The 288,358-nt window shown below is 38.5% G+C and overlaps 1 protein-coding gene across 32 annotated transcripts in view; it reads left to right on the top strand.

The window, feature by feature from the left end:
- The window catches only part of Nrxn3 (neurexin 3), a 1,575,536-nt gene extending 1,556,188 nt beyond the window's left edge, over positions 1-19,348 (top strand). For 13 of the 32 annotated variants that reach the window (XM_048449344.3, XM_048449343.3, XM_085697786.2 and 10 more), the window contains one exon: positions 16,616-19,348. In XM_048449344.3, coding sequence (XP_048305301.1) covers positions 16,616-16,917 — 302 coding nt within the window. In that variant the 3' untranslated portion in view covers positions 16,918-19,348. Of the gene's footprint in view, positions 1-8,485; positions 9,161-15,991 lie in introns of all 32 variants that reach the window. The other 19 variants (XM_085697775.2, XM_085697774.2, XM_048449333.3 and 16 more) reach the window with 3 other exon arrangements.
- The last annotated feature ends 269,010 nt before the right edge of the window (positions 19,349-288,358 follow it).

Genomic DNA, 288,358 nt, shown 5'->3' with positions numbered 1-288,358 from the left:
AGTGAGCAGGCTTCACATGGGGAAAGAATATATGTGAATTCATATAGCTCATACCTGAGAGAGAGAGAGAGAGAGAGAGAGAGAGAGAGAGAGAGAGAGAGATATGCTAATTGGGTTTCAGAATTGGTCATGCTGACTTTATTAATTAAATGTACCACAGTTGCTAAACAGGAAATCTTGAATGTTTCTCAAACTTCCTTTTTCCTATACTGCCTCATATGGACATCATATGTGGCATTAAACTCAAGGAAGTTCCTTCCGGCTTCAAAAAGAGAAAAAGAAACAATACACAGATAGCAATGTCTCAATCATCTGCTTATAAAACATCATCTCACTGCCGTGGGTAAGCAAAGAACCATGCTAGGAGTTATTCAAGACTATGCAATTAAAGCAAATGGTCTCTCTAGGAAAGGGATTTTCAGGATGCTGGGAGCATCATTCTCAGCATGATTTTCTGAGTTATACTGTATTTATGTGACTGAACTAGGGAGACCTTGCCTCATAAGAATACATAGTCTCTGCACTCACTCAATGTGTGTTCCCAAAGGAAAGGAATGAACAAAGATAAATTGTAAGAATTAGCTTGTAATCTCTGTACAGAAGGATGAGCAAATGAGGTGCTGATGTTAAAAGTGAGCTAACATTTTACTAGCAAGGTCCCCAAAGGATTGGAGAAAGAAACTAGGGCAGGAGAGACCTCAGTCACTGAAAGGGTCAGCCAGGGAAGGATTAAAGGCATGCCTTTCCCTGAGAGGGAAGCAAAATGTATGTTCAGTGCCTGAGACATCTGGGTGAGAAGAATCCTTAGAATGTGAGAGTGGGGGCAGCTAGCAGCGCTTACAGAGGTTACACGGTGGATAAAGGGACTCGGCTTTCATTTGGAGAAGTTTCAGAGACTCTTAGCGAGGAAAGTGACTTAATCCAATGCATAATCTATATTTTAAAACCACGTTATAATATACTTAATGTATACAACATTTTTCATGAGTTGTGCAGAAAAAATATATATAATTCACATTTACAAAACCACACACATTTATATATATTTATATACACATATACATAAATAGTTACTCGAGACAACACATCTATTATTGGATAGTAACCTACCTATCCCATGTGACAAGGGAACTTATGTGTTCATTTACCAAAGGTCCAGGGTATAATACAATATCATTAACTATTGTGCTCTGTTGACTGAGACTTCTAGATTTGTTTATTCTACATATCTGCTACTTTTATGCTTTGATTCATATTGTCTCATTTCCTTTCCTATCTCCACTCCATTATTAGCCACTGGTGCACTTCTATCTTGTATATTGGGTTTGTTTTCTTTTTCAAGAAAGTACTTTACATACAAGTGAGGTCAGACAATATTTTGCTCTTTCTGTATCTCTGTCTCTCTCCCTGTGTATCTTTCTGTGTTGTGTGCCTCTCTCGCTAGCATATTAACTCCTTAGAAATATGGTTTTTCTATAATGTTTGAAGCTAAGAGGCAGGACTGAATCACTAAGAAAACTAAGAAACTCTAAGTATGTTAGTCTTTTTCTCACCTCTGTGACTAAATCCTTTAGAAAATCTGCCAAAGGGGAGATGGATTTGTTTAGGCTGATGGTTTTAGCGCTCTTCGTCTACAGTTCTCAGTGCTATTGACTCAGGGCCTGTCGTGAGGCAGACATCTGGATGCAAGGGCACATCACAGAAAACACTGTTAGCTTCCTGGGAAGAGATATCAGGGCTAAGTCTATGACCAGGTAAGAGGTGGTCAGATGAGCAAGATGAGGGCAGGAAAATGAGCAACTGTGCGATCTTACACTATTAGAACTGGAGACCTAAAGGCTTTCAGATAGAAGGGCATTCCTTGTAAACAGCCTGTGCTTTCCTTTCCTGATCACCTAGACCCAAACAATAACACAAAAACTGTATTAATTACAACATTGTTTGTTCCATGGCTCAGGCATATTTCTAGCTAGCTCTTACATCTTAAATTAATCCATTTCTATTAATCTGTGTATTGTCACAAGACTGTGGCTTGGTGGTAAGGTTCTGGCATCCTTCTCCTTTGGCAGTTACATGGCATCTGCCTGACTCTGCCTTCTTCCTTTCTGCATTCACTTTACTTTTCCTGCTTAGCTATATTCCCCCCTGCCATAGGCCGAAGCTGCTTCTTTATTAACCAAGGAAAATAAAACATACTCACAGAATACAGAGGGAAACCCCACATCAATTCCATTTTGACTAGCACAAGGTGAATTTTTTAAGTATTGATAAAATGGGTATTTTACCTCACCTGCAATGGTATTAGAAGGAATTGGTAAGCCATATATATCCATAAACTCTAAAATCTACACAGAAGCCAGACAAAGGAAAAGGGAAAGGTGATCAAGTTCACAGCTTCGAGTCACTTTTCACTTGATTTTTCTCATTTTTCACTTTATGAGGATCTTTCTTCCTGATTGAAGAAACTAGTGTTAGAGAAATGGCGTTTTCAACTGTTACCCACCCTTCCAACTACCCCAAACCAAGCTTTAAATTTTACAAAGCCATTCTACGTTTGTATTCCAGTTCAGCAAAATACATATTAAATGTGTCTGTATCAAACAGATTAAAAATGGAACAGAAGCATAAAACATCAACCTGGGCATCAAGGAGCTTATATTTACTCTGAGTGAAGAAAAGCTCATACATACTAATACCTAACTTGCACTAAGAACAAACAACAATAAAAAAAGAAAATAAATACTTGGTCATTTTTAAATGAGTTTTAAACACTTTTGGAAGAAAAAAAAAGACTAAACTACTGCCTTAACCTTCATTCTCTTACGTTCTCATTTAATCTTACTATTTTAGTGTGGGTCAGGAGGTTTTCTAAAGGTTATGGTGAATTTTCCCTCTTTGATTTCATCTCTCTTTCGCCTTTAATAACCCTAAGTCTCAGTCTACACAGATTTCTAGACAGAGGACCTGAAAACTGTCCTCCCGGTCTGTTCTCTCGCTACACAATAATGTATTCAGATGGAAATGCATTTGAATATGGCCTCTCCAAAGTTTGTTTCTAACCTACAAGAGTACAGAAAAGTAACTATACCATTACAAGTGTCAATAACAACATACACTCAGCATTTAGAGATAAATGAATTAAGCATTAAAAAGGTAATGCTGTTAGGAGTGGTGACTCACACCTTTAATCCCAACACTCACGGGACAGAGGCAGATCTCTGTGAGTTCAAGAGCAGTCTGGTCTACAGAGAGAGTTCCAGGACAGCCAGGCCTGTTATACAAAGAAGACCTGTCTCAGAAAACAAAACCACTACCACAACAATGAAAAGAAGGTGGTAATGCTTCTGCAAGAGGTAGAAACAGAGTTGGGAGGAAGTCATCATGTCTGCTTTAGTCAGGTATTGAAATTGGGATTCGGCTTATTTATTTTTGAAGTAAACATGCCAAGGATTACATTTGAAATACAACGATCTTGATTGCCTGGGACTCGACTTCCTTTGCTTTATATGCTGCTGCTGGCAGTCTTTGAAGACAGCAGTAGCAAACATGTGCAAAGCCCTTTAGATTTATAAGCACTTTCACATCGAAAATCTCATTAGTTGTATGTATCTACCCTGTGAAGTAGGCTAATTGAGCAGACATCATCATCTTTGCATCATACGTAAGGAAATAGACTCAATAGCATGAAAGAATTTGTTGAATATTTGGTAACATATTCTGAAGTACAACTAAGGTTAAGATTTAAGGTCTCCTGACTGAGTCTCTATGTTCTAAGGACGATCTAAGCATAAATTGAGGCATGTCAGTGATACAAACATCAGTGCCCTCATGATATATAGAGCCTAGGATGATGGCAAGGGAGTAAGCAATTTAAGTTATCCAAATAAGAATTTGAATAAGTATTGTTTTATTGGGAGTGAAAATAAATGGAAATAAGAAGACACTATCCTTGTCCTCAAATTGTTCAGGCTCTAGCTGAGATAAATAAGAAAACAAATTCAGTGCATGCAGTAGAGACAAATCCCAGTGCCTATTGTATGTCCTGGCTTTTTGGGATCCTAATCTATTTGTATGCATACCTTTGTAAGCCTAGACATAGAGGGGAGGGCCTTGGACTTCCCACAGGGCAGGGTACCTTGCCCTCTCTCAGGACTGGAGGGGTTGGGGGAAAGGGTGTGGAGGAGAAGGAGGGAAGTAGGAGGAGGGGAGGAAGTGGAAATTTTGATTGGTATTATTTATAAAGTAATAAAAAATTAAAAAAGAAAACAAATTCAGTTTACTGGAACACTGAGTTAATAGAAATCTATTCAGGCTACATTATGGTCACAGGAAGGATAGAGACTGTGGGATAGACCTAACGAAAAATGCTAAAACATAGATAAATTTAGTTTTTACTTTAAGGTTCTTCCCATGCTCTATCTAAATATTTGCTGCTATCTTACTGATTTTTAAAACCTAATAATGTGTTCTATGATATCTTATCCATTCCTATCTACTCTCTTAATTTGGAAAATGAATGAGTAGTGATCATGAGATCATTAGCCAAAACTACAGTTCTAAGTATTAGATTTGATGGTGTTTGCACTTGCTCTTCTATCGCAAATATATAGTCTTTCCCTCTTCCTAACTAAGTGTGGAAACTAAGACTGGGAACAAATAATGCATAAACTTTTGTTCAACATTGGAAACAAAATAGTAAGTATTTTTATTTAGAAAGAAGTGCCGTATGTGCAAGCTTTGTCATGGTGATCCTGGGGAAAAACTCATGATGTGTCAAGGTATAGGAAGGCCCTTGCTATCACAAAAATGAAGCAATCTTCACATTCTTTGGATTCCACATCTGTGTAGTGCCAACATTTAAGCAAAAGTATGATTTGGAATTGAGCCATTGGTTCACACACAAGAATTCTCTCCATCTTGAAGATACACAAAATCAGTCATTCAACAGTGTATTTGTATATTTGTAGGAGGGACCGGCATGAAGGCTTTCTTTATAAATCTACTGAAACTGTCTTGAAAATCTTCTTTATATGTGTTATCTCTCAACTCCTCAGCTCTGTTATAAGTTGTCAAGCTTACAGTGAAATTCTTGGGACACCCCCTTCTTCCACTCTCTACAATATTATGAGTGGGAAGGTTAAGTACATACTAAGCTGCAATGTCATTCATTTGAGCTTTGCCACTGGCTCTTTATCTTCTTGTGTGAAAGAAGACATGACTTCTAGAAGGAGGACCACCCCCCAAAGCAGAAGGGGCTTGCTTTTAAGTTACTGGAGAATATCCTTAAGTTTCTCCAACTTCACGTCTGTCTAATAGTTTAGAAATGAATGCTTTCAGTTCATGAGAGCTTTCTACAAAGAACTCTGACCTGTGAAATTCCATCATATAGGACTTTTTGTAAGGATTGTATTTTACATTTAGATGGGGCTATTTGAACATGCTGAGATAAAAATGGTTGCATAAGAATATGCTAGTTTAAATCAAATTACTGTATTATTTGTTCTCAAAGGCAAATATAACTGAAACACATTATTAACTTTTAGTAGGACCTCAAATATATAACATATACTTGTTGAAAGCATAAAGCTAGTGTACATAGATAATGAACAATAATAATGAAACAATAATATGGCTACAAACAATGTATTTTGTATATTGTATTAGAGATCAAAGCAGTTCCACATTTATATACTAATGACAAACTTATATTGTAAATATTGGTATGCTCTCTATATCCAAGGTATGTTGGCTTCATTTCAAACTATAGCTTCCGTGAATTTAAAAAAAATGCATGCATATATATATATATATATATATATATATATATATATATATATATTGCAAAATAGCAACCTAAAATTTTAACATGTTGAATTGTCCAAACAAGTGATTTCTGGAAACTAAATGGTGTCCTACTTGTAATAGTTTTGAAACAGGCAATTTTGAAATAGGTAAATTACTCTACAGGAACATTAGGGAACTCAAATTTTGAATTTGAAAGTGCCACCCATTAATCTGAAATCTGAGCACCTCAGACTTGATCTTCTACTTGAGCTTTTTCACTTACACAAGCTTTGTTTCCTGCTTTCAGTTGTTACATGTAAAACCAAAAGTAGTCTATGTGAATCTTACCAAAGAATTTTTATGAAAGTCATTCGATGTCCTTATAACCAGTCACCTGAGCACTTCCAATAACTTCTCATCAAGTAAAATCTACTGTTAAAACTTTCTTAGTAAAAGTTCAGCCAAACGACAACAAGGGTTTTCTTTTATTATATTAATGGAATTGTCTTCCTTCCACATGAAAACATTCCAGCTGCTCTTTGTGAAGTTCTGAAAATAATGATTGACATTATTAAACCAGAGACTAAAAATCTTGGTACAGACTGACCCATGGGGACACATTACTACAATTCTGCTTAAAATAAAATAATAAAAGGGGCGTCTCCTAGGGGGCAGAAGTTGGCCTCATTTTCAAAATTCATTTGATTTGTCAAAGTCACCCAGAGGGGTTCTTTGAAGTGGTTGGAATTGGCTATCAGAACCAAGCTCTCTCAAGTGTCTTGCCTTTGGGGTTTGTCTACCCGGGTTTCCCAGTCCTTGGTTGCACATTAAAGTTCTCACAGGGATATAATGATGATTATAACTTTAGTAATCTGTTCCAGTAGGGGATGAAGCCATTTCTAAAAGTTTCTTTATGTCCTTTATGTAGTATCTTTCTCTCAATGCTTCTACACATACCACACAAATACACATGCACACACATATAAGACATTCACATGCTCTTGTCTACTTTCCTCAACGTAGATCAGATGTAGTGCTTTGTCTCTTAAGTTAGTCTCTATAAGGCTGACACTATCTCCCTCATGCACAGTGCATCCTGATCATCGCTCTTTGTAGACACTGATGCTGATGATGCAGAAGCTTTGATATTATTACTAAAAGTACCATCAGTTATTCTTCCACTCACTAGGGTTATTCTAACACCCTGTTGTAAACCACGCACTCTGTCAGTTTAAAAAGAAAAAAATAAGCAAGAACACAGAAGACTCATGAAACAATGTTATCTACTGTCACGCTGGAATGCCTTATGAAGCATACCTTCTAAGGCAAGTCCCTAGAAGCACAGTTTGAGAACTACTATACTTTATTGCAGTTCCTGTCACTACAGGCTTCAAAACACATACTCACACACACACACACACACACACACACACACACTACACACGCACACTATATTTGACATCACTGGAAGTCCTGTGATGCGTTTCACCACTACTGGAAAAGCATGAGATGAAACTCAGTCCCTTTATCCCGTCCCAAATTGGTTTTGTCTTGCCGACCTCTCTACCTAACCCAGCTCTTTGTTCTGTTTTTCTATTTTCCCTAAATGCAACTTACTTTAAGCATGTTAACTTGACTTACATCCCGACCATTCAGGGGTGATAGACAATATCCGCCTTCTCTTCTAAATGTCTGCTTAGGACGTACATCCAGACTGCACGCCCTTTTTATTTTATTTTTTTTAGAGAAACAAAACCAAAATGCAACTTTCAAAAAAAAATTTGAACTTGTTTTCAATTTTGGCTGTCGCAAAAAAGGGGAATCAATTATCCAAACCTAAAACAAGCAAATAAAAACCAGCAAGAAACACCATGAGTATAATGCTGTGTCCCCTGACTGCTCTGTCTGTACCTTCCCGATGTGTGCATCTGGTTGTTCATCTCTTTTTTTAAAAAAAAAAAAAATCTTTTTTTGTTATTTTCCCCCTTCTTGTTTGAAAATTAAATGTTTTGTATTATATATCTATCTATATATATATATCAATGTATTTCTTTTTAATTGCTAGATCTTATCTTTAGACTTGATTTTAACCAAAATGATGAGAAAAAGTTGTAAATTGTTTTCTGCAGTTTTTTTTTCCCACCCTTTCTTTAACTTGGAACAACTTCAGCCGCAGAACCCCACATCCACATCTCTCAGATAAGCCAGTCTCATGGGCAGTAGTACAGATTATGGGTGGCTTGTGGAAAGTGGATGATACCATTTGGAACACGCCATTTCTGTATAGAGGAGTTGTTAACAGCCCAGGACATGGGCTCTCTGCTTCAACACTACCTCCCACCGTCTCTGTGCATCTCTCAATGCCCAGCTGTAGATGGGGCTGTGTGGCTGCCGGTGAAGTTGTTCAACTGGAATGCATAACTCAAGTCTCCTTAATTTTGCTTTTAATCTTTTGATCTTATTAGTAATATTATTTCATGTACTTTGTCTATTTTGAGTAGGAGGGAAAAAAAGTTTAAGTGTTTTTATGATTTGAAAAATCTTACGATGAAACTGTAATGATCTTGGAGTAATTGCATGTTGAAGAAGTTGCAGCTTAGGGTGTGTGAGATTGTCAGTGTTAGAGTTCTGTTCTTGATTTCCATAGATGGGCATGTGTAGGCTCATTTGTTTTTGTATATTGCCCATCCCTTCCTTACAGCCAGAAGCTCTAATGCAGCTAGATCACTCCGTGCCGCCCTTACATGGACATGGCGACTCACTTACACATTTACTCCTTTCATCGTCATCTCCTGTGTAGTACACTCGTAGATGCGACCCTCCCCCTTTCCGCATCCTCCCTTCCCATGCCCCCCCTTTCTTTAGCATTGTTACAATTTATGTGATGTCATCCATTCCCCAAAATTAAGGAAAAATCTAAAATTTGCCAAAAAGACAATAAGAAGCTAAATATATATTCAAAAACTTACAATGAATCAATTCATTCAAAATCGTATAGACGCATAGATTTTTTTAAGAGGCAAATTATAAAAACAATTTTTTTCACTTTCAATCATAGCAATCAGAGTTATTTTAAATTTAACATCGATGCCCTCCTAAGTCCCCCAAAGTAAAAATTGTTGAAGTGCAGATTTTTTTTCTTTTCATGTTCTGTGGTGTGAATGTATGTGTTGTTGCCTCCCTGTATCACTCTCTGTTGTAAATTATTATATTTGAAAAATTAGACATTTTGCTCAAAAGTTTTTAAGGAATGACAACAACAAGAACAAAGCAAGTCACAAGAATGTGGCAATTCTGTTGTCCAAGAGCATTCTTACACAACTTTCTTTTGTAAATTTTTCTTTCATGCCAAAAAACATGCGGGCAATTTGTTGATGTAAGTTGACTATAAATTAATATGGTATGCTTTTCTGTTGTAATTTCAATTATTTTGCCTATGTTGAAATATTCTCTCCCTCTTTCCCTCTTTCTCCTTCTCTCTTTCTCTTTTAGCCAAAACAGCTTCTATGGTTTTATTTTCCTTGGCTTTGTGTTCTCTTATTGTGAATGCTTTGGTATTATTTGCTATCCTTCTGCTTGACTTGTTTTGGCTTGATTTTATTTTGTACTTATGATTTTGAGAATTATATCAAGTATTTTATTTTACTGGTGCCTTTTTGCTTTATTTTCACTGTTCTGATTTGTGCTGAATCGCATTCAATAATCAATAGGAATTCTACTTTTAGTTAAGAAGATAGATGCCTAGTCATTATTAAACTCAAGAAACCCAGTCTTTGCTTGAACTTAGTTTTAACTGCTAACTTTCAAGTCTTTACAGGACTGGTTATTCTAAAGTGGGGTATAAAAATTGGTTATAGCATATGGGAGGCCTGTACACCAGAACAAAAAAAAATTAATTTAAGTTAGTTCCAAATATTACCAGTGGTAATTTCATCCTTAATTTAATTCCTTAGACAATATTCAGGGAAATCAGCCCTTTATCTAATTTTCTTTCAGCGAAGGGGAAATAAGGTACTCTCAAGTGACTATGGTAGAGTGCTTCTCCTGGATTATGCTATCATCTTCACCACAGGCTACAAAATCAATTTTACTTAGAATAAAGACATCAAGAATCCCAGGTGTTTACAGTGTTGTGCTATGATATTGATGCCGTTTAAAGTATACAACCAACTTTTGGCAAAAGCACATTGCATCATGCTTACACAGAAAGAAGGCTCAGGCCTTCTCCTTCCCCTCTTCCCCTCCCTCCTCCCTTCTCTTTTCCTGTCTTCTCCTTTGTCTCTTTTCCTCCCCTTCTCCCCTTTCTGTTCATCCTGAAGGATTTAAACAGGTAAGCTTCCTAGGGAGCTTATGATTGTTTCAAGAACATTCAGGGTGGTTTTTATATTTGAGCTTTTATTTAGAAAGGATCTGGGTAAGTACCACCATTGTGTAACTATGAATTGAGAAAATGCCTCGACCTTGAAGTTGTTTGACTCCATGCCACAACTGCATGACAGAAGCACAGGGCTCGAGAGAAGCACCATGTAATGAAGCACTCTGTAATGAAGAAGTGTTTTGCTTTAACTTTAGTTCCAGATATCAATGTTATCTGAAACTGTTATAAGAAATATCAAACTGGGTGGTGAATATGACATATTTTTAGCCTGGCAACTTTTGTGAACAGGCTCGGGCTCTCTTCACCTCTGTTCAAGTGATTTTGTACTGGTTTACAAACCAGATTCCCTAAAAGGAGTGTTAATATACCTAATTGTATTAAAAGCTCTTATGTTTTTTTGAAGAAGCCATCCATTTTTTTGTTATAGGCTAATCATTTATTTTTAAATACAAGATCTTTGAACTTATATTTGAATGATGAACCTTTCCACAATGTCTACATTTAAAATTACCTCTAGAGCCCTGTGTAGTTATGTCTATGAATATGAAGCTACTGCACTAAAACTGACAGATAAACTCATCAATGATTAGAATATTAATAAAACTAGTAAAAAGCCATTCTGAGTAGCAGAAGTCACTATAGTAAATACTCGATGTGTGGTGACTTGTAATAGGCTCTGTTATTATTCCCATTTTCCTTGGCGTTGAAAAAAACGTACCCAAGTCATGTGGCTCATGAGTGTAATTCCAGTATTAGCAAGAGTCTAGGCAGACTGACTTCAAAACAAAAGCTCTTAAGTAATAACCAAATGAAAACTTCATCTGGCATTCTCTAGTTTACTACACATAATTATATCAAGCAGCTGTACATATATAAAAGTAAAAAAAAAAAAAGAAGAAGAAAGATTTGGTAACTTTTCAGAATTAAAATATTTCCAGATGAACCATTTGCTATGTTTTTAGGGGCTGGTTTACTTAAAAAATTTCATCATGTTAGATATAAAGTTAGATATAAATTATCTCCAGTGAGACATTTGTGTTTTATTATTTCTTTCCACCAATTACTGGCTATGTTTTGCTGTTTTGCCAGGTACTTTTTTTTTTCTGTAGGTCATCAATGTAGAGTCATTTAATGGTTAAAAGCTTCAGCATCTCTGTGTGCAGAAGGATTCACTCCTATGACTCAAAATATGTAAACGAGTGTCTTTATGGAGCCAGTAAATTAGAATAATGCAAATCAGAGATAAAGAAAAGAATCCAAATGGACATAATAGAATTCCCTTAATTGGAGCACTGAGTTCTCTCTAGGGGATCCCTGCTTAGCATCACTGTTTTTGTATTTCTGTGACCTCTCAGAGACAGCTGTCTCCAGAGAGGCAAAGGCTGGAGCCATGTTGAAACTTGATGCTGTTATTTTTCTTATTTTTTTGGTGACCCACTACATTCACCATCACCAGCAACATCCTCACAGTTCAGAAGAGCTCTACTGAATTTTTAATACACTGTCTTTTGCAATGGCAGACAGACCCTTTGCTAGATATCAGCCCTAGAGGCATGAATTATATATCTATAAATACACTCATAGAGAAAAAAAGCAGGGCAGCCTTCAGGGCTAAAATAGACCTTTTATATCCCTAGTGAGCTCTCTAGTTTAAGGAAAAGCACAGCCTTGTCCAAAAAAATGTATGTTCCTGATTTTAAGATGCTAACATTAAAGAAAACAGATAGTTCTTATTCTAAACAAAAGGAAAATTCCAGAAATGGCAGAGAAAATTAGGATTTTGATATATTCCAGGTTTCATGTCACTCCATCTGTTAGTTTTAGACTCCTTGATTGTATGAACACTTTCCTACTCTTAGACACAGGGTTGATAATTGTAGAGTCTTTGTGACGGAATGGCCTGTTGTGAGCTATTACATCCCTCCTAACCCCATCACCTCATACGAAGTCTGCCCCTGGATCAGTTGACATGGAGGGTAGGTTCTGATCACCTCTCTGACACCAACATCTCTGTGTGTTAAAGTCACTGGGAGACGGGCTTCTGGGCATACTTGTAAGAGATTATTTTGAGTGGGTTCGTTGAGATAGAAAGACTGGTTCCCAGTGGGTATCATCATTCCCTGGGGCAGGAGCATCCATTATTACTGATTACGGATGCAATGTGACCGGTGCCCTGAAGCTCCTGCCTTGTTGTGGGGTCAGCCTTGTGAACCAAATGTTTTACCTGCTGCCATGTGGCTAGCACATGTCTCCATGGATGATGGGCTGCCACCTTGAACTCCTCCTCTAAACTGCTTGTTTCGAAGTACTTTCTCACAGCAACAGGGAAGGAAACAAAGACAGCCCCTTATACACAACAGCACGGTCAGCCAGATCTCTTAGTATGTGACGAGTTTCCTGGCTGCTTGGAAGGTAGAGGCTTTTGCTTGAGCCCAGAAGTTTAAGAGCAGCTTGGGAAACATATGTAGATCCAATCTTCAAAACAAAACAAGAGGCATAATTTGCATAGAACCTGTGCAGAACTTTCTTGTTCTTTAAATCTTATCTGGATTAGTTCTAATAGCAAATACAATGTACAAAGTATTTGTATTTCGTACAAAGCATTGTTAGACTATTCTGTACATGTTCAGTGCAGACACTTTTGGGGAAGGGTGCATTTCCTATCTGCAATCGCTTGAATCCTTGTCTGTGGAGTTCATAAATACAGAGAGCTAACTACACACTGTATTCGTCTTAATTCCTAAAGACAAAATTTCATATTAAAATTGATTGCAGAGCTAGGGAGTTGGGCCAGGGCTCCCAAGTTTTTGCAATGTGACTCTAAGGAGCCAACTTCAGCTACCAACCAAGTGGAAGAGGTCCCGTGTGTGCCTATAACCTCAGCACTGTGGAGAGCTGAGACAGGATGGTCCCTGGAGCTTGCTGAGTGCCATCCTAGTAGGGGACCATGAGCTCCAGTTTCACGGAGAGGCTCTACCTCAGAGAACTAAGTCAGATAGTTGTAGAAGACATTGTACATACCCCTCCACATACACGAATGTGCTGTGCATACAATCACACATGCAAGCTCACATACACTAAATAAAAAAGGTAATCAAGTAAGTAATGGGCTATTTAAACTCATACCCAACTCGTGTACCTACTCTAGGTAGTTCTCATGTTCAGTTACCTGAATGTTTTTTCCTGTTCTAATTCCCACTTGTAATAATGGGTCTCCCATGCAAGCAGCTTGATTTCAAACTCCAGACAGTTTTCCAATTCCTGGCAAGGCCAAGTGAGAAGATTGAAAAAGCTTCTACGATTTGAAGCGAGTCGAAATCAGAATATTTTGGCTTCGAATTTTCCTGGCAGAGGCCATCCTTGCTAATGTCTTATCACCTCAATCAGGGTTAGGAACAAAAACATCAAAGAAAAGGAAAGCTGGGTGGCTTTGAAAGATTTTCACATCTTACTTGGGATACAATGCCCATCATTTTATTGTTAAAAACAAACCGCTCTCACTGCACGTTGGAACTCAGCAGCCTAGTAGAGACTCTACATTAGCAAGTCTTAGAACCCTCTGTCTATACCATTGGGAAAAGGTGAATTTTGACTTTGTTTTGAAATCAACGGTGCTTGCTGGACTGTTGGATGAGAAGAGAATAGCAAAGGAGAATAGATTGATTCAACTGGAAGGTGAACGGGTTTTGTAAATTTTAAACAACACCATGAAGCTTTAGCAAGGGCTGAAGAGAAAACAAACAAGTCGAATTTAAGTCTTCAGGTGGGTACTACAGGTGGTTCCCTGAAAGGACAAATGAATGCCCTCTGAGAAGGATGAAAATGGAGATCCTGATTCCTGGACGGGTCAGGCATTTGCATTTATGATTTAAATGAATTACTTCCCAACAAGTCAGATGCTCTTCCTCCTCAGTCCAATTTCCTCCTTCGCTTAAGAGGTATATTTTGATATGACCACAAGGAACAAACCAGTCAGTTTTTATGTTGGTAATAAAGCTACACATTGAACCTTTGTTCCAGTTAACATAGATTAAAAGGAACCTAGTCTAGCCACAGGGCAGCAGGTAGGAGCACTTGGTTCACAAGCCTGACCCCAGAACCCACAGAAATACAGAGCTGGTGTCTTACGTTGTCATCTGTGCACTGCTACAAGTGGAGATTGGACAGGGGAGTCAACCGGAAGCCTGAGGACCTGCTAGCAGAGAGTACACAGAGCAGCCAAACAATAACAGCAAGCAAAACAAAAACAAATTCTGCCGCAAAAATGCCGACATTCACAACCATTTCTAAAACACACAGGCTTTGGCATATTTGTTCCTTCATTCATGCACACACACACACACACACACACACAGGCATGCACGCACACACACACACACACACACACACACACACACACACACAAACACACAGGAAGAGAGAAAAAAACATTTTTTTTAATTGAAAACCAAACCCAGTCTTTTTCTCATCTGGAAAGTAAAGTTGCCCTCCTTTCCTTTGGCTGTGAGCCTCCATTTAAACACTGCCCCCTTCCCAGATCACCTTGAATGTAGCACACACTCCCCACTCCCCACCACTAGGAATATAAGAAAAATAGTTCGTGCAAGATTAGATTTTAGGGCTATCTTTCCTTTAGGGAATTGTGCTCCAAATCCCATTTATAAAAACTAGCAAAAGTGTGTAAATTATGTATTAACTAAGTCACAAGGTATATGAATTATACATGCTCACAATGTAAAAAAGAAAAAAAATAGGCATACTGGTCTAGCAAAGGAAACCTGGAGCTCTGAAAACCCTGCAAAGATCATTTTGCTCCATCAGTTCAAACTCTGAGCGTTAGACTAGAGATGCGAGTTGAGATCCCACACCACAGACATCTTGAGGTTCTTGGGACGATGCTTGCTTTACTTCTGTCCCTTGAAAAATAACACTATCTGTTTAGGTGAGGAAAAGTTACGCCACTTTCTGTTGTCCTTCCCCTTCTGAATGATTCTCAGAACTCACACGGGCATCTCCCTGACCTGTCTCTTTCTGGGTAACACAATTATTGGCTAGGTAGGAAGGCAGTCAAAGACTTTTACTGGGTTTTCTGCCAGGCCTTCTTTTTAACATACCTGGGTGGCACAGATGTATTATTTCTGAAACATGGCTGGTATTTAAAGATACGTGATAGGGGATTCTGAATAGAAGAGTTCTAGGAATGGATCTATATAGGAAGAATCTTGGGAAACTGTCAACTTGAAGGTTTAACCCTCTGAAATGTCCCTGGACTGTGCAGTATTAAACCTGCTGCGAATCCCAGCCTGGCTTTGCCACTGATAGAGGAGGGTACTTGAACAACAGACATATTTGTTAGCAGGTGCTCAAATACTAACCATCCTCTCTCAGGAAAGTAACTACGAAGCAATAGAGAAATACTACACACGTGTTGGTTGATACATCCATAAATAAAGCTCACTGTGTATGTATATACAACCACACATGAAGTCCTGGTAGTACTTCTAAGAACGTGAGTAACTAAAAGTCATCTCACCAGCAGATCCTGGAAGCAGCCTGTTTGAATTTTGTCACTATAAATCACTTGAGAGTATCTTTCAAAATCGAAGACGCTTATTTCCAAGGTTCCAAATTTTGGGTGTGTAGAGGTGTATAATTCGTTCTGGGTCAGCCTGGTAGAACAAGGCGATAGTCAGAAGTGCCCGTATATAGATTCAGGTCACTTCATAGCCATTTCAGAGGCATAACCTCTGCCCTGCTCTCATTAGAGTGACGATGAGCTATGTTTTTTTGCCTGTACTAATTATGTCTTTTTTTTCTTTTCAATCCCAGGAGGTGAATTAGTTATTCCTCTTCTTGTAGAAGACCCTTTAGCTACCCCTCCTATTGCTACACGTGTACCCTCCATTACACTCCCCCCTCCCTTCCGCCCCCTCCTCACCATTATTGAGACCACCAAAGATTCCCTGTCCATGACCTCTGAGGCGGGGTTACCTTGCTTGTCGGACCAAGGCAGCGATGGTTGTGATGATGATGGCTTGGTGATATCTGGGTATGGCTCAGGGGAAACCTTTGACTCTAACCTGCCCCCTACTGATGATGAAGATTTTTACACCACCTTCTCCTTGGTAACAGATAAGAGTCTTTCCACTTCAATCTTCGAAGGTGGCTACAAAGCACATGCGCCCAAGTGGGAATCCAAGGACTTTAGACCTAACAAAGTCTCGGAAACTAGTAGAACTACAACCACATCTTTGTCCCCTGAGCTGATCCGCTTCACAGCGTCCTCCTCGTCTGGGATGGTGCCCAAATTGCCAGCTGGCAAAATGAATAACCGTGATCTCAAACCCCAGCCTGATATAGTCTTGCTTCCGTTGCCCACTGCCTATGAGCTAGACAGCACCAAACTGAAGAGCCCACTAATTACTTCCCCCATGTTCCGTAATGTGCCCACAGCAAACCCCACGGAGCCAGGAATCAGACGGGTTCCGGGGGCCTCAGAGGTGATCCGGGAGTCCAGCAGTACAACAGGGATGGTCGTCGGCATTGTGGCTGCTGCCGCCCTCTGCATCTTGATCCTCCTGTACGCCATGTACAAGTACAGGAACAGGGACGAGGGGTCCTATCAAGTGGATGAGACGAGGAACTACATCAGCAACTCGGCCCAGAGCAACGGCACGCTCATGAAGGAGAAACAAGCCAGCTCCAAGAGCGGCCATAAGAAACAAAAAAACAAGGACAAGGAGTATTATGTGTAAACATAACGCCTATCGTATGTGAATTTAAAACAGATTTATATACACACTCCTGAGTACTTTGACAATGAGACTTCACTTGTCGGATGTGTTCTGTGAGACGGGGTACACCACGACTATGGTGGGGAAAGCCATTTTTAAAAGGACACATACGATGGTGTATCTCTCTGTAAAGTTCAGCCATGCTGCGAGGTTGCAGTCATGGCTCGGAGACAGAAAGTTCTCTCTGCCCTGCTGTATCATAAAGCACACACTTAGCGCCCTGGAGCAAGCCCATGACTCCATGCGACTTTGGAAGCTTCCTTCTCTCCAGGACCTTTTGACAGGGGTAGAAGACAATATGACTTACTTGTTCCATAACTGCAAGTGAGTCTGTAATGATGTTTGTGAATCTTGACTGTAACAATGTTGGGTTATTTTTTTGTTTGTTTGTTTAATTATGTAAAAAAATCACAAAAAAAAGAGAAAAGAAAAATGCTTTAAAAAAATCAAAAAGAAAATAATACAAAAAACCCAGAAATAACCTTTATCTGGTTCTGGCCAATGTGAGTGTAACTTTTCAAGATCTGAGGGGAAAATAGCTTTTGGGTTTTCATTTATTTTTTTGACAATGACTGCACATATGAAGAGAAAAAAAAATACTCAGAAAACAAAATGTATGAGACTCTTGCCATATGAACTCAAAAGCTACCATGGCATTCACTCCACGTAGCAGGTTGTAGTATCTCTAGAATCTGTTGTTTGTTTCCTAATGCTTTGATGAACACATGGGGTGGATGATGATCTATTTGAAAAGTGGGTCCCCCAAGATCTAATTTCAATGTTTGACACTTAAACCTCGAACAGTCGGGTTTGGGGCCGGTTCTATCAGAGCTATTGGTTTCACTTAACAAATACGGTCCCTGTCCATCGACCCAAATTGTGTGAAAGGGGAAAGGAAAGCCCCACAAACTGAAGCAGAACCTTTCCAAGGGAAGGTCAAGGGGGTGGACTGGATCTGCTATTGCTCGAAATGCATGCAGAGAAAGAAAAGACCATACTAAGGTCTGTTTCAACAGACTGCAGGGGAGTTCCCAACGTGTAACACAACCACAAATGCTCACACGAGCCCTGGCGTGGCCAAGTGTGAAAGTCAGTTCTTTCCCCACCCCCAACGTGATAATGGTTTCCATAGCGGTTTGATTTTGTAGCCCGATGTGAATAAATCTCTTTCCATCTCCTTCATGTCTCCCTTCACCCATCTTTTCTAAAAACAGAAAAATAAACGAATAAAGCTGCTGTGACACGCAAAAGGAATTTAATAGTATACTATATATAAATAAATATATATACAGATATATTTATCATGGTATGTTTGACGGGATGACTGACACAGAAATCTGTTCAAGTCTTGAAGTGGAATGAAAATGTTATTTTAAAAGAAAAAAATAACAAAACAACAAAAAAGCGAACCTTAAAATGTGAAGAAAGTGTGAGTTTTCGTTTTGTCACAGTTAACTGTGTCAAAGAGAATTTAAACAACAACAACAACAAAAACTTCTCAGATTTTGTTTACATATTTTACTACATTTTTGCTGGTATAATTCCTTAGTCACGTATGTACATACCGCTTTAAGAACTGTTATTTCCTTTCTCTCTGTTTGTTTGCTTTGTATCCCATTCTGTCTCCTTTTTATAACGAGGAAACAATGTACAGAGTACTAACAAACTGGTTTTGTGGCCATAGCCATTCAAACAGCAAGAAGATAAAACAAGACACATATTCGCATAACGGTGAAGTGTGTCCTCTGGAGGGGCAGACATAAATATGATTTCTTTTGTACAGATGAAAATCAATCAGCCGTCTAGATTTAGAAATCTACTCTTGCTGGTCTTTGTAAGTTGCATGAATATTTGACTTTGAAAAAAAAAAATCTTAAAGACACGGGGCAGAAGGCACAGTCAAAAACAATGGTAGCCTTTACTGATGTGTATGGAAAGAGATGTTCCTCCTTATCTGAGATTTCAATGTGTTAAGAGTTCTCATTTATGTTGTCATTAAAAAGACAGAACTATTAAAGGATATCAAAGCACGATTTTAGATCAATGGCCCAGCCTATATGAAGGTGATTATATCTCGGTGTTTGTGATGGATTGCTGTTCTTGGAGTCTTGAGGTCTTGTGAACTGATCTCCTGCTTTCTTTCTTTACATTTTTTAAAAGTCTGAGCAAGAGCTCATCTGTTTATTCCTTTCCGTGTAAGTTTCTATTTGGACAATTTTACGGGAACTTGTGCATTCTGTATGTGAGCTTTCATTGTTTTCCTCGCAGACCCTCAAGGAATTTCTTTCATGATGTTGTGATGTTCCTGCTTTTTCTTTTTCCTTTTCACTTTTATTTCCCATTTGCTTTTTCGTTCAAGGATATGCTTAGCAATAAAATGTTCTTCCCAAAACCCCTGTGTTATGATGCAATTTTATTTTCTTAAATTTGGTAAAAGATCTTTCACACAGCTAAATAAGCCTTCTTTTATTAAGAGTCAAGGAAGCTAGAACCACATACATGTTCTAGAGACTGTTTTGACACTTAATAATTACAGAATGACCCAAGAGGCATATTTGTGAGATGTATTATCTTCACTCTCCCTAAAGACTTTGTGTTTAGATTGCTATAAAGGACAAGGAGCTGGAAAAGTCATATTCCAGAAGGTAAGATGTCAGAAACATTGTATTCTGAAAAAAGATTCCTGGATGCTATATTTTCAAAAATGTTTGCTATCTTTAAGTGTTTTTCATAAGTCAAGAAACTTTGGAAGTTATTCAGGAATTGTATTCAGACATAACCTTATAGAGAAAGTTTTAAATTTCTTTCTTCCTAAGCTGCCCACAATAGTGAAAAAAACAAACAGAAACCAAAACAACAGCAAAAACTCACTGAATTCTAAAGTGAAACTTGAATGAATTTTTTAATTTTTATAGTTGCATTCTACAGTTTCCATCTATCAGATTCTTTATCTACTTAATATGGCTTATACTTTTCTCAATTTTATGGAACTCCAGACACACACTTTACTTTGAGAACTAGGTAGTCAATGCTGTACCCTGTTTTTCACCATGATCCCACCCCCACAATTTTTGTTTAGCTAAATAGCTGACCTCAATCAAGTTTCAAAATGATGGTATCATTATGAGCTTTCAGCTTTCATTAGTAGGATAGTTATACTGTTGACTATCTTGGGGATGGGATGAAATCAGGCTCAGCAGTACTAAATTATATGAAGTTCTTTTTTATATAGTTATTATCTCAGATAATTGACTTTTTAAAGAAATGATTCATCAATGTCCATGGTGGGCCAGGTGCTCTGTTGCTTTCATCTATATGCTCTTCTTAATCGACTTTAAAGATGAAGGAACAAAGCCACAAATAGTTTTAGGAAAGCTTGGCTGATACCTTTCCAGCCATGTTAATAGTCACATTGCACTAGCCTGGAAGTCCATGACCAACACATGGGATCTAAGTTTATGTGGAGTTGGTTGGTGTCCTAGATGGACTACTGCATACACATGGCTGAATTTCCAAGATACGCTGAGATTTCTCATCTGTAAAAATAAATAAATAAATGCACTAAAGCTCAATGACTCAATTATGCAATGTACAATTTTTAGGTTTATAAAACTACCACCTAATCTAACATAAAGACTTTACCTTTGTTCGATATAGAGAGGACTCTTCATATTAGCCTCTTCCATGTCATTATTTGATTATTTAATTAGTCTCTTTGTAATAATTTCCTTCTCTCCTTGGATATTCTTCACCACAAATGATACACAATAAAACAATTAATTTAGTAATTATTAAATGGTACAGCTAAGTCAGTTCTAGGTACTAGGTATAATCGAGAAGTGTATTCCCAACTAACAAACATATCACTGTCATTTAGTAACACAAGACTGTCTGGCACATTTTAAACAAATATCTAGAAGTCTGGTTTAATAAAGTCAGGATATTTTGGGGAAGATGTTGTTAAAGTTAACAATTTTGTGGATAAATATTGCAATGAAGTTTTCAGACAGTAGGTTTCCCACATAGAGACAATGAAGACTGAAATGGTGCTTGTTTGCAAACCATTGGTCAAAGCACATTCAGAGAAACCATTTCCCATTGTCTTTCAATGACGATGTCGACATGACACTGCCCTTTTTAGTGAATTTAAATTTGGCACTATGTTGGGGAATAGCAAAGCTTAGTTCCAATTCTGGCCCTCAATACAGGGCCTACTCTCTGTCAACTGTGGCACCTTGAGTATTCCGGGAAACTATAAATATACTACATACCCCTTAGCTCTGTTGTAGAACTAAATAATCGAATGTGGATATTAGCCCTGAGTACAATTCCTAGTCCATAGCCCTGAAATCATATCTACTTATAAAAAACAATCAGTTATTATCACAGAAAAAAAAGATTCCAAAATTTCTTCTGAGAGTCTAGGAAAGAAACTTATTGGATTTTGGCAGAGCAATCATTTTATTCCATCACATAAACTCACTCATTGCTCTCTGATTTCACTACAATTGAAATTATATATATATATATATATATATATATATATATATATATATATACAGAGAGAGAGTATATGTGTATATATGTATATATACACATACATATATACATATATTGACTCTTTGATCCCTTTTTGAGTCTTCCACCAAGTCTGTACATAGGTCCCTGAACCCCACTCTATCCAGCATCTTAGATGCACATTCCATAGCACAGCGTACATGGTAATAAATTCTGTGCAGCAAAGGGTCTTCTATTCCTCAAAATTTACAGTTTAACCATTGCTTTAAATCAGTGGTTCTCAACCTTACTAATGCTGTGACCACTTAATACAACTCTTCATATTGTGGTGCCTTCCAACAAAAAAGTTATTTTCATTGCTATTTCATAACTGTAATTTTGCTGCTGTTATGAATCAGAATGTAATGTCCTGTGAACTCTCTAAACCTTACTACACACTGTACACATCATAGACCATTTTTGACATTCATTCTTTTGATAATTCAGCAAACCCTTTTTGATCATTTTTCAACATGATGAACAATCCACTATGGCCTGGTATCACTTTGCTTCAGTGGAGAGAGAAAATATAATTAGGATTTTAACTCCTTTGTTTCTCATATAGACCTACTTACATTTTTACCCAGAGTTTGAACTTTCTCCAAAAATATCCAAATCCTATACTTTATCCAGCAAAACCAAACTATTATGCTGAGATTGGGTTTATCAGTCATTTATTTATTAATTTTTTTATAAATAATTAGTGCAACTGAAATTAGGGATGCTAAAGAGATTAATATAGTAATAATGTTCAAAAAGCACAAATGAAGTCCTTTGTGCGTTCAGAAGACTTTACCTACAGGAATGGTGACAATAGAAAGATTTGGAATAACTAAAAAGGGCTCTAGGATTTTAGTCAAAAGTTTAACACTAATGAAAGCTTAAATTTATAATTTCAATGGCATGAGGACTATAAAAACACATCAGCAAAATATATGACTAATAGGAATTTAGAATCTTGTCAATGGAAAGGAAAAGAGGAATGACAGGCTGCCATGGGAGTTTTGGTCAAGGGCCAGTATGTCCCTGAGTATAGAAGACATAAGCATGTTTGCACAAGGGCCAAATAGATCTGTCCTCGGGAAGCCTGCAAGGTGAGTGGAAAAGCCAGCAATCCAGAGCAGGGCCTATTTTGAAGAAAAGAGGCAAGAAGAGGACTTTTGCCACAGACATAAAAAGACAGCAAACAGAAGCTGCCTTATTTTTGAGATGACAGCAGTGAGGAAGATGTCAGAAGTTTCAATGTTCTAAACAAATGGAGGTGGAAAGCCACCTAGAAGCACGTTGAGGAGTCTGTTGACGGTCCAGAGAAGACAGTTCATGAAATTACTTTTGTTTCTTTTCTTTATACACATATATAATTCCTATATATATATTATATATATATATAATATACATATATTATTCATAAGATGAATAATGAAACTATGTATTATAAATATTTATATAGGGTTTTTGTTTATTTTCAGACTATGTAGCCCTGGCTAGCCTGAAATTGATTATGTATACCAACCTAGCATCACTCTCACAGAAATCTGCCTGCCTTTGCCTCCCATGTTCTAGAGTGGAAGGCATGTGCTATGATTTCCAACCTGAAGTAACTTTTAAGCATCAGTAATGTGTCAGCTGGTACCATCCAATGGGAATACCGAATTTTTGTATCTTTGCTACGTTTTCCCTTCCTTATGAAAAATTGATGACACTTTCATGATTTTATATACAAAAAAGTGGGGGGGGGGGGAGAGAGGTTTCTCAGAGGCTAAGAGCTTGCACTCCTCTTGCAGAGTACCCAAATTTAGTTCCCAGAACTCATGGCAAGTGTCTCACAACCACCTGTAACTCCAGCTCAGGGATCTGATGCTTCTGGCTTATGCACGTACATGCGTATACACACACACACACACACACACACACACACACACACACGCTTGAAAATTTAGAAATAAGAATAATAAATAAATGAACATAAAAGAAAATAAACACAAGGAACCTAAACAACTTCTCTGAGCTCACATAGTCAAAAAGCAAGGTAGTGATGAGAAATCCAATCTTGTAGTTCTTAATTTAGAACCTTTCCAATTACACACTGCATTTCTAGAGAATCCATTTTCTATTTTAACAGGAATATTTGAAAGGAAACGTCAGGGAAAGGGTGCTGTATTTATTCATTCATTTACTCAAGCTGTTAGGACAAAATAACATACTCTGGGTAGCTTAAACAACAGAAATTTCTCACAGCCTAGAAGATGGAAGTCTAACCTAAAGGTCTAAAATACTCAGTTTTCTGATTTGTAGACAGCCATCCCTTTTAGGTGTGTACCCTGACCCTTGTTGTCCCCATGAGCAATGAGAGAGACAGAGACAGAGACAGAAACAGACAGACATCTTCCTCTCCTTACAAAGCCATTAATATTATTGGATAGTGTTTTTACGGGAGGTTCTATGTCAAATTAGACATATCTGGAGTTAGGATTTGGGTATATTATCTCAGCCTGGGGCATTGTTCAGTATGTAGAAGATACGTTTTAAGATATTTCTAGAATGAAACTTATAAAGGATCAAGAGAGTGGCATACAGAATCAACTCTAATGTTAAAAACAATAGCATGGGCTAGATGAAAGGGCAAGTAGAACAAGAGACTGAACCACAGAGTAAGACAAAGTCATATGAGTAGATGCCAGGATAATAGAATGATATTGGGGAATGTGTAGGAGTCAGGGCATATAAAAGAGAAAACTGTCAAAGGAGGTTAAAGTCAGATCTTTGAGGGGTGAAACATGGATAATGTGAGGCTCAAGAAGTCCTGAAATGTTCTTAGTGCTTAGGCAAGTGAGTTCTAGAATCAGTATGCCATGGCTTGCCTTATGATGCTACACCTCTAGAAATTAGCTCACTAAGGGCTAAAAGTTTCAAGCCTGTAATTACATTATGCCTATCTTTTAGGTGTATTTGGAAAAGATTGAATTAAATAATCCATGTAACTGCTTGGCATATGTCTTGTACATAATAAATCTTAATAAAAATTGTATATTACCACAATAAGCTTTTGTTATTGATTCATGAAGAACAAAAACAATGGATACAGCTGTGTCAACCAGCACCAAAGGCTTCAAAAAAAACCCACAGCAGTGGGACTGGAGAGATGGCACAGTGGTTAAAAGCACTAAGTATCTTTCCAGAGAACCTGTGTTTGAGTCCCAGTACCTACTACTTGACAGCTCACTACTATCTGTGACTCCAGTTCCGGGGATCTGATGCCTTCTTCTAGCCTCCATGGGCACTGTACACATAGTGTACAAGAGACACATTGAGACAAAACACTTATCCATACGCAATAAAAATCAAGGAAAAAAAGCCTAAATACAGTAGATATGCAAACATTTTGAATATTTCTTTGAATCCTCCCTTTGTCAAGAAAATCCGCCTTTCAATCATGTCTCACTAGTCAAATTTTCAGTGTCACTGATAATCTGTTTCTAGATTCTCTCCTGGCCAAGTCCAAGAATGCTGCCTGTCCTAATCTTTCAACCATTCAGAAGGGATGCCAGTTCTGGGCTCTCGATTTTTTTAGGTCAGCAGGTCAGCTAAACACAGAAAAGCAAGATGCCTTCAGGCAACTCTGTCCCTAATGTATTATTGTACTTTGCATTTAATTTAATATACTATTGTGGCCATCTTCAGATATTCTACAAATGAAGAAAAAAGCACAAGGCCCTGTTTACCAACCATTTATTTTTAAGATTTGTTTCTATTTTAACAATCTCATTTTCTCTGAAGTCCACCTTCCCATGGAAAACTATCATTCTATACTGCTTATTAAAGAAAGAAAGAAAAGAAAAGAAAGAAAGAAAAAAAGGAAGGAAGGAAGGAAGAAAGGAGGAAGAAAGGAAGGAAAGAAAGAAAGAAAGAAAGAAAGAAAGAAAGAAAGAAAGAAAGAAAGAAAGATTCAGAGAAGTGTTATTGCTGGATTGCTGGGTCTCTGAACCTTAGCCTTCTTCACTGTGCTTCTGGCTTTATAAACTTTCATTCTTTTAGATGGACAGTTACAAACATAATTCTATTTCTTTATCCAATGACAATATAAAAGAGCAGATTAACTGAAAACTGAACTCTTCATCATTTAATGAGACTGCCTGGAAACTGAAAGGGCTACTTGGCTGCTTGGTATTTCGATTTAAGTGTGTTCAATCACCTTTTGAATAAAACATCTATTAAGATTATAGATAGCTGCTATGCCTTTTGTAAGTTGTGGCATTGCATGTTAAAATCTTCTGCAAGGAAATTGGTAAAGAGGAATAATACTAATGCACACATACAGAAATAATCAAGAATTCATTTTTAACCATAGAAATATGGGCATCAATCAACTCCAGTTTTTCTGAAGGTAAATCTAATTTATTTGTGTTAAATATTGCTAACCTGACTTTACATCAGTCTAACTGGAGAAAGAGTCATTAAGAACATTTTTATGGTTTGTTTGTTTGTTTGTGTTCTACTCTCCATTGACAATGGTTATTTTCTTATCTTGAATCTCATTCCCTTCCTGTTTTTGAGCTATAATTTTTCTGAGTGTTATGAGGAAAGAATCAAAGATGGAAAAAGTTTTATGTTGGCTCTTTGATAGCATCTTCCTCTTTATCACAGAGAAGCTATGTAGTAAGAAAAGGCATAGGTTAAGCTATCAGAAATGTTTGCTACTTGGTTTCATGGAAAAGAATGAAATGGAAAATAGTTGGTTTCCTTTTCATTTCCTACTCTGTTTCTAGCTCTTTGGTTCACCTTATATCTCAATTGGAGTTTTTGGAGACCCAGCAAAACATGTCCAAACACTCTTTTTTTTTCCTGTAGCTTTGAAGCTTGTCCTGGAACTAGTTCTTGTATATCAGGCTGGCCCCAAACTCACAGAGATCCACCTGCCTCTGACTCCCAAATGCTGGGATTAAAGGCATGTGCCACCATCCAAACACTCTTAAAGAAGGTTGCTTAGGTTTTCAAGAAAACACAGTAACAGACAGGCAGTAGGATGAAACATGGGGTCACTAAAACTGGAAAACTGAAAGTCCCTGGCATCCTAATGTAGTTTGGGGGAATGTGCCTTTATGTGTTCTGTTGGTAGGATGAGTGATAGGATTTGTACTGATTTCACACTTGAAAAAAAGAAAACAAGGATGGTGCATTCTCAATACCAGACAACAGGAGTCAATAGGCAAGGAGGGAAGAGACACAGCCCAATGGAGGCTGCTCCTAAATGCCCATATTGGCCAAATGAATGGCATAACAATGATATCCCCCATTTCTTTTTTGTTGTCTCTTCCCCTTCCTATTTTATCTCTCTCACTCTTCCTTTTCAGAAGTAATAAGCTCTGAATTATACACTCACATACAATTCCTTTCTCATAAGAGAAATAAGCTAATATTTTTATACTTATAACACAATAAATTATGTTAAAAAAACCTTTTTAGTAATTGTATTGGTTATTTGTGCTAGAATTTTCTCTTCTGCTTTTCTTTTTGTTTATAGTAACAACTGATTTATTTTTAGACCAACTTATATACAAATATTTATTCTTTGGAGACTTTCAAGTTTTTACATTTGCTCCTATTTTTTCTTTTTTTTGTAATTTTATTAAATTATAAAAGTTTCCATTTCTGCCCCTCCTCCCACTACCCTCCCACTCCCCCCACTCCCTCTCCTCCTCCTTCTCCATCCTTAAGAGCAGTCAGGGTTTCCTGCCCAGTGGGAAGTTCAAGTTCCTCCCCCCTCCCTCCAGGTCCAGGAAGGTGAGTGTCCAGACGGACTGGATCCACAAAATCCAGTATATGCAGAGGAAACAAGTCCCAGTGTCATTGCCAATGGCTTTTCAGAAAGACTCCGGCCAGCCACATTCAGAGAATCCGGCCACATTCAGAGAATCTGGTTGGATTGCGTCCTCGTTCAGTCCCAGTCCAACTGGCCTTGGTAAACTCGCATTAGATCCGTCCCCTTGTATCAGTGGGTGATTACATCCCTCGCAGTCCTTATTTCCTTTTTCATTTTCTTCCTCCTTCTGCTCCTCATTTGGACCTTGGGGGACTCAGTCCGGTCCTCCAATGTGGGTCTCCATCTGTATCGCCATCCATCATGGGATGAAGGTTCTCTCTGATCTTGCCGTCTTTGCTCACGTTCTCTTTCCTTCTGCTTCTCGTTTGGACCTAGGGAGTTAAGTTCAGTGTTACGATGTGGGTCTCTGTCTCTATCTCCATCCATCGCCAGATGAAGATTCTATGGTGATAAGCAAAATATTCATCAGTATGGTTATGGGCCTAGGCCGTTTCAGGCACCCTCTCTTCTGTCCAGAGAACAGTCTGGGGATCTCCTTGGACCTGTGATCCCATTTATAATCAAGTCTCCTGTAAACCCTAAGATGACTCCCTTAGTTGAAATATATTCTTCCCTGATCTCATATCCATCCTTCCTCCCTCCCCTCATCCCAGTCCACCTAGCTTTCCCCATTCCTCCCCTACTCCCTTCTCTCTAACCCTCTCCCCTTCCAACAACAATTCCACCCCACCCCCCATGCACCTGAGGTTACCTGGGACTCTTGTCTGTTTCCAATTTCCAGGCAGATAGCTACATGATTTTCATCAGGTTCACCTTCTTATTTAACTTCTCTAGGAACACAAATAATAGGCTCAAAGACCTTTAATTATGGTTAGAATCCACATATGAGTGAATACATACCATAATCCTCTTTTTGAGTCTGGCTTACCTCACTCAGTAAAGCGTTTTCTATTTCCATCCATTTGCATGCAAAACTCAAGATGTCATTGTTTTTTACCGCTGAGTAGAACTCTAATGTGTATATGTTGCACACACTTTTTAACCATTCTTCTATTGAGGGGCACCTAGGTTGTTTCCAGGTTCTGGCTATTACAACTAGTGCTGCTATGAACATAGTTGAACAAATGCTTTTGAGTATGATATGGCATCTCTTGGGTATATTCCCAAGAGTGGAATTGCTGGGTCCTGAGGGAGGTTGACTCCCAGTTTCCTGAGAAACCGCCACACTGATTTCCATAGTGGCTGCACAAGTTGGCATTCCCACCAACAATGGATGAGTGTTCCCCTCATTCCACATCCTCTCCAGCATAGGCTATCATTGGTGTTTTTGAGTTTGGCTATTCTGACAGGTGTAAGATGATATCTCAAAGTTGTTTTGATTTGCATTTCCCTGATCGCTAAGGAGGTTGAGCATGACCTTAAGGGCCTTTTGGCCATTCGGGGTTCATCTGTTGTGAATTCTCTGTTCAGTTCAGTACCCCATTTTTTAATTGGGTTAATTAGAGTTTTAGTGTCTAGTTTCTTGAGTTCTTTGTTTATTTTGGAGATCAGACCTTTGTCTGATGAAGGATTTGTGAAGATCTTCTCCCAGTCAGAAGGTAGCCTTTTGGTCTTACTGACAGTGTCCTTTGCTTTACAGAAGCTTCTCGTTTCAGTAGGTCCCATTTATTCATTGCTTCTCTTATTGTCTGAGCTCCTGGGGTTCTGCTTAGGAACTGGTCTCCTGTGCCTATATCTTGTAGACTACTTCCCACTTTCTCTTCTATCAGGTTCAAAGTGGTCGGATTAATGTTGATGTCTTTAATCCATTTGGACCTGAGTTTTGTGCATGGTGATAGATATGGATCTATTTTCATTCTTCTACAGGTTGACATCCAGTTATGCCAGCACCATTTGTTAAAGATGCTTTCTTTCTTCCATTGTATGCCTTTAGCTCCCTTGTCAAATATCAGGTGTTCATATGTTTGTGGGTTAATATCGGGTCTTCTATTTGATTCCATAGGTCGACTTCTCTGTTGTTATGCCAATACCAAGCTGTTTTCAATACTATTGCTCTGTAATAGAGTTTGAAGTCAGGGATGGTAATGCTTCCAGAAGTTCCTTTACTGTATAAGATTGTTTTGGCTATCCTGGGTTTTTTGTTTTGCCATATAAACTTGATTATTGTTCTCTCAAGGTGTGTGAAGAAGTTTGATGGAATTTTGATGGGAATTGCGTTGAATCTATAGATTGCTTTTGGTAGAATTGCCATTTTTACTGTGTTGATTCTCCCAATCCAAGAACAGGGGAGGTCTTTCCATTTTCTGGTATCCTCCTCAATTTCTTTCTTCAAGGACTTAAAGTTCTTGTCAAATAGGTCTTTCACTTCCTTGGTTAGAGTTACCCCAAGATATTTTATGCTATTTGTGGCTATCATGAAAGGTGATGTTTCTCTGATTTCCCTCTCCGCTTCTTTATCCTTTGTGTATAGGAGGGCAACTGATTTTTTGGAGTTGATCTTGTATCCTGCCACATTACTAAAGGTGTTTATCAATTGTAGAAGTTCTTTGGTAGAGTTTTTGGGGTCGCTGATGATGATGTACACTATCATATCGTCTGCAAATAACGAAAGTTTAACTTCATCCTTTTCAATTCGAATCCCCTTGATCCCCTTATGTTGTCTTATTGCTATTGCTAGGACTTCAAGCACTATATTGAAGAGGTATGGAGAGAGTGGACAGCCTTGTCGTGTTCCTGATTTTAGTGGAATGGCTTTGCGTTTCTCCGTTCAATTTGATGTTAGCTGTCGGCTTACTATATATTGCTTTTATTATATTTAGGTATGATCCTCGTATACCCAATCTCTCCAACACCTTTATCATAAAGGGGTGTTGAATTTTGTCAAATGCTTTTTCAGCATCCAATGAAATGATCATAAGGTTTTTTCTTTCAGTTTATTTATATGATGGATTACATTGATAGATTTGCGTATGTTAAACCAGCCCTGCATCTCTGGGATGAAGCCCACTTGATCATAATAGATAATTTTTCTAATGTATTCTTGGATTCGGTTTGCCAGTATTTTATTGAGTATTTTGGCGTCAATGTTCATGAGTGAGATTGGTCTGTAATTCTCTTTCTTGGTTGTGTCTTTATGTGGTTTTGGTATCAGGGTAACTGTAGCTTCATAAAAAGAGTTTGGCAATGATTCTTCTGTTTCTATATTGTGAAATACATTAAGGAGTATAGGTATTAGCTCTTCCTGGAAGTTCTGGTAGAATTCTGCATTGAAACCATCTGGTCCTGGGCTTTTTTTGGTGGGGAGGTTTTTGATAACAGCTTCTAATTCTTCGCGACTAACAGGTCTATTTAGATTGTTCACTTGCTCTTGATTTAACTTTGGTAAATGGTATTTATCTAAAAACCAATCCATTTCTTGTACATTTTCCAACTTTGTGGCATATAAACTCTCCTAGTAAGATCTAATGATTCTCTGAATTTCCACTGTGTCCGTTGTTATGTCCCCCTTTTCACTTCTGATCTTATTAATTTGAGTGTTCTCTCTCTGCCCTTTGATTAGTTTGGCTAGGGGTTTGTCAATCTTGTTGATTTTCTCCAAGAACCAATTTTTTGTTTCGTTGATTTTTTTGCATTGTTTTCTGTGTTTCTATTTCATTGATTTCAGCCCTCAGTTTGATTATTTCCAATCTTCTACTCCTCCTGGGAGAGTCTGCTTCTTTTTTTTCCAGAGCTTTTAGGTGTGCTGTTAAGTCTCCAATATATGCTTTTTCTGTTTTCTTTAATTGGGCACTTAGCGCTATGAACTTTCCTCTTAGAACTGCTTTCATTGTGTCCCATAGGTTTGAGTATGTTGTGTCTTTATTTTCATTAAATTCAAGGAAGACTTTAATTTCTTTCTTTATTTCTTCCTTGACCCAAGGATGATTCAGTAGTTTACTGTTCAACTTCCACGCATTTGTAGGCTTTCTGGAATTTGAATTGTTACTGAATTCTAACTTTATTCCGTGGTGATCCGACAAGACACAGGTGATTACTAATTTTTTTTGTATCTGTGTAAGTTTGATTTGTTACCGAGTATGTGGTCAATTTTCGAGAAGGTTCCATGAGCTGCAGAGAAGAAGGTATATTCTTTCCTTTTTGGGTAGAATGTTATATAGATATCTGTTAAGTCCATTTGATTCATTACCTCTAGCAATTCTCTTATTTCTCTGTTGAATTTCTGTTTGATTGATCTGTCCATTGGTGAGAGAGGTGTGTTGAAGTCTCCTACTATTAGTGTGTGTAGTTTGATGACTACCTTGAGTTCTAAAAGTTTTTTTTTTTTACATAGGTGCGTGCTTTTATATTAGGGGCATAGATATTCAGGATTGAGACTTTCTCCTGATTAATTGTTCCTGTTATGAGTATGAAATGACCATCTCCATCTCTTCTGATTGATTTTAGTTTGAAGTTAATTTTGTTAGATATTAGAATGGCCACACCAGCTTGTTTCTTAGGTCCGTTTGCTTGGAAAACCTTTTCCCAACCCTTTACTCTGAGTAGATGTCTATCTCTGTGGTTGAGGTATGTTTCTTGTAAACAGCAGAATGTTGGATCCTGTTTTCTTATCCAGTTTCTAAGTCTGTGCCTTTTTATAGGTGAGTTGAGTCCATTAATATTAAGTGATATTAATGACCAGTGGTTGTTGATTCCATTTTTTTAAGTAAATTTTATTAAATTATAAAAGTTTCCATTTCCGCCCCCCCTCCCAACACTCTCCCACTCCCCCCACTCCCCCTCCTCCTCCCTCTTCGTCCCCCAGGGCAGTCAGGGTTTCCTGCCCTGTGGGAAGTTCAAGTTCCTTCCCCCTCCCTCCAGGTCCAGGAAGGTGAGTGTCCAAACAGACTGGATCCCCAAAATCCAGTATATGTAGAGGAAACAGGTCCCAGTGTCATAGTCAATGGCTTTTCAGAAAGACTTCGGGCCAGCCACAGTCAGAGAATCCGGCCAAATTCCGAGAATCTGGTTAGATCACGTCCTCGTTCAGTCCCAGTCCAACTGGCCTTGGTAAACTCTCATTAGATCCGTTCCCTTGTATCAGTGGGTGATAGCATCCCTCGCAGTACTCATTTCGTTTTTCATGTTCTTCCTCCTTCTGCTCCTCATTTGGACCTCGGGGGGCTCAGTCCGGTGCTCCAATGTGGGTCTCCGACTGTATCACCGTCCTTCGCCAGATGAAGGATCTATGGTGATAAGCAAAATATACATCAGTATGGTCATGGGCCACGGCCGATTCAGGCACCCTCTCCTCTGTCCAGAGAGCAATCTGGGGGATCTCTCCTTGGACCTGGGATCCCATATATAATCAAGTCTCCTGTAAATCCTAAAATGGCTCCCTTAGTTGAAATGTATTCTTCCCTGATCCCATATTCATCCTTCCTCCCTCCCCCCCCCATCCCAGGCCACCAAGCTTTCCCCGTTCCTCCCCTACTCCCTTCTCTCTAACCCTCTCCCCTTCCATCGACCCTCCCACCCCCCCCATGCACACGAGGTTACCTGGGACCCTTGTCTATTTCCTACCTCCTGGTGGATAGCTAAATAATCTTCATCAGGTTCATCTTCTTATTTAGCTTCTCTAGGATCACGAATAATAGGCTCAAAGACCTTTAATTATGGTTAGAATCCACATATGAGTGAATACATACCGTGTTCGTCTTTTTGGGTCTGGCTTACCTCACTCAGTAAAGCATTTTCTATTTCCATCCATTTGCATGCAAAATTCAAGATGTCATTGTTTTTTACCGCTGAGTAAAACTCTAATGTGTATATGTTCCACACCTTTTTTAACCATTCTTCTATTGAGGGGCACCTAGGCTGTTTCCAGGTTCTGGCTATTACAACTAGTGCTGCTATGAACATAGTAGAACACATGCTTTTGTAGTATGTTAGGGAATCTTTAGGGTATATTCCCAAGAGTGGAATTGCTGGGTCCTGAGGGAGGTTGACTCCCAGTTTCCTGAGAAACCGCCACACTGATTTCCACAGTGGCTGCACGAGTTTGCATTCCCACCAACAATGGATGAGTGTTCCCCTCACCCCACATCCTCTCCAGCATAGGCTATCGTTGGTGTTTTTGACTTTAGCTATTATTATTTGTGTGTGTGTGTGTAGTAGAGTTTGTGTGTTTCTCTTCTTTGAGTTGTGGTTGTGAAGGGTCGCTAAATGTCTGGGTTATTGTAGGCAGTGATGGCAATGTTGGATTACTTGGGTTGCGATTTTCCTTCTATTACTTTCTGTAGGGCTAGATTTGTGGCTACGAATTGTTTAAATTTATTTTTATCCTGGAATATTTTGTTTTCTCCGTTGATAGTGAACGATACCTTGGCTGGGTATAGTAGTCTGGGTTTGCATCCATGGTCTCTTAGTTTCTGCAGTACCTCTATCCAGGATCTTCTGGCTTTCATGGTTTCCATAGAGAAGTCTGGTGTAAGCCTGATAGGTTTACCTTTATAAGTCACTTGACCTTTTTCCTTTGCAGCTCTTAATATTCTTTCTTTAATCTGGATGTTTTGTGTTTTGATTATTATATGGCGAGGGGACTTTTTTTTTTTGATCCAGTCTATTCGGCATTCTGTATGCTTCTTGAACCTTCATAGGAATATCGTTCTTCAGATTGGGAAAGTTTTCTTCTATAATTTTGTTAAATATATTTTCTGGGCCTTTGATCTGCAGTTCTTCTCCTTCTTCAATTCCTATTATTCTTAGATTTGGTTTTTTTATTGTGTCCCAGATTTCCTGAATGTTTTGTGAAGAGAGTTTGTTGGATTTGCCGTTTTCTTTGACCAGAGCATTTATTTCCTCTATGGTATCTTCAGAATCTGAGATTCGTTCTTCTATCTCTTGTATTCTATTGGTTATGCTTGATTTTGTAGTCTCCATTCGTTTACCTAGGTTTTCCATATCCAGCCCGTTCTCATTTTGTGTTTTCTTCATTGCCTCCATTTCAGTTTTCAATGTTTGGACTTTTTCCTTTACTTGTTTGATTGTTTTTTCTTGGTTTCTCAGGGTATCATCCACGGATTTACTTATTTCTTCAAACTTTTTGTTATATTTCTCATCCATTTCTATACTCATTTCTTCAAACTTTTTGTTATACTTCTTGACCAATTCTTTAAGGGAGTTATTCATATCCTGTTTAAGGGACTCTATTGCTTTCATAATGGCACTTTTTTCCACTTCATCTGTGTTAGAGTGTTCAAGTCCTTCTGTTGTAGGGTCGTTGGGATCTGGTGTTTTCATGTTGTTTTTCAGATTGTTGGAGGAGGTCTTGCCTTGGCGTCTGCCCATCTCTTCATTCAAATGCTCTCTATTGGAACTTCTGGTAGCGGGTCAGGTTCCCTTGTTGGGCAGGGAGTTCACTGATAGAATGCCTCCCTTTCCTCAGGCAGGCTATTGAAGCACAGGCACTCCCTCTTTCCGGGATGCGCCTACAGAGCAGGCCCAGTGTGCAAGGCAGCTGAGCTGGGGAAATTTTATGGCCCCAGTGGGAAGGGAGAAATATAGAAATTTGTACCTGAATGGAAGCTGGGATGGCAGGCGGGAGAGCTTAGCAGGGTGGAACCAGCACTGCAGGTTGACCTGGGAGTCTATGGGGTCGGGGAATGTCCTAGCTCCTCCTCGCCCGGCCCCTGCCGCGGGCCTGAAGCAAACTTACCCCTCTGATGGCCCTCTGGCTGGAGGCTGGGATGGCTGACAGGGGTGCTAGCAGGGTGGAGCCAGCAGAGCAGGGTGATCTGGGAGTCTATGGGGTCGGGGAAAGTCCGAGCTCCTCCTCGCAAGGCCCCTGCCGCAGGCCCGAAGCAAACTCACCCCTCTGATGGCCCTCTGGATGGAAGCTGGGATGGCTGACGGGACGCTAGCAGGGTAGAGCCAGCAATGCAGGCTGACCTGGGAGCCTATGGGGTCGGGGAAAGTCCGAGCTCCTCCTCACTGGGCCCCTGCCACAGGCCTGAAGCAAACTCAGCCCTCCGATGGTCCTCTGGATGGAAGCTGGGATGGCTGGTGGGGGCACTAGCAGGGTGGAGCCAGCAGAGCAGGGTGACCTGGGAGTCTATGGGGTCGGGGAAAGTCCTAGCTCCTCCTCGCCGGGCCTCACCCCACCGATGGCCCTCTGGATGGAAGCTGGGATGGCTGGCGGGGGCGCTAGCGGATGGAGCCAGCAGAGCCTCTTCTGCTTTTCTTATACCTTAAATTTTAAACTTGTTTAAGCAGAAACATAAAGACCACATTTCTAAAATATACTTGGAGAATCTAAGCCATGTGTCTATGTAGATGGACAAGACTTCCTATTTGGCAGGTGACCATTACTGCAATACGATGATCCAGATATGACTTGAGTGTTTCTTTTAAACAGGTTGACAGATATTTGACAGAAATTTTCAAGTATGTAATATTGACAACGTCAGATATAGTTCAATCAATGATCTTTGAACAAAAACATCCAAAAAGAAAAGGAAATTTGACTGTGGTTTGATCAAAGATAATGTAATTTTTTTTAATGTCAAGTGTCATATAGATTGACCTCAAGTTGACCGTGATTTTGATATTTTTTACTCATATTCACACCAGAAAGCCATCTGTGTGTTCTCAAACTAGGAAAAGTTGTCAACACTAGAACCTCTTCAAGGTGTTCAGATGAAATGATAAATCTCAAAGGCCTCTGTTAAGGAAACCCACTGTCCTCTGGCCAGTGATGTGCCAGCACTACAAACTTCTGCAGACGGGATCTAGACAGCACAGAAGGGGTTATTTCCCCTCGTGACTCCTCAAAGACATCTGGAATTTTTTTTTTTGGTTTAACTTTTTAAAAGCAGATGCACAATAAACACCAGAATATGAGATTTATGCTAAATACATTTGGTTTGAGAGCAGTTATCGCATGCTGCCAGAAGAGCCCTAAGGATTAAGATAGTTTATTGGGATCAAACGCCTGGGAGATTTGATTCAGCATAGGCAGTTTATTCCTGCCTGTTAAAATGCCGACTATGCTTATTCCTTTGCCACCCGTCTTCTCTCTTCTTTCTTCCCTAGCCCATACTTTATTATGTTGTTTTCCTGGTTTCAGACAGATCTAGTTAGGTTTTTAAACCTTATCAAAATTGAGACCTTGGAACCCCTTCTGACCTTATGTGTACAAGGAACAGTGAAGACATATGTATCTCTCATCCACATTTTAAGACTATTCAGTCCCTGATTAACAACTAAGATATTTAAAAATAAAATCATAAGGAACTGTCTCAGGACTAGAGGAACAGATGCAGACTTCGAATAACTTAACTTGAACGAGCACAAACACCCTGGCAATCACAATGGATAGAGTAGGGCCAGGTAAAAGCAAAGCTAATTTTCTGTTAGGCATATCCATTACTTGGATAAAAGGGTAAGCTATATTCTTTGTAGGCAAATTCTATGTAAAATGTTCAGCAAGGCAGATGAGTTTGTACACAACATGTCAGCTTTCAGGAAAATAGGCATGAGACAGAAAATATAATCCCATAAACAGGAAAGCCCAGGGAATGTTGTTGGGGTTTTGAGACTGCACCCCATTTATAAGGGAGCCAGGCATGGAGTCCATTGAGCTGGGTGACATGATTCTATGAAAATTGTAGTAGGCAAAACTAAAGGTTTGCTGTGCCAAGATAAAGTCATCCTGGAACTGTAACGGTCATCATGTGGCACGGCACTACGAGAGGTGCCACGTGAACACATGTCTATCGTCCCCAACCTTCCACCGCTTTTAAGTACTACTTTTGAGAAATCTGGCTCAGCCATTGTCAAACTGTGCTTCCATCGACCTGAACAAGACAAAGGAGCCATTCAACTTTTATTTTCCTTTCTTTCTTCCTTCTTTTCTTCTTTCAAGATAGTGCTTGCCACCACCCACAAAGACACACATGAAAACATAGTTAAAAACCTAACTGCAGTCTGTATTTGTCTAGAGTTCGAAAACTGAGACTCTCTGGTGGATTTCCTGGATACTATGGATGGGGTACAAAAGGGAGCAGGCTTACTAGGGGCAAGTGACAAAATAGGATGTGGAGAGTACAATGGGTTAAATGTTAGTGTTTCCCAGACTCTTTGCCTTAAAGGCCTCTCCTTCACTCGCCGTAAATATTCTCTGAGCTCAGCAATTTCTCCTTCTTGTCACAGATGAGGGAACTCAGGCTAAGATGTCTGAGGAACTAGTCTAAGGTCACATTTCCAGTAAGTTATAGGCTTAGAACTGGATCCTTTCCTAATGCAATATCACTTAAAAACTTGGTAAATCCAGGGTCACTCTCCATAACAGTATTAACTGTGCCAAGAGTCTCTTTAAAGGCTTATATTTGTGTGTCTATGAATGATTTGTTTGTGTGTATGTCTGTGCACATAATAAAGGTAGAGACAGTGTGGGCTGTCATGTTGGTCCTGGGATTCGAATCTAGGTCCTCTGGAAGAGCAAGCAGCCAATGCTCTTAAATACTGGGTCACCTCTCCAGGCCTAACAACGCCAATTTCATAGCAGTGGTTAGAATATCAATCATAGAAAAGCTTGTGATATAGGCCTTACTATTTTTATTTTGTACCTGAGAAAACTCAGAGGTAGGTGATGAATCTGACATTGCGAAGCTGCCAGCTAGACTAAATTATGGTTGTGCATTCTAAAGGACACATTATTTATGCCGTTTCATTCAAACCTAAGATCAGGGCATTCTTTTCTTCAAAGGTTTTTTGAGGTGGGGACATGGTTAAGCAAACCCTCAAACTACTGGTACTGTCAGATTACACAGGGATTTTTTTTTCTTCTTACTTTCCCACGCAGGAGAGAAGAATGTGGTGATGACCTATCCCTGACTTTTTAAGTCCATCAGCAATATGTTGGTTGAGTCCAAGAATATGTTCACTTTTCTCATTTATTTCAATTTTTTTATCAAACCAATGCATGCACATAGATTTAGAACAAATCAAACTTACTATCATGTGTAAACTCCTCCCCCACACACTGCACTTTCCTGAGCTTTCCCCTCATCCTGCTTGCCAGACACCACCTCATTCTCTCTGAGCTGTTTCTTCTGCAAGTCTGCTCTCCTTTTCTAGGGGCGCATGCATCTATCCTCTGAATTACTGATTTCAAGTATTATCAACTGATTTCATAATATGGAGCATGATTTTGTCTCTTACTCTGCACTTTTCTTTCTATTTCTTCATTATAGTTTTTTTAACATGGTATGATCATATACATATTTTTGGTACTTTTCTGATTGCTATAATGCAAATATCAATCTTTGGTGGAAAAAGCAGTGTGTGATATTCATCATTTCATTTGTACTAACTTTTGGGTGAATGCATATCGGTTCCTGGAATGAATAATAACCTTTTCTTCCATTTTCTTGAATTTATTTGGACTCCCATTAATTAATTGAAAGTTCCTGTCAAGATAGGGTTTTACATTGCTAAATATGCCTAGTGATATAATTTGATTAATCCGTATAGACACCTCTGGTAGAGTTCTCTACTTCCTCAAACTTGTATCCATTACTCTTTCCTCCTCCTTCTCATCTAACACCATTTATTCCCATTTTGGCATTTGGTTTGCTCATCTTCTTCTGTGATACATTTCTGGTTTCCTAGGGTTAATGTTTTTCTCTTACTTATTTCTTCCTATTGTTGCCAAAGTGTTCTCTTAAATATAGGTTGATAGAGTGCATTTTTCTTGAATGTATTTTCTGGGTTTTTATGCATCTCTAAAAACATCTCTATCCAAATGATAGTAGCTTTGTTCAAGTACAGAATTCTGGTTTAAAAAAATCATTTTCTCTGTTAATAATTTTTTTTAGTTCTTCTGGCTTTTAATGTTGCCATTGAGAGAATATATGCCATGTTAGCCTTCTCTTTTCTGTGTATTCCTTGGTTTTAGCAGAATATTACCTCACCTGGAGTTTGAAATGCAGTGATGATATCCTTTGGGGGCCAGTGCTGGGTCAGCAACTCTGTGGTCCTTATAGTCTTATCAGAGAGAATAAAAGATACTGTATTCTTCAGACTTTATCAAATATTTTCTTTTCTGTTGGTGGGTGGGATCTTGTCTGAAGAATGTGACTAGATTTATCTAGACATTATGCCCAAAGTCTACATGAATAAGTACCTGCTACATGTTTGGCCTTGAGAAGACTCTAAAGACCACAGTTCCTCCTTCAAGGGTGCTTGGAAATTAGTGGCAGAGATATGATTTTTAAAAACTTTTAGAAAGTTGAACCACAATAGAAAGAATTCATAATGATGCATAGAAGCTGTATAACAATGCTTCAAGGCAATATGAATGAATTACAGATAGAGAGATGGGAAAAAATGCCGATAGGAATGTGTGACTAATGAGTCAGAATGTCTGAAGAGCAATAAAACCAGGAAATGACATTACCACAAGGATCTCTGAGACCAGAGCGATTAGTGCTAGAGGAAGAGATATCCAGTCACAGGCACCAGTGTGTGAAAGACACAATGGTTTGATAGGGAAACCAGACTCTTGTTTCCAGCCAAAAATTTTATTAGCCACATGAATGAAGACAAGATGAAAAAGATAAAATTTGGGACCAAATCATGGCCAGTTTTAGCTGAAGGCAGTTCTTGAAAGTGATGGCTTTCACTCAAGACTTTTTACTGCTAATCTGCAACCTGTGCTGTTCTAAGGATGAAAAGTTTAGTGGCCACTGGTGTGTTTGATTAGTAAATGTGTGTTTATGAACATGTAATCTCCAACAGTTTGTAAAGTTTCACACAGTGACTTTTACAGAACCGACTTCAAGTCATCATAAAAGACAAAATGCATAAATATGTGCAGGAAAAGAAAGCCGGGCTCTCGATTTTATACCTCATAGTCCAAAGGAGATATTCCCCCCACTGTCTCCTTTGCAATTGTTATTGTTATATGCAGGATCAATAGCTGTGCTACTTGCTGTGTGAGAGCAACAACAGACAGTCCAGACCCTCCACATAGGTGGAAAACAGAGTGTGTGTCACCCCAGTAATTTTGTCTGATGGGCACTGTGGGCTTCTTTGGTTTTGATGTGTAAGGGTGAATGATTCCAGGCACGCATTTGCCCTTCGACAGCATGGGATGTTGCACCTTGTCTAGAGTTCTCCTTTACAATCTCCCTATGGTCACCTTATACTTTGCTTCTTCATGGGGAAGAAAATACACTGAAATAAGTACCACACAATAGAGATCCTACCTTTAAAAACAATAAAAAGGCACACCCTGTCACATGTAGTGGTATTTCAAGTGTATTTTAATAAATAAAGACTGCCTGAAAATCTGAGAGTAAAGGAGTCCTACTGGTCACCCTTACAGACAAGATTATGGTAACACACACCTTTAATCCCAGTAGCTACCCTAGTTGCCATAGAAATTTTTGGTGGTGCACGCCTTTAATCCCAGTGGTGCACCCCTTTGATTCCAGCCCTAGAGAGGAAAATAAAATGGGGCAAGACAGCTCAGACACAATCTCATTCTAAGATTCCGGAAGGTAGGATCGCCATTTCAAATGGAGGTTAAGGTAAGGGCCAGTGGCTGGCTGTTTTACTTTTCAGGTCTTCAGGTTGAACCCCAATTTTTGAACCTGAGTTTTCATTAATCATGTTTCAGCCACGCGGATGTGTGGATTGCATCCCAGAGGTAGCAACTACAACACTATTGTTCATTCTTTATATCATATAAAAATCAACACTCTAGTCTGCGACCAGGAATCAGTAGTAGCTAGCCCTGTAAACAACTTACCTCCTTTGAAGAGAAGAAAGATGTATTAATTCTCCATGAAATACTTCGATATACCCATGCTTTGCTTTCCCTCCAAAATGTCATCAAGGTTTTAGTTAATGTATTCACAAGTCTGAGAAATATGTTCTCAACTAAACTTAATTTGTAACTGTAAGTGGTCCAGCTTTGCTTGATCTACACTTGATGGCAGTGTGTATCAAAACCCATGGGATGTCTCATCCCCACCTCTCTATGTCACCTCAGGGGGAAATGCATGAAAAGAGGTCTGAGCCAACTCACTTAAGTATGCAATGGGCTACATGAGCAGAAAGGTAAGACTACTATCATTATTGGCTTAACTGTTTTCTTGCCTCCCTAAAATAGTGTCAAGATACCAAAAGAGAGAGAAATAACTATTTTTAGAACATCATTAGTCACTCCCTCTTTGACACAGACAGAATGACTAGTTATGCACTGAGTGTTTTCCAGATAAATGACTAAAGAATTGCGGGTTATGACATTGAATTACTTTCTTCATTTTAAAGTATGTGAGGAATGAAAAGCTAGAATAGCAATGAGTAGACAGAAGGATACTTTCAAAGTACATGGGAAACAGGAAAGATAGCTACCTACATGCAAGTAATTTGTAGTCAACTCCACTTAACTGAGTCACTTCCAGGGATTGAGATTTGGACTTGAAGTCCTACCAAGAGATACTTGCCCATCCATGCTTACTGCAGCATTATCCACAGCAGCTAAGAAATGTCATGAGACTCGCTATCCATTTACAGAAGAATGGATTTTAGAAAAATGTGCTACTTGTACATATGGAATTCTATTCAGTTATAAGGGAAAAAGGAATTGTGGCAATTGCCAAAAAATGTAAGTCATGAAACTAGAAAAGGTACCATGAGCAGGGAAAAAAAGGACTGGAGAGTATGGAGGACAGAGGGAAAAGGTAATTGAACATATGTAATATGAAAAAGGTGACTATTTTGGGGGAAAGGGGATGAGAAGAAGCAGGGTAGATGAGCTGGTGAGAACAATAGGGAAGAGAATTGCATAAGCAGAGTGTGTATGAAACGCCAAAATGGAGACTTGCTTTAATGGTACTTTAAAAAAATATAAAAAAAATATAATCTCAAAAGTAAAGACATAATTAATAAAAATAGAAAAAACAAATATACAAAAATAAAGTCTAATTTAAAAAATCGTATGACAGATTTATACTGTCTTTATTTTCATGAAAAGCTGTCTATTTATGTTTTCTTCATTAATCAGAATGTAAAATTGGATATTATTTTTACACTTTTTTTAAAACTTTACCTCACTCTTTCAGTAACTTCAGATTTTCTTTCCCACGTGGTCATATGGCTATCTCTGGTAACTGTACAGAACCTATTGAAGAAGAGAAATAAAATAAAATAAAATAAAATAAAATAAAATAAAATAAAATAAAATAGAAGAGGTGTGGGAGAATTATCTGTAGTCTGTCAGTCATGTATTTTAATAAAACGCTGATTGGCCAGGCAGAAAGTATAGGCAGGTCAACCAGACAGGAAGTAGAGGCAGGGCAATGAGAATAGGATAAGGCTAGGGAGGAGAAAGCTCCCTTGCCACTCCTGCACAGACCACCAAAGAGACAGCATGTAACTTGCCCAGCTGAGAAAGGTAAGGAGCCATGTGGCTCATGTAGATAAGGATAATGGGGTAACATAAGTTATAAGAGTTAACAAGAAGCCTGACCTAATGGGCCAATCAGCTTTATAATTTACAGAGATCTCTGTTTGTTTGATTCTCTGGGACTTGCCGGCTGTGGCGTACCGGGCAGGGACAGATACCCCAACCAATGAGGGTATATATACCCAATGAGGGTATATGGACAGATACCCTCATGTTACATATGGCACCAACATGTGGACAACTGTATCCACATAAAACCTGAGACAGCTTGGGAAGTAATTCTAGAACAAAATAACAGCTTTATGCATGGTTTGTTGGTCGCAGCAATTTCTCGGGTCTGCTCTGCTTGCTAGAGGCAAGCAAGCACTCTCATCTAAGAAAGGCTTCCTGACTCAGCTTTAGCTGCAAAACTTTGTAGCTCATTAAAAGGTCCTGCCACGAAACACTGTTGTTTCGTGTTGGTGTTGGTGAAAAGCTGAACGCATGCTTTTTTGGCTTTCAGCCGTAGCAGGAAAAAAGCTGAACTGTTTTAAAATGCCAGCTTTCTGGGCCGTCCTGTCAGGGCAAACTCTGACTCTTTCAGGCAGGCAGTCAGACTGAGTGTGGTCTGTGAGCAGAATGCTGCAGCTTGCTGACAAGGACCTTGAAACACCACAGAGTTATGGCAGTGAACACAGCTCTGGCTGGTATCTCAGCCATGAGGCTGGAAAGCTTAGGAATGGGCTGGATCTGTCAAAGTTACGGCTTTAGTCCTACCAATTAAAGACTCGTGTGTCAGAAAAAGAGAGATATACAGTAAAGAGAGACTCAAAGAGGAAGAAACCCTCCAAATGGTTTACAGTGTGTTAAAAATATATGCAGGCTAAAGGTTAAAGTCATTAAATATAAAAAAGAAAAAAAGGGAGTAGTTAGGTGTGGTGGTACACACCTTTAATCCCAATGCCTGGGAGGCAGAGGTAGGTTGACCTCTGTGACTTCAAGGGGCAGAGGTAGATTGACCTCTGTGACCTCAAGGTGTGGTAGCACACGCCTTTAATCCCAATGCCTGGGAGGCAGAGACAGATATCTGTGAGTTCAAGGTGTGGTAGCACATGCCTTTAATCCCAGCACTGGGGAGGTAGAGACAGGCAGATCTCTGTGAGTTCAAGGACAGCCTGGTTTACAGAGTTATTCCAGGACAAAGATATACAGAGAACCTGTCTCAAAAAGTAAAAGTAAAAATAAAAGAAATAGAGGTTAAAATAAAGCCACGTAAAGATGGAAAATGCACAGAGAATCTTGATACTGTATATTATTATGCTTTCTTTTAATTGTTTGAATGCTGAGGAAGGAGCAACAGTCGCCAAAAGACATTTGTTTATAAATGCTGCTGAACTAATCCAAGATAGGCATTTTGAAAATACCTTGGCTTCAAAACTGAAGTCAAAAGGTATGTTACTTTGGAGAAGAGATTCTGCTTTTGTTTCCACAGAAAATGAGAGGCTATGGATTCATTCTGAGTTAAGAAAAATCAGCTTTGATCAAGGGAGGCCATCTGAGAAATCTCCGACAAAAACAGATGGCCCAGATGTCTGAGTTCTTCATCCAGAACAAGTTCAAGACTGCTGCCTGAGATGATCAAGACTCACAGGATACTCCAATCAGGACTTGATTATAACTCTAAATTTTCTTTAGGTCCCATAAGATCATCAGTGCCCCCAACCAGCAGGAAGTAGCCTGAAATACTACGCCCACATTCCCAACAAATGGACTATGGGTATTTTTCTTTGTTTAAAAAAAAGAGGGAAATGGTGTGGGAGAATTATCTGTATTCTGTCAATCATGTATCTTAATAAAACGCTGATTGGCCAGGCAGGAAGTATAGGCAGGTCAACCAGACAGGAAGTAGAGGCAGGGCAATGAGAATAGGATAAGGCTAGGGAGGAGAAAACTCCCTCGCCATTCCTGCACAGACCACCAAAGAGGCAGCATGTAACTTGCCCAGCTGAGAAAGGTACGGAGCCATGTGGCTAACATAGATAAGGATAATGGATTAATGTAAGTTACAAGGACTAATAAGGAGCCTGACCTAATGGGCCAATCAATTTATAACCTTATGGAGTCCTGTGTGTGATTTTCTTTGGGCTTGCCGACTGTGGGGTACTGGGCGGGACAGAAACCCCAACAAGCCAGCCCCCTCATGTTACAAAGAGGTGTTTACAGGGAGCTTCAGTTTTCTACCAGTAGAGAATCATGAGAGCTGTCTGTGTTTCATGGTAGGTTTTGCTCCTGCACTGTACTTGTGTTGAGACAGTATGCTAAACACAGGACCACATCTATCATCCTGAATTTAGTTTCCAAACCCATCCTAACACTGGGGTTACAAGTACATGTTACTGGGCCATGCTTTTTCTGTGGAATCTGGGGGTCAAATTCAGGTCTTTATGCTTGTAAGGCAAACACTTTTCCTATTGAAATACCCTCCTAGCCTAACATTCCTTAATTTTAATGTAGCTCTTGTAGAATGCCCAATGGAAGAATTCTAGCATGCTTCATTATTGTTCTTCAGCATAGCCTGCTTTGGGATAGAGGATTTCCCTCCTAGATAATCTGCTGAGAGCTAAGAGCCCCTTGGTGACATTCTATGTTCTATCTTGATGCTTTCAGGCTTAGTCCTCTGAATCATTCCAATAAAGTTCTTGTTTTGCTTTGATGAACTTTTTCTTCTCTTTCCCATCTGCCTTCTTTAATCAGCTTCCTTAGGAATGAACTGTGGGGTTGGGCACTGAAACTTGGCATACTAGGGGATCACTGCCTTGGAGGGGTAATTGCTGATTCTGTCAGTCTACCACTTGCTCAGTCTACTGTCATCATAATTTAGGGGCATCTATTCTGCATTTTTATGACCAGATGATAGTATTCCTTAAATAATAATGAAAGAAAGAGTGAAAGAATAGCTTATTGCAGCATACCCTCTTACAAAGTAGTGGCATCATCTGAATGCAGATTATTGGTATTTTAAAAACAAATGCTCTCGACTTTTTCTTTAACTCACATTCTATTGAAAGTAAAACAAGTTAAACAGAAATTTTACTTTTTGATCTTTCAAAGGATTAGATTTAGGTTAGTTAATGCAATAGTCTTTGACCCATGAATCTCCTACTTAAAAAATGCCACTAGTGTTTAGAGCAAAGTAAAGTAACATGATTTTGACCGAAGAATTGGCACTCTGCATTAGATGCAAGTAGATGCCTAATAAAAGGAGATCAGTGCATATAAAGTTAGAGACTCAATGATCAATTGTGCCTTTAATTACTCAATGCATCAAGAGCCTATCCAAACCACATAGGCAAGTCTTGAGTCTAGGGCAGAAACAATCTTGATAGTAGAAATAATTAAAAACCACAGATAATCCCAAACTCTTATGGAAACAATTCATTAAACTCTCCTCCCTCAGAGGAATGGTTTTATAAGAGCTACAAATTGTTATAAAACTGCCGGGTATGTGCTGCTTGCCTTTGATTGCCCTGCTGCAGTCTCTAGGGAAGGCCATGCAAAGAAGTGAAACAGCTAAGTCAGGAGGGAAGAGGGACAGAGAGAGACTCAAGGAGAAGATCAGAAACTCACAACAGACCTCAGTGCCATGCACGGTGCTTGCTGGGGGTAAGCCTACCCTGGAGAAGAGCTGCGGCTTTAGATGACAGATGTCAGCAAAGCCAGGAGAAAAGAGGCATGCTGCTCCATTTCTAACCCCAAACAAGAAAGAAATGGTTTCCAGGTTCTGTTTTAACGTAGCTTTTCTTTGTTTGCTTCAATACCACAGTATGTTTTCTATTCCACTTTGATTAGCCTTATTCATTCAGCATACCATGGTAGACTCTTGGGGCTGAGGCTGTAAATCAGTGACATAGGGCTTGCCTTTAAATTGATCACTAGCATACAATAATGATGGGTTAAATAACTATATATCACTGTGTCTTATTAAAATTTGAAGATATTGCAGTACTCTAGTCTTTGGTATTTTTTTAAGTGGTTATATTGTCAGCCAGTGTTCTGGAGGAATAGAACTGAGAGAATGAATCTAAATATATATAAAAGAGGATTTATTAGAGTGGCTTACAGACTGGGATTCAGCTAGTCCAACAATGACTATCTACCAATAAAACATACAAGAATCCAGTAGCTATTGAACTCACATTGCTGAGTATCTTAGCTGGTCTTGAGTATATGCTAGAATCCTGAAGAAGTAGGCTCTAATGCAAGTGAAGAAATAGACTTGTCAACAATAGTGATAGCAAGCAGGCAAAGAAAGAGCAAGTTTCCTTCTTCTATGTCCTTTATACAGGCTGCCACCAGAAGGTAGGGCTCAGATTAAAGATGATTCTTCTCACCTCAAAAATATCTGGAAGAAAGATATATCTTCCCACATCAAAAATCTGGATTCTAAGTGGGCCTTTCTACTTTAAGTGGTTCAATTAAGAAAAAGTCTATCATACCTATGCCCAGCAACACATTTGGGTTAATTCCAGATATAGCCAAAATGATAAGCAATGCTGTAGGAAATCCTACAACTGGTAGCCTTGAAGTTACCAGTCCACTTGGGCGTAGAATGCTATAAATGCTGACGTAAAGCACACGTTCTCTCTCTCTTCTCACAGTGGAATTTGGTTGCTGTTCCTCGTTCGATCAGAGGACTATGATTTGTGAGTCTGCCCCTAAATAAATAAACCTTTATTATACTGAATTCTGAGATAGTGTGGGATTTCTGTTTAGCGTCCATCTTCATTTGGTGCTCATATGGATTTGAACTCCACACTTACCAGGTGGACCAGCCTAAAAGGCACAAGCAGTCCACAGCCCAGAAAGTCTCCCACCCCCAGCAACTTGGCTTGCTTTCACCCACTAAGCCGTTTTTTATAAAACCCCCACCACAGCGGATCCAAGTGCATGCCATGACTTGAAAAGTTTCCAAGCTTGTGCATATGCCCTCCCCCCGATGTAGGTGGGCCTTCTGTCTATGTGTTATTTTCATTGGTTAATAAAGAGACTGCCTTGGCCCTTTGATAGGACAGAAAATTAGGTAGGCGGAGTAAATAGAACAGAATGCTGGGAAGAGGGCAATGAGGTAGACGCCATGGAGCCAGCCACCAGGTCAGATATGCTGAATCTTTCCCGGTAAGCCACAACCTCGTGGTGCTACACAGATTATTAGAAACGGGTTAATCAAGATGTGAGAGTTAGCCAGTAACTAACTCTCTAGAGATAATGGGGTAGGCAGTGTTTAAATGAATACAATTTGTGTGTTGTTATTTTCAGGGCTAAGCTAGCCATGTGGGAGCCGGACGGGACGAAAAGCAGGCCTGCCCGCAGCTCCTCACTACAGATAGTACCCAGACGTAGATAACTGAATCCACAGAAAGCCTGAGAAAGCTTAGGAAAGAATAGAGTAAAGCATGTTTTCTTGGTAGCAGCAATTTCTTGGGTCTGCTCTGCTTGCTAGAGGCAAGCAAGCGTTCTCACCTAAGAGAGGCTTCTTGACTCAGCTTTAGCTGCAAAACCCTGCAGCTCTTTTAAGAGGTCCTGCCACGAAACACTTAAATGGTGTTGATGAAAAGCTGAACACATGCTTTTCTGTTTTCAGCTGTAGAAGGAAAAAAGCTGTAAGATTTTAAAATGTCAGCTTTCTGGGCTGTCCTGCCAGGGCAAACTTTGACTCTTTCAGGCAGGCAATCTGACTGAGTGTGGTCTGTGAGCAGAATGTGCAGCTTGCTTGCTGGCAGGGACCTTGAAACGTCACAGAGTTGTGGCAGTAAAAATGGCTCCAGCGATACCTCTGCCGTGAGGCTGGAAAGCTAAGGAATGGGCTGGATCTAGCCATCAAAGCCACGGCTTTCATCCTCTTCTTAAAGACTCATGTGGTCAGAAAAAGAGAGACATACAGTAAAGAGAGATTCAAAGACAAAGAAAACCTCTTAATGGTTTACAGTGTGTTAAAAATATATGCAGGCTAAAAGTTAAAGTTTTTGAAGTTAAAAAGAAAGAAAGAGAGTAGTTGGGTGTAGTAGTACACACCTTTAATCCCAATGCCTGGGAGGCAGAGGTAGGTTGACCTTTGTGACTTCAAGGTGTGGTAGCACACACCTTTAAACCCAATGCCTGGGAGGCAGAGACAGACAGATCTCTGTGAGTTCAAGGTGTGGTAGCAAACACCCTTAATTATAGCACTGAGGAGTCAGAGGCAAGTGGACCTCTGTGAGTGCAAGGACAGCCTGGTCTACAGAGTTATTCCAGGACAAAGATACACAGAGAACCTATCTCAAAAAGTAAAAGTAAAAATAAAAGACATAGAGGTTAAAATAAAGCTGCATAAACATGGAAAATACACAGAGAATCTTGATACTGTATGTGATTATGCTCTCTTTGAATTGTTTGAATGCTGAGGAAGGAGCAACAGCCACTAAAAGATATTTGTTTATAAATGCTGCTGAACTAATTAATCCAAGATAGACATTTTGAAAATACCTTGACTTCAAAATTTGGATCTAGGGTTATGATGCTTTGGAAAAGTTCTTCTTTTGTTTTCACAGAGGATGAGACCCTGTGGATTGCATCTATCCCAATATGGTATGATAGACCCCATCCTCCTGAAAGGTTGCTATGAACATCCTCAAGAAATTACTTTGCTCAACTGCTGATTGAGATGAATCTAACACACAGTTTATACCATGAAAGACCTGATTAACAGTGCCCCTATACAGCAGGAAGAAGTTTGGAGAGAAATAACTTCGTCCATATTCCCAAATATTGCTTATAAATGTTCTTTTACATTTAAAGGAGGATATGATATAGATATGATATAGATTTGCATTGGTATGGATTTTAAAGTCAATTTTGTTATATGTATATATATTTCTGATCTTGATTGAGGTATTGTGATTATGTAGTTCATTTAAAAATGCAATGTATAATTAAAATATAATGTTAATAGATAATCATTGATAATAGTCAAGCTTGTAGTAATGTTAGTTCGATTTTCTAGATGTGCATAGATATATTTCAGATAGACATTCTTCATATCTTTCAAAGACTACAGAACATGACATTTAATGTTTTAATAACTTAGGTCTTTTCATGACAATGAGACACATCTGCTCCTGGCAGCACCAGCTACTTCAAGAGGAAGATGGGCATCAAAGAGGCTCCTTATGGAGTTTGATAGCCATTTGGACCAATAAAGGCAGACAGGGCACCCTGATAGCATCAGAAAACTCTTTGGGGAGTTTCTCACAGGCTCCCAAGTCAAAAGTGGTCCAGTTATTCCCAGTCACTGTGGAGGACATGTCTTACCAGGAAGATTAAAAAAATCCAGAGTCATCTGTAAAAACCATACTGTTCTGGATGATGGAATAAACATGGAGGATGAATCGAAAATTCCAATAGGAAATAGGAAACATATATTCTGGCATACTTCTATAAATGATTCAACACAAAAGCTAAAGTGCATATAAATGACATTGTAATTGTGGGTTTGATAGACACAGGTGCAGATGTAAGTGTCATTACTCCAAAATCTTGACATCCAAATTATCCTCTTCAAGAGGCAGATGTTCAATTCCTAGGAATTGGAACCCTATCTCAAGTGAAACAAAGCATGATATGGATTGAATGCATAGGACCAGAAGGACAGAGAAGAAGGCTGAGACTGTATATGGCTAATATTGCAGTGAATTTATGGGGTCATGACCTGCTGCAGCAATGCAATACCCAGATTAACATTCTTGCAATCCCAGAAACCAAAATTCTGGAAAAGATATTATAGGATACTATACACAAAGGTCACTAGCCATTCAGGCTGTACAGGAACCCAAAGCAACTAGCAAACTTTTAAAGGTACCAATGGCCCTACCTTAAAAATGGTTAACTGAGAAACAATATGGGTTAAACATTGGCCATTAACAAGACAAACTGCAGGTTTTAGAACAGCTGGTACAAGAGCACCTAGGTGCTCACCATATTGAAGAATCAACCAGCCCTTGGAATCCTCTTGTATTTGTTGTTAAAAAGAAATCTGGTAAATGGAGAATAGTGACAGATCTAAGAGCTGTCAACAAGGTAATTCAACCAATGGGCCCTCTAGAATCTGAAATTCCTCTGCCTTCTCTATTACCAAAAGGATGGCCTCTTAAAGTTATTGATTTAAGTAGGCTCTAATGCCAATGAAGGAATGAACTTGCTAGTGAGAGCAAGAGCAAGCAGGCAAAGAGAGAGCAAGATTCCTTCTTTATGTCCCTTATATAGGCTGCAAAGGATTATGATAATATATATGTAAATATGTACATATAAGTATGTATATACCTGTGTAATTGTATAAAACAGTGCTAATTCACAGAAAAGACAAGTGTGGCAATGGAAAATTGGGAGAAAACATATGGAGGTAGACATATTTAGCTAATAAATGTGCTTAGCCACATTAGGTTGTACCTACAAATATTCTCCATTGTGTTGTTCCCTCTGGACAGGTTGCTCTCCATCCACCTGATCTTGATCACTAGCTCCTTCAGTTGCTTATGAAATTACCACTCTGAGGCTTAATATTAATACCTGTTCTTTGGCCTATTTGCTCAGGCTTCTTATCAACTAACTCTTACATCTTAAATGACTGTTACATGGCATTTGTCTGACACTTCCTTCTTTCTCTCTTCATTCAGTTTATTTTTTCTGCCTAGCTCTAGTCTTTCCTGCCATAGGCCAAAGCAGCTTCTTTATTATCCAATGGTAGTAAAACATATTCACAGCAAACAGAGGGAAACCCACATCATTGGGTATTTTGGAAAAGCAATTGAAGACCACATGGGAGCATAACTAACTTCAGTTAATTAATAAAAAGAAAAGAGAAAGTGTTCAGTAATACCAAGCAGAATTGCAGGGCTGCTAACTCAGTACTCATTCATCCAAAGGGTTTTGCATTACCTATGTGGTTGAATACCTAATAGTATTGCTATGACCCAAAGATCTTTATCTTATACAAGGACAAGTCTTATGTGTCAAAGTGCCAAACTATAACAATAAACAAAATTTGGGAGAAAGATAGTTACCTCTAGAAAACAAATAGAAAGTCTAAATAAGGAAAAATATAAATAGAATTAAGTCACGGGTAGAGTTCTTGAATAAAATAATTCTTAAATGGAAAACAGATAAATGAGAGCTCTGAATGAAGAAATGGCTGTATCTTGTGAACAGATTTACGGCTAATTTAGTCCTTAACATACAAAGATGATGAGAGAAATGAAAATTATTGTTTAATTTTTGAAAAAAACCTATGCTTTTTAAACATAACATTTATTCTGAAAGTCTATTTGTTATCATTAGTGAGGACGTTTCTATTTGATTCTCTTTGACAGCTTTACTCCCCCGAGGCATTGGATGGATTCCATGCAATGAATAAAAAAATCATTAGTGAGAGCAAACCAAGCATTTGGCTGGCACATGAAAATATTATCTTATGATTAACGATAAGATATTTAGATTTATACTCTCAAGGGCCTTTCATTTAAGGAGAATTGCAGGATTTTCATGAGTTATCCTGGCTATTAATAAATTAGTACAGCTCATGTTTTCTAGCTAAGCCAATTCACATGATTAGCTAGCTACATTACACACATTTATCTTGATATGAAACAATTGTTACCATTTATTATTCAGAAATCATGGATTAAGTACAATCTGGAAAAACTTCCTCATGGTCATACAAGAGGAAGGGACTTATCATTTCTACAAAAAATATGATGCATAGTGAAAAATAACAATAAAGAAAATATGCTGCATAAGCAATTGATCCAAGAATGGTATTCTTAATGATATAATCTGTGGATTGGTTTTACTCCAGTGAGCCTCTTCACTGGTCTTGGCAACAAGATGATAACACATTTGTCAACCATAAATGAGTGCCCCTTAATAAAGAACATTTTAGGGGTTTTAAGGCATGAAAGTAATTTAATAGTCGTTAATTTAAAAACAGCACAAGTAATATACAGATAGAAATATGAATAAAAATAACATACTATAAGCCCATGTTAACCATTATATGATGAACTTTGTTTTGCAGTTATAAAATTTAAGAAATCACCTCTTTGATATTAATTCAGATAATTCAGTCTGTGCTTCAGCAAGCAATCTTTAAACAAAGTTGCAGACAAAAGAAACAATATGAAGTCCCTAAATAGATTTTGTTTGAAAGTGAATGTTTATTTACATAAACAGATTTAAGTTGCTGTGCTTTAATGTAAAGTCCTTGCTTTGCAATTTATGAGATTTTATTTTAAAATATGTATATTTACAGTTTAAGAAATCAGTTCTTCTTGTGAATACAAATAGTTATAAGTAGAAATAAAAAGTATGTTTAAATAAATGTCCACTTGCTTGTATGATTATATTAACCAAAATAAAATATATATTAATGGAAGAATGATTTAACTTATGGTACATACATCATTTAAAATGCAACTAAAATACCTATTAGTCTTTGTTGCATTTATTTAAATTATTTTACAGCTACTTAACATTGATGGATTAATTAAACAATTAAAATTCCTTTAATTTTAGTTATTTGGGCAACAGATTATGACATGATATTAAGTTTTAAAAGAAACAAACAACTGATGAAAAATACATACCTACAAACTAACCTTACAACATAAAATATTAAATATATATATAGTAGATTTTTGTTGCTATTTCTCCATTTTGAGTCATATATTTGAGAAATATATTTAGGTTCTGTAAAATTTTATTTTATATAAATTTGAGATACTTTGATGTTGTGGTTTGAGTGTGGAGGAGAAGTCTTGCTGGAGGAACTGACTCACTTGCGGGTAGACTTTAGGATTTGACAGTCAGGTCCCACTTCCTGTTCATTCTCCACTTCCTAATTGTACAAGCAATTTTACCACCTCCATGCTGACATGCTGAACTGTACCCTCTGAAGTTGTGGTCCCAAATAACAACCCCTCAACAAACATACACATGGACTCTCTCTCTCTCTCTCTCTCTCTCTCTCCCTCTCTCTCTCTCCCTCCCTCCCTCCCTACCTCTCTACTTTCCTCTCTCCCTCCTTCCCTCTCTCCCTCCATCTCCCTGACTCTCCCCACCCCTTAAACTGCATCTTAAGCACATCAATAAAAAGGTGCACATATACATAGAAGTGTCCTTAGGGGAAAATGTCACTCAAATTATACATCATTGCCTTAAATTAATTCCTACAAACAAGCAAATTTGTTAACTCAAACAGTATTTTCAAAACTTTTATTTATGCCAGTTGTCATGCAGAGGATTTATTTAAAGGAATCATTCGAGAGATAAGGATGTGAGGGCAAATGAAGGAACAAACCATCCATGTTGAAGTTTCTTTTTCCCTAATGTGACTCTAAGGGGCCATTGTGTTTGATGACTAATGTAGAAAATATATGAAAGAGTAGAGAGGAAAGCCTTGAGCCACTGCTGTTTCTAAGCATGGCAATAAGCACATGTGGAAATTTCTAGACGTTTCCACTGATTAGGAAGCTTTTGTAGGGGTTCCCCAGGAAATATAATCCCCACTACTTTAAATTGCCAAAAGAATTCATAGCTTCCCTGACAAAGGCCTCTGTGCAATCACCACTGCTTTTAGACTCTGTGTGTTAGGGAACGTGATTATGTGCAGATTTTTCTCTTTCAAGAAGTAGTTTTTATTTTGCCCAGTTTTTATTCATTTTGTCCTTCAATGCAAGTCTCCCCACCCCTGTCTGTGTGTGTAGGTGCAGCACTCAGAAGAAAACTTGTGGGAACCAGTTCTCTCTTTCTATTACAGACTTCCCAGACATTGAAACTCAGGTCATTAGGCTTGGTAAGAAGTGCATTACCTGCTGAGCCTTTCCGTGATCTCATGCAAATGTTTAAGTGCGATCAAATACTAGTCAGGTGCTTATGTAAATGTTTTAATAAACTATGGAAAATTTAAAATTTAATAACAATAAAATCACTTTTAATCTAGGCATTTGGTAAATTCTAAGAGAAGAACCTGCTCTTATTCAAATATGTTTCATTTTATTTCATGTTGAATTATAATTGCAACACTGACCTTTGTCTTGGGTATACTTGGCTAAAATTTTCTATAATTAAAACAGAGTCATATAATGTGAGGATAATAGTTATTATAAGTTCTGGAGCGAGCATAATTCCTTTTGACCCTTTTTCTTTCTGAGACTGTGCTTTCTTTTTTAATGGGGTGATAATTACAGAAACAACTTCATGGCCATATTAATGAGTTTAATCAAGATATTATGATCAGACACTTAACAATGGTAACTCCTTCACTGTTAGACAGACCCTACTTTACTTATCATTTCATCATCATCATCATCATCACCGTCATCATCATCACCATCCAAACAATGGTGAAAAACTTCCTCAGTGCGTAGCTCTCAATCACAGCAAACTGATTGTATATGAAGAATCTTGAACCCCACTTTCAACCTTTGTGCTGATGCTGCCGAGACTTGGTATCCAGTTTTGATGAGTCTCCTAACCCTTTCAGGCTTAATCTCTCAACTGAAGGAGTTAAGAGTATCTAACATTATTGTGAAAATTGATGAAGAATGAAACTAAGAATCTGGAATAGCATGACAAGAAAAATACATTTTCATTAGTTATATTTGTCTAATTTTCTCCCTCCCAATGAACTTTTAGTCACTGATCAGACATGACTCATACTACCATCCCTCCAGTCAAAGATAGTGAATAATTAAAATGGAAAAGAAAATATGGGTTACTGGTCCAGCAAAATGTATTATGTTGGCTGCAATTTCCCCTTCTCTGCTTCAGAGATTAAAAACCAATTCTTTCAGTTATTCATGGCTGGCAGAGATGATTAATTTAATCTTTGTAGATACAGTAAAATGTTTGGACAGAAGAAGCAACTACTCTGCTGAAGCTAATTGTAAGATATATTTTGTGAATAATTCATTGCATGCAGTATAGTGATATCATAGATGGTTAACCTAGAACAAATAGCAATTCTAGAAAGGGAGTTAAAGTGAAGTCAACCCTGCTGTGAAAAATGGTTGAAGCACTTTCAGTTAAAGTGGATCTTACTTTGTTGAATCTTGCTTTGGTCTGAGTCAATTTGACCAATTTCTTATATCCTGTCATCTGTCTGGTATGCTATAACTTATGAGGCACAGATTCTGCAGGATCAGAAAAATCATTTAGGGTAGCTGTGGTGGTTAACCTCAGTTGTCAGCTGAAAGAACTATGTGGGAGACAGTCCTCTGGTCATGCCTTCGTTAGGGTAACTGAACAGGAAACATTTGGTCAGGTCTCAGTACGGGTGACATCACTCCCTGGGCTTGGATCCTGGACTGAGCTCAGACACCTCTCCTTCCTGACATTCAGTGCAATGTGACCAGCTGTCTCAAGTTCCTGCTGCTCTGACTGCTTCACCCTGATTGACTGTAGCTCAAGCTGTGAAAGAAAAGAAACCCTTCCTAAGTTGCTTTCGTTGGCTTTATTGCAGCAATTGGCATGTAAATAAGACAGAAACCTAAGTTGGGTTAAAGTCATAGAGAAGCATTGGTAAATACCACAGATGATGATTGCTACTGTGCTTGGTGGCGCTGAGTCACTTGTTCTTTGTGTGTGTGTGTGTGTGTGTGTGTGTGTGTGTGTGTGTGTGTGCGCTTGAAGGCTAGGGATTAACATAAATTTCTTTTCCAATTGGTCTTTATCCAATTTTTGAGACAGACTCACTCACTAACTCTAGAGCTCACTGGTCGAGCTACATTAATTAGCCAACAAACCCCAGGGATCCTCCTGTCTTTTCCTCCAAGCTATGGGATTGAAAGCATGTGTCACAAGGCCCAGCTTCTATGTGTTCACTAAGTTGTCTTCCATTAACTCCTTCTTTCACCCTCTTGAACTTCCTATTTATCACCAGAAAAACAAATCATCAAACCGTTATCAGGGTTACACCGATTTATTCAAACAACATTTAGTATTGTGCTAAGAGTAAATAAGGAAGAATAAATACATCTGTGTATATCACATCTCTCTATGTACACATAAATATGTACAAATATTCTAAACTTTTCATTTCCTCTATCACCTACTTAACTTGATTTCTTATTTTTTTTTAATGTGGTATTATCCTTTTCTTTCCTCTGATCACTGTATAATGTTCAATAAATACAAAGGGAAAACAGATGGGAAGTTTCTGTTCTTTCTTTCTAGCTAAAATTGCAAATCAAATCACACCACAATTTTTCCTTTAAAAGATAAAAAAAGGTGACATGACTCAGATAAACTAGTTCCTTGAAAGCTAGTAGTGCTGCCACATCTGTAGAGACTTCCTGAAAAATAATTGCTAATTTTTCCTTCTATCTTTTGGTGAGTCCCAGGGCTCAAACTCGGGCTGTAAGGCTTGTACAAGTGAAATTCCCTGTAAACAGAGACTGCTCATTTGTTTTCTCGCTGCCCAGACTTGAATAATCACACAGAAACTACAGTAAGTATAACTCTGTTTGGCCTATTAGCTCAGACTTCTTATTAACTAACTCTTACATCTTAAATTAACTCATTTCTATTAATCTATGTATTGTTACAAGGCTGCAACTTACTGGGTAAGGTTCTGTTCTGGCTTCTTTCTCCTTCAGCAGCTGCATGGTATCTGACTTTGCTTACTGTATCTCTGTTCGGATTTCCCACCTGGCTTTATCCTGCTAAGCCATTGGCCCAAACAGCTTTATTCATCAAGCAATAAAGCAACACATATACAGAAGGATATCCCACATCATTTCCCCTTTTATGTATAATTAAAAAGGAAGTTTTAACTTTAACATAGTAAAACTATATATACAAAACATTTATCAAGCAAGAATTATACTTGCAATATTTAGTCCATTTACATTTGGCAAATTAAGAAAAATACTCTATGATCTATCCTATCTTTGTGAGTCTAAAGTTTTATATCTAATTTATCTTTTATCATAGCTAAGGAAAACTATAACTATCTGTCTTCAACTCTTCAAAGACTCCAGAAGGATATAATATTGCCTAAGTAAATAAGAAGTAGTTTGGAAGTAAGCAACTTCCAAAACTCAAGAATTGACAGAGGCATCTTGCTCCTGGACAGTCACCCAAAATTCTTCTGTAACACTGGGGCATCCATCTTTAGCCTGTAGGCCCACAGTATCCAGCAGACTTTTCCATGAAGCAGGAAATTTGAAGATCTATTCTGCCTTGTTGGCAAAGTCCATCAGTTGCTTTTTTCTGTGTCCTGCAGAATGTTTGGCAGTTTCCTCTGTGAAGTAGAAATCCTGAAAAACCATCCCATTTTTTGGAAAGTTTAGCAGTAAGTTTTCTGTGGGTCCTGCATGTCCAGTTCATACAGCATACTACCAAGCAGTCCAGGTAAGAGCAGTTTTTTGTCCAACTGGCTAGCTTGTATTGAAGGCAAATTCCATAGCAAGTTCCTTCAATGACCATCAACTTCTCTGAAGTATTTGGTGCTGCCAGAAGCAGACATGTCTCACTGTCAAGAAAAGCCTAAGTTCTTAAAATATTCTAAATACAATGTTCTATAGGTCTTTGAAAAAATTTAAAATCTCTATCAATCTGAAATATATCTCTGTACATCTAGAAAACCTAACTATCATTACAACAAGTTTGACTATTATAAATGACTATGTATTAATCTGTATTTCTTAATTATTCATTATATTTTTAAATGAATTGCACAAACATATACCTTAAACAAAAGCAGAAATACATATACACAGTGTATCAATAGACCAAGATCCAAATCAATGCAAAGTAATCATCTCTGCGTCATATCTCTCTTTAAATGAAAACAAACATTTATATTTGGGAATTTGAGCATAGTTTTCTCCAAGCTGCTCCCTGCTGTTTTTGAGGGCAAAGTATTTTTAGAGACCTTTCGGGGGGTGGCCTGGAAGGAATCCACAGGTTCTCATCTTCTGTAGAAACAAAAGCAGAATCTCTTTTCCAAAGTAACATAGCCTTAGACTCAAATCTTGAAATCAAGATATCTTTAAAAGATATATGCTGGTTTAGCTTAGCAGCCCCCAGATTCAAATGTCTCTATACAGTTAACTCATTAACAGTCTAGAAATTCAAAGAAAACAGAGTAAAATACATAATCCAGATTCTTTGTATATTTCCCATCTTTTCATGGCTGATTTTTCTTCACCCCTCTAATCTATGACTGTCAGTACTCTTTTGTATTACTTTTTTTTTAAAAAAAAAAAAAAGACTTTTTTTAAAAAAAAACTATTTCTTTTTGTAACTGTCTAAACTCTTTTTCTTCTCTCTCCCAAGACTACATACATTTTTTTAAAAAATAAAAAATAAAAAACACACTGTGTCTTGTTTAGAGGTCTTTTATGTCTGAATCTTCTTATCCTATTGTGTATCTGAAGTACACATAGAACATTTTAAAGAAGTAAGAAAGCATCCACCATGCTTTCTGACTGCATGTCTAGCAGACCCGAGCCAGTTGCTTGCCCAGGCAGGGATGCTGAGGAGCAGGCACATTCTCAGCTGCATTTCTCCTAACCCTGAGTGGGCATACAAGTACCTGGTCCCGAAGTATGTGGCTGACTACGCGGGTTAGCCCCAAACGTCTGGGCACCATTTGTAGAAGAAGACTGTTCACTTGTTTCCCAGATGCCCAGACCTGAATAATCACACAGAAAATATAGTAATTACAATACTCTTTGACTTTGTAGCTCAGGCTTCTTATTAACTAACTCTTACATCTTAAATTAACTCATTTCTATTAATCTGGGCATGTCCACGAGGCTGTGGTTTACCGAGTAAGGTTCTGTTCTGGCATCTTTCTCCTTCAGCAACTACAAGGTGTGTCTCTCTGACTCTGACTACTCTCTCTCTCTCTGTATCTCTGTTCAGATTTCCCCCCTGGCTTTACTCCGCTAAGCCATTGGCCCAAACAGCTTTTTTCATCAACAATAAAGCAACACATATATACAGAAGGACATCCTCCATCAATTCCCTGCTGAACTGTTCCTGGCCCCTAAAATATTTATATGAAGTGGAAGAACCATGAATTTGTCTATTAGCACCTTACTTCTAAAAGTATGATTCCAAGAAATGTTCCACCAAAGCCAAAATTATAGAGACATGATTAATAGTATATACTCAATAATAAATGTAAGAAAGCATAAGGATAATAATTTTTCTTATGTAAAAATGGCCAATTTTAAAGCTTTTTACAACATAATATATGGTTCTTTTGATAATTATACATGTATAACACTGTTGGCCTGTACTCAGACACATCATAGAAATAGTGCTTTTTCCTCATTGGATTGTGCTTTTTGGTAATTGTAAGGAATGTAAGATTGTGCCAAGCCAGTAGCACTGAACTTACATGCCCACCACTTGGAAGATTTTTGGTAAACTGAACATTTTCCTCTGCTGGTCCTGCTTACTGTGTCACAGGCCCAGTGGCTCTATATCCAGTTCAGTGACTGAACCATTGGTAATCACACCTAATGTTCCATACAGTTTGAGTGGGGGATGCTTTCTTACACAGGCAGAAGTGTGACACAGGTTTTCTTAAAGTGTGAGCCCAGTGTTGTAGTGCACTTTCATCTTTAGGGGGTTTTTCTCAAAGTCCACTCCAGCCCAGGCAGAAGAAATTCTGCATGTTCTCACCTTCTCTATTCTTTCTTTTGTTCATTTGTGCTAGAAAGTTCTCCTGCTGAGGGCTATTTCCATTGTCAGTAGACAGGCAGCAACTGCCTTCATCTTCTTGCCTTTTCAATTAATTATTTTACAGTTTAATTGAAACATAATTATGTCACCTTTTCGTTTCTCATTCCTCCCTCCAACCCCTTCTATGTCCCCTTACTTCAACCCCTCCTATGCGTTCCTTTTTAAATTGCTAGCCTTGACTTTCTTCAATTATTACAATTATATAGATATAGATATATATTAGATATATATCAGATATAGATATAGATATAGATATGTGTGTGTGTGTTGTTGTTGTTGTTGTTGTTTGTATATATAAGGCTGAACGCTTTGTATTGGATAATCAATCAGGGGACTTAGCCCTGATTCTATTTCTAATTCTCTGTCTCGGCAGTCATTAGTTTCTTGTACTTCTTTGTCCAGGAATGAGACACTTCAGATTTTTCCCCCTTCCATATTATCATATCTATGATATTGTTACTGTTTAGGTCTCCTTTATACAGCTGTTTCCAGAGCAGGTAATCTCACAGCAGGTTTCCTACTGTTCTGACTCATAATGTTTCTGCTACCTCTCCTGCAAATGTTTTTGAGCCACAGAGGTAGATGTTATGCTATCCATGTATCTCATTAGGGCCTGGCTTCCTACAGTCCATTAATCTTTGTATTGTACCAAATAACTCTGTAGTGGTCTCCTCTTGATGCACTCAGAAACTTTTTTGATAAAGGATGATTGATATTTAGATAAGTATATACTTAGCTAACATATGAGGATATGATTTTGAAATGTATGAATTTATATGATTTTAAATTATGAATATATAATATTTAAAATAAGGAATTATGCTGGGCTACCAAAGTGGTAGTAATAGATTCTCTTCTAAGATCCATAACCTCACTAGCTGTGGGTAGTTTAGGTTTCTAAAACCAGGCATGATTTTCATCCTGTTGAGTAAGGCATAAGTCTACTTAGGCAAGCGTTGGTACTCCCAACATGTGAGTGCCGCTATTGCACCATTAGAAATACCAAAGGTGTTGCAACTGGATAGGATTATTAATTGCTTCCCTCCCTTACCAGCTTATATAAAACTTTCTAGTTGAAGGTAAGCTACAACACACTTGGTACACAGCACTCAGATAATTTAAGTTGACTTTAAACAGAAAGCCTCACGAATGGTCTAGCTTCTGTAGCGTCTTCTCATTTTCATTGGATTTCAGCATGGTGGTGTGTATGGTAGAGTTTAGCCTTCACATGAGTATTTTATTGCCTTCTTTAAACATTAACTTGTTATATCTCCTTTCTTTAATGTTCTTGGGTATTCCAAGTGGTATCCATATCACATGCAATTTGACTCAATCTACTCATTTTATAGTATGGTGATAGCCACAGAGCTACCAGGTACAGTCCTTGCAGTCCACAGAAGCTCTGAATTTTTAACTTTTTGAGAGTTGTGAGCTGAAACTAAAACGAAAGAAGGAATTTTATGAATCATAAGTGGAAACACATACAGCATACAGTGTAACCAAACAATGGAATGCAACACAACCATTAAAAACAGCACATTTATTTTTAAATTATAAAATCAGGAAAGTGCTTCCTTGCATTTGTGACAACCGAAACCCAATATACAGTGACTGTGGCTACATAAGCTATGCATGTATAAAAAGTGAGAAGAAATGGTGCTTGCAGCCAGAGAACAGTCAGCAATTTTTACAATCATATTTTTTGCCAATACTTTTAGGTTGGTTTTTTTTCATTACTAGAATTGAAGGCTAAAGTCTGATCTACTCTGCAAGGGCATCCAATATTTTAGACATTTTCTTACCTTTGTAGAGAAAAAAAAATACTACAATGTTATTAGTTTTAGTGCCCATTCTGAACCTTGCATTGTATTGCTGTCATTGCCTCTTCTTCTTTTTCCCATGTTAATTTTTCTTCCCAGAATGACTTGAGCTCTTTGAGAACACAGTTTAAAATACATAACAATACCTAGTCCAGAATCAGAAGCTTTCTCATCTTAAGTCTCCCGTCAGAATACATAAAACCTGATGGGGCTGCATGGTACTTTTATTCCCATCTGAAAATTTTAGGATTAAGAGTAAATACAGCTATCTGTCATGAAACTGTCTCATTTGAAAAGGAAAGGACAGAGGCTGAAGTATTCATCCAGTGTTGCTGAGCATAAAGAAATAAATGATTTGGTTCTGTAGTGAGGGACACACAATAGTTTCTTCAACAGTACCTAGAAGGAAGATCAGAGCAAGATATGACAATATCTCTTAGCTCAGCTGTGTTTGGTGTCTTAAGGGCTAAAGTAACGAGTTTGCTGAGACTTTGCCTGTTTTTGTCACCTAACAAGATGGAAGAAAGAATGTGAAACTAAGTAGCCTTCTCCTTGGGGGCCACATCTGTAAAGTAAGATGGTAGACTGGCCACTTAGTTAAATGGGATTCAAATCATATTCTGTATTTATTTAAAGCTGAATGTCTCATTCATTCATGGTATCTGTGTTTCATGACCAAAGGTATGTGGATGGTGCCCCTCAGATGCTGGCAGATCTGAGCAGATACAGAGACTTGTTCTAAATATGCTAAAAGGTAGAAAATAAAGGCATGAATATAAAATAGGCTCCAATGAGAACAGCAGAGAGAAGGAGCATGTTAGACGCATCCTGCTAAAACCTAGGCTGATGACGATGGAAAAAGCACTTTTGTAGTATCCTAGGGTCACCACAGCAAAGCAGAGTACTGCCAAACAGCACAGCAGAAAGACAATAGCTTCGTAGGTAGCACACTTCCATCCTTAAAGGAAATTTAGCCTCTCACAATCATTATTTCCCATTTTCTTTCCTTCCTTTCATATCCCTTTTTTAGAGCTTCTTCTTTTTATCTAATTTTAATGAAGAATCCTCACTATCTCTTTTTTATACTGTCCCCACCTAAACTATAGCAATAGAAGCTCATTTTTTATATCTTTAACCAGTTAAGGAAGCTTCTAAAGTGAAATAATGCCCCCTTTTTGTGGGACAGAAACAGGTGCAGAGAGTTGAGATTTCTAACTGGCTTTTCATCCTTGTTTGCTTTGCTATGCGTGCTTTCATGGTATCTGTGCATATGCACTGGCAGATGCCAGGGTGACTACAAAGGTGAGGTTTCTGGGAGGAGGTGGGCATTTTACAGTCTCACTGTGGGAAAGTATGTGTTTAACAAGGGCAAGGGCATGACGACTCAATGGCTGGGAAATATGCAAATGTGGAAAATGAAGTCAAGGTTCATAACTGCAAAAGTATATTTTCTTCCTACTTTTAAAAGCAATATAATTTGCAAAAGTAATACACATTCATTGCTTTAAAAACATGTCCTAATATGAAATATAAAAGAAGAAAACCTGGCCTGGTCCCACTTATTCCCATTGTGTAAATCTGGCTACTCTTCATTGTGAGGTACCTGTTATGTTAGATGGGTTTTTCTTGGGTTGGCTCCATCCACACACACTTTAGGACTGGATTGTTTAATGAATGGTAGCATAGAAAATCTGACGTAAGTAGTAGCTTAAAAGTCACTGTAGTTTGCAGTCTCTGGTTGTTGGAGATCTTCCTATCACCATAAACACTTCTTAGCTCATCTCCTGGAAGATAAACCTCGTGTGGAGAAGACTCCTGTTCCATCCAATCATTCCATCTGCATCCTAGACATGTGAATGCATGTAAGTGGCCTCATTCGAAAACATCCATCCCCCAGCTGAATCTGGGCAATTTCCATATGAAAATATCGAATCATGAGATCTAATAAAAGTTTTTCTAAGCAGCTTAGTATTATAGTGCTTTATTCCATGATACAAGCTGATGAAGAGATAGTTAAATTGAGATGAAAGGGACAAATCTATCAGCATAAATGAAGCTGTACAAATATTTAGATATATTACCTAAAAATAATCAGTAAATACATATAATTATGTTACTGAAATTTTCTATGACTACACATAAGGAGAGAGTACTTAATCAGAAGCCCACAACCAAACTAAAATCACTTTTTTTTAAAAAAAATTCTGCAGACAAATATTAGTGGCCACGGAGAAAAAGAAGCACAGATTTAAGGTACTCCAAATTCCTTGTACCAATATGTTAACAGTTTGATGAATTTTTTTTTAACAGTATCAAGAAAAACATATAAACCAAGGCACTTTAAAAATACATTGACAGAAAAACTAGGCAAGTGGGTCAAGGTAAAGTAGGAAAAACTGGGGTATCAACCTCAGACAATAACTGTAGGGCATCTACAGCCCTTTGGTTGGTTGGAGAAACTGGGATTCTGTTCATATAGTCCGAGAATTTACCTAATGGTCACAAGACATTAGGTCACTTGCAAAGGATGGCAATAACTGGCTATCAGAAGGACTAAAGATGCTCTAGATAACGTGCCTATGGCCTGGCAACACTCCTAGCTTTCCAGACTATTAAATTTCTTGTCAGTTCATTAGCCTTGTATGAAGTTTAGGGGGAAGGTGCGGTTCTTTTCAGAAACTTTCTTCATGCCACCATTCTGTCCTTAAAGACGCTTTGTCATCAAACGATGAGCGTCCTTACTACCTGCGTTGTGGATGAAACAGTGAAAGTTTGATCTGATTCTATTGTTATATCTGCTGTCCTCACGTGGGAATACTTCAGTGTTGGCAAACATAAATTCATTTCCGTCTACACAGACACCAAGCATGCTACAGCATTTTCCAAAGCTTTATGATTTGAAGTCTGTTAGACCAAGTTACTCCCAATTTATTTGTGTGTGTGTGGTTTTTTTTTGTGTGTGTGTGTGTTGTGTGTGTGCATGTGTTATACACTTTCACTTGGCTTCAGGCTTAGTAATCAAGATAGATTTTAAAAACAAAGAGTAGTGGTGAATTTGTAGAATCGACCTGAGTATCTAACATATGAAATAAGTGGTGACTGTTGTATCACAGCTACCCATTCATGAGCAAATCCCTTTTCTCCTTTACTTATCTTTCATTACCAGCAGTGTTTGTTTTGCAATTTTCTCCATATTATTGTGATTTATTTCTTGACTTCTTGTTTGTGACTTTGTATTTTTGCCATAAGGAAAGAATATTAAAATTTATCATGTTTTTCAGATGTATAAGATAACTTTAGTTGTGTTTTAAAATCATTCATCTTTCAGGGCCAATGCTGCACTTATAGATTTCAAAGAGAAAAGCAACTAAGATGCCATAAGGATAACTGTATCAGATGTAAATAATAACAATTTTGTCTCTCCACTTCTGTAACACGTTTCCCTAAAGGAACAGAATTACAGAATTGATCAAATGATATATATGGATGCTATCTACATATAAATGATATAGGAGTATAAGCATATAAATAATTTATACTCCTACATTATTTATATGTGATATATTATATATTATTTATATGTATGGTATATGTATGTATGTACGTGTGTATATGTATACACACATATATGGAGCTTCTTAAAGTGGCTTACAATTTGTGGTCCACCTAGTCCAAGAATGACTATCCCCAATGGAAGGGGCAAGAACTCCAACGATCTTCAGTCAATGAGGCTGTTTTTTTCAACTGATTTTCAGTCTATGTTGAAGTCCCCATGAAGCAGTTTCTAACACCAGCAAAGAAATCTCTCAGTTGCTGGATGAACAAAATTTCCAACAAGAGTGAGACAAGCAGAGATAAAGCCAAAGCTCCCTTCCTCCATGTTCTCTTTTGTGGGCTGATTCCAGAACGTGAGGTCCAAATTTAGGTTGAATCTTCTAACCTCAAATGATTCAATCAAAAATAATTCACAGAAATATTCTGTGGTCCAGCTATTTTAAGTCTTAGTTGATTCTAGATGTGGTCAAGTTGACAACTAAGGTTAGTTGTCACCCATACCTCTGTTTCTCTCTGAAATACATATATGTGTGTATGTATATTGTGTATATATACATATACATAATATCACAACCTCTATTGATAGCAGTATCTGCCATTCATGGTAGGTCACTGATACAGATATCATACCCAATCAGAATTGCCTTTCGGTTCCCATTCCTTGAACTTATAGTACTGTTTAATAAAGAACGACCATGCAGTGTCGTCAAAGGTGTTTCATGTACCTGTTAAGGTGATCTTATACTTCCCCTCCTTACCCATCTACTGAATTATGCTAAAGCATACCAATATTAAACTACTATTGCACTTAGGAACTAAGTTTTTCTTAGTTATAACCTATTGTGTTAACATGCATTGTCTATCTCTGTTGGCAATGTTTTATTTAAAGTATTACCCCTCTGTTCAGAAATGGAATTGTTAAGTAGTTTTATTTTTTATTTGAACCCTACCTTGTTTAGTAAAGGTTTTATCTTTTATTTGTGTGAATTTGTGTGTGTGTGTGTGTGTGTGTGTGTGTCAGTTTGTGCATGTGAGTGACTATGCAGTGTCTTTGGAGGAGAATGTTGGTTGGCTCACTTGCAGATGGAGTTACATGCTCTTAAGCAGTGAGCCTTTCATGAAGCATCTATCTTGCTTTAGAACTGTTTATTATTATTGTTATTGTTTCTGACTTTTCAGGGATTGAATTCACATGACGAGCTTTGCAGGGAAACTGCTTTTCTAAACTGAGCCATCTCACTGATCCCTGTATCTACTTTTGGTAACAGATTAATACAGGCTATTCCTGCAATTGCAGCTCATGATAGACTTTGCTATAGTGCAGCATTTTTAGAAACTGTTTTGCAAATTTTGATATTTTCCAAGTCTGGCTGTCAGTGTTGCAATCACCTGCCATCATGGTTAGTAGTGGCATTAACCTACATCTCTGTCAACGGTAAAACCACAGGCGTGAACCTCTGAAGCCATGTGATACTGTGCACTTCTACACTGATACTCAGATTACATGCATTACCTGCTTAAGACACTTTCAATTTACAAGGGTTTTATCGGGCTACAACTGGACCACAATTCACAGAGCATCTGTGCTTACTCTTTCATCCTTCATGATTTGACATTCGTAAGCAGCATCTTGAGATTCAGTGGGTGAAGTGCCTGCTGCAAAGCATGAAGGCCTGTGTTCCAATTCCTCAAACCCATACAAAAGTCAAGTGTGGTGGCATAAGCCTATAAAGCCAATGAGTGTGTGTGTGTGTGTGTGTGTGTATGTGTGTGTGTGTGTACGTTTGGATGCTTGCATATGTGTCAATGACTGGCCTACACACACACACACACAACTAATAAAAGAAGCTGATTTTTGATTCCATATTATGAGCAAGAAGGTAGATATGTGTGTAGTTACTAATACAAAAGTCATATTTTATTTGGCTAATGGTCATCACATAAGGTTAATATACTTTGGATCCCTAACTACAACCCTGAGCCTCTCCCCAAGGATGCTCATCTGTGTGACACATCTTAGCTGAAGGTCAGGTTCTGTCTCTAAGAGAAGTCTCTGATATGAGAGTCAGGATCCTGGGGAAGATTTCCCAGCTGCAGGGCAGATCAAGGTGGCATCTCTTCAGATGTGCAGAGCAGAGCATTGCACTTGTCTCTGTTTCTATCCTGCTCATTAGGCATTGAGGGGTTGCAGGACTGGGTCTGGTTATCTCGAGTGAGTGCTGTCACTGAGTTCCAATTTTCAGATGCAGCCTTAGCTGTAGTGGGGATCCTGACTAAGATGTGTTTATATGTCTAAGAGGCACTTTTTACTACATTAATTGCACTCCTGCGGGGCTCACTCAGGGACACGGAACTCACCTATGCTCCTCCCCCATTTTTCAAATAGAAGTATGTGCTTCTCATTAGGAGAAATTGTTTTTCTTTGGTTGCGTTCCTTTCCCTTTGCATTGTATGAGAATGTTATGGGCTTGGGAGGCATCCCAGTCCACAAAGAGCTTTCTGCAAAAGCATTTTGACCTAAACTTTATAATCAGCACTCATGTGAAAAGTTGGGCACAGTAGTGTGCCTGTAATGTGGGCTCCAATGCTCTAGAATCATCAGTCCACATAAACTCTTTCTTCTCTGAGTTCCCTAGGTCATGGCATTCTACCACAGCAGCAGAAGACTAATTCATCAGCCATAAAACATCCTTTGTAGGAAACAAAGTAAAACAGCCATGACTAAATACCCAGGAGCCCTATTAAGGCAGAACTGAAATTATAGGTACCCATGTAAGAGAGGTCAAGGCCAAATTAGAGTAAAATACAACAGCTCTGCTCATTCCTGACCCACAGACACTGTAATAAATGGCTGTTTGTGCCACTAATTTCCCCTTCTTTAAAAAACAGCAGTGAAATATACATGACATAAAATGTTAATCATAACAGTTTCTAAATCTACAGTACAGTGATATTAAGCACATTCATAAGGATGTACAACTGTCCTCAGTACACATCTGTATTCCTTCTTTTCACTGTTATTCAAGTTTGCTTCTGTGTTGTTGTGATCATAGTCCGTCACAGAGGGAAGGTAGTGCAGAGACAGATTCGGAAATCGGAGAGCGAAGCTGCTCACTGGCTTGCTCCCTGTGGCTTACTCAGCCTGCTTTCTTAGAGAACCCCGGAGCACCGGCACAGGGGTGACAGGATTCACAGACGACTGGGCCCTCCCACATCAATCACTGCTCAAGAAAATGACCCACAGACGTGTCCACAGGCAAATCTGGTGGAAAAATATCCCCAATTGAAGTTCCTTTTCCCCTATTCTGTTGTTTTTAAACTAAATCTCAGTGTTATGATTTTACCAATAAAGACTCGGAAGTCAGATACTGAAGTGAAAGCCTGCTAGCTCAGAGACTGAGGAGCAACCTGCTCACCTTCCTCCTTAGCTCGCATCACAGAAAAAAAGAAAAAAGACATTTTTTAGCTGTCCTGAACAAAAAAGCCCCCAAACTCAAAGTTCCTCCACACCACTTCCTGTGTGTTTCTCTACCCATTTCTGGACTCCCTCTTAACTCACTATGGCTACTTCCTAACAACAAATTACTACCTCCACTATTTGACCCACACTTGATTTTATTTAATTAATACAATCTTAGGGTTCACAGTGTGATCAAATATCCTGCATCACCAGTTCATGTCACGTTAACAAAAACTAAAAAGCACAACTTTGTACAAATAAAATTCTATACCCATTAAACAGTAAATCTCCTTTCCTCTCACCCTGTCCGACTTTTAGTTCCCATCATTTTACTAAATACCTCAAATAAAGATGGTTATACTTATTCAGGTTTTGTGAGTACTATGAGCATATTGTAATACCTATCAGAATAGCATTCTGTTTTTAATTTGACTTCCATGCATGTCTGTGAGTCTGTGTGGGAGTAGAAGTGTAGAGGTTTTATTATATACTAATTAATAGCATATAGCTTTGATTATTGTAAATTGCTTTTGAAATAAAGTACTATGAGTCCTCCTGTTAGGCTTCTCATTTTCAGGACTTGATAACTCAAGAGCCCTTATAACTCCATATGACTTTTAGAATAGAATTTTTTGCTGTTGTTTATATGACTACTTTTATACACCTACAGAAGAAGTAATTGAAATTTTGTGGGGGATTGCTGTGAATTTGTATGTCACATTGAGTATTGTCTGTAATTTAACAAGACTAAGTCTTCCAATCCATAAATATGGAATGGGTTTCTACTTGTTTACTCGATTTTATACACCAGAGTTTATAGTTCTCATTATACTTTTATTTCACAGCACGGGTTCAGTCCAGTCTCAAGGATTCGGTCGTCTTGATTTGATTGTAGATGGGACTTATTTTGTGATTTCCTTTCAAGATTATTCATTCATAGTGCATGGAAAGCATCTAAATTTGCATGCTGACTTTTTATATCCTTTACTTCGCAGATATGTTTAATAATTTAATAGAACTTTTATTGTATATGAAACATTTCATGTATTCAATACATAAGCCTGATTCAACTGTAAACCATTTAATAACAGTACTTTTTTATTTGCAGTGAGGTTGACTTAATCCTGTTTATTTTCTAATTATTCCAGGTAAAACCTTCAGTACTATACTAGATAGAAGTGAACAAAGCAAATATTCTTGCCGTGTTCCTCGTCTCTGAGTATAATTTAGTCTCTTGGCATTGGCTATGATAATTACAGTAGGTTCTTAATATGTAACTTCTACTATGAAGGGATCGGTTCTTCCAAACATCAACTTCTTAGGTATTGTTTAAATCAATGGGTCTTGTATTTTTGCCATTTGTATTTTGCATTATATGTTTATATGCATCAAATCATGACTTTGCTAATGCAAATTCTTTGCTTTATTATATTGATTAATCTGTATATAAACCATACATGCATTCCATCAATTGATTTCATTTTGATATAATATATAATGCATGTAATTTACTGCAGAATTTTATTTTCTTATTTTTTTTGAGGATTTTTGTATCAAAATTAAAAAGAGATTCCTGCCCACAGTCTTCCTTTCTTGCAGTGTCTTCCCCTTTGATACCAGGCTAATGTGTACCTCACAGAATGAGTTCAGAAGTGTTTCTTTTTATAAGAGTCAGAGAAGAAACTTAGTCAAAACACATTGCTTCTGTAAATATTTGGTAGGCCGGGTGGTGGTCACACACACCTTTAATCCCAACACTTAGCAGGCAGATCACTGTGAGGCTGAGGCCAGCCTGATCCACAGAACAAGTCCAGGACAGGCTCCAAAGGTACACAGAGAAACCCTGTTCTGAAAACCTGAAATAAATAAATAAATAAACAAACAAACAAACAAACAAAAAATATTTGCTGGACTGAAATAATGAAACCACCGTAGCTAGGGCTTCTTTTTATTTGAAAACTTTTATTTAAATCAAGCCTCTTTACCATTTTCAGATCTGCTCAGACTTGCTATTTCTTGATGATTTACTATTGTAAGCTTTTTCTTTTTTTTTTTTTTTTTAGTAAATTTTATTAAATTATAAAAGTTTCCATTTCCGCCCCCCCTCCCAACACCCTCCCACTCCCCCCACTCCCCCCCTCCTTCCCCTCTGTCCCCCAGGGCAGTCAGGGTTTCCTGCCCTGTGGGAAGCTGCAGCTCCCTCCCCCTCCCTCCAGGTCCAGGAAGGCGAGCGTCCAAACAGACTGGATCCCCAAAATCCAGCATATGCAGAGGAAACAGGTCCCAGTGTCATAGTCAATGGCATTTCAGAAAGACCCCAGGCCAGCCACAGTCAGAGAATCCGGCCAAATTCCGAGAATCTGGCTAGATCACGTCCTCGTTCAGTCCCAGTCCGACTGGCCCTGGTAAATTCTCATCAGATCCGTTCCCTTGTATCAGTGGGTGATAGCATCCCTCGCCGCCGTACTGATTTCGTCTTTCATGTTCCTCCTCCTTCCGCTCCCCCTCCGGACCTCGGGGGGCTCAATCCGTTGCTCCAATGTGGGCCTCCGACTGCATAGCTGTCCTTCGCCAGATGAAGGATCTATGGTGATAAGCAAAATATACATCAGTATGGTCATGTAAGCTTTTTCTTTTAAGAATTTGTTCATTTCATCAAGGTTATCTAACTTGTTGGCATATAATTTTTTAAATACACTCTTATAAGCACTGGATTTTGGTAGAATCAGTAGTGCCACTTTTGTTTATTTCTGACTTCAGTAACTTGGGTATTTTCTCTGTTTTGATTGCTCTATGTCATTCTCTTTATTGAGCAGGATGGTCTATATGAAAATCGGCATTTGTTGCATTTCTTTTCTCTAGATTTTTCCCCTACCTCATTCATTTCTTCTTTAATCATTATTTCTCGCCATTCGCTAGCTTTGGGTTTAGTTTACTCTCGCTGTTACCATTGTTCTGCTAACTTGTTGACTTGCTTGCTCATTCTTCATTGTTGCTATAAGCACCTGCAGTTACATATTATACCACAGTATTACTATCCTCACATTCTGTAAGTTTCGAAGTGTGTTTTCACTTTTAGTCATCTCTATGTGTTTTGTAATTTCCCTTGTGAGTTCTTCTTGGGTAGGTTAAGGCTGCGTTGTTTAAATTCCATAACTTAGTGGGAGGGTTCTATACTTGCACAAGGCCCTACATTCTATTCCATAGAAAACAGAACATTTAGAGTAATGTCTAAATGAACAGTAAGAACTGCTCATTCTTACTTCAGATCTTAAATGTCTTGTCTATTTTGATGGCATGTGATAAAGGATATAAATATTGATAATTGCATATCGAAATATTATATTAATCATTTGAGAATTTTATGGAATGTATTTCCATTATATTACCTCTGCTTCTCCCTGTAACTCTTTCTAGTTGCATCCACCTCCCTAGCCTCCAACTTCATGTCCTCTTTTATTTTGTTTTTCAGTTTTCTGATAACCCATTGAGTTAGTTGAATTTGTGCTTCCCATATACTCCTGAGTGTGGGACCATAACTGAACTTTATAGTTACGCATATGGCCCTCTTACTTGTCTCTAGTAATAGTTTCACCTTAGATCGATTTTGTACATTAATAAGCCACAGCTTGCTTTCAGTTCCTTACTAATATGAATTACTTTATCTGTCCTTTCACTTTCAACCTCTTTATATTTTTGAATCTAAACCAATTTACTAGTAGATGGCACGCAGTTGTATTTTAACCCTTCCTTCTACTCTGTCTTTTGATTAAACATTTTAATGCATTTCCTTTTGTGAATATTCTATATCCCTTTTATATATACTATTTTCTTTTGGTTGCAAGGATACTATATTTAAGATTCTAAAGTTAAAATTCTGTAATTTGAAACTTCTGAGGCTATAATTAACATTTTGTTGGTGTAGGAGGTCCTTCTGTATTTGTGTTGCTTTCATTGGTCATTAAAGAAACTGCCTTGGCCTAGTTGATAGGGCGGATCTCAGGTAGGCGGGGAAGACAGAACAGAATTCTGGGAAGAAGGGCAGAGTGGCAGATACCTTGAATCTCCAGCCAGAGGCGGACATAGGTTAGAATCTTGCCGGTAAGCCACAGTCATGTGGTGATACACAGATTTAATAGAAATGGGTTAATCAAGATGTGAGAGTTAGCCAATAAGAGGCTAGAGCTAATGGGCCAGGCAGTGTTTAAATGAATACAGTTTCTGTGTGGTTATTTTGGGGGTTAAGCTAGCCGGGTGGTGGGACATGACCAGCTCCCCCTTTTGCACAACATTTGGTTAATTTTCTTTTTTATTCCCCCTTTCTGAACTTTGAAGATATCATCATTACCTTCTAGTGTCCCCGGTTTCTCGTGAGAAAAATCTAAAGGTCTCAGAGACCCTGTTGCATATGATTCCTCTTTACTATAATTCCACTTCTCTTTAGCTAATTTTACGATCTTCTCTTTACCTTTTCCAAGTTGATCAAAAGGTGCCTTTATGTGTATCTATTAGGAGGTGCTAGAGATGTTAACACAAACTTTGACGCAACAGCCCTCCTGTCACTGAAGGAGTACCCTCAAAGGAGACTACAGTCTCCAGTCACTTCTTTGTTTCCTGGCTTCTGGTGTGTACTGCTGGCCTTTGTCAACTTGACACAAGCTAGAGTCAACAGAGAGGAAGGGAGTCTCAATTGAGGAAATATCTCTGTCTGATCCAGCTGTAAGGCATGTCTTACTTAGCAATCAATGGAGAAGGGTCTTCTCCATTGTATTGGGTCATCACTGGGCTGGTGAAACTGGGTTCTGTAAGAAAGCAGGCTAACAATGTCATGTAAAATAACCCAGTAAGTAGCACCCCTCCATGGACTCCGCATCAGCTCCTGCCTCCACGTTCCTGCCCTGTTTGAGTTCCTGTCCTGACTTTCTTTGGTATTGAACAGCAATGTGGAATGTAAACCAAACAAGTTTTCCTTCACAACTTACTTTTTGGTCATGGTGTTTTGTGACAACCATAAGCACTGTTAAGACATGATGTAAGTGGTGCTCTGGCTATGATCTGGCTATGATCTGAAGCTCAAAGCAGTTGTTACACCAAAATTGAACTAGGGCTTCTTAAAACTGTGTGCCAAAATTGAACTGTCTCCCTTAAATGCATCCATTGATTTTGGCATTTTTCTTATAGTGATGCAGAGCAGAATAATACAAGTTTCATGAAACGCTATAATTTTTCATCTAGGAGGCTTTTAGTCATTATTTCTGACAATACTTTCTTTGCTTCTTCCCCATCTTTTCTATGATTCCTAAGATGTTGCATGTTGGTTTTCTTGATGTTTTCCCAGAGATCACTTATAATCTGTCCATTTTTCAGTTATTTTTATGTTCTTCATACTCATTACTCTTCATTGACCTATCTCCATAGTCACTGAGTCTTCCTTCAGTCTGCTAATATCTGCTGATAAATACTGAATCTTTCCATGAAACTTAGTGTATGACTTCAAGTCCAGATTTTATTTTTGCTCTTTAAAAATTATTATTACTTCACTAATATAGCCTAAATGTTCATGTTTCATTTAATTTTTTCCATATCTTTATTTTAGTTCTTTATAACATCTAAGATATCTCTTCACAGTCCTTGACTTATACATGTGATAGCAGACCTTTTTGAGAGAAAGCTCATTTTTCCCTTTTAAACCTCTCATACTGGCTCTTTCTTTTCATGCTTTGCTGCCCTTATTGCATAAAACTGGAAATTCTAAACAAAGATTGCATCAATGCAACAAATCATATTCTTTCCCTTCTATGGACGTTTCTGAGGAATTATTGCTTCTCTAGGAGACTGTGTCAATCATCATCCCGAGGAGTAAACACAGTTCTCACTGACATTTCCTGTCTGCACTTTACCTAGGCAAGTGCAATTACTTCTTATTTGCCCCATGTGTCAATAGCTCTTAAATATGTTGGGAGGAAAGGACATCAGCCTTTAAAATTCACTAGAAAGCACTTTTGATCTTGGGAGAGATGACAATGAGAAGAAATGTAAGAAGACTGGCCTTCCCATTTGAAATTCTCTGTCCAGAAGCAGTAACCAACAACCACAGCATGGATCATTCATAGCTAAAAGGATTTTCTGTTCATCTTGGCTCCAAGAAACTGTTCATCAGTTGTTTCAGCAAAACTGTTGGAAGAGATTGAAGGATGGGAGATGGGTCATCAACTATAGTGCCAAGCACATAAATGGAATGAGGTCAAATGTTTCTCTATAAATTATCCAACTTCAATAGACTTTAGAAGGTCTAAATAATCTAGACAGAGTCTATCAATACAGTTGTAGTCTAGCTGGCTGTATTAGCTGTCCTGTTGCTGTGGTAAAATACCCTGCCAGAAACAACTAAAGGAAAGAATCATTTATGCTAAGCACACCTCAAGGAAGGTATTCTGGCAAGAGCTTGAAGAAGCTGACTGCATTACAATTGGAGTCAGGAAGAGGAGAGCAATAGGTTTCTGTGCTCAGCCCTGTCTCCTTATTTACCTAGGGATACAATCCCATGGAATACCATCACTCTCATTTAGGGAGAATCCCTTTACTTTGGTCAACCTAATTTAGATTATCCCTCACAGTCAAGCTCATAGATTTGTTTCCATGATAATCCTATGTCCCATCCATTTGACAAACAAACTTAATTATCTCATTGGTAAACTGACTCTTGACACAGCCTTCTCTTCCATTTCTGCAGAATTCACATTTTATGCTACTAAATTATAGCAAAGACTTTGTTAATACAGTAGCAAAAATGCACAGCCTACCATTACTCTGAACAAAATGGAAAACTTACCTTGTGTTATTGAAATACCTAAATATTGGAGGTTATGTTGTTAAAACATTCTATATAAAAAGAGTTAGGCCCACATACTTTGGATTAGAGTTTTTGAATGTAATTCCTCACTAGACATGAAACCCAATAACAGTGCAAGCTCCATGACCCAGGTGGGGACCTTTCTCTGTTCTCTGGCATTTTGTCTGGTTTACAGCTGGAATGGTTTAAAAATGCAATAGATCTTCCCCATGTTTAATTGAACACTTTTTCCTATGTTTAAAGGCATTTCTTTTCTAAGCAGCCTGTATAATGACTTGTCAACCTTGACCTTACTAACACATACTAAACATTTTTGCTGAGATTCATTTTTTCCCCCTTAGCACCTGCATTCCCTTGCTTTTCAATTTGGGAGATTTGATGAGAATTAATAATTTATTCATTTGGAAGAAATTGATAAGTTTATTATTTAGCAAGTGTATTTGAGAATGCCTGAGGCTCATCTATCAACGCTCCCCTTTCCTTTGGCTCATGAATAAAAATGTAGTCAGGATCTTCCTCAAGTAACTGCCTTGGTCAACTTTTTGAAGATAAATTCAACTGGTGAAGGCCTGGCTTGGCTTTATAATTTCACCGAATAAGACTCTTTTTACACTGAAAGCTCGACACAGGAGACACTGGAAATTTTTCTCGCTGTGTGTCTGTGTGTAAAACAGTCATGGAGTCATGTGTAAAGCTTCCACTCAGCAAAGATCATCCTACATTCCCTGGCTGCCTCCATGTAGCTCCTGGGATGAGATTTAGTGGACTAAAAGATTAACACAGCAGCAATTTTCATACAATGGCTATCTTCCTATATTTATAACCCTGCCGTGCCATTTATGGATAAAATAATGAAGTTTTATAGAGGATTAATTTAAAGTTCTAGAAGAACTTTCTGTATCTGTCCCTCTGTCAATATGTGAAGAAGAGGTGAAAAGGCCCTGGAGAGTTTGGAACTATTTCCCTACTTGGATCAGATTTCAGGCAGCAGGAAGTGATTTCTGCCCCAGGTTTCTCTGGTGGAAAACTTTTACTTGGTTTTCATTTTTCCTTGTTCATTTGAAACAGGACATCACTCTGTAGCCCCAACTGGCCTAGAACTCATAGCAACCCTCTTGCTTAATTATCTTGAGTAGAATACTTTCTACTTATCTACAGTTCTTGATTTTCCTGGGTGAAACGTAGGTAATGAGCCACGGTTTCTCACTTGGAAGTTGAATGTGCTAGAAGGCAGACAGGGTCAAATGGCTACTTGTTTGATAAAGTAGCCCCAGTACCTCTTTTAAGCCATTACCACATAACTAATTGCCTGAAATGATTGCATCAATGATTCCTTTAGGTCCTTTTGTGTATAAGCGCACGCATATATGTCATGTATGAATATCTGTGTATGTTTTGTGGAGGTGCTCAAGGGCACATATATGAGAAGGACAGAATTTAACTTCAGATATCTTGGAATGCTATCTACCTTGACTTTGAGACAGGGTCTCTGACTGAGCCCAAACTTAGTGATGTGAGTAGACCATCTCTTCCTTCCAGGTTCAAGGATCACAAGCAAGTGTCACCACACCTTGCTTTTCACCTGAATTTGGCAGAACAAATTCGAGTCCTCATACTTGCATGACAAGCCCCTTACTGACTGAGCAATTTCCCCAGTTCTTCCTTAAGGCATGAAAAGGCTGCTTTGCCTATGTTAGTACATGTGAGCATGGTCATAAAAGGAAACACATACCACAGAAGCCTGTTTGGAGAGAAATTACATGAGCCCTAAAAAAGCAGAGGACTTGAAGGTTATGAAGAACCCGCTGTCTCGTCTTCCCCAGGTACATTTCTTTCTGACAGCTGTGGAGCTAAAGTTGAGAAGTGAGCCAGCTTGCCAGAGGACATTATCTCTTCAGCTCTCTTAAGGGAGGCCATTCCTGGGTTTTCATCTCAACCCATCATGGACAGTCACCAATCTTCCTCCTCAGTATATGTAAGAGACCTCAGAAGAGAGTAGACATTGGTATAATACATTTATTCAACTATAAGGGGTTAGAAACAAGCACGTACTCATGAAATGTGGTTCAACTTAGCTTTACTTTTGGTGGGAGTTAATTATGTTTTCCTGATTTGGGGTTATGTGCCATTTCCTAGCAGAAAAAGACAAAAATGCCAAGGTGTGTTTATTAGCAACTGATCTCATGCTGTCTCGTCATTGTTATAGTATTTGGAGGGTGACTCTAATTTTCTTTCTCTTCATACACAGCTGCAGAGTATTACCCATCTAATCAATGCTTAACTCTGATCTGCGATTTGTGACCCAATCTGTTGGTGAAGTTATCTGTTCTTGCAAGAAATAAATGTATACAGGTTTAGGAGGCAGTTTATACTCAACAGCCACAGTGAGTTTTCCTTTAAGAACTCAGACTATCATTCTCTAACTATTCATAGAGCAAGCTCTTCTGGAACCCTCTCTCTTAATAGCAACAAAGACCACATTATTATCATGATCATCATCATCATTATTGTTTTTGTTATTGTTATTATTAATTTTGGTTAGTGCCTGGCAAATGTCATACTTTACTTGATGCCAATCCTTGTGAAGAAAATACTGGCCATCTTATGTAGTAACTATCAAAATGGAAATAGCAAATGTATTAGTACCAGAGAGACTGAATGCACCCTGTGTCATTGGGAGGCTGAACTGTGTTTCTGCAAGCCAGTTTTCCTCTTTCAATATCATGGAATGATGGATCAGCATATTTGATTTAGGGAGATTTTGGGAGAGAAGGCAAAATGGAAGTCAGAACAAAATGTAAACAATAAAATAAAACAAACAAAACCAAGAAACAAAGTTCAAATATTTTTTTTTCTCTTTGGGCCTCTACGTTAGTAAAATAAACTTTAAAAACTTCTGGGTTTTTTTCCCTTGAATTTTAATAAAATAGTCCTTCTGAGTGGTATGTTGAGGGCTTAAAACACTAACCATGGAATGAATTTTATTGGTATGTCTTATATATGTACTCAAATTTATGCTACTCAAAATATTATTATCCCTCATTGTAAAGCCTTCCTAGAATTATGATTGAGTTGATAAATTAATGAAGAGTGTTTTTTGGCCAGGTGTGGTGGCAAGTACTTGCAATTACAATGCTTGGGAGACTGAGGCAAAAGTACAGTAAGTTAAGGCTAGCCTGAGATATATAGTAAACCCTTGACTTAAAAAAAAAATCCTATAATATAATTAATACTGATTATTATACTTACTAGCACATATTAAAATTATATGTAATTATCATTATTGGTATGACTTTCACATTTCATTTTAAACCATTGTCTTATTAAAGAAAACCTAAGTAGTAACTGAATCTTGGCTAGTTTAAGGTCATTATGTCTCTTGACATTCTTCCTTTTCAAATAAAGTTTCATTAGTTCTTACTCACTAGCACCTTCCATGTCTAGTTTAAGGTCATTGTGTCTCTTGACATCTTTCCTTTCCAAATAAAGTTTCATTAGTTCTTATCACTAGCACCTTCCATGTCATAATATTTCACTGATACAAATCAGAAAAGGATGCTAGGAATATACAAAGAAATTTTAAATTATCACTTAGGAAAAGGCAATGTACACTCTTAGTCTTCAAGGATTTTGGAAAAATGTCAGTGCAGAAAAGAAGTGCTCCTTCCAGGGATGTTATTCCCTGCACTTCACTATGAAGAATGTTTTATTATTTTGAGCAGAAGTACATGTAATGTGACCTGTTTGGATACGGTGGGATGCTATCACTTTGTGCTTAGGACTTCCTAATTTAGCCAACTCTTGGGGCTACCCAGTGTTTACAATGGAAGAGCAATGTATCTACATGAAATAAGTAGCTCACTCATATGAACAAAACACCTCTCCCTCCATCGTCAACCCTCACAGGGAGATCATTATTTTGGGATTAGGGTATCATTTTTTCCCTCTTTTTTTCTCTGACCTCTTCGAAGTGACCATTAAATCTAAGTGCTGGTCATTTTTTGCCCCAAACTGGAGTGAGAATATGGGTTGTTCCTTTCTAAATGACAAAGGGTGTGGCCACCTATAGAATTCAAAACCTGGATTCTGGACTGAAGCAGTCCTTCAGCTGTGGCAACTGCTTTTATACTCAGGAAAGTTTCTTTAGGAAACAATCTTTAATACTCACAGTCAGTATGCTCATTCAAACATACTCAACATACATTTGCTGAGTCCTATCCCATGAAATGCAGAGTCTGAGCCCAGGCACTCTCTGGAAACTGTTCTGGAAGAGAAAATATTTTCACAGGAAGTAATGATAAACCCACAGTGATTAGCACGTTCTTAACTGCTAAGACTCTGAAGAAATGTGGTTTCCTACTAAAATTTTCCATCTGGAAGTAAAGGGCCAGGAAATCCCATGGAGTGAAGGACACAGCTAACTCCACTTTAGTCAGGTCTAAAGAAATTTGGAATTTGCTGGCAACATGAGCCTCCCCATTCTAAAGTAATCTAAAGGGTCACTGTTTCCAATGGTGGCCCAAACCTACAGAAGCTTCCACCCAGCCTTTTCCCTTTTCTTGAATTAATGAAAGTGCCTCCCTTTCTCTTTCTGAACCTTTTTTCTTCAGTTACATGGATCTTATGCAGCTCATCTCTCTCAGGTACCTGTGATGGGAAAGTCGATGACGTCAAACTCAACAGAATGTCTGCAATTAAATTAGATATGAAACAAGAATAAGTACATTTTTAAGTAAACCGTAAAGCTGAGAAGGATGGATTTCAGTGAGCCTGCATAAGTTGACTTATTTTGCTTTTTATTTTTTTGTGGGTTTTTTTTTGTCGGGGGGGGAGTTGGTTTGGATTTTTGGTTGTTGTTAAAAACTATCTAAATAGTTTCCTTATGAAAATCGGACACCAAGTGTGATAGCTATTCTTGGTTGTAAACTTGACTATATCTGGAATTAATTAAAAGCCAAAAGTGGAGGGCACAAATATGGGGAAATTTTGCTTAATTTGAAGTGGGAGGACCCACTTCTAATTGGGATCTCTGAGGGAGAAAGGAAGACACACCTTTAACCCAGTTCTTTTAAACTGGAAAAAGATACTACTTAAATCCAGATCTTTTGAGTTGGGAAACCCCACCTCTAATCTGGGCTATGACTTCTGCTGGGAGCCTATATAGGGACACAGAAGAAAGTTTTGTGCTTGCCTACTAACTGCTGTCTCACTATCAAGACTATTTCTTCACTGATATTACAGCCTCCTTCTTCAGGATCCCAGCGTACACCGAAGACCAGCTGAGAGATCTATCCTTGAGGACTGAGCAATTACTGGATTCTTGAATCTTCCATTCATAGCTGCACTACAGCCTGTAAGTCATTCTGATAAATGTCCTTACTATATTTGGAGAGACATCCATTCTCTAAGTTCTATTTCTCTAGAGAAGCTTGACTAATACCCCAAGGTTCTGTGTCAGTTTCATCATGAGCTGCTTCTCTCTGTCACATAATAAAAGATAGTGTTTTGCCTGGTTTATTTTTGCTTCTATACTAAAACATCTTTGCCTGGCTAAACTTGATACATTCCCTTCTCCTATATATCCCTTCTTGTTTATAAAAACGGAAATATTTTTCTCCTTAGAATGCCTACTTACAAATTGTATGAAACAATCAGCAACGGTGGCCTTGAGAAAGGGGCATGTTCTCTGTTGTTTATGTATGCCCTTCAGCTCAGGGAAGATTAAATTTTAATTTTAATCCATTAATTAAATCATTAGTTTCTTAAGGGCAGGGAATACATCTGTGTTCTCTCTCTCTCCCTCCCTCCCTCCCTACTATTTTTTTCTATTGCACTTTGCAGATACTCGGTAGATTGTACTGTGGAGAAGAGGTTGGCATCCTTTGGAGAAATCGTAATAAAAATAAAACCCTTCATTCTCTTTTCAAGTTTTCTAATCCAAACTCTGTATCTTTCTATCAATCATTCTTATGGTTCCTCTCAGATCCCTTCATTTCGATTGTATTCTTCCCCCAAAAGAAAAAAAAATGAACAAACCAATGTCAATTTTCAGGGGGCAATCTCATGCCTTCCCTGGCTTTATTTACTATGTATGCAGGTGACAGCTAGCTCATTCCATCAATCACAGGGGTAAATTCCCATGAGTTCCCCAGATGCCTTGATCTATTATTCCCCGACCATTCCATCTGAGAGATTTATCAATGAAAGGTGTTTCAGAGAAACCTAACAATCCTTGCATCGAGGGTCACTCAATCATTCAGACAGTCTAAAGCATCACATTAGTGAAGTTCTTCGATGCATGGAATAATGCAAAGAGACTAATAATAAAATTCACACTGAGCATCCACTAGTGGGAAACCCATGAACTGTGGAAGTTAAAAACATGGGCTTTGAATCAGCTTATCTAGGTTCAAATTGTAACCCACTGATTGCTGCCTGTGTGATAGCAGACAGTTTCTAAATCCACTCCATTCTATTAAAAAAAGAAGCAAGAATAATTACATGACTCCTGATAAAAATCCCATGAGATAATAAATCCATCATTGCAAAATCCAGTGATGGGCTAGGGACATAGTTCAGTTAGTTGAGTACCTGGGTTCAAGCCCCAGCACTTCATTTAAAAAATAAATGAAAAATAAAAACAAGAGAACTGGGTTTGTGGAGCTTTTACCTAGAATTGAAGCATTCTGTACGTAGAAATGTGGATAGGGTCAGGAGTTGGAGGTCATCCTCAACTGCATAGTAGGCCACTGTGAATTCTGGGCAACTTGAAACCTTGTTGCAAAATAAAACAAATAAAAAGCCAAGCAAGAAAATCAGCCTGCCAGGACAACAGTTACATTTATTCGCACACACACACACACTCACACACACACACACACACACATTTCGAGATGAGGTCTCTATATCTTGGAACTAGCTCTTATAGATCAGGCTGGCCTCAAACTCACGAAGATTTGCCTGTCTCTGCCTCCGAAATTCTGGGACTAAAGGCATGCACCACTACTGGTGCCCAACTTCATTTACTCTTGAAGCCTGGAAAATAGTCAGTCTCATTATGAAAAAATCTGGAATTACAGATCCAGAGCTACTTTTAGTCAGATCACAGGTTCAAAAGCATCTCCTCTGTCCAGGGAGTGCCCCCTGCCAGACCCTAGCACTCCTATGCCACCTATGCAATCTTGTCACTGCACTTTGAAAAAAAAAGTTTGGTCTGAGTCATATGTTATATGTCACCCAGACCTTAAGTCAAAGAAGTATTTGATTTTAACTAGATGTGAGACTCCCCTCTGATTGCCATGAGTATGTTTTCTTACCACTGGCTAATGAATAAAGCTGTTTCAGCCAATGGCTTAGAAGAGCAAAGTCAGGCGAGAAATCCAAACAGAGATATAGAAAGAGAGTAGGCTGAGTCATGAAGATGCCATGTAGCTGCTTAAGGAAAACCATGCTTCTTAAAATCTTTCCATTAAGCCACAGCCTTGTGGTGATGCCCAGATTGATAGAAATGGGTTAATTTAACATATAAGAGCCAGGTAGGAATACACCTAAGTTATTGGCCAAACAGTGTTGTAATTAATACAGTTTCTGTGTGATTATTGTGGTCTGAGCAGTCGGGAAATGAACAAACAGGTTCTGTTTACAAAAATCCACCTTGATAATCTCAAATTATTTCTTAGTTCAATTCTGTAGGAATATTAATAATTGATTCAGAGTAGCTTGTCTACCGAAAGACTACATACAGTCCCTGGCACAAATATTCCTTCATCAGAGGAGTGTGTTCGGTAGTGTCCTTGGGAGAGACTCCAAGACTAGGTCAGGATTATTGTGCTTCCTCTTCAAATCCCAGAATTCAAATGTAGTTCTCCTTTGGTTTTGAAAGCAAGAACATCTGGCAGCTCTTTTGACATCTCTGTCTCACAAGCCATTGAGAACTCCCTGCTCTGCTCTTTGCTCTGAAGGCTGCATTTGGAGCAGCTGTCCTTGGCACCTGGCTAGGACATTCCTCTTAGCCCAGTTTTTATCTATGTGATGGCAAAGCAAAGGAAATATTGAACAGTTCAAACTATTAACACTGAGTGATATGGCCTAAAAGATTATAAATACAGTATCTCACAGGGCCGTATGAGGATAAAAGCAGCTTTTCCATCATGAGAAAATGCCTAAAGGTTTTAGTCAAGTACTGATGGTGTGATTAATCTAGATGCCAGCGTTTGAGAGTCATGCCCAAACTGTCAAATATTAACTAGAAATCATTGTCCATGATTGAAGTGGTCCTATATCATGGTAATGCCACTATCAGGTAGACCTTAAAAGACAAAAATTCAAGACAGACAGGACACCAAATCTGTAAGTTGGACTATACTCTCCATGAATTACAGTTCACATTATAATTAATTGGGTGACTTATATTCTTCCCAAGACCACAAAGCTCAAAATCCTTGGGGGATGCTCTACCACTCTGCATGATTACCCACCAACTTCCCTTTCAGTGGAGGCAATCTACATGATGAAAAGGTGTTGAAGATATAAATTAAGGCCCATGTGACTCAAGATATATTCAAATTAGCAATATTTTTTAAAGTTGAAGCCATGATGGAATGACCCTACTTTGGAATCAGTGTTAACCAAAATTAACCTTCATTTACTATTTTCCAAGTAATAAACTTTCAAATAAAAACTAATCAAAAATCAAAAGATAAATATATCTTTCTAATAGATATATTCAATCTAATTAAATAAATCCATGTTTAAAATTCCATTCTCTATATCAGTCCTTATTTCTACCAGTGAAATGATATAAATACCTCATTAATAACTTCAACATAAAACTTAAATATAATATCCAGCTGATTAAGGCAAGGCTTCTATTACTCTTGTCCAAGAAGAAAAGCCTAAAATCTCCAACTGAATATTAAGTATTTCTAAATTATTCTGACTTAATTTTACAAACTTCCCTTTTTATCTAACTTCCAAAATTTGCACATAAACAACAGCCACATAATTTGTTGACATTTCTCCAATTGGTCACGATTTCTTTTAGATGTGTTTCTCCTGATTGAATAACTCATACTCTTTTGACAAGGAACGTTCCAAGGTATCTTGCCAATGCCAATCTGTCTACAGCAGACAAAGGTGCTTGCTTCTCCTGTTTGTGTAGTGCCTGAATCAGAGCAACCATCTCCATGAGCTGCTCTGGGCCCATATTGCAGTGAGTAGTCAACATGGTCTTTGCATTCGCATTACTCAAGATCTCTTATGGGAGTCAATGAAGAGCAATAATGCATGTTTTCAATGGATCATCTCCAGAACTGCTGTATACATCTCTAAGGGCACAGTTCAGACACAATAAAGTGTCAGTAAAGACATTAGAGCTGTGAAGTAAGTGCCCAGCTCAGGCTGCTGGTTGCAGTGCTATGTAAATCACAGGAGCAAACAGTTTCACACTCTCTTTCTTACGTTCAAATTTCTTTCAGCTACTCACCCCCTTCTCCATCAGCTGTAGAAATCTGTAAGTCAGAGTGGAGAAGACATTTTTGCACCAAATAAAATTATGCCTCTAATGAGATAAAGCACTTCAGTCACTATGGAACTGCCATGCAGATCTGTCAGCTTGCCCACCCCATCTGGATCCTGATACAGAACATCGTAACTTACCCTTTTTCTTGTACTTATTTCTTTGTTTCTGATCTCCAGTAGAGACTAAGTATGTTTTCTCTGATACTTTGAGTTGTTTCATCTTCTCGGAAGCCACCTTTTGCCCTGTGGTTACTTGTGGAACCTCCATGCAGAACTCAGTAAGACAAGGCTTTCTGTCTTCCTCTTATCAATTTCCCTCTTCTAGGCAACAACAGAGATTTACAACTTGCCTGCTCTGTCGTTCTTCCTTCAGATGCTCATAAAATCATACTCAAGTTTCTTTCTGAGCCTCTTTTGTTGAGGAGACTAGGAGCATAAAGAGAGGGCTCCAATTTCTTCAGTAATACCTGGCACCCCAAAACAGAGCACTCCAGAAGACCAATTCCGAAACTTCAGAAGTCTGACACACGGACAATAATTCTCCATGCTACCTGTTAGATGCAACACCGTCCATCAGGAAACAAGACTCAGCAGTTTCATCTTGAACATCAGTCATTTGCCATTGAAGAATTCAAATCAGAATGTTGCAGATATACACTGTCTTTTAGTACTTTTGCTTAAGTACAACAAACACGTTTTACTTTGTTCTGGTGCCTATAAGGGCTTCCTAGGTGCTCTATCCTAACCAGTTTTTTCCTTCCTGTGCTCTCAGTTAAGTGCCACACAATTTTCAAAGTATAGTCTTATGGCCATCCTACTGGTAAGGCACAAATCATTTTCTAGACAGACGATAATTTTGTAAGTAAGAGAACAGTATTGGCTCAGAACTCCCAAGATCAAGTTCTCAGCACCAAGGAGATTTATTTGCTCCAGAAGGACGAGGGCAGGAAATAAGAGACAAAGACAGGACATTTTTTAAAAAATTCTGGCTCTCTAATCCAAGAAAAATATGTGGTCATACCTAATCTCAAAAGGCAAAACAAAATTTGTATATACTGTGTGTTATTAATGAAAATGAAAAAAAATTACAGCTGTCTTTATTGAAAGGCATGGGTGGTTCCTTATTACCTAACATTAGTCTTTTCCTCATTTAACTACTTCAGTTCCTCCTTCTTGGACACAGCAATACAACATGCAGCCTCCCTGACTGCATATTTCTATCCTTTTGCCCTCAAACTTTTTTCCCTTTTCCTGAAGAATAATCACTGTAAAGTGCACCTGTTGCCATTCCTCACAAGAAGATTGAATGTAAAACGCAGCGATTCCATTCTTGACAACCAAATTAGGTCCCATTTTTTCCTTCATTAACCCTTCACCTTTCATTTGCTTCATTTGATTTTGAGTTTTTACAAGGGACAGACTGTTGTTTCCAGGACTTTACAGAACTTACTAGTCACAAAGAGAAAGCAATGACAGTTAATAGTGGTGAGATTAGTGCTATACAGGTGTAGTCCCAGGATGACGTGAAGGAAGACATAACTTGGATGGAAGGTCAATGAAAGCTTATCTGAGCAAGAGACACTTAAAGATGGTTTTAGGATTTTTAAAGCCCATGTTCCAAGCAAACATAGTGAGGAATGGGGGAACGGGAGATGGACAAAAGTTCATCTTTACTGAGGAAATGGCATGGATAAAAAAGTTGCGCCATGATAATTTGTGTTACAAGGATTGTGAATGGTGCTGAAAGCTGGACTAAATGAAGGAAAAGGAGGTGGGAATAATCTGATCATGTAAGAAATGCATCTGCGAACAGAGATTGAGACCAAGGGAGACATAGGAAAAAAAAAACTTAACTATTGATATTAAAGTATATGGCTCTTGATTCTTTGGAATATTGTTTAGTATTGTATGGTTTTAAGCAGGAAATAGGCATCAGGAAAAGCCATTCTACTATTAATGTTAAAACAGAATTTGAAGGTCAGGGAAATCAGGTTATCACTGTTTAATTTTGCATACCAATGCTGGCTGAACCATAGGTTTCTCAATATTGTTATTATATAGGTGAATATCATTTAGGGTTCTTATGTCAGAATATTTTATAAAAAAATCATATTTAAACTGTGCTCTTTGGATATTTTGAGTGAAGAATATTGTTTTTTCTAATGAGGGTGAAGCTCATCCAATTAGATGGATGTCTGAATGCACACAAATGATCTGTCTTCCTTGACAGACAGAAAATTTCAGCATAGTAGTTCCCTACAAACATTCACACTCAAACTGTCATATCACAATCTCCTGCATCACTGACTTACCAATCCACTGACAATCTTGGCTCACAACTTCCATAACTACCTCCTAACAACTCCGTGTGTGCATATGCAAGTATGTGTGTCTGTCTGTCTGTCTGAGTATATCGTGGGCCTTACTTGGAACTGAGACTACCATTCAAGATGAGTGGTGAGGAGATGGGAGGAATAATTATCCCCTCAATAAAAGAAATACACTTATAGTTCTTAGAAGTTCCTTATCTGATAAGGTTGTTTGCAGATCTTGACTGATAACCCCACCCACCTGATTTTGACCTCCAATTCAAACAGTGTGACTTTTCCATTTTGCTCTTTCTTTCTTTCTTTTTTTTTTGTCCTTTTTGATCTGACCTTCACACCTACCTTAAAAGACATGACTCTTCTTTTCTCCATTCCCCTTTTCTCCGCAGTTCTTGGGATTTTGGATTTAGTCAGTTTCCATGCTGAACCCTTTTTCTCTTTCCTACCCCTCCCCCTTTTCTAGAAGCTGCAGGAGCTGTAGGTTGCAGGTTCTGTTGGTTTTTCTTCTAAACTTTAATAAAACCGTCCTCACACTTTCTTCTCAATTATTTTATTTTATTCAGGTAGCTAAGAAACTATAGAAGAAAACACTGACCTCTTCACTAACACCTTTTCCACACTAATGTCATTGGTCAAAATAGAGAAAGGAAAATGGGGGATTTGAATGTCTGGTTAAACACTGCCTGTCTAACCTGAAAGTTGCTATACCTGCCAAGAGTGAGATCCCTGTCTCTCTCCAACAGCTGCATTACTGGGATTGCTAAAACACAGAATTTCAAATCTCATCCTACAAATTGCTGAATTACAAAGCAAATTGAATTTTAAGCCTTTTCCTAATATCGCCAAGAGTTCTGTAAAGACTATTTTCTGCAGATCATGACTTATAGTGGAGACTTATACATTAGAGTTAAAAACTTAAGTGCGGAGGGAGTCACTGGACCTTGGCGTAGCAGGGTCAAGTGTCACCATTGCTGCCAAAGGCAAGGTAGGCACAGCTATCATAATGGATAGAAGAGTCAAAGGAGCAACCAGAAGAGTGTGACTTGCACAGAATTTAAGCACTGGCTGGTTGATCGTGCTGTGCCAAGACACGAAATAGGAAACCTACTAAATTGTTATTTGGTCTGTATAAGCAGAAAAGTGGTTGGTGAGGCGAAACCGTCTAATGTGAATTATCCAAAGAGTCAGGACCCCTCCATCCATTCTCAGACTTGAGTAAGTTTACAGAGCCCAGATCTCATCACAAGGAGGAGGCTGAGTCTCCTTGAGGAAGGACTCTGATGTACTGCCAAAAAAATTCTACTATTAATCTGTCTCCCAGCTGTCTCCAATGTGACTTACAGTCTTTTCCCAGGGCAACTGTGCATTAAGGGAATGGAAAGCAGCTCTCAGAGATTACTGGATACCAGCTCTAGCCCAGTCTGTTTCATAATGAGCTGGAGAAAGAGGATGGAGTAGAAAAGAGAGCCACAGCCAGGTCTGTGAAGTGCTGACACTCTGGAAAACTGACTTGGGTTTCGGTAGTCTCCAACTCCAACTCTGCAAGTTAGCACTGGAGAAATGACGACTTGAGTCACATCCCATTTTGGCGTTCCCTGATATTACTAGTAAAGTGCCAGACACTGCATTTCTTCCATGTTCATGGAACAGAAAAATAATAATCAAATGAATAAAATAAATGAATGGAATAAATAAATGAATCAAAGGGACTGTGAACATCAGATGCGAAAGATTTAAGGTAGGATGAAACCATGTTAACCAATTTTTGATGTTTGGTATTAATAGGTCATCTCATAGCAAAGAAGGACGCAGTATTATTCCTTGCCACTATTCATTGATAAGTACCTACAAATCACATTAGGGTTAAACAGCCAAGATCTAATACCTTAATGGCACCCTTTAAGCAGCCGCCTCGAATTGCTTCTTCTACCAATTTTACATGTGTAGACTGATTTAAAGTTTAGATCGCACTTACACACGTTGTCTCCCTCAATCCTAAAGAACTTAAAGGCTTAGGATTTGACAAGTCAGGAAAGAGGCCAAGAAACAGTAATTGACTTGCCAAAGTCAGTACACCCTGAAGGAGAAGCGGGTGGGTCGAGAGCTCACCTTGCCTGGAATCATTGTGATGTTTTCACTAAAGCTCAAGGGAAACTTTGGTTTCTGTCCCTGGGACTTAAAGCTGAGTCAAAACCTGCAGCTCTCTGGGGGAAGCACAGCTCTCTCCTGCGGGATCAGAAGGCAGATGCCAACAATGACTGCCTAACGATGAAAATGGTTGCGACCTGGTAACATTGAGGAAAAAACGGGTCAGGCTGACCACAGCTGTCATGTCACATACACAGAGACAAGGGCCTTCCAGGTAATTACATCCTACACACAGGGAGGGCTGGCAATGATGCACCCGACTCCCATGTCATCCAGGGGATCAGACACTCCTTCAGTCTAGTAGGTCCACACACCCAATATGTTCTAGTAACTACACTCATCACTCTGCCAAAGCCTCCTTACACCTGGATACCTCAAAATGTACTCTGGACTTCCTAGGCACCTGCCCTCCCAGCCCACAGCATGTTGAGAGTTCCAACCAAGCTTGGTTAAGAGACCATTACCTATTTCTTTGAGGTGCTTCAGACCCCCTGCCTTGCTGTTGGTGGCAATACAACTCTTGCCTAATGAACAGTTGGACTCAATGTGCCCCTTGCCTCTCTCGACTCTCTCTTCCACTTCTCCTCTCCTCCTCTTTTCCTCTCCCTCCTATTCTTCTCTTCTCCTTCCTTAAAACCTCACATTAGTTATATAAACTACTGGGTACATCCTTAGCTGGTCTTCTTGATTAAAACTACCACAAACAGTGGATAGAAAATGAAAGTGTTAACCAAAACCCTGCAATCTGGCTCATCAGGAGAACCCAGAGTTGAGTACAATATTTCTGAATTTAGCTACTACAGCCAGTGGTCGAAGCTGTAGCACCATGTTGCTTCACGTTTCTGAAATGGGCTGGTGTGTAGATTCACTAATGATAAGGGGGAAAGTGGGTCCTTGACTCAATAGCCCCTAAGCCCATTAATCCTTACAACACGAAGAAGGAAGCTAAAGAAAACAGAACTGTTCCCGTATGACTTAGCTGTATATTTATTAAACCGAAAATTTTTCATAAAGTGTTATAGTCATTCTGTATTTCCCAATCAAGGAGGCTTAAAGGCCGTGAAACTATAGCTGATGCAAAATTTTGTAATTGTGGTAAATATTTGTCCTCTCTATTTTTATGAGCAACTCAAAATCCTAGAGCCTGTGTTTGGCTCATTTTAGGAGATTACAGCCATCTGCTGGGAGACAAAACTGTCAATTATAAAGTAATCTGGCTTTGCATTCTACTCCATTTCCAGGTTCAGTGTGGCTCAAAAGAGGTGGCATCTTTTCATTACTATATTTAAATCAGGAAATTCTTGTTATAATCTGCTTGGTGACCTGGTTCTCAGGATTCTGAGACTCACTAATCTCTGAACTTGGGCCTGAATCATCGGGCCAACCCTCCCTTGGAAGGGTCGCTTAATAAAACAACCTACTCTTGGGCAGGTCCTGGGCTCTTTATTCAACATGAACACAATGAAAGGAGAGTTTCGTTCAATTAAAGTGTATTTGAGGCTCAGGGGAGAAAACACAGCAAGATGTGACTAGACAGAGTCAGGGCTGTCCCTTGTCATCTGGTGAAGAACATTTAAAGGGAGACAAGGAGGTTTTAAAAGGAAGGCTCACGAAACACGAAAAACTAAACGGCCTATTAAAAACCTTCCGATTAAGCCACGAGGAAAAGGAGGGACCATTGGAAACCTTAGCAGAGATATTTTAATGGGAGAGGCAGTGACCCTGAAACTGTGGCCATTAACGTCCTAATGGAGGTGAATTAGCCTTTCCTCTGGCCTGATTCCAGTTCAGAAGAGTCACCCTGGTTCCTTGAATTCTTCATGCAGCTTTACTGGAAACAGTTATCTTGTATTTTGCCTTAAAGTAGTTAAATTGCCTTTCTGTGAACTGTTTAGAAACTCTTACGTTCCCCAGCAGCAGAGCAGACAGGAATTGGCCCTTAAACAAAACACCTTGCAATAGAGAAGATTTATCCACACTTGCAGCTGTGTAGGGGTCAGGCCTGAGGGCAATCTGTGGGGATACGGAGGACTAATGACTAAGGTTCCTTTTATATGATGTAAATACTATTTACTGGAAGAATTCTTCCTCAAGGCCATTAGTGAGCAGAAATAAGTGAAAATGAATTTGAACTTTCCCAAAGGCAGCCGCTTCCTCTCTTCAGTTCAGTCCAACCGTCTCGTCTTACATTTCACATTGAAAACCCAATCTTAGTAAATAATTGCATATGATGACCCTAATTATTGGGGGGCCAGGGTGGGAGTCATGATGGGGTGGACTGGAGAATAGGGGTCACTTGATAGTATGCCTTTGTAGTATATACAATGCCATGGGTTCAGTATTCAGCACTGGATAAAACAGAAATAAACAAAACTGAGGACAGCAGCACACACACATATTCCCCTGGCACATGGGGTGTGAAATCAGGAGGCTCTGAGCTCAAAATCCATCTCACTTCCATAGCTCATTTGAGGCCAACCTCGGGAACATGAGACCCCGACTCAAAAACAAGAGGAAAACATTAACTTTTTGTAGGCAAGGATCCCACTGGATTCCGATGAGTAAATTAGTTAACATTTTACAAGTAAGTGCAAAAATGGCTTTTTGAGAAAAAAAAAATGTCTCGAGGAAATGAATGGGGCAATGATGAAGGGCATCTGATTCTATCAAGGAAGCACAATGGCTGCCGGGTTTAGGAAGGCGAAGTTCCATTTTAAGGCATCCCCCTTTTTGCATTTGATTCTATCCTCCAGCATAGGACAGTTTATTAGAGAAAAAAAATCCCAGTGTTATCCATACTGTTTTCCTTCTTCACTCTGGTTTTCTCAGCCATCCATAGGCTCATCTCTGGTCCATCCCCATCAATGAGGCTAAAAATTTAACCTTTTGGTAAGGAGCCATGGCCTAACCTCACTGTCGCACCACAGTGTCATACCACTGGATCATCAACTGGATTTCAAAAATCTGGTACTCAAGTGTATTTAATTTCTGGTCCTTTGCCATCTGAAATCAAGTTTCATGAAAAAATATCACATCAGTAATTTCCCGTAGTGACGGATCTTGCAAAGACTACTGAAAAGGGTCATTATATGCCCCTCCCCCCAATATGGCATCAGAGCTGAAAGCATTTGATGACCAACAAAGTGCAGAAAGGGTTCTCTGACTTCCTTTCATCAGTCTAGAATCAAGGCATAGGAGTCTGTTGTGGAAGCGTCAGTCTTACCATAAAGAAAAAAGGACTCCTCCATGGAGATAGGGTTGAAACTGAGATGTGCTCCCTTAAATAACTCCCTAAATTGACCCCGCAGCTCCACTAGTTTCTTCTTGCATTTCCTAGCCACATCTATATGATCTGTTGTTATGGAAAGCCCCAATACTGTGTCCATTGTTAAAGACATATGAAACTCTGGGTCTACCATTCCTTTGGATCTCACGTTTCCCCTGTGAACTCCAACACATGCAAAGATTACTGGCAATTAACTGCATGCCTTTCCTTCTAGCAACCTATGTTTTGCTAGCTTAATTCATAAGCCTCTAGGTACTAAACGAAAGAGAGTGGAAGAAGAGTTCTTCCTTCCTGAGATCCTAAGTGTCAACACTGTTAACAGGGCCAGTGCTGAGAAAAAGGAATAAGGTTGAGCCTTTAAAGCTTATGTATAGTAAAGTACGACTAATGGGAATTTTCCTGATGGCTGTGGATGATAAAACAAGCTCAAAGCAATTTACATCTGTTTATCATTATGTTGAATGGAAAGAAGAAAAGGATGAGGACCAAAACAGTTTGCGGATTCCACTATGTCTTGTGAGGCAACTAATGCCTATTTACCTACAAAATCTATTATCCATCCACTCTTCTCTGTATGTGTGTGTGTGTGTGTACATGGACCTCCACGTATGACTGCAACTTGTAGAAGCCAGAGAAAGAAGCTGGGTTTCTTGCTTTGTCCTCTCTGACTTTCTCTTTTGAGGCAGGGTCTCTACTGAACATGGAACTAGTCTGGATTGACAGCAGCTTGAGCCATTCAACTACCTCTACTGTCAGCAGCATGGGGATTAAAGGCATTTGCAACCATACATTGCTTTTTAGTTTGGGTCTTGGATTTAGCTCAGGTCCTTAGACTGAGTAGCACATGCTCTTATGGACAGAGCCATTTCTTGGTTCCCTGGGTGTGTGTGTGGGGGATATTCCTAGAATGGATAACACCTTCTTTTCTGCTTTTAAAGATTTCTTATTGCAGTACAAGGGCCCAGCTCCAAGAGACACTTCTGGAACTGGGACAATTATGGATACACACTGGGAATCTAGTGTGCCATGTACTTTGTGAGGTATCCCTTTAGTATATTTGCATAAAAAACTTTAAAACTGCTAGGATAAAAAAAGAAGCTGAGAATACTCCTCTCTATTAATGTACTTCAACTGTAACAATTCTTTTAGACCCAACAAAATACCACTGAGAAATGAGACTGGGAGAAATTGGTATTTTCTGTATTCCTCAAATTTTCTTATTCCTCCATGACTAATGCTTTTCTAGAACATGGAGGCTGGATACGACGGGAAAAACTAAAGGAAGAGAAAGCTATTACCTTCTTCTAAGTACTTTGAATACAGCTCCTGAAGTTGGCTCAACAGGACTATATATAGAAAGTCTCCTTCCTCCAAAAAGTTCCTTTAAGGCTTTGCAGCTAAGGAGCTGGCCTTGCTCTCTCTCTCTCTCTCTCTCTCTCTCTCTCTCTCTCTCTCTCTCTCCCTGTAAGGGGCCATATGCATCAATCAACATTACTGTCCCAAGACTGTTTGCCATCTAAGAGGCCAAAGGTTTCTTGTTTGCAGTTTCACTAGAGAGTTGTCCTGATCCAGCGAAATGCAGAAGAATGGCAGGCATCCTGCATCCTCATCCACAACAAGGAGCTCAGAAAAAAAAAAAAAAAAAAAAGAATTCTGGTGCTGCTTAAGAGTAAGTCACAACCGCTGTTGGACAGTCACAGACTCAACTCTACCTAGGACTGGAAAACGAATTCCAGATCCGGTGGAATCTGCAGGAGAAAACTCGGGTGGGAGAACAGCAGCCCATAATTCAGGATGCTGAGACTGTATAACACCTAGATTTTCTTACCTAAAAGGAACCTGGCATCTTTACCAGCAGTAATCCAGTTGGAAGTGAGTTTTATAACACGGTGGTGGCAACAGAGTCAAATCTCTGGCCAGCAAAGCCGCCCCCTCTCCCCCGACACCTTGGAAACCTGGCTTTGCATCCGGCACCTCCTGCTTGTGCCCTTGGCAGGCCCCCAAGAGAGGCAAGGGATGCCATTAAACCCTGCCAACCTGCAGCGCAGCCAGGAACTCAGCAGAAGGTGCAAAGCTTCCTGGCTCCTTGCGGGGTCCATCTGGATGCTCAGGCACACCTGTTTGGGAGGGATTCAGAGGCCTGCTTTACAAATGTAAACGCGGCTCAAGCCTTCTGGTCCACTGCTGATCGCTGACTGTTAACCGGGTACCTTTGAGGGACTTGACGCAAAGACATCATTTCTACAGTCACTCTCCCCTTCCTGTACCAACGTCAGATGGGGAAAAAATGTGCCACTCTGGGTTTTTTTTTTTTTTAACAACTGGGATGAACAGATGTAAAGGTGATTTCAATTCCTCAATAAAGGTGACATTAGACCAGCTATGATGTTACACCTCGTCCCTCATAACATTTAAAAATGAGGTTTTTCAGCCATAAAATTACTAATTGATGTGTCTTGTAAAAAGATAAAAGAAACGAATGCCTCTTTGAGTTTCATTTCTGTCAGCCTCCCAATTCCTTATTTTATGTAGTGCAAAATGAATTTTAATGAAGCAGCTCCCAAATTTCAAAATATGTCATTACCCTCGGAAGTAATTGCCACATCCGACTGCCTTTTCCTCTCCTAGACTCTGCCTTTCCAGTGTGGAAGTCAATGTTCCATGCCATACACTCTTCCACATATCATTTGAGAAAAACAAATTAGAGACAGACTGTGCCAGGAAGAAGCCATCCCTTTCGTCATTGGCAAATATTTAGAGGAAGTCTGTTGTAGATGAGATGCTGCTGGTCTGGAATGGGGCAGGATTTCTATGCTTGTGGGTGGGTATGTGTGTGTTCATGGCGGTATAGGCTTGTCTGCATTTGGATACTCATGTACAGAGGTCAGAGGTTAACGATCGTGTTTTCCTCTCTCATGCTCCATCTCAGTTTTTGAGACAGGGCCTCCGAGTGGACCTGAAGCTCAGTGATTCAGCTAGCTAGACTCACCAATGAACTCCAAGGGAACCACCTGCCTCTGCCTGCTAGCATTAGCTTTGCAAGCATTGACTTGCCACTGGATTGGGATTTTTATAGGAGAACCAGGGATCGAATTCAGTTCCCAGCGCTTTCACAGCAAGTCTTTTTCCTGATTGAGCCCCATCCCCAGGTGTTTTTTGGGGGTGCTTCCAAAGAGTACTGGAACGTAGAATAGTAAAAACTGACTTATCCCATGGAGTTTGCATTTTAATGTTACAAAGCAATAAAATGGGTATGCAGTTATATAACAATCAAGTGATACATAATACTATGAGTAAAAAGAATGGATGTTCTTGGACAGGAAGAAACAGAAACTAGAAATATGTATATCTCCACCAGCATGCATTGGCATGCGCACACACGTGCACGCACACACACATACACACACAGAGGGGGACAGAGGAAATAATAATGAATATGCCCGCAGGATGGAAAGGGAAGAATCCAGTGGCAATCTGAGAACAGAGTTCTTTTTCCAGATGACCTCAGTCTTAACTCCAGGGGTCTTCATGTTTTTGGATAAGAATCATTGATACAAACTATTATCATGAGCTACACACACACACACACACACACAGAGGGGGTGGGGAGAGAGTTTATTCATTCCAGTATTAAATGAAAGATATTTACGTGAGAACATGAATGCTGTAATGTGACTCAAAACCCGCTATTATTGGGCTAGCTAAGTTGATACACAAAAGTAACTCTGCTAAAACTTGGGAGTTGTCTTTGGGAGTCTTCTAATCACCTCACACCATTCATTTCACTCTCAAGATGTTCTGACCACTCGTCATATTTGTCATCATCTGAACCTGTCTCACCTTATGCTTTATAGTAGTCTCTTTATATAGTACCTTGTCTCCCATCCCACTGGCCTCCCGTACACCAAGTCCATTCCTTATACAGCAAACAAAATAATCAAATTAAAGCCTAAATCTAGTACACTAAGACAAAAGACAAAATACCTGTGAAACCTAACCAGTACACTGTCAGGTTCTTTATTCAAGTTCACTCTTCCTCTTTTATTCCTTCACCAGAATTTTAAATTTTGAAAAGATTTATTTATTCTTTTTATGTGTTGCCTGGTAGTCTGTAATTGTACCACGCACATGGAGGTACCTGGGGAGGCAAGAATGACTGAATGTGGTTGTGAACTGGAAAATGTAGGTGCTAGGACTTGAACTCTGCTCCTTCAGAATAATAATACATACTATGTGCTCTTCACTGCTGAGCCATTTCTCCAGTACTCACACACATACACACACACACACACACACACACACACACACACACACACACACGGGTCTGTATCACAGGATGAAGTAGAATCCTATTTTCCTGAATGTTCCTTTGAGTTCACCCAGGTTATCACTAATAAAATATCCCCCTCAAAGATCTCTCAGAGTCATCGTTCTTAAATAAACACATTGCATCATTCCATCATGCTGATTAACTTTTCTTCATAGACTTTATTACTGTCATGTTTCATATTAAAAATGTGTTTGTTCAACGTTTTCCTTCTAAGCACGGTAAAACTCCAGGAACCACAGACATGGACTTTGTTGCTTACAAAGCCCCCAGCTCTAGGAAGTAGACCTAATGCACAATAATGCATGCCATATTTGTCAATGGACGCCATGTAATTGCCAAAGGAAATAGGCGCTGGATACTTACCAGTAAGCCACAGTCTCATGTTGATACATATATTAATAGAAATGGATTAATTCAAGATATAAGAGCTAGCTATAAATATGTCTGAGTCATTGGCCAAACAGGGTTGTAATTAATATAGTTACATTTTCATAAACCTGACTTTTTTTCCAGCCCAAAATGCTCAGATGAAAGGATCAAATGAAATTCTGGGAGGAAAATTTCCCAAAGACACAGGTGGTAGGACTCCCCTCTCCTTATGTGTTACTGATGACTGTAGCCTGGGCATGATGGACAGAACCCAGACCTTAAGCATCTACTTGAAACTGGAGATGACCTTAAAGGCCCACATCAACCACTGAGGATCAAAAGATACAAAGAGAATAGGTCCTTGATGTAATACACTTTCAAATCATGCCACTTTATAACCACAAAACTACTTAAATTCTAGAGATAATATCCTTCTTTATTACTACAGTTCCTAAGATAATTACCATACATTCAAAGTAAGGCAAATATATAGAGAAAAGAAGCTTACTTAGTCAATAGATCTGGAGGCTTCCAAGTATGGAACAGTGGATGACTTCTCAATGGTGGGGCATACAGAATTCACATACATGCTAGGGCAGTTAGGGAGTAGCCAGACTTGTTCTTTGCTATCAACCCTCTCCTGAGAACTAACTAGGATTCTCTTAGGACTACCATCATGCTGTAGGAGGGTAGTACCTCAACCACACCCCATTAGATTCTGCCTTTTAAAGTTCCCACTTTAAACTCAGCACCACCATATTGAAAGTCAGTTCTCTAATGCATGAGCCTTTAGAGTAACTAAGCACCTCCAAATACTGCCATTCTTCTCAATGTATCTCAAGGTTCACAGCCTTTCACAATACAAAATGCATGCATTCAAGTCTGGTAGTTCAAAATTTTATTTATTACTGGGTGGTCTAAAAGTCTAACTACAGAGCTGGGTATGATTGGCAAATGCCTGTAATCCTTGTACAGGTAGACAGAGGAAGATCATGAATTCAAGGTCACCAAAATGTACAGTAGATGACAGAGAAAACTGGCTGCCTAAGCAATCATCCAAAGTCTCATTTGCAATGTTGAAGCAACCAACTTTGACTAGGCCTAGAATAACTGACAGACCATTTTCAGAGGCAGGAAAATTTTCAGAACCGTCTTACCCTGTCTTGGCAAGGTTTGGCAGTCCTTTTTCATATATCCTGTTTGTCCAGTCTGGACATCGTGTACTTTGTCAATGATCCAGACATGGATAGTTCCTTGTCCAAAGCGCAGTTGTGCCAAGAAGAAAACAAGCTCCAAGTGGAGTGTCCTTGGTGCTCAACACTCTCTCAGAAATAGATCGGTGCTGTCAAGAGCAACCATGTCTCATGTCAGCAGAATCCTAAGTTATTTAAATGCCATGTTCTACAGATCTTTGAAGTGGTTGAAGGTTACCTATCTGTGCAGAATATACTCTCTATACATCTAAAGAACCTAATTAGTCTGACTAGAAGCAAAACAAACATGAATGACTATTGATTTATAATACTTAATACCTATATAACTTAAAGATTAAGACTTTATATCAGAATAGTAAACAATCTTTAAACAACTGTGCAGTAAAGAAGGACAATGACCTCAAAATGTAAACAATGGATGGATATCTTGATCAGAGGTAGAAATATATAATGCAATATAATAAGTATAGCCTAAAATTGTATCAAACTACAAATGTCTTAAACAGAGGTACAAATATGCATGCTTAAAATCTGACAAAATAAAAATAACTGCATAGGTGTACAAATAGTGCAAAAAGAAATAGGAGCATATTCAATATAACAAATATAATTTGAACTTGTGTCAATATATAAAAATCTATACCAATATAAATTGTCCATAAATAATAGCACACAAGCATTTACTCTCTCACTATTTATTATTATTATTATTATTTATTGTGAGTAAGTTCACACTAATCTACCTATTATCCCATTCAGCTTTCCCATTTTTTGAGATCTCTGGTCCTACATAATTTCCATCCCAACACCCAACCCTATACAAGTAATAATCTCCCCTACATGGTATTCCTAAATGTGAGAACAAACTTTGTTGGGAGAATGGGCGTTATCTTCTAGAATTGCTTCCAGCTGTCATGGGGGAAATATTCTTCTGATATGGGATCCTGTAAAAGTAAAATGATGTTTAAGTTTCAAGATTGCTGTTTTGTATAATTGCAAATGGTCTCTGAGTAGTTGATAGGGTTTTTCTGAAGTTCTTATTTAGATTTCTGGTTAGAACATTGTAAGGAGGTACACCATTTCCACAGCTGGTACCCAAAAACTGTTCTCATAGTAGCATTATTAGCATCACAACATCATATCAACAAGGTAGAGTCGTTGTTGTGGGACCCGATCTTCTTCCTGGAAGCTTAAAAGATTATTGCAGGAAAATCTACTGTTTATTGTTGAAAGCTTAAACATTATTCATTAGACATGTAGTCAATGCAAGATATGATATAGCTAAAATGGGCATGGAGAAAAGTAAAATATTTGCTTAAAATCTATCTTCTTTCTCTCCCATACTAGATGGCTCTTGACATGAAACAGAAATTCTGAATTTTTCTTTTAACAACGTGCTTGGATTTACAGAAGGATAGCCTTCATCAAACTTTGAAGCCAGCTATGATTTTTAAGTAGAGATGTATACATGTACAGGTAATCAAATTTTACCATTCAGATGATATATCATCATAAATCAGATTTCTTGTGGCTTGGTTATCCTTTCTGTATAGTTATCTTTTTATCTTTAGGCATCTAGATGTTCAAGGTCTCTTGACTCATTGAAGATGAGTATTTTTCTGCAAAGACAAGAATAGAACACTACCCCAACTCTTATGAGGTTTTCTTTCCACCTGTATGATTGTCACCTCTATGGATGAGCTGTCATTTCTCTTTCTCAAGAGGTTTATCTTTTTCAAGCCAAATCTTTATTAATTTTGATGATATACATAGCTTTTCTTCTGTGGAAGCAAGAACAAAACCCCTTCCTAAATGTGGCACATCTCCTGGTTTCCATTGTGAGGTCAGCACATCCTTGAAATATACCACCTGCTTTATATCAGAAGTTTTTCTATTATCCAATATCTCTCCACTGCTGTTGTTCTTTTCTCATTAGTGTTAAGAAAATTCAAGGTTAATAAAACATTACACAATGTATTTCTGGGAGTATTTTTTATCCCTGTTTGTTTAACATATCCTTTATAGTTCAATTTTTCTATAACTGCCTGACCTGTAGGATAATTTGGTATACCTGTAATATGCTGAATATTATAATAAGCAAAAAGCTGCTTCATTTTCTTAGAGATATATGCTGGACCATTATCTGTCTTTATTGTGCAGGTATGCCCATGATGCTCATAACTTCTAATAAATGTGTGATTATTGAGTCAGCCTTTTCTGAGCTCAAGGCAGTTGCCCATTGAAAACACGAATAAGTATCAATGGTGTGGTGTGCATATTTCAATTTTCCAAAATATGCAAAGTGGAACACATTCATCTGCCATATTTCATTCCTTTGAGTACCTTTTGGGTTACTCCCTGAAGGTAGTGGTGCTTGGTTATAGAAAGAGAAAGTAGAGCATCTCTTTATAATCTCCTTAGCTTGTTGCCATGTTATAGAAAACTCTTTCTTTAAAGCTTTGTCAATGACATGATGTTTCTTATGAAATTCTGGGGCCTCCAACACACTTCCAACCAATAATCAATCAATTTTTGCATTACCTTGTGCTAGAGGACCTGGCAGACCTGTATGAAATCAAATGTGTGTTATGTATATGGGACAGAGCCTATTCCTGATTATATCTTCAAATTGTATGAATTCAAATGTGTGTTATGTACATGGGACAGAGCCTATCCCTGATTATATCTTCAACCTGCATGAATAATGAAGTCAATTCTGTATCATCTGGTATAAATTCAGTGGTTTCAGTATACAAGACAACTCTTTCTGCATATTGTGAATCAGTAACTATATTAAGAGGTTCTTTAAAATCTCTTAGTACCATGAGAATAGCATATAATTCTGCCTTTTGGAAAGAATTATAAGGGTTTTGTTCCACCTTACTTAAATCTTCTGATTTGTAACCTGCCTTTTCTGATTGATCTGCATCAGTATAGAATGGATGAGTTCCTTTATTGGTGTGTCCCATCCAATGTGAGAAAGGACCCAAGAAGTTCTCTTTATAATGTTAATACTATCACTTTTTGGATAATTGCTATTAATCTCTTCTAAAAAATTAGCACAAGCTCTTTGCCAAAGTTTACTGTCTTTCCATATTGTTTTAATTTCATTAGCAGTAAGAGGCATTATAATCTCTGCTGGGTCTATACCTGCTAGTTGGTGAATCTCAATTTTATTTTTATAATTAATTCAGATACATTTCCACATAAGTTTTTATTTTTTACTAGGTTTATGTGATAAAAAGATACTTTCTAAGATAATATCTTCTCTCTGCATTAAAATTCCTGTAGGGAAAATTCTGAAAGTTAATATGACTAGAATATAATTAAGATTTGGATTCATTCTATCTATATGTGCCTCCTGAAGTTTTCTTCACAACAGCTAATTCTTATTCTACTTCAGCTGTTAATTCCCTGGGATTATTGAAGTCTTTGTCACCATCTAAAGTTTGGTTTAAATGAATTATTAGATCAGGTATTATCCCAATACCCAGTCAGAGACTGGAAATATCTCCCAAAAATCTTTGAAAGTCATTAAGAGTTCACAAATGGTCTGTCCTTAATTTATGTCTTTTGTGTTATAATTTTCTGTAAATCTATTTTGCAACCTAGATAATTGACAAAATCTCCTTTTTGTATTTTTTTCAGGAGCAATTTGTAATCCCCATTTCAGCAAAACTTTCTTTACTTCTTCAAACATTCTTTCTAAAGTATCTACATTTGAGTCAGATACCAAAATGTCATCCATGTAATGGTAAATTATAGACTTAGGAAATTGCTTGTGTATTATTGCTATTGGCTGGTGTGAGAGATCCTTCTTTATGTGCTGCTTTTATTTGCTAAGGAATATAGAAGCTTCCTTGGCCTGTTGATAGGGCAGAACTTAGGTAGGCAGGGAAAGCTAAATGGCATGCTGGGAGAAAGGAGGCAGAGTCAGAGAGATGCCATGTAGCCCCGCCAAAGACAGAAGCTGGAACTTTAGCCTGTAAACCACTGCCATGTGGCAATACACAGATTAATAGAAATGGATTAAATTAATATGTAAGAGTTAGCCAATAAAAAGCTAGAGCTAATGGACCAAGAAGTGTTTTAATTAATATGCTTTCTGTGTGATTATTTTGTGTCTAACCAGCTGGGAACAAACATGCAGTCTCCTCCAACAAATGGCTGACTTTCAAAGTGTTGGCACAGGGTGTATCTATTGAGCATTCCTTGTGGGAGGACGGTCCACTGGTATCTCCTAGTAGGCTGAGAATTATTATAAGTAGGCACTGTGAAAGCAAAATTTTTTCCTGTCCTTTTCTTGTAAAGGTATAGTGAAAAAGCAATCTTTCAAATCAAAAATTATAAGAGGATATCCTTTTGGAAATAGAGAAGGCAGAGAGATTCCAAATTGTGGAGGGCCTATAAGTTGAATAACTTTGTTATTAACCATTTACCAGATTTCATTTTATCAACAAATACAGGAGAATTCCAATGGCTGATTGATTCTTCAATATGGTGAGCATCTAGTTGCTTCTGTACCAGCTGTTCTAATGTCTTCTGTTAAAATCCCTTGTTAAACCCATATGGGTATCTCACTTAACCATTTTAAAGCAAGGCCGTTAGTACCTCTGAAGGTTTGATAGTTGCTTTGTGTTCTTGTAAAGACTGAATGACTGGTGACCTTTTTATTTTTAAATATAATACTTTATAATAACCTTCCTAAACATGAGTTTGGGGACTGTAGGAATGTCAACCTGTGTATTCCATTGCTGCAATAGGTCCCAACCCTATAAATTCACTGAAATATTAGCTACATATGGCCTCAGTCTTCCTTTGTTTCTTTCTGGTCCTATGCATTCAACCCATCTTGGGCTTTGTTTCACTTAAGATAGGGTATATATTACTAGGAATTGAATATCTGCTTCCTGAAGAGGCCAATCTGGATGTCAAGATTCTGGAGTAATGATACTCACATCCACACCCATGTCTAGTAATCCCTCACTAACAATGTCATTTATATGCGCTCTTAGCTTTGATCTTTGATCATTCATAAAAGTCTGCCAAAATATACGTTTCCTATTTCCTACTAGAGTTTTTTATTCATCCTCCATGGCTCATTAGAACAGTTTGTTTTTTACAATAGTCATTGGATTGTCTAATTAAGTATATTATTGTGTTTTCTTTGAATTTTTTTTGACTGTGAAGGAGCTAAGTACAGAGAGACATTTCATTGTATGGGTTGCTAAACTGAACCAACCTATATGTTTTAAAGATATCTTGATTCCAAAATTTGGGTCTAAGGATTTCTTGCTTTGGAACAGAGGTTCTTCTTTTGTATCCACAGACAATGAGAACCTGTGGATTCATTCCAGGCTAATGTGGTTTGATGGACAAGAGCCCCTAAAAATTCGTTGTGAACACTGCACAATACTTCACCCAACAAAAAGCAGGAAGCGGTTTGGAGATATCCATGCCTATATTCCCAACATGTTTGTTTACATTTAAAGAGACACATGCTATAGAGATTTGCATTGGTATGGATCTTGGTTTATTGAAACAAATTTTAGGACAATTTTATTATATGTATATTTCTGTTCTTGACTAAGGTATTGTGTTTGTGTAACTCATTTAAAAATGTAATGTATAATTAAATATAAGTTGATAGATAGTCACGTATAATAGTCAAACTTGTAGTAATGTTAGTTAGGTTTTCTAGATATATAGAGATATATTTTAGTTAAGTAGGTATTTTTCAAATAATTCAGAAACTTTCAGAATGTGACATTTAAAATGTTTTAATAACTTAGGACTTTTCATGACAATGAGACACATCTGCTCCTGGCATCACCAATTACTTCAAGAGGAGCATGGTCACCAAAGAGACTCCTTATTGAATTTGTTAGCCATTTGGGCAAGAAATTGCTCTTGCCTACACTTCTTGATGTTATACTATATGAACTGGACAAGCAGGACCCACGGAAAAATGACCGCTAAACTTATCTAATGGTGAGATGGTCCTTTGTGGTTCTCGATTCATGAAAAAGACTGTCAGACATTCTGCAGGACACAGAAGAAAATGATTGACAAACTGGCAATATAGGTGGAATTGTCTTTGACATTTCATGTTTCATGGAAAAGTCTGTCGGATACTATGGGCCTATAAGCTGAATACTGGATGTCCCAATGTTACAGAAGAATTTTGGGTGACTGTCCAGGTAGCAAGATGTCTCTGTCAATTCTAAAGTTTTGGAAGTTGCTTAAAATACACTTCCTGTTTATGTAGGTAATATTATATTCTTCTGGAGTTGAATTATATATTATTTGATGGAGTTGAAAAATAGATAGGTATAGTTTTTCTTATTGTTATAAAAGATAAAGTATTTATAAATGTTGTAGCTATAATACTTGCTTGATATCTGTCTAGTTAGATGTAATTTTACTATATTAAAGTTAAAACCTTCCTTTCTATTTAGGCAGAAAAGGAGAGATGATGTAGGAAGTTTTTCTGTATGTGTTGCTTTTATTGGTTAATGAATAAAGAAACTGCTTTGGCCTATAGCAGGCAGAACTTAGTTAGATGGGGAAAACTAAACTAAATGCAGGGAGAAAGAAGGTGGAGTCAGGAAGATGAAATGTAGCCATGCCTGAGAACAAAACAGCTGGAAACTTGCTGGTGGACTACAAGCTTCATGGTAAAATATAAATTAATAGAAGTGGGTTAATTTAAGATATAAGAGTAAGCTAGCAATACACGTAAGTGATTGATCAAGAAGTGATTTAAATAATATAGTTTCTGAGTGATTATTTCTGGAATCTGGGCAGTTGGGAAATGAACAAGCAGCCTCCTACTACAGGAAGAATAGGCCTAAAATCTCTGACCTTTAGTCAAGGTGAAATGGATCCACTTCTGTAGGCTCTCACATATTTCCTCTTTTCCAATTTATTTAATAAAGTCTGTGGTGACTAGGGTATAATTCTGCCATTTTTATGTTTTGAAGTTGTGTTTTCAATGAACCATGGGCACATTCCATAGTTCCTTGTCCTTGAGGATTATAAGGAATGCCTGTTCTATGTTCAATACTACATTGGGAACAAAGTAGCTAAAATTTTTACTAATATTCCTGAATCCATTATCCATCTCATAATTTTAGGAATTCCCATATATAAAAAACACTTTAAGCAATGAGTTGCCATATGCTTAATGGCTTCTCCAGTTTGTGCAGAGACCATTAAGACTATGTTCCTGAATATGTACCAATTTTCATATGTGCATATCTTTTTTTGCAAAATTCTGCAATAAAAATATCATCAATTTTCCATAAATGATTAGAAAGTAGGCCTTGAGGATGTACTTCCAGATGAGGCACAGGTAAATATAAATCTTATGGACATATATCACACTGCATAATAATCTGATGGGCAATTTCTCTTTTTAATTCAAATTGTTTTCTTAAACTTTTACTATTAAGATGATTTAAAGCCTGTGATTGCTCAGCAAGTTCAACTTGAGACAAGATGATCAACTGAATAAATTTATCAACTAAAACATTACCTTCAGACAAGAGATCAGGAGGAACTGAATATTTGAAGGTGCTCACAAAGCGTGACAATTTTCTTTGATAAATGGTATCTTGAATTTGTTATAATGGTACTTTAATTTGATTATTTCTAGTTCCAATGCAGAGGAAAGTTTCTCTGACCTGACATATTTTAAAATGTAATGACTGTCAGCATATAAATTAAATGCCTTATTTGCAAAAAGCTGGAATATTATAGCAACAGCTCACAGCTCAGCTATATGAGTTGAGGTCTGATCTGTTTGCACTACATATCCTTTACCATCAACATCATAAGCTGCTCTTCCATTAGAAGAACCATCTGTAGAAATTGACATAGCATCATTTTAGGAATCTTTTATTACAATCTTAGAAAAAATAAAGGAATGTACTTGCACAAATTGCGGCAATCAATCATCTGGAAAATTATTATCAATTTTGTCTAAAAGTTAAGCAAATGAAATCACCCAAAAATCACTATTTTGAAATAACCAATCAATCTGTTTCTTAGCATAACGAACACTGATCATATTAGGTTCCCTGCCAAAATATTGCCTAGTTTCATTGACTTTTTTTGTACTAAACAAGCTAAGACATCTTTCTAATCCAAGATGCAAGGCTCTCGTTAGCTGACAGGGAGTAATTTACATTTTTACAGATTCCTCGCTGGGTGGGGTTGCTCCCTGAGACTGCTCAGTCTCATTAACTCTCCTCAAATCCCACATCGATTTCCATTCTCCAGATTCCTATTAACCCCCCAAATAGGAGAATTTCTGCATCTTCTCCTCTGCTCAAGGCTATTGATCTACCCATATGGACTCATTGAACTCACGTGCCATGCTGCCTCCATTCATTTCCTACTGACTGGCTCTGGGCTCTGGCCTGGGGAAGCATAGCCCTCCAAACATTCCTGTCTCTTATGCTCCTGGCTCTGCACCAGTCATTGCCTGTGGAGAAGAAGAATACTCTCTGTAGTGGTTTAGATAAAACACTGTGGTTCCTGAGGGGCAACAGCTGGCCATGAGGAACAGCCAGGTTCTACCATCCAAGACTTCTTGATTTATGTATTCACAAACTCAAAAAATTTTTGTAAGTTCCAGGAAGCTGAATTGAAGGATTCACCATAAACAGGTCAAATATACCCCTCTTAGGAGCTGTAAGAGACAGAGATAGATGGGCACACCATGCAGAATAAATTTGAGGATAGTTTATTCAGTGGGTTATGGAAGAAAAGGGAAGGAGGAGAGAGAGAAAGAAAGAGGGAGAAGGAGAGGGAGATGGGGAGAGGAGAGGAGTTAAGGCAGCAGTCACCTCTTCTGAAGAGAGAGGGCAGAGAAAGCACAGGCTGGAAGTAGAAGGAAGATCTGCTTGCCTCAGCATAAGGGGGTGGAGTAGGCAGGGCTTGTCTTTTAAAGGGACAGGACAGACCATTACATTCCCATTTCGTTTATAATAAAAAGGTGGGAGGTTAGGCACAACAGGTTAAAGGAATTGGGATGGTGGATTCACAAGACTGCTTCCTGCTTATTTGTGAGCATCGTCTTGGGGAGGGACCTGAGAAAAGTGGGTGCTGGTCACATCCTGGGGTAGCTGGTCTCTCTCTATATATAGAGAGTCCATATACATATGGAATGTAATGGTCTATCTTGTCCCTTTAAGAGACAAGCCCTGCCCACTCCCTTCCTTCCACCAGCCTGCACTCTCTCTGCCCTGTCTCTTCAAAAGAAATGGATCTCTCTCTCTCTCTCTCTCTCTCTCTCTCTCTCTCTCTCTCTCCTTCCCTTTCCTCCCATAACCCACTGAATAAACTACATCCAAACCCTCTCTCTGTATGGTGTACCTATCTGTCTCTGTCTTTCACCCACCCAGGCACCTTGTGGGACCGGCTGCCTCACCAAGGTCTCTCACCTGCCACCTCCCACCTGCCTGGTACTGAAGGACCCCAGCTCATTTTAACCACAATTATACCGTTTAGCTTAATTCAGGGCCTCCGGAATGCTGAACAAATAACAAGCTCAGGGCCTCCGGAATGCTAAGCAAAGATACCTGAGATTAGAGCAAGGACAGCCTTATCTGGCTGCAACACAGGGGATTTATGGACTGGCCATAGAAACAAAGAAAGAGAGGATTGCGAGGCCTGAGTCACGTGTAAAGTGGAGCTCTCACGAGTCAGGGGCTGTGCAATCAGACATCTAGTCGCCAGCCAGGAAAGGGGGGGGCAGGATAAGAGGAACAGTAAACCGCTGAGTAGTCCCTAAGAATTTACCATCCTGCATCTTGCTTCTGTAAACCTTGCTTTTTTTGCTCTCCTATAAGAACCCCTCACCCCCAACCTGCAGGCGCGCAAGTCCTCCGAGAGACTTGTCGCCCCAGGTACCTGCGTATCCAATAAACCTCCTGCTGTTTGCATCCGGCTGCGTGTTTTCGACTGATCTTTGGGTATGGGGTCTCTCCCGAAGGAAGACGCCCACGGGAGTCTTTCATTTGGTGCATTGGCTGGGAAGTTGAGGCCCCTATCCCAGAGACCACCGAATCACTGCCGGGAGGTGAGGTAAGCTGGCCAGAATTGTTCTATGTTCTATGTTCTATGTCCTGTACTTGTCTTATGTCTTTTGCATCTGAGTGTTGCGCTGCGAATTTGAATTTGTTCGATTCAGCTGGGTCAGTTTGTATTTTGGCGGGCCTCGGAAAGGAGCTGACGAGTTCTTACTTCCCCCCCCGCACCCCGGAAGACGTTCCGCGTGAGTTTGGGAGCCCAATTTTTCGGGCTCATTTGTCTGAACCCACGACTAGAGTCGGACTTTTGTCCGAGGGGTACGAGGTTCGTTTGTCTGAACCCACGACCAGAGTCAGACTTTTGTCCGAGGGGTCGAGGTTCGTTTGGGAGGCGAGGTGTCCGGAACCTCTTCGTAGCCTCCGTTTGTGCAGCGTGTTTGATTGTCGGTCGGTTCGTCCTATTGTGCATCTTTGTGGTTTGTCTGTTTGTTTACTGAAACACCAGCAGGGGACAGTCTCTAACTACCCCTTTTAAGCCTTACTACAGATCGGCACCTGGGAGAGTTTGGCTTATGATCCACCCCCAGCGCGGTGGCATGCGCGGGGGCTAGGGAAGCAGGCCCCCAGGGCCCGGGTGCCGGCCTTTCGCCAGCCGCTAGTGCTGCTGCCCACCGCGGACCCGGCTCCCGGGCGCCCAGGCCTGAGCGAGTGGCCGGGAACTGCTGAGGGCCGGCAGCCTGCCTGGCCTCCCGCCGCGCTCGCCACGGAGAGCGAGGTTTGCCGGCGAGCCCAGGGCAAGCGGCAGAGTCCCCACCCATGACCGCCCGCCCTCGGCCTGTGAGCTGTCGCGGGCGAGACTCCAGTGGGGGAGGAGGCAATGGCAACGGAGGGGCGGCCCTGCCCCGCGAGCTGGGAGCGCGGCGCCCGGCGCTCGGGCCGTCTGTGCGGGGGGCGGTCAGCGGCTTGGGCTCAGGCGGGCTCAGTGCGTCCCCGCCGCCCCGGGCCAGGAGAGCTCCGCCGCGCGCCGCGCATTGTTTTGCGAGACTGAGGACTCGAGCCTCGCAGTGCCCCGTGGGCTACGGTCACGGCCTGGCGCTCCTCTGTGGCCCCGCGCGCGCGCTTGCCCGCCCACCGCCGCCTCCCAATGTCTTTCTCCCCGCGCTCCCCTCCCCCTCGCCGTCTGCGGGCCGCGGGCCCCGATGAGTAACTCCTGCAACAACCGAAGATGATGGAGGGGGGTCGGCGCCCGCGTAGGGCGCGGCCCAGTCTGGAAGTGGGGCTGGTCACACCCGTGAAGCAGCTTAAAGTCTCTGGTTTGATTGATGTCTTTGTCCTGTGTAATGCCTTTTGTCCTGACTTAGACTGACGCTGACTACTCAAAATGACTTCTTTGACTTTGATATTGTGATCACTTAAAAGACTTTAGAGATATGGCCATAAGCATAGGGGTATATTTCAAAAAAAAAAAGAGTCAGCCTCAGCCCCAAGCACGTGGATGGCTGGGCTGGGTAATGGGAGCTGTGCGCCTCAAACCTTTGGTCAAAGCTGGCCAAGGCTTAACTCCATCTATGAAGAGCTCTTTCAGGTCCTATGGGTTATAAATATTATAAATATCTGTCATCATTTATAGAGGCTGGTTACAAATTATTGTTGGTTAATGTTAAAAAAATTGCTGGTCTCAAATGTTTCGTACTGGTATGTACTGTTCTTATTTAAAAATTATCATTGGTTAATGTTTCATTTTTTTTAAAAAAAGAGCCTATTGTTGATCTCAAATGTTTCACACTGGTATAGGATTTTATATGCTGTTCTTGTTTAAAATATAGCCATATATCCCCACTGAGAAAAACCACAAGAAAGACTTTGGTAAGAATTTTTATGTTGTCTACTATGTTGTCTAAAAAGCAAGAGAAATTTTTGCTATGTTGTCTAAAAAGCAAGGAAGATTTTGGTTAAAAAAATATATGTAAACAGATGGGCCTTATCTAGTTCCCTGTGTATGTTTTTAAGGTCAAACTTAAAGCAGGTAGGGAGCAGCTGACAGTCCATCACCGCAGGGCTCTGCCATCTGTGTTTCTTGAACATTTAAAGGAGGCTTACAGGCATTATACTCCCCTTGACCCAACCTCTGAGGGTCAATGGTACCTATGGCCTTTATAGGACAGTCAGCATCAGATATTATGGTTAAAAGGGTTGCAGGATTTGATTAAGGAGGCAGAGAAAATATTTCATAAGCGAGAGACAGAGAAAGAAAAGCATAAGAGAGAGAGAGAGAGAGAGAGAGAGAGAGAGAGAGAGAAAGAGAGAGAGAGAGAGAGAGATGGAGGCAGAAAGAAAGAGGACTGGAGGGATCATAGACAAAAGGGAAATTTGATAAAATTTTGGCCGCAATGATAGGAGAGAAAGAAAAGATAAAACCTAGACAGATAGGGAACCTGGGCAACAGAAGACCAAAGATGAACATGGACAGGCACCCCTTGGACAAAGGACGATGTACTTATTGCAAAGAAAAAGAACATTGGGCAAGAAAATGCCCAAAGAAGAAAGGAAGGGACTCTAAGGTACTGGCCCTAGCAGAAGATGATTAGAGGGGAGAGAATAAAAGACTTTAATAATTGGAGCAACTGGACAGAAACAATATCTGTGGACCACCTCACGAACTGTAGATTTGGGGAGAGGACAAGTGACTCCTTCCTTCCTGGTTATCCCCGAGCATCCTATCTTTATTAGAAAGAGACTTGTTAACAAAGCTGAAGGCCCAGATCGGGTTTACTCAAACCAGGCTGGAGATGATTAAAGCCTTTTGTTGACTGAACCAGTGACCTTCGCTCCCCTTGCTGTCCTCCATCCCGCTACCCTACTGCCTGAGGCTGATGACATCTCGTCTACTCATCAATGCGCTGAGAAGCTGGCACCAGAAATGATCTGAAGGATCAGCCTTGGCCTGAAAGTCCGAGCTGGTGTACGGATGGCAGCTGTTTCATGATCGGAGGTAAGCGGAAGGCGGGGACAGCAATGGTGGATGGGAAGCAAATGGCCTGGACATAGCCTCCCTGAAGGATGTTGGCACAAAAGCCGGACTTGCGGCTTGGATACGAGTGGCAGAGGGAGAAGTCTCAGCACCTACACTGACAGCAGGTATGATTTTGCCACTGCCCATATTCATGGAGCAATATACAGACGAAGAGGACTGTTAACATCTGCAGGAAAAGACATATACTTGTCTAAGACACCAAAAAGCTTGAGATGCGGTGGCTGAAGGAAATCAGATGGCAGACTCTCTGTCTTGGCAGAAGAAGTAGTCAAAAAACTGCAAGGCCTGTGCTATGATTAATGCAGGACACTCCATATATGCTCCTGGGAAGAGGCTCAGGGGCGATTGGCCTGGAGCCTACTGGGAAGTATATTTTACAGAAATTAAGCCAGCCAGATATGGCAACAAGTACTTATTAGTTTTTATAGATACCTTTTCAGGCTGGGTAGAAGCTTTTCCCACCAGGACTGAGACAGTCAATGCGGTGGCTAAGAAGATCAAAGAAGAAATCTTCCCAAGGTTTGGGATACCCAAGGTAATTGGGTCTGATAATGGACCTGCCTTTGTTGCCCAGGTAAGTCAGGGACTGGCCGCCCAATTGGGGGATCAATTGAAAATTACATTGTGCTTACCGACCCCAGAGTCAGAACAGGTAGAAAGGATAAATAGAATTCTAAAAGAGACCTGCGGAAATGACTGGACAGCCCTCCCTCCCTTTTGCCCTGTTCCAGGTTTGGACTACCCCAGGGCGATTTAAACTCATCCCCTATGAGATCCTATGTGGAGAACCACCACTGCTCACTGAGTTGGATAAAATGTGTAATCCTGATGTTATTCTTTCTAGACCTTTATTTTCCCTGTCTAAAGGTCCTTGAAATGGAGAGACACCAGATCTGAAAACAACTGAAAGAAGTATGCATCTCTGCCTGGATCCACGCCTCCCACATGAAGCTCCTGAACTACCCAAACTACAGTATCCGAGGCTTTTGACAATGCTACCAGTCAAAAGGCTTGGGTTTAGAGGACCGATCATAGACGGACTCTTACTGAGGTTATGTAATGAGACTCTAAAGAGCCCTAAGACTCCTGACACCTGGTACTTGGTTCTTGGTTTAGATAGATGATGGGTTTGTAGTACAGGTTTGATGCCTTGTGTGTTAAATTTTTGATGATACCAAAGATTACTGTGTGCTTGCACAACTGGTATGAGTTTGACAGGCACCCATCTCGCTTTCGACGAGAACCTATTTCTCTGACACTAGCAGTAATCCTGGGCCTTAGAGAAGCTGCCAATGTTGGGGCAGGTACTGCTGCCCTAATACAGGCCCCTCAGTATTTCAATGTATTAAGATTTGAGGGCTTTAGAACAATCTGTTTCCAAACTCGAAGAGTCATTGACTTCCCTCTCAGAAATGGGACCACTCCTAATTTTGCTTCTGCTACTGATATTACCTTTATTAGAAAAAGAACAAGTGCTGTTCAGATTTTGATGTTACACCTCCAATACAGTGCTTTATAAGGTCAAGAAATCTAGTTCTATAATTAGAACTAGGCACTAAAAAAAAATGGGGGAATGAAGGACCCCAACTCGTTTTAACCACAATTATACCGTTTAGCTTAATTCAGGGCCTCCGGAATGCTGAACAAATAACAAGCTCAGGGCCTCCGGAATGCTAAGCAAAGATACCTGAGATTAGAGCAAGGACAGCCTTATCTGGCTGCAACACAGGGGATTTATGGACTGGCCATAGAAACAAAGAAAGAGAGGATTGCGAGGCCTGAGTCACGTATAAAGCGGGGCTCTCACGAGTCAGGGGCTGTGCAATCAGACATCTAGTCGCCAGCCAGGAAAGGGGTGGGGCAGGATAAGAGGAACAGTAAACCGCTGAGTAGTCCCCTCATTGTTATTTAGGTTAAGAATTTACCACTCTGCATCTTGCTTCTGTAAACCTCGCTTTTTTTGCTCTCCTATAAGAACCCCTCACCCCCAACCTGCAGGCGCGCAAGTCCTCCGAGAGACTTGTCGCCCCAGGTACCTGCGTATCCAATAAACCTCCTGCTGTTTGCATCCGGCTGCGTGTTTTCGACTGATCTTTGGGTATGGGGTCTCTCCCGAAGGAAGACGCCCACGGGAGTCTTTCAGTACCCACAGAGGTCTTGAGTGGTGGAAACCAGTTGCCCCATCATGGAACCGAACTCCAACATTTTATCTAAATTATCATTCCTGCGTTGAACTGGGGACTAGGAGGCTCTGGTTTACCAATGCCTGTTGGGGCTGGGCAGGGTACAGACCAACACTCTGCTCTCCATGGCTCAGCATTACCACTAGGGGCCAGTGGTGTTCAGGATAGACAAATTTAGCTGCATCATAGGCTTTCAGGTGCCTGCCATTGCATCATGGAGTCAACAGGCTTGACTGGTTCAGTAGCACTGCTTTCCTTTTCCTGAGCTCTGGAAGACATGGGTGGAGACACGCTGCCTTTCCTTCCTGGAACCCAGGATCAGATCTAAAATGGCGGCAGCTGTGCTACCAGTGTGTGGGGGAAGGGGAGCAGGAAGTTTAAACCACTTGCTCATTCTTAAAATTTCTGCACTTGTTGCTGCTCTACCCTAGTTCTCCTGACTTTCAAAATATGCCCAAGTAAAGGTACAAACCACTGGCTACTGTTTCTCTGTCCTACATCTACAATTTTTCCTTCTGAAATATTTATTGCACTTGCCACATTCATTATTCATTTGAGTGCTCACTTCTCATCTCTACACCTATGGTGTGATATTCATATGGAGGATCTAACACATTCTCCACTTGTACCACTGGCTACATATCCGGGCATGACTGAGTGGTCCCCACCTTGAAGCAACATCTGTCGTGAGTGTTATACCCAAATCCGTGAAGTCCCTGCAAAAGAGCCTTTATTTTAACCAAGTTTAAAAACTTGTTCTCTCCACATGTCTAACATATTGTTATAACCGGAGAGACCAGAGTTCAATTAGAATAGGGTTTTATAGTAGTGAAGGTGGGAGTGAGGGGTTTCTGAGGTTTTAAGACCCCTGATTGGCTGATATTTGTCTAGGGTGTTCTGGTTAATGTGCACTGTAGATCCTATCTACAGTGTCTGGAATGCCAGGCATTTTCTTTGAATGGTCTGTTCTTGGCTGGAGGTCAGGTTATCTCCATTTGTGGTTCCTCCTGCAGCCAGGCATTGTCTCAGGGTAAACTACTGAGACTTGGCCTCCATTTAAATTCATCAGTGGCCAGAGTCCCAGGTGATAATGGTTGGAAGTAAAGAACTTCCTTTGAGTGACCTGCCCAGACTTAGCTTATCATGGCTTGCCCCCACAGTGAGCCCTATGTTTCAGAGCCATCTGATGGTGTCCAGTATCAATGGGTTTATATGTTCCAGGGTAGGAGCATGTGGCTTAGAAATGTTAGACAGAAAAAACAGATATACAAAGGAAAAGGACAGAGACACAGAATAGAGTTGGGAGGGCAACCCAGTGAATACTGAATTCACCCACATTCATTTTTCATATGTTTTTTATACCCCAATCAAAAAGGGGGGGAGAAGGCAAAAGACTGCTTTATCATGATACAAGGAACAAACAGAGTAATTACCTCTTCAGTATCTAAAACATCAGGTAATTATATCCTGAGTTAAGTATTCTGTTGTTTAGGTACACCGCGCAGTGACCATGCCTTGGCTCTTCCCTGAAACAATTCTCTCCAGAATGTGATAAGAGGATAGAGTCAATGCCAGGTGAGGTGCCTTCATGCCTTTTAGTAAATAACTGTCTAAATGCACAGTATTGGCTCTCATTTACTAACACAAATCTCTTTGGTAAGCAGTAACCCAGCCTTTTTTTGTATTCATTTCCCTCTCAATTTCCTGCAAGATGCTGCAAAATTACAAAACTGTTCCCTTGTATTTCCTTTTGTTCCAACATCTCACTGTAAATTTGACTAAACGTTATGAATAATGCCCATGTCACAGTTGGAATTTTTTGACAATTTGGGATTCCATCCACTAAAATGAACTAGTCCATCACTTTAAATGTTTGCTTTTTTCAAACTTTGAGAATAAACAGAATGTGGTAAAGTTATTTTTCATGGTGTAACAAAAAGCAGGTAAAAGTTTGCCTTTACTCTAACTTTCAATTAAATCTTTAATTCTTGCTGAAACTAGTTCTTTAGTCTCACCTTCTGAGTGATTAGTAGAATTACCCATACTGATCTATTTATAGCATTCTATGTTATACCAAGTCCAAATCTTCAAATTATGTCAAAATTTACACATAGCAAAGTTCCAAAATGCTTATTTATTTCCAAGTAAAACCATAGTAATAACCCAATTCCTTAGTACTAACTTTATATATTAGTCAGTTTTCCATTAATGTAACAGAAAACCTGAAGTTATATGTTCATTGAAATAGAAGTGATAATAAGAACAAAGGGATAAAGACCATGATGGGGAAACCCGCAGAATCAGCTGATGAGCTAGTAGATCACTGACTCACTACTAGCAACTGGGGAACCTGCATAGAACCAAACTAGGACTACACACTGAATACAGTGTGGCTTGGGCAGTAGGGTACCACTGGCAGTGGGATGAGGATCTAACTCTATTGTATGAATTAACATTGTGAAGCCCATTCTCTATGGAGATATATCTTGCTTTGCTTAGGCACGGGTTTGGGGGACATGGTCTTACCTCTCAACGAGGTGATGGTACAGACTTAGCTGACTTTCCAAGAGAGGCCTTATACTTACTGGGGAGTAGAAGGGGGTATGGGGTGGGGAAAGATGGAGGGAGCACAAGGAAAGGAGGGGAGGGTAACTGGGATTTGTACATAAATAAATAAATAATAAAAAATCTAAAATTAGAAATAGCTGAGTGTGATGGCTCACACATTTAGTCCAATAATAAGCATAAATATAAATAATGAAGCGTTAATAAGATGGAGAAAGAATCTGTTAGTTATTTTAGTGTTATTATGAAGAGGAAGCAAAAGTAGTTTCTGATGTTGATTAACATGAATATCTAAAAAGAAAAGAAAAGAAGAGAAACTTATTTGGTTCATCATTACACTGGATTAACGTTCAACCAACAACAAAGTGTTGGCTCTGACTAGGTTTGCTCTGGTGAGAGTCCCCCTGGAGATATCACCTCATGGAGAATGGTATTACAATGGAAGGAGGTCAAGAAGGAAGAAAAGATATCATCATAAGACTCAAAATCACAGATGCCTGGGCTTGTTCTCTTAGACTGGTCTTTTCATGAGCACTAACAGAGCAGACCTCTAATCTATTTTAAAGACTAATGCTTAGCTATCCTAAAATCTTCCCTTTGTATTATACTTCTTGAAGGTTTGTCACCACCTTCCAACATCCCTCTATTTATTACAGGTTTCCAACTCATGAACCCCTGGAAGACATTCTCAAGACACACCCAACACAAAGCAATGTATAGTAATTTCAATCATTGTTAATTGGAGTTCTCTGTCCTTCACTACTGTATGTATCCCTGAGAATGTCAACAAGAAAGCTGACTGGGACACAACGTTGGCTAATAAATAGCCTGCCTTCCATATTATCTTTTCTTCGGTGCTCTTATTTTATTGTTGGTGGTAGTGCTTCTATATATTCTTAATGTTTATTATATGCTGGGGACCAGCTAAGGACACAAATAGGCACAAAATAGAATCAACTTAAAGGGCATTGAGGTGAATGTATGTCAGAAAAAAATAGATTACAATTCAATATAAAATGTGCCTCAATAGAGGTCTAAATGACCATGGAGCTATATAGAAAGTATAGCAAAACCCCAAGGAAAACAAGTAAAGAAGACATAAAACTTGGACAGAGAAATATGTCCTGAAGTTTATAATGAGATCAAAGGACAGGGGAGGCACCTCCCAACTCTTCATATGGACCATCATGGTTTCCAAGAAAGTCCATACATTCATTTTCTTCCTCCTCATTCAGCATACAAAGGTGACATAACTACTTGCAAAATGATTTAAGACCCAAATAGTTTGATTAAAACAGAAGGTGAAAGGGGGAAATGATTCCCAGGTGAAATTTAAACATCTAGAATTGCCAAAAGAAAGCTTAAGACCATATTAGGATGTACAGTTTCTGAACAATTGGAGTGCAAGAATAAGTGAGTGGGTGAAATCAGAGGACTAGCCCCAAGATAAGGAATGTAAATAAAAGGGACAATTTTTAAATCAGTGTCCAAAATAAAAACTTGTAAATACTCCTTATTATGCATCTTATATACACATTATTTAATGCTCAGGGCAAATTTTTGTTTTGAAGTGTTTCACTCTATTATTCATAATAGAATCCCAAGTAATCTATATATCTATAGGTTGGTAGACACACACACATACACACACACAGAGATTTCCTTCTTGTACTATACACACTGTTGCAACCTCCAGAGTGTTTTTTCTATAATTCCATGGTTTTTGTTTGGTTTTGGTTTTTGGTTTTTCAAGACAAGGTTTCTCTGTAGCTTTGGAGCCTTTCCTGGTACTAGCTCTTGTAAACTAGGCTGACCTAGAACACACAGAGATCTGCCTGCCTCTTCCTCCCTAGTGCTGGGATTAATTAAAAGTGTGTGCTACCACTGCCCAGCTTAATCCCATGGTTTTTGAAGCACTATTCACAGTAACAATAAAAGAAATGAACTAGGTAGTCATCAACATGTAAGTGTATTTTTAAGGTGTGGTACAAAAGAAGAATAGAATATTATTTATCTGTAATAGAGAATGATAGCTTGTTGCCAGTGGCAACATGAATGAAACAGTGGGGAACTGTGGTAAATGAAATAAGCTAGGCACAGAAGCACAAATTCTGTACATTCTCATTCTTATCTAGAAACTGAAGTGGTTGATCTTACTGATGAAGAAAGTAGAATTCTGGCCACTAAATAGTGGGAAGGAAAATAGAGGGACATTAGAAAACAGGCACAAAACCACAGTACTCACAGGGAACCAGCTTTAATAGTTATAGCACAATAGCCCACTAATATTTAGTCTGGGTTTTAGGAATACAAACAAACAAACAAAACTCTAGAAGCTAGGACTTCCAAAGTTACTCCACACGAAGAATGGCAATTGTTTAAGGAGATGAAAAAGAGAATCTAAAGGTTCGCTCCATACACATGGCACGTAGGCGCAGACACACCACAGTAAACCCCATAAAAAACTTCTCATTATTAGAAGAGTTGCTCATACTTTAATTTAGAGTCTCAGGAGACTTGCCATGACCCATGGTGACATGCTGACATAGCCAGCACCAAATGGAATTGATTTTTTTCCTTAAACTTTTCCTTTGTCTCTCCCATGGACCTGGCAGTTCTTCACAGTTTCTTTACACAAACTCTCAGTATCTACTTTGTACTGCTACAGATCAAGACTTATTTTAAACAGTTTTTTAACATGTCAGAAATAAGTTCATCTCAATGACGTACAAGCACACCCATCAGAGAGATCTAGTGCAAAACACTTGACTCCTAAGATTTTTGACTCACAAATTTTAAATTTCAAGGAAGACCAAAGGCGGGGGGAACCAATTAAAATTAACTACAACCAAAGCTACGTCAATAGTCATTGATGACCAAAATGGAAAACAAATAGTAAAGTAACACTTTCTGTATATATATATTGTGTCAGCTTCTCTTCAACAAATTCAAAAGCGGCAACCCTTCTTGGCGACTGCGTCATTCAAATCTTTCTTCGGAGAGAGCTGCAATTGTCGGTAATCGCATTCTGTCTGAAGCATCTCATTTTATGCCCCCCAAATGTGTGTTTACTTTGTATGATAAATATGGCTTTGAAATGGAGTGTTTCCGGCATTCACAGATCAAATGTAACTAGGGAGGAATAACTCAGATGCATCCTTATGCTTTATATTTGCACACGCTAATATTTGCTTCAGACCATATGTCTCAGCAACACTGGGATGTGAGGATGGGGAACAGCCCAGTGGTTCTCTCCTGTCACAGCTGGTCTTCTGGGGGCACTCCAGTGCCTTAGTGATTCATGTTAAACCCCAAGATAGGTGGTATAAACAAATGACTTTATGTGAGAAAGTGAAAGACTACTGAAAAGTGTTTCTTATCATCTAATTGGCATAAGGATCTCACTGGGTTTAAACAGAACTGTTACTCTGTTGGACCCTCCCAAAAAAGTCATGAATGATGCCCCTTCACAGAGCAGTAAAGAGCACTGGATATCAGTCAGTCTTTGAAATGATGGCTACCCTTCAGCCCTGCTGACTCCTAAAGAACAGCAGCAGCATCTGCTTCCACGTTGACTTGTCTGCTGTCTTGATGTTACCACTCCTACGATGAAACACCATGCCTGAATTCACTTGGGGAGGAAAGGGTTATTTGGCTTACACTTCTATATCACCATCCTTTATCAAAGGAAGTCAGGAAAGGAACTCAAACAGAACAAGAACCTGGAGGCAGGAGTTGAAGCAGAGGGCATGAAAGGGTGCTGCTTATTGACTTTCTCCCCCAGGGATTGTTCAGTTGGCTTTCTTGTAGAATACAGGACCATTAGCTCAGGGGCGACCCCACTTACAATGGGCTCCCATATCAATCACTCTACAGGCTCGTTTATAGCCCAATCTTATAGAGGCATTTTCTCCATTGGGGTCCCCTCTTCTCAGATGATTCTACCCTGTGTCGAGTTGATATAGCCAGCCCAGCTCTTCTCCTGGAAAACAGACCAGGAAAATATTTGCTGGAGTACAACACATGCTCATTTCTTAGAGAAAATAACATCTTCCTCCTCTGAATCTTCCATCGAGTTTCTCACTGGCCATCTCATTGGTTGGACTTTTTCCAAAACGATTTCTCTGTTTCAAAGCATGGCTCACTGCTCTCTCCTTTTTTTTTTCTGCCAAATGATACCCTTCTCTGTATTTGTAATTATTCTAAAAATTCTCTGTATCTGTGATTTCTTTACTTTTTTTAGGCCCTCCAATTTGACTGACAAAACTATGGACTTATTCCTCCTTTTTCCCCCCTTCCTAACATTCACCCCCAGATTAGTCCTATTGTAAAGTTATAGTTACTAACCACCTGTTAACTCTGTTTATCCCTTTTTCCCACTCTTTTCCCAGGGGACAGTGGAGTCTGTGAGCTGTGTCACTACAGTCCTTAGACTGCGGATGATTGTTTTGAATTTTTAATGGAAGACACTAACAGGAAATTCAATGCAAAGAAAATCTCACTCTGTGTATGGACAGTCTTGCTATACTTGATTATACTACTTGCATATACCATCATCATCCATAGCCCGGTGTTCACATTAGGATTAACTCTTGGTGAATTATATGAGTTTGGTAAAATACATAATGGCATATACCCACCATTATATTGTCAAATACAGTAATTCCAGTACTTAAAAATCTCCTAATTATTCTGTCTATTTATCTCTCACCAACCACTACCACACAACTATTAAAAACAATATCCTGTCCCTGTCTGCTGTATTACGTAACCTCTTTTCCACTTAAGGGCACACATTTAAGTTTCCTTCCTGTTTTTGCACATCTTCTTAGACTCCCTTCTGTTCCTCACTGAATAATATCTATTGTTTGCTTGTACCACAGTTTAGTTACCCACTCTCTCACTGAAGGGCATGAAGGCAACTTCTAAGTACTGGGAAAACTGTGTGTGAAGGCTTTTGTGTGAACCTGACATTGGGTCCATAGGGGTTGGTGCAAAAGAATACAACATGCCAGAAAAATCACCTAGTTCAAGGATGTTCAGTTTTTCTAGAAGCTGCCAACCTGTCTTTCAGAGTGGCTATGCCATTTCGCATTGCCAGGCACAGTTAATGATAGATGACCGTTTTCTGCATTCCAGATGGCCTCTGTTATTTTAGAGCTCCAGGTTTTAGCTATGATTGTAGGTATGCAGTTCTATGGAGCTCCTGCTTTGCCCTTCATTTCACTGACAGAGTATTACATAAGCCACCGTTTCCTCCTATTTTCTGTATATATATTCATTGATAAGGTGTCCGGAAAATGTTATTGGGTCACTTTGTAATGAAGTTGTATGCTTTCATATTGTTACAAAAAGTTTTGTCTATTTTAAACAATAATATCTATTTTTTGTGAATATTTCTATATTCTTGATAGTGTTTATCACAAAGCACAAGATTTAATTTTATTTAAATCCTTTTAATAAAATGATTTCTTTTACACTCTGTCATTTATGGGTCTTGTCAATGATATCCCATAGGTGGCTATCTTAGTTTCCTCTCTTGTTCTTGTAGCAATAAACTCTAACAGAAGCACCTTGAGGAGAAAGTTTATTTTGACCCACAGTTTCAGGAAGGAAGTCACAACATAAAAACATAAGGGAGCTGACCACATCACGTCCATAGTCAGGAACAGGGAGCAATGACGAATATATGCTTCCCAGTTCATCTTCTCCTTCTTATACAATTTGGGATTTCCTGCCTGAGAATGGTGGCACACACAGTAGGCAAACCTTTCTAACTCATTAAAGCGATCAAGATAACCTTTCTCATAGGAATGACCAGTGACCCTTTTCTTGGTGATTCCATATTCTGCCAAACTGGCAATCAATGGTATGAGGACAGTGGCATATGTCTGTAATCACAACACTCCAGAGACCGAGGCAGGAAAATGGTGAGTTTGAGGCCAGCCTAGGTTACCTAGCAAGACCTTGTCAAAATTAAACAAACCATAAGGTTATGTAAACTATACTCTTTCTATGTTCTAAGATTTTTTTTTAAGTTCTTCACGGTGCATATAGGTTCATGTTCAGTTAATTTTCTTGAAAGATGTGAGATCTACTAATTTTATTTGCACATTTGTTGGTTTTCTCATGTGTCCAGTTATTACAACACCAATTTTTAAAGACTGCTTTTTTTTCTCCTTATAGTGCGTTTTCTCCTTTGTCTAAGGTCAGTTTACTGCACTCTTTGTTTGAGCCAAGTATCATATATCGTATCCTGGTCTTATATTCTCAAAGTTGCCAAGGATGACCTTGAATTTTTGATCTTCCTGCCTCTACTCACCAAGCACTGGAATTACAGATATGCAAAAACATGGGCAGTTTTATATAATATTGGAGATCAAATCCAGGGATTCTTGCATACTAAGAATGCATTCTACCAGCTAAGTTACATTCCTATTTTCCTTCTTTGACCTATTCATCTTTTCTGTCACCAACACCACACATCCTTTACTGGAGATTACAATGAGGGGTGAAACCATGCAGTCCTCTGTCTCTACTTCTTCAGTATTGTGTCAGCTACTGTGGTGATTTTACTTCCTTATATAAACACTATAACTGATCGATATTTAGAAAATAATTTCATAGAATGCTGATTGGACTAAGGGTAAATTTGAAGACTGTGTTGAGCGTGCTTTCCAGGTAAACACTATTGAAACTTCCTACCAAAACCAAAAATATTTACTTATTTTTTTATTATTTTCCAAAGTTTTATAGCTTGCCTCATTTATATTTTGTTAAACTAATATCTAATTGTTTAATCTTTTGTACATTGATTAAGTAGTGTTGTGATTTTAATAACAAATTTTATTTTTATCATCATTATGTTGGAAGGTGATTTACTTATCTATATTAACATTATATATTGCAATGTTGCTACATTAACTTATTAGTCATTAGAAGGTTTTTAATTTTATTTTATTGTTTTGATATTCTGTAAATAGGCATTTATACCACCTATAAACAAGGGGAGTTAGTTGTATTTCTTCCATAGATTTATATGGGATATAAGTGTGCTTATGATGTGGATACATCTATTCATTCTTTAATGGCTTTTCTTACTCCATTAGCTAAGTTTTACAGTATGATTTTGAAAAGTAGTTTTGAAAAAGGAAGCCCTTGTCTGATTCCTGATTTCAGCTGGAAAGTTTCAAGTGTTTTTACCATTAAGGACAGATGCTGGAATTTTGTAGATGTGCTTTAGCAATATGAGAGTACTCCTTTACAAACTGTTTTCAGAGAAGTTTAATTTTTTATTTATTCTTTGGCAGGCTCATACATGTAGTGAATCTTAGTCATTTACATATTTTACATATCCTCTCGTTTTTCTGATAAAACCTTCTGCATCCCAAAAAGTCCATCTCCTCCTTTCATGCATTTTTACATGTGATCCACTGTGTTTAATTAGGGTTGCTTGCATGAACATGGGTGGGAGGCTATTTACCAAGACAGATCCTTTTCAGTGGCTACACCACTGAAGAACACGACATTGCCTCCTCCAGCAACTATTACCTGCTAGAAGTCTATCCCTGGGGAGGGTTTTGGGCTTCATGAGCCCCTCCCTTTCCCTGATGAAACATTGACCCTAGATCCTAGAGCAGGGAACCATACCAACAGAGTAGTTTCTAAATTTTCTCAAATTTTCTTTCTGAATTTATAGATTTGATCTTGCAGTTTTTCTATTTTAGTCTGTCAGATGTGGGATTGTTGAAGATATTTTCCCATTATGCAGTCTGCCGTTTTGTTTTACTGATTGTATCCTTTGCCTTCAAGAAGTTTTTTCAGTTTCATAAGGTCCCATTTATTAAATGATGTTCTCAGTGTCTGTGTAATTGGTCTTATATTTAGGAAGTGGTCTCCTGTACACATGTGTTCAAGGCTACTTCCCACTTTCTTTTCTGTCAGATTCAGTGGAACAAGATTTATGTTGAGGTCTTTGATCCACTTGAACTTGAACTTGAGTTTTGGGCATGGGGATAGATATGGTTCTATTTCCATTTTTCTACATATGGACATCCAGTTATACCAGCACCATTTGTTAAAAATGCTTTCTTTTTTTTGTTATACAATTTTGGCTTTTTTGTCAAAAAATCATGTCTTCATAGGTGTGTGAATTAGTATCAGTGTCTTCAATTCAATTCTATTGATCCACATGTCTGTGTTTATGCCTAATGACTCTGGATTTCCTCAGTGTCTGTTGTTATGTTCCCCTTTTCATTTCTGATTTTATTAATTTGGATATTCTCTCTCTGCCTTTGGTTAGCTTGAATAAAAGTTTGTATATCTTGGTGATTTTTTTCAAAGAACCAACTCTTTGTTTTATTGATTCTTTGTGTTGTTCTCTTTGTTTCTATTTTATTGACTTCAGCCCCCAAATTGATTATTTCCTGTCATCTACTCTTCCTGGATTAGTCTGCTACTTTTTGTTCTAGAGCTTTTAGATGTGCTGTTAAATCACTATTCTGAGATTTCTCCAACTTCTTCTTCTTCTTCTTCTTCTTCTTCTTCTTCTTCTTCTTCTTCTTCTTCTTCTTCTTCTTCTTCTTCTTCTTCTTCTTCTTCTTTTTTGGTTTTTCGAGACGGGATTTCGCTGTAGTTTTAGAGTCTGTCCTGGAACTAGCTCTTGTAGATCAGACTAGCCTCAAACTCACAGAGATCCACCTGCCTCTGCCTCCCAAGTGCTGGGATTAAAGGCGTATGCCACCTTAATGCTCTGAACTTTCTTCTTAACACTGCTTTCATAGTGTCCCATAGGTTTTGGTGTGTTGTGCTCTCATTTTTGTTGATTTCCAGGAAGTTTTTAATTTCTTTCTTATTTCTTCCTTGACCCAGTGATTATTCAATTGAGCATTGTTCAATTCCCATGAGTTTGTACGATTTCTACAATTAGTAGTGTTGTTGAACTCTAACATGGTGATCCATTAAGATTCAGGGGATTAGTCCATTTTTTTGTATTTGTTGAGGATTGCTTTGTTACTGAGTATATGCTTACTTTTAGAGAAGGTTCCAAGAGGTACTGAAAGGAAGTATATTCTTTTATGGTTGGGTGGAATGTTTTATAGACGTCTGTTAGGTCTGTTTGGGTCATAATATCTGCTAGTTTCCTTATTTCTCTGTTAAAATTCTGTTGGTAGACTTGTTGAGAGTTGATGTGGGATTTTTCTCTGTATGCTGTGATTACCATTAATGAATAAAGAAACTGCTTTGGACACATAGCAGGGCAGAACTAAGGTAGGTTGGAAAAACTAAACTGAATGCTGGGAGAAAGGAGGCAGAGTAAGAGAGAAGCCATGTATCCCTGCTGGAGATGGACAGAGCTTTACCCTGTAAGTCACTGCCACATGGAGATACACAGATTAAAAGAAATGGGCTAAGTTAATATTTAAGAGTTAGCCAATAAAAAGCTAGAGCTAAAGGGCCAACTAGTGATTTAAATGGTATGGTTTCTGTGTGATTATTTTGGTTCTGGGCAGCTGGATGAACAAGTGGCCTCCTTCAACAAGGAGTAGGGTGTTGAAGTTTCCTACTATTAGTGTTTGAGGTTTAATGTGTGATTTAAGCTTTAGTAATGTTTCTTTTACAAATGTGAGTGTCCTTGTATTTGGGGCATAGATGTTAAAATTGATACTTCACCTTGATGAATTTCCCCTGTAAGGATTATAAAATGTCTTTCTCTGTCTCTTTTGATTGATTTTAATTTGAAAACTTTTTTGTTAGATTTGAGAATTGCTATACACACTAGTTTCTTAGGTCAACTTGCTTGGGAAATCCTTTCCCAACCCTTTACTCTGAGGTAATGTCTGACTTTGAGGTTGAGGTGGGTTTCTTTTATAAAGCAAATGGATGGGTCACGTTTTCATATTCATTCTGATAGTTGTGTTCTTTTATAGGCAAATGAAGACTATTAATACTAGAAGTTTTTAATGACCAGTGATTATTAATTCCTCTTATATTTGATTTTGGTGGTGGTGGTGATAGTGTTTGTAAGTTTCCCTTCTTTGATGTTTACTGTGATGAGGTTATTTGTTGCCTGTGTTTTTTGTGGGTACAGATAATTTCCTTGTATTGAAGTTTTCCCTCTAGTACTTTCTGTGAGGCTGGATTTTTAGATAGATATTGTTTAAATCTGCTTTTGTCAGAGAATATCTTGGTTATTTTATGTCTATGGTGATTGGGAGCTTTACTGGCTATAGTATTCTGGGATGGCATCCATGGTCTCTTAGTGTCTGCAGAATACCTGTCCAGGATCTTCTGACTTTCAGAGGTTCCATTGGGAAGTTGGGTGTTATTCTGATATATCTTTATATGCTATTTGACCATTTTTTTTCTTTGCAGCTAATTGGTATTTTTTCTTTATTCTGTATGTTTAGTTTTTTAAAAAATTATTCTATGGCAAGAGGACTTTTTTCTGGGGGAGAAGGTCTAGTCTATTTTGTGTTCTGTAAGCTTCTTATACCTTCATAGGCATGCCCTTCTTTAGGTTGGGGAAGTTTTCCTCTATGATTTGCTTGAATATCTTTTCTGTGTCTTTGAGCTGGAGTTCTTCTTCTTCTATTTTTATTATTCTTAGGTTTGGTCTTTTCATGGCATCCCAGATTTACTGGATGTTTTGTGTTTTTAACATTTTCTTTGATCAATGAATCTGTTTCCTCTATTGTATCTTCAGTGCCTACGATTCTCTCTTCCATCTCTAGCACTTTGTTGGTTATGTTTGCATTTTCAGTTTCTTCTCACTTTCCCTGATTTTCTATTTCCAGAATTCCCTTGTTTTGTGTTTTATTACCTCTATTTGAATTTTCAAGTGTTGGACAATTTCTTTGACTTTTTGATTGTTTTTTTCTCGGTTTCCTTGGCTTTCTTTAAGGAATTCATTGATATTTCCATCTTTTATCTGTCTTTTTCTCAATTTCTTTAAAGAATTTTTTTATTTCCTCTTTAAGGGTCTCTATCATCTTCACAAAGTTTATTTTAAGGACATTGTCTTCTGTGTCATCTACACTGGGCTGTTCAGATCTTGCTTTTGTAGAGCCACTACTTTCTGGTGCTGCCTAGTTGCTCTTTGTGTTTTAGAATGTATTTTTATACTTCCAGCTACTCATCTCTTCTTCTAGTTGGTACAAGTGGGGTGTGTAGCCACAGTGGTTACATTACCTCCAGGTTCAGCTGGGGTCCTTCCTCTGTGTACAGTTGGGGCCTGTGGCTCTGGTGGCCACTGTCCCTCCAGGTGCAGGTGGGGCTGGTAGTACCTGGTGTGGTGGGGGATGGTTGGTGAGAGAGGGTGCTGCTGCCTGGTCACTGGGGGTGCCATAGCTGGGAGAGGGGAAGGAGCTAGGGCGTAGAGAGCAGGGCTTTCCCTCCAGATATCAGACACTTGCCTATCTCTCCCAGTACAGGTGTGGCAGTGGGACCAGTGGTAACAGTTGTGGCAGGGGATAGTTGTCGAGAGAGTGTGCTATGGTCTTGCTTTTCTTTTTAAGTTCTCAGCAAAAAAAAAGCATAAGAGAAAAGATATTTTTGAAAACATCTTTTCTACTTTTTATTGAGAATTTTAAATGATATTATTGCTTTTTTTCTGCCTAGTATATCTGTTGCGCTTTCAAATAAAGTTCCAATGTACAACTGAAATATTTCCAATTCTGTTTTCAAATAATACTCTATTGCATTACAGAGTTGTGTTTGATGCTTTTTGGTAATAAGATAAAAGAATTCTGACTCCTTCCTTCATTCTTATTATCACTTCTGCTATTTATTTCACAAAAACAAGATTATTTCATAAATACATACATACAATTTTACAATATTTTGTCTTAGGTTTTTTATTCCTGTGAAATCAGACCTTGACCATGACAACTCTTATAAAGCAAAACACTTAATTGGAGTGGCTTACATTTAAGAGGTTTAGTCCTTTCTCATTATGGCAGGACATTGCAGCGTACAGACAGACATGGTGTTGAAGAAGGAGCTGAGAGTCCAACATCTTGATCTGCAGGCAAAAGTAAGAGAACTGAGAGACTTGGTGTGGCTTAAACATATATGAAACCTCAAAACCTACCCACACTTCTTCCAACAAGGCCACACCTACTATAAGACCACACCTCCTAATAGTGCCATTCCCAATCAGCTTATGGGGGCCAAATTACATTTAAACTACTGTAAACAGAGTTTCTGTGCTTCCTTATTCTACAGTCATTCAGTTCCAAAATAACATACAGAGAATTTTATTAATTATAAACTATTTGACCTATTAGCTCAGTTTTATTATTAACTAGCTCTTAAAACTTAAATTGACCCATGATTCTTGTCTGTGTTAAGCCATGTAGCTTGGTACCTCTTCTCAGTACAACATTTTTATCTTGCTTCTTTTGTGTATGAGTGGTAATGGCAGACTGATTCTTTCCTCTTCCCAGAATTCTAGTTTGATCACTCCTCCTATACTTCCTGCCTGGCTACTGGAAAATCAGCATTTTATTAAACCAATAAAATTGACAAATCTTTACAGGGTACGAGAGGATTATCCCATGGCAAACCACTACTATATTGTTATTAGTATTTTTTATTCTTCTGGACCACAGTTACTCTCCCTCCACACCTCCCAGTCCCCTACCTCCACTCTCTTCCAGTTCCATTCCTCCTGTTTCCTTTCAGAAAAAAAAAAAAACAGGCATCCCAGAGAATAACACATAACAAGTTACAATAAGACTAGGCACAACCCTTATATCAAGGCTAAACGAGGCAGCACAATTGGAGGAAAGGGTTCCAAGAGCAGGCAAAATAATTAGAGACACATTCAGCTTCCACTACTAGGGTTCCCATGAGACCACAACCTTAATATGTATGTATAGTATTTAGCCCAGATACGTACTGACTGCATGGTTGTTAATTCAGTCTCTGTTTCCCCTTTGAACCTTTTTGAGATGATACTGTGCACCATGTTTTTGTGGTGTCTTCAATTCCTTTGGCTCCTGTCATTTTTCCACCCCTTCTTCTGCAGGGTTCCCAGAACTGCACCTAATATTTGTAGATCTCTGTATCTCTGTATCCATCAGGTACTGAATTAAATAACTCTTTTGTTTTACTAATAAAAACAGTAATTTTATTTTACCTTACTTGATCTCTCAATGATGATTTTCAATTCCTTTTGTTGATGCGATTTTATAACCTATCTATTCTTTTTAAAATTTGTACAAACCGGGTTTTTTGGCAGTAAATGTCACAATTCGTTTTACTTTATTTCTCTTTAATCTTAATGAAGTGATTTTATGCCAGGTGGCAGTGCTGGTACATAACTTTAACCCCCGTACTTAAGAGGCAGAGATAGGTCAAGCTCTATGAATTCAAGGCCAACCAGATCTACAGTGCACTCCATGATAGACTTCAAAGCCACACAGAGAAACCCTGTATCAGAAAAAAGAACAACAAAAGGAGATGATTTAGCAGAATGTCCAACTCAGTATGACTTTTTCTCTTCCAATACTCTAAATAACTATTTCACTCCACTCTCAATACATGGTTTTTAAGAAGCCCAAGCAGTTTTTGTTTTAACCTTTTTAAAGCATCTTTTCAGTGCTTGTATTGTCATATTTCATGAAGATAATAATCTTCATTTAAAATATTTAAAATTCATTTAAAAAACATTATGTACCTTATATCCATCCACTCCTATTCTCTCCCTTTAGATGTCTTTCAAGTGAAAACAAAGCAGCAACATGACCATCAATAAACACGTCAGCTTCCTGTTTTATTTCTCTGGATCTGACTTTTTAACTGCTTGAAAAGCTTCAAACCAGAAACTTGTATCCACCTTCAACTGATTCTTATCTTCATTTCATTTCCACCATACAGTTTAATACTGAGTTTAAGATTCAGTGTCTCTGGACTGAAGAGATTGCTCAGTAGTTAGAGTATGTATTGCTCTTACAGAGGACCTGAGTTTGATTCTCAGAACCCAGACTGGGTAGCTCACAACTGCCTGAAAGTGAAAATCCAGGTATCCTACACCTTCTTCTGGCCTCCTCTGGCACTGCCCTAAAATTCACATACCTACACTCAAACAAGAATCCATGACTAAAATTAAACTAAAACTTTAAAAACATCCAGCTTCCAATATTGTTTTAAATTTATTCAGCTCCTTCACGACTATGCCATACCAATTCTCTTTCAATTTTTGTGTTGTTTTTGAAACAGTACACTTTGTCATGAAAAAAGCTTTATAAATACCAAATTAAAAAAATCAAAGCTCCATTCACACGCTATTAAAGAAGCGCCAGTGAGACAACTTTATGGAGAAAGGTTGCTTGCTGCCAAACCAGACAACCTGAGTTCAATCTCCAAGCATGCATGGTAGGAGAGAAACAACTTCAACAAGCTGTCATCTGACTTCCATGTGGACACCGAGTACACACACACACACACACACACACACACACACACACACACACACACATTGCCAACTCCACATATAATATGTAAAATATTTTTAAGTGTTTCAACGTTGCCTTTCAATTAATTCTTCTCTCATGGCATGATTGTTTGGTCCCAACTCTTTAACCAAAGCTCTTAAGTAATATTCACAATTGAAGGAATATCAACCTTGTGTCCCTTCAGATTCATAGGTTAATAGTCTAACTGCTATGATCTTAGAATGTAACTTTTCAGAAATACATGATGCAGATATGGGTCATTGTTGATGTAATTAGTTAACATGAGGTTGCATTGGAGTAGAATAGTTTTCAAGTTCAAGAAAAGCACAGATCTACATAGAGAGAAGACAGTGTGAAAAGATCCTGGGAGGAGACAGACATATACATGTCAAGGGGTATGGTGAAACTGTTCTTTCTCTCACAGTACTGTAAAGAAACTGACTCTTCCAACGTCTTGAGTTTACAGCTCTAGTCCCCTGAACATCACTGAAATAAATCTCTGTTCTTCCAGCCGCTCTATTTATAGTACTTTAATTCAACACAACATGGAACATATGTGCATTGTTTATTATGGTATCTCATGTTTCCATCAAAATTTCAAGCACACATGGTAAAGGTAGTATAAATATTTGTTGGATGATTGAATTAATTCTTATAATTACTCTAAAGTGAAATGACGCATTTGACAAGTGGGTTAGAATTATTCAGTGAGGTATAATTGTTGAAATATCAAGGATCTCTTAATGAAACTTGATCCCCCTAAAAGTTAGGCATGGTCGATCAAACATGAAATTCCAGCACTCAAGAGAGTGAGGCAGGAGAATTGTCATGTGTCTAAAAGCTGCCTGAGTAAATAGTGAATTTTCTAGACCCGTCTGTAGTTCACAGAAGACCATGTCTCAACCAAACTAAACAACAAAATAAAATGAAAACCTAAAAGAAATTCTACAGTTGAGATTTGAAGGACAATGTTTTTTTTTTTATCAAGTCTCCCCATATTCAGTACTAATTAACCAAATTAGGAAAATGAAGAAAAGTTTTCATCTGGGCAAAAAGAAATACTAAGGATCATTTCTCAGAATAATAACTTATTTTGAAAATGCTCTATCAGCCTTATCTTTCCATTTGTAGGTCCTTCAAATTGTACTTATCTGTGTAATTGAAAGCCCTTGTTGTTAAAGGAGACTTAAGCACAGGGAATGAAGGCGTTTGAGTGGAGGCTTTGACGTTCTTATGTGCATCAGAGGCACCAAGTAGAGGAGATTGTTTGGGCTACCTTTTGAGTGTACCTCTTCATGAATCAACCTGGTAGTTTCACATCCCTGTACAAAGCACTTAGAAGCTGAGGTGGGAAACCCTGTTTAAAGTTCAGGCATCATAATTAAATTTATTGGTTCATTCAACTTTCTTCAATGTTCTTTATGCTGAGGTGGTCCAATTAGCATATGGTATTTCTTAATAAAGAGTAGCACCTTATAGCTGTCAGATGAAATGATTACCTTATTTGTTCTAGTATAATAAAAACCTGAAAGTCAGAAATTGAAATAAAGACCAAAAATTCAAGAGAAAGCCAAACTATTAGCTAATCCTCTCCCCACAGTCTCTAGAACTCCCAGCCCTAAAAATTCTCCTGAACTCTTCTCTAACTCGTATCCTGTTCTTTCTAGCCACCATACAAAGTCCTCCAAGAACTTTATGGCTAATCCAAGTCAGTCAATCACCGACTTCATCCTAGATTCAGTGTGATTTTATTGGCCCAGTGGGTTGGCTATACATACAATTCTCCTGTAACAACACCTGATTTTCATACTTTCATTAAATTGGAGCAACATACCCCTGGGTCTTAGAGACATCTTCAAACCTTAGTCTATTCTTGGCTTAAGTCCTGAACTCTATGGTGTGACTGAACTTGAATTCTTCTTATTGAATGGATTGCAATCATCATTTCCTTGGGAACCTAACCCTAGATGTGTAGACCAACACTGTCTTTCAGTGGATGGGATGTATGCCCACATTTTGAATTACCCTTTTGTTTGCCATGCAGAATAGACTCTTACATTGAGTCATTCAGAACATCCTGTTTTACCATGAAATTAAGTTGAATGTTTCTGCAGTGTTCAGAATTTGAAAATTTTGAAAGGGAAGAAGGATGGTTTCCCACCCTCCTTAACCCCTTTGCATCCCAGTTTGCTAACTGTTGGAGATATATTACTGCCACACTGGTTGCTTCAGATGACTCCTGCCTAAGACAGAGGTGCTACATTTTGCAAAAGCCTACTGATGTCACAGAATGCTTTCTGCATCATTGAAATATTTTATAACTTGAGCTCAATGTCACTCTTTTCCCATCAACATAGCTAATATAAAACTGAGTACATACAGTGTGCCACGTGGAAAATAAGTTTCAAGATTACAGATCAGAATCACCATCTGCAACTCAGTCCTTGCTGCAGACTGCTACAGTGACCTTTGGGTAAGCAGGCGACTAATTCAGTGTTTCATCTAGCCAGCAGCTTATTCTACTTAATATTTTAAGATACAAAGTAATATTTCAAGAGTAAGTATAAGAGCCCAAAAAAAATTTCAATAAAAATATTTCTTGTGTTTTCTTAGAGCCAGTTTTATAGACATCGTCATGGTGGACATCCTGATCATTGCACTGACCAATCAGCCTTAATGTGGCTTGTTCAGTAATTCTTGGGATAAATAAGATGACTGTGTGTGTGTGTGTGTGTGTGTGTGTGTGTGTGTGTGTGTGTGTGTAGGATTGTGTGTGTCTGTGTGTGTGGACATGAAGCTGGCATCCTCTATTGCTTTCCAACTTTTGTGTGTGTGTGTGTGTGTGTGTGTGTGTGTGTGTGTGTGTGTGTGTGTATGTGTGTGACTCAGGCCTTCTATGAGACTCATTGATTATCCTAGACTGGCTGTCAGTAAGTTTCACGAATCCTCTATTCTCCATCTCTTCAGCACTGAAATTACAGGTACCCTCTGCTGCATTCAACTTTTTCCATGACTTCCAGGGAATGAACACAGGGTCCTGTGCTTGTGTGGCAAGCATTTCACTGATTGAGTCATCTGACTTGCCCCGAGGAGGACTATTTTTGAAGATACATTGATGTTATTAGTTCTTTGTGTTTGGAGTTTTTAAAATAAGTACATGAAGAGGTTGGAAACATGACTCAGTGGATAAAAGCACTATCAAGTCAAAGACCTGAGCTTAATCCCTGGATCCACATGGTAGAAGGAGAGAATCCATTCCAACCAGCTGTCCTCTGACCTGCATATGCATGTCACACACGACCATCCATTCTCCAAAAGATAGATAATTTTTTTTATTTTTTATTGATTTTTATTGAGCTCTACATTTTTCTTTGTTCCCTTCCCTGCCTCTCCCCTCCCTTTCAACCCTCTCCTAAGGTCCCCATGTTTCCAATTTACTCAGGAGATCTTGTTTTTTTCTATTTCCCATGTAGATTAGATCTATGTATGTCTCTCTTGGGACCCTCATTTTTTAAATTACAAAATGTAAATTGCACTTGAATTTTAATATGAATTAGCATAGATGAGACAAGGCAGTGGAGACATTTTAAAGCAGAGTAAGATTTCAAAAATGAATAAAAATAAATAAATAAATAAAAACAATTAGTAAACAAAAAACATAAACCCAGGCCTCATGAGTAAGCAATCAGAAATCAATTTGTGTCATTGATGATTGAAGACTAGCTCACAGAACACACCACATTGCTGGAATTCCCCTTTAGAAGAGAGGTCATGGCCTTCCATGGTTTCTTTGGTTCAGCACTGGGGTAATTATATAAATCATGAGCCCTGTGCATATGACTTGGTAGAATACCCAAGTCTAAAAGTCTGCCTGTAGTTTTATTGGAAAATATTTTTGTCAGTTTGGGGGGAGATGAAGCATAGGAAACAATGCAATTTTCTCTTTTTAGTATTGACTTTTATGATAGTGTCTGCATGAAGCCTGCAGGGAAACTTGAGAATAAGAACTGTTTTTCAATTAGCAAAGAAAAACCGAAGAGAATTTCCAGTAGTGACTTAATTAATCCAAGTATAGCAGGGAATGCACCCTACTAGTGAGGGTAAGATATAGAGGGAAGATGCCCAAAATACATTTCCAACATTATACCTTAAAAGCCAAATGGCAAAATGACATTCTGCTTGTCTATCTGAACTTAAGTTTTCATATTATAAGCATAAATAAATAACATTTAATTCCATTCCATAAAAGGGACAATTTTTAATGAATACTCCATATTTTAACAGCATCTGCAAAACAGAATAAGGGGCCTATAAACAATACTACTAATCATGAGCCAGGTCCTTCATTAAGTTGGTTCTCCTCATGTCTTCCTTGATAATTAGAATATTTTCACATTTTCCTTCATTTTCAGATATTCCTGCTTGGTGTGGGAGAATTGTCTGTATTCTGTCAATCATATTTTAATAAAACGCTGATTGGCCAGGCAGGCACTATAGGCGGGAAAGCCAGACAGGAAGTGGGGTGGAGCAAAAAGACTGGGAGAATTCTGGGAAGCAGGAAGCTCCCTCCACATTCCTGTGCAGACCACCGAAGAGGCAGCATGTAATTTGCCCAGCTGAGAAAGGTACTGAGCCGTGTGGCTAATGTAGATAAGGATAATGGGGTAATATAAGTTATAAGAGCTAATAAGTAGCCAGAGCTAAGGGCCAATCAGTTTATAACCTAATGTAGACTATGTGTGATTTTCTTTGTTGCTTGCCAGCTGTGGGGTACTGGGAGGGACAGATTCCCCAAGCAAGCTGGCCCTCATGTTACACCTACTTTTCTGGGTGGGGAGGCATTGCCTCCATGCTGCTGAAATAGCATTGTTAGACTAAATTTCAATTTTAATTCTCTATCTCCTGAGTGTTGAGTGTTTACTCATGTATATCAGAGTCTCCTGCTACCCTCTGCTTTCTTTTTAATCACACACCACTACAATCTGATTTTCTTTGCTCTCTTGGCACCCTGAAGGAAGAAATGAAAGGATAACACCTTTGTATAGTCAGGATCTTCAAGCACACACATGTTGTAAGTTCACCTAGATTGATTTTACTATAGTTTCCAATCTCTCCTTGGAACATGCACATACATTTTGACTTCTGGATGAGATTCAAATACGCTAATAGTTGGTTTTAAGTGTTCCTAGAAGAATGTTCCAGAATGGCAAAACTCCAAATAATATTTGTTATCATTCTGCAAGGCACAAAAGGGACATGCTCATCTCTCACAGATAAATCCAGCCCTGACAAAGTAGGGGGAAACTCCTATCTCAGAGAAAAGAGCAAGCTGCCGTAACTCTATCCTAATGGGGATATGCCTATCAAGTTCAAGGAAAACAGTTCATGACAGTGGCTTTCACTTGCTTTCCTGACCAGTGACTCATGCTTTATTTCTATTTTTCCAATTAAAATGCAGATTAGATATGCTAAAACATGAGTTGGCCTAAAATTATAAGCTGAGTCCAAAAATCTATTGAATAAAATGATTAGTCTAGGTTTATTGCCTTGTTACAAGAATGATAATGCTCGGTTACCAGAGTGCTTGCCATGCAAGTATGAAGACCTGAGTTCAGTCCCTAGTGCCATGCTTTCAAGACTGGGCATGGTGGTGCACACTTGCAAACCTAGTGTCAGGGAGGCAGGAGACTGGTGGATGCCTGGGTCTTGATGGCTAACCAAACAAGCCTGATTGGTGAGCTCTAGGCCAATGAGAGACCTTTTCTCAAAAGATAAAGGGATGGGTTTCTGAAGAATGATGTCATAGGCTGACCTCTGGTTTTCACATGACGCATATGCATGTGCCCCCAGAACACTAAAAGAGTCTCAGTCTGCTTTGACTCTGAGCACATGTCTTTCTCCTCCACTTGCATAAAACGTAATCCCTAAATAGAAAAGCCTTCCTCGGGCACTCTGGTAATGTTCCAGGAGGGTTGAGTGTTTACTCATGTATACCAGAATCTCCTGCTACCTCTGCTTTCCTTTTAATTACACACCAGTGTAATATTGACTTCCTTTGCTCTCTTGGCACCCTGAGGGAACATATGAGAGGATAACACGTTTGTATAGCCAGGATCTTCAAGTCCTTTGTTAGCACAAAGCACACTAAAGCTCAGCGTGTTCTTTGAATTAATGGACCTATAGCATAGCTACCCAGCTATAAATCCTTGCAGTACGTACATAGCATAATTTAAATTTACATTTCTATTTCTGTGTAATTGCTTCAGTGCTTTCCACACAAACTTGACTACAGATAATGGATTGTCTTTACACTCTCACTTTCCCTAGGTTGACCTCTGACTCAGCCAGATGTGCTTTCCTGGAGCCATAATTTGTTTACAGGCTCTTTAAAAAAGATGGTGTTCAACATTCTCTGCCTAGCAGGCATGAGAATAAATATTTTTTAATAAATAATCAATATGAAAAAGGTGAATGATGATGCCCAGGTCCATGACTAGCAGAGGCCATAGGTAATTTGGATTGCTTTGATAGCTGCACAATTATTCAAATAAAGGTGATAACTGCAGCCACAAGGTAAGGTGGGAGGTGGAATGAGGAAAGTTTAGGAAAGCAACTCCCAATTGCTTCCCCAGGCCAAGGACCATGAAGTATAGTCAGGATTCAAAAATTAGCTCTGACAGAGAGACAATGTTATTCAAACAGAGGAGCTGACCACCGGGCACAGAATGATTAGAACTTTGGTTACAGATTAAAGAGGTATGTTAATTACCTAAGAGTTAGAATAGGGACCAAAAGAGAAAACATGGGAACATGATCAGTTCTGACCACAGACAGCTGGCTCATAACAAGGGAGAAGCAAGGGTGGAAAATTCTTTGTCCATCAAACATGTGTGTTCATTTTCAAACAGCTTGGCTGCTTCTTCAATCCTTGCCTGCTGCCTGTAAGCACACAGAATCATTTCCGTAACTACATCATTTATGAACACCCAGCCTGGACACTTTGATGATTCTGGCGTGGCTTTACCCCTCTCATCTTCACACCTTTGTATTGTCAGCATACCCAGCACTTGGAAAAACATTTAGGATTGTCTACAATATAATCCCTACTAACACCAATGCATGTTTTGTTGCAAGGAAATTACAAAGCTATTCAGATGCAAAAACCATTTCCTATGTAATGGTTGCTAGCCCCAAACTGGTTATTCATAGTCAAACACACATGCATACACACACACACACACACACACACACACACACACACACACACACTAAAAATAAAAATGAAACCTATTAAGTTTCCCTCCTTTCCTGTGAATCGGGACTGCAATGCAACTTTCAAAGTGTTTTGTAGACTATTAAAGGAACCTGTAACCAGTACCATTTTTAACCTAATCATTTATTTATAGTGGAACAAATATAATCATACTTTTACCCCTTATTTAGTTTAGATAGCTGGAAAGAAGTCAAATTAGTTCTGTAGTCAGTCATTTGAACACCATCAGAATTTTGAGGGCCACTTTAAAGCCTTCGAGGGGAAAAACACTTCATAGACATGGACGGACAAACTTAGTGGTACAGACACATTTAGAAATGGAAGAGACCACTGCACTTTCCAAACACTGTTCCCGTCATGCTCAGTGGAGAGATGACACAATTCACTCTTTATCAATGCTTGAGTAAACCGTGATGCTTTGAGGAGTCCAAATGATTGCCATTCTTTTTCTGATCTTCTCAATCAATTCTAGGTACATGATATCTTGTGTGTGCATCTCTTTCTATGTTATATTCTCAAGTTTCTTTGAGTATTTCCACAATATTTCTAGAGTTCTCTCACTAGCTTGAGAGAGTTCCTCCAGCCTTTCTCTAGGACTGTAGAGCCTATAGACTCGACGTTTTGCTGGTGGTTCTCACGACGCTTGATCCTGTTCATCCTTGTTTAGCTTCTTTAGAGGGACAAGTCTTTCTATATTTCCTTGACTCATAGCCCAGACTGATTATACAAGTTGGGATCTTCTCTTTCTGTGACATTCGGTTCTTTGTAGACCTCTGTTGTTTAGGATTCAATGTTGTATCTCTGTCATTTTATACCATAGGATTTGATACCGTGTGGCCTGGGCTGAATCTGACTGCAACCCTATCAAACTCTGTGATCTTGAGTAAGTCACATAGTCATCTTGGGCCACTAGTTCCCCAACTGTTAAAGCAAAACATCAATAAACTGTCAATGCCAAAAAAACACAAACAAACAAAAAACAAAACAAAACAGACAAAAAAAATTCCATGATTCTCATCTTAAAGAGATTAAAGTTTATTCTGGAGTCATTTTGAGTGGCCATAGCCCAGGAACACAAATTTAGTTTGTACCAAATTTCTTGTTCCTACATGGAATCAGATTCATGAAGTTTTTATGATTTTGCAGAATAAAGAAAGTCATAAATAAAGGCAAGCTTAAGATACATTCGTGGGTACACCAGAGATGTGGTTACAGCAAGATGAGGAAAGCTTTTCCACAACCTAAGATGCTTTCTGACAGCATTCTTCGCTTTCGGTTGGTGGAAGCTAGTACTCTTCTTAAAGAGTAGAATTCAAAATGTTTCTATTAGTCACAAGATGTTGGTTCTGACACAGAGGTGGGTAAGGACTAGTTGTTGTGGGGAGAGGTTAATATCCCAGGATAAGGTAATGAGCCTCTGGACCTGCATCCTTCCAATTTCTCCACCATCTTGCAGTTCTAAGCAGTCACCCAGTCTCTGCAGACAGCACTTCTCTGCAAGAGTTCTCATTCGCAGAACCCACATTTACTTCAGAGAGTTGGTATGAGAATAAAAGCGTCCAGGTTTGTACACTTCCCACATTCTTTTAGCCATAGACTCAACTCGTATGCTATTTGAATTTCAGAGTCTTCACTGCCTACTCTAAACCTAAATCCAGGGGGGACAATGCTATATCATGGATGATGCTAAGGTATCATGGGCAGTCAATGGGAGCTATTTCTTAAAGATTGAATTTCTGAAGTTTGAGCAGGAGAGGTTTAGAAGCTGAAGCACCACTGTCCTTTTAAGGCAAAGAGGGAAAGAGCATGAAAAGTGAACTGTGTACCTTTAAGGAACTAGTAATTCAAATTACATAATGAATTGTGATAGGATATGTTATATTTGATGATCATAAAGGACTAGGCATCTCAAAAGCAATTCCAAACCATATGGATGCTGTGAATTTGAAGAAGGGCTAGCCAGTCACAGCATCCAGTGGTAGTTCCACAGAAAGGAAGGAAAGGTGATTAAAAACACTCAGGAGAAAGCTAGGTGATTGGATTAGCCTTGCAGAGTTCTAAGTAACTTGGCTTAACTAAGTAAAGCAGGTTCTCAAAAAAGTTTGTTCTGTAAACAAGTTCTAAATGTAAATGTGGAGAACTCAAGCACACATACACACAGTACTCGTTTCTGTTCCTTTTAATAGACACATGTCATCACAAAAGCCAGGGAACCAAATATCCTTACAGTAAAAAACTCACTACATGACTCAAAACCTTCATGGCCAATGTAAAACAGAACTTGATGCAGTCTTAATCTTAGTAACTGCTATTTTATTTTCTCTTTTATCATTTGATGCAGTCCTCTGTATGTCTCTGTACTATGTTTGCTTTACGTTTTCATCCCTTTTCTATACTTAGTGCTAAACTTACCTCCCCCAACCTATTGTTTATTCTGCAGGCTAAAAAAAAATCACTTCAACATTTATAAATCTTCTTTCAAACAACTAATGAAAAAAGCCCACCAGTTTGCAATGTGGGTGGTTGTGTCTCAGTGACTTCACACTGGTCCGGGTAACTTTCCTCTTCGTACCACTTCCTGTCCTCTCCCACTGTTTTCCACACTGTTTTCCGTTGCTCCTTTTCAGGGGTTATTATGTAGAGATCTCTCATTTCATATTTGACATGTATAATTATATATGTCCACATAAATTATTTTGAAGACACGTTTAAGATTGAGGAGTGCAGAATACTAGGGAGATCATTCTTTTGCAGAATGGACAGGGAAGACTCATCTCCTTCTGGTACATGTCAACATAAAAGATTCTACAGATTTCTAACTAACATCATACAGTGCTATGCAGAGCAGGACTCTGAAAACACATAGATACATATTTTTGCTGAATTGTATGTTTCTTTGTTTCCCTCTTTCCACTTTCTCTTCCTTTCCACTGTTATTTGGACTGAAATTCTCTATGCCTGGAGCCTGCATTGGAAGAGACATTCATTATTTATTTGGGTGATTTATAGAGTGTCTCATCTGGCAACTACTTATTGAATTTTAAAATTAAACATAAATTACGTAAGTTAGTCACAATATGCAGCACTATATAAACTGCTTCTGCGGCTACTGGGCATAGATTGATATGGCAAGCTGCTGGAAATGAGAAAAAATACCAACTAGACAGAGGCTATAGGCTATAGCAAATAAATCTGCTGTGCATTGGGATGTGGTAGATGCAAGTTTCGAGCAAGAGTGGGGGCTACTTAAAAAAATTACCTAAGAGTTACCTATAACACACACGCACACATGAACGCATTCACCCCCCCCTACCACACACACACACACTTTGAATGAAATTTTCTCATCTGGACTGACAATGCTCCCTCCCATAGCCCAATCCCCGTAACCAAACTTCCAACACCAGGTATGAGAGGTCCTCTTTGAGTATTGTCCAGGGCTATCCAAGAGACTCCCAAAACATTACAGACTTTACTATTGTCCTTGGTTGCCCTCCAATCCAGAGGTGGAAGTTAAGTCTCTGAAAATATCATTCATTCCAAACACAGGACCCAGAGGCCCCTGAGCTAGAACTGACCTGAATGCCCCTTCCCTGAGGTCTGACTTTCATGGCCCCAGAAGGTGCCATGTAAGCTTCCAATGGAGGGAAACAACCAACAGTGTTACACATCTATGATGCCTATGAACTATGATCAGCCTAGCACCATAATCCATACTTTGGCAGGAATGAACAGCTCTCTAATTGGACTTAACGCCATGTGACAATGGAGAAATAGTGTCTGGTGCTAACAACCTAGACAACTATCCAGGGATGGGAAAGTCATGGCAATTAGAGAAGAGCCTACAACTAAAACTCTGCTAAACCGTCACAATCCCAAATACCCTCTAAATATTGTCCTTATACCTGTAGATAACTTTAGTCTTCATTGTTCATCAAGGAAGCTTGTCTTTACAACAGAGACAACAGAAAGCCACAACCAATCAAAATGCAGACTTGTGGAGCTCAGTCCAAAGGGATAATGACTCTACAAAGCACTGTCCCACCTAAGCCTCAGGAAACATTTTAGAAGAAGGGGCAGAAAGGCTACAAGAGCCAGAGGATCAGGTAGTTTGCTTTGGGATTGTGTCTCCTAGTAAGTTCAGGTGCTACACCCAGAAAGTCTCCCCAATCTGACTACCCAAACATGAGCTGAATAGGGAGAACAATAGACACAGAAAAGTGGATTGGGATGTGGGGAACCAAGAGGCCTCAACCCTATACAAATACTCAAAGAACTAGAGGCAAATAAGGAATACTCAGAGTGGGGGAAATGGTTATCTTATACCAAATGCACAGCCCTGAGAACTCATAAACAAGTAACAATAGACAACCTGAATAGGTTATATTCAGGAATGTATATGTATAATCATATGTGCTTGTAAAAACTCTCAGTGAAAAAAGAGCCCATGAATTTGAAAGAGGACAAAGAGAGTATATTAGAGAGTTTGGATGGTGAAAAGGAAAAGGAGAAATGATGTAATTATGTTATAATAGAAAAAATAAATAAAGCTTGGTAAACTGTACAATATGTCTGTTTCAATTCCAGGGAAACTATTATATTAGATATTTAATCACATATTTATTATAACCACATTATTGTGACTTTTTCCAGTTGCATGTGAACTTCAGTCTTTTTTCTTTCATTAAACCATAATTTTAAAAAAAGAGACATAGGGTCTCACTGTGAATCCCTGGCTGGCCTGGAACTCCCTATGTAGACTAGACTGGCCTTGAACTTAGAAACCTGTCTAATTAAAGGCAGATTCAGAATCTCTTTTAAGAAGCTCTTACAATATAATGCCTAGGACAAGTTAACATAAATATTGTTGTGTCTTTTAGAAACTCAAGGTGATAAATGATCGTCTCTACACAGGAGAGACAAGTCCTACTCATTCAGTTTGTTGCAGGATGAAAGCAAGCTTTCCTAAAGATTATATAGAGATTTGGAGAAGGAGCAAAGTTGGTGTAGGCCTTGATACAGAAGACATAAATCCTGAAATGAAGAGGGCTTAACTTCTCTTTCAGGGAAAGATTCCACAATCAATCTGAGAATGCTTAGAAATGGCTCTTCAAGAATAGACATGTGTAGATGTGTAGAAGCTAAGTTGTCAGGCTCAGTGAACTTGTCGTGTAATAAACTTGTAAGTCCCTTCATGGAACAGAGTAATTTACCTGAAAAAGACCCTGGGACCTATGAATATTGATGAAATACTTTAATGCTACCCCTTGAAAGAATAGAGACTTAGGAGTTTGGGTGAGAGAGGTAGAACACTGTGATGTGCATTTGAAGGGTCTGACTTTCCTTGGGCACCCCCTTATGTTCCATGACCTATGAGTTGAACAATGTTGGTCTTTCATACTATGATATTCTACTATAAGCCAATCATGCATGGATCGAAATGCCTGAAAGTGTGAGCCCAAAAAAGAAAACAAAACCTTTTGCCTTTCTAAATAGTTTCTCAAGTACTGGTTGAAATGAATAAAAACTGATACAGGCCATCCATACCTGCTACGGAACTCAAACTTCTTCCTTCTCACCATTCAATTAAGAAGTAGCACCTTTTCCTCCCTTCTGTAACTTCCCTGATACCTACCAATGTGGAGAAATAAGTCTTGAGTTTACCACTCCTGAACCCCTTGCAGATGACCACATGACAAAGCTTTACATGAAATTGGCAATTTCTATTGCAATAGGAAGTAAATCCTATTTGGTATCAGGAACAAAACATACAAGATTAGTTCTCTTATGGGAAGAGGTAGAAAACCAAATTCTATAAAACAATGAGAGTTTGGGTATCAGGCAGTCCAACATTATGATCCTTTCAATGTAGAAAAGAATCTCAACTGGCCATGTTTTCTGCTTAGATTTACTTTGTCCAGATTTACAAGAAGAAAACCATTCCAGCAGGGCAAGGTAGTTATATTGCATTGACAATACAGAAAACAGAGTTCAAGCAAGGTCATGATAAGACAGCTAGAGTTGGTAAACACATCAGGGAGGAGAACGACATAGAGAACACACTTCAAAAAGCTACATAGAACACCTTTGACTCTGTGATGGAAAATAAAAGGACATGTACATACACAGAATTAAGACACCCAGGTAGCAATGAGCTGAACAATACCCAGAGCTCTAACACAGCAGAGCTGGGAGGTGTGCATTCTAATCATCTGAAGTGCATTGTTCACTCAGCATAAAGTGAACCCTATAGAAAGGCCTGCAGTGGTCCTGTAGTAACAGGCTTCAAAGAGGATGAAGTAGAATTTAAATAACCTGAGCCTGCAAAACATTTTCCAAGCGATGGGCTTATAACCTAGATTGCAAAGCACTTGCATGACATGCATGAGCCCTGGATTAGAGATTCAGATCCCTGTGGATAAGGTCTTCTACATGACTTTAATCCCATTATGTGAATGTATAAGATGGAGAATCAAAAATTCAAGTTTATTTTCAGCTACTTGGAGTGTTGCAGTCCAGAGTGGGATACATTAGATCCTGTCTCAAATGAATGAAGAAGTCAATATTCTGTAAGAAATCACAACAACAAAGCACCCCAAATAAAATGATAGTCATAGAATACAACATCAGAAAAAAGAAACTAAGAAGGAAACTAGAAACATTAAAAATGACGAACATCATAAAATGATCAGAAACAGCTTTAAAAGTGTAGGGTCACTATGTTCAACAGTCATTGAGAGAAGAGAGAAGGGGGAAGAGGGAGAGAGCGAGCAAGTGGGATATAAATAAAGGAAAAAGTAGAAGAAAATACATGAGAAAGTTACAAGCAGAAATTACAATACTGAAAAAAAATAATTTCTGAAATGGAAATGATAGTTGATGGGGTGAACAGCAGACTAAACACTGCTGAAGCAAAAATCTACAAACCTGAAGACGGAGTAGTAGAAATTGTATAGTGTAAGACACAGGGGAAAAGGATCAAGAAATAAGTCCTAGCTGGTTTTGCAACCAGTGAAACACCAGTATTAAGGAGCCAATACATATGAACAGCAAGTTCCAGAGAAGAGAAAAAACATGTGTTTTAGATAAAACAGTGATAACCCTTAATCTTCTAACTTTGATTAGGGCACTAGATTTTTAGGTAATCCAATTTGTTCCATTGGTTTGGAACAGAACACAGACATAAGTACAAGTACCATGTGTTGTCATGTAACATGAGGAGGCCCAAAAATGTGAGCCAATTTCCACCTTGTCTGTTAGTCAGAGAGTTTGAGGTTGAAAGTGACCACAACCAGGGCTACACATTCTGACCCAGGATGTGGTTACTTAGTTCTTTGGCATTAAGATGGCTCAAAGAGGTAGACGCACTCCACCCTGACAAATGGTCAGGATATTCAAGCATACTTCTGTTCTTTCTTTTGAAATAGGTTTGACCTTGGGAGTGGTTGCTTTCAGGATACTTGGTCTAGAGTGTTTTCACTGACTAAACAACAGGTTGTTAATGACTTGAGTTCTCAAAGCACTGAAGTAAATAACAGCTCAAATTGTCCTTGGTCTCAGGTTAAAGCAGACTTTTGTCTTCTTCCCCTTTCTTTTTTGGAGTATAAAAGCTTAAGGACAATTAAATGCAGGTGAATTTCAGTATTCACTGGAACTCCCTCCCGATAATATCCTAGGTTTCTGTTTTATTACTTTTACATACATCTTTGTCCTCTTTACTATTTTTCTGATCCCCATGCCCCTGTCCTGGTAAGTGGTATTTTTGTCGAACCTGGTCTCTTACAGTAATAGCTTTCCCCCCATACAAAATTGTTATTTTGGAGAGATACTTGTGATGACACAGGATTGTCAAAGGAGATGGAACATTCCATGCTGCAAGGAGCAAGTAGCATAAAATACAGGAAGTTAACTCAAAGGCTTCAGGAAGTCCCTCAAGTTGACCAGATTTACTAAGCTCCAAGCAAGTATAAGAAGTAAGGACTACTAAGAGACATTCTCAGATCACCCAAGCTTCTTGGACAGGATACTTTGCAACTTGCTGCTGCACTGCCTGGTTGTCCAGCTTTCATAAGCTTTGATGAAGCAGGGGTCTGAGTCATTTCTATTCCTGTAATCCATCACTTATATTCCTTTAACTAACCCCAATAAAACTCATTGGTCCACCAAGTTGGACTTTGATGAGATCCTTAAGTTTCTCTATTATGGGTTTGCTGTCTGGGGTAAATAGATATTTGTTCTCATCTCTCCATAGTGTTATATAACACATAAATAAAAAAATCATCATTACCATTGAATCAAGACACATCAGAAATAAATTCCTGGACGCAGTGATAAATAAAATGTGCATTTCTGGTGAAATAGAGGCAGTCAGGGGCAGGCAGAAGAAGAAAGAAAAAAATATTATAAATATAGCAAAATCAGTGAAATGAATGAAAGTAATTACTTTAAAGTTGACAGGCTACAGATATGAAATATCGAATTAAATGATATTCTAGATCCAGCAAAAGTATCTTTCACCATGAAAGTGTCCCATGGATGTTTTCAGATAAACAAAAGCTGAAAGAATTTTATTGCCAGCTACATGGAAGATTTTCACATTGAGGGGAATATGATACCCCATGGCAACTTGGATCTAAACAGAAAAAGAAGTACTAGAGATATTATGTGTGTGTGTGTGTGTGTGTGTGTGTGTGTGTGTGTGTGTGTACCAAATAATAAAGCTTTTGAAATCTCACTTTCAACTTTCTTTACAAGTTAATTGGTTTTTGAAGACAAAGAAAGTAATGATAATGAAAGGTTGTTTTTATCACATGTTGAACTAAAATGTTTTATAGCCCTATAACAAAGGATGAGGATTGAAATATGAGAATGTGTTATTGTAAGGGCTGTATGCCATATGTGGAGTGGAATACTGTTTGAAAGTAGACCATGGTAAATTAGAGATGAATTTTAAAAACACAGGAGCAACTGCCAAAAACAGCCACATAAATGAAAACAATGGCCTTTAATCTAATGAACTAGCAAATGTTCTCTAATCATTCTTTTGGGGTTAATCAATTTTTCAGATTATCTAGTCTCTCCTTCTGCCACTGGCCTGAGTAATATAAAACACCCTGTGGGTGAAGCCCAGCATGATAAGAAGTAAGACAGGCTATAGCTTTTCTAAAAGCCAGGATGCTGCAGACACTAAAGTGCTTGGAAGAAAAAAAAATTCTATCAGGATCAGCAGAGATAAGATGATGAAGCAGCCAAAGTCTGGTTTGGGTCTTTGTTAATCCAAATACAGAAACGCTGTTGTTAAATGTAATTACCTGACTTCATTGCATTCCCAGTTGCCTTTCAGAACCATCTTCTCTAAAGCCTTTAGGTTTCCTCCTCCCCAAACTGGCTGCTGCATGCTGTGCTTGAGGTAGGAGACACTGCTTGTTTAACACATTTTTGAATTCCTGCTCTTTGCCATGCTGGGTCATAAACTATAGCAGCAGTTCTTAACCTGTGGGTCACGACTCCTTTAGAACCACCCTTTCATGGGGGTCACCTAAGACTGACAGAAAACACAGATATTTACATTACAATTCATAACAGTTCATATTAGTAAAATTACAGTTATGAAGTAGCAATGAAATAATGTGTGGTTGGGGTCACCACAACATGAGGAACAGTAAGTAATAAAGGGTCTCAGCATTAGGAAGGTGAAGAACCACCGAACTATAGGCTCTCTGTAGTCTCTAACTGAGCAGATTTTGTTAGTTACTGAAGTCAACTTGACTATTTTTTTTTCTGTAAGGTTTTCTGAGGTTATTCGTGTGATGATTGGTCTTGCCTATAAGAGTCATACCGCTGGACTTATCTATAAGCGTGTTTCCTGAAAGATGACCTAAGAGGAAGATCCTCTCACTTCTAAAAAGCAGCACCTTCTGGCAGCAGCCCAGACACAAGGAGGCCCCAGGGAAAACCCACTGGTTTTCTGCTTGCTTGTCTTCATCCCTTACTGGTGAATGAATCTCTGTTCATCTGTCTGTTGTGGCCATCTTCTGCTGACAACATAACCCTGTTTTCCCAGTCTGCCAACATGGGCTGAAGACGTGTAAGTCCCCAGGAATCCTCCAGGCCTTCAGCACAATATTGAAACTGATGAGGCATCCAACCTCATGGACTGAGTAGGCCCTTTGATCTTAGCCAATTCAGCGTATAGACAGCTGTCTTTGGACTGCCAGTCACTTACCACTTTGTCCTTTTATGACAAGAAAGTCAGGAATTATTCAAAGATTAAAAATTACATTACTGAACAGTTATTTGTGAATGCAAACATGAAAATTTATTTTTACTGTAGGGTCTCTTCTATGCATTACAGCAAAATATTCATAGAAGTGACGTAGCACTTGAAAGCTGGCTTGATCACAACTTTTGGCTATAAATGGAAAAACTGCCATGAACAACAATGGCCATGTGGATACTTCGGCAGGAGAGTGTGCAATAGACTTGTTACATATCTATAGTAATACAGCTGATGTGTACATCTAGCCACAAACATTCTCCTCTCCCTGGAACACCCACATCGTTGGCACTTCAAGATTCAATTTCTCTGGCAGTTAATTCTATTAGACATGGGAAGATGACCCAGGTCAAGCTATATTACGGTAGTCTGTTCCCGTAAGATTCAGAGCCAGAACCAGAAAATTTCAGTTTTGTCTTTGTTTGGTTTCACGAACGCAGAGAATGTACAGCATAGAAATGTCAACCTGCTCCTCTTTTTAGCAGTATGGAGACAGAAGTAAAAGGAAGAAGTATTGAAGCAGTGGGATGAACCAGGGGTAAGCAGAAGAAGAGACAAAGAAAGCTGGGGAGTGATGCCACCTTCTACTCCTTGACTCCGGGACCTCCACAATGATGGCTGAATTCTTAAACCTTCAACTAACAAATCACATGTAGGTATTTCCTTCTAATTTTATTATTTTTTCGTTTTGAAGTTGTACTTGTTAATTTTATGTCAACTTGACGCAAACTAGACTTATCTGAAAGGAGAGAACATCAATTGATAAAATGCTTCCATAAGATCCAGCTGGTAAGGCATTTTCTTAATTAGTGATTGATGGGGGAGGATGGAGCCCATTGCGGGTGGTGCCATCCCTTGGCAGGTGATCCTGGGTTCTGTAAGAAAGCTACTGAACAAGCTATGAGGATCAAGTCAGTAAGCAGCACTCCTACATGGTATCTGCATTCAGCTCCTGTCTCCAGATTCTTGCCCTGTTTAAGTTCCTGTCCTGACTTTCTTGGATGAGAAACAACAGTATGGAAATGTCAGCCTTTTCTCTGTAAATTGCTTTTTGGTCGTGGTATTTCACAGCAGCAATATTAACACCAATTAAGACAGAAATAAAGTCTGACTCATAAAATTTACAGATTATGATTCCAGTGTACTCTCACCCATCTGTGTCCCTCAGCTGTGGGACCCAGATTAATTATATTAATTATAATTATTAATAGCCTATATTAATCTATAATCTACCATAGAAAGCTTCTTCGTTGACAGTTGAAAGGTGCACTGATCTTTGGTTACAGCAATAAGGCACAGGGAATATCTTTAACATTATGTTTAAGTTATTGTAGTAATTTCTTCCCTAGGGCCTATGACTTATCAAGCCACAGATTCCTGGTCCCAGTAATAGCAGGTGGGTAGGAAGATAGTGGTAGATCTGGGAGGAGTTAGGAGAGGGTTTGATAGTGTCAAAACAGTATATGAAATTATCAAAGAATTAATAAGATATTATATTAAAACCCTGTGTACATCACCAGTAGCCCGCTGGTCAGTTGTCACGTCTTCATATCCCCAGCTACATCCAATGTGGCCACGAGCTACTCTGATGTTCCAGTAATTAAGTGATTTTGAATATCTTTTATGGAAAAGTCAAGTCTTCAATCAACTCTCAATGGAAGCAGGGGATGTTTATCGGAGAAGAATATCATGAAGAACTGCTCAGTATAGTGGTAAACACCATTAGTGGGAATAGAAAAATTTATGGAGAATTTGACTCCTAAAAGATCTGCCATTATTTTCCTAAATCAAAAAATGACTTAATGATTTCCAATCATTCAATTAGCTAAACAGCAAATATATCTGCTGCTTTTGCTACCCCCGCCCCAACATCTTCTCTTTTCTCTCAGATCAGAAGTCACTTAGAGGTGCATCTCATGCCTACCCACAAATCTGAGTATTTTCAGCACAGGAATTCCCTCTATTCGGTGCTTCATGGGTTTCTTACAGGGCCTTTGGTATATATTTTTGACTTGAGGGAACCCAGTCATGGCTGTATTGCATGTAGAAAGAATCTAAAGGTTCCAATGAAGATAATTTTGGAAATATTGCCAACATGAGAGCCATTGAACGGTGTAGATATATCTCTGCACCACGTATGGACTTGGAAAATAAAGTGGATGGAGAGGGGACATAAAAGAATGAACAGAAGGACTGTGAGCCCCTCAATATCCTTTCACAGAATGAAATGTAACTCACTCTCTCTCTTCCCTCTGAGATTGCATGTCACGTCTCAGTGATTCTTGGCTTGAAATAGGCATTAGAGAAGCAATGCCACTGTCAAACAGTCATACAGAGGCAGGTTCAACCAGACAAAATTGAAAGTAAAATAAAGTCTGAAGGGGAATCAAATCGTATCACTTATGAAAGTGATTGTTTTTCTCTATCCAGGTATCCAAAACCAAAGACATTCACTGAAATATGACCCTTGTTGACATACAAATACCCAAATATTTTTAGAATGGTGGAGTCATAATTCTTTCACAATTTGGGCATAGTTATTAGAAAAGACTAGATACCTTTTAATGTTCTGTTCCAGAATGAAGCACACTCTACAGAGCTTATGCAGCATCCGCACCCTCACTAGCAACATGGGTTCCTTATAACATGTTTTTCTCCCATCTTCATATAGGTTTTAGCTTACAGTCTACAGAAGTTTTCTAGACTCCATTATATCTACCCATCAGTCACAGAGTAGAGAAAAATTTCTAGTGATACACACACTTTTAAACACTTAAAAGCTGCATATGGCATTTAAAATCTCTCTCTCTCTCTCTCTCTCTCTCTCTCTCTCTCTCTGTGTGTGTGTGTGTGTGTGTGTGTGTGTGTGTGTGTGTGTGTGTGTGTGAGTGCAAGTACCTGCTGAGGTCAGAAAAGAGTGTCAGGTCCTCTGAAATCAGGGACAGTTATGAGCTACCATATGACTGCTAGGAACCAAAATCCAGGCCTCTGGAAGGGCAGCCATGCTCATAAGCACTGAGTCATTTCTTCTGCCTATGCATTTTGCTTATATCTCATTTAACGGGAATTTGTTTCGTTGCCACTGACAGTTCCAAAGAAGGCTGGAAACCATGATCTGCATTTTGGATGGCTGTTACAGGAGGGATCATTATTGAAATGTTGATAGCTGTCTTTGTCATAGCTTCTATCTATTAATAGTAGTGATCTGTCACTGATAGCTACTCAAAAGTCTTTGGAACTAGCTTCCTATTATACTTTTTGTTTTCTAGTAACCATCAAGGCAAATCCCTAGTGACAGTGGGTGAGAAGTCACAGATGCAGATAGAGAGAGGATGAGGGACTGTCTAGGGGGCTTCATCCATTGTGTGAAAATTGAATTTTATAGATTAGATTTTGGTTTCTTTTGGACTCAGATTAGTGAGAAACATACAAATGAAAGAGTAATATGCTATGATGAATTTTTTGTCTTTTTAATGGGGAGGATAAAATACAAGCGACAGTCATTGTCCTTCAGGGGTTTACAATTTTGTAGAGAAATATGTTCATAACTAAAATCCAGTGCAAAGTAATGAAATGTAGATTATAGTACCTTTTAATCTATAAAGTATTGTACATGATGACAGAATAAATTATGGAAGTAAATAAAATCAAATTTAAAGGAAAAGAATATTTTTACAAGTTGAGTAGATTGAAAACATACCTAGGATGATAGTGGGAATTCCTATCAAATTAAATTGGAAAAATCTTTAGGGGTATATTAAATATAATCATTTTTTATTTCTGAATTGTATACAAAAAGAACATTATCCAGGAGTGGTTGTAGCCTCAGCTACTTGGAAGGCTGAGACAGGAAAATAACTCAAGTCCACAATTAAAAATAACACAAAGGAAGTGCCCCCACCTAGCAAAACAAAACAGAGCAAAAACAAGATAAAAAAGTAATTTAAAACTTAAAGATTTCTAAGTATCTGCATTAAAATTTGTTTGTATTTAGCAAATATGTACTAGACTGGATATTGCTTTAGTTACTTTGAATTCAAAATCCCCAAATCTCTAGTTACCACCGGGCATATAAATATAATGCAAGATTTCCAATCAATCTCATAAGTTCAACTATGTAAAGTTGAAAAGATCAAAACTTAATGCTCTAACCATTCCACTGGCTCCTGGTTAATAATCTTTCAGATTATTTCATTTTGTCTTTAAATGCACTCATGTAAACTATTACTTTATGCATACACACTTAGTCTGAAACAATAGCAATTTAAAGTCTCTCAATATTTTGTCGGGATTTCTGATTTACATAAGGGTAACTTCATGTCTAAAATAAGGGCATTTCCAAAATGGGCTCACAGTTTTGACAGTTGCCACTGACTCTAACTGGTAGCTCAATTGGAGCTTTCAACAACAGTCCTTGGTATCTAGCCACTGGGTCCTCTCCTGGAAGCAGCTTGGGCTTCCTCACAACATGGCAGCAAAGATGTAAGAACTGTTCCACGTCACAAAGGTAGATGTTATAAACCTTTTCAAGGACAAGCTTTATAAATCATACAGCTCAATATTTGCCTTCATTCTGTTCAATGTAAGTCGCTAAACCATATCAATTCAAAGAAATGGAAATACCTATCCTGTATATTGATGAGAATAAGGATGAAAAGTTAATATTTCAAAAAGAGTACCAGTTGGAAGAAATCATTTCAATCATCATTGTAATTATTATCTTTCTACTTCTGCAATGGAATATTTCATTTTCTTGCCACAAGAAAAAGAATTTTCCTATCCCCACGCCTCAGATCTTGCCTCAAATTAAAACCAAATTAAGACATTAACACCAAATTCAGATGAAGATCTAGTTTAAATTTTATGTGATTTAGAAAAGCCATCTTGTGCACAGAGGTCTATGAACTAGCTATAACAAATTTAGGTATAGTGGTATTTAATTTGTGTTTTAATACATAGAGCTTGCCTGAAGATCAGAGTGAAGAGCTAAGCCACTAGAGGCCAGGGAGTGGTGGCACACACTTTTAATCTCAGGACTCAAGGCTACATGAGATTGAATCTGTCTAAACAGAGAAACAGAAGTCACACAAAGGTGTTCCCAGCACTTGGGAGTCGCATGCCTTTAAGCCCAGCACTAGCAAGGTGGAGACTGGAGAGATATGACTGGGCAGAGAGAGGTATATAAGGTAGGAGACAAGAGCATTGCAGTCTGAGGTTTGGTGGAGAGCATTGCAGTCTGCAGTCATGCTGACAGGATCAGCTCTTTGGTTTATCTGAGCCATAGTAGAGGTGAGAACTCTCTAGTGGCTTGGCTGCTTTGCTTTTCTGATCTTCAGCTTGAGCCCCGATATCTGCTCTGGGTTTTTATTACTCATGCTACACTTAGGCCCACCAAATATAATAAGAAGCAAGGTGAAGGTGACCATAATGTAGATTTCCAGTAGAAAGGAGGAGGTATACAGTATCTAGCCATCACTTGTCTACAGAAGTTCTTATATCTAGCCAGGTACATGCTCACAATCCTCTCTGATGTGAGATCAGAATGGGTACATTAATTGGGAAACATCCTTGCTCCCTGAGAATGACCCTTGTCACTGGTGTAAATTTCTAAATTCTAGACCAGTCAGCCATGCTTTTTTTTTTAAATAAACAGCCCATTGTTTGTGGTGAGGAAATTTTTCTCATCCTGCTTCCTGACCACACTGTGTTAGAAGTCAGAAGCCTTGATTCATTTTGAACTAAGGACTCTTCACTCACAGTTGATGGCTCTTCTTCTGAAAACGCTTTTGGAACCTGGGGTGATTCCTCTGACTTTCACTGGGCTTTTTGTCACTGTTCTTGAGACTCACTCACTTGTAGGGTCTCACATCCCTAGACAAAACGCACACTTACTTATAAAAGTTAAGCAATAGCTATTTAATTTTTTTTTTAAAAAAAAGTGACCTTCATCTTGAGGGAAGGCTAAAGAGCTATAGAGTATTGTCCTTAAATTTCTGTAAGATCTGTTTTCTGCCTGAAAGTTTCTATCAAGAACTGTAGAAAGCATTAACAATTCTAGATGAGAGATTCTGGGGACTACAGGCTTTTATCTTTACAAGGTCTTAACGAAGCATCTCACTTAGCCATCCTTGACTTGACCTTGATCTGAAACCATAGAGCACTGGCATCACCCTGGGTTTGATCTTTTCTCAGAACCATTTCTCACTTTGCCAGCGTTTGCCATCTGGAGGGGCTTGGACTGAGAAACTGTTTTATTTTCCAGTTTTGAAACTTTTAGATTGGAATTTTTTTCCCTCTGCATTCTGCTGGAAATCCAAATTGCTTCTTCAGAGCTCTCTTTTTCATCTCTTTATTATCAGCAGTTAAAGGAAGCCAATTAACACTTTCAACATTCTGCCTACAGACTTTTGCCAAATCTACTGTTCCATGACTTTAAATTTCTGTCTTTGGGTTTGGGGTTGTATACACCCCTGGCAGATCTCCCTTCACTAGAGGACGGCAGTTATCATTCCTCTGGCCTCCACCACCAATTCTCATCATGTTTTTCAGCGCTATGAGGTCTCCCCATTTTTCTTGATGCCTCTGCCCACCATTCGACCTCTCCTAAGCCAAGCCTTATGTTTCAGGTTTACCTTAGGGCTTTGCTTCACTTCTGTACTCCTCACTAGCTTGGCTTCTTTAAATCATCAAAGTGTGTAGGTATCATGATAGCATCAATTGGTACTTGAGGTTCTGTCCCTGTGTTGTTTGTAGTCAGAATAAGTGGGAGGTCAAAACATGGTCATTCACATGGGTAGAAATTGGTGCTGCCTGTTCATGTGACACTTTGACTTAAGGGTCCCTGTTATCTTCTACAAGTAGTCCCATATAAATGTGATTTTATCATACTTCACTTGTTTCTTACCTTATGAGATAGATGTCAGGGCATTAATTTATTTACTTATTCAGTAAATAGCATTGGTAAAGCCATGCATAAGAACCTATAATTGAATCAAAGGACAAAAGTGCGTACTTCTAGATGCCTTGATTCACTTGAAGTCCTTTTGATTATAAGTCTGCAGTATCTCCTTCAGGGAGTTCATATCTAAGGTTGGAATTAATCCTTGGTTGTAACTCAATCCAAATATAGAAAACTGAAGTTTCACAAGTGTAAGGAAAGTTCTCTTTATCAAGTGGATCCTTCAAAATTTAAAACTAGATCTATGTGGCTTCAAATTCCACACATATTCTGCAACAAGACAGATATCAGAAAGTTAGTGCAAGTACAGCCCAATGGTAATAAAGACTAGTATAGTGGAAATAAAATAAGAACTACATGCAGAAAATAATACACAGCTAGACAGATAAGATAAGATGACTATTTAGTGATATAGATGCTGTCTTTGGTCTTTAAAAGAAACAAAGGGCTCCTTGTTGGATGAAAATAAAAAAATAAAAAAGACAAGTTGGTAGCAAACGGTGATGTTATTTGTTTCAACCACATGCGAGGAACTGTCCAGACACAAATATTATGTATCAAGCCTAATAAAACCAGAAAATTTTCTTTTATTTTTGCAATTATTTTGGAACATCAATTACAGGTTTGATGTTGAGTGAGTAAATATCTATAACTCTATAATCAATAACTTAATCTGTAAATGCAAGAAAGTCTACCAGGTAACACTTTATACTTTAATGAGCAAAGACCTACAACAAAGACAAATATACATGCAGATATAAGGAAATAAAGAAGAAAGTCAGCTCTTTACAATGCTCATTATGCTAAGACTTAGGATAGACCTCTATGAGAAAGAGAAAAAATCAAGAATACCTATCAGGATAAATGCTCACAAAGCTGTATCTGAGTAATGGTCAATAAGAAGGAATTAAACCTGCCGCAGAAATCAAGGGCAGAGGATGTTTCTAAGAGTTGAGAGAGCCAGAGACATCCCAAAGAGAATGTGGTGTACAGAGTAAAGCAGGGCAGTCAAAACAGAGGTAGACCAAAAAGATTGTTTTACTGGGCTTGAATTGAATTCTTTCTGTTTATGTGACAGTCAGATGAACTGTTATAATTCAATCTTTTAAAAAACATTAAAATGAGTTCCAGACAAACAAGTATATTGTTTCTATAGCCTTATCATAATGACTCATATCTCGGGAAGGATAAATGAACTATAAGCTGAATGAGAAAGGAACACTTAGCTAAGATAATTAAGTTGGCTAGACTTAATTGAGGGCTCAGAAGCTGCAAGACTTGGAATGAAAGTGGCAGTGGATAAGCTTATTGTCAAATATGGAAGGGAAATTTTAGGTCTAAAACTGAAGAAGATTAAAGATTTAGTATCCAAATTGCCCCGCTTCAACTTCTTATTCTACCTGAAGAAAATATCATCATAAAAGCAGTAATAGCTCAATATTTGAAAAGCATGGGGCAACTAGGTCTTTTTAAACTTTCTATTTCCTTTAAGAATCACTTATCTGCATAGAAAAGCATGGATAAAGTGATTGTTACCTTTATTGGTAAATTGACACAACCTTGAATTCAGTGGGGAAGAGTTTCAATAGGGACTTCTTTTTTTTTTTTTAATTTACATCGAGTTGGGCTGTGGATACTCCTGTATCAGATATTCTCAAATATATTAATTGATATGGGAAGACATTCCCCTCCTCTTTCTGTGAATGGCACTTTTCCTAGGATGAGAAGTCTGCACTGTATAATAGGGGAGAATAGAGCTGAATGCAGGAAGACAGTTTGCATGGATTTATTTCCTCTGCTCTTGATTATGGATATGATGTGACCAACTACTTCAAGTTCCATTCATGGAGAACATAGTGCCCAGCTGTGATGGACTATAGTCCAGAACTGCAAATGTAATAAGTCCCTTTCCCCACTAAGTTGTTTGTGCCTGGTATTTTATCACAGCTATCGGAAGGGAAGCTAGAACAAATAGGATGTTAAAATGGGATTGATTTGTTGCTGTTTCAGTTATGGTCTCAAAGGAGCACAAAACCATAGGTACCAATTACCCCCCCACACTGCAAAATGAGAAAATACACTATATATGCAGAGCATGCTAAAGCATTACCCTGAAAGCTGGTTTTTGGAAAACTTTATCGTAGTAGTTGCTGGAGAATAGTGAAAAGCCAACAAAGAATATGCTTTATAGAGAATGTTTTTAGAGAGAGTTATTGGAACTTTGGAATTCATTGCTCACTTAACTCAAACATATACATTTACTCTCATGAGAGATGCTAGCAAGGAATGCTTACTCCACCTTCCTCTTCCACTTCAAGTCAAATTAAATGAAGATAAAGAAAATTCTTCAGAGAATGTGATTTTTGTTCTTGGACATCTTTGCCATATATGGAATCTTCACTTCAAGAAAAGCTCAAATATGGGAAGGACTAATGGTTACTTTTGTGTAGAGTTCCAAATGTGAACTGTAGGACTGTATTGGGGTCCAATATGATTCCACTCAAGAGAGCTATCCAGTGAGAAGGAGGGATGCCAAGAGAGTAGATGCCACCCAACACCTTGATTCTTCAGAGAAATTATAAGATGATCTTTAGGAGAGAAGCATTGCCTCAGCCCTAGAAATTATGGCTAGACATTCCCTATTGGGAAATATTTGAGAAACACAATTAGACCTCTCCAAGAGCTAATGAGTAAGCTTGCTAAATCTGCCAAGCCTACAGATCAACAGAATGAGATCATGACTGGCGAGGTAGCAGCCATGTTAAATCTTTCCTGCCCCTAGTATCTTTTCCTTTTCCTTTGTCCTTCACCCGAAGCCACTCTCAAAGTCAAATGTGAGGGGCAATTTATGATAAAAGAATAAAATAGAAACTTAACTTCAATCTCAAGCAAAGTTTGGAGTCTGGATTATTACCACAGACTCATTACTTCAATTTTAGAATCAAATATTTATTGATTTGATAAAACAGAAGTTTTAAAAACAAAAGTATGGGCAAATTTCATTAGAAAGAAGCAACTGCCAAGTACAGAGAGTGTACTTGGGGTAGCTAACATTATATGTTTAATATTGTTATCTGTATATATTGAAACAAAGAACAGAAATGCTATATGCATATGTATATAAACCTACACTTCCGTACTATACAAGTTACAAGATATGATGTAATAGGTCCTCAACCTAGAAGCTTTAGACATCATCCCTTGTCTACACCTGAAAAGTTTCTCCCTTCTTTTCAGATGCATAATTTTATTTTGTAGATGAACATCACAATTTAACTCATTTCCTATTTGTAGATATTTATCTTATTTCCAGATGTTTGCTGTTTCAAACAATGCCATGATGAACATTCTGTGTGAAAGCATTTCAAGCATCCATGTGACTATATCTGTAAACTAAATACCAAAAGGAAAATCACTGGGTAAAAGATATGTACGTTTATAATTTGGTAGTAGCTGTGCAAATACAACATACATACACCACACACACACACACACACACACACACACACACTATCACACAGCATTGAAAACTGGATTTGTGGAAACAAATCACAACCAACAGGTCCAGCACGTGAAAATGTCTACTGTATGCACACTATGATATGCCCATCAGCGATAGTTTCCTGCCCTTAATCTCCTCTCTATCTTTCTAGTGTGACTATGCAGGAAAACATATCCTTTTTTCACTCTGGACCAAACATTGCTTCCTAGACTGGAAATGTCCATGTGGGACCGAAGCTCAATAACAGCCTTTGCATACAAATGCTGCTGTTATCAAGCACAGGTCTTGTGTTAATCTCCTGATCAAACCCCATGCTGATGAATGAAGTCTTCCATAAGCTACCCTCAGAGGGTAAAAGAAAAGGTAGAAAATGCAGGCAGCTATATGGGAATTATCTCTCTTCTAGACGTACCCATGAGCCCTCCAGAAGCTACAGTGACAATGTAGAATCACAGAAATGAGAGTGCCTTTCTATCACTCTTCATCTCTGATAATGGTGAAATCCATATAGCCTTACTATGATTTATGTTTAGATTTCCTTTATTATCTAGATTAAGCATCTTTTCATATATTTTAAAAATAATTCATTTTCCTTTTCTGTGATACGCCTGTTCGTATCATTCTGTTTTTATTTTGGATTATTGGTTCTTTTCTTGTTGGTTTGTAGGAGATTTTTATCTATTACATATGTTAAGCAATTGATTCTGCTTCTGTAATATGACAGTCAAGAGTTCTAGTTTATCATCTAGGCTTTGAAATTGCTTATGATGGCTTTATTTGACAAGAATTTAATTTTCTATATTGTTGAATTTATCACTTTGCTGTTTCAGCTTCTATATTTTATATTATAAAGGAATATCCACCAAGCAACAAGCTTACTTAAAACAAGCAAGCAAATAAGCAACAACAAAAACAAATGTGCGGTGTGGTTTCCTTTAGTACATTGGTGTTTTATTTTCTTATTGCCTCTCTTTAACTTTTCCATTTGCCTCTAACTTTTCGTCTTGCTTGGCACTGGGTGGAGGTGGCTCTGGAGAATCAAGAGGAGTAAGAGGTGTAGTAAAATTTAACACTTCTAGATATTTACAAGATGGAGGTAACAGGACACAATTCAGAGGAGAAATCAGGAAGCATGTAAAGACGGACAAAACATTCGAATTCAGGTTCAGTAAAGAATCTATAAGTCGAAAAGAAATGAGTACAAATAAGAGACTCGACGGTTAGGAGCACTAGCTGGTCTCCCAAAGGACCCAGGTTCGATTCCCCACACCCACACAGTGACTCACAACCACATGTAATTTCATTTCCAGAAGATCTGACACCTTTTTCTGGCTTCAGCCGGCACCAGGTGTGCATACAGACATACAGAATTGCCAAAGCACTCCCACACATAAATAAAAAGTAAATAAATTCTAAGGAAAATTTCGTCAAACATAATTGAAAAGGTACTTTAAAGAAGAAACTTGGGTGAACAATGAACACAAAATAAAGTCAACCTCATTGTTGTTAATGAAGGTGACTTTCAGTGGAACCAGTTGGCAAGAGTCAAAAGAGCTAACGTATTTATTATGAACGAGAAGTTAAAGAAGACTGGGTCGAAACTCTGTCGATAGAGACTGCTCATTCATTTCCTGGTCACCCAGATCCAAAATAATCACACAGAAACTATATTAACTAAAACTCTGCTCGGCCTATTAGCTCAAGCTTCTTATTAACTAACTCTTACATCATAAAAATTAGCCCATTCATATTATTTTGTATTTTACCATGAGGCTCAAGTTTTACTAATAAGGTTCCATCAGACGTTTGTCTTTTGGCAGTTATATGGCGTCTCTCCAACTAAGCCTTCTTTTTTCCTCTATCTCTGCTTGGAATTCTCACCTTACTCTCTTTGGGCCTGCCATAGGCCAAAACAGCTTTATTCATTAACTAATAAAAGCAACACATATATAGAAAGACTTCCCACACCAAAAATACAATCCTTATGTATTTCGTATAGGTTCAAGAAGTACACAGTGCAGAGGATTTGAGGTAAAACTATTGACAAAACTGATTTTTAAAAGATAGCAGTATTTTATTAAATAATCTGATGACAATTGTCTGCTTTGAGGGTCTTCTAAAGATTCTGGAGTATCCTGGGAAACAGCCAGATGCTTTGGCAATGTTCTATTTCTTCCACAGAGCATGCAGTAACTTCCTAGGATTACCAGAACAAAGTCCTTCAAGTTGAGTGGCTTACAAGAAAGATTTGTCTTTGTTCTTTCATCACACTGAAGACTGGAAACAGCAGCTCAAGGTATCAGATGACTTCTGAGAGCAAGCTTTCCTTGCTCCTCCCGATTTCTGTGTGTATTTCCTTGTTTCCTCTCCTTAAAAAGACACCAGCCACTGAATTCAGGGCCTGTTCTTGTCTGGAATGACTTTGTCTTAGGTAATTACATTATCTATGATGCTATTTCCATTTAAAGTCACATTCTGTAGGTATTTGTAGACATGAAATTTGAGAGACTGGTATTCAATCCTCTATACTGGATCTCTTTTTATTTCTTTTTCTTTTCTTTTTTTTAATGAGAAAAGATTAGGTGTAGCTTGGGCTGACCTTGAACTTGTTACCTTGCACATATGTGCCGCTATACTCAGCTTACTGAATACATTTTAGATTTTAAATTATATGTATTTACAAAAAAGTGTGCTTTGAGACTATCCTGAGGTATCATCTCTAGCCTGATGTGTCAATAACATCCTTTGGTATTTTTAGCCAGAAGACATGCTGTCTTCTCTTTTCCTTCTTCATCTGACTAATAAATTTAGAAGCAATATGTCTAATTTAAATGGGTAAATTTAGATAAAGTTAAATATGTGGTTTCATGAGGCATTATCTTCTTTGCAGTTAGCTTGTATGGTATTGTACCGTGATTTTAAATGTGGAAACAGTACCAACCATTCCAACACCTCCTGAGAACTTGTTAAGGGATACAAATTTTCAGGCCCTACCCTAGATCCAGAGACTCAGAACCTCTGGAAACGGAGACTGGAAATTCATTTTACACAACCCTGGTGATGACTGCAGCATACTCACAGCTGAGAGATGCTTAGAATACTGATTGTCAGGACAGTCACTGTCGTCATCCTATCTGGATTTCAACACCAGTGTCTGTCATTTTCTTCTGTGCCACCCCAAGCGAGTAGCTTCTTTTTTTGTTTTGTGTCTACGAAATAATATATTGGAGATGCAGCAATTTCTAAAGGGTTTCTATGAAGATTAAAATAATTAAACAATACAGATTGCTTACAGCAGTGCTTGGCTCAAAAAAAGTACTGTATAAATGTTAGCTAAATATTGCTAGCCCAGATAAAAGACATAAAAGAAAGAAATTCTACTTTTTCCTGCTTTCTCTCACGCTTGCTCACTAGTCCATCTATACTGTTGTTGTAACTTTCCTTTGCTAGTATTAGAACTAATTTCCTTGGGATTACAGCACAGAATGAAAATCAACAACTCTCCAGGAATCCTCTAGAATTCTACTCTTGTATTGGTTCTGCTGAGACATCCAGTCTCCATAGATAGAACAATGAATATATTTTCTCTTTTCAGTATAAAATAGCCATTGTAGACTACCTGACTGTAGCCTATAAACCAGTCTAATATCAATCTGGTCATACCCATTTACAAACACACACACACAAACACACACACACACACACACACACAGAGAGAGAGAGAGAGAGAGAGAGAGAGAGAGAGAGAGTTCTATTCCTTCAGAGAAATCTGGATAACACAAACTTCTTGACTACACTGTGTCTTCTTATGAAAATTAAAACATACATAGTCTGTCCTTAGGCATCTCCCTGACATTATCATAATCTCTTCATATAATGGTAAATTGTTGGCCCTAATCATTATATCTGGATGATATTTTTGCATTCTGAAATATAAATCAAGGATATTTCTCATGAGCCTAGAAATTAAAATTAATTCAAACTATAAGGAATTTCCTTCTTCTAAACACTCCCCCATCCCAGGGTTCAATTTTCTTCTAATTATTTTTACACTGAAATGTTGCCCTTGTTAAAAGACAATATGAGAGAAAACAGATTATTCCTTGTCATAATTAGATTATTTAAAATATCCCCCTACTGGTGCACTTGTTACCTCATTTTCCTTTAGAAATGGCACCTAAACTGTGTTTACTCACTTACTCAGTATATGTTACTGTGTACCTTCTGCATTGTGTTCCTACTACACACAGTTACTGTAGAATAAACCTCTTGCACACTATAAAGATTTGTCACTTGAATTGGTTTAATAAAATTCTGATTGGTCAGTAGCCAAGCAGGAAGTATACATGGGCCAATCAAACTAAGGATGATGGGAATAAGAAGGGCAGAATCAAAGTGGCCAGCCAGGTGCAGAGGGAGCAGGAGATGAACATACCATGCTAATAAAGGTGACAAGTGATAAAAAATAAATAAGGAACATGTGTTAACTTAAAATGTAAGAGCTAGTTAGTATAAGCCTGAGCTATTGGCTGAGCATTTATAATTAATATAAGCCTCTATGTGTTTATTTGGGAGCTGCTGGTAGAATAGAAACTTCTGTTTAAGCAGTCTCAATTCACTCCCAATAATGCTATAGGCTAGCTTCCTTTCTGCTCCCAAGAATAAGTCATTTACTGATCAGTGCTTCATAGGTGGTACCTGAACAGATGGTATTGTTTGTGGGTCCATGAAGGCTGACAGAAATTTTCTACCAAACAGTTCAGTTTTTCTATCACAGATCAGTTTTTTGTTTGTTTCTTTGTTTTGTTTCTCATTTTAGTTTAGTTTTTTTTTTGCTTTTTTTAGATCAGTTTTTTTCAAACAGACAAAATCACATTTTTCCATATATGGTTTTTAAAAATTTCTACTCAACCTGACCATTTTGAGACTCTCATAAATTGTTCCACTATTTTAGTTCATGACTACATATGGAAATACCAGAAATTATTTCACCACTCTAATATTTATGGACACTATAACTTCCCCTTTTAAATTATATTTGTTTATTTTGTATATATCAGGGGGTGCATTTGTGTTGTAGGGAGAGGGCCCTTTGTTTGTCCCGGCTACCTGGCCAGCTTACACTGGAACTAACCACACAAAAACTATGTTAATTAAAATACTGCTTGGCCATTAACTCTAACTTCTTATTGGCTAACTCTTACATATTAGTTTAACCCATCTCTGTTAATCTGTGTATTGCCATGTGGTAGTGGCTTACCGGAGATTCTAACTGGTGTCCATCTCATGTGGAGGATCCATGGCTTCTCTCACTCTACCTTTCTTCCTCCCAGCATTCAGTTCTGTCTTCTCTGCTTACCTAAGTTCTGCCTTATTAGGCCAAAGAGTTTCTTTATTCATTAGCCAATGAAAGCAGCACAAAGACAGAAGGACTTCCTACACCATTTCCCCTTTTCTGTTTAAATAAAAAGGAATATGTTTACTATGTTTAACATAGTAAAATCACATATAACAGGTATCAAGCAAGAATTACAGTTACAATATTTCTATTTACTTACATTATATTTTCAAATGAGCTACACAATCACAATACCCTAATCAAGAGCAGAAATAAACAAATAAGTTATAATAAAATTTAGCCCTTTTCAGCTTCTGTGTTAGGACCATTAAAATCAAAACTACTAGGAACAGTATGCACAAACTATTCTGTAAACATATAGTCTTGCTTATATTGAATGCTTATATGTATAGTCTCTTTTGAGTCAATTTTGTTTTTGCTGCCAAGCAAGAGCAAAAGTTAATATTCCATATGAATACCTAGTTTTTCACAACTGGTTATCTAAAGAACGATTCCTCCTTTTCCCTCCATTGAGTTATTCTGGCACTATATTGAAAATTAATTGACCATATATCCATCTATTTCTTCATGGGCTTTTTGTTTCACTATATTGACTAGATGTGTACTCCAAAACTGCACTGTCCTGATCACTGCATCTATATAATAAGTCCTGTACTTGGCTCCTTTTCGAAAATTAGCATTCTACTTTTTAAGCCTCCAGTCTTTCTACACAAATGTTAGGATATTATTACCAGTTCCTGTAAAAAGAAAAAGAGGTTCCTGAATTCTGGGTGGAATTCTGTTGCATTTATATGTATTTGAGAAGATGTCACACCCAAACAACATGGAGTTTCCATTCTACCAGTGCATGTTATTTCATTATTTTTTTAAAAAAAACATTTTAAAAATTATTTACTTGAATAAGTATTGCCTGCATGTTTTTCTGTGAACTACATGAATTCCTGGTGCCTTCAGATGTCACATGAAGGTGTCAAATGCCTTGGAACTGGAGTTACAGATAGCTGTCAGTCTCCATGTGTGTCCTAGGACTTGAAATAACAGCTAGTGGTTACAACCCTTGAGCCATCTTTCCAGGCCCTGATTTTGTAATTTCTTATATTGTATTTTTCCATTCTAGACTTTTTATGTTTTCTTTCAGTGGTGCTTGGAAAGAAAACAGCTTCCTAAGAGAGTGACACTATTAGAATATGTGGCCTTGTTGAAGGAAGTGTGCTGTGGTGGGTGAGGGCATTGAGGTGTTTCTCTCAAGCCTCACTCATTGTGACAGTCAGTTGACTTCCTGCTGCCTTCTGGTCAAGATGTAGTCAGCTTCATACCTTCCTGTGTACTGTCATGGTCCTTGTCATGATGATAATGGACTGAACCTCTGAAACTGTAAGCAGGACGCCCCCCACCCCCAGCGAAATGTTTTCTTTGTGAGAGTTGCTGTGGTTTCTCTGTATTTAGCCTTGGTTGTCCTGGAACTCTCTGTGTAGGCCAGGATGGGCTCAAACTCAGAGACCCATCTGCCTCTGTCTCTCAAGTGCTGGAATTAAAGTCATGCAACACAACGTCCTGGAGAATTTTTATTTTTATTTTTGTTCACTGTGATCATATTTCCCTTTAATGAGACAATAAAAAGATGACTTCAAGTACTTGCCAACTCCTTATAATGTCTGTTCTAGTCTTCTTGCACCTGTTTCCTTCTTGACTTTATGCCAATAGACTTGAATAGTTTCCTGCACAATATTAAAGTTATATTGCAGGGACTGCATTTTTTTGCCCTTCTTAGAAATTTAAGAGCTTTGCTCTTATAGACAGTAGGTTTGACCTCAGTCAATCTTCAGAAGCAGTCTTTTTAAGAAGGCAATTAAAATTTCACTTCAGCTTGTTTATTACTAACTCTCCTTTGTGTCTTGTTTATATAAAAGTTCTTTTTCTTATATTAAGAGGTGGAGGTGAATTTTAGACCCAGAATTTAAACCTCTCCTCTGACTTTTCTCTCTGGGATCTCCTATTCATACCTCTGTCCTCTGGTGTTTAGGCCTCAAAGAATTAGTTTTCTATTAGACTGTTCCCTGATGTGACTTGAACCCAAACCTAAGACTAAAAAAATACTAGAATATATTAGTCCGTTTTCAATTGCCATAATAAAATACTTCGAGCTCGTTAATATATTTTAAAAACAGGTTTGTATTGTATGGTTATAAAAACTAAAGGTCCAAGATTAAACAGCTTCATTAATATTAATCTTTGATTAGATCATAGTGGCAAATGACATCATGGTAGACCATGTGAGAGCATGAACATGGTATGATAAGAAGTCAGGGAGCAGGTGGGAAGTGCTTATAAAAATCAATCAGGACCATAATAGAGCTATATTCCTTGTTTCAAAGGGCAACTCCCCTAATAATTTTTTCCACTAGGGCCCAACTCTGAAAGTTTCCAGCATCTTCCACATCCCTGCACTATGAACCAAGCATCAAGGAAATGAACCATCAGGGGACACTCTGGAAGTAAAACATCTTTACAAAAAGAGGAGAGACAGAAAACCACTCAGTGCTCTTTGCTTCTCACAAGGGTCAACTTATGTCTCAAATATTTTAATGCTAATTCTTGGGTAATTTTAGGAGCAGTGTTGTGCTGTGCCAGAGTCTCTAGCTGTTGCTTATGAGAGGATAAGTTTGGTAGGAGCTTACCTGGTCTCGGGAGAAGTAGGGAGAATTAAAACCTTTAAAATGGGACCTCTTGAAACGGAGAAGCTTCTGTAAGGCTAGCAACACGTCAACAAGACAAAATGGCTGCCTACAAAACAGGAAAAGATCTTCCCCACCCCCTCATCAGACAGAGAACTTATCTCCAAATTCTACAAAGAAATTAAGAAAACTTGACAAAAAAACGGTCAGACCTAAACAGAGAACTTTCAATAGATAATACTAAAATGGCTGAAAGACACTGAAGGAAATGCTCAACATCCTTAGCCATCAGAGAAATACAAATCAAAACAAGCCTAAGATTCCATCTTACACCTGTCAGAATGGCCAAGATCAAAGACACTGATGACAGCTTATGCTAGAGAGGATATGAGGTAATGGGGGTGCTCCTCCATTGCTGGTGGGAGTGCAAACTTGTACAGCCACTTTGAAAATCAGAATGGTGAGTTCTCAGAAAATTAGGAAACAATCTACCTCAAGACCCAATAATACCACTTTTGGGAATATACTCAAAGGATGATCAATCATACCACAAGAACATGTGCTCAACTATGTTCAATGCAGCATTTTTTGTAATAGTCAGAACCTTTAAACAACCTAGATATCTTTCAACCAGAAAATGGATTTAAAAAATGGTACATTTACACAATGGAGTACTACTCAGTAGTAAAAAAATAATGACATCTTGAAATTTACAGGCAAATGGACAGATCTAGAAAAAAACATATTGAGGGAGGCAATCCAGACCTAGAAACACAAATATAATATGTACGCACTTATACGTGACTTTTAGACAAGAAATAAAGAAAAACCAACCTACAGTCTACAACTCCAGAGAACTTAGATGACAAAGAGGATCCTAAAAGAGACATACATGGATATACATAGGAAAGAGAAAGAGACATGATCTCTTGAGGACAGAAGGGGAAAGGGGATGAAGAAAGGGGAGTGGAGAAAATTATATAGTTCAATAAAACAATACAAAAGCAAACCTATGCCTATAGGAAAGAAGACAGAAAGACCTCCCACACTCATGAATTAGAAGAAGGTGGCCATACTACCAAAACTTAATACAAATTCAATGCACTTCCAAAATCCAATTCCAAAGCCACTCTTTTCAGACATAGAAAATCCATCACACAACTATAATCTATCCCACCTACAAGATGTGCCTGAGCCATAGAGACCCAAAACTTATGTAAGTGACCAACCATGACGGGTCTAATTTGAGGTTCACACAAAGAGAGGTAGTCTATGTCTGACACTGATGGGAAGCTGGATAGCCCAGAGACCTAAGATAGAAAAAAATTCAATAAAAGATTCCTAATGATATTCTTACATACTCATATATTATTGCCTAGCCCAATTGTCATAAAAGAGACTTCTCCTGGCAGCTGATACAGAGACCCACATTCAAACATTAGGTGACAAGAAAACACAAATTGGAGATTTTCTGGGATCAGTCCTTTGGAACTCAGCAAAGCTTGTGGAAAAAGGATAGGAGCAAATGTAGGAGTCAGAGGGGTTGAGAAAAACTGGAGAGCATGGCCCACACACTTTTAACTATGTAGTATTCATAGGGGTTTAAAGAGACTGAAACCACAATCATGGAGTCTGCATAGGTCTGACTAGGTCCTCTTCACAAATGTTGTGATGCATAACTTTGTATTTTTGTGGGACTCCTAATAATGGCAGTGGGGATGTCTCTTACTCTTTCATCTGCTCCTGGGATCCTTTTCCTCTTACTGGGTTGTCTTGCCCAGTCTTGATGAGTGGGCTGGTGCTTAGTCTTATTGTATCTTGTTATGCCATGTTCAGTGGATAGTTCTTAGAGGCCAGATCTTTTCTTAAAGGAAAAGGAGAAGGAGTGGATGGGTGGAGAAGGGATGTGGGGATTGGGAAGAATGGAGGGAGTGGAAACTGTAGTCAGGTTGTACTGGAAACAAAACAACAACAACAACAAAAAGACAGCAAAACAAAACAAAGGCCTTGTATGGAAGACCAATACTTGCAGGGAGCAGTCACCTTTGAGGTTTCTGGCAAATATTGCCACCACCTGTCCAAAAGTATGAGGAATACCTTTACAAACCTCTTCAAGTGATGATGATGTTTGTTGTTGTTGTTAAAAAAAGTTGTGCACAGGCTTATGGTGGGCCTGGATGCTGTAGGGAAGACAAAAAATTCTATGCAAACTGAAACTGTTGAAATTATGCTCACTATGCCCACCATGTCAACCGTATGTACCATGCCCACCATGTCAACCATGCCCCCATGCCCAGCATGTCCACGATGTCCACCATGCCCAGCATGTCCACCATGCTCTCATTCCCACCATGTCCATGATGCCCCATGCCTACCATGCCCACCATGCCCACCCCTGATCTCAACATGACCATCACCACATGAGGTATGGACAAGATCCAGACACTGTAGTGTAACTACTTCCAGAACACCCAAGGATTTGATTTTCAAAATGAACAACAGTGAGTGTAGAAATAAGGCTGGTGAAAACTTACAAGGATGCTAACTGAAGATGAACCCTAGGATTTGCTGTTCTCCTCATTTGTGCCAACAAGCAGGGTCTCCCCAATGCCATGAATGTGACTGAAACCACAGACAAGCCTGGTTGCTCTCTCTACCCCATAGCAAGTGATACTTTCAGGCCATGTGGGACCGGCTATACAAAGGACTAAACTGGCTGTCCACTCAATTCCAGAATCAGAAGGGAGTCGGAGCTCTCTTTCCCCTTTACTCTCTTCTCAGCTTCATTTCTGATAGTGAACATGCAACTCTATGGTCCTGGGCACCAGAAGCTTTTTCTGTGGATTGATCTCAGTGTACATCATAATGCCCTATACATGTAGACATAGCCTATGACCAGATGTAAATGTTTTCTAGTACTCCTATGCTATATCACTTAGCTTTACAATTTATTAATATAAAACAATCAACCAGCTCAGTACTGAGAGAAAATTTGATTCTTGGGGCACCAGGCTTCCAGGAACCATTGTGTTGTAGATGACTACTGGGATCCATTTGGTGGTTGGTTTTTAATCCAAACTCCATGCATTTTACTAAACAATAGTTAAATATACAAGGCAAGCATACTTAAACATACAGTGCAGAAACTATGCCACTGCAATAAGGACCTCAATGCTAATTCATCAGCTAAATTGTTCCCTTGTGAGGGAAACAGGAGAGATGGTGACTAACAAACCGCCTTCTACTAGGTAATCATAGTAGGGCTGCTGTGACTTGCCTGTCTTCGGATCACATGCATTCCATAGCATCATGCTGACACATTTTCTCACATGGTCGCTAAGGGACAGGCTGGGGGCCATTGTGGAGTTCAGGACCAAGTCTTGTACTGTGTTAGTATGTAGCCAGGCCAGATGGCAGGCCACATGCCCAGTTTGCTTTTGGGCTCATTTGGATACACTGGCAGGAGGCAAGAGTCTCTTCATCGGGAACAGGTGCAAGCTGAGAGGGTCTGTCCACTCCAGACACACATCCCAGAGTACTCCCAACTCCATGTGTGAAGTAACTTCTTCCCTCAGTCTGCCAGTGTTGGGTTTGCCATCAAAAGATAGTGTATACTTTTTCTTTGTATTTTGATGAACACTGACGAAGCTGGAACTGTTCCTTTATCTTGAATAAATCCTACAACTGGTTTATTTGGTGTCATGGAACATTTTACTGCTTTCAACACACAATTAGCAATCAACTATTTTGTTCACTTAATTTCACTGTTCATTTCAGCAAGCTCTGTAATTATAAATAAAGCATGAATCTGCAGCAAAAACAGCTATGTAGATCAAGGGACTAGAAAAGAGGACCCAGATGCAAACCCATGCAAATACAGCTACTTGATTTATGACAAAGTTAACAAAAATATACATAAAAAGAAAGCTAACATCTTCCATATTAGATTCTGAGGATCCCAGGTATCAGTATGAAGAAAACTGAAACTATAGCCTACATCTCAGCCTGACAAAACTCAGCTCCAAAAAGATCAAGGATCTCCATATAATATCACTTAACATTTTAAGGACCTGATACTTTGAAATTAGTAATAGAGAAAGTAAGTAGTACACTTTATAGAGACATAGGTAAGGACTGAGTGGATAGGGCAATGATCGAACAGGAAATAAGAGCAACTATTGGCCCATGGGATCTCATGAAACTAAAAAGACCCCATGTAGCAAAGTAAATTGTCAAATGAGTAAAGAAGCATCCCATAGGATGGGAGAAAAATCTTTGCTAGGTATCCATCAGACCAAGGAGTCATGTCTCTAATACATAAAGAAGATAAAAAGATAACCATTAAGAAAACAAATAATCTAATTAAGGAATAGGCTACAGAACTAAGCAGAAAATTCTCAAAGTAAGAAGGCAAATGGCTAGGGAACACTTAACATCCTTAGTCATCAGAGATTCAGGGTAAAACTACCTTAAGATTCTATTTTATCCCAGTCAGAATGACCATCATCAAGAATTCAAATGCCAACAAAGGCTGACACAGATGTAGGGAAAGGGGACTTGTTTAACATTGTTAGTAGGAATGGAAGTGAGTTCAGCCACTTTGGTAATCCAGTTGGAATTTCACAACTGGAAAGACAATTAGAAATAGAACCACTGAATGATCCAGCTGTACCATTCCAGGGCATATCTCCCAAAAGCTCTATATCCTACCACTGATCTGTTTACACATCCATTTTTATTGCTGCTTTCTCTATTCACAAAGCCAAAAAGTTCAATCACCCCAGATGCTTATTAACTGGTGAAACTGTGCTACATATACACAATGAAATTCTGTTAGCTCTGAAGAATAATGACATTTGTAGATAAAGAATGAAACTGGAAAAAATAATTACACTGAGTGAGGTAACCTAGGCTCAGAAAGATAAGTTATGCATAGTTCCTAGAATTGGATCTTTTGCTTTGGGTGGTTAGATTGGAAGAGAGGAAACTGGAAAGAGGCCATTGATTACCTTGGTGTGGGTGAAGATAGTGTAGTTAAAGAGAAAGAATAGAGGAGGAGAATATTAGGAGTAGAAAAGCTTAATCAGGTAGAGGGTGGATGGGTTGACTAAGGTGAGGAGGAAGACACTATCATATATCCCAAATTAAAAATACAGTATTAAAAAGGTATAGGGTGTCAAATCCTGTCTGGCTAGATAATGCTGCTGCTATAAAGGATGGGTTACAAAACCAAACAAAAATCCCAATGCCATGTATAGGACATCTCATAATAAGATGCTGGTGATGGAGCCACAGAACCCCCAAATGATATAACCCTTACCATTCTTCCTGATTAATGTTTAGAACTAGATGATAAGAGCATATTGCTGAAGACACCCTATGCTTTAGTTGTGCAATGTAGTGAAATCATGTGAGGGCTGACTTGGAAATTTCTTCCCAGCGGGCTACCTTTTATACTGCTCCAAGGTGCCATGTTGACTTCTGGGCAGGGTAGGGGGTGAGTCATCAACAGTCTTATTACAACGTCAATTTAACAGGCAAGATGGGCCTACATGTACAATAGTAGCATGACTGTGAAGGGAATAACCGATTATTCTCTTCCTGGATTTGAGGCTTGGGTCGACACCTGGTACATCTATAAATATGCCCCCCCAAACCTGTGCTTTGGGAGGTCATGGCCTCAAAGGGGAAAATCTAACTACTTTTGTTTAGCTACAGTGGCATAACTGCCAACTACCTTACAAATACCTACATTTTACCCATAGACTAATGATACTTTCAGTAGCAACAAGAGAAGCCTCTCTTTGCTAAGAACAGTGAATGTAGAGTCTCGTGGCTACACAAGGTTCTGAGAGTGAGCTACAGTTGAAAACAGCCCTGAACATCTATACTGCCACTACTCTCCAAATTCAGGGAACATCATGAAAGAGGGAGTAGGAGATGGAAGACAGAATGAATAAGAAATGCTGTCTTTAGGGTGTGGTGGAACTCACTGTTTGAACGAGGCTTTGTAGGAGGAGGGAGCCACTGTTCATCCAAGCCACCTGGCTAGCTTAGCCCCGAAACTGTATCACATAGATACTGTATTAAATAAAACACTGCTTGGCCCATTAGCTCTAACTACTTATTGGATAACACTTACATATTAATTTAACCCATCTCCATTAATTTGTGTATTGCCATGTGGCAGTGGCTTACTGGCAAAGTTTTGGCATGTCTGACTCTGGAGGCTCCATGGCGGCTCTCTAACTCCACCTTCCTCCTCTCATGCTATAGACCAAGCCAGTTCTTTATTCATTAACTAATAAAAGCAACACATAGGCAGAAGGACCTCCCAGACTAAGGCTTATATAGGAATGACATTTCAATAGATACCCAGGTGGGGCTTATGATGCCCTTTTCCTCCCAGCTGAACTTCCAGCAGCTTAGATTTGGGGAAGAGGAGGAGCCATTGTCTTTAGTTGTGAGCTTATCGGGTTTCAAAAGATAGCTCCAAGTCCACGCTCAACAGAATTCTCTGGTTAAACTCAGTGGGCCATAAAATGAAACAAAACACAAGAATGTTGGGACAGGGCTTCATATGAAAGAGAAGGCGTTGTCAGGGATAGAAATAAGATAAGAGAAAACAGGAGTCAGACATGTATTAAATTGTCAAGAAATAAGTTTAATTATTAAAAATGTAATATTCTTATAATTAGAACATGTTGATAAGAAGATAGGATTTCATGCACAGAAAAAGCTCTTGAAAAAACACTCAATGGTCTGTTTGTTTTTATACATGTTATGCCCAAGATTCAAAGGGATATCAGGCATTTTAACAAGCAGAATGTAAAAAAAATTAAGATAGTGAAATGTTGAGAATATAGTTTGAGGCAGAGACTGGTTGTGACGTAAAGTGGTAAGACAACCACATTCAACAACATCTGAGGAAAACCAAGGATATAGTCATTCACAGTCAGACCCTCTGCAATTTAAGTTTATGTTCAATCTCTGCTTTTCCTTTAATGCCTCTCATTATCCCCATACTTTATGCCAGTAATTTCAAAACAGAAACAAGTATATTCTATTTCTCCCCTCTTGCTTCCCAATATTGATTACATACACTGCCATTGCTGGTGTTTTATGCAAAAGAAAACCAAAAAGGAATCATCACTAAATTAACTTTAAGACAACAGCATCCTGGAAAGATTAATGACATATAATTTACCTTCATGAAAGAAGCAAGCATCCAGTAAATTAGAAAATTCATGTCATCATCCAAGTAAATTGTTAAATACCCCAAGTGCTTACCTTATTGAGTATTTGACGAATGGATCTTGCATCCATTCTATTGTATCAATAGTATTTTCACATCACCCACCCTATTGTTGCTTAAGTACATGAATGTACACTAACTCCGTTGTGTGTGCTTACCTCTATTCATAAGCATCAATCAGGGCTATTCAGGAAAAGCAATCCTTTCAGAGCACTGACTCGATTCTGATCCTGTGTTATTCATACAACTGCTTCGATTTCTAGGTTCCAACAGTACTCTCATTTTGTCTATATACAATGCCAAAGGTTAAATTTCTTCATTCAAAGGATTTCTTTACTATTTCTGACACCTTCATCACTCTATGATTAGACATGTTCACTTTCAAGTAGCAATTTCCTTCTGACTTTATAAGGAAAGCAAACAAAATTGACATGCAGGGTTCCTACCCAGGGAATAATAATAACTAAATAGAAAAGATTGAATCCAAATATAAAATATGTGTACTTTAATTATGTTGTTGACATTTTTCAAGATCGATACACAGTTTCAGTTTTCTTGTTAAAATCATGAAAATTATTTGTAAAGCCTGATTTATTTGTATGCCCCTTCCTGTACTCTTAACCCTATCTTACAATTCCTTCATAATGATTTTTCCATATCTACTAGTTTCCTAATGTTACTATAACAAGTCACCACAAACTAGGTATCTTACAACAATAGAATTTATTTTTTTCAGTTTGAGAACCTAGAAACTCAAAACAAAGGTCTCAGCAGAACTAAGGTCCTCTGACACTTGAGTGAAGACTCCTTCTTTACTTCATTTTAATTATGGCTACTTTCCAGACTCTTAGATTCTCCTAGATACTGCAGCTTCATGTTTCCAATCTATCTTCATCTTTACATGGGATTTTTTCTATTTTTTCCACACTGTTTTCTTATTAGGCAAAAATTGCACAGATTAGAAATTCCTTCTTCTTCAATATACTTCATCTTAATTAATTACACCTTCAATGACATTATTTTCAAATAATTTCATATATCTTATATTGCTAGTTGGAGTATCTTTCCTTTTCAAGGTACAGCTCAATCCATACTATGACTATTCTCAGTCTTTTGGGAGGCTCTAATTCCATCTCTGGCTCATCAGGTGAGTATACAGCTCAGACTCAGTCAATTAAAAGATTCCATTGCCTTCCCAAGCTACTGGGTGAGGCCACTGAGAAGGAGTAACGTAAGTTTGGATTTTTCTCTTAGTCTAGGAGAAGAAGCATTCTTATTGTGTCTCATTTGTTCCTTGTTTGTTTTGACTATTGAATTTGACCCTGGAAGTAAGAATCCTTAATACATGATTAGAAGTTTGTTGTTTCACCATGACTTATATGAGGGTGAGGACTAAAGCAAAGATAAGAGAACTGGAGTATGAAGAAAGAGAAAAATACCACAACAGAAACAGAAAGTATATTTGTTAGAATTCTCCAAGAAATAGAATCAAAGGAATAGAATGCACGCATGTTCAACATGCTCGCTCTCTCTCTCTCTCTCTCTCTCTCTCTCTCTCTCTCTCTCTCTTTCTCTGTCTCTCTCTCTGTCTCAAGAAAAGACTTGTAAGGACTTACTTCAGGGAGTTACAGAGACTAAATGTTCCAAGATCTACAAATGGCAAGCCTGAAGGTCAAAATGAGTAAGAATCAATAACATAGCTTGACTTTATATTCAAACTCCTGAAAATCAAGGAAAGGAAATAGTCAACAATGGAAATTCTATTCCAAAAAATTTATGCATATGTTTGTTGCAGGACCAAAAGCAGACCTTTTCAACTGAACACAAAGGTAGGAAAGGGATATTCTGACTCAGAATCAGGCAAGAGACATGCTGCCTTTTCTTTTTGTAAGGGTCCACCATTTTGTTTCTTCTAGTCAAGGCTGCAACTTATTGGAGGAGAACCATCTAGATTATTAAAGAAATTTGTTTTATTTAGTCTGTCAATGAAACGCTAATCTCATTCAAAAACAATGTCCTAGACACCCTTAGAATAATGTTTACCAAACATCTGAGTTTCTCATTTTGGAGCACTTGGCCTATAAAATTAAGCATCTTATGTAAAAAGCATTTCCCTTTGCAAGGCTTGATTCATGAAATATGTTCCAGCTCCCAAAATATTTTATTTGATATCTAATGTGATCTGTTATTTATGTCAGGTGTTTTCTGCAATCAAAATCTTCATTATTATCTGCATTATCATTGTGACTCTCAGCTTTCCATGAAATATTTGTATTTTCTTCTATGCTCTTAGTCTCATCTTACTTTCCCTTCAATATGATAGTTTTCATCTTTATGGGATTACTTGAGCTATTCTCATGGGTACAGTTGGGAGTGCCACCTAAATACCATTGTTGGGATGACATTCTCCACCTGCCACCATCTCCAAATCTTTTAGAAGTATGCAGAACTCTACACATGAGGCTCTGGGTTAATAAATAGAACCAGCAGTAAGTATTTGACACAAGCATGAGTAACAGGCTGTAAGTGTTCATTTTTGCATTGCTAAGATGGTTGTTTTCCTCAACTAGAATACGACTGTTATTCATTCTTTATGTTTTTCAAATTATTTACAGGTATGTCCCCAAACCAAAATAATTCATTAGACTATGAAAAATATAATATAATATAATATAATATAATATAATATAATATAATATAATATAATATAATATAATAATATATAATATTATAATATATATAATTATAATAAAATATAATATAAATAAAGCTATTGATCACCTTATGTCTAGCAATGATTAGAGCATTTATACAATTCAAGCAGATATTCAATATTCTCCACAATGTTACAAAGTTGATAAACTGAAGATTTTCTAGCTCTTGTGGTTGCTACACTTCTAACCATACAGAGAAAGAATTCAGACAACCAGGCTATAAAGTCAGATTGTTTTCTTTAACACTTGTTTGTGTTCGCTAAGATTTTTTTGTAATTGCAGTGACACACAACCATAAAAAAATATTGTTTCCCACAAGACAGAAAGCATACCAACTCAAGGATGAAATAAATCATTTAAATGCAGGAAGACTTCTGAGTGTTACCAAAATGATGCTCTGTAGATATTGGAAAGTTTGCACACACTGTTTTACATCCTTCTAGGGCCTGATGATGTTCTCTGTATGTGAATCCAACAGTGAAGAAGGCTGAGGTATTGTATAAATGATACAGACCTAGCCAGATACATGTGAATTTTTCTAAAGCTATTTAAAAATTGAATTATATCAGATTCTCTCTAAGGGTAACTGCTTCATCTTATAGAAATCTCTTTTTACAGAAGGATATTTATTTGATGAAAATGAAATGTTCTCAGATTTGATGGTCATGTTTAAATTCTGTTTTTATTATTTTGGAGTCTTGTTAAGCAAAGTGTATGTAGAGTTCTCCTTTTGTGAAATTCATCACAAATCAGAAGAAACTGAGGTCTTAAACCTCTCCAAAGCAGGTGAGTGCAGGAGATGCTAGTTAACTGAGCACTATAAAGAGGTGAAATTAAGACCTTTCACTGCTTTCCTTTTGAGGTAGATTTAAAATCATTTCGATGGATTGAAAGTTTTACACGTACAGCGATAATGCGTTCTCATTTTGGTAAATAAAACTATTTCAAAAACTTATAAAAATGAAAGAACTTAAATGGAAAGTTTTGAATTTATCCTATAATAAAGGACAGAAAACAAATTCAATTTAGTTAGACAGGAATAAATAAAACAGATAATTTGTGAATCAGTTAACCTTCATTCCTCCAGAAATATCCAAATCTTCAAATCTGTTTTGATGATGATCACCACCAATTTTAAAAATCAATTTGAGAGGTATATTTCTATCATTGATTTCTGTTGAGTTTCTTTCTGCTAATTATTGACGAAGCTGGAAATCTCTCAACATGTCTGTTAATTGTTCATTTTCTTCCTTGAATTGCTCATTTGTTCACCCTAATGTTTAGTAGTAAATTGATCTTTGGGTCATTAAATGTGTGTGTGTATTACTATTTGACTGCATAGTATAAATTTTCCTTTAAACATCACTTTAAATTTTCACATAAGCTACATGGGTCAATCTTTCCAGCATGAAATAGTGATTTGCTTGACACACTTGGGAATGTTTTCCTACTTGAAATCACTTTGTCTTTTTGTGGTTTTATTCTTTATGTTTACATATTTTGAATTTTGCTACAATAAGTGCCAAACATTAAAATCTATAAGCCTGGGGGGGTCCTTCTCATTCAGAAACCACCACCACTTCCCACATACAAAATGTGAAGTATGGACTCTTCCCAGAGAGGTGAGTTGGTGCTCCCCTGGGCAGCCTGCCTATCCGGGAAGAGAGCACAGCCCCTCCCCCCTCAGCTTCTGCGGCAGGGTCTTCTGTGTTCCAAGGGACCCCTCCCTCCCCCCACTGCTGCGGGCCCTTTGTCTCCTGGGTCCTGGGAAGACAAGCTAGCCCTGTTGCACTACTGAGGAGCTCTTCCCAGAGAGTGCTGAGGAGCTCTATCCAGAGAGTGCTGAGAAGTCCTACCCAGAGAGTGGTGAGGAGTTCTATCCAGAAAGTGCTGAGGAGTTTCATCCAGAGTGGAGGAGATGGGCAGGCGCCAATGCAAGAATTCCTCCAACAACCTGAAAGGCAACATGACATCTCCAGAATCCAGGGAGCTCGAAACTAGAAGAATTGAACACCCTACTTCAGAAGAAATAGAAGAAATTGACTCTAAGCGGATCTTTATGAAAATAATAGAGGAACTTAAAGAGGAGGTGAAAATCTGCCATAAAGAAATGGAAGATAAGTATAACAAAAAGACTGAGGAAATGAGTAAAGAAATGGAAGAGAAATATACCAAAAAGTTTGAAGAAATGAGAAAATCCGTAAATGAAATTCTGGGAAACCAAGAAAAAACAATCAAACTGGTAATAGAAACAGTTCAAAATTTGAAAACTGAAATGGAGTCAGTGAAGAAATCACAAACTGAGGGCCGGCTGGCTATGGAAAATCTAGGTAAATGAACAGAGATTTAAGAAACAAGCATAACCAATAGAATACAAGAGATAGAAGAAAGAATCTCAGACTCTGAGGACACCATAGAGAAATTAAACACTATGACCAAAGAAAACAGCAAATCCAACAAATTCTCATCACAAAACATTCAGGAACTGTGGGACACAATAAAAAAACCAAATCTAAGAATAATAGGAGTAGAAGAAGGAGAAGAATTGCATTTCAAAGGTCCAGAAAATATACTCAACAAAATTATAGAAGAAAACTTTCCCATCCTAAAGAACGATATTCCTATGAAGGTTCAAGAAGCATACAGAACACCGAATAGACTGGATCAGAAAAAAAACATCCCCTCGTCATATAATAATCAAAACACAAAACATACAGATTAAAGAAAAAATTTTAAGAGCTGCAAAGGAAAAAGGTCAAGTAACTTATAAAGGTAAACCTATCAGGCTTACACCAGATTTCTCTATGGAAACCATGAAGGCCAGAAGGTCATGGATAGAGGTACTGCAGAAACTAAGAGACCATGGATGCAAGCCCAGACTACTTTACCCAGCCAAGCTATTGTTCACTATCAACGAAGAAAACAAAATATTCCAGGATAAAAACAAATTTAAACAATACGTAGCTAGTAATCCAGCCTTACAGAGAATATTAGAAGGAAAATCACAACCCAAGGAATCCAACATTCCCAACACTGCCTACATTAACTCAGACATCTAGCGATCCTTCACAAGCACAACTCAAAGAAGGAAAACACATACACTCTACTACCCAAAAAAATGACCGGAGTCATCAATCACTGGTCATTAATATCACTTAATATCAATAGACTCAACTCACCTATAAAGAGGCACAGACTTAGAGATTGGATACGAAAACAGGATCCAACATTCTACTGTTTACAAGAAACACACCTCAACCACAAAGACAGACACCTACTCAGAGTAAAGGGTTGGGAAAAGGTTTTCCAAGCAAATGAACCTAAGAAACAAGTGGGTGTGGCCATTCTAATATCTAACAAAATCGACTTCAAACTAAAATCAATCAGAAGAGATGGAGATGGACATTTCATACTCATAACAGGAACAATTCATCAGGAAGAAGTCTCAATCTTGAATATCTATGCCCCTAATATAAAGCCTCCTACTTATGTAAAAGAAACACTTCTAGAACTCAAGGCAGTCATCAATCCACAGACACTAATAGTAGGAGACTTCAACACTCCTCTCTCACCAATGGACAGGTCAATCAGACAGAAACCTAACAGAGAAATAAGAGATTTATTGGAGGTACTGAATCAAATGGACTTAACAGACATCTATAGAACACTCCACCCAAATAGGAAAGAATATACTTTCTTCTCTGCAGCTCATGGAACCTTCTCGAAAATTGACCACATACTTGGTAACAAAGCAAACTTCCACAGATACAAAAAAATATTAGTAACCACCTGTGTCTTGTCAGATCACCATGGATTAAAATTAGAATTCAACAACAATGCTACCCCCAGGAAGCCAACAAACTCATGGAAGTTGAACAGTCAACTACTAAATCACCCCTGGGTCAAGGAAGAAATAAAGAAAGAAATTAAAGTCTTCCTTGAATTTAATGAAAACAAAGACACAATGTATTCAAACGTATGGGACACTATGAAAGCAGTGCTAAGAGGAAAGTTCATAGCACTAAGTGCCCACTTAAAGAAAACGGAGAAAGCACACATTGGAGACTTAACAACACACTTGAAAGCTCTAGAAAAAAAAGAAGCTGATTTACCCAGGAGGAGTAGAAGACTGGAAATAATCAAATTGAGGGCTGAAATCAACAAAATAGAAACCCAGAAAACAATCCAAAGAATCAATGAAGCAAAAAGCTGGTTCTTGGAGAAAATCAACAAGATTGACAAACCCCTATCCAAACTAATCAAACGGCAGAGAGAGAACTTGCAAATTAATAGGATCAGAAATGAAAAGGGGGACATAACCACAGACACAGAGGAAATTCAGAGAATCATTAGATCTTACTATGAAAGTTTATATGCCACAAAGTTGGAAAATGTACAAGAAATGGACATTTTTTTAGATAAGTACCATATACCAAAGTTGAACCAAGACCAGGTGAACAATCTAAATAGACCTGTTAGTCGTGAAGAATTAGAAGCTGTTATAAAAAATCTCCCTACCAAAAAAAGCCCAGGACCAGATGGATTCAATGCAGAATTCTACCAGAACTTCCAGGAAGAGCTAATACCTATACTCCTTAATGTATTCCACAATATAGAAACAGAAGAGTCACTGCCAAATTCCTTTTATGAAGCTACAGTCATCCTAATACCAAAACCACACAAAGACACAACCAAGAAGAGAATATCAGGCCAATCTCACTCATGAACATCGACGCGAAAATTCTCAATAAAATACTGGCAAACCGAATCCAAGAACACATTAGAAAAATTATCCATTATGATCAAGTAGGCTTCATCCCAGAGATGCAGGGCTGGTTCAACATACGCAAATCTATCAATGTAATGCATCATATAAATAAACTGAAAGAAAAAAACCATATGATCATTTCATTGGATGCTGAAAAATCATTTGACAAAATTCAACACCCATTTATGATAAAGGTGTTGGAGAGATTGGGGATACAAGGATCATACCTAAATATAATAAAGACAATATACAGCAAGCCGACAGCTAACATCAAATTGAATGGAGAGAAACTCAAAGCTTTTCCACTAAAATCAGGAACAAGACAAGGCTGTCCACTCTCTCCATACCTCTTCAATATAGTGCTTGAAGTTCTAGCAATAGCAATAAGACAACATAAGGAGATCAAGGGGATTCGAATTGGAAAGGATGAAGTTAAACTTTCGTTATTTGCTGACGATATGATAGTGTACATAAGTGACCCCAAAAACTCTACCAAAGAACTCCTACAGCTGATAAACACCTTTAGTAATGTGGCAGGATACAAGATCAACTCCAAAAAATCAGTGGCCCTCCTATACACAAAGGATAAAGAAGCAGAGAGGGAAATCAGAGAAACATCACTTTTCACGATAGCCACAAATAGCATAAAATATCTTGGGGTTACTCTAACCAAGGAAGTGAAAGACCTATTTGACAAGAACTTTAAGTCTTTGAAAAGAGAAATTGAGGAGGATACCAGAAAATGGAAATACCTCCCCTGCTCTTGGATTGGGAGAATCAACATAGTAAAAATGGCAATTCTACCAAAAGCAATCTATAGATTCAATGCAATTCCCATCAAAATCCCATCAAACTTCTTCACAGACCTTGAGAGAACAATAATCAATTTTATATGGAAAAGCAAAAAACCCAGGATAGCCAAAACAATCTTATACCGTAAAGGAACTTCTGTAGGCATTACTATCCCGGACTTCAAACTCTATTACAGAGCTACAGTATTGAAAACAGCTTGGTATTGGCATAACAACAGAGAAGTCGACCTATGGAATCGAATAGAAGACCCGGATACTAACCCTCAAACCTATGAACACCTAATTTTCGACAAGGGAGCTAAAGGTATACAATGGAAGAAGGAAAGCGTCTTTAACAAATGGTGCTGGCATAACTGGATGTCAACCTGTAGAATAATGAAAATAGATCCATATCTATCACCATGCACAAAACTAAAGGCCAAATGGATTAAAGACATCAACATCAATCTGTCCACTTTGAACCTGATAGAAGAGAAAGTGGGAAGTAGTCTACAAGATATAGGCACAGGAGGCAACTTCCTAAGTAGGACCCCAGTAGCACAGACAATAAGAGAAACAATGAATAAATGGGACCTGCTGAAACTGAGAAGCTTCTGTAAAGCAAAAGACACTGTCAGTAAGACAAAAAGGATTCCTTCTGACTGGGAGGAGATCTTCACCAACCCCTCATCAGACAAAGGTCTGATCTCCAGAATATACAAAGAACTCAAGAAACTAGACACTAAAACTCTAATCAACCCAATTAAAAAATGGGGTACTGATCTGAACAGAGAATTCACAACAGATGAACTTCAAATGGCCAGAAGACACTTAAGGTCGTGCTCAACCTCCTTAGCGATCAGGGAAATGCAAATCAAAACCACTTTGAGATACCATCTTACACCTGTCAGAATAGCTAAAGTCAAAAACACCAATGATAGCCTATGCTGGAGAGGATGTGGAGTGAGGGGAACACTCATCCATTGTTGGTGGGAATGCAAACTTGTGCAGCCACTGTGGAAGTCAGTGTGGTGGTTTCTCAGGAAACTGGGAGTCAAACTTCCTCAGGACCCAGCAATTCCACTCTTGGGAATATACCCAAGAGATGCCCTATCATACTACAAAAGTATTTGTTCAACTATGTTCATAGCTGCACTATTTGTAATAGCCAGAACCTGGAAACAGCCTAGGTGCCCCTCAATTAAAGAAGGTGTGGAACATATATACATTAGAGTTTTACTCAGTGGTAAAGAACAATGACATCTTGAATTTTGCATGCAAATGGATGGAAATTGAAAACGCTTTACTGAGTGAGGTAACCCAGACGCAAAAAGAGGAATATGGTATGTACTCACTCATAAGTGGATTCTAGCCATAGTTAAAGGTCTTTGGGTCTATAATTAGTGATCCTAGAGAAGATAGATAAGAAGGTGAACCTGAAGAAAATTTATATAGTTATTCTCCTGGATAATAGAACTAGGCAAGATTGCCAAGCAAAGTCGGGTGCATGGGGGGTGGGGGGGGTGGAAGTAAGGGAAGATGTTTAGGGTGAAGGGAGAGGGCAAGAATTGGGGATGGCTTGGGGGAATGGGTGGGGGGAGGGAGGAAGGATGGTTATGGGAGCAGGGAAGTTTATATCGCAACTAAGAGAGCCATTCTAGGGTTTGCAAGAGACTTGATTCTTGAGGGGTTCCCAGTAAAAATTAAATAAAAAAAATAAATAAATAAAAAGAAAAAGAAAAAAAAGAAAAAGAAAAAGAAAACACTTTACTGAGTCAGGTAAGCCAAACCCAAAAAGAGGAATAAGGTATGTATTCACTCATAAGTGGATTCTAGCCATAATTAAAGGTCTTTGAGCCTATTATTCGTGATCCTAGAGAAGCTAAATAAGAAGGTGAACCTGAAGAAAATTCAGGTAGTTTTCCTCCTGAAGATTGCAAATAGACAAGAGTTCCAGGTAACCAAGGGTGCATGGGGGGTTGGGAGGGTAGTTGGAAGGGGAGGAGGTTAGAGAGAAGGGAGCAGGGGAGGAATGGGAAATGCTCGGGGGACTGAGAGGGGGGGAGGGAGGAAGGATAGATATGGGTTCAGGGAAGAATATATCTCAACTATGGAAGTCAGTTTAGGGTTTACTAGAGACTTGATTGTAAATGGGATCCCAGGTCCAAGGAGAGATCCCCAGATTGTTCTCTGGACAGAGGAGAGGGTGCCTGAACTGGCCTTGGCCCATAACCATACTGATGAATATTTTGCTTATCACCATAGATCCTTCATCTGGCAATGGATAACCATCAAAGCCACAGTTTTAGATTCATGTGGTCAGAAAAAGAGAGAGAGATACAGTAAAGAGAGATTCAAAGACGAAAAAACCTCTAAATGGTTTACAGTGTGTTAAAAATATATGCAGGTTAAAGGTTAAAGTCATTAAAAATAAAAAAGAAAAAGAGAAGTAGAGTGTGGTGGTACACATCTTAAATCCCAGTGCATGGGAGGCAGAAGTAGATTGACCTCTGTGACTTCAAGGGGCAGAGGTAGATTGACCTCTGTGAGTTCAAGGTGTAGTAGCACACACCTTTAATCCTAGCACTGGGGAGGCAGAGACAGGTGGATCTCTGTGAGTTCAAGAACAGACTGGTCTACAGAGTCATTCCAGGACAAAGATATACAGAAAACCTGTCTCAAAAAGTAAAAATAAAAATAAAAGAAATAGAGGTTAAAATAAAGGCACATAAAGATAAAAACTACACAGAAAATCTTGATACTGCATGCTATTATGCTCTCTTTAAATTGTTTAAATGCTGAGGAAGGAGCAACAGCTACTAAAAGACTTTTATTTATAAATGCTGCTGAACTAATCTAAGATAGGTGTTTTGAAATTACCTTGGATTCAAAACTAAAGTCAATAGGTATGTTACTTTGGAGAATAGATTTTGCTTTTGTTTCCACAGAAAATGAGAGGCTGTGGATTCATTCTGAGTTAAGAAAAATCCAGTTTGGCCAAGGGAGACCACCTGAGAAATCTCTGGTAGGAACAGATGGCCCAGATGTCTGAGTTCTTCATCCAGAACAGGTTCAAGACTGCTGCCTGAGATGATCAAGACTCACAGGATACTTCAGTCAGAACTTGATTATAACTCTAAATTTTCTTTAGGTCCCCATAAGATTATCAGTGCCCACAATCAACAGGAAGTAGCCTGGAAAACTATGCCTACATTTCCCAAAAAAATGGACTATGGATATTCTCCTTTGTTAAAAAAAAAAAGAGGGGAAAATGGTGCAGGAGAATTGTCTGTAATCTGTCAATCATATTTTAAATAAATGTTCATTGGCCAGGCAGGAAGTATAGGCAGGAAAACCAGACAGGAAGTAGAGGTGATGCAAGGAGAACAGGAAAATTCTGGGAAGCAGGAAGCTCCCTCCACCATTCCTGCCCAGACCACTGAAGAAGCAACATGTGAACTGACAGCTGAAAAAGGTACTGAGCCACATGACTAACACAGACAAGAATTATGGGTTACTGTAAGATGTAAAAATTATTTAATAAGAAGACTGAGCTATTGGGCCAATAAGTTTATAATCTTATGGAGTCCTGTGTGTGATTTTCTTTGGGGTATACCATCTGTGGGGTGTCAGGCAGGACAGATACCCCAACAAGCCGGCCTTCATGTTACAGTCCTCAAATTGAGGAAAGCCAGGAAATTATAAATTTAGGAACTTGGACAGGAAACACAGAAGCAAGTCTCAGCAAGAGAATATAAGACATGGAAGAGAAAATCTCAGACACTGAGAACACAATAGAAGAAATGGACACCTCAGTGTATCACTCTTGGGCATGTTCCCAAAGAATTCTTCATCTTACCACAAGGACACTTGCTCAGCCATATTCATTGCTGCTCTACTCATTAAAGCCAGAAATTAGAAACAACCCAGCTGTCCCTCAACTGATAAAGAAAATGTGATAAATTTACAAAATGAAGTATTACACAGCCATTAAAAATAGAATCATGAAACTCACAGAATAGAATTAGAAAAGAATCATCCTGGATGAGATAAAATCATACCCAGAAAATTATTCACTTATATGTAGATATTATCTGTTAAGTCAATGATAACCAAGCTACAATCTTTTGAACCATAGAGGTTAGGAACTAAAGATAGACCTCCCAAGGAAAGGGACACAGAATTGACAGTTATGAATGGTTATGCAAAGCTGGAATGGGGGGAACAAGTGGGGAGGAGGAGGGAAGAGAAGGACATATAGTGAGAGATGGCTAAAATTAAGGCCCATTTGAGGGGTAGAAAATAAATAAAATGGAATATATATTTATATATTTATTATATATATTATACATATATATATTTCATTCTGTTTGGTTTTTTTATTCTGATTTGTTAGGTTTTTCTTTACTTTATTTTAGACTCTTAAACATCTGTTTGTCTTCTGATGAGAGACAGAAAGGGGGTAGATCTGGATGGGGGAAGAACTTGAAGGGTGGAGGGAAGGGAAAGAGTAATCAGGATACATTCTGTGAGAAATAAAATTGATTTTCAATAAAAGTGAAAAAGTACAAGAGTTTTCTGGCAAAAGACGACATCTGTGACCATGAAAAATTATCTTTATCTACATGTATGCATGTGTGTATGTGTGAGCCCCTGGATCTGGGTGCTGGAGCCTTGACCTCCAGCAGTCTGAAAGAGCATCAAGTGTTCTTGACTGCTGAGCATCTCACCAGTTCCTCACACAGCTTCTTCCAACAGCTTCCTGTAAATGCAGTGGTGGAGGAGGGTCATCTGTCTATGTGTTACTTTCATTGGTTAATAAAGAAACTTCCTTGGCCCTTTGATAGGACAGAGAATTAGGTAGGCAGAGTAAACAGAACAGAATACTGGGAGGAAGAAGACAGTGAGGCAGTCGCCATGACTCTCCTCTCCAAGACAGATGCAGGTTAGGGTCTTTCCCAGTAAGTCACCACCTTGTGGTGCTACACAGATTACTAAATATGGCTTAAAGCAAGATGTGAGAATTAGCCAATAAGAGGCTGGAACTAATGGGTCAGGAAGTCTTTAAATGAATACAGTTTCCGTGTAATTATTTTGCATGTAAAACTAGCTGGGGATCCGGGTGGCGGAATGCAGCCCGCCGCTCCCTTTTACTACAATGCAGCTGTATATTCTCATGCTTAACATAACAATGTTTGACCATATTTTTATCATGACTTCATTGTTTAAGCCATTGCCACCTCCCCCCAAAATGTCCCTGTAATTACATACAAGTGATGAAAGGGGCCTGGTTCTCTGTCACAGCAGTAAGGGAAAACCACCATATAAAGCAAACGTCTCAGGGTGAGCTTTCCAACTCACATCCGTGCCTAGAAAAAGAGTTCCCTCACTCCTTGTCAATTGCTCTCTGTGACTTAGAGGAGAAGGAGTCCCTGGTATTTCATACTTTTACATAGGTACCTTGTGGGGTGCCTTGAAAGCAATAGGGTCTGCAGCCTTCTGTGTGGGCAAATGCAAAAGACTGCACAGGTTAAAGCAGGGAAAGGAAGGGAGAGAAGCTGGAACGAAAGACGAACTATTCACCACAGGACTGATGCTCCCTGACTTACTCTTCAACTCGTGGTGTTTTCACCAGGTAGTGCTTTAAAGTGGCTCACATGCAGTGGAAGCTGTACTTCTGGTTTGCAAATCTTATCTTTTGCAGGATAATAGCATATGGTGAAATGCTCTCTCAAAATACTTCAGCTGCAATGAGCCACAGCTCCCCGAACAAGCAGTCTGGGCGTGCCAAGCTCATTCAGCAGGTTAGCAGTAAGAAAGGTGCTGTCAATCTGTTTCAGGTTTATCAGGACCTGACCTCATGAAAAGAGAGCATCTATAGTCTGCCCAAGGGAGTCTCCTACTCATTCCCCAGAAGTTGTGCCACGTGATGTCACTCTGGCTAGGTCCCCATGGTCTCCAACTCCATTATTAGTCAGTGTGATGGTTGATTTCATTGTCAACCTGACTGGATTTAGAATCCTCTTGGAGATGGACTGGCACATGGCTAGGTATTCCTGTCAGGGGTTTTACTGAGAGGATTAACTGAAGTAGGAACACTGTTGTTGAATGTGAGTAGCACAAGCCAAAGAAAGAAAAAAAAGGTCAGTGTTTGTGTTTGTCATGAAGTGAACAGCTTCTCCCCACCCACTGTACACCCTCCACATCCTTAACGCTCCTTCCAAATGCATGTGGCCAAGAGACCATGGACTGAGCACTGTGAAAACTGTGAAGTCATGAACCAAAGCAAACTTTTATTTCCCTTAACCATTAAGGAAATAATCACAGCAATGAAAAGGAAATAATACAGTCCTGCTTCTACAGGGAGGAAACAATAGAGGTCTATGTGTATGACGGAGAGAGAGAGAGAGGGAGAGAGAGAGAGAGAGAGAGAGAGAGAGAGAGAGAGAATGAGGGAGAGAGAGAGAGAGAACAGAGACAGAAAGAATAAAGAGAGATGGATAGGGAAAGAAGAGAGAAAGCAAAGAGGCAAATGGGGAAAAGAAGAAAGAAGAAGGGAGACAGAGAACAGAGAGAAAGATGGATGTATTTTAAGACATTGAGATATACAATCATTCACCGTTTCCAGGGAAAGCTGGAGATGCAAGTAAGACTTCACATCTATAGCTTCTGGCAGAAATCCTCCTCCCTCCCGGAAGTCAGTCTATTAAAAAAAAAACATTAAGAATTTCAACTATTTGGATGAGTCTTACCTAGATTATGAAGGATAATCCACCATATGCAAAGTCCACTTATTTAAATACTGACCTAATTTAAAAATAAATTGCCCCAAATATTTAAAACTATTTTGGTCCTGATAACTTGGATTCTTGGCCAGGCCAAGTTGGCACATGGCATTCACTGTAGTTACCAATGGGTAGCAAGACCACGGTTTGGCACCTTGATCTTTCAGTTCTGTCCTCCTTCATATGAAAAAGCTCTCTGAATGAAGGGTTTAAAGCAATCTTCAAAACTATGATCACAGGAATGGGACACATGAGGGAGAGTGGACAAAAACAGCAGTTTTTGCCTAATTTGGAGCAGTTTATCATAGCACATCCTTCACAAACAAAATACACTCATATCAAAGGACGCCCAGGTCACATAGATGCCAATTTCAAGTTGCAAGTGTACAACAGTGAGTGATCTTTCAATCACCAGCTGGCAAGGCACATGCCTTACAGAATATCTAAAGATGCTGCTCACATTCCTACTTGAATTTATTTGTTCATCCACTCAGCAACAATGTTTAATAAATATTTTGTTTATATGTGAGCTAGCTACAGCATTTAAGGAGTTTGAAAAGTCAATATGCCTTTCCCCAGAGTGACGAGAGAAAGGTGAATTAATAAGTTCCTTATCTTTCTAAAAACAAGAAAATGACAGGACTCTTATGGAAGACTTTAGATGCACTTTGGAAGGGCCATATTTAGGGTGACCTCTATACTGAGACTGAAATGATGTCAGAATAGTAATAATAGATTTTATTTAATTTTAAATGTCCTTTAAAAGAAATAGAACTGCATCTCTACCCATCCCCTTCATTCTAGAGCCCATTAGGCTTCCTCAAGCTCCTCCCATGCTCCTCTGCACTCGAGCTGATAGTCTCTGTGTCTTTGATTATATTTGTTATGCACATGTATAACAAATGGGGGGGGTATGTGCACACACACATATAATCTGCTGAATCTGTCCTTGAGCAACAACATTTTAGTAATAATTGTCTGTAAGTATATAATCTTAATATCAAAGATTCCTTGAGCACTTTCTGTTTACCAGGAACAATTGTACACATGTTACATGTATTCATTTATTTTAATAAGTGCTTGGCTGGGGTAGCATTCTGAGTGACAGGCTCAGCATGTACAAACATGGTGTCTTAGAGGAGGAGCACTCATTCAGGTAATGGTAAAGAGCTTACTGGAACATAGGGATACTTTGCATAATACCAATAAATAAGATAGACAAAAATCTGTTTCTCCTGGGGAGTCCAGCTGTAAGTAGGCATTCCCGACATCACCTCCAGCTCCAGCTTCATTATACCCATTATACCATGAAGGTCTCCATGTGTTCCTTCAATAAACCCAGGGTCTCTGAATTGATACCTTTTACTCAAGTTACCTCAGTGTCTCTACCTGCTTCCTTTGTTAACTGAGGCAAATACCAGCATCCATCGTTATGGCAACTCTGAGTTACAAAACTGTAGGAACTTTTCTCTTTGCCTGCGGGGAAAGAAACAAAGAGACACAGTGGGATACTTTTCTAATTCTTCCCAAATGTTTGTTTCTTGTATTTCAATAATATTCAGCATCTTATCAATATCTATCAAGTCATTTCTAATTTTTCTATTTCCAAATATAATCTACTTATCTATTCTTCATCTATTTAATCTATCACCTATATATAATCTATTTATCTTCTCACCAATGACTATCATTTTCAGGTTGCCAATAACAGAATTGATCAGTGCATATACATTATAGAATTGAAACAATTTGACTATTTAGTCAATTTCTTAAATACTCACATGTGTTTTAGGTTTTGCTGCTGACTCTGGTTACATTGCCCTGAAAGAAAATAGTGGAGTCCTCCTGACCTTGGGCTCAATAACCCTATTTGTCTTCTCATCTCCAGACTCCAGGGTGCAGTTCATTTTGACTCTAGCTTGTGAGAGCCAGGAGAGATGGAATTTGGGTTTCTGTCCCCCTAGAATCCCAAATCTTCTTTCTTGATACTCTTTGTCTTATAGCATTTCAAATACCCTCCCTTAATCCCCTGCTGAGGATCAAGGAACATATCAGAATGTTTAATATGCAAACATGATAGCTTATAAAATGTGACAGTCCCAGGTGAGAGCCCTTCTGGGTACTGTAATTTTCCACTTCTCATTCTTCTATGTATTTGACTTCTTTACAGTAGCAGGGGGAAAGTGAACCAGTGCTCAAGAATTCACCCAGCTTAGAAATCAGAAATGTCTGAAGTTAAGTGAGGGTGGCAGTGGAAATCAAGGAAGCTGGGAGATTGTTAACTAGGTGATCCTGGAGTTCAGTCATTACAGGGAAGAGCTGAAAACATTTGAAGGAGAAAATCCACCTTGTGTGAGGGCAACACTGATCAAATTTTTGTCAATGCCCCTGGGTTTCTCCTACCTCCCACAAGGTTTTACTATGTAGCCCAAGCTAAGCTTAAGCTCATTCTGTAGACCAGGCTGGCCTTGAGCTTGTGATCCAGTTCCCCTTTACCCTTGAGTGCAAGAACTGTAGAAGTGCAGTCCATACCCCGCTGCCTTCTGGGTTTGCAACAGCATCACCACCATTTTGTTTGAACACATTTGCTGTGAAGGCTCCTACTCTCATTCTTTTCTTATTGTCTAAAACTTTGTTTTCCCTCAAATTGCTAGAAAGTTGTTCTGACATCTCTTTTGCTTGATATGGCTTATCATTTTTGTAAAAAAAAAAGTCAGTGATCTGAATCCTCCAGAAATGATTTTTAAAAATCACTTGGTCTTATTTAAAAAATTTTAATAGCCTAACTGAGAAACAATTTATATACCATGAAGTTCAATATTGTAAAGTATAAAATTCAATGAGTATAAATGTATTTATGGACTTCTAAAACTATACCTACGTTCCTATGTTAAAGTTCTGTCATTTTCTGAAAAACAAAAACAAAAACAAAAAACACCCCAAACCCATACATATTAGGAATTCCCCATTTCATTTCTTTTCCTAGTCATGACTCAACTTTCTTTCTCCCTCAGCTTAACTCTGCTGACAATTTCATAAAATTGTAATCATGTAACACGTGGACCTTTGGGCCTCTTTCACTTAATATATTTTCAAAACACACCTGTATTTTAGCATGTGCAGATAATGCATTATTTTTGTTACTTAATAACATTGTCATATATGAATATACCATATTTTGTTTGCCATTACTAAATAAATGAAAATTTATGACATTCATAGTTCCTGGCTGTTATAAGTAGCAATTCCGTGAACATTGCTACTATGAACAGATTTTTCTTTCGGTATAGTTTTCAATTCATCCAAGTATATTCTTCGGTGTGCTATTGCTGGGTTTATATATGAATTGCATGTGCAACTTTTTGAGCAACTGCCAGATTGCATTCCGAGCGGACTGAACGGGTTTGCATTTTAATCAGCAGTGTGTGAGATTTTTAGCTCTCTATCTTTATCAACAGCTGTTATGATACATCTTTTTGCTTGTAGCTATCCTTTTGTGTGTGGAGGAGTAGCTCATTGTAGTTTTGATTTGCATTTCCCTGCTGACTAATGATGTTGAGTATCATATGATCTGCCTATTATCATTTGTGTAGCTTCTGTGAAGAAATTCCTTTCAAAACTTTGATCACTTTTTAATTGGTTTGTCTTTTTGTTGTTGAGTTGTAGGATATATACATACATGCATACAATTGCCTCCACAGATATATAATTTAAATGCATTGTCCCTGGATTGAAAAAAAATAATCTTTCTTGGTGATGTCTTTTTAAACACATATATTTTCAATTGTGATAAAGTTCAGGCTCTGTCTCTCTGTCTCTGCAACTCTGTCTGTTTGTCTCTGTCCTCTCTCTCTCTCTCTCTTTCTCTCTCTCTCTCTCTCTCTCTCTTTCACTGTTTTTCTTGATGTGTTATAACTCAGGTTTGGTTTGTGACATGTGAAAAGAGTTCTTGAAATTTATAAAACCTGGGTTTTCTACCGTGTGGTCTGCTCACACAGATTGCTATCTCACCCAGGATTTGAGAATGTCTGATCAAAGCCCTGTTTGTACCACAGAACACCTAAGACAATAATCCTTAGTGGAAGGTTGGCTGTAGGAGTTAAAGGATAGAGATATTGTTCCCCCCCTCCACCTGCCCCAGGATGGACCAGAGAGATGCACTGCAGACATTCTGTCAGTTTGGGCAGGGTTTATAGAGACAGATGTAAAAATCCTAAGGCCTTAGAAGTTATATCCAAAAAAGACAAATTAAAAAGGCTTCTTGAGAATGAATGGGAAGCACTGAATTCCAAATCGGGTGAATTGTATTCTCTCATGAAAGAACTATAAGAAATCTGCATATTTCAGGCATAGTGGGTACACACCTTTAATCCCAGCACTTGGGAGGCAGAGTCAGGCAGATTTCTGTGAGTTTGAGTCCAGCTTGGTCTACATAGTTAGGTCCAGGAAAGCCAGGCTACATAGTGAGATCCTGTTCTGAAAAAAGAAGAAAAAAAGAAAGGAAGAAAGAAAGAAAGGAAGGAAGGAAGGAAAGAAAGAAGGAAGGAAGGAAAAAAGGAAGGAAGGAAAAAAGGAAGGAAGGAAGGAAAGAAGAAAAAAAGAAAGAAAAAAAGACATGTGGGTAGAAGGTAGGCCTATGACTGCTTCTGGGCCTTTTGAATGTTCTGTACATTGAAGTCTGGATAGATGACTACAAACATGCACAGACTACAAACATGGCACAAGAGCAAAGAAATTAACAGGGAGAATGAAACCATGGGATAGGCGAGGGTTAATTCCAACAGATGCATTGGCAGTAAAGATAAACAAGGAGGAAGGCTTCACTGAGGCTTTAATGATGGCCTTGCTAATATGTAGCTGGGTATGATTACACAACCAAGGAAATGAACTGGCTTTGATTAGAAAAATATCTTTCTGACTAAAAAGATAGTCACACTGAGTAATGGTTGCTCATTGTTCTGATGTTAGAAACTGCTGATGCTTCCTTAATCAAAAATAATATAAATTATACTGCTTTTTAAACAATATTGTTGCAGGTTTTTGCTCAACACCTAAGGAAGGCATAATGTAGAGGAGAGAATGAATGTATTCACTTTGCCGTTTAGACTCTCGCTGGAGCAGAGAAAAGAACCTGAACTCTATTTTCAGCTCCTCATGGAAACAAGTTAAAATTCTCATTTCTCTATGCAAATTAAGTGCACCTTAAATGGTTGTATGTGTTTCCCTTTAGAAAGCAGAAAAAAGGTTGTAAATTATGTGACTGCAATAACAGATGAGGCAGAAGTAGTGTGTTTCTCTGTATTATCATTGTATTATATATTACTTCAGTGTAGCCCCTGGGGCTTCTAACAGAGGTTAAATTTGTACAGGAGAGGTAAAGTAGGGACAGGAAGTTCATTTTTCCCCCAACTTCTTCCCATAAGCATTAATGACCTCTAAACAGCAAGGATAGTTAATCAACTGTCTTACAAAAGTCAGGAGATTATGTGAGTGAGTGTGTGTGTGTGTGTGTGTGTGTGTGTGTATTATTTAACTTCTATATCTACCATCATTCATATGTCTATCCAAGTACCATCTACAATCTATGTAAATTACATTAGTTATCTAACAAAATAGACATATTAACGATATGAACAAGTAGTTTAGCTTCTTTGAAGTTGGGTGTTTCTATTTGTTCTTTGGGTGGTGGCTTTTTTACTTGTTTTGATTTCCATTTATCACAGCAACATTAGGAAATACATGAAATCTACAAACATTTTCCAAGAAAGTACATTGCAATAACTACATGTGAATATATAGATTCCCTTAAAAATCAAATCAGAGCAGCAATGGTAATATGTTAAACCAGAAGAGTGTGTGATGGCTGTGATGTTGGTATTATCAACTTGACTGGATCTAGAACCACCCAGAAGAGGGGCCTCTGAGCGTGCCTGTGAGAAATTATCTTGATTGCAATAAATAAGGCCAGAAGATCTGCCCACCATGGGTGGCACCATTATTTGGATGGGATCATGAAGTGTGTAAATGGAGACCTCTAAATATCATAGACTATTAATCAACTACCTTATAAAAGTAGTAACTGATCAACAGTGCTCATCTACCCTTCTCTGTTTTCTGATTATGGATGTGATATGACCATCAGCTTTAATTTCCTGCCACAGGACAGTAAATTAAAACAGAAATTGATGGCCAAGAAGTGAAGCTGTTGCTGTGACAAACCTGACCATGTGGTGTCTACGTCTTCACACCTTATTTGCAAGAGGAATGTGGAAGACTCTGAGACTTTGGGTTTAAAAAATGTTGAAAACAGAACTTAAGGGATTTCTGACTCTAGGAGGACAAGAATGCCAAGAGAAATGAAGGCCTAGCATGTGAGATTTCAGAGGGAGCCAGGACTACACTGAGAAACGGACTAGATGTTGTTCAGGTTTTATTCTGGAAAAAATCTTGCCGCATTCTGCCGATTTCCAAAGAATATGTGTGAGGCTGAATTCAAAAGTAGTGCACTAATTCATTTAGTGGATGAAATTCCAAAACAAGATGAAGTTGTGGCTCTGATGTGGATAGTGCACATTAATCTCATTCAGATCCACACTGAGAGAACAATAGGCACAGCAGAAAGAACTGAAAATGGGGAAACCGACAAGAAAAGATGTGTAAAGGAGTTTAACACAGTGAACAAGGAGATTGTAGATAGTAACATATCTATAGCTGTTATAGAGATTACCTTTAATGAGAAATCCCCTTCTCTGAATGAGGATGATAAGTAATATGCCGGGGGTAGGGGGGGGGCAATTCCCTATCCCTGAAAGGTTCCAACTGATAAAAATGCAAATTCATTAGAAAGGAGAGAGCCTAGCCTAAAGAATGTCCACAGGGCGTCTCGTTTCTATAAAGTAACAACTTAAGCAAATGTTTCTGCAGGGTCAGCACACCAAATGTGATAGAACTATGGCCCAAAGAATCCAGCTTGCATCCTAAGATGGCAAGAGGACTTAACAATATCATCATTGTGTTACTAGGTTTTCAGGCTTGAAGGATCCAGATAGATAAGGGTTGGAGATAATGGAGTCTTGTACTATGGTTGCAGAAAACACTGAAGCCAAGCAATGTAGAAATGCCTGCAAGGATGCCTTCATTGTGTGAAGCTAGGAAGATAAAGCCTAAGTTGTAATTTGGACTTCAGGATGTTGGAAAGGACAGAAGTATAGAATTTCCACTGGAAAAAGTTGCATCTGCAGAGTAGATCCAGTCCAAGAGAGAGGCAGTACATGTTACAGGTAGTATGGCTAGAGCAGCATATGTTTGGGACTTTTATGATATGTTCAGCATAGAAATGCTGCTTTTCAGTCTTGCTTTGTTCTTTTCTATCATTGTTATGCCCCATTTATTCCTTTTGGTATAGAAATGTATATATACTCTATGCTACTATGTGTTGGAAGTTTATGATTTTTTTTTAAACAGGGGTCAGAATTAAGAGATTTCTTTGACTCTCAGAAGAGGCTTTGCATGTTGGACTTTTGAACAGTGTTGGTACTATTAAAGGCCATAGGGACTCACTCTTTAAGTCCTATTGAATGCATTTTTTGTATCAATAGATTACTAAGAGTCTATAGGGCTAGGGGTGAAATTCTGTGGATTGAATGAGAAGTGTGCATCATTGGCTTACGTGTTGGAACACTTGTCCCCCAGCTAGTGGCACCATTTGGGAAGGTTTTGAAACCTTAAGGGGGTGGAGCCTCACTTGAAGAACTGAGTTAGTGGGTTCTGGCCTTGAGCCTTTCTAGTCCCCCACTTCCTGTCCTATCTGTTCTTGTCACCATGCCTTTGCTATCTGCTACCATGTCTTCCCTGCCTTGCTCGTATCTCTCTGGAACTGTAAGCCAACAAAATCCCTTTCTCTCTTCAATTGCTTTTGTTCGGATATTTTATCACAGCAATGAAAAAGCAACTAAAACAAGTGTCCTGGGTGTCTTGCCATGAGATAACGAGTTAAAAGTGCTGGCAAACCTTTCATGTTTTAATCACTGAAGAATAATCCTGCTGCAGCCAAACCTTCATCATTCCCAAATAAGTAATATAGTTTATATTGAGACATAAATAAGAAAGGCATGGAGATAGGGTACCCCCAATTTCATTTGTCAATTGTGAATTAGGCTGGTGCAAAGCATATGCTTAAATCGAGATTTACTTAGCATGGATTTTTCACCCACAAATCTTACTTGCTGTTTGCTTTGACGAAATCAGGTGCTCTGCTTTGCCAATACTTTTCCTAGACTATAGACAGCAGTGGATGCAAAGGTGTTGGCTGTACTGGAAGATAATAAAGTATGTTTCCTCACCCCTCATCAGATCTTAAATTCTTTCTCTGATCACTGACTATCTGTGACTGTGGTGGTTGATCTCTCAGGAAGTAGCGTCTATCGTGGGAATTTGTTACAGACGCCTAAGCAGATGAGCTGTGTAAGATAGAAGATTGTACTTCAAGATTCCGCAAACTGCTGTGACAGGCATCTAGAAGAGCCTGTGTAATTCCAAGACGGTAGGAAGTCTATTGACAGTGACTCAAAGGGCACATGACATTGAGCTTCATAAGTCAGCAGGAGGGGAGAGATTATGAAGAACAAGGCCTATTGCATACTCTCCAGGGACAATTGTGTAGAAAACATTATTTGTTTTCTATCAAAGGTAGTTAGTCCAACAAGGGCCAATATTTCATGGATTGTCCACTTTCCTCTTGACAGTGGTTAGTCAATCATGTCAAATTCCGAAGCCAAGCTCCCACCAATGGGATGAGATACTATTATCACCCACATCGAGATAAAAAAACAGAGACCATTTGGTGAAATATGCTGTTTGCTAGCCCAGTTTGGGTTCTGGCACACTCTTAGTGCATATAGGGAAACAGCCTTGCCAAATTAATTTTGCTTTGCTTGTGCGTTCCTTTGTAAGACGCCAAGATTATTCTATTCCAACAGTTGTATAGATCAGGTTCACTGCCTGTGGATTTATAGGTATAATTGATCCTCTTTATCTGTGGGTTCTCTTTATATCCAGGGATTCAACCCACTAGCTGTAGGCAGAAAATAATTGCATCCGTACTGAATTTCTTAGCAGTATTACCTTAACATATATTAAAGAATTATTTATATATCATTTGCATTGTTATTATTATCAAATATTAAAAGTAATCTAGAGTTGATTGAAAGTATATGAGAGACAGCTTGGCAGTCTGGCCAGGGAAGCAGGAAGGCTACCTGCAGGTCTTCACTTCTCCCTCCACGCCTCCGAATCTCAACCCAAGTCTCACGCCCAGTTCTGTAGCAAACTTCCTGCTTCAGCCTCCCCCTCATATACACAACCTGCCCTATCTCCAGTAGATCACACAGGTCTTTCCCCTGAACTCCCTTAGTCCCCCAATCATTGCCTTTTCCCAGACCTAACTCCAACAGGTACTCCCTAGGAACGCACAGACCACTCCAGCAATCGAAGCAGGTAGCCTAACTGTGGAACTTCACCTCCTCCCCATTCTCCAAAATCTCATCTCTCATCTTACCCCCATTTCTTTAGCAGACCACCTTTGGTGGCTACCACCACCCCAGCCCACTCCTCTCTCCAATAGATCCCACAGATCTTCTCCAACCTTCCTCCCCACAATCGGGCAGATATCCCAGGCCCAATTCCAGCAGACTTTTGAAGAAGGACGCTTAAAAGAAATCCCACACTAGTTCAGAACTGAGAATAATAAAGGGATATTCATTTAGGGATAGACTCACAAATCACAATCTTCTGCTGGAACGGAGAACAACAACCAATTCTCTCAGCCGGAAAAGAACTACCAATGGGGGAAGACTAAGAAGCCATCGATAATGGCACTGGGACCTGTTTATACTGCATTACTGACTTTTTGGGACCCTAGTCAATTTGGATGCACACCTTCCTAGGCCTGGATGGAGTGGGGAGGGCCTTGGACTTCCCACAGGGCAGGGCACCCTGCCCTCTCTTAAGGAGTGAGGAGAGGGAGGAGGAGAAGTGGGGAAGCGGGAGGGGATTGGAAAGAGGGGAGGAAGTGTATATTTTTGAACGGAAAAATAAAAAATAAATAAGAAGAAAAAAAGAGAGATGATGTGCACTTTACATGGCATAAATAGTATAAGAGGCCACGCCCTAGTGGGTGGGAACGGAAAGGCTACTGGCGGTAGGAATTCCTACAACAGACTTTTTCTGGGAAACATCCAGCCAAGACTAAACAGAGAAGCACGTAGACCAGACAAGCAGCATCAGACAGCTTTGGGTCTTCTCTCTCCCTCCTTTCCTCCAAATCCAATGTCCCAGGTTCATCCCTAGCACTGAAGCAGACTACACATCATGGCCTCCCTTCACTCTCACTCTCTTCCCTCATTCCTAGGTGATGAAACAGATCCTGGTGGAACACCCTGCTTTTCCTCCTTCTCCTCCCTTGCCCCCCATCACATCTCCTCCTAGCCCAACTCGATGCCTAAGTGTCAGCTCCCAATTCCTAGAAACACATTTATCTGGAACCCCCTGCAACCACACCAATTGCGATCCCAGAATAATATCCTACCAGGTAACACACAGCCACCACAGTCTCCTAAGAAACAGAAAGGAAAACACAAACAAAGGAACAAAACACACACCCAACAAAGACAAAACCAGAAATTCACACCTAAAATTATAATCTCAAACCCAGATGCATGGATACCAGTTAAAAATATTAATAACCACAATCAATAATAGTTTGGAGAATATATCTTCTCTAGAGTCCAGCAACCACACTGTAGGTAAGCCCTGAGTATTATGGCACAAATGGCGCACAATACAAAGATCTTAAAATAGCCCTCATGAATACAATAGAAGTGTTTAAAGCAGAAATGGATAAACCCCTTAAAGAATGCCTACATTGAGCCCTCACCCCTAAACATCTTTGATACAGGAAAGCACTCTGCATGCTACCAAGGAGAAACATAAACACCAATTCAGCCACAAACAATGATCTACAGTGGTGTTCTACCTGCAAGATATGCAAGGCAATGGTGGATCAATGCTCATGGGAATAGCCAACCAATATTTGATTTGACTTAAGGCCCACACTCAACAAGAAAACCATACCCGACACAGCTTGAGTGATTAAGAAGCTGCGAGTAGAGGGACCTAGGGTAAATCCAAATACTATTGTTCCAAAAAAAAGACAAACAAAAAAGTAGCAATAACATGACATTGAAAGACATTTTACTATACTCATAGATTAGTTCCTTGCTCAGCCATCATCAGAGAAACTGTATCCTCTTGCAGTAAATGATAACAAATACAGAGAACCACAGCCAGACATCATGCAGAGAGTGAGAGACTGGAACACTCACTCCTAAATGGGATGTCTCCATCATATTCCTCTCCTCGGGATTCAGGGTCTCAGGGAACCCTGAGGAAGAGGAGACAGAAAGAATATAAAAATCAAGGAAACAAGCCCCTTCTAATCAGAAAGATCAACACACATATGAACTCACAAAGGGAGGCAACATGCCCAGGGCCTGTAAGGGTCTGCACCAGATGTGGTCCTAGAGCTGAAAGAAGTGGACGCATGCTCCCATCTCTAACCCAGGAGCAATCTTAAATTGATAATCACTTGCAAATAAAAATTTGGTTTCCTTCAAGGGAGTCTCACTGGGGAAGCAAATCATGCTTAAGTGTAGGCCACATGCCCAGCAGCAGATGGCCAACAAAAATCTAACTCAGGTACATCTTCAGAGGATCTTTGTCTCATAATGTTTCAGGGTCTTTCCTTTATTTTTTTTTAATTTAAAGTTTTATCTTAGCATTCCTAATGTTTTTTATATTTTTACTCTCTCTTTTTACCCAGTGTGTATGTGGGGGGGGGTACAGCTTCCAGATGAGTATTTTTGTGGACGGCATGAGAGTATAAATGAGCGGGTATAAACTGTGCCTTTTTTAGGGCTCTTTTCCTTCTGTTGATTTGTTTTGTCTTATTCTGACATGCTTTGTCTTATCTTATTATATATTATTATAAGTTCTTAAAAGTCTCTCTCTTTCCTAATGAGAGACTGTAAGGGAATGGATCTATAGGGGACGGACAGTGGGGAGGAACTGGGGGAAGTTCAGAGAGGGAAAACATAACCAGGATATATAATATTGGCCTGCAGTCTTTCTGAGAAGCCATTGACAATGACACTGGGACTGGTTTCTTCTGCATATACTGGATTTTTGGGATCCAGTCTGTTTGGATGCTCACCTTCCTGGACCTGGAGGGAGGGGGGAGGAACTTGGACTTCCCACAGGGCAGGAGACCCTGACTGCCCTTGGGGACAAAGAGGGAGGAGGAGAGGGAGGGGGGAGTGGGAGGGCGTTGGGAGGAGGGGCGTAAATGGAAACTTTTTATAATTTAATAAAATTACTTTCAAAAAAAAAAAAAAGAAAGTAAACTAATTTCAATAAAAGGTTAAAAAACTAAAGGATATGGCAGGATTTGCAAATACCGTGTGGTTTTTTTCTTTTTTCTTTCTTTCTTTCTTTTCTTTCTTTTTTTAAAAATTTATTTATTTGTTTATAAAAATTTCCACTTCCTCCCCTCCTCCCCATACCCTCCCATTCCCCCCACTCCCTCTCCTCCCCCCCACTCCCTCTCCTCCTCCCTCTCCAGTCCTAGGAGCAGTCAGGGTTTCCTGCCCTGTGGGAAGTTCAAGGGTTTTATATAAGGAACCTAAGCATTTGTAGATACTGGTATCCACAAGAGTTCTAAAATCTGTTTCTTGACAGACATCGAGAGACAGCTGTATGGTTCCGCCTGCACTGTCCCATACTTTAGAATATAGCCCAGTGCACAGGAAGAGATAAACCCTTGCCTATCCTGACAAATGCTGCCTATAGTCTCCTGGCTGCTTCCATTTAAGTGGAAGATATTAATAACTCTTGGCAGTTAGTCGCACAGGTTCCTTCAACAACAAAATCGGCACCCAGGAGGATGAATTCCCAAGGAGTAATAAAACAAAATGGCAACATGAAAACAAAGCTAGACCCCCAAAACCTTGAAGTCATCTCAGTTGCTCTTTGGCATCCTTCTAAAGTACAGTCTTTGCAGTCCCAACAGGAAATCAAAGATTGTAAGGCCCGAGTATTCACCTCAATGACACTTGTCAACCTAAGCAAAATAGGAATGTTATCACCGAACATCCAGGGCCTCTGGCTGCACTGAAAGGATGCAGATCTCCACAGACCATTTCTGATCTGACATTTCTGAAACTCTGTTGTAACCCACAGTACATAGAAGTGTATTAATGATACCTTTCAAAATCTGCAAAACCAAAGGAAGTTTTTAAAAGGCTGAAATGTTTCTAATATAGAAGAGAAATAAGTTTGAATAGTTACACCAAGAAGAGTAGCTATCGAGCAAAGTGTACTCACGGAGAAATCAAGCCTTTTAAATTTTCACTTAAGAAATGCTTGCTTAAAGACAATTTCAATTTTGTTGAATTTATGTTAACACCCCCAAACACTTCATAAGGCATGCACAAATACTAAGGAGGCTTTAATCCAAAGCCCTTGGTGAGTAGCTCACAGTATCTCAATGATGTTTCAGGTAGGGTTGGGTGGAACTTGTTCTAACAACTTTGGGTAAAACTAAAATCAGTTCCTTTGGGAACTAGAATTGGAACTGAACACCAAAGGCTAAAGAGCATAGTATTAATACTTAAGCCAGGCATGGTGGTGCAGACCTTTAATCGCAGCACTCAAGACGCAGAAACAAGTAGATCTCTCTGATTTTAAAGACAACCTGGTTTGCTGACTGAGTTCCAGTACAGCTAGGGCTACATAGTGAGACCCTATCTCAAAGAAAACTAAAGAAGAAAGAGAGAGAAGGGGGAGGGGGAAATAAGACTGGACTGAGCTTCTCATTTTCTTCTATCAGAAGTTCACCAATATAAATTGAGCGTTACTGGAGTAGCAGGAACAAGCTTTCTACCATTCCTCCTCTATTGTTCCTTGTGTTTGCAAGAGACAGGTTCTCCCACTGGAGGAAAAAAATCCTTGTAGATAATAAAGAGATGGATTGCATAGTTGCATAATAACTGTTTGACATGAAGCTTTTATGGTAAGTGAATCATGAATGAGTTTTCTTCCTTATGTTGAAAGCGGAAACTTTTGTGAAATGAGATTCAACTAACTGTAATGATAGAGTCTGGAAATAGAATCATTTTCCAGAAGAAACGGGGCACTAAAAGGTAAATGGAATTTAGTCCTAAAATAGACTGAAGAATTCATGTCATTTCTATCTCAACAAAATCATATGGTCTCAATATCTCTAGTAAAGTTGTGGTACCCGCCAGTGGTAGCTTACATGATACATGCTTTCCATGTTCGAGGTCCCACTGTGACTTGGGAGCCAAAACTCTCATGACTTCATGCTCAGGGCTGTTTATCTTGACTGGTACTTTTTTATCTATAAAATTGAAGATGGGAATTGTCCATCTGTTTTTTATACCCTATCTATAAAATTCTTTAAAAATTTTGACTAAAGGAATGATTGAATCTTTAGCCCCAAATTATCTGTATAAACTTTGGCAATCAGCTATGTCTAAATTCAGAACTACATGTCACTAGGGCTGTGGTATCATCTTTAAAGAGTGCATTCTAAGAGTATCTCTTGTCTTCTATTAAAATGCAAATACCTAACAGGCTTTTTAAAAACTTTCTGGCAGTTATTAGATTTTACATCTATATTACAAATGTGTTTATCTGATCAGGGTCTGTAAAAGTTTCTGAGATTTGAGCAGGCAAATAGCATAATCTCTGTAATTTCTGCAGCATATAAATATCTAGGAAGAACAGAATACCCTTGGGTAAAAGAAAATACTTTAGAAGGTTTACAGGAGTTGGCAGCCTTCACATCCATGTCAGAGCCTTGGCTTTGACCTTTATTTTCCCTAAGTAAACCTAGCTCAGCACATACCTAGAAGGGCACATAACAGCTCTGGTCTCTAGATCATCACCTGCCATATGACCATCTTAGACTATGTAACATGAGAAGTAAGACAGAGACAAAGGCAACAGTGCCTGAAAGCATGCCACGGAGTGCTTTTCCGCTATTGGCCAGTTGTATAGGCAGCAAGGTAAAAGTAACCATAACAGAATTCAGGCAGTTTTCATAGAAACTAAAATATCGCTGCAAGGTCTCCTGACTCTTTATGACTAATACTGCTTTTTAAAGCACTACTTCAATTAAAATGAGAAGTTTTCAGGGGTATTGAGAGAGTTGCTTGGGAACAGTTTTGTTTGTTAGAAAGATATTTTCAAGACCCCAGACTCCTTAGTTGAAGTCAACAGAACAGTGATTATCAGTGTGTGGGTCGTAACCTCCTTGGGCGATTGAAAGACCCTTTTATGGGGTCACCAAAGATCATAAGAAAACACAAATACTTATATTACATTTCATAACAGCAGCAAAATTACAGGGAAGTAGCTTGCCTGTACATGCTAGCCCTCCATTCTTGAGAAAGGCTTAGAAAGAAAGTTGCTAGGACTTTGGTGGCCTCCTGTGTTATGACTTGTGAAGAAACTCAATACTGTCCTTTCCCTCTTTCTCTTCCATTCAAGCTGTGTTTCTAACTTGGGAGGCAGTGAAGGAGGCAGTAACACGATAGAGGTGCAAAGTATAAGCTAGCCAGGTCTGCATTAGGAGGTCAGTTGTTCTGTCATCTAATTCTGTCTCCCCGAAAATGCCCTGGACTCCGTAGATTAGGGTGGTCCACAGATATGAAAGCTAGCTGCCTTGATGGTGCACACTTTAATCCCCCATTCACTGGGTATATACAGGTAGATCTCCGTGTGAACCAGACTGGTTCACTCTTACAGAGTAAGACCCTGTCTCAAACAAACAAATCAAAACACACAAACAAATAAAAAACAAATAAATACAAGTTTTGTTTGGCATAGAACCCCTGTGCCTCTTTCCATTGGGGTTCTCTGCTCAACACCAGCTCTTAACTCTGGGTACCCACCTCCACAAAGAACTCAATTCAGGGAGAACATCCCCACACTTCCTGCTCTGTCTCAAAAGGAGAACCACCTCTATTCCATGTCCTGAATATTTTTGTCCATTGCTATTAGGGATTGCTGTAGTGGGGGTGGGGCATACAGCCTTGGAGTGGGGAGGAGTGAGTGGAGCCTTCGCACAGGAGTTTAGATAAAAGACAAATTAATTAACTTGTCAAGCCATCCTCTTAGATAGCATAAATGCAATAAATTCTTGCATAATGAAATGTCATTTCCAAGTTGTACTGAAACAAGCAGATCCGAAGGCATCTTCTAATTTCAGCATTTTCTGCCACGGCTGTATGTAGCGCCTGAGGAACATTCTGGAATAGTAAGCTTTGGGTAATTCACATTACACAAGTTCAGCTCGTGTATAGCTGGAGTGCATGGTGTCTTCTAATGCTGTCCTTTCAGTGAATAATGCCCAAAGCAAGAGAGTGTTACATAGATGTTTAATGAGATTTGATTAAAAGTTTAAAAGGAAAAGAAATTTTATTCTATACTCTTGCAAATTATCTTAATAATATTTAGCTATGTTATATTTGGCTCCTTAATTTTAATAAGTTAATGTATTTTAGAAGAAAAGAAATTTGATTGTTTTTGAACCATAATAATTTAATTCCTTACATAATGTCTATACATAGTATTGTTAAATGTGTCCTTGTATAATACCTAAAATTTAACCAAATTTATTCAAATGTACATGATTATAATATAATTATGCTTTAAAATTGTTTGATGATTACTATTGATAGTATCTGAATTATATGAAATATTTTTATAATAAAATCATTCTTAGGTATGATGAAATGTATAAAAAATACATAAATACTAAATATATTTAGCTTTCATAGACAGATAACATTTTTATCATGTTACTACACATTAAATATTTGTTCTAGAGAAAGAATAGAGAAAGAGATTAAAAGATTTAATTTGATCTTAATATTATGACAAATTTTAGTGTTATAATTACAGATTGCTCGTGCCAGTTAATTTTCCTCTTGTGAAAGTGCATGGGATACTTATGCACTGTTTTTCTTGCTGGAATTATAATTACTAAACATGTCACAGTATAGCATGAAGCCCTCTCTTCATACCTTCGCCTAGATCCTGTACTTTCTGGGGATGAGACTTAATCTATGATCTTCAGCTCGTTAATTAAATCTCATTGAACTAATTTCCTCATCTGTAAAATCAATCTGATAGCACTTCTCAAAACGATGCGGAAGAAGCTATAAACATGATCACAGCAGGCAGTGGTCAGACTTCAGCTGTCTGAAGTGTTGATTCTTTCCTTAGGTGAAGTAACGTCTAACTGAAAGACTCTAAATGCATTTGTAAGCCCCCTCAACCCTAAGACATTTTTCTAAAACCTTACATTCACTCTCTCTTGGAAACGGGACAGTTGCCCCCCCCACACACACACATACATGCTGGACTGCTTATCCTCCTGTGTCCTTGTGAATAATCTTCAAACACAACTTCATTCTGGGAACTGAGGCAAAGACAACCCACAGATGTTGACTCAGTTCCTGATGTATTGATTTAGTCACTGAAACAAGGTTGGGATGGCTCATAGATGCTCCCTTTTGCTCACCTGATCACGCAGCTATTCTCCTGCCCTGGAATAGACCAATCACTGCTTGTAACCCTTGAATAAGACAATCCAATAAGTTGGAAAACAACCTACAGGTTCCCCCCTTGTGTCTATGGCTTTTTGCTTTAAAAGATGGGCTGTAACAGCTATCGAATATCCTTCATATCCCAAACCTGAAGGGCCCCGTCATGACAGAATAAAAATCTTCTTGCTTTTGCATCAATTGAAGTTATGTGAGTGCTGTCTGGAGCAACTCCTCCCTGAAGTTTGGACTCTTAGTCCAACATAACTACTGTGTGGTATGGCACCATCTGGTAACATGGCATGTAAGAAGTACCACGTCATTTATTTACAGAGAGTTTTCACTGAAAACTAGGAGCGCAAATGGCTTCAAGTTTTTCAATAAAAGTATTTATTTCAATAAAATATTTTAATAAAATATTTTATGAGGTGTTATTAAATTTCAAAACACTAAGTCAGGTGGTGGTAGCACAGGTCTTTAATCCCAGCACTCAGGGGGCAGAGGCAGGTGGATCTCCATGAGTTCAAGGCCAGTCTGGTCTTCAAGAGCTAGTTCTAGGACAGCCAGGGCTGTTACACAGAGAAACCCTGTCTCAGAAAGAAATAAAAAAATCAAAACACTAAAATATACATTTCTACTTTATTCAAAATGCTTTTAATTTTTATTACATTTATTTATGTTCTGATTTGTTTAGGGTGTGTTCGTGTGTGTGTACATGTGTGGGTCTACATGTGCTGTAGCACACATGTGGAGATTAGAGGACAAATTGCAGGAGTTAATTCTCTACCAGGTGGGTCCCAGTGATTGAACTCAAGCCATCAGGCTTAGTGTCAAGGGCCTTAATCCAAGGAGCCACCTTGCCGGCCTATTTCAATAAACACCTCTAACACCTCCTAAAACTCTGGCAAAGATGAAGCGAAGTGCTCCAAATAAGGCCTTTAGCCCCGTAACAACCTGAAAGGTGCTGAGAGCCCACTTGTGAGAACATTGCTTTACATAAAGTCACTCCTAACTAGCTTGAAATAATAACACAGTTCTAGTTAAATAACTGTCCCAAGTAGAATATGTTCCCTGTATTTTTCATTCCAGTTAAAAATATTAAACTATATTTTGCAAAGCCCTAGCTTTGGAGTTAGACTTGGCTATTTGGAAGCATGCCACGTTGCCACCTCCCTCACATTTAATCACAGTGGAGTAGCCATGGCTTCAGGTACAGCTGTTTTTTTTTAAGAGATGTGTGCTTGGGTCTTCATTCTTTTTCCTCTTTTCTGTGTTATTGCTTACTACAGGGTGTCCACATTTAGAATACCAAGCATACAGCTAAGTAGAAGTTTTAGAAGTGTGAATTTAAATTTTGAGTATTCTTTACGATTTTACTGAAAATGAGAAAGTTTACTGCCTGGGGGTAAAACCCCTCCCTAGTCATCTCATGGATGTCTTGCTTATGAAACTGATATCACCTTTCTGAAACATACTGCCTTATTGACTAAGAACTTTTCAAAGCACTGTGCTAGAAATCATAAGCATATAGATATCAGACTCAGAACCTATATCAGCATGAAGATAGCGAAACCAAAATGAGACACGTGGATATACAGCATCACAAGAATGTACTTCTTTTTATGATTAAAATAATTTTAATAATAACTCATTTTTTAAAAATGTTACCGATGGATTCATGTTGCCTTCTCTAAACGATAGGAATGAAGCAATGGGCTCATCCCTTTCATGGGAACTGTCACAGTAGATCACTTGTTTTCTGAATAACAATCAATGCTTAACCTAAAGACTGACTAACCCAAATCATGTCCAAGTAACCATAAAACTTCATACTTAAAAGGACAAGATCTGAATAAATTGGGAGAGTGGGAATTATAGGAGGAAAGAAGAAGAGAAGAGAAAAATATACAGCTCAATAAAAAACAACTTTAAAAATCATTCTATTCTTATTACAGTGCTCAGATGCAGGTGGTGAAGTGCTGGGCACAAGCATAAGGACCAGAGTTTGTCCCCAGAACCCAGGTAAAAAAGTGGTTTTTCACAAGATGGTGCATACTTGTCCTCCCAGCACAAGAGAGGCAGAAACAGGAGCATCCTGGGGCTCTTACAATCCACCATAGCTGAATCAGAGCATTTCAGCACAGGTGAGAAACTCTGTACAGCTAGTCTTATGTGAAGTTGATGCAAGATTGAATCATTTGAGACTAGGAAACTATAACTGAGAAGGTGCTCACATTGGACTAGGCCATAAGCAAGCCTGTGGGTCATTTTCTTGATTGATGTAGGAGGGCCCATATCCCTGTGGGTGGTGCCACTTTTGGCCTGGTGGTCCTGAGACTATTGAAAAGCAGACTGAGCAAGCCATGAGGAACAAGTGAGTAGGTAACATTCCACTGCTTCTCCTCCTGCCTCCAGGTTTCTGCCTTGAGTTCCTGTCTAGACTTCCCTCAGTGATCAACTTTGATGTGCAACTATAAGCTAAAACAACCTCCATTCTCCCCATGATTGTTTCTGGTCTTGGTGTTTTTTTTTTCTTAATCATAGCAATAAACACCCTAAATAAGACACTGCCAATGAAACATACTGGGTAACCTGAAAATGGCACTTGAAGTTGATTGTGGCCTCCATGTACCTGTGCACATGAGAACATGCAGCCATACACATGAACCCATTAAAATGAAAAGCAAAATATTCAAATATTGTCTGTATTTCTTATCATCTGAACAGTTAATGTCAGTTTATTTCTAAGTGTTCTGCATTCTAGCTTGCCTCCAAAGCGACTCTGAGTAAGAATCGAAGGCCCTACGACCTTCTGTGGCTCCCTGTAGACTTATTTATCATTGCAGTTCTGATAAAATGTAGTCGCAATCACTCATATAATGTGCTTCTTCTCCCTCATGAAGACATAAACCAAAGAAACTTTTTGTAACCATATTTGTGGGGTAACTTTGTTTTTTATTCTTTTTGGAATGACACCTTCCTTCTGCCTCCTACAGCAGAAATCCAGCCCAGCAGCCAGGGTCATCTCTTCTATTCACCACAGTGTTCAGATGAACGTTCCGCCTTCACACCACACCACCTTCTTCCTGCCAAAGCCCTTTAGATGTTTTATAACTTCTTACCTGAAGAGCATGCCTCACATTTGGTGCTTTCTTACGTTTTGGATTGGGGTTTAGTGAATAGGTTAGTTGGAAGGTTTTAAGACAGCACCCATGTTTTGCTTATCAATAGAACGCTAGTCTTCAGAAAATCTGTTACGTCATTCATGCTGATACTTAGAAATTGTGTGTATATGTTTGTGTGTCTGTGTGTATCTATGCGTGTGTATGTATGTATGTATATATATATGTATCTGTGTGTATCCACATATGTGTATGTATATGTGTGTGTGTGTGTGTGTGTGTGTGTAAATGTTGAGGTCAGAGGTGAGCATCAGGTGTCCTCACTCTCCTCTTCAATCCCTCTCCTTATATTCGGAGACAGGGTCTCTTATTGAACCTAGAACTCTGACTCTGCTGGAACTGACTGATAAACAAGGCCTAACCATCTTCTTGTCTCTACCTCCTTTGAGCTGTGGTTATAGCAGGAGCCACTCTACCGGTTCTTATATGAATGCTGGAAATCTGATCATAGATCCCTGTGGGGTGTAGCTGACACATTACTCTCTGAGTCATCTTCTCTGATATTTTTGTGTTTTAAAAAAGTAGTCCTACTTACAGGCTACCACAAAACTATTTAAAGAACACAACAGCTAGGTCATCCTGGTTGAGTCCTTAATCTCTTGTGTAGAATCATGACCTCAGTAAGGATGCTGTACAAATTGCCTCTTGTAATCTCAGTACAAGGCCTTACTCAGTAGGTATTGTTTGATTTATACAGCCAGAAAAATCATTGTGGATGCATATGTTCACTATTTTTTTAAACCCAAAACTATGAGGACTTGCTATGTACTTAGTTAAAAGTAGAAAAAGGAAATTTCTGGGTGCTGCAGCCATAGAACAGAATTCTAAATTTCTAGATCTAGAGTGATGGCTCAGTGATTAAGGCACTTACTGCTCTTTTCAAGATGATGTAATCTGTTTAATTCTAATGACTGGAATTGTCTATACTTCCAAAGATATTTTATACTTCAATGTCTAATTTTGCTATATGTATTTCTATAGGCTGTCATGTTTCCTTCTGAACCTAGGTATGAGGAAGAATGAACATTAATGATTTCATCTTCTAATAATCACTAAATGGCTCTAAAGTTGCACAGGTGAGATGGACACCTACCGAAATCCTCCTGAGCCGCACCTGCTGCACTTGGAAATGGACTGATGGTAACAAATCTTCTTAAGTTTCTCTCTTTCCTGTTGCTGTGAAGCATCAAAAATTGGGGCTATGAACAAGTTTTACCATTAATTCTCCCACTGCACAAATTGTCCAAAACGAGATGCTCATAAACCAGCCACCTTGGCCTAGATCCAAGGAAAGTAATTACAATTCATCTACCTGGAATTCCCAACGCAGCGAGAGCTGGACTGAGGTTTGTCTCCTCCTTAGCTGGATGTTACCCAGCATCATTGGATGGCAAGAAAAACAGATGTTACGTTTGATTTATTTCTACTCTCCCAGTTTGGGCATCTAAACATTCCTCTACAAAATCCTTGGACTGGGAATTTGGGCAGATAAGACCTCGGGGTTACTTCTGCTTCCTCTCAGGCCAAGAATTCTGATGTCATTGCAATCTCGGTGCTGCAGTCCAATGACTGCATGGTGTATTCCTGTTTAAAGTTGCCACCAGGCATCCATTTTCATTGTCCCTGCCATCAGGAAGAAGTTGTGAACTTTTCTTACAGACATATTTTAGCTTCAATCACATCCCATGAGGAAGCACTTCTTGGATTCATGTTTGACTGATACTCCTCAACCTAGAGCATGAAAACTCATGGTGCTTATTTCTGGTGGTCCGTTAAGGCACACTGTGTTTTATGTCTTGCCAGGCAAGAGAAGCTTATCAGTGACACTTATTAGAATCAGAAGCCATTTGTATATTCGACTGAGTGACTTCATTACCAGATAACTTAGCCGACGACTGTAGGAGGAATCATTAGCATCTGCCTTATCGCTTTTCATATTTATTTCCTTGATTATATGTCACAAAGAGAAGTGACCAGTCCTGGTGGCTATTGATATCTGCCCAAGGAAAGTGACCTCATCATGAGCCAAACTCTGCATAATTCTGTTCAACTGTCACAGTAATTCTATAAAGTGACCTTGATAGTCTCAGTTTCATAATGAGAAGAACCAGGATTTCTAATGCAAATAACTTGCCTAGTATCATAAGTCAGAAAGTAGACAACCCTAAATGTAAATGTCAGGAAGCCTGACTTTGAAATTCTAATATGAACATAAAGGATATTTCAATTATTACAATAGCTTAGTATCTTGGGATGAAAAGAAAGAAGGAAATAGAGGAATAGAAGGGAGGGGAAAAGGGAAAGAGAGAGAGAGAGAGAGAGAGAGAGAAGAAATTTTTTATAGAAGCTAAGAAAAACTCTCAAGTTATTGGTAAATAAAACATGTAATAAATTTCAATATATTTTTAGTGATCTAAATGACTGGTTACACTCATAAAATAATAACCATTGTCCTACGAAACAAGGGTACCTGAGTGATTGCATCCAGATGGCTTGAGAAAATGTAACTTAAATAGGATATTTAGATAATGAGTATTGTTTCTGTGCTTTGATTTAAACAAAAAGAAAATAAGAACAGAATTTATTAAAACACAATCCTTTTAGGAATTTTTTTGTTACCATAAAACAATCAGTAATATTTGGAATAATATACTAGGGTACCAGCAGCACCTGCTAATCCAAAAGAGGTTCATTTAGGTTCCCTTTCCTCGGCTGAGGCATTAAAGTGTACGAACAAACACAATCAAACACATTTGTTTGAGCCCTGTTCAAAGTCTAATTTGTATTTTGTTTTAGTTTCTATTTTCTGTCCCTCTTTGTTGTTGCTGTTTAACCCTTAGTTGTCCAGAAAATTGATTCAGAGGATGATGCATTGCTCATGCAACCCAGTCAATGCAGAGTTTGCTGTCAGTCTCTAAAGCAGAGCGAGAAAACAGAAGGATGGTATACCAATCCTATGAAGGTTTTAAAGCAGCTCCTTTCTTACTAGAGTGATGATGGAGAGGTTCTAGTGAGTGATGCCTAATATTCTCTGTGAGAGGCTCTCAGAATTCTCACAAATGGTTTAATTGCTGTGTTGGTTTGAGGGAGTGAGAGTGGCTCCCAGAAGTTCCTATGTTTGAATGCCCAGTCCCCAGTTGGTGAACTGATTAGGAAGGATAAGTGGGTGTGGCCTTGTTGGAAGAGGTGTGGCATTATTGGAAGAGGTGTAACCCTGTTGAGGGTGGTGAATCACTGCAGTAGGCTTTAAGGTTTCAAAAGTCACATCAAGCTGGGTCTCTTTTTCTCTGCCTGTCGCCTGCAGAACAGAATGAAGCTCTCAGATGTCGTTCCCGGGCCATGTCTGGCTCCTTCTCGCCAGGATGATCAGATGAGCATGAACTAACCCTTCTCTGAAGCTGTAAGCAAGCCTCCAATTAAATGTCTTGTTTTGTAAAAGTTGCCTTGGCCATGGTGTCTCTTCACACCAATAGAACATCAGAATAGACAGTTACGAGCATCTCCCAAGATGATGGTTGGTGAAATTAGGTGGGAACTGGAGTCACCTGAGGGATTCATAGCTGCTGACTCACATCCTAAATTTTAATCAGGACTTCCAGAGTGAGGCCCCCAATATCTCCCTCTAACACTAGCCTGGTGATGTTGATATAGTTACTAGTGTAAGAAAATACTTTGTGAAACTCTTTCCTAAGTAAGAAGGAAAGTACAACCTTTTTCTCCATTCATATCTTTGAAAACTCTAGTAGATGTTTTTACCCCTGACAACTCCTTCTCTCTTCATGAAGCCCATCCTCACCACTCCATCCATACAACTCATGTGCAGTCATGTGCAGTCATGTGCAGTCATGTGCCATGTGACTACTCAGGTGGCAACCAGGGGTGACTTGTCCAAATCAATAGACATACCTCAAACTTTGCAATCAAAAGACTTGCCTAGTTTTTGTTTTATTTTGTTACCTTGAAATCAGAAAAGTGTTCATCCTTCTGATATTGATCTAAGAATTTCAAGGTGCAAAATTTCAGAACTCCTGGTGCTCAGGCTTCTGTTCTGTGATGGAGGCTGGTGTGCAGAGTAGAAGCTGAAGCTGTGTGCAATGAGTAAAGAGGAAATTCTAGCATCAGAAAGGCACTGTCCCCTGAAGCACAACTATACTAACATTTTTGTCAGATGATGTACTCCAATAATCTGCCAGACAACCTTTCTTTTCCCCTTGCCATCCAGAGTTGGATTTTTGAAACATATTGACATTATGAACTTATTAATATCTTAGTGAAACAATTTTATTATATCAAAACAATAATTTGCATTTCAATAGAGAGGAACCCTCCCAAAATATTTTGTATCTATTTCCATGTTTCTTGTTTTTATTGAGCTATACATCTTTCTCTCCTCCTCTTCCTTCTTCCTCTCTCCTCTTCTACCCCCAAACTCCCAATTTACTCAGGAGAACTTGTCTTCTTCTCTTTCCTATGTAGACCCATGTATGTCTAACTTAGGGCCCTCTTTGTTGTCTAGATACTCTGGGTTTGTTGACTGTAGGATGTTTTTTTCTTTGCTTTATGACTTATGAGTGAGTTTGTCCCGGCTGCCCAGCTAGCTTACACCCAAAATAACCACACAGAAACTGTATTAATTAAAACACTGCTTGGCCTATTAGCTCTAGTTTTTTATTGGCTAATTCTTACATCTTATTTTAACCCATTTCTATTAATCTGTGTATCGCCACATGACTGTGGCTTACCAACAAGGTTTTAACCAGCGTCCGTCTCAGGCAGAAGATCCATGGCATCTCCCACTCTTCCCTTCTTCCCAGCATTCAGTTCTGTCTTCTCCACCAACCTAAGTTTGGCCCTATCAGGCCCAAAGCAGTTTCTTTATTAATTAACCAATGAAAGCAACACGTGAACAGAAGGAAGTATTATATTTGCCTTTCTGGGTCTGGAATAACTCACTCAATATGTTTTCTCTAGATCCTCCATTTGCCTGCATATTTCAAGATGTCAAAATGCACCTTGTCATATGCATACTCAATAACATGATAATTGGCTATGTCATTGGTTTTTGATAGAAGACTTTTATAAAATGAGAATATCAAAATTTTTGGATACCAAAATTTATGGGTCATTAATTTTCTCTAATTAAACCATTGGTAACTTTAAATAATGCTATATTAGACTTTTTGCATTAAATCAGGCCAAAGATAACAAATATTTGATATTTATCAGGCATTTGTTGAGAAATAACATGTGCCATTGTTGCAATCTTGAATAAAATAAAATTTGAAAGGCACTCAGATGTGTGTAGTAAAACTGGGGCACCGCCTGCTGTGCTACTGAAGCACCTTCAGATGTGTGCAGACAAGTTGTTCATCATTCCTGGGTGACATAGAGCAGTGACACCAGTGACACTTCAGTCAGTAAGTCTACATCTTCTTTGTCACTCCTTAATTTCCAAGAAACCACTATCATTCCTCCGGTTACACAGGATTGAAAATTGGAAGTCTGCTTTAACTCATCCCTTGTCAGCAAGTCACCTGTCTCAAAGTGTCCGTGGGACTCTTCTCTGCTGCTGCTATTCTGTTTCAGGCTCTATTAACATCAGCCTGAGCCTCTACAGCAACTTCCGGTGTGGGGATAGTCACTCACTTATTCACTCTATAATCCCTTATCACTTCATCCCAGTACTAATACTCACGAAATATCATTTGTTCATACTATCAGTGTGGTGAAAAACACTCAGAATTCTTTGGGTTATGATGTTCTTGTTATTTGTTTGTGCTGCTTTGTGTTTTAAGCTGGGGGTCTTACTGTTTAGTTCTGACTGGTCTGTATTTTCTATGTAGACCAAGCTGACCTCAAACTCACAGAGATCTAAATGCCTCCACTTCCAGAGTTCTAAAATTAAAGGCATGTGCTACCATGTCTGGTATAACACTCAGATTGTTTATCTGACTGCTGAATAAAAGTTACATAATAAAAATAAAATAATTACAATTCCTAAAATATTTTCAGTAATCAAAACTGGCAGTAATTCTAACTGAAAGTCATTACGGACACAAGAATTGGACTGTTTATGTACGTCCCATAGAGATGTTTTGCTCTTGGATTCTGGACATTTCTAAAGGTAAATAGTACCATGTGGTTCATTTTAATCTACAGGGAGCAACAAATTGTTTGTAATGGCTCTGAACTCCCAGGAAAGTTCTCCTTTTTTGTAAATACAAAACTCCACAGCTGGTAATCTAATGAATTAGCCCAGCTTAGAGTCTTAATTTTTTTCATGTGCTTTTCTTCACTTGAAAAAAAAGGCTGTTTAAATTTGTTTAAGAAATTACCTAATAAAAGGCAACACCATATGAGAGTATTTGCAACAAAGCCTAACCATGAAAATAATTATTTGTAAATATTAATAGAGCTAGAGGACTTTAAATAAATATGAATACCAATAGCCAAAAAAAGTTGGATCTACAGAGCTTAGCACTATGGCAAGCATTTTATGAAACAATGATGTTCAGTTTATCTTCCACTTTGTTCAGTTATCACAACTAAAGTGGAAAATATTATGGGATTTTTCGCCTCCTGACTTATTTCATATTTACCTGGTAGCCTACTGAAAGCACATCCAAAGCAATACTCATAGAGTACATGGAACCTTTAAGAGAATTCCCTCATGCATTATAGCAAAGATATCCATGTAGCATTGTGTTACCAATAACAAAATAAATGAGAACAGTAGTCAAAAAGGAGTATTATGAGTTGTCTCACTTCCAATTACTTTGAATGTTCTTCTAGAGGAACCTTGTGCTTATTCACAATTCCTTAAAGACTGTCTCCAAATATGCTTTGCTGAATTACCACTGAACCACACACATTGTTGAAGTCTAGACCCTGTGGGCTCATTGATTCCAGCAGTAAGAAGTAGAGTAACTATCCTGACAAGACCGATGGACCCAGACCAGTAGAGGTAATCCTGATGCTACCCAGTTGAGACATGAGATTCACATGAATGTATCCTCATGATTTCTTACCCAATTATTAATTTAATAATCAGGATCAGAATAGAATATAGATATTTACTATAGAATCCACAAGGATAATAATTGGGGTCATGTCGCTAGGTAAAACACTAAATTCAACAGAATAATATTTAAGGGATTAGATGAATGTGAGGAGAATAATATATGCTATCTCTAAATTTTGGATCAACTACAGTTGTGGAAATGAATCCTCATATTCTATTTCTTCTATGCCCTTCACAGAGACAGGAAAACTACTGGAAAATCTGCGACTCAAAAATTGTGTTCAGTGAACTTGAACACTGCAATGAGCAAATATTGGCAAATATGGAAAAGTGTTGCTTGCGTAGATTTCTCTCCAAGGAAAAAAATTTCCATTCGGCTGTGAGCACTTTGGTGTCTAACCTCATTTGTGAGAAGGCTTCTTGTCCAAGATGATGGGCTTCCTATGGAGTTAGTATTTGATGATCCAAATAAGGGATCAGCATAAAATATTGGCCATCTTGACTCAATGTGAGGAAATTTTAGTTCAGAGTGCTATTTGAAAAAAAATTTTATTTAAAATATAATTGGATCATTTCTCCCCTTCCCCTTTCTCCTGCCAACACTTCTCACCTACCTTCTACCTTACTCTTGTTCTAAATTCATGGTCTCTATTTCTTTAATTATTTTACACACACACACACACAATCTATACAATGTTACTTGATTTCAAGGCCGGACATTTGGTATTGGATAAATTATTGAAGAGATCATCTTTGGGAATTACTATTTCTCTTGCTCTTATTATACCTTAGTTGCCAGTAGATTTTTGTCTATGGTTGAAACCTCATGAAAGTGCCTTCTTCCATGTTAACATGTCTACTGGTGTCATCCTTGTTGAGGTCTTGTTTAGTAGCCACATTTGTAGGTGAAAACTGCTTGTTTAATTCCCAGCGAACAAATACAAATACTAACACAGAAACTATATTAATTACAACACTGTCTGCTATCTAAAATATATACACATAAGAAAGACATTTATATGGAGTCACCATATAATGGAGAATACAATGCCCCAACTAGAAATCTTGTACTATCAAGTAAAATATACAAAACTAAGGATGTGTTACATTTTGTTGAATTGTTAATCATATGGGTCCCATAGACACCCACAAACATCACAGGCTATTGCCAAATCCATTGGTCGCTCTCCATAGTGTGTTGGTAAGGCCCTGTTACTGAAGACACCACTTACTTGTGTCATTGTACATGAAAATATATTGAGCTTGTACCCAACAAGTAACTTCACCCTATTGGCCAGTGTTCATGTTTCTGGAAGATACTACTCATGTTACCAGAGCAGAAAAGTAATCATCATTATCACCTAGCTATAAATCCTTGAACATACAGCAGTGATCTGCCTACAAGATAGACTGGTGACACAAACATTATGGTAGTAAACAATAACGTTTTCTTTAGATTTAAGGAGGTTGAACTCATCCCTGACACTATAAATGTGGTCAAGAATCTGAGACTAGATAGGTCATGGGTTTTAGGGAGAATCATACTACTATTATTCTGCTAATTAAAGGCGGAAATAAAATGACTCCTAATGATATAATTACCATACCCATAGATCAGTGCATCGCTCTGCTTTCAGTAGATGGTAACTAACACAAAGCCCCACACCTAAACAAGGTTCAGAGACTGAGAGGCTTCGAAGCACTCAGCCCTAAATGGAATGTGTTTATCAAATCTTTCGCCTTATGACTCTGAAGTCTATACAGAAGGGAAGATAAAAAGATTCTAAGAGCCATTGGTGATAGATGACTCTAAGAAAATAGCATATTGCAGACACAACTGGGCTGATACACATATGAACTCACAGAAACCATGATAGCACATATAAGACATGAACAGGTTCAAATCAGACAAAAATTCCAGCATGGAGAAGGACAAGTGTACACAAAGTTCTGTTCATTGCTAAAAAGCTGTTTGTAATTGATCTGTGCTCAGAAAGGGAAAATCAGTTTTATCCAATAGAGTGTCCCTTGGTCTATCAACCACACTCCATGGCAGGTCCTATGTCCAGGAGTAGTGTGCTAAGATCAAATGGACTCAATGTGTTTCATGTTATTTTTATTTGGGTAATTTTTTGTCTCTTTGGTTTCACGTTTGTTTGGGTTTTTTGTTTGTTTCCTTTGATTTTTGGTTTTGATTGTTTTCTCTTTGAGAGAGAGAGGGGGAGAATGAGGGAGAAAGAAAATATGAAGTTGAGTAGTAGAATTTGAAAGAGTTGGGAAAAGGGAAAGAATATCATCATCAAAATATGTTGTGTGGAAATTTTAAATAATAAAAAAGAAAACCATAATCACATTCTTTCAAGTTTAAGGAAGTCCAAATTTAAAGTGCCACTTGGCTAAGACCAGGTGTTCATTTCTATTGTGGGAGATTATAGACAATGTTCACTTTCTTACCTGTTCTGGCTTCTGGAGGAGGCCTTTACCAAACCTCACCTTCAACCACCACATTCCCCAAGTGCTTGTCATTCTAATGCTACACTCTTAGAAGAACCACAATGATGCATCCATTCACCCGGTTCATGAACACAGTACAAGATGCCTGTACATCTGTGTTTGTTGCTATACTGTTCATAATATCTGAATTATGGACTCGGCAGATATATCTATCAAAAAATGAGTAAAGAAAAATTATATCTGTCTATCTAGATATTTAGATATAGATATATAGATATACAATTCAGTTTTATTTGGCCACCAAAGATGAAGTTATATCAGGAACGTGGATGAAATGGGATATCATCATATTAAGTGAAATAATTCAGAAAGACAAATATCACTATTCTTTCTCTCATATACAGAATACATATTAAATATAAGTATGTATAAAATGAAATTAGAAGAGGAAGAATTATTGGAGTTGGAAGCTTATGGGAAAAACTAGAATGAAAGATGACAGAGAACAGTGAATACATATGCCTTATACATGTTTAATCTTAGACTGAAACTTAGCATTTTGTATCCAGTTGTGGTTTAAATAAGAATTTCCCCCCATAGACTCATATGTTTAAATGCTTGGTCATCAGGGAACAGCATTACTTGAGAGGGATTAAGAAGAATGGCCTTGTTGGAGGAAGTGTGTTACTAGGTGTGGTCTTTGATGTATCAGGAGTCCAATCCAGGCCCACTGGCTCTCTCTCTTCCTGTTACCTGAGGATCTGCATGTTGAACTCTCAACTCCTTCTCCAGCAACAACCTGACTTCAGGCCACTATGCTCCCAATCATTATTACAATATGACAATAAACACCAACTGGATGCCTTCCTTTATAAGAGTTATCATGGCCATGGTGTCTCTTCACAGCTATAGAACACTGACTAAGACACCCACCAATCCCACCAGTCAATAATATAATATAATCAATCAATATCCCACCCCGCAAAGATAATCTTTCCATCTCAAGATCTTTTATAACATTTGCAGATTCTCTTTTGCCAAGCTGGGAAACATATTTTCAGGACTCAGAGATTAGCATGTTTCTACCATTGAGAATGTGGGGATCATTATTCCCGCTACCACTGACTTCAGCTTTATTATGTGGCAAGCTAAAACAGTGAAGCCACCTTCTAGGATTGTGGCTATCAAAAGACTGATTAGGAGCTAGAGAGATGGCTCAGCAGTTAAGTGCTCTTGCAGCTATTGCAGGCTAGAGTTTGATTCCCGTCACCCATGGTGGGTAGCTCATAGCTGTCTTTAATTTGACCTGCTTAGATCTGACACCATTTTCTGGCATCAACAGGCACCTGGACCAACGCTCATATACACACATTCATAGATAAGTAATAAATATAATTTAAAAGAAGGATGATTGCATGCACAATGCTTTAGTTGAGTGTGAGGCGCACAACTGTGGTTAGCATGGCTGGTTATGGCAAATGGTACTTAACAAGGGCTAAGAGATAAACAAGCACACCCTGCTCGTGTCATAGCATTTTATTCATGACCCCAAAGGCTTAATTCATGACAGAAGACATATAGAACAGTGTTTCTACACATCCATAGTGCTTCTGGTACACCTTTGGCCGCAGAAGAATGAACGAGTTCAGCCGGTCCATCTTATTACAAGGGTGGTCGCGTTATTGAACTCTATTGACAAAAGGCTGGGTTTTCTAGCAAGATGGAGCTTCATTAAAATTCTGCAGAGACTGAAAATTCAATAATCTTTCTCACAAAGCACTGCATGAGCTGGGATGATTAGGCAATTTCTTTCTCATTCCATTCCCTTTGCTAAAAGCATTGCTACTTCTTGTTTGGTGCAAAAAAAGGCGGTCATTAAATGAACATTCGCTATAGGTGATTAAGCGGAAAGTTTTAGAGGTTCACCGACTCCTTTCTCAAGGCCTAATTGAGGGCTTGATGAGAGAGTAGAGAAAAATAAGGCACAGCACCATCTCCATATTATGGTCTAAAATATAGAAACTGTCATGCTAGTAAAACTTACCAGCTCACTTCTTTGAGACTTGACTTTCCCTTTTACTCCCTCCTTCTATCCCCTCTCACCACTCTCTCCTCTAGTCTTCTGACCTCTGTCTACTCTTCCTCTTCTCTTTAGAAGCATTAACTCACATGAGACAGAGAATGCAATTATGCTCAATAAGCCTCAAACTTCTTGGGCAATTATTGGGTGGCAGAACAAAGAGACAAGAATACCTACCTTTCTAGACTCACTTAACATTTCATTCATACTTGATTGAATTAAGAAAGTGAATCTGGAAACCTGAACTAGCAAGTAAGTCAATTCTTAATGCAATAACTAAGATAAATTTCTTTTAAATTTAGGTATAATATTCTATTGATAGAGTGTTGCATAGACAGATGATGAATAAATAGACACATGACAGATGATAAAGAGATAGATGTTATGTTGATTGGTAGAGTCTCCTCTCAATCTTCCATCTATGTGTAACTATGAAGACTTCCTTTGGCTTTTAATTTTTGACTTTTAAACTCATACAAAATATATAGAAGAATAGGAAGAATTAAGATTTATTCAACAAATATTACACAATTAATTAAGTGATCATTGTTACAATAACAGTACAGTGTCTCATCTATAATACCAACTTTATGAGACTCTTTGGCTTGGATATTTAAGAAGTTCTCCATGCACCCTACAAAAACCTGAAATCATACACAGCTTACAGATAAACCACACTTCTTATATTTAAGAGAAGGCATCTACTAGATTCTAGGAATCTTTACTTCCTTCAATTAAAATGTCCTTGAAATTTCTTTAGTTTATATTCCTGAGTCTCTTTTCTAACTCAGGTCAAACTAATCATGCACTATAGATATTTAGCTGATCCTCTCAGGCTCATACCATTTAGTCACATCCCATACCTTCTTGCTCTAAGATGTCACATTTTATGTCAAGCCTTTTATCCTTAATATTTTATAAACTGAAGATCACGTTGCTCTATCCAGTCTATTTTAGCCAGTGCTTCTGTAAAATATCTGCTGAAGATTATTCAGCTAGACATTACCAGAAGATCCTATATCCAGTCATGGACCTGAACATCACTAAGCTTTTGCCCTTGTGTCTTTTTTGAAATGGAAAGTACATTTTAGTTGGCTCCCTTTATCAGAAAAGGAAACAGGCGAGTGACAATACATGTTAAGTATCTATGTATCAACCTTGATGTATCAACCTCTATGTATCAGCCTCTATGAACCTCAAAAGCATTTCAATATATTGGCATCAAAACAAATAATAACAAAGTCAGACTTTATCTGAAGTGCCCAGAGCATGGCCTCTGTTGTCTTCGATTAATGAATGAAGAGAAATAGTCTAGTTACATTGTTGGGGTAGGAGAAAGGTTATATCTCTTCCTACCCCTTTTCTTCAGAGCTCTTGAATAACCCTTCATGGGCTGATACTGGATCTATAGGTAAACTGAAGAGCTGGATAGACAATAATAAATGACAAGCAGAAAAGGCTGGATCTTCATTGTGGCAGACTGGTTGGAAGTATATTGCAGTACAGTTGTGCTGTAAGCCAAGTTAGGGAATCACAAGCAGGAAGGGCGGTATGTGCAGAGTTCTTATGTCTGAGCGCTGTCAGGGGGCTTACAATGATGATCTCCAGAGCTGAGTTATCAATAGAGGCAACTGGGAACCAATGGAGCGGACCACCTAACCATCCAGCTTGGCAGGCTGCAGCATCTTATAAGGGGGCTGCTTGTTCATTTCCTGTCTTCAATAGATAGTACTTGAAAAACTGGGTACTCACAGACCCTCAACTCATATTATAAATACATAGTAATAAAGTCAAAGCATATGAAAGACTTAATTTAAGAATTTGCAAGATTACTCTTTAAAAAAATAGGAAACTTCGCACAACTAGTATGAGAAAGGTTTTCAGAGAATAGATACCCAAACCATAAACAATAAAGAAAATCTACAAAGAAAATTATATCAAACTAAAAGACTTCTTCACAGAAGGACACAGTGAGTGGAATGAAAAGAGTCAATAGAATGAGAAAGTATTTGCAAGTCACACATCTAAGACTGGACTAATACACACAAAAAAATACATAAAGAACTCAAGCTCCATTGTAAGAAGATTGCCTTGAATCTTAAAATGTAAAGAGGGTTGTTGTGTTGCTCGATGAGCAGAGTGTTTGTTCACCATACATAGGGTCTTGTGTTTGAGCCACAGACTGAGGATGCTGGGAGAGATGGCACATGCCTATAATCCCAGGATTTGGGAGATGGAGGCAGGCGATCAGAAGGTTAACATCATCTACTGCTTTTTAAGAAGTTCAAGGTCTGCTAGGGATACATGAAACTAAAAATGCTCAAAACACCTTAACAAATATTACCTAAAATACATAAAATCACAAATAGGGATGTTAAAAAACATTCAGGGTCACTAATCATTGTGAAAATTCAAACCATGGAGCTACAGAGATGACTAGGTGCTTAGGAAACACTTGAAGCAAGTGTTGGTTCCCAACAAACACTTGGCAGATCACAACCCTCTCTGACATCCCTCAGCACCGATACACATGGTATATGTACACATATGCAGGCAAAACACTCGTACATATAAAATAAATAAATAAATATAATAAAATAAATAAATAAAAAATAAAAATAAATAAATAAAAGAAAATATAGATAAAAGTCACAGTGCTATATCAACTTTTAGGATTACTATTACAATTAGAAACAGATGACAATCAAGTAGTAGTAAGGCTATAAGGAAAATGGTGCCCTGATAGATTGTTGTTGGGAATGCGAAGTTATAGAGTCATTATGAAAATAGATTTAAAGTCTTATGAAAAGATAAAAACAGCACTGCCCTATGGCCTAAAGAAAGAATAGACTGAATGTTGATGTACTGACAACCTCAGAGGCTAGTTAGTAGAAGAACCTCCTTACACTGGCAGTAAAATTCTACCTTAGAAAAGGAGTTGAAAAAAGATCTAGTTTCTACAAATGAGTTGAACTCTCATGACCAAACAATAGATCTTTTAAGACTACTAAGAATCCTTGTTTGTGACAGTGCTACACCATGGCAATGGTCATTCCCACTATTATTTTTGCAATTCTAGAGAAATCACAAAAATAAAAAAATACAGATCCCAACAAGTATAATGTAAAAAGCATGAAAGATTATAAACTTTTCCCACAGTCAAACACAGCAAAAACAAGAAAATAAGTTTAGATATATTCAGATAATAAATAATAAGAAAATAATAATAAATAATAAGAAAAATCAAGATAGAAATACTTTTTGCTATTCATGCTACATTTCCAAATGGGAATTCAGCAGCTGTGATCCAGACACTCAGTGCAGGTTTCTGCTGAGCGATAGCAGGTAGTTACAAAGCCTCACTGGAGTACGAAGTTAATGATAATACACAGGCTTCCCCTGTGCTCCTCAAGCATTTACTTCCCATGTCTTCAGATCAAAACCCCCAAGACCAACATCATCTTCCAAGAAAACTGTTTTCATTGTTTTTCTAAGGTTTAAAAGACAAAGCCTCAATGAGCAGGATTCCGGGGCAGTAAATAAGGTGAGTAAGTCAAAGGTCTCTGGTACCTAGAGTTCTCAATCCATAATTTCTTTGCCTCCTCTTCCGTAAAATCAGCTCTGACGTGGATGAAAGGTTTCCATAAAACCCTCTTTAAGCTATATTACCAGTAGGTAGTGCCTTCAGGAGATCTGAATACACAGTCTACAATGACTTTCTAACTGAGTCATGGTACAATTACCCTACAACAAACAAGGACTTGGTTCGTATATGTACTATGCCAAGTTAAAAAAAAATTAGAAGAAAGATGAACCTAGATTTTTTTTAAAAAAAAATACTTCAAGATTTAAGAGAAAATATAATTGATATGAAAATTGTGTTTCAGATATTTTAGGGGTTATCAGGCATGAAAATATAATAGCTTTGGTTTTCAAACTAGATATAGTAGAATAAAATGAAATTAAATATGCCCTATGAAGAAAAAAATGGAATCTGTTTTACACACACACACACACACACACACACGCACGCACGCTCACACACAGACACATACACGCACACACAATCACATGAAACTCACACAAAATTTACTACCTCCAGACATTCAGTAGCATCTTCAAAAAGAATATAAATTAGATGAATGGAAAACTTTACTATGTTCCACAAAGATTTGTAGCTTAAAGTGGCAAGAAGGGCTGAAGAACAAAGATTGCAATCTGAGGCAATCAGAACCTATGCAAATAGTGATCAGAAACAAGGATAGCTCAAGTCCCAACACAGAAGTCTACCTCTGTGCATACTGAGTGGAGCCGTCACAGGAGAAAACCTCATGAGCTCTGATTTAGACCATTATTTAAACTCATCATGCATAAATATTTCCTTGAGCTCTCATGAGGTATGATGGTAGTCCATTTTTTGAGTGTGCTAAGATAGCAAACTCTCCATGAAGATGCGTGATATTTAGCAAAGACCCTTCATGCTGCTTTGTTTGTAGGAAGAAACTTGACAATAGTTCTCAAAATGTGGTAATGCGGTGTGCAGAACCCTGAAGGTGTTTCTGAGACTCTTTCATGGAGCCTGTAAGTTCAAAATTACTTTTCAATAAATAAATAAATAAATAGATAGATAGATAGATAGATAGATAGATAGATAGATAAAATAGCCAGACATTATTTGTCTTTTCTCTACATGAACTTTTTTTGTTAATGGTATGAAAGCAATTGTAGCTAAAATATGCTGAGAATTTAACATAAGTCAAAGGAGTAGAAGAAAACTGTAAAAATAGGTTGTATTCTTTTCTTTTCTTATGACAAAATACCTGGCAAAGGTGATTTGAAAAAGGAAGGGTTTATTTTGGCTCACAGTCTCAGGAGGGAAAGATGTGAAGGGAAGAACAGTTGTAACTATGGTGGTAGGCGAATGAGGAAGCCGATCACATTGCAGCCACTGTCAGGAAGCAGAGAGAGACAAATGCTGGCACTTGGTTCATTTTCCCCTTTTATTTTAGCCTCAGACCTCAGCTCATGACCTGTTGCTAAACACATACAGGGTGAACCCTCCCTTCTCAGTTAAACATCTCTGTAGAAATGCAGCATTTCACATACACCCATTTAGGTAACTCTACATCAGTTGTATCAGCAATAAAGATCAGCCATCAAATCAGTCCTTGTTTCCTAACCTAAACACATTCTGGTTAACCAAGCTATCCAGCAAACAACATATAATTATACATACACACACACACACACACACACACACACACACACATATATATATATATTATACTTTTACATAAAGGTGTAAAAGTAATTAATTTTATTTAATCTCATCTTATTAACATGTATTTTTCTTATTCTGGGTGAGTATATACAATATACACAAAAAGTGTTTCTACTCTTTACTAAAGTGGCAATTCACCTCAAAACATAAAAGTAATAGTATCTTGAGGATTAATTTTTGTAGAATCTTATACAACAACAATAAATTTAATATTTTGGAATATGAATAACTTTTCTAATCATGAAAACTATAAAAAATCTATAGACAATATGATGAAATACTCTTACAGCAAATATCCATTTCTAAGTGTGTCTGAAGTGTTTCTAGAGATGAACATTTGAATTGTGTATAAGTTGTCCTTCTCCCTTCCATGATCAGCTACCTGACAGAAGCAACCTAAGGGAGAAAGAATTTATTCTGGTTCACTGTTCAGGATATTAGAGTTCACTGTGATTGGGAAGGCCTGGCAGAAGGGCAAGTCTGTGACAGCGGAAGTAGGCAGCAACTCATTGAAGATCACTGAAAAGAAACCTCTGGCTGGACATAGGACCTATCTAAAAGTAGGACAGACTATAGCTCTAGGATTTCACCCCAGCAACACAGGTCTTTCAGAGAAGCCCCATCTCTCAAAGGTTCGGCAATCACTCAAAACAATGATATCAACAGAGACCTATTATTCCGACCCATGAGTCAAGAAGGTACATTTCATATCCAAATCATAACAAGCTGATAGACTGACAAAAGATAATTGTTTCACCAGCCTGGTTAGCTATCATTCAATTTCTTAAATAGTAATGTAGACGAGGGGAAAAAAAAAGGAGAGGTATCTCAATTCTCTTTAGTTGTGATTGCCATTTCCTCTGCCTTTGGATGCCAACAATACCACGTCTTGGCCTTAAGCTCAGACAGAAATTTATACCGTTAGGCCCTGGTTTTCAGGCCTTCAGGTTCAGACAGAATTATATCATCACATTTCCTGGTTCTCCAGCTCAAAGATGGTAGTCAGATCATAGAAATCCCTGACTGCCTTAGTCACATGCAGTTCCTAGAGTAAATTTCCTTTAAAATATATGCCTCAAAATTTCTATATGTATAATATGTAAATTTCAATATGTATATAGATAGACTCATATTTACTTCCCTGGAAAACCTTGAGTAATGTAATCAGCATCACAGTGACTGCCATAATTAAATGTTTTTCTTTGAAATTGGAAAAAAGACAAGGGTAACCGCTGTGTATCAGTGTTCTTCTATGAGGCTAATATAATGCTACAAGATAATTTTAAATAGAAACTGTCAATACTACAACTAAACAAAATTCTGTATTTAATAATTCTTTGCACAAAAAGCTGAAAAAAATCAAAACAAAGAGTTTTGAAGTAAATATAGCAACATTAAAGAAGTTAACAACAAAAATCAATTTGTACTCTTAAATATTAGGGGAATTGAAAAATATTTTAATAATTTCTTTTTTATAATTTAAAAATGTATCATTTCTATTATTATTTGAGTTGGCTCCCAGATGAAAAATTGATTTAATGAATTTCCAACCGCAACAAAAAATAAGCTATATTTCACTTGGTCAAATTTTTACAAAATCTCACTGTGTAGCCATCACTGGCCTGGAACTTTCTATGTAGACTAGGATGGCCTTGAACTCACAGAGATTTCCCTCCCCTCACACCACCACATCTGTCCTTTTATACTTCACTTGATCACTTAAGAACCTACAAAAATTCAAAATGTAAATTGAAAAGAACATAACTAATAAACTTCTACCATTATATTTAAAGATTTAATATATAGATTGTAATCAAGACATTTCAGTGTAAATAAAAAAAATACACATATCTGTCAGACAGAACCACTCTAAAGTGGAGCTAGAAATATAAACTGGCTTCCACCAAAAAATGATAAGTCAAGAAAGTAAGGAATGTAAATTGTGTTCTAGCAAATGATGCTACATCAACTAAAGATTTGATAAAAATGGATTTTGTTTCTTACAACATATACAAAATATTTACTTGATTGTAACTGTGAAATCTGCAACTGTTAACTACTTACAAGAAAGCACTGCACCTTGTGGTATGTAATGGTGTCTTAGAAACAACAATCACTAACCAAAGGCTACTCAACTTCATTAAATCTAAAGCAGTGCTTCCCATCTTGTGGGTCATGACCCCGTTGGTGCCAAACTTTTTCACAGGGATTATCTAAAACCTTCAGAAAGCATATAATATAGATAGATAGATAGATAGATAGATAGATAGATAGATAGATAGATAGATAGACAGACAGATAGATACTTACATTGTGGTTCATAACAGCAGTGAAATTATAGTTATGAAGTAGCAATGAAAATAATTTTATGTTTGGGGTCACCACAGCATAAAGAACTATATTAAAGAGTTGCACTGTTAATAAGATTGAGAACCACAGATCTTAGAAGAGAATTTGCTCTTCTAAGGGCATGATATGTTGAACACAACGTAGCAAACCACAGAATCAAAGAAAATGCTTGTAACAAAAATATCATACAGAAGACATACTAAGGATGTGTAAAGAATTTCCATAACTAATAATTACTCATGTAACCTAATAAAAATGTGGATGAAGATTTTCAGACTCTTCACAAAACACAAAACAAAAGTTTATTAAAAAGCTTAAGCTTTTGGACTACAACTCCTTTGAATGTCAGTGTGGCGATTTCTCAGAAAATTAGGAAACAACCTTCCTCAAGACCCAGTCAATACCACCTTTGGGTATATATTCAAAGGATGCTCAATCATGCCACAAGGACATGTGCTCAGCTATGTTCATAGCAGCTTTGTTTGTCATAGCCAGTACCTGGAAACAACATAAATGCCCCTCAACCAAAGAATGGGTAAGGAAAATGTGGTGCATTTACACAATGGAGTACTACAAAGCAGAAAGGAATAACAACAGCTTGAAATTTGCAGGAAAATGGATGGAGCTAGAAAACATTATTTTGAGTAAGATAACCCAGACACAGGAAGACAATTATCACATGTATTCACTCATAAGTGTTTTTTAAACATAAAGCAAAGAAAACCAGCCTACAAATCACAATTCCAGAGAACTTAGACAACAATGAGGACACTAAGAGAGACTTACATAGACCTAATATACATGGGAAATAGAAAGTAGAAAAAGACAAGATCTCCTGAGTAAATTGGAAGCATGGGGACCTTGGGGGAGGCCAGAAGTGGGGAGGGGAGAGGCAGGGAGGGGAGCAGAGAAAAATGTATAGCTCAATAAAAATCAATAAAAAAAAACCAAAAAGCTTAAACTTAGTATTCATTAGAGCAACAAAAATTAAAAATATGGCCGAGTGGTGGTGGTGTACACCTTCCATCCCAGCATCTGGGAGGCAGGGGCAGGCAGATCTCTGTGAGGTCGAGGCCAGCCTGGACTACAAAAGGTAGTTCTAGGACAGGCTCTAAAAAATTACAGCAAAACACTGTCTCAAAAAAACAAAAAAAAAATTAAAAATATGTGATATCATCGCATATCAATGATACTATGATGAGACTAATTACAACATATGTAAAATGGGGCAACTGTCCTTCAACACAGCAACAGAGAATGAAAAATGATCTAACCACTTCAGGAAGAAGCCTGGCAAATAGTCGTACAATTAAATATAATGTCATTCCTTTCTTTCCTTGTCTTTCTTTTTCCTTCCTTCCTTATCTTCCCCTGCCCCTCTCTCCTTCTTTATTTTTAATAGTCCCAAGCAGGGAATAGCTAAATATTCATGGGCAGGTGAGTGGACAAACAATTTATAATATATTCACAACAGGGAATTCTACTACAATTCAGCAATAAAACACACTTGACATTTACTGCCGGAGGATATCTCCTAAACAATTTAATTGTTAAGTGAACACCTGATCGTAGTTATTGTATATAAAATTCCATGAGGTCAGTGGTCTCTTAGGATTCAGAGTAGGGGTAGAGGGGGGCATAGATTGCACAAAAGCATTAAGGATGTTTTAATGACAAAGAGAAACTATCTTGGCTGTGCTTGTGCAGGTGTTTGTCTATAAGCCCACAGTATAAAAGAGTAGTTTAACAATATTTAACCTAGAAAAAGCTTTAATTATCTCTTTTTAATGAGATACTCAGAAGTGATGAGTATGGGTTTCTCACCATAAGGGAAACAAGATTTCTGCAATTAAGTGATCCTCCTGCCTCAACATACTGAAGACTGGAACTACAGGTGAATGCCACTGAACGAGACTGCTCTCTTGGATTTTAATGGTTGACTTCATGCATTTTGTCACCATACTCTGTTTTGCTCCACTTATTAATTTTTACCACCACCATAACTGCAGAATGATATTGCCAAGGTCAGTTACTGGTTAAGATTTAAATATGAATGGAGGATATCTCAGGTGTCTTTTTTATTGTTGTTGTTGTTACTTGAATCTCAAAATGATAGAATTGCTTTTCCAAAAAAACCACAATATACTCATCAGAAAGGATCTGGAGATATTCTGTGTCAGGCATATCTGCTATCATCCCAACATTATGATTGCTTTCAAAAGCATGGATTGTGAAGTAAGTACTTGATATCAACCATTTACCTTCTTAACCTCGTGTGCCTCTCAAGCTGATGGGCATACTCGAAGCTCCTGAGTGCTCTATTCCCTCATCTGATCTTTGCCAGTAGCTGCTTGGCAAGGTTTCCATTATATCCTAATAGTCCAAATTTGTTTCAATTTTCCTCTTAAAACTAGATCCAAAGGACAAGTTCACTTTTCTCAGCCATTTAGGAACCATCAGCTCTATGTCCACCCTCAGTAATAAAGGGTTCTAATATGCCCTGCTTTTGCTATTTCCCTGGGTATATTTATAAACACCTTTGCTTGTACTCCATAGCCCTTTCCAGCATGAATCATCTCACTGCCTGTGTCTTTCCTGCCCATTTTTAAATGATGTGGGATATTCCTGCTTCACAGACTTCTTCTTGGAAGGCCAGGTGATGATGGCACTCTCCCAGCTGGGCACCATGATATCACACGGGAGGTTGCATGCACTTGTTCTCAGGGGTTTTGAGAAGAACAGAGGCACTTTCCTGGTCATCTGAGTTTGAGCTCTACTTCTCTGTCTGAAACAATTAGATAGCTGTAGCATGTGTGACTGTCATGGTGGTGATGGTGGGGTTTTGATCCGATTATCCATGTGATTAATTCTACACTATGGAGATATATATATATATATATATATATGAAGATAAAAAATCTGAAAATGGCGGCTGTCAGGGGATTGGAGGAACTCTTCTCAACAGAAGGCAACGATATCAACTGCCTACGCTTCCGAAGGAAGTACCTTCTGGCCACCAATATGCCACCTGCCTGGTTTCCTTCTATTCTGAGCTTTTCTCTCTGTGTGAACTGCTGCTTAACTGGCCAGGCCTTGATTGTTTTCTCATATAGCCCAGGACATTCTCTCTTCCTTCTTTTTTTCCATATATGTTTGGTGAATCATACTTCTCAGGGCATAATCACAAGGAAAAGGAGAGATGATCAATCGATCTTGCAAACTCCATCCCCTGATGTTAAAATTTTATAGACCCTGTAACTAAAACCAAAGGCAGCAACTATTTCACAGGGTTTTCGTAGAAAACCATTATGTGCATACTGCAAGAAACCAGTGTGCCACCTGATGAAAAAAATCCTAAACTGGTTTTTGTTTTATCTTTGCTTGAAATGTATCAAATTCAAAACTTAAATTAAATCATGTATGCAATCCAGGAAAATTCAGTACAGACCAAAGAAGTGGGAGCTTCATGGGAAGAGAGACAATGCCAGAACAAGATGGAATCTCTCTCTTACATTCTTTGTAGTGACATGCAAGAAAAAAGCTCCACGTAACATGTGTAGCTCTTCATTCAGCACGCCTATATTTAAAAGCTACTGCTATCTAAAACTAGACAGGGGGTGGCAAGATAGCTCAGCAGGGAACGGAACAGGTTGCCAAGTCTGATGACCTGAACTCTGTTCCCAGGACCCACATGGTTGAAGAAAATAACTCCTGAAAGTTGACCACATGTGCCATGGTCCATCCCAAACACACACTGCACAAGCAGTGATGTAGTTTTAAATTTTTCAGTAGATATTCATGAGGGAGATGAGTCTTCCCTGTGGTTACTCTCAAGAGCAATGGAGAATGAAGAGATAGCAGACACATGAGGTTTTGCAAGGAGTCATTTTCCCTCTTCCATTTTTCTCTAGGTCACACAGAAGACACTAACTTTGTTTTTCTGTTCTCATTTTCTTTTACAAGTTGCTGTCCTGTGCTGTCCCTCAGGTGTGCATCTCTGTGTGTGTGTGTGTGTGTGTGTGTGTGTGTGTGTGTGTGTGTGTACATTCACTTGGAACTCAGCTCTTGATGTCCAAGAAAAGCTTGAATTTTTCCCTCTTGCCTTTGAGCTTGGAGTCCTTGTTCAAGAAATTGTGACAGTGAACACTGCCTGCCACTAGAGAGCAGCCCAAGCCAACAATTTCCTGGGCAAAACCCTCTGCGCAATAAGTTGTTTTCAAAATATTCAGGTTCTCTTAGTCTTCTCTGGGTAAAATACTACTAGTCCTCTTCATGGGAGCTATTTTTTGTACCTGTTGTGATGTCATGGGAAGAGTGAATGTCATGGCAATTCTTCCAGAAAAGTAGTTGTCAAAGACATTCATTATTGAGGTCTCCATGCTCTTAATCTATTATTACAAGCATAGAACCATGACTTGTGTCAATCATAAAACATTGGAAGTGGTTTGAAAGTTTTGGTTAATAAAAGGGGAGGTGGACCCATTGAGTCCTCAGGGCCATAGGAAAATAGAACCAAATTCTCACTGATTCTTCCCTAACTCTCTCTACTGAGACCAAAGGCAGCCAGACAAACCTAAGCAGGGTCCTATGCATTCCTTTAGATATAACTTAGCCTATAGACACTGATATTTTTCCTAAGAGTTGTGAAGATGGTAACTGTGTCTCCGGTGGACTGTTTGTCAAGCTTCAGTAGGCCCATGTCTACATTATTTAATATACTTTAATGAACACAGAGAAAAAATAATTACTGTTGATTGGTCTGCCGTCATACAGGAAGAACTCTCATGTCTACTACACTGGGGGATGAAGATGAGGAGAAAGCTTTTGAAACTGATGTAGCAGAATTTCATCCAATCTTGATGCAATTTAAGATGACATTTAGTGCAGTCTCTGTCTGTTGCCTCAGGTGTAACCTCAGGCAAGTGACTCAAACTTACCCCAGACCTTGATTTCCTCTTGTGAACGGTGGAAGCCATAACTATTCTCATCAGACATTACTGAGTATTAAATGTAATAACGTGTGGAAAGTGTTTAATAAAGATTGACTGTCACTGTTCAAAGAGTCAACCGTGTTCCAGGATCCCTGCTGACTTCTCCTTGCCTTATTCATCTTGCCATTTTATTTCCATTTATCCAATTTCAATTTTAATTTTGTTAAATATTCATTATACATGTGTTATGTTCCAGGTATAATAGAATTCGGCACCTCCAGAGAATAGTGTAGCTTACAAAAGAGAAAAGCTATCAAAATGAATACAGAGAAAACATATTCCACATTTGCCTTTAAAAGTAATATGTAAGGCAGATATGTATATTGTCAAAATTGTTTTCAGGAATATCTTGGAGATATTTATCAGATATAACTTTAACTCTTTTTTATACCTAGTACTATCTGAGGTCTAAATTGACCTTACAATGTCAGTTTTGATATCCCATCATTAATAATCTATGTGAACTTCTAGAGATATGGACTATACCTCAGCTGTGATGGAGAATTCTTTACCTGATCTTCTCATTTTCTGAAACTTTTACGCTTTCTTGCTTTTGCTAGATGAGAGCCGTAGGAAGTCCAGTGTCCCCTCTGCCAGGCCATTTGAGTAGGAGTCTTTCCACTGATTGACTGAGCCATGTGACTTTCATGTTCCCCCAGAACCGTAAGTTTAGTGTACATGTGGTTGGAGCACAAAGAGGTATAATAATTACTGCTAATGGGTACTTGTGAGAGGGCCCGTTGATGACAGTTCAAACAATGAGCTGAGTTTTAATCAACAGAGGGTATGTGGAAGAACAAGAGGGTCTACAGTAAAAGAGAAGAGGATGGATACCAAGTAACTCTTGGGCAGTTTGGCTTGCTTATTACTTTCCAATGAAAGACTTGCCAACTGAGGAAGCTTGAATCTGTGGACACCTCTCAAAGTCATACATTTAGCAAGTAACAAAATCAGAATTTGAGTTCAGATTAGCAGAGTTCCAATATATATGTTCCCTATGCCACATTGCCCGAGATATAAAAAATATGGAGAAGAAAAAAGTAATAAAAATAAAAAAGAAGAAACATGCCCTGCATTGTCTCCTTTAGGAGACAATAAAAATGTCAACACGACTTTCTTTTTCATTAAAATGGGTGTGTTAAACATTAAACATGTCATTACTAACACTTAACAACCAAGGATAACTGAGGAAAAATATTTACCAAAATGGGGGTAATTGGAAGTTAAACAGATAAAAGTCACATGCTAGTTATAAAATGATGGGTGGTGAAATGGAAGCTGTGGGTGGGAAGGAAACCTGAGCGTACAATGTGGTCAACTTTACCCTCCTTAGGAAGCTGTAACTCTTTTGTTTGAAAGGCTGTATCTTTTCTGTGTTGTTGTTCCATTATACAAAGCTGCTGAACTCTCTACTCTAGTGCCTTTCTTAAGTAGCTACAAAGATCCATTCTTGAAGCACCAACAACAAACATCTTCCCTCAAGCCTTACTTGCTTCTTCTAGTTGGGGTTCACTTCTGATTCAATTTATCTCTTTAAGAAATACTTGTTTGCATCTGTCTTGCTTTTCATTTTGTTTTAGGACATATACATACATACATACATACATACATACATACATACATACATACATATTCCAGACTGGCCTCAAGCTCATCCTCTTCTTGTCCCAAATTTTCAAGTGCTGGAATTATAGTTGTGTTCTACTATTGCTTGCTATTATGCTATTTATTGATGGGGAAATCTTTCTTATTAGACAGAGTAGTGGTTACTTTTCTTGATGGTGTGATCAAATTCCTGAAAAAAGCAGCTGAACAGAGGACAGGATCATTGTCCTTTATGGTTTGTGTCTGTAATCCATAATAGCAAGGGACAGAAGGCGGCGGCAGCATGTTGCAATTGATAACATTAAACCTGTAGTTAGGAAGGAGAGAGAGAGAGAGATGATGGTGCTCAGTCTGTTTTTTCCTTTATTTAATTCAGGAATCTAGATCATAGAATGACACAACCCATATTTATGGTGTCTTTCCACTTCAATGAACTCACCTTATAGATATAACATGCATACATAAATTATTTTCATATTATTTTTGTAGGTATCTCTCCTCCATTAGTAATTCCATTGGCACTGTAAGCATCATAGACACTATGGCATCATAGAGGGATGTACAACAATAGTGAATCAAGGTATTTTTTTTAAATTTGCAATTCCAAACAGAAAACTGTCTTTAAAAGATCAGAATTCTGCCTAGACTTAACTATTTATTGTTATTGGTGAGGAAGTTATTTTAGCTTTAAGTTAAAGCCACCTAATAAAACTTTTGGTCTAAATGTTCTTTATAATTTCCAGATTCAAAATATTTAGAGGTGACATTTAAAGTCCACCAAAAAAAAAGGGGGGAAAAAAGCCATAAGACATAGTTCAGTGAGAATCTGAAAAATAGAAATCAGGGGAAAAAATTCAAGCTCATGAGTGGTACTAAGAAGTTAGATCTTCTCTGTCTAACCCAGACCTTGGGTCTAGTGTCCAAAGCAGTTGGGTTAGACAAACAAAACCAAACTTTTTCAGAAACCTAGTGACTACAGAACTCAGTGCCAGCCAAAGGTAAGACTAGTCTCCCAATTTGAAGCCATGAAAGGATGCTTGTTTAATTAAAGAAAAGAGAACAATGAGGACCCTTAAAGAGACATACATAGATTTAATCTACAAGGGAAGTCGAAAGACAGCATCTCCTGAGTATATTGGGAGCAGGGGGACCTTGGGAGAGGATTTAAGGGGAGGGGAAAGGCAGGCAGGGGAGCAGAGAAAAATGCAGAGCTCAATAAAAATCAATAAAATAAAAAGAGTAGTTTCTGGAATTGTTTCTTCTTGGTGCAATAACTTTTTAATGGGAGTAACTTGAAGACAATTTCAACTTACAGAAAAATTACATATATACATATATTATTCAGATTTATTAATCAATAACATTCTCATGATTGTATTTATAATTTCCTCTATGTGTAGAAGTTTATTGTAATTATTTGTTATTGTTTTTGTTTTTAAACCATTTGGGGAAAAATGGAGAAATCATGTATATTTACTCTCATATGCATACATTTCATAACCAGTGTAGAATTATGTAAAGAAGGAAAATAGCATTGATATAAAAGTACTGCAAAATAAACAAAGTTTATTAAAACTTTTCTTTTAAACCAAACCTAAGTGGTTTACATCTTGTTATCAACTTTGTGTTATTTTTGTCTACTAAAAATCTCTTTGTCTCCCTCCCTCCTCCTTATATTCCCTCTGTCCCCTTCTTGTTTTAATTACATAAAGCTTCTTAGATACCCACACATGTTAATTTGCAGATACCCCCCCCAGGTTTTTGGATATCTACTGTGTTCTCATGGTCATATTTAGGTTGATTATATCCTCTTGTCGGTAACACTATAGAATAATTCATTGTGTTCTGGAGTGCATCTCTTTAATGAACAGTTTACTGTAATTTTTATCTTTTGCCTCACTAATGTTGCTCCCCCACACCAGGCTTAAAAAAAGATTTGTTGATCTACAACCAGTTTTTCATAAATGTAACTGCCAGGTTCTGTGGTGTAGTTTCTATAGTCTAAATACAATGGTGGATCAATTGATATATTATTAGGTTACTGAATATTGATATTCTAGTTTGCTTTTGTCTATGTTCAATAATATAGCTCTACAATTGTGCTGTCTGCCCTGCTGAAGATCTTGTCTAGTAAATTACTTTTCTTAATTTCTGATTTTTCCTTTTCATAACTAGGTAATTCCTTTAATGTTAGCACATCTCCTAGCTGTCCCCTCTTTATATTTATATTTTTCTTAATTCTTTTGGCATGTCACACATGGTATTTATTTAAAAGTCATTTCTTACTAAGTTATCTCATTTTAATGTTTACTTATATTAAATTACTTTTCTTCTGATAACAAGGTATTTTCATGATTCTTTTTGTGTTTTTAAAAATTATTAGTTGGTTAAAGCTTGTCCTTTGAATGCTTTCAATATATATTTAATACATATAATATAACATATATATGAATTTAATATATGTGTGAAGCATACATATTCATATATGGTACATATATTTCATTGAAAGAATCTCAATAAAGAGAGCTGAGGCTATGTTTAAAGAAATATCAGAAATGTGAATATTTCAGAATTAGTGACTGTTACAGAGAAGATAGGGTGAAAATTCAGCACCTGGCTGTCAGTGGTGGTTCACAATACAAAAGCAATAAAATAAAACAACTTAGAAGAAATTTTTTGCTAAACAATCTTATGTTTCTAGTATGAGCTTATTTAAAAAAAATGATGCAGGTGGACATTCACCTATGCTGACCATTTGAGAAGTGGACTATTACCAGTATTGCTGATTTTCGCTACCCATGCCAACTCAATGTATAAGAACATGGTGAATTTGGCTTAAAGGATCAGCTATTCATACAACACACACACACACACACACACACACACACACACACACACACACACACCAGATACACACGCACGCATTAGAAAGCAAAAACATAAAAATTTAATTGGCTCTAAATAAATGAGAAATGACATTTGAAGAACTCAGAATTCTTGCAGATGCTATCTTCAATATAAATCAAAATGCACAGAACCAAATTGACATGATCGCATAGTCCACACTCAATTGAGAAATTAAAACACTCCCTCCCAGGAAATAAAACACAAAAATAGAAAAAGCAAAATCATGCATAAAGATGCCCAAGGAGCCCAGAAAAGGACATCCAGTTCCTTGGAGCTGAATTTGCAGTTGGTTGTGCCACACTCGTTTGCAGATCCTAGGAACTGAACTCAGACCCTCTGCAAAAGCAGTATACTGCTGAGCTGACTCTCCAAACACGTGTTTGATTTTTTAAAAGAAAATATTGTTGTTCTGTGTTCATAATGTCCATTTGAACATTTTTTTTACTTAAAAATTAACACATATTTCACACTCTCCAATGTTTTTGCAGTTACTATCATGTCAGCTCACACCTATTCTTTATTATCATGCCTCTTACTTCTACTTTGTCTTTGAATGTTCCCCTATGAGATAACAATTTTAAAGATAGTTTCTTAAATTGAACTCCAAACTTAGGAGTTATGATGACTCAATTATATTTGTATTTACTGTAAATTTTCCTATATGTTGACATAATTTGTTCTAGTAGGTCTGAAAATAGTAAATGTTTAGATTCTATTCCAAATCATGATAGAGAAGAATTTACTCTTTAATATACAAAATACTAACCTAATCACTATAACGTCTACAATTTAGTTTTGGTTTTCTTTTTTAGTACTATGTACTGAAGTGAGCTTTGATCTAGGGCTATCTTTGCTCTTTTACTAACATGCACATACACAATTTAACATAAAATTAAAAAATAAAATTAAAAAATTAAGCAGAGAAATTCACATTCTTTGGGCATCCAGAATGTAGTAATCCAAGTAAAAATACAATGATAAGAGACAAATTTCAATTCAGAAATCCAGAGTAAAATCAGGAACAGTGATAGAAGAACTATCAACAACAACAACAAAAAACCTTTGGCTTATCACAAATTTGGATGTGCTTGCCAGTTTAAACAAAGTACAGAGAACAAAACTGACACAATCACAGAGTTCACAGTCAAGTGGGGAATTAAAACATTTTTCCATGAAACTAGAAGACAAAGATGACAAAAATTATATGTATACTTAATTTCAGTAATACTAATCTAACAGATATGTTAATATAATTGTGCATATAATAAAAATATCTTAAGTACTTATGGAATACTTATAAAAATAATCAACATACTCCACAAGAAATGATCTTATGGTTTGCTTTCTCTAAGCACAATTTGATTACTTCATAAGCAAATCACATTACTGGAACTAATATATAAAGAGTTTAAGACTTTTCAAGTGCGCCCACAAGAAGTCTACCAAGTCATCAGCTGCGAGCTGAACTCACATCATTTTCTCTCTCTCCACCCGTCTCCTTCTCTTCTAGCAATGTATGTAATTAATAAACCTGACAATTGTGAGACCAGGCTTCAGCTGTGGTTCATATTACAACACAAACTCCAGAAATCAAAGGATGTGTTGAAACATTGAGAAATGGTACATTTGTTAATTTTTTTGAATCAAAGGGTTTTTTTTTAAAAAAAAGAAGAAGCAAGATTGTTTCTGAGAAATGTGGTAAAAATAAAAGAGCCCTTTGTATGTTAATAAAAATATAATAAAGGATTTTAATGCAATTTCAATATTTTGGAAACCAAGTGCTTTAAATTGCATATTGTGGTACATTTTAATATTGAGTACTGCAATAGGAACTTTTAATGTTGAGTTTCAGGGATTATTTTCTCTTCCCCTTCCTAACCACATTTGGTTAATAATTTTGTTTTGCCCTCAGAATATTATAAGTTTCAAGATTCCCAGTCAACAAAACATTTAATGTTTGTCACCATCATCATCACTATCATCATCATCATCATCAATTATTTCTAAAATCATTGCTTTACTGATACTGATAAAAATTCCTTAAGGTCATTTCTGGATTCTATTTTGTTAGAGAATCTGATGGTTTTAGAGAGAATTATCAATAAGTTGAGGTAAGCACATGGGGCTGAAAACATAGTTATTGCTACTAACAAACTTAGAGAAAACATAATTTTGTGTGAGGTAACCCAGACCCAGAAAGACAATTATCACATGTACTCACTCATAAGTGGTTTATAAACAAAGAAAACCAGCCCACAAATCACAATCCCAGAGAACCTAGACAACAATGAGGACCCTAAGAGAGACATACAAAGATCTAATCTACATGGGGAGTAGAAAAAGACAAGATCTCCTGAGTAAATTGAGAGCATGGGGACCTTGGGAGAAGGTTGAAGGGGAGGGGAGAGGTAAGGAGGGGAACAGAGAAAAAATGTAGAGCTCAATAAAAATCAATAAAAATATTTTATTTTAAAAAAATCTTAAAGAACATAAAATAACTGCATAAACATGCTCCAAGTAGAGCATCCTAAAATTATCTTGACTTTTCTAAACCATGCATTAAGAACAGTGACCAAGGATGCACATCTCATTTGAAAAAGCAACAAGCAGAGCTTAGGCATCTGTGAGTAGACAAAAACCTACTTGAGGGAATAGGAAGATAAAGAGAGTGATAATACATTTATCTCATCCCTTCAGATTCACTAGCCAGAAAAGGAGACTTTTCCACAAGCTAGTGTAAAACTAAAGGGAGAACCAGGAAGATGTCCATCAAGGCTGTTCAGGTTACCACCCACATAAAACATAATGACAATGTGAAAACCAATATCACTTTTTCCATTTTCTTTACTAATTATTGAATATGTTCATGAAAAAAAAATCCTGATTTTAAGAGTGCTTAATTATTTAAACTCAAATACAAGAGAGGAAGATGCTCAAATTTCCTCTTAATATTCAGGTCCTAGGGTCGTAGTGTGAAAGGAGGATTGACAGCACCAAATGCACAATCAAAAGAGTGAAAAACCTAATAGGTAACAACGCAACATTAGAAGAGAGAAATAAGAACTGGAGAGACAGTTCAATGGGTGAAGTATTTGCTCTATAAGCATGAGGACCTGGGTTTAGAATCCCAGAATCCATGTAAAATTCCAGACACAGGTGCAAGCACCTGTAACTCCAGAACTGTATCATAGAAGAAGATGGGCTGAGCATCAGGGCTCACTGACCAAGTGCTAAGAGGACTTGTTTCAAAAACTATAGTGAAAAGTGATAGAGGAAGCTATCCCAAATAAACCTTCTCCTTCACAGAATTTTTTAGCACACCTACACAAATATATGTCTATATACATATATATATGAGAGAGAGAGAGAGAGAGAGAGAGAGAGAGAGAGAGAGAGAGAGCAAAATATAAGGAAAAGTCTGAAGCAAGCACAGCAGAGAGGCTAACATCAGCAAGGTTAACTAGTGAACACTAACTTTGGGAACTACTTCATCTTCAAGTGTGATTTAAAGTCAGCTCATTATAGTCATTTGAGCCATTTGGGGAAGTTATCCTCTTCCCAAGTTGATTTCTCAAAGACATTAGTTTTTCTTAAGTTCTTCTCTGACTCATCTTTGACCCACTTCCACTTACAGAATTCTTACAGAATAGTGCATTTCACACAGAGCATGGTGACATTAAAGGGAATTTCAAATAAAGTTGATTAGAAAGATTACTGAAAAATGCTTACAGAAAGAATTACACTGAAGGACAACTGATTTATTGAGTGTTTTCTATATTATGTATCTCTCAGGAAACATTTGAGTATTTTTCTTTGGTTAGGATCAAGGTTTTCAGAAAAATATAAATGTGAAAATACAGATTGTTGAAGTGTAGTTAAGGAGAACAGAACATAAGGAGAATACAAGCATTTTTCTGAGGTCTTCATAATTTGAATGCCATTTTGATGCATAATTTAAATTTGAATTATGAGAGGAAAAATGAAGTCTAAAATATTCACATAAGTGCAAAGTTAAATGACCTTCATCAAAACCTTAACTAGTAAAATAGATGGAACAAACAATGACTCTGGAGTGGAAACACGGGATAAATTTGGGAAGTGATCAAACTGAGATTTGAAATAAAAGATCAAAAGTATATTTAATATTGATTTCTCTGGAGGTAGAGTCTGAGTATGAAATTATACATAAATAATCCAAAAAAGAGGGAGACTTAAAAAGGAAAAAGGAATATAAGGATGATTTATGCAACTAGGATTTGTTCTTCTTAGGCTCTCCAGATTCCCTTAATATCTCTTGTAATAGTAGAAGCTAGAATAATTACCCCTGGATTCTGATCCTCATTGGTTAGGGATTTTTCCATTTTAGAAGAGTTTTATTTGTTTTTGCTGTGCATTCTTATTAATAGTCAACAAAAGACACATTCTGGTCCTAAAGAAGTTTATTACTATCATGAGCTAAAGAAATGACAATCACAGCACCAAAGAGTTTTTTTCTGCAAAAGACATTATTTACCAGGATTTAGAACATTTTTTGGTCAAGTAAAATGTTTATTATAGAGTTTGATCATTAAATAAATAATTCAGTTCTGTTCATTTAAAGAGCCATGTATAATACAGGGACTTTCACATGTGGAGTGAATTACATTGCTGTCTTTTCTGGTTCTCTAGTTTGTGTATGCCACATTGTAAGATTCCTTAGCATTCAAGTCATGTCACATGTTCCAATTCTCACAATAAATGTTTTATTATATAATATTTTATATAGTACATATGTGTCTACATTCAACTAATTTTGTTTCCTTGGAAAACACTGGATTAACATAATTTTTGAAAAGATCAACAGAACTGACAAACCTTTTGGTAGACTGATCAAGAAAAAAGAGCAGACATGTATTAACAAAATGAACATGAAAGAGGAGGCATCACTACCACCCCTACAGTTATTAACAAGGTTTAAAGGGAGTGCCATAAAACTTAGTTATCTGAGTTAAACAGAGATAAAAATGACAAAGTCCAGTGTGTGTGTGTGTGTGTGTGTGTGTGTGTGTGTGTGTGTGTATCCACAACTGGAGCAATTAAACCAAAAAATCTGAAGAAGTGTAACACAGTAACAAAAGAAAATGAATTAACTACATAAATTTCCACAGGGCCCAGGAGTCAGTTCAATGGTAGGAAATCAGTAAAAGTGCTTGTCACACAAACCTGAGAATCTGAGTTCAATCCATGGGACCCCCAGTAGAAGAACAGAAGCTACTCCCAGCATTGTTCTCTGAACTCAACTTGAGTACATCTGCAATCTTACACACAACAGTCAGGGAAAAAAAATCTCACAGAGAAAAAACAAAAGGTACAAAGCTTTCTTAGATGCCTTCCTTCATAATTTATAACCAGTGTTTTAGGAAGAAATCTTTCTGAAAACAGAAGATACAACTTTCAACTCATTCTTTGAAGCCAGTATTTTGATGATAAAAATATCACAAAAGTACAAATTAACATTCCCTCATGCGCAAATATTCAAAACTCTTAAAATTAGCAAACCAAGTCCAATAACATTGTCTTATGATGAAGTAGGATATTGAAAAGATTAGTATAATTTTCAAAAATTAGTATTAATAGCATAAAAAGGAATAATATTTAAAGAAGTAAAAAGGGGATATGACAAAGTTAAGCTAAGTTGGTGATAAATATCCCCAATAGATTAGTAATAGAAAAAAAATGCCCCAAATCTAATAAATAACTCATGGGTTTCTGGAAGATCTAACTAACTATAACAGACAAAAGTAAACTTGTTTGGATGAAGGAAATTTTCTAAAGTTATACTCTTGATCTGACTGCACAATTTGGTCATGTACAAAAGTTTGTTGACTTGAATGTTTTCAATGCTTTCATTTTGTTATATCAATTTAACTGTATAAAGCTGTAAAATCTGTAAACAGAATGGGGCAAGGGCCAGAGGGATACTAATAAAAACATATTCCACTTTATAGTGATAATTTAATTTGATATATAGATAATTCTTATAGCTGATTAATATATAAAAATATTTCATTGTTATTTCTACTTGTACATATTTAAATTATAATAAAATCTGAATATGATATAATCTATTAAGGTGGAGAAAATATACTGAGTTTAGGAGAGGGCAAGTGTGACATAAAACAGCCATTTAGTCATTCTCGCACTCCTTCTCCATCTCCTTTAAGACACACTTTCTGAATCATCTGGGTTTCTTACAGAATTCCGTTGGTTAGTTGTAGCATTTGGTCATAAGATTTGGAGAGCAAATCTCTCTGTTATAGAGATAAAGTTCACAATCTGAGGTGACAAAAACGGATTGGGGTGAAGCTGAGGACAAAGTTTGGGTTTCCTGTGTTCTGTCAATTATGCTGTAATAACCTTTGAATGCCAGGCCTTGGTCAAGATTGGACCCAAGTCAAATTGCGCAGTCGATGAGAATTATCTGCAACATTGCTACAATCCCTAATTGCCCTCGTGGGAGATCTTTTCCCCTCACTTGACCTCTTTGACATTTTAGTCCTACTTTATATCAGACACACACAGTTTATTTTGATACTCCTTGAAGGTCAATCTTTCCCCCATTTACCGTATGGTTTATTTCCTGTTCATCTTATCTGCTCCAGATGATTAGGCCTTCTTCTCAAATCTGACTGAAAATATATTTAAAAGATTTTTTTCCTATTTACATGCATTAGTGTGTTGTGCTTGTGTTTGTGTCTGTGTGAGTACAGGCTAGCATGTGCGTGAGTGCCTGTAAAGGCCAGAAGAGGATGTTGGGTCCCTTGAAGCTGGAGTTCCAGATATTCTTGCGTGACCTAATGTGAACACTGTGACCCAAACTCAGGTCCACATGTTTGATGAACAGGGTTCCTAACTGCTGATTCGTCTCTCTGGCCCTTGTTTGTAAGTATTTCATAAACTATTTACTGAAAAGATTACTAGATTAATACTACTTTTATAAGGCATATTTACAATTCTTAATAGAAACTAATAGAAGGACTGAATATTCTCCTGTTAAAATGTTGACAGGGAGAATATGTTGGAAAAGAAGAAACCTTCTATAACTTTTCATAATAATTTCAGTGCAGTACATTAATTAGGTCAACGCTGGTGCAAGTTATCATGAATAAATATTGAGGGAGGTGAACCATCACCAGTACAATAAATCAAACAACTATTTATGAGCCAAAGTACTTCTTCACTGAATAGTAAAGGAGAATGCAACACAGTGAATCAGATATAAACTGAGCTAGTATAGGCTTAATCATGCAACAATGGTAGTGTTTGAGACTCTGCCTATCTAGAGAATTTTTTGTCCTATAGTATGAGAACCAAAGATTATTCTTACATTCATTTGTATCTCAGTAAATAAGAATGGTTTTGAGTACTTCCTGCTCATGCAGAGAAAATGGGTTTGATTTCCAGCACATAATTGATAGCACACAACCATCTATAATTCCAGTTTTAAGACATATGATGCCATTGGCTTTTGCAGGTATTAGACATGGACATAGTATACATACAAACATTCCAGCAAAATACTTTTTACAAATATAGTATTGTATATTTTATTTAAAGTGGATATTCTCCTAGAATTCTCTTCACCCATCCTAGTTAAGACTGTTATTTAACCCCCTTTCAAACTTTGAACTGACATCATTGTGTTGCCTATAAGTAGATGTTTACAGTGTAAATAGTAGACAAGGAAAATTCTGTAAGATGGTTGGAATTTCTAGATATTAAGAAAAATTAGTAGTGGAAAGAGTCAACACTAATGCATGTGTGGAGCATTTGAAGATCAATTTCCAGGAGTAGAGTAAATGGGGTGATCTTGGTAGACAACAGTAATAGAAGGTGCTGCTAGTCTTCATAGCACAGAAAAGTGCTGCTTTAATTCTACAGGAGAAACATTTTCAGTCTTAGCCAGTTAGAAGTCCTTGTAGCTTGTGGCTTCAGTAACAACTTGCATGGCAAAATTTGCTCATTGGTCCAATGGCATTATGAATATTATACAGGTAACCAACTGATTTCTGAATAGATTTAAGATCTGTTCCAGAGGAAGAAACACATGTCTGGTACTATAAATATGGCCAAGAACCCATTTTAGGTGAGCCCCTAGGCCCTAAGATTGAACCTACTAATTTCTAATTTACCCTGTAAAATGGACATAGTTTAAAGTTGATTTTAAAATTTGAATTTCTGTACCCATATATTCATGTGTATATATGAATATAGATATTCATATTCATATGAACACTCAATTTTTATCATAGAAGTTCTGTGAAGTCAAAAGTGGTCAATGCAGAAACTCACAGCTGGTAAAAATGCAGGCAATAAGCATCTGTGGACTGTTCAGCCATAAATAGGACATTTCTATTACACACCCTGTACTCCAAGACTTAGGAACTTTTGTGAAAAAGGAGGAAAATGTTGTAAGAGTCAGAAGTTAAAGAGGACCAGGGTGAAATAATTTCTTCCATACACAATAGGACCATTGCTCTCAAGATCTTATAGCTGCTATGACTGCTTGCACAAGACTGGCACAATTTTCAGTCAGTCAACCTTTAACATAGCAAAAGGAAGGCCTTATAGTAATCCTATCTCTAGGTGAAGAACTTTTAATAGTTACTGGCTGCTAGGGGAAGGGGAGTCAGTTTTCTTTAGAGATGTTGCCCCGTGTAGGACAACATAATCCAGTGGATGATTCCACACTCCACAAGTATATAAAGAGCACAGAATGGACTCAGTATGCTTTTTCGAGGAGGATATGAAGTTGGAAGGTAATGGAATATGGATCTAGGAGGAGGGAAGAGTAGCAATACATGTATGAACTTCTCAAGAGTAATTAAATATTATATTAAATATAATAAATCTGTAGAAGACAGATTATAGAATCTCACTCTACTCATGGTTCTATAATTTCAGATTTTTGAGCAGACAAATTACATGACTTTTTTCACATTTTTAAACAATTGTTATGTTTTTAGGCTAGGAAAGTACTATAAATGAGCAGAGATTAGTTATAACATAATAAGAAGAAACTAGATGAGAGAAAAGGACCTCATTTGGCTATAGTAAGTCCATCCTTATCTCTGGAGAGTTTCCTTCACAAGGGAGAAAATCTTTCTCCTTACCCAACCTGAATAATTTAGCATTACTGAGCATATAATGAGCATAATTTATTTTGATTAGTGAATTAAGAAATGAATGAATAATGAGTTCTGGGTGATTATAAGCAACTTGGGCAGTAAAACACTAAGAACAGCATGGCTAGAATAAGCATTATCAATATCAACAAACTTTTAATTATTGTAAAGAATAGTTTTAATTATCTTTGTGCTCAGAAACTACTGGCAATTTTTATTAATAAATATCTGAAATAGATATTTCTGATAAAATTAAAAGCTTTCTGTTCAAGGGTTGCTAACATTAAAGGTATCAAACAAACTCATTTAACAGTTATTTTTAAGAAAATGTTTGCACAGCCTGGTATCGGCATAAAAACAGACAGGAGGACCAATAGAATCGAATTGAAGACCCGGATATTAATCCATACACCTTCGAACACCTGATTTTTGACAAAGAAGCAAAAAATATCAAATGGAAAAAAGAAAGCATATTTAACAAATGGTGCTGGCATAACTGGATATCAACATGTAGACGAATGAAAATAGATCCATATCTATAACCATGCACAAAACTCAAGTCCAAATGGATCAAAGACCTCAACATAAAGCCAACCATACTGAACCGCATAGAAGAGAAAGTGGGAAGCACACTTGAATGCATTGGCACAGGAGACCATGTCCTAATTTTAACCCCAGCAGCACATACACTAAGAGAAACAATTAATAAATGGGACCTCCTGAATCCAAAAAGCTTCTGTATTGCAAAGGACATGGTCAACAAGACAAAACAACAGCCTACAGAATGAGAAAAGATCTTCACCAACCCCACATCAGACAGAGGTGTGATCTCCCAAATATACAAAGAACTCATGAAATTGGTCATCAAAAGAACAAATAAAATCCAATAAAAAATGGAGTACAGACCTAAACAGAGAACTTTCAACAGAGGAATCTAAAATGGCTGAAAGACAGTTAAGGAAATGTTCAACATCCTTAGTCATCAGAGAAATGCAAATAAAGATAACTCCGAGATTCCATCCTACACCTGTAAAAATGGCCAAAATCAAAAACACTGATGACAACTTATGCTGGAGAGTTTGTGGGGTAAAGGGAACACTCCTGTATTGCTGGTGGGAATGCAAGCTAGTACAGCCCCCTTGGATGTCAATGTGGTGATTTCTCAGAAAATTAGGAAACAACCTTCCTCAAGATTCAGTAATACCACTTTTGGGTATATATCCAACGGATGCTCAACTGTGTCACAAGGACATGTGTTCAACTATGTTCATAGCAGTATTGTTTGTAATAGCCATAACCGGGAAACAACCTAAATGCCCTCGACTGAAGAATGGATAAGGAAAATGTGATATATTTATCCAATGGAGCACTATACAGAAGAAAAAAAAACACATCTTGAATTTTGCAGGCAAATGGATAGAGCTAGAAAACATCATTTGAGTGAGATAACCCAGACCCAGAAAGACAATTATCACAAGTGCACACTCATAAGTGGTTTTTAAACATAAAGCAAAGAAAACCAGCCTACAATTAACAATCCCAGAGAACCTAGACAACAATGAGGACCCTAAGAATAATTTACATAGATCTAATCTACATGGATAGTAGAAAAAGACAAGATCTCCTGAGTAAATTGGAAGCATGGGGACCTTGGGAGAGGGTTGAAGGGGAGGGGAGAGGAGAGGCAGGGATGGGAACAGAAAAAAAAAAGGTAGAGCTCAATAAAAATCAATAAAATTAAATAAATAAATATAAATGTACAAAGAGGTAAAAATAAAAAAATAAAATATTTGCAAACATTATACAATCTTGAGTTAGTAGTCTTTAGACTTGGCAAGTGAATGACAGACCAAAACAATGGTCTTCTAAGTCTTTGACACACAGGTTCTTTTGTTTTCCTCTACTTCCTATATTACTTTCAGAATATCATGTTTTAAGCATTTTTTTCTGTTTAAAAATTTCAGGTACTTTTCATTGTTTCTCAAGTTAACAAAAATCTTTTTTTTTCCTTAGGACACGTAGTCACTGCTCAAATTCAAGACACAGCAGTCATTAAAAGAAACTTAATAAATGGATGTACTTTGAAGGTAAGTTAACAGGGTTCCAATGAAAACTGACTGTAAGAATTGACCTGTATAGTCTCAGTGTCAACTTTTAGAAAAATGGAAGAGTAGCAGTTCCCATAAAGATCTTGAGAGAATTTGTCAGGACTATAAATATAATGCCTGTTAAGCCACAAAATCCATGAGAACAGGAACCTAATTTAAGTCACTGCATGGAGGAACCTTGTCACATTTACAACATATACATAAGTGTCTACTGTCCACTATTGCTAGAATTTTAATATGTCTTACTCATAAAAAATCTGGAGTCAGTTATAGGGGTAAATGCTGAAAGATCAGAGAACCAGAACAGCCAACTACTAGCTCTTATCTCTGAAATCCTCAGACCAAAAGGGCATCCTGTCTTTCACAAATCCTCAGACTGAATACCATCTCTACAAAACCTTAGACTGAATTCTGAGCTCCTTTCTCCTCCCAGGTTATATTCTTTTCTCTGCCCAGTCATGTTACTTCCTGCTTCTACCTACCTAGTACTGGGATTAAAGGTATGAGCCACCACTTCCTGGCTCTATTTCTCTTTTAAACTGATTCTATCTCCCGTAGCCACGATGGCCTTGAACTCCCAGAAATCTGTCTGCTTCTGTCTCCCAAGTACTAAGATTAAATAGCATTTTTTATAATTTAAGTAATATCTGTGTTGCTGAATTTGTATAAAATCACTTGTATTGCTTCTTAAATTTCTCGTTTGCCAAGTCCAATCAACCTGCAGTGCCTAAAAGCCAACATTAGCTTTTTCTTTACACATCTTTCTTAATTCTTCAACTTGTCTTGATTCTCCTATTCTGTTCCCCAAAGTTCATACAAGTGCCTGCCTCACAACTCTAACTAGACTGCTCTTCACTTAATGGTAATTTACATGCTTCTCTGTTTTGATGTTCAGTAATGTTACATCATCATTCTCTTTCTGTGCCTGCCCAAGTGTATTATATAGAGTGAAGCCCCACGTACTATTTATTGACCTGAATATCCAAGGAAACAGCTTGTCAGTCAATTATTATCATGAAAGCCTCTTGAGGCAAGATGGGCCCTTATTATTGCTTGCTCAGACTGTGTCCTGTGATCATTATGAGACTATCTATTAAGCAGAAAAATGCTGAGAAGAATGACAACTGTGACTCCCCATTTCATAAAGGTTGCTGCCAGACTATAAATAACAACTCATGGAGAATTCGTCCAACACCATCTGGAGTGCAGACAGAGGTTTGTACCTCTTTGACTCCTGGAGCCAAACAAAAGTCTAGAACCTTTCTGGGTGGAGACTTTCGTTAATGATGACTACAATCTAAAGTAGTTGAAAGATAAGGGTGTTGTTGTTACATAGAAAGAAAATTTGATTCTAGATAAATAACTAAATGACACCGATTGAATATTTGTTAGAAGGTACTATGTATAAAACCCTGGAAATTACAAGTAGATTTAAGAACTCATGCTATACTTTCCCAATGAGACTTCTCTATAGCACAGTATAAGGATAGAAGAAAAAGAAAGGTTGATAAATGTGAAGCTGATTCTATGTCTCCAATAAGGAAAATGGCATAACTTCCTCCTTTATAGATACTGCTTGCCATCTTGAGTGAGTCATTCTGTATTCCTTAATTTTAGGAATTCCCTGGCAGATATCTTTGTCAGAATTGCTGTAATATTTCACTACTTAGCAAACGTAGGAATTTCTATATTATTCGATATGCTTTAATTGCCAAATTTTTAATTAAATTCATGTGTTGCATTTTAATTTACAAGCTATTATTTTGGATAAGAAAAGTTAATATCACAATAAATTAATAAATAAGTATAATTGAAATCATTAATTCATAAGCTCATCAAAATGATTTATTATTCACCAACTAAGAGCAATAAATTTTGATTGTTTAAACCAGTCATTTCAAGGGATGGCTATTTTTGCCCTTGGAGAACATTTAGCATCATCTGCAGATTTTCTTGGCTGCCTGTTACACTTCCTCTACTTTCTGGTGAATGATGTTTTTGCCTAGAAGATCTCTCCTGGCACTTTTTCTCAACCACCATTTTTCTGGTTACACTCACAGCCTCATAGCAGCAGTGGTTGGCTGCATAAGACTTCAATAAGATCAAGCCTATCAGCATGTTCACATGGAGGGAAGAGGATCTTATCAGCCCATACCACAGCCTAAGGAGCATTAATTGGTGTCAGTGAGTTATAAATAACAATAAGAGCAAAAGAGAACATGAAGTTGGAGGGGGACTTGGAAAGGTGGCTCTGAAAAAATTGGTAGGGATAGAGTGGTGGGTGAATGTGATCAAACTGTGTTATATATATAACATATTATATATGATATATATATATATAAACTCTCAAAAAATAAATAAAAACTACATTTAAAAATAATCATGTTGTACCTGGAAGACATAAAGAAAGGAATTACAAAATTGTAAATCAGATGTCTTTTTAATAAAATAAAAGGTGCTTCTGTGGACTAGAAGGTGTGTGACAATAATTCCTAGCCCACTCTCTAGATGCCCAGAACCCCTCCTTATTGTGACACCAGTATCTGTAGATAATGAACAGCAGTCACTATGTGAGAAGTGAAGAAAAGGACGGCCGAAGAAGGTGTCTTAGTCAGTGTTTTATTGTCATGAAGAGGCACAATGACCACAGTCACTCTTAGAAAACAATTAATTGGGGCTTGCTTACAGTTTCAAAGGTTTAGTCCATTATCTTCATGGTGGAGAGTATGTCTGCATACTGCTGTAGAAGTAGTTGAGACTTCTATATCCAGATCCACGGGCAGAAGGAAGAGAGAACCACTGGGCCTGGCTTGGACTTCTGAACCCTCAAAGTCCACCCCCAGTGACACACTTCCTCCAACAAGTCAACACCTCCTAATCTTTTTCAGTAGTTCCTTTTGACTAAACATTCAAATATATAAGCCATAGGCACAAATCTCATTCAAACCACCACGGGAGGAAAAAGCACAGCCACCAGGCTCCTGACACAAGGAACTTGAAAACACTAAAAGAACTACTGAAGTTTTGTTGGTATAAGACCTTCTCCTTCCTATTATAGGAAGCATAAATCCATTTGTGCTTTTTCTATTTCTGGTGTTGGAAATTCCTTTTGCAATTTTAATCAAAAACTTCTGCAAATAATTATCTTTAATCTAATCCTACTTCTAGGCATTCTATGATAAGAAAATAATCTAAGGGACTGACAAATATACCTTCTTGTCTATCACTTCCTTAGAAAAAGCTAATTCTAAAATAAATATTATAGAGAGTATTAAGCAACTAATAAAAGACACTTATAAGAAGAGACTTTTTCTAAGTGGTAGAAACAAACTAAGAGGCTGCAATTATATGAATAATGTTTGATATATTATTGACAGGGAATATGGTAAATTTTCAGTAATATTGTTTTTAGATGTTTTTAGTAAAATATGAGTCATAAGTGTGTGTGTGTTTGTGTGCATGTACATGTGCCCATACAAGCATAGATGGTGGCCTGAGGTTGACTAGTGTTTTTCTTTATTACTATCTAAATTTAGTTTGAGAAAAATCTCTTACTTTACCTCTAACTTGTCGTTTGGCTACACTTGAGGCATGTAAGCACATAGAATAGATTAGCAACTTGGGTTCCACTTAGTATGGGCCATGTACATCCCTCTATTCTAAAATTAACCCAGTAGCCTGAAACCCTTAACTGCATGTATCATGCATGCACACACACACACACACACACACACACACACACACACACCACTTCTGTGAACACTATTCTCACCTAGTTGTTAGAAACCTATCAACTCCGTCTATATAAAGCTACACATATGACACATTTAAAAAATTATAAATAGGTATCATAAAAAAACAAAAAACTTACATTTCTCTTGAACTCCATTTTAAAAACCTTAAATAATAACCAGGCTTCTTCATGTTTCTCACTTGGGTTTCTTGCTGGGGCCAATTCTCCAGCAGCTGGGCTGTCAGATCTGGGTCCCCCTTACTCATATCACGAGGACGAGCTCTACTGTTTTGTTCAGACAAAGTACATGGCCCTATCTCCTGATTACTGTGGGGAGAATGTGAAGAAGCATGGGTCAATTGTCCTACTGTTGGCCATCAGAGCTGGTTCTCCTGCGACCCTGACAACAGGGTCAGCTCTAGTGTGCTACAGCATTCAGGAGAACATGCCCTGCATCCCACCTGAAAAAAAAATGTCTATTATCAATAACAGAGAGGGAAGTTAATGTTTTCTCTGTTAGTTTTTAAATTATTACACAACCCCATCATTTCTTTCTTCTCTTTCCTCCCTTCAAACCCACCCATACACCAAATGATGTATAACTGATATCAATGTTCATTTTGTATGAGAAATTCAGTTCAATGTCCCACTTGCTGATCCCAATGGGGCCAGAAGACTTTTTATCAAAGTGGCTAGGCTAAGTTGCTGTCACTGTTCTCCACGCAGAGATCTGGAAGCTCATTGTGGGTACATTTTTTTCCATCAACTGGGCCTATATATTTACCCTCTGCCCACTCTGTCAGAACAGGCACCTTTCCAGCTGTCCATGGGCGTAATGAATATCTTAGAAAAGGCTGCATTTCCATCATGTGTATCTGGTTCTCTGAGGTCATCAAAAGTATTAGATTTAGCCATTTCCCCTAGTAGGACAAGGCAAATGCAGGAGTGACTTTTGGGCCTAAGTGATCATGAGTGCCCTGAGCATTCTGTTCTCTATGCCAACCACCTAGCTCATAGTCGCACATGTCTGGTCTCAGTTCCCTTTCCAGAGCTCAGACAATTGTTCTCAAACGCATACCATCTTTATACTGTGACCCACACATCCATATGGAATTTTGTCCTGCTGCTCTACACTCAAGTTGCAGTTCCTTGAGCCTATGCTGATTTTCACGAGCCTGCTGCTTAGACAGTATATAAAAGATGTAGTTACATGGAAACATAAAATTGTAGGACTGTTTCCCCCAGCCAAATATTTGTGTCCAAGTGCTTTCTTGACATGATTTCCAAACACAGAATCCATGAGCTTCTTAACAATATCCCAACACTTCTTAAGTGACTGTGTGGATCACAAACCTCACAAATCTTACATACGATTTTACAGCGTTGGATTGTATATATGGAACTCACTTAGGCACACTTTTGACAAAAGTTTCACACTGAGAGTGATTTTTCTCTGTTCCTGATGCTTTAGCTCCAACACCTAAAACAAAACTCTGTTCCATTTATTTTAAAAAATCTAAACTTCAGTGTTTTGGGATTTTATGTCTTGCCCATCTATTCTTTTCTGTGTTCCTCCCTAACTTTTTTATGTCATCTAAATTTTTCCCCATGCAATACAGCTCATGTTTTCTTTATGATTTTGTGGAAATATTAGAAAGTGTTGCCTGTCCTTTCTCCACACCATCTTCCTACTCAAACACTACTTAGTATTTCAGTTTGTAATTAGAAGAATACATGCTTATACAAGTGTTATTTCTCTGGGGCTTTTCAAAGTACTTGTGTTCCTGAATTCTTATTCTTTTGAAAGTGAATGTTCATTTAAATTTTATTCATAAATTTATATGAGTATACACATACATACACAAGTATATGCAAATGTATATTAGTTACACACACACAAATAAACTTGTGATATCATTGACCATAGTTGTATGATATAGCATCAAATTATTAAAATATAAGAAAATGTTAAAGTATTATTTTATATACACATATATTCTGAATTTTACAAATACAATCTGTTCAGTCTCCATTTTAACCATATGTATGTGTTTTCATGATTAATCATTTGGTATTGAATAACCAGTTGGCATGCTCATTCTGCAAGAAGACTATTTCTCTTGTTTACATAACAATCAAAAAGTTGCCAAGAATTTGAAAGATAGAAAGGTGAGGTATACAGGAGCATTTGGAGGAAGGGGAGGGATGAAAAATGATGTGATTACATTTTAATCTCCAAAACTACTATTATTGCACTAGCTAAGCCGTCAAATCTCAGCTTTGTATCCAGAATTTATCTCTTGATAGTAGATTTTGGCATCTGTTGTTGATATATGAAGTGTAAGATTCTTATTTCAGACACCAAGAGCAATGAAGATTGGTTATTTTACACGTTTCAGTTGAATATAGCATGACAAACAAGAATAGAAAAAAATAAGGCAAACGTAGTTGACAGCTTCATCAATGACAACTATCTATCATCCATTTGTCTGTCCGTCTATCCATCTATCTGTCTGTCTGTCTGTCTGTCTATCTATCTTCTATCTATCTATCTATCTATCTACCTATCTATCTATCTATCCATCTATCTAATCTATCTGTCTGTCTGTCATCCTTGTAAATAACCTGGAATTACGGTGGGAGAGAAGGGGAGCAAGTAAGAGATGGGTCCAAATCACAGAGAACAAAGAAATAGCAAATACGATGAAATATACTTTCATGTAGTATGAAATATACTTTCATGTAATATGGAAAAAAAACCCTCAGAAACAGATACTGGGGTTCCAGCTGAAGATCAGAAAGACAAAGCAGTCAACTACTAGAGAGTCCTTTTATCACTACTCAATTTTTAGACAGGGCTAGGTCCTGTTTCCATGAATCGTCACACTGAAGACTCCAGTGAGTTCCTGTCTCTTCCTCTTTATATCCTATTTCTGACTACCCATATCACTCCTGTCTCAACCGCCATAATGCTGGATTAAAAGTGTATGATTCACAAACACTGGGATTAATGGTGTGAGTCACCACCACTTGTATCTGTTTCTGGACATAGTCCAGGGTAGCCTTGAATTCACAGAAATCCCTCTGACTTTGTCTTCAGAGTCCTGGGATAAAAGGTGTGTGCCACCACTCCCTGGCCTCCAGCACTATAACTTTTGCCTTTTGATCTTCAGACAAGCTTAATTTATTAAAATAAAAATAAAAATCACTACATCCATATCTGAAAATATACTAATTTATAAAAATATCAACAGAAATAGCTATAGAACTAGGAAAATACTTAATCCAGATTTGGAGATATTTTAATTGAATAGAATGAGGTTAGTGCACATGTGTAAATATTTTTGTGTTTTTCGTTGGTTTGTTTGCTTGTGTTTTTGTTGTTTTTCAAGACAGGGTTTCTTGTATAATAGTCCTGGCTGTCCTGGAACTTACTTTGTAGACCTAGCTGACAGTCTGCCTGCCTCTGCCTCCCAAGTGCTGGGATTAAAGACTACTTGTTTTTGCTGTTGGTGGTGGGTTTTTTTTTTCAAGACAGGGTTTTTCTAAGTAGCCCTAGCTTTCCTGGAACTCACTCAATAGAATAGACTGGTTTCAAACTAAGTGATCTGTCTGCCTCTGCCTCCCAAGTGTTAGGAATAAAGGTATATGCCACTACCACCTGGCTGTTTTGTGTATATTTTATCATTATTCTTGTGTTCAGCACACTAGACACTAGGACATTTAGTCCTCAATAAGTGATGTTCTGTAAAAACCAGAAATCAACCTAAATAACAATATTATATTTCAGAGATATAACATTCCTCCTGTGCTACACACACACACACACACACACACACACACACACAAACACACAAAAATTTTTAGCCAACAGAATTAACGTTAAAGAAATTTAGCAATAGAATGACTTTGAACTACATTCTGCTATACTCATAGGTCAGTGCCTTGCTCAGTCATCATCAGAGAAGCTTCCTTTTGCAGTTAATGGGAACAAATATAGAGACCTGGAGTCATACAGAGAGTGAGAGGTCTTGGAACACTAAATCCTAAATCAGACGTTTCCATAAAATCCTTCCCATCAGGGCTTTGAGAACTCTGCAGAAGGAGGCAGAAGGATTGTCAGAGCCAGTAGGAGATGGAGGACACCAAGGAAACAAAGCTTTCTAAACACAAGACTGACAGACTAGTGTTTATGAACTCACAGAGGCTGGTGCAGCACACAAAGGCTAGGAAAGAACTGCAGCAGATGGGGTCCCAGATCTAAGAGGGGAAGCAGACAGGAGCCCCACTGTAAACTCAGAAGCTAGCCCTATTTGAGAGCAACTTGAAAATGAAAAATTAATGTTCTCCAATGGAGTCTAACTGGGAATACAAATTACTCTTAAGGGGGGCCCATAGGCAGCAGTAGACGGCTACCACAAAAATTAATTCAGTGGTATCCTTAAAGGCACATTTTTTATAATGTTTCATCAGAGCTTATTCCGTCTCATCCTTCTTTTCTTTCTTTTCTTTACTTTTTTAAATATTGCATGTCTGTTGTGTATATACTATGACATCTGGTTTTGTGTTTTTATGTGATTCTTGGGTCTGTGAACAAGTGAGTTTCTACAACTATATGTGGTTTTTGTCATTTTTCTTTGCTGATTTTCTTCTGTTTGTTTGGCCTGGTCTGATCTTTTGGTTTATTATGTGTGTTGTCTTATTTTATTTTCTTATCCTTTAGACTCCTATTTGGTTTCTAACAAGAGAGAGAAAGGGAATAGATCCTGATAAGAGGAAAATGGGGAGGGTCTGCTGTAAGGAGTTAGGGGAGGGAAAATCATAGTCAAAATATATTGTATGAAAAATGTATTTTTAATAAAAGAAAAATAGAAAAAAATTAAAAGTTATCTTGATAATTTATAAATCTGTGTGAGCCTTTATTTCAATTTCTTGAAAATCAAAGTAGAACAGGAAATGAATAGGCCCCACCCTAAGCACTGGCAACAGACCATGTAGCTAGCAAGCGCAGCACCAGAACTTCAGCCTCCCTGGCCCAGTGCTGGGGTTCTAGATGGATGCTGTCAGGCCTGGCTTCCATGTGAATGGAGGGGGACACAGACCCAGGTCCTCATGCACTGTACTCACTGCTCTGTCTCTCTGGCCTTCCACATATGGCTACTTTTCAATTTATATGTTTTTTTTTCCATAATGTATAGATACTGGCACCTTTCCTCCCCCCCCCAACTTTTAGAAGCTCAATCCAATGTGAAATGGTAAAATGGCATCGTAGGTAGCATCTTCTATAATGGTGGACTAAGCCTCACAATGCTTTCTTCAAGCCTTTTATGACATTATTTTGAAAGGGGAATATTGACTGTACAGTTTGCTTTCTGTTTTTGGGGGGGAGGAAAGAGCAAATGATCAGTAGTTGGTCCTTCTTTTGCCCCAAACCTTGGCACCCAAGGCAAACCTCTGATGAAATGCATTTGCATTTGAATTCTATCCACCCCCAGAGCCAATCCCAGGCCTCTTCCAAAAGCTTTTATGTGCGTTGTGAGTTCTTGTTCAGCTTGTTCCAATAGTGGGCCTCGATTCAGATAAATGACTTCCAGTTTAACAGAGTGAGGACAGGGCCTGCCAAGAACGAGCAGAGCCATCGCCTTATGAATATGAAGGCTTCATAAAAGAGACAGCTTCACTAGTAACAAGCTTCAGAGGAGATGCTGACAGTGTGAGATCCCTGCAGTCATGCTGAAGAAATGGAGAATCCCGTGCCTGTGTGAAAACTCTGAAATGTATAATATTTCCATATATCTGTTTATTGTCTACAAGGTACCCTTTTCTTTCTAGATGGCCATTTGCGAACAAGTTAGAATCAAGAAGAACAATGTTTCAAAACACAGCACTAATGTGTGAGAATTGTTTTTTTTTAACTTTTTTGCAGTATTAAATTAAGTGGTAAGAACAGTAAAGGATAGAGCACACACATGCGCTCGTGCATGCACACACACACACACACACACACCCTCACACCCTAGTGGTAACTAATCTCTTTAAGCAACACTGAAAAACATAATCTATTACTTCCTTTGCACTCATACCTCGTTGACTCAATGGAAGAGTGCTTTGAAAATTGATCTTTCCCTTAGCTATGCTGAATTTGTTGGTAACTGGACACATCAAAATAGCCATGATTTGCTTTCAAACCAAGCAAGAGTGACAACATCCTCTCCCTGTGGTATTAGTCAATGCCTACAATGTTTTTCCCCAAACACCACAAGACAATGTTATTCCTTTTGGTGGGACGCAATGATGTATTCCACAAATAATGTGCTCTGCCAGAAAAACTGGTGTGAAAGTGAAATTCTTCATTCTCAGTAGAAAACTGCAGACACTGCCTGAACTCATCACCCCCCTGAAACTGCAAAAATCTAGAAAATTTTCATGGAAAACCCACATACAAAGCTTCATCCCTTCTGTGCATTCTGGGATCTATAATATGCGCAACTGGCTGAGTAGCATGGGATCCTGTGTGGAATCATAAATACCCAATCTGGGGACAGTGATGACCTGAGAGCATAGTCTTACTTCCTATCCAACATTTCAAGCTCACATAACTGCCTCTGCTTTTTGACAGTAGTTTGAGCCCTGCCCTTGCACGCAGACATTTGAAAAGAGGTGTGTTTCAGGGAACTTGGGTCAGGAACGGAAGTCAAAGACTCATCACGCCAGACCAGTCACTTCCACCACTATTAACTCACAGTTCAAGAACTTTCTGGTACACAAAGTGATAAGCAGACTGCAAATCAGACATTTTCTTTCATATAAAACTTGAAAGAGCCTTCTAAATTTGACTCTATTACCCTTGCTTTGGAAGGTTAAATATTGAGTCTCATAGAGAAACTGAGCAAGTACTCATAGCTGGAAAAAAGAAAAGAGGAAGGAGTTTTTAAAGTGCATTTTATTTGTACCAGGAAATTCTTTAAGGGGTAGTTCAGTGTGAAAACTGCTTTCATGGGTTCCAGCCCCAGAACCCACAACAAAATGTCAGGCATGGTGGTGCATTGGTAATCCCAGCACTGTGGCAGTGGAAGCAGGCAGATCCCTTAGGCTTAACAGTTGTGACAGTGGTAGTCACTATCACAGCCTACTTGGTGTGTTCAAGGACAGACACTGACACCGAGGGACCATTTAAAGAGTGGGGGAAAAATAGGTAGGTAGGAGATGAATGGATAAATGGATGGATGGGTGAACTGACAGATGGACAGACAGATAATACATACATACATACATACACACACACACACACACACACATACATAATAGATATATAGATAGACAGACAGACAGACAGCTCCCATTTGTGGAGGGCCGGACCACATTCTCCATTGCTTCTAGGAACAAAGGTAGAGATTGACCTCTGTGACCCCAAGGTGTGGCGGCACACGCCTTTAATCTCAGCGCACGTGCTTTGTAACTCTCTACCGCTGCGTCCCTGCCTACTCCCGAGGTTTCACCTGGGACTGGGAGCAGTCAGCCAATCCGGGAATGACACGTCCAGGGCAGGGTCTGTTTCCTTTATAAGGGATGGGTTCCATCTTATCTGGGTCCCCACGGCCGTGTTGGCTTATGCTCTGCTCCCAAGAGACATAAAGCTATTCTGCAGAAGGATCCTAGTGTTCCGTGTGGTTCTTGCTGGCGAGACGGTAGCGCGGGACATCTGGTGCCGAAGCCCTCGGGACGCCGAGGAATCCTGACCACCGCACCGACGGGGATCTCTTGGATTCACTTTGGATTCAGGAAGGATTCAGAACTGCAGGGTCTGCATATCAGAGAGGTAATGTCTGTTCCTGGATTTTTCGGTTTTGAGCTCGACTTGTCTCCGCATTGGGAAGGTTTCATACAGGCCTTGATGCTTATCTTAGCAATTCTCTTATTTTCCATCAAAAATTGCTTAAAAGATGAATCTTGCCAAGCGGTTGTTGCAAGGGCGGAGGAAATTCAGGACAGAATATCAGAAACTGAATGCAGTGGGAGGTTAGACGCGCGCGTGAGAGAAAAAATTAAGGAAAAAGGACCCTCCAGGAATTCTAAGGAAGTAGAAATGGGGGAGAATATTGGCCCACAAGGCCAAAAGTCTTCTGCAGAAGAAGAGGAAGGAGAAATGGATACAGAGGAGGAAGTAGAATTAGCCAACGGCAGGGCCATGAGGTTATCCCAAACGGTCCATCCGCCTCATTATAGGCTACACCTTCCCTCAATTGCCCCTTCGGCGCCTCCTTATGAGGAAAGCCTTGGGCCAAAGACCTTTTCATTTATCCCTGATAAGGTCAAGAGAAAGCTACACTTGGCTTTCCCCGTTTATGAAGGGGAAAACGGGCGATTACATGCACCTGTGGAGTACAATCAAATCAAAGAGTTAGCAGAGTCAGTCAGAAAGTATGGAGTGACTGCTAATTTTACCTTAGCCCAGTTGGATAGATTGGCCTTGTCTGCCATGACTCCAGCGGACTGGGAAACAGTTGCAAAAGCATCGCTCATCAGCATGGGTCAATATTTGGAATGGAAAGCGCTGTGGCACGAGGCAGCCCAGGAACAGGCCAGAGCTAACGCTCAGGCCTTAATTCCAGAACAACAGCAATGGACATTTGACCTCCTGACTGGGCGAGGGCACTATGCCGCTGCCCAGACAAACTACCATTACGGCGCCTACCGCCAGATAGCCGATACAGCTGTAAGAGCATGCCCAAAGATTTGGTTAAGTGGAAAGATGTGCTTTCTAATGAATGGAAAGGCCCGGATCCCATCTTATTGAGATCCAGGGGAGCTGTTTGTGTTTTCCCACAGGATCAAGAAAGCCCATTCTGGCTGCCAGAGCGATTGACCCGAACAGTGAAGAGTGATCCACAACACACGGATTCGCCTGAGGACCTGGCTGCTGTTCCTCTTGTCATTTTGCGGATGGATGACAGAGCACCGATGGAGGACACTCTCAGCCTTCCTGAAGTTGTTACCAGTCAACCATAGGATGGCTGTGTCTCCCCGATTTTTTACAACCAATAAGATTTTGGGCCCCCTCCCTACTGTCCTAGAGATGATTTATAAGCTTGGCCGTAGGACTTCAGTCCTGGGCCGTGTCTCTCATTCCCCTACTTCAAAGAATGGGTGGGGGTGGAAATGTTTTGGAACAGTCCTATGCTATGGATTAGTGTTTTTCCTATGGATGGTCTGCTGACTCAAATCCCAAAATTGTAGGGACAAAGTGGTTATTGCACAAGCGCTGGCTGCCCTGAAACAGGGGGCCTCTACTGATGTGTGGTTATCTAAAGCAGTAGGGTTTAAGCCAACCAGCTCCTGCACCCCTAGGACTGTGGTCCATTGCACAGGGTGGAGTGCTTGGCTTAGCTAGCCCTGAAGGTTGTCGAGCTGAAGAGCATCGCACAGAGAATGGCCCTCTCTGAGAGATAAGTCGCTCTGCTTAAGGGTTTTCTGCTGTATATTCCCTTTCCCAGAAAAATGGCAGAGGGCAGGCCGGATAGGTTCCAGGTGTCATGAGCCTAGGGACAGATTCCGTGTAAGCCCATTTTTATGTTTTCATTTTGGGAAGTGCGACCTCTATCTTTACCTTCCTAGGGAGTTGCCTTTCTGCAAAGAAGTAAAAAAAGGGGGATATGTGGAGGGCCGGACCACATTCTCCATTGCTTCTAGGAACAAAGGTAGAGATTGACCTCTGTGACCCCAAGGTGTGGCGGCACACGCCTTTAATCTCAGCGCACGTGCTTTGTAACTCTCTACCGCTGCGTCCCTGCCTACTCCCGAGGTCTCACCTGGGACTGGGAGCAGTCAGCCAATCCGGGAATGACACGTCCAGGGCAGGGTCTGTTTCCTTTATAAGGGATGGGTTCCATCTTATCTGGGTCCCCACGGCCGTGTTGGCTTATGCTCTGCTCCCAAGAGACATAAAGCTATTCTGCAGAAGGATCCTAGTGTTCCGTGTGGTTCTTGCTGGCGAGACGGTAGCGCGGGACACCCATTGTCAGCCACATTGAGAGAGTCTGGTTTGATCACATGCTCATTCAGTCCCAGTCCAGTTGGCTTTGGTGAGCTCCCATTAGATCAGGCACACTGTCTCCGTGAGTGGATGCACCCCTCGTGGTCCTGATTTTCTTGCTCATCTTCTCCCTCCTTTTGCTCTTCAACTGGGCCTGGGGAGCTCAGTCCAGTGCTCCAGTGTGGGTCTCTGTCTCTATCTCCATCCATCACCGGATGAAGGTTCTATGGTGATATTCAAGATATTCATCAGTATGATTATGAGACAAGGCCAGAACCTGGAAACAACCCAGATGCCCCTCAATGGAAGAATGGATGAAGAAAGTGTGGCACATATACACATTAGAGTATTACTCAGCAGCAAAAAAACAATGACATCTTGAATTTTGCATGCAAATTGATGGAAATAGAAAACACTATCCTTAGTGAGATAAGCCAGATCCAAAAATATGAATGTGGTATGTTTTCACTCATTAGTGGACTCTAGCCATAGACAAAGGACATTGAGCCTATAGTTCACGATCCTAGAGAAGCTAAATAATAAGGTAACCCAAAGAAAAACATATATAGATCTTCCTGGAAATTGGAAGCAGACAAGATCACCAGGCACAAGTTGGGAGCATGGGGTGGGGTGGGGTGGGAGGAAGGGGAGAGAGGGAAATAGAAGGGAGAAGGGGAAGATTTGGGAGAACTAGGAGAAGTGGGATGGTTGAGATTGAGGAAGGGCAGATTTGGGAGCAGGGAAGAAGATATCTTAAACAAGGAAGCCATTTTAGGGTTGGCAAGAGACTTGGCTCCAGAGGAGTTCCCAGGTGTCTACGGAGATGTCCCCTGCTAGGTCCTCCAGCAGCAGAGGAGAAGGTGCCTGAACTGGTCTCAGACATCTTAAAGGCCATCAGAGTACATTAGGTTCTGTGGTATGATTGTAAATATTAACGAATTCCACACAATTCTGAAGAAGAGGCTTAATTTTATATATATATTCTTGTCTCTTCTAACCTTCTTTAATGGTTCCCTTTACAAATTAATTTAACCATGGCATAGTGCATTTTGGTGATGTATCACAGACTATATGCATTAAAAATAAATCCTAGTAGTTGGGCAGTAGTGGCACATGCCTTTAATCCCAGTACTTGGGAGGCCAAGGCAGGTGGGTCTCTGTCAGTTAAAGGCAGGTGAGTTTCTGTCAATTCAAGGCCAGCCTGGTCTACAGAGTGAGTTCCAAGTCAGCCTGAGCTGTTACACAGAGAGATGCTGTCTCACAAAACAAAACAAAAATCCTGGAATAAGGCAATTTAAGACCAAAAAAATTTCTCTAATGTGTTGGAATAGGGATTCCAACTGATTGCCTAGCATGTGCTAAATACAATTAAGTAACACACACACACACATGCACCCCCATGCACACACATGCAAACACACTCACTGTAATCACTGCGTAAAGCAAATCTTTATAATGCCAGCACCCGGGAAGCAGAGGCAGGAAGATCTGGAGTTTGAAGCTAGACTGAATTATAGCAAGTTTCGGGTCAGCTTGGGCTACGTGAGATCCTGCCAAAGGGGGAAAACTGCATCTCTAGCAAAGAGTCTTTAGATAATTTACAGGGAAACAGAGGTGAGTGTTTTCTCAGGGGCTCTATATAGCTCTATTCAGACAAAATAATAACACACAGATGGAAAATTCTCCACATTGTCTTTCTTCAGTAACTATCTTAAGATAGTTCTTGGCACAGAGAACGTTACCAGCCACCAAGTCACCATGTCTGCATCTCATCTACAAACACCGCTGAGTTCTCAAAGCCCCAGTGCACTTCCCCACCACTAGTTACAGATTTGATCATGCTGCTCTTCTGCTGAAAAAAATAAAGTATTCTACTATGGGTAATGTCAAATTCAAACTCCTTGCAAGCCCAGGCTGTGTAACATCTAGCCTGATCTACTTTTCAATTTCTAGTAAACAGTCTCTTCATTGTCTAGATAGCCCATAAAATTCAGGTCTATAAATTATTTTCATTAAACCAAACTTAGCTCTAAATCCTAAATTCTACTTCTGTATATATTCTTGACATGGATTTATCATTTCCAACGTAAAATGTAAATATAATTTGGGAGTCTTTCATTTCTCATTATTTCAAATTGTTTTCTGTCTCCCCTTCCACGTGGTACTGATTCTAAGTCTTTGGGTAGTTCAACATACCCCCTTATATTATAGCAGAGTGAGTACTCAGGAATTGCATGGGGGTGTGTATCCCACACTGACATTTGCCCTGAAGCATGTAATGCTAAGTTTAGAAGTTATTCAATGTTGTTTGGCAGATGGAAAGTGCCATCTTTCCATCTGCAATTCTTGCATTGATTCCTACATAGGTTTGCTTTATTTATGTCCAACATCAACAAAATCACATCCTTTCCCACTTTAGGCGGGTGACTGGGGTGGAGGTGGGGCAGTGTGGTTTTCTGGTTGGCATGTTGGATTTCCAAACTTAGATTTTTACTTACATCTTTAGAGTATGTAAAACATCTCCTCCACTGCCCTTGGAGACCCAGAAAATATATTGGTGGAGAATTGCTAGGTATGAAAAAAAGGACTTGATAATATGATATGTTATATTATATTATCTGTTAGCTTGGCAGATCCTTCACTGTGAGCATATTTTCATATTAGAGAAAAGTTGTGTCATAATTAAGCATACCAAATTAGTGATTGAAGAGTGCAGAGTGCAAAGGCCCATTGGGATGGTAATTGCATTCCTGTCTTACAATGTGTTTAAAAATGGCCCTGCTAATACCCAGTGAATATCTAATCAATAATTTGGCTTACCCAAACTGGCAAGGAAAGTCTGAAATATGATGGTATTATCAAGCTCCTAATGGTCTATGAAATCCTCATATGAGTCTACTTTAATTTTTCAGAAAGACGTCATGCAGGATACAGTGACATATTATTTTGTTTTTCTTGTCTCTTCATAGTGCATAGCTTCCTCATTTAGGGAAGAAAGATTTTTAAGCATATTAATATTTCTCTCTTCATATGTGGTTCTAATTATCAAACATAATGCTTGAGTGGCAAGACCACGTGACGTGTTAGCAGCAGAGATGACGAAGGAAAACAAGATCTTCATTAGCAGACCTTAGAGAATGGTCTTGGCAAAGAGGAGAAAATGAAAATTGAATTTTTTTTTCCAGAGGTATATTTTGTTTTGCTTTCAGATCTCAGCTAAATTTGAAAAGACAATTGAAAGGATTTAACTTAGTAACAGTTGTAAAAGTATAGGGGTCATGGCTTTAAAATGTAACTGTGGACTTGTGTGTGTGTTATTTCATGCTAGTGACAATAATATGAAAACAGTCCCACTAATGGCACAATTGTGTGATAAAGCTCTTGGATGATTGACAGCACAGTCCAGAGATGGGTCTGTGGTCAGTTAGTCAAAATAAGCTGCCTGATGAAACAGACCAACAGAGAAGACTAAAAGTCTTAATGGGAAATGAATAAAGTCATCAGACTAAACACTTCATGTAATTAGGTTGCCCAGGTCTATCTTGAGCAATACTACAGGGTTATGATAATCACGAGTTAATGTCTTTTATCTGGGTTTGGCCAAGAGTCAGAACCGTGGCTCCAGGCACGCATGTGATAAGCATCGCATTGTGATATACATAGTTGAGACTAACCGATACAGTTTATCCCCGTCCCCCTGTCTCAGCCAAACTACACATGTCTCATCTCTAACTACACATGTCTCATCGTTGGACTTTTTTCTGCCTCATTTGTGATGTTCATAAGCAAAACCAATACTGTAACAACTGGGCAAATCCTATTTGAATGCTGTCGCGTTGCATATGTAACAGGAACTCCAAGTGGTGCTTTAGCTTATTACTTCCTATGATCTGGGTGGGTCTTCCCCATTCTGTTCTTCCTTATTTTAGACAGTGATATAAAGAATAATTAAAGAGTAGTGGAACTCAAAAAGCTTGTCTAGTATGCTGCATTCTTTAATCCTCATTTGGGTTAAGTGTGACTTACGGCCAGAAACAGTAACAAAAAACAACCAGCATTTGCCCATCATTTACAGAGACCTAGGCTGTGCCTCTGAAGTCAAGAAAATGTGAGGCTCACCAGGACACTTTAGGAAGGCGTTTAAGATAACTGAGAACATCCTCCTTTAAAATGAATCTATTACGTTCACTAAGATTTTAACTGTATTGTTTGAGTGTAGACTTGCACACCTGAGTGTTGTGTACGAACAACACACTGACACTGGGGATAGAAAAGTAGGGTCCTAGCAGCCTGGCTGTTCTCACACACATTTCAAGATTTATTTTGGTGTAAGAAACCATTCCAGCAACTAATTTGGAAGAAGTATTTCACCTAAGAAAAGATTGGTCAGCCCATGGCTCTTCCTAGTCACTCCTGCCACCAAGAAACAATGGGGAAGGAACTACCCATCTAAGTGCTTTCTCTGCAGGCTACCAGGGTCTTCCTACAATGCTGCAACCCTCTATCCAGTTAGTCACTAATGGAGAAACATATCCTGAGAGGATATTTGGAGGAAATAACTGCCTGCTTTTTGCTGTTATTAATAATACTTTTAAAGTAAACTATATTTAGCAAACAAATACTGGAAATATGACTGTGAATTTGAAGTAACATATTATTCTTTGGCAGTAGATTGTATAGTCCCTAAGAATAAGCCTGATGAAACCTTGATACAGTATGTCATTGTCTACCAAGAGGTGTATCAATGAAATGAGCTGTTGGCAAGAAACAATAATTAGCCAGGTGGTGGTGGCACATGCCTTTAATCCCAGCACTCAGGAGGCAGGGACAAACGAATCTCTGTGAGTTCAGAGCCAGCCTGGTCTACAAGAACTAGTTCCAGAACAGGCTCTAAAGCTACAGAGAAACCTGGCCTGGAAAAATAAAAACAAACAAACAAGCAGAAAACAAACAAAGAAACAATGGTTTATGCTCACTGTAAAGTCTTATAGCAAACCCAGAATTCAGTGTCTGTTCTTCACTCCTCAGAGTATCACACACACACACACACACACACACACACACACACACACACATTCATCAGTGCCCGTGCATCTTTCTCTAGTACATGATGAAGATGCTCAGTTATGATAGCTTTGGTGGGAGTACAACATGGCAGAAATTGAGTGGCTTCAGTAAGACCTGAAGCAATTGCATTGTTTTTTGAAAGTGCCTAACTCAATGTATATATTTCATCCTGAATGAGACAAATCGCAGAAGCACTTGAAAATAACTTAAGAAACCAATGGATGTCTCTGCGTTGTCTTTCCCACTATTACTCTTAACCTGGATGCTAGATCCATTAATCAGTATGGAAGTTCTGATATTGTCTGCAAATATTTTATGCCGATTTTAGAATCTAATTTAAATAGAGTCATACCTGGAAGCCCAGTGCTATAGTTCTTTTCCTGTTGCTTTGATAGATGACAAACTCAACGTTAAAACAGAAAGGCTTTATTTTAGCTAACACTTCAAGACACAGCCCATCATAGTAGAGAAGCAGCTGATCTTATGGCATTTGCAATCAGAAACAAAGAGATACGTATGCACTCATGCTAGTGCCCAGTTCGCCTTCCCTCGTCACTCAATCCAAGATCCCTACCTAGGAAATGCACTTTCCCTAGCAGGTAGATGTTTTAGGGTTTCTATTGCCAAGATAAAACACCATGACCAAGAGCAACTTTACAAGGAAAAGGCTCATTTCCCTTTACAACTCTTAGGTCCTACTCTGTCATAAAGGAAAGTCAGGATAGGAATTTAAGGCAGGAACCTGGACACAGGAACTGATGCAGAGGCTATGGAGAAATGCAGCTTGTTAGCTTGCTTCTCATGGCTTGCTTAGTCTGCTTTCATATTTTGTTTTTTTTCTGTTTTTTTATTTCTTTTTCCATTCAAAATTTTTTTGCCATTTTTCAGGTTTTTATTATTATTATTACTATTATTATTATCATTATTAATATTATTATTAAAATCTTACCTCCTCCCCTCCTCCCATTTCCATCCCCCTCCCTCCATTCCCCTTCACCCTCCCTCTCCAGTCCAGAGAGCAGTCAGGGTTTCCTACCCTGTGGGAAGTCCAAGGTCCCCTCCCCCGCATCCAGTTCTAGGAAGGTGAGCATCCAAACAGACTAGGTTCCCACAAAGCCAGTACATGTAGTAGAATCAAAACCTAGTACCATTGTCCTTGGCTTCTCAGTAAGCCCTCCTTGTCAGCCACGTTCAGAGAGACCAGTTTGATCACATGCTCCATCAGTCCCAGTCCAGCTGGCCTTGGTGAGTTCCCATTAGATCAGCCCCACCATCACAGTGGGTGGGCACACCCCTTATGGTCCTGACTTCCTTGCTCATGTTCTGTCTCCTTCTGCTCTTCATATGGACCTTGGGAGCTCAGTCCAGTGCTCCAGTCTGGGTCTCTGTCTCTTTCTCCATTTATCGCCAGATGAGGGTTCTATAGTGATATGCAAGATATTGATCAGTGTGGCTATAGGATATGGCCAGTTCAGGTGTCCTCTCCTCAGCTGCTCAAGGAACAAGCTGGGGACATCTCCTTGGACACCTGGGAACCCCTCTAGAGACCAGTCTCTTGCCAACCCTAAAATGGCCCCCTTAATTAAGATCTATACTTCCCTCCTCCCATATCCACTCTTCCTCCATCCCAACCATCCCATTCCCCTAAGCTCTCCCCATCCTCCCCTTCTCACTTCTCTCTACCCATCTCCCCTTACCCCCACCCCACCCCTACCCCAAGGCTCTCAATTTTTGACTAATAATCTTGTCTACTTCCAATATCCAGGAGGATAACTACATGTTTTCCTTTGAATTCACCTTCCTATTTAGCTTCTCTAGGATCAAGAATCATAGGCTCAATGTCCTTTATTAATGTCTAGAATCCACTAATGAGTGAGTACATACCATATTCATCTTTTTGGGTCTGGGTTACCTCACTCAGGATAGTGTTTTCTATTTCCACCCATTTGCATGCAAAATTCAAGATGTCATTGTTTTTTACTGCTGAGTAATACTCTAATGTGTATATATTCCACACTTTCTTTATCCATTCTTCCATTGAGGGGCATCTAGGTTGTCTCCAGGTTCTGGCCAATACAAATAATGCTGCTATGAACATAGTTGGACAAATACTTTTGTAGTATGATAGAGTATCTCTTAGGTATATTCCCAAGAGTGGTATTGTTGGATCCTGGGGTAGGTTGATCCCGAATTTACTGAGAAACTGCCACACTGATTTCCAAAGTGGTTGCACAAGTTTGCATTTCCACCAGCAATGGATCAACTCAAAAAAATCAGTAGGCCTCCTATACACAAAGGATAGAGAAGCAGAGAGGGAAATCAAAGAAACTTCACCTTTTACGATAGCCACAAATAGCATAAAGTATCTTGGAGTAACTCTAACCAAGAAAGTGAAAGATCTATTTGACAAGAACTTTAAGGCATTGAAGAAAGAAATTGAAGAGGACACCAGAAAATGGAAAAACCTTCCCATACTCTTGGATGGGTAGGATCAACATAGTAAAAATGGTAATTCTACCAAAGGCAATCTATAAATTCAACGCAATCCCCATTAAAATCCCAACAAAATTCTTCACAGACCTTGAGAGAACAATAATCAACTTCATATGGAAAAACAAAAACCCAGGATGGCTAAAATAATCTTATACGATAAAGGAACTTCTGGAGGCATTACCATCCCTGACTTCAAACTCTAATTCAGAGCTACAGTAATGAAAACAGCTTGGTACTGGCATAAAAACAGAGAAGTCGACCAATGGAATCGAATAGAAGACCCAGATATTAACCCACAAACTTATGAACACCTGATTTTCGACAAAGGAGTGAAAAGTATACAATGGAAGAAAGAAAGCATCTTCAACAAATGGTGTTATCAGAACTGGATGTCAACCTGTAGAAGAATGAAAATAGATCCATATCTATCACCATGCACAAAACTCAAGTCCAAATGGATTAAAGACCTCAATATCAAGCTGACCACTTTGAACCTGATAGAAGAGAAAGTGGGAAGTAGTCTACAACATACAGGCACAGGAGACCACTTCCTATGTATAACCCCAGTAGCACAGACAATAAGGGCAACATTGAATAAATGAGACCTCCTAAAACTGAGAAGCTTCTGTAAACAGAGGACACTGTCATGAAGACAAAAAGTCAACCTATTGATTGGGAAAAGATCTTCACCAACCCAGCAACAGACAAAGGTCTGATCTCCAAAATATATAAAGAACTCAAGAAACTAGACTTTAAAATGCTAATTAACCCAATTAAAAACTGGGGCTCTGCAAAACAATCTTATACAATAAAAGAACTTCTGGAGGCATTACCATCCCTGACTTCAAACTCTATTATAGAGTTACAGTATTGAAAACAGCTTGGTATTGGCTTAAGAACAGAGAAGTCTACCTATGGAATCGAATAGAAGACCCAGATATTAACCCACAAACTTATGAACACCTAATTTTCGACAAGGGAGCTAAAGGTATACAATGGAAGAAGGAAAGCATCTTTAACAAATGGTGCTGGCATAACTGGATGTCAACCTGTAAAAAAATGAAAGTAGATCCATATCTATCACCATGCACAAAAATCAAGTCCAAATGGATTAAAGACATCAACATTAATCCATCCACTTTGAACCTGATAGAAGAGAAAGTGGGAAGTAGTCTACAAGATATAGGCACAGGAGGCCTCTTCCTAAGTAGGACCCCAGCAGCACAGACAATAAGAGAAACAATGAATAAATGGGATCTACTGAAACTGGGAAGCTTCTGTAAAGCAAAGGACACTGTCAGTAGGACAAAAAGGCTGCCTTCTGACTGGGAGAAGATCTTCACCAACCCCTCATCAGACAAAGGTCTGATCTCCAAAATATACAAAGAACTCAAGAAACTAGGCACTAAAACTCTAACTAACCCAATTAAAAAATGGGGGTACTGAACTTAACAGAGAATTCACAACAGATGAACTTCGAATGGCCAGAAGACACTTAAGGTAATGCTCAACCTCCTTAGCGATCAGGGAAATGCAAATCAAAACCACTTTGAGATACCATCTTACACCTGTCAGAATAGCTAAAGTCAAAAACACCAATGATAGCCTATGCTGGAGAGGATGTGGGGTGAGGGGAACACTCATCCATTGTTGGTGGAAATGCAAACTCGTGCAGCCACTGTGGAAATCAGTGTGGCGGTTTCTCAGGAAACTGGGAGTCAACCTCCCTCAGGACCCAGCAATACCACTCTTGGGAATATACCCTAAGGATTCCCTAACATACTACAAAAGCATTTGTTCTACTGTGTTCATAGCAGCACTATTTGTAATAGCCAGAACCTGGAAATAGCCTAGGTGCCCCTCAATAGAAGAATGGTTAAAAAAGGTGTGGAACATATACACATTAGAGTTTTACTCGGCGGTTAAAAACAATGACATCTTGAATTTTGCATGCAAATGGATGGAAATAGAAAACGCTTTACTGAGTGAGGTAAGCCAGACCCAAAAAAAGGAACACGGTATGTATTCACTCATAAGTGGATTCTAACCATAATTAAAGGTCTTTGAGCCTATTATTCGTGATCCTAGAGAAGCTAAATAAGAAGATGAACCTGATGAAGATTATTTAGCTATCCACCAGGAGGTAGGAAATAGACAAGAGTCCCAGGTAACCTCGGGTGCATGGGTGGGTGGGAGGGTCGATGGAAGGGGAGAGGGTTAGAGAGAAGGGAGTAGGGGAGGAACGGGGAAAGCTTGGTGGCCGGAGATGGGGGGGGGGAGGAGGAAGGATGAATATGGGATCAGGGAACAATATATTTCAACTAAGGGAGCCATTTTAGGGTTTACAGGAGACTTGATTATGTATGGGATCCCAGGTCCAAGGAGAGATCCCCCAGATTGCTCTCTGGACAGAGGAGAGGGTGCCTGAATCGGCCGTGGCCCATGACCATACTGATGTATATTTTGTTTATCACCATAGATCCTTCATCTGGCGAAGGACGGCGATACAGTCGGAGACCCACATCGGAGCAACGTACTGAGCCCCCCGAGGTCCAAATGAGGAGCAGAAGGAGGAAGAACATGGAAAACGAAATCAGTACTGCGAGGGATGCTATCACCCACTGATACAAGGGAACGGATCTGATGAGAGTTTACCAAGGCCAGTTGGACTGGGACTGAACGAGGACATGATCTGACCAGATTCTCGGAATTTGGCCGGATTCTCTGACTGTGGCTGGCCCGAAGTCTTTCTGAAAAGCCATTGACTATGACACTGGGACCTGTTTCCTCTACATATACTGGATTTTGGGGATCCAGTCTGTTTGGACACTCACCTTCCTGGACCTGGAGGGAGGGGGAAGGAACTGGAACTTCCCACAGGGCAGGAAACCCTGACTGCCCTGGGGGACGAAGAGGGAGGAGGAGGGGGAGTGGGGGGAGTGGGAGGGTGTTGGGAGGGGGGGGCGGAAATGGAAACTTTTATAATTTAATAAAATTTACTTAAAAAAATAAAAAAAATAAAAAAAAAACTGGGGCTCTGAACTGAACAGAGAATTCTCAATTAAAGAAGTTCAAATGACCAAAAGATACTTAAGGTCATACTCAGCCTCCTTAGCGATCAGGGAAATGCAAATCAAAACAACTTTGAGATACCATCTTATATCTGTCAGAATGGCTAAAATCAAAAACACCAATGATAGCCTTTGCTGGAGAGGATGTGGAGTAAGGGGACCACTCATCCTCTGCTTTCATATTTTAAATATAACAAAATAAAATGTAATAAAAAGCGAAAACTATCCCATGAGAGAGAAAACAAAGAAAGAGAAAGATAAGAGCACAAGAGAAGACCGAGATATTGGAGACCCATTTGTTTGCACACTCAGTAATCCCATAAGGACACTAAACTAGAAGCCATCATATATCTGCTAGAGGACCTTGTGCAGACCTCTGTAGGTCCTCTGCATGCTGTCTCAGTCTCTGTGAACTCATGTGAGCTTCGTTCACATAGAGGACCTGTTTTCTTGGTGTCCTCCATCCCTTCTAGCTTTTATACTCTCTCTGCCTCCAGTTCTGCTGGGTTCCCTGAGCCCCGAAGGGATGGATTTGATGGGAGCTACCCCATTTAAGGCTAAATGCTCCAAAGTCTCTCACTTCCTGCGTAATGTCTGTCTGTGGGTCTCTGCATTTGTTCATATCTGTTGCAAGAGAAAGCTTCTCTGATGATGGCTGAGTGAGATATTAGTTTATGTGTATAGCAGAATATCATGACTGCTACTTCTTACTTAAAAACAATAGTATTTAGTTTGAGCCTAGGTCACTGGGCTGTCTGGTTCTGGGTCACCCAAGCAGTGTCAGTATTAGGTTGGGCCTTAAGTCAAATCAGATATTGATTCTTTACTCTCACAAGCTTTGTGCTACCCTTGCCTTAGCATATCTTGTAGGCAGGATGCCATTGTAGATCAAAGGGTTTGCCACTGGCTTAATGTATCTGCCTGCCTAGGGGTGGCACCACCCACAGTGAACTGTGCCAGGCCACGTCTATGTCAATATCAGTCAAGAAAATACCCCACAGGCTTGCCTTTAGGTCAGTCTGGTAGGGACATTCTCTCAGTTGAGGTTACCTCTTCTCAGAAGACTTTATCTTATATCAAGGTGACAAATAAACAAACAACCAAAAATTGATCAGCACAGTAGAACATCCCACATGGATGAACATAAGATAATTCCCCCACGGCCATGCCCAGAGGTCCATCTTTCAGGAAATTCTAAATTCCATCAAAAGTTGACAATTAACATTGGCCATATACACTGGTTGTAATGCTTTCTAAGTAATGTAGAACTTAAGTTCTATCAGAAATTTAGGACTGAAACTACTCAAATTGCTCTTATTTTGAAGGGACAACAATGGGTTGGTTGTCTGTAACATCAGGAGCAGTGATGATCATGATCAGGCATTGCCCACTTAGATAAAATAAAATTTTGGTATATTTCCCACCTCTGATAGTTAGTTAGTTATAACTGTCAACTTTTTAACCTAGAGTCACCGAGAAAGACAATTTTAGTGAAGGATTGTCTATACAGGCATGATTGGAAAACTGTCTTATTTAATTGGTGGTAGGGGAGGATCGAGCCTACTGTGAATAGCACCATTTCCCAGACAGAGGATCCTAAATTCTATAAAAATCATAAAATCAGGCCAAGCACAAATAAACAAGTAATTGAGTATGTATATATTCATTCCAGTCTGTTCTTGATTGGATTCAACGTGACCATGTGATCAGTTGGTTCCAGCTTTTATCACTGTGACTCCCCAGCTGTGATGAGCTGTAACCTGGGACAAGCCTGAAATAATCTCAGTTAGTTTTGATCATGCTATTTCAACATGAAGGGGAATAAGCAACTCAGGAAAGGTAATAAGAAACTGGAGGGTTTAAGTATGGATTATAAGGCCTGACTATGCAGTACGTATATAAGTCAGCTTGACTATCATATCAAAGTTTTATGACTAGCTGTTTATTTGCATCACTAAAAATGTTGAAAGTCTGAGGTCAAGGTACCATTGTGCTTAGGTCCTAGTGAGTATTGGGGATCTCCAACTAGAGGCCCCAGTCAACACTCTGGTCTCATTCCTCCTATTTCAAACTCTACCACCTCCCAAAATCCACCAAGCAGCAACCCCTCCTCTCAGAAAGCCCACCAAGGGCCAGCTCCTCCCTGACGGCTGCTTGAAACCATGCCAATAGGCTGCTTACAACCTGGCAGCCATATATGCCATGTGACTCCTCTCCTGCTCTCCTGAAGGTCACCCAGGAGTTGCGTTGCTCTGTTCATTAAACCTGGATTTAATAATTTGGTTTGTTTGACTTATTACATCAGCAGTGGCAGATTTATAATAACCAGGGATTCAAAACTTATCAGCAAGAGCCTTTGCTGCAAGTTATGAGTAACTGCCTATTCTCTGAACGCTCCCATGGTGGTAAGGGAGAGTTTATGTCTCTTGCTTTTCATATCATATTATGGGGGCTTTATCCTTATGATTTCATCTAAACCTAATTTCTTTGTAATGGCCCTAACCTCTGCATGTTATCACATTAGACATCTGGGCTTCACTATGCATATCGGGTAGAGATACACACCTAGCTCATAACGACATCCTATCTGATCCTACCCGAGAAGATCCCCGAATGAAGCTGATAGTGTAAGCAAGCATTAATACTGCAAGAAGAAGATTTAGAGTATAGCACACAACTAAGTCAAGTAAGAAACTGTATTATGAGCATGTGGGTCAAAAGAACTTCTCATGGAGCAGCTTACATACATAAACCACCTGCCCCTCTGGTTGTCGCTCTTCATTCACAATAGCAGTAATAGAGATGAGGAAAAATGGATCTTGTAGAGGAAGTGGATTGATTTTTTTTTCAAGAATCTTCCCCACACCCTTCTCCGCAGAAACACATCCCCATTCACTAGGTTAATATGCTGGAGAGGATGTGGAGAGAGGGGAACTCTCATCCATTGTTGGTGGGAATGCAAACTTGTGCAGCCACTGTGGAAATCAGTGTGGCGGTTACTCAGGAAACTAGGAGTCAACCTCCCTCAGGACCCAGCAATTCCACTCTTGGGAATATACCCAAGAGATGCCCTATCATACCACAAAAGCATTTGTTCAACTATGTTCATAGCAGCACTATTTGTAATAGCCAGAACCTGGAAACAACCTAGGTGCCCCTCAATAGAAGAATGGTTAAAGAAGGTGTGGAACATATATACACTAGAGTTTTACTCAGCGGTAAAAAACAATGACATCTTGAATTTTGCATGCAAATGGATGGACATAGAAAATGCTTTACTGAGTGAGGTAAGCCAGACCCAAAAAGAGGAATATGGTATGTATTCACTCATAAGTGGATTCTAGCCATAATTAAAGGTCTTTGAGCCTATTATTTGAGATCCTAGAGAAGCTAAATAAGAAGGTAAACCTGAAGAAAATCATGTACTTATCCTCCTGGAGATTGGAAATAGACAAGAGTCCCAGGTAACCTCGGGTGCATGGGTGGGTGGATGGGAGGGTTGTTGGAAGGGGAGAGGGTTAGAGAGAAGGGAGTAGGGGAGGAATGGGGAAAACTCGGGGGACTGAGATGGGGGGAGGGAGGAAGGATGGATATGGGATCAGGGAAGAATATATCTCAACTAAGGGAGTCATTTTAGGGTTTACAAGAGACTTGATTATAAATAGGATCCCAGGTCCAAGGAGAGATCCCCAGATTGTTCTCTGGACAGAGGAGAGGGTGCCTGAACTGGCCTTGGCCTATAACCATACTGATGAAGATTTTGCTTATCACCATAGATCCTTCATCCGACGATGGATGACGATACAGACGGAAACCCACATTGGAGCACCGGACTGAGCCCCCCATGGTCCAAATGAGGAGCAGAAGGAGGAAGAACATGAGAAAAATAAAACTCAGGACCGCGAGGGGTGCGATCACCCACTGATACAAGGGGACTGATCTAATGAGAGTTCACCAAGGCCAGTTGGACTGGGACTGAACGAGCATGTGATCCAACCAGATTTTCTGAATGTGACCGGATTCTCTGAATGTGGCTGGCCCGGAGCCTTTCTGAAAGGCCATTGACAATGACACTGGGACTTGTTTCCTCTGCATGTACTGGATTTTTGGGATCCAGTCTGTTTGGATACTCACCTTCCTGGACCTGGAGGGAGGGGGGAGGAACTTGAACTTCCCACAGGACTGGAAGCCCTGACTGCTCTTAGGGATGGAGAGGGAGGAGGAGGGGGAGGGGGTGAGTGAGAGGGTATTGGGAGGAGGGGCGGAAATGGAAACTTTCATAATTTAATAAACTTTGAAAAAAAAAAAGAATCTTCCCCACACCCTTCTCCAAAGAACCACATCCCCATTCACTAGGTTAATATCACAAGAGGCTGTCCCTGTAGGCGGAGACCTTTCATTTCCTGGCTTCCCAGACCTAAAATAATCACAATTAAACTGTGTTTATTAAAACACTGTTTGGCCTATTAGCTTAGGATTCTTATTAACCCATTTAATAAATAAATAAAAATAAATTAAAAAAAAGAGGTGATGTGGGATTGATTCCCTCCTGTATGCTGAAAATATATTTTAAGGAATCTGCTTTGGGTCTATGACAGTATAGAATAGAACAAGGTTGGAATTCCAAGCAGAGACAGAGGAAAAAAGAAGGCAGAGTCAGGGAGACGCCATGTAACCACCAAAGGAGACAGGCACCAGACAGAACTTTACCTGATAAGCCACAACCTGTGGCAATACACAAAATAATAAAAACGGGGGAAATAAGAATCTTAAGCTAATAGGCCAGGCAGTGTTTTAATTAATATTGTTTCAGTGTGATTATTTCGGTCTGGGCAGCTGGGAAATGAACAAAGTCTCTGTCTTCATGTCCCCATCTTCTACCTTGATCATAGTCCTACGAACCAGCCTGGTCAATAGGAATCATCATATCTCCTGACACCTGCCTAAACCAGCACAGAGAAAAGACCAATGTGAAGGTTTGGGGCAAAGCTATTGACAGAAAGTGAGGACGGTAGAATTTGCTCTCAGTGGTGTTGGCCTTAGAAAATTAAAAGGCTAAGAGCTGCAGGTGGTGGTCCATCGTTATACCATATGAGAAGAGCTTGCCTGAGGAGTAAACATACACGGAATGAAAGAATGCTCAGATTCGAGAGAAACATATTTGAAACAAGAAATTAGAGAATGTAGATCAATCTATACCAACCAGTCCTCCCAGACTTTTTAGTTACACAGACAAATGAAATCATCATTTCTCTTAAAAATAGTTGAGATGGGTTTCCTATTATGTGAAATATAGGAAACCTGTGTTCTTTAGCTCCTTTGAGATTTAAATAGGTCTCCTCTTGCTTACAAACTTGTTCCCAAGGCTTCCTAGGAAACTTTGGAACAGCAACCAAGAAACCAGGATTCTGTTGCTAACCCTGTTATTCCCCATCTGCAAATTGGTGAACTTCTAGACACTTTGGCCTTATCCTCTAAAGAAACTGAGGTGAATAAAATCTACCATGGAAATCTTCAAAGGTTGTTATTAGGTGATAGAAAAATAGGGCATTGCACAAGGGAACATGTAGCAGATTGCAAAATTGTTCTGATTAAAATCAATATTGCTGCCATTGGAGCAAGCATTGTTATGTATGAAGATCATCCGAGTGGTCAAGAGCCATTAATGGTTAAAACACGACTGTGTGTATTTATTTTGCCTGGACTTGTTAAATGATTTACTTATGATAACCCTCTCTCAGGTCATACAATCTCACAAAAATTCTACACTTCCCTGGAATTCTGCCCAAGTTTATTTTTCCCCTTTTCCTATTTTGAATGCACTCTTTAGGCATAAATAGTAGAGGCAAGCCACAATTTGTCCCAGTGCATGGTGAATGTGATCTGCCTTATTAGCTTTCCTTTATAGCCTATGAGTCGCCTCTGCTCAAGTCACAGATGGATTCGCTTGAGCATCGGCCCAGGTTGACTCACACTAACTCCTCCGAGTGTGGGATAAGTCTCCTTACCCAAAAACACTTTTAAAAAAAATTGTAAGAAAAAAAAAACTCTTTTGCAGATGTCTCTTGATATTTTTAAATTTTATTAAGGGGTTCACATATTTCAGGGGTCTGTGTCAATGCGAAGACCTTAAGTCATAATTGAATAGCCTTAAAATAGGTAGGGGGAAAGGAAGAATCCTTGATTTCAGAAACGCTTTTCTATGCAAAGACTTTGTTTGGATAAGGAAGCCTTTAAGGATGAGGTAGCAAATTGTTCTAAACAGAGAACTGACTAGAGTGTTCATGACAGCCTGTTGGTTCTTTATTGAGACATTATTCTTTCTATGTCCATAATATTGACTATTATGAGTCTTGGGTTTTCCTCTTAAGTTAGGAGCCAATTATATGTAGCTCCCAATAGAATAGAATAAAGTTAGTTTCTGCTAAGCTAAAGGTAGTTTCTGCTACCAAATGCTAGATTTCTTCCCCTCCCAACTTCATATTTATTTGAAAGTAAATGTGGATATTTTTAATAAATAAATAAATAGAAAGTAAATCTCCATCTATATACCTGACATCCTAGAGAGTAACTGTGTCATTATGTTTTAAATAGCTGATATCCACTGCTGTTGAGCACCAAGAACCTGGGATAACATATATTCTAACAGCCACAAGGAAGCCAGGAAGAAATAAGACCAGACCCAGACCTGTGTAAACCATGGGTCGCCATCACCATATTGGTAGCAAAATATTTCTAGAGGACATCTGATAACAGAAAAACCACAAACATTATTTGTGTTTAAAATTTTTAGAACAATTGCAGCATTTCTCTTTGTTGTCTTCTCTTAAAGAAAATCTCAGTCAAGTCACCTGCAAAGGTCTATTCTGTATCTTCTCCAAAAGGAAGAGTACGTTTCTTATTCAGAGTCTATAAACAATATGTTCATTCTGGGGACAAAAGACACAGTCCCCGACTTACAGTTTCAGTCTGTCTCTTCCATGAACATAAGTCAGAATTAGTTATAGATGGTAACCCCTAAGTCACATACTTTAGGAACTAACTGCAGTTGTAACAATAGGAAAGAAGAACAAAGAGTTCTTTGTATACACGACACAGCTAATTTCCTCCTGGCCCACTAACACATGGAAGCCTGCGAGTTTGAGCTTGCCATCCACAATACAGTTCTGACCCCATTACTACTAGTCTTGTCTTGTTTATTGAATTCCTCTGTAATTTCAGTTGAGAGACTTTTGCTTTGTTTTTTTTTTTCTCCCTTTGGTTTTCAATCTTAATTCCACAACAAGAAAGAACCATGACTTAGAAAACAATCCACCAGGTGATTTAGCCTTGGCTTCTATGTCTGGTCTCAAATCAACAAGAACAACAAAAAAAAATGTGAAAGTCACGCTAAACTAACCCTTAAAATGAAGGTCAAGTTGACTCGGTGGCCCACGGTAAGAATAGTTCTAAACTAACTGACCTGCTTAAAAGAAACGGAGGTTGATATTTATCAGAGTGAAAAGCTTAACTCACCACAGAAGAGAAAACCAAGCAATGCTTATCTACCTGAAAAGTAAAATTTGAAATGTTGGAATTATATACACAGACTGCAATAGCCTGTAAGTAGCAAAGTGAACATAAAAAAGTAGTAAATGGCTCATTAAGATAGGCCCTGTGGGTTTCAAAAGTATTTCATGATAATCTTATTTTGCTTAGATAGTTTTTAAGAACTCGTTCCCAGGCCAGGCCTAGTCAGTTACCCTTGTGACTCTAATACTTGGGAAGGAAAAGAAGTGGGGCCAGCAGTTCAGGGCTAGCCTCAACTCCATAGCAAGCTTGAGTTCAGCCTGGGCCACAGGAGGCCTTGTCTTTAAAAAGTAGATGAAAAAGAAAAGAAAAAGAAAACAATTAGTTCTCTAAGAAAGTTGGCTTGCCGAAAGCTCATATCCCTAAATTAGCAATTAATTATAGCAATAATGATAATGATGATAATAATAGCAGTCCTAATATTTCCGAGATGTAAAGAACATCTGATTTGAGCCTGGGAAAAGCTACAGGGAGGGTTGGGCTCTCAGCCCACTTCCTCATGTACAGGTGGTAGTAGTCCTTTCGCAGTCACTTTGTTGGTTCCTTGGAACAAAAAGTAGTTCTCAAGGAAGTGGGCGGTGTCCTTCCGAAGAGACTTAAATGGGAGGCTGGTGTGTTAGAAGAGTCTGGCTTCCAACAGGGACTCGGGCATGTGAAGTACAATATACACAATGATTTGAACCTCCCTTTTTCTTCCCAGATGGGAGGCTATTAGCAAATTTCCCACAGGCCCACCCACCTCTAACTCTGGCTCTTCAGGACCACCTCAGTTTTGTGATTGTGGACACAGCACAATTTGTGATCTAGGGCACCCGTAGGAAGCCTGTTCTGTTAATCCTTTAATCGTGTCATACAGGAAGAAAAGTCCAAGAAGGTTATTCAAGGGATTTTGTCAATACCTAATCTTCTAGCAGACACCATCCTTTTCCGTTAGAGCTAGGGTGTCAGTCTGAGGGCATTGAGGGTGGTATTTGTCGGAATCTCTGGGTGTATATGCATGTGCACATGCCCATTCGTTTGTGTGGGTATAGAATATCATGTTGTATAACATCAAGAACGCATGTGGAAGAATAGGTCCCTTATTGCCATGAGGCAAGCAACAGCTGCTGGGACTAGGGCTTATGTAAGGCTCTGCTCTCAGCTCTGGACTCCAGCGCCAGTTTCCAGCCAGGATCCAAGGGGTCAGCGTGCCAGGTGAATGAAATCCTGCCTTTGTTTGACTGCCCCAGAGCCTCTCTCACTCAGGGACGTTCCGTGCAACAGAAACCCAGACACACTTATTATACAGAAACTCAGGAGGAGAAGAGGAAGCAGGCTTGTGGTGCCAAGGGCAGTGGCAAAAACTGAATAGGCAGAGAGCGCTTTCTGGGCCAAGGCAGCTGAGTGTCCCAGAGTCTCAGAGATTCCAGTCTGTAAGGACGGGAGAAAGCGTCCTATGAAAGCAGTCTACCAACCCTCAGCCAAAATAGTGCCACTCTGAAACACCAAATGACATAGAAAGGATTTTTTTAAAAAAAAAAAAAGTCTTAAAAGCATATTTTCATGAAGTTTCTAAATTGTATGTTAGCTGAATGGAAAGTTGGGAGGTCCAGACTCAATACATATAGAATATCTGCCACAATAATGATGTCATTGATCTACCAAATTAATAACAAAAAACACAGTAAAACTATTAAGTAATGTCATATAAATCACAGAAGTATTTTCATTATAAAATAGTAGAAAATAAAAAATAAAGGAAAATATTACTTAATAACACTCACACTCCAATTACCTTTAAATACAAGAAACTTTTAAGTCAAGTGTAAGCTTTCTACAATTGGATTGCTCATTCTCAGTTTGAGTTCTCAAGAACATGACGAAAACCTAAATGTGGTGTGGGAATCCTTTACTGGACACTATCAAACATTCAAATGCAAACTCAGAGAAACAATGAGTCTTGCCAATAAGAGAAGAGCATGTGCTTGTTAAAAGTTTACCCTATGTCTGCCATTGACTTATTTTATTATTATTATTATTATTATTATTATTATTATTACTATTATTTCAGAGTAAATAGTTCATGCTTCCCTACGTTCCCTAACACTTGGGACTCCCTTACTCTCCATAGAACCCCATCATTGCCATGTAGCTGCTTTTTCTCCATGTGACTGAGGTCCAGGTAATTGTAACTTAAGCAGCATGGCTTTCTCTTCTCTCCTATCCTCCAGGCAGCTGCTGAGATTGCCAGCAAGCCTGTCCTGGGGATTTTCTTTTAAATTCTAATAAAATTGTCCCAACACTTCACAAGATAATAACTCATGGTTCCGATAAAGTAACCAATATGACAGAATCGTATGTCCAAGACTGCCTGTTTCAGTCATTTGCTTGTGTATTAGAATGCCTGAAGTTGTTTGTCCTTACACCAAGTCTACAGTATCACAGGCTGTGGCGGGGTTAGAATGTGAGATGTGACTGAACAGCAAGTCTCAAGAGTGCAGCAGTCAGTCAGGAAAAGTCCCCAAATATGCACATGAGGGGGACCTTCACTGAATAACGAGCAATTTGTTATCACCTACGCAATGTATAAGATTAAGTGTTGAGAGAATTAAAATTAAAGAACACAGCAAAGTGTATTGTCCTGAAGCGCTTTCCTCCAAACTCCAAATCCACACTCGGGAATTGACATGGACTCACTTACAAGGACACATGGGAAGTTAGCACACTTCAACCTGAAGCAGCAGAAGCTTGTACAGAATATGTAACAGGGGAGCTGGCGTGGCTGAGCAGACTTTCATCACAAGTCTCTTGGAGGAAAGGAAAAGTTTGGGGCCAGCTTGTTTCATTTGGAAACCACACGCTTCGCTCTGCACATTATTTCTGCATTTCAGAGGTTTATTTTTTTAATCTCCCAATGTGAAAATGTAACTTTTAAAAACACTGTTGGAGACTAGGCTCTGCATAAACACCTGGAGACTGGACTTAGACGGGTTAGGCAGGAGACGGAAGGTCCTCCAGTCCACTTCCAGGGTGACTCTCTAGAAGCCTAAGAGTGACAGTGGAGGGACGCAGCATGATAGGATTCAAAAATGCTAATCCACACTCCTTCAGGGATAGCTAAAACATGAAATCCCAAATTGTCCAGTAGTTCAGATTTTGGTTTATTTGGCTGGCTGACTGGCTAACACTTATCTATCTATCTATCTATCTATCTATCTATCTATCTATCTATCTATCTATCATCTATCTATACAGCCATCCACCCACCTGTTTGCCTATCTCTATCTATCTATCTGTCTGTCTGTCTGTCTGTCTATCTATCTATCTATCTATCTATCTATCTATCTATCTATCTATTTTTCTATCTATCTATCTATCTATCTATCTATCTATCTATCTATCTATCCATCTATCCACCCACCTGTTTGCATATCTATATCTATCTATCTATCTATCTAGTTATCTAACATCTATCAATCCATCATCTATTTATCTATCTAAACTCTATCATCATTTGTCTATCATTTATCTATCAATATATCATCTGTCTAATATCTACCTATTATCTAGAAAGCTGTCTGTCATTATCATCTATCTGCTTAACTATATACTATCATCATCTATCTATGATCTATCATCTATTATCTAGCTCTCTCTCTCTCTATATATATATATATATATGCATATATATATATATATAATCTGTGTATGTATTTGTTTAGTTGTGTATACCTCCCTATCTATCCAGTATTGGGCCTCAGGAGAGGCAAATCTACTGCTCTGTCATTCATTCCTGCTCTGTGAGGTGGGATTCCCTGATCAGTAAAACCAAAAGCATCACTGGGAAGGAAATATATTTTCTGGATTCTCTGGAGCAATTCAGAAGAGGATTCATTTCCTCTCTCTCTCTCTCTCTCTCTCTCTCTCTCTCTCTCTCTCTCTCTCTCTCTCTCTCCTTTTGCTCTTCCCAGAACACTGAGGAGAGATATAAGTATAGGGTTGAGAATTTCTGGCAGCCAAGAGTGATAAGATTGACTATAAGATCACCAATAAGGAGCCCCTTAGACACATTGTTCAAAGAAGACTTCGGTCTAGTTTTGAGAAGGGCTACAGCAATGGTGATGTGAGCCTCAGAGTTGTGTAGCATTAGAAGATTTCTAGAATGGGTGTTCTCAACAGGTTTTCTTTGTTGTTGTTTAAAAAAACACACTCTAAAGTAACATATTCTGATAAGCATGTTCATATTAAACACATTTCAGCTGTACTTGACTTCTTCCTGTTTCACTCAGAAGAATATTCTAGAATGAGGATAATTATTATTATTATTACGAATATTCTAGAATTTGTTCTATTCTAAATTTTTTCATTGAGTTAACAGTTTAGTGAAAACTAATTTTGAGAGGGTGGTTATAATCAGTATATTCAGCTTGTATAAAATATAGCTATTAAATTTACTTAAAATTCATTTCATCAAAAATAAGCTTGACAATAATGTTTTAAGAATATAGCTACAGTCATAGCTGAAGATATGGCTCAGTGGTTACAGCGCTTGTCCACAAGTGTAAAGACTAGAGTTGGGACTCCAGACTCAACATTAAAGACAGTTGGGTTTGGCAGCAAACAGAACGCAGGTAAACAGACTCCCTGGAGCAGGCTCGCTAGCCAGACTAATCATGTCAGTGAGCTATGAGTTCAGTTGAGAGACCTCACCTCAATGAGTAAAGTGAAAAGCTATTGAGGTAGACGCCTTAGCCAGCCATGGACTTCAACATGCATATACACATACGCATACTCTCCCACACAATGCAATCCCGCATATACACATGCACACACATCATGCGCACACACACACACACACACCATATACACATGAGAAAATTAAAAGTATTTTGTTATATTCATGAAAGACTCATGGAAATTTCTCTGTCACTTCTGAGAAGTATACTTTTAGACATCAGGATCCAGTAACTGTTGGATTCAAAGAAAAAAAGAAGAACATTTAAGAGACGATTTGCATTCTCTTTTTCCTAAACCTCTAAGATCACACACACACACACACACACACACACACACACACACACCACTGTGCTCCATTTAGCTTGTATAATTCCAAATTTATGACTAACCTCAGCACTTTGAAATCATTCTAATAAGACTTATGTTGGTGAGCAGAATTCATAATTATGAATTCTGTTTTCCTTATCTTTAATAAGAAATTAAATTTTCTCCTTTGTGTCTGAAGTTTAAATTTCCTTTTAGATTTCTCTCATTTCTATTTCTTAAAGGGGATTATTAATATTCCCTGACATTTTATCCATTAGCAATTGCCATTTGCTACTGTTCATAAATAATGGCAGTACACAACCACTGTCTTGGACCACAGGACTCCTGGGCTTTGTCCTTAAAGGTGTAGAATCACCGAAAAAGGACAGCATTAAGAGAAGAGTAAAGAGAGACTATGTTGTCCTCCTTCAGAAGCAAGGAAGATACTTGAGTCCAATGCCCTACAAGAAAA

This window comes from Myodes glareolus, chromosome 11 (assembly GCF_982192425.1).
Source record: "Myodes glareolus chromosome 11, mMyoGla1.1, whole genome shotgun sequence".
In the NCBI taxonomy this organism is placed as follows: domain Eukaryota; kingdom Metazoa; phylum Chordata; class Mammalia; order Rodentia; family Cricetidae; genus Myodes; species Myodes glareolus.
The sequence above is the reverse complement of the archived record's forward strand: the minus strand, read 5'-3'. Positions and strand labels throughout refer to the sequence as shown.